Source organism: Actinia tenebrosa, unplaced genomic scaffold (genome assembly GCF_029948245.1).
Source record: "Actinia tenebrosa isolate PJP-AT-01 unplaced genomic scaffold, QUT_ActTen_1.0 PGA_scaffold6__47_contigs__length_16458017, whole genome shotgun sequence".
NCBI classification, from domain to species: Eukaryota; Metazoa; Cnidaria; class Anthozoa; order Actiniaria; family Actiniidae; genus Actinia; species Actinia tenebrosa.
The window spans coordinates 8,654,281-8,942,638 of record NW_028292583.1 but is presented as its reverse complement, the minus strand read 5'-3'; the positions used below and the strand labels follow the sequence as shown (position 1 = coordinate 8,942,638).

The following is a 288,358-nucleotide window of genomic DNA, read 5'->3' as shown; positions in this document are numbered from 1 at the left end:
TTTGATCATCATCATCTGTTGCTGTCGTGTTACAATCACATAGGGCCGATAGATCGAAAAGTCTGCATCTTGCCCTTTTTTAACCTAAACACAATAATCAATGTGGGATGCCTGTACCACAACAATGTGCGACGCCAGACCGAACATCGTACGCATGCTCATATTATATTTTCTTAAATAACACTACGTTGTGCCTCAATACCATCACTCCCATCCAGCTCGTGGTTGTATGGACGATACCGGCAAACACGCTCCCTCATGTTGTAAACATTATTATAAAATAACTGTTATGAATGTCGCGTTCTAATTGGTTTGGAGCGCGTGCTTTATGAGAGCACATTACACGCGCGCGCATTTTCAGTTTCGTCATTTCTATCCAAAAAAAAAAACGGTTATTGAAATTTGTATTTCATAAAAGAAATAAAAAACTTGCTTGTTGTGCTGTTTTCAGTTATAAAGCACTCAGGGATTGGCATAACTCTCGAGAAGTGTCAAGAAGCATTCCGCTGCGCGTCGTGTTTCTCCTAAAACACTTCTCTCGTGTTCTGCCAATCCCCGCGTGCTTCATAACTGCACACAGCACGCGCGCGCGTTTTCTATTTCTTCACTAAAATCACTCTTCTACTTTTGCACTATCAAGTTCCTATAGCTTCTACGACACCATCATTACACTACTATGACTGCTGCTATGGGGTGTTTTCTATAAAAAAAACCAGCATTTTTAAACCGATAGAGCGTGTGGCATGTCCGGTCGATAATAGAGTGATCCTAACCATCTTACCATGTCTAGAAATACATGTATGTATGTTTACTGACTGAGAGCTTCAGGATCAAAAGGTCGCCAGATATCTAACATATCTAGACAAGTACTTTGAGTCTCAGATCTTAAGCTTGTCCTTGATTGAACGAACAATTACTGCTATGTCAGTATAGGATTTAGAATGGGAAGAGAATACTATCCGCGGCAACCAGCACTGTTATTGTCTTCTGTCACCGTCCGCAAACAACACTGAAGATAGAAAAACAATACCAAAATCAGTAAGTTTTTAGTCTTTCTGACTAGTTGATTAACTAGTACATCTTATCATACCTGCTTTACGCCAGCGATTATCACTTTATTCGGTTAAGTATCGTATCTGACTTTTCTAAACCAGAATGCTACGACAAACAAGCATGTATATGAAGTAGGCTTTTACATTATGGAATCTTTGCTATCTTTGCTTAGGAATGTTGTTAAACTGAAGTATGGTGTACCATAGTTAACAGTCTATGGGTGTACCTACCTACTTTGCTTTTACACAAAACTGCTACGATACTGAAACTATTTCAAACTTGATTAACGTCCTTTTTCTCAAGATCTGGGGTTTCCGGCAGTGAAGGGGACTAACTTGAGTGAAAAGAAATACGTAGCGAAGAATCTCGGGTCAACAAATGGATGACCGACTTCACGATGTATTGTCCCGATTAAAGAAGACGACATGCATGCATGTATATTAACGCTAAAATTAGCTAAAACAATTTTGCGTAGAATCCCTACAGCATCTACTATCATGTCCTTTTAGTCTTCCATCGCTTCGAAGGCTTTTTTTATCAGACCAATTTGATGGTGAAACGTTTAGTAGACAACTATAATAATAATAATAATAATAATAATAATAATAATAATAATAATAATAATAATAATTTAATGATTTGTATAGCATACCTAGTACGTGAGTATTCTGAGGCGCTTAACATTAAGAGAAAACATTAAATAATAACATTAGATAAACATATATGCAAAAGTTATTTACAAGAAATTTAAATATATAAGATAAGATATAAGTACTTGAAAATAAATCTGATCTAAATATTAATAAATAATACTATATATATAAACAATTAATATTCGATGTAAAATCAATGTTCATATTTAGCAAATGATAAATATCTAAAAATCATTTATATTCAATGTAAAAGTCAATGTTCATATTCAGTAAGTATGATCTATATTTTATGATTTATAAATTATAAGCAGATTTAAATAGATGAGTTTTTAAACTTGTGTTAAAACTGCTAATTATCTACGTAACGAACAAACTTGTGAGGCATTCATCCCCCCACCCCCCCTCCCCCCTTTTAAGATCTTCGGAACTCCGCCTTTTTTGCGTCATTCTTTCCATTTGGCAGACTTAGGGTCAATGTTTTCATCGGAAAAGATAAAACATAATCTATTGTTTTTGAACTTTAGAAGTCTAGATACACTTTAAATAATCCTCTTCATCCAGTCGATATAACCGACAATGACATATTTTAATTCAGCTTGCTTTTAAGCTTTCGAAAATGGCAAACAATTGAATTCGAAAATTTGATGATGTACAAAGCTTAGAGCATGCACCTAAGTTTTACTCCTTTACATGGAACCGCTTGCATTGGAAGGCAAGTTTTTGTAACTACTGCCTCCTGGGAAGGCGTAGCTACTCATGTGCCATCAGGTATGTAAGTAATGTAAATAATTAAATGGACATATTTTCGGTTTCACTCAGAATCGTTTGGGTCCAATCGCACGCGTTTGTAACGTGTTTTGTGATCAAGAGGATACAATGGTTAAAAACGCACTGCGCATGCTCTGAAATCCGGCTCGTAGACGTAGTCACGTCGTGTTTGAAATCGAGTTTTTAACTGAGACTCTTTCAAGTGTACTATCTCTTTTTAAATCGTGGATACGCGAAGCGTAGAAACGAGTTATTGTGAGGGGTCTGAATATGCAAATGTGTCACTCACTCGCTCATTCCCTAGCTGTAGAGCCCAGTCTCCAGTCGTCTCGTTGCTCCGCGCTAGGTTCAATTCCATTAAGATTTTATTTTGTTCCCCGAAACATTGTTGTGTTCTGCGAGATTTTATTTTGTTTCCCGTCTTCAATTGAATTTTGTTTTGCCCTTGTGGGCCAGCGTAGATTACGAACGTTGTACGACACTAACAAGCACAAAGCTCTATTCAGTATAGATTACTTTCGCTATGACGAAATGAACTGCTGATGTTTCATGTGGGATATTTCTAGCACTGTGGACCCACTGTGCACTGTGCACTGTGCACTGCGCACACTCGCACTTAGTTTTATCTTCGGATTATTCATATCAAAAGAATAAAGGAAAGATGCAAAGTTGAAGTAAAATAATACGATTAACACCCAAGTTAACCCAGGGAGGGGTGCACCCCTTAGAATCAAAGGCAAAAAAACATGAAAAAATGAACTGCTGCTTAGAATCAAAGGCAAAAAACAGTATTGGTTATCTTCGAAGTAGGAGCACAAGGTGTAACCAGGGAGGGGTGCACGTGAGCACCCCCGGTACCCCTCCCCTGGATCCGCCCCTGTCTTTTGTAATTGAAGTACTAGTAACTTCAGACCGTTCAATTCATCACAGAATTCGCTTCCAAACTCAACAAAATAATAAAGAACTAAACGAAGTAGGTGTTAAAAGGAAAATAAAAGGACGACTCATCATCTTACCAGCTAAATTGAGTCTTCGAGCGTCTCGGTAAATATTCCCCAATAAGGCAATATAAATACACAGGTGATTCTTATAAGAAAAACTTTTTCCGGTAACAGCAACAAAGCGGCTGGCCGCAATTTTGGATTTTCGCTCGAGGTGATTATCGTGTGATAGTGTGAGTTTCTTGACCAATCAGCGCGCGAGATTTTCTATAATCACCTGTGTATTTTACTAAAAAGCGTATATTGCGTATATTAAATGCTTGTACACTATACAGAATATACTATTAATGTATACTCTGTATATATATATATAGAATATACAGTATATTTTGTATATAAATATACACTTTATATATATATATATCAGTATATATATATATATAAATATATAAATATACACTTTATATATATATATATATACACACACCTAATTGAAAAAACGTTGTCGGGTTCAAAAAAAAAGTTATATCATCAAAGCTAAGACCGAAGGGGAGCATGGGAAGACAGACAATTATGCGTATTGCAGTTTTCCCTTCCTGTGCACACTTTTGCATGTTGTAAATCTACGTCGACCGACTTTACTCTACTGTCTATATGCAACACCCCGGCCTGCTCTCAGTCTGACCTCTAGCTCAGCTGGTAGAGTATCGGTAGTACAATTCCGAAGGTCGTGGGTTCGATTCCCAGCGAGGTCGGAAATTAATTTTTCCGAATTTAATTCCAAGCGCTTTCGCCCTGAATAACCTCGTTCCCAAGCACTATAACTTATCTATATTTCTATATCTTCATGTCTATATGCAAATATAATATACATTTCGGAGTACCAAAAATCCTTTTCGGTCTTAGCTTCGATGATATGACCTTCTCGAACCCGACTAAGTTTTTTCAATTAGCTGTAAATAGATAGAATAGAATAACAACAGGGTAGTCCAGTCAGTAGCAAAATGCCTCTGCCATGAAAAGAAGCCCTGTATAAATATAGTATATTCTGTATATTGTGCAGTACCGCGCCTCACTCACAATTGGGCGTTCCAGTACGACAGTACGACTACTTCTTATACAATTTATAAATATGCTTTACTTTGATGCAAGACACGTCAAGTTCAAAAGGTTTTTTAGGTCGGATATCAATTAAGTATATTTATATTTATTTTTTTATTTTTTTGGCCTACAAATTCTCTAATATATATTTAATAACATCTCATTGCGCTCAAATCCTATTATATATATATATATAATAGAAATTTGTAAGTTTTTTTTATCCTGCCTGGCAGTTAACTCAAGTCTTTTGTCGTTTTCCTTGGTGATCATGATATTACTTATAAATATGGTCCCATAATGCTCTGGGCTAGAACATTTTCTTACCGAAGAATGTCCGAAGTCCCGATACAAGGCCTCTATTCTGCGAGTGTCTCGGGGGTATGGCACAGTGTAATCGATTTTTTGGGTTTCAAGATTTTTTCTAGATGCTTTTGACAATATCTTTTTAGGTAAAATTCTTAATTCTTTTTTCCTCATATTCAGGAAAAACCGTTAAATAAACAATGTCGATTGAAAAAATCAAGTGAGTTTCCTCATTTGAAATGCTGCCTGGGAATAGTTTGATGGCAAAAGCTTTTACTCCACTTGGTACTGCGACTAAGCCGCATGTCTACCCAAAGGGGCCAGCATTTCCCCGTTCTTCCCGCGCACAAGTACATATCCACCTCACCTTGTTTCTGCTCAGACTTATAGAAAAAGAGTGCTGTAATATCCCTAGATAAAAAAATAAAAAAACTGCCTGGTATTTTCTAAGTATATCAGAAGAGAGAAGAGAGTCGTTAGTGTTCTGTGTCGAGGAAACACGTCAGATTCAAATCTGTTAAGCTGAGGACAATTCAGTGTCGTAATGTCAGCCCTCAACCATTGTCTTTGCAGAAAACGTTTTGTTTGATGGTTTCGTCTGACAGCAGCGTGTCACATCGAAATTATTTCCATTCAAAATTGTAAACCGCAGCTAAAAAAAATCCAAAGCTAAGATTGATGGAAGGTAAATGGAGCTACACACTCAGACCCTGTGCTCACGTATACGTTTTCATTTGTAAACGCATACTTTTTGATGCGTCCACACGTAAACGTGTCACTAGCCCATAACGAGCGAGAAAAAACAATATCGAGAAAATGTTTGCAGTTCTCACTGAACGTTTGATTATTCCAAGGACTTTATTGGTTTTGGTTGAAGTGATATTAGTGATGTGATTTCCCCAGGATAGATCTCGTGAAAACAAACAAAACATTTGACATTTGTGTCGTCGTATGACTTGAAATCTTAATTCATTAGAGCTATTGCTTTTCTTCTTTCGATGCATGTATACGAAGTTTTTCTTGTTATTTTTTCCTTTCTTCTAGCACATTTTCTTGGTTTTTTTTCCCACCGTCTTTTTTCTAGTTTTGCCATTGAAGAGTGCATATTATTATTTTTTTACTGATATAATATATTGCTACTCGACTCTCGACTCTCGACCTTCTACCTTCGACCAAAAACCAGACTCATGCTGACCAGAATAGTAATAACTAAATGCAAAGCGGCTGAGCTTAATATGTAATAAATTAAGGTAGCAGAGTCTGAGTAAATTGAGTCTGGAACATTCTGCCACAGGAAACCCGCTTGATAACGATAGTTGCATTCCAACAATTCTCGCCTCCTGTACTGGTACTACGGTCTACTACACCTCACTCAGCTCTTTAGTGGTATTAAAAACCAAAGGATATTTGCTTGTTCAAATGCAACAATCAGTCTTTTATCCTGCTGATTTTTCCGGAAACTCTAACTGGGCCCAATTTCATAGAGTTGTCAACCATGCAATCACGTTTTGACTGAGTGACAATTAAGTGGAGCCAATCAGCAGAGCACAATCAGGAATTTGGAATGCTTCGTTTTCGATCCACAATAATCCATATTTGCTGCTGCCTTTTAGCATTACGTAAAAATCCGTATTCAGTTCATTTCGATGCTTGCACATTATTCTAAGGCAAAGTTAAATAAAATAAGTCATCTTTCTTGAATCATGTGAAAACCGTACTCTGCCTCAAAACTTTCAAACTTTCTGACTAGTTAACATAGTTTGTAATTATCGTAAGCTTGTTATGTCTTTCCAGTCAACAAGTAATATTTTTTGCAGCTCGTTTAGTCTTCCCTCCTACCCCATTATCTCATTAACACAAAGTTATCTTTGAATTTTCAAACAAACGAAAAAAAATCCAAAGAATTGTTTGATACTTGTAACTTCTCCGCCCTCAATGTCTTGATCGCCTTTCTTTAGGTGCTCAAGAGGGCTTTGTTGCTTTTTTTTAATTAAGTGAGTGTGAATAATTAGTGAAAATAGAAGCTCCGCCTTACTTTAATCTGTATACCTAGCCTCTTCTTCCTGTTGTTTATCTTACACTGCGTAAGTTGTAAAGCATCTGCGTAAATGATCTGTTGTTGTAATTAGTATTGTACTGACAGAAAAACGTTCGTGGCTCAGTTCCATCTCTTCCATCGTGCATACCTCCAACCCTTCTTGTGTGACAGCCAAACAAAGAACCGGAACTACATACTCTTCAATTTGATTTCTCACGCTGGCTATTACTGATCAGCTTTAAAATACTGTTATATTCCAAGCTCTCCTTGGGGGTATTTCAAAATCAGTTTGATTTGGTCTGTTGCAGATATTCAGATATAGATAACACGTTTACTACTCTACAATAAAACTCAAACGAAACGAAACGAATTGATGCACGACGCATCAATTGATCGTTAGCACTTTACACATTCAATCGCCTCAAAGAAGGTGCAAATGTCATCTCACTTGGGCTATTCAAGTAATTCCCGGAATAAATTCAGGCTTGATGATATTTTAAATTCATTATTTTGATCTCGACGGATTGCAAACCAGTTCTTGTTTGAAAGTAACTACAGTGAGAAGAAGATTCGGTCCTTTCTAAATTTGAAACTGTGAGATCCAGGGAGCTGAAGTTAAAAGAAAGACCTTCGTTCTGTACTAACACTATTGCATTAGCACAATATCAGGGTATGTTAACATTGTTTTCCAAAACGGAAATCTGTCACTGATTGATATTGGTCTCCCAAATACACAACTTAAGACTGAGTTCGTCAAAATATGATCTTTATTTTGTTGTTTTCCCTGCATAGCGTACAAGATGAATCGAGTATCAATGTTGGTACTGTTCGTAATGGCAACCTTAATCCGATGTCGAGGAACAACTATTGCAAGACGGCCTAACATGTCGAAAACTCCATTGCCATTACGTTCTTCCTTTCAAAACATATCAACTCAAGCTACTGTCAACGAAACGAGCAGAGTGAACCGGCCTTGCATTCAAGATACTCTTCTGCCTCCAAGCTTCAAAGGTTTGCGGAAAATTTGGTCAGAACATAAATATGTCTTGCAAATCAATGCCAATGGAGCAGTAAATGGTACATCTGACATGGCAAGTCCTTATGGTGAGTATTGAAAACACGCCGCAAGAAAAGAGCGGATTTTGTTATTTTTACTGTGGTCACTGTGACCTCAATTGAACGTCCCCAGTGAGAATGTGCTACTGTTCCAGGCGGAGAATAGGGGTACTAGTAAGATATTTTATCATGTGTTTAGCATAAGTCGTAGTTCACTAAATGGAAGACGTACTCACGAATTGTTATCTAGCATATTACGTTGCTATAGCAAAGAGAATACAACAGCATAACTTCTTGATAATAAAAAAAAAGAACAAACAAAAAGTTATCCAATTATATAGTTCAAACGAGAACACACTAGACAACTTTCTTTTACAACACACACTAATACTGAAGATCCCGAAATTCTGCATCAAAAATGATTGCGAAAAAAAAAAAAAAAAGCTAACTGTTCATAGTTTTGCTTGAGTTCATTATTAAGATTTGCCAGTGGTGTCTCTTTGTGATTTCTAAGCTTTAAAAGTAAGAAAGACAGTATGTTTAGGAAGCATTTGACTAAGTAAACACTCGTAATGATAATCAGGTGGAACACTTAACACTTTTGAAGTCAATAAGTGTATCGACTATTTACCTAGAACAAGCACGATGTATATAACCGGCTCCAACTTAAAGCTGCTTTAAATTTCTTATTTTAATAGACTCAAGTTATTTGAAGTTCGAATGGTATTCAATTGTATTGCTTCAGGCCGGGGAACCACTAAGTTTCCGAACTGTTTGTCTTAAAATAAACCTGTTGAAGCCTACCTCATCACTAAATTTTCCCTCAGAAAACTGAATAATTCAAGTTAACGAAACTATATATTTGCCGAAAGAATGGATTGTAAATAGGTATTGCATTTTTATTTCCGATCTATGGAATTTGATAGTCTTGATTTTATTTTTTCTTAGTCGTGTTCATTCGGGAAACCTTGATTCTTGGATGTCTCAAAATACTTAGAACTATCCGGTTAAAAAAATCCTCTGCTCGCAGGGTAAGCGTAAGTTTTGTTTGCAAATGTTTGAGGAAGTGGAAAAGCCAAGAGGAAAGAAGGAGGAGGAATAAATAATGAAAATAAAATCGTGGACTTCGAAACTACCGTCAAATGGGGATTGGGGGGGGGGGGGGGGGGGGGGCGGAAGTACTATATAAAGGATTACAAAGAGTTATAAACCACCCGGCAAACAAGATACTATACAATATAGCAGATAAACTGGCTATAAGATATAGTGTTGATCAGTGCTCACGACGTAGCTAAGTGGATATTGCATTATTCCGTACAGCTCAACTGGAATTGGAATCGCTCGGAAAAGGCTTATTTAGAGCAAAAGGAGTTACTGCAAAACGTTATCTTTCAATGGATCGCCTCGGAAGACTTTATACAAGGGTGAGTCAGTTGAATCAGTTCTCTATACATGTATTAGTCATTCCGGTTAGTGTGCCTTATGACCTATGACGTCCAGTTATAAACCCTCTGGTTATAAGCCCGCTAGTCTGCTTACGCAAATATCCTTTAAAGCTTTAAGGCCCCCTGGTTATGAGTCCACTAATCTCATAACACAAATACCCTTCCAGTTATAAGTCCCACTGGTTATAAGCTCCCTATTCTGCTTACGCAAATATCCTTCCAGTTAAAAGCCCTCTGGTTATAAGCCCACCAGTTGCCAATGCAAACATCCATTTATTGAAGTGTGTCAAGCACTATACCCAATATCTTTGAATTATTATGACTAAAAGGAAGTATTTTGCTTTTTCTTTCGATGTCAGTGGAGTCGGCGCGTAAGATATTTTATAAGAGTTTGTGAATCATAAAAAAAATCAACGAACAACTGTTCCTCGTGCGACTTACTCGCCACAATACTCGGCATGTGTTATTCCTTCGAAGAAGCTCTGAAAACCTTTTTTAAAACATTTGTTATTATGCTTAGGTACTTAAGACTTTTTCATGATCATAAATATGTCATCACTTCTATGCATCTTCGGTTAGTCTTATTACTTTTCTTATTTTTGTGACAGAAAATCCCAAGCTTGGAGAGTGTATTCAAGAAGATTCCGGCAGATAAAGGATTTGTAGCATACAAAAACTATGTTCATTGCTGGTACATAGGACTTAAGAGAAATGGACAGCCAAAAAGAGGCAACAGAGTTCACAAAGATCAACATAGCGCGCATTTCCTTGAACTTCAAGGTAGCCATTAAACTGAACCGAGAGACTGGGTTGAAACCGGCACACTGGGTTGAAACTCTTATCATCCAGACAATTCAGCAAAACGAAGACAAATTTATAATAACAATTATTAAGAAAGACTGAAAACCATTGATCCGTCTTTAACTGATAGCAAAACAACAACAACAACAACAACAGATAGTTGGACTACAAAAAATATTACAACAATTATTCATGAACTAATAGAGGTTATATTTAAATTGCATATAATAGTAAAAAACCTGAAACATTCAACAGTACGGAATGTGTAAGTGTTACCACGGTCTATTTGCGTTGTTTAACGATAGTAAAAAAAGGAAAATTTATGTCGTTTTGTACAATTAATCAGAAATTTAAAAACTTCTATATCACGCTATTTAAAAACAATTTAAATGTTGTAATGAATGTTAAGTCAAACGGGTTTTCCGAGACACTCTTACTTTAGCAGAGCGAATATATGTGTCCATATGTGTGGTGTTTTTAGAACACTGGGCCCGGATGTACGAAGTGTGGATAGCCAATAAGTAAATCTCGGTATGTATATAATAAAGTAATGTTGTTTCTTCTTAATCTCGTCAAGAATACGAAGGATATTCAGTGTTGCTTGTAGTCGACAAAGCCAATATCATAAACACCTTGGTTATTCATGTTGTGAAGAACGCCCAGAATTCCTTTTGGTCTTCCAATATCCTATGGACTATCGTTTATGGTCTCTCCTCATTGGCTCCGATAACCTATTCTTGATACAGGTGTTTTTTTAAAAAAAGAATAGGTGATAGATATGCGTTGCCCGGCCATGGCAAACAACGTTCCCGTTCCGCCGACAGTGGACGAAAGGAAGCCAGTCCCTACTACAGGCCCAATATTTAGTATGTGCATACGTTGTTGGTGTATCTAGTTACCGCAACAAGAAACAAACAAACAAAAAAAAAAACAAAAAAAACAAAACAAAACAAAACAAAATTGGCTGATATTAAAATAGAGAATTAGATGTATTCTATTCCAGTGGTTGCGTTTCTTCCCCCAAAAAAAGAAAGGCTCTGGCTAAACTTGTAAACATAAGAGATTGTAAAGGTATGGTGTCTTTCGTAAACTAAGTCTACACGTAACCCTGCACTGATGGCAGCATTTTGCACAGCTTTGGTCCTTCGCAAACAAAGGTAGCTTAGCGGTGAGTAGAAAAACGTTACAAGGAACGTTTTTATTCAGTTCTGTAAAAATCGTATATCTAAATTGAACAACTTGGAAGATCAGTGATATATTAATAAAGAAGCTTCTTATTTTGAACCAAAACAATAAAGCCAGGTGAAGTACGATACAATGTGTCCATTTCTCAGTATATTTCAGATATCAGTTCCACAGATAACTAGGCCTATGTTAATTGATGCTACGCAACATGGTCCAAGGCATTTCTAATACCCCATTCACACCAAGGTTCAAACATGTTTTAAAGTGGTTTAACTAAACAGGTTTGTAAAACTATCTACGAACACTGCACAATATTTGGTGAAATAATGCATGTAAACTATCCTTTGTCTTGCTCTGACAATATTTTACAAAGTTTCATTATATTGTAGGTTTCTAGTTTCTCAACTTCTTTCCTAATGAAAACACAGTTTAACTAAACACGTTTAGGTGTGAATGGGGTATAAGGTTTTCTCGGAAAATCAGTGGAACAAATGGTACACAAAAATCTATTTATATTCATACAATGATTGAGGATACAATGGTCGGTACAATGATTTAATGATACCAAATTAGTTTCCAATAATAAAATGTATCTTAAAACACTCATTAATAATTCATAAGCTTATGGTCCAATTTGAGCCACCATACACGTCACGTGCATGAACCTTTATACCCGATAAAGTCCTCTTCATTAGTATTCAAGTGATTTTATATAAAGACACATGTAATCTTTATATGAAGACCACTCGAATACTATGAGGATGACTTCATCAGGGATGAAGTATGCATCCAAGTTTAGATGAAGACATAGAGCTTCATCAAGGCCATAGTCAACCCTAAAGATCTTTGACTAACGTGCCTGTCTTTGCCTTGGCACGCAATATCCAACGTGTGGGAGCTTCTATTGAATCTGGTTGCGCATGCCCATGACGTCAAATCTCTATCGAAGTATAAAAATCCATGTTCGTGACGTGTATGGTGGCTCCAGTTGAACCAAAATCTTATAAATTGTTCATGAGTGTTTTAAGCAGTTCAAAAAACTCGTAGATCGTGTTTTATCAGGTATAAAAGCACTCCGCTACGCCTCTTGCTTTTATACCTGATAAAACACTCCTACTCGTTTTTTAAAAACTACTTAAAAACTTTTATTGTTATCTGACTAGTAAAGTTTTTCGATTGAATATTTGCTATTACGTATGCTTATTTCTTATTTTATAAAAAGTAAAAATACTGATATGGATAAAAATGAAGTTTTCGAATGACTGTGAAAAGCTTGCCGAGCGAACGACACGGCAAGGCATACCCCAGACCAATCACGTTACGCAAAGATTCATTACTCTCTCTCCAACATAATACACGAAACACGGCGCGGTCATACACACGGCCACGCTAAGGTGACGGCACTGCCAGACCAATCACAGCACTCAATCACATTGCGCGGGAAAATAAATCAGCCAATCAAAATTCTAGAAAACATCCTGGTCGCGGTAAGGCACGCATACGTCAACGACCTTTTCGCAGTCATACCAAACTGCTCCAGCTAAACACTTATTTACTGGAACATTGGGAAAAATCCGTCCCGGGAACACAAAAGCCGAGACACTGCTTTCCTATAGGTCCCAGTGAATAAGTGTTAAATATTGTTTCACGCGGGTAAGTAAAACATTCGAGCGTAACAAGTGTTCATCTATTTATAAAAACACGGAGAAGACCAGGTTGTAGTTCTTCGAACCTGTTGGAATAAAAATTGGAAATCAGAAAATAATAAACCTCTTCCTGACGCTAGCATGAGATCACGTGATTAATGATTATCGCCTTTACCTATAGTTATTACGCTGGAGATATTCCAATACTGCAGGTTTGATTTTTGCTTTTCCTTGTTTACTATGTATTCCTCGCCCTGTTATCACTGATAAATATCTTGGGCGGTCCTTGGGCCAGTCTGTACGAAGGGAAAAGAAAAACTGATTGATGTTAGGAACTGTAGAGACATTCAAACGCGTGAACTAGCACAAGAGAATATTTTCTTGACTAGAATTTTAAAAATAAGTATTATTTATTGATATCCTAATTAGATATATATATATATATATTCTTAATTAGTTTTAATATTAAGTACTCTGATAGTAGTTATTGGTGCATAATGTTATTATTGACTAGAGAAAGTAACACTACAAAAGGAGTATGGGAAATTGAACCTGAAAAAATAAGCTTTTCTTCTAGAGCCATTAATGCTTCATCCACATGAAGTCCATGAAGATCAAGAGAATTTTGGTCCCCATTTGAATTCCTGAAAAAAAACGCCAATAGATTATAAGACGTTCGTATAATTTTGATAGGAAGTTCAGTCACTGGTGCGATTTATCGCGATGACCTAAACCGGTGTATACCAGTCAAGGGCACCTTAAGGTTAGGGATAGACAGTTTCCAATTCAACATCTCAGTAAAGTTTACAATGGAGGGATTACTCAAAAACAGCCGCCAAGTTTGTTGATCTTAAAAGAGAATGTAATGAGGAAAGCTTTGGTATCGTCGACCAGTATGTGATTTCGTGCTATTTATTAATTAATTAAACATACTTACTTGTGTTCCAAAATTCTAGCGGCTGCTCTTCTGTTAGCTTGCCTTATCTCCTCTGTATGCATATGGCCCTGAAAGACGGAGATGGTAAACATGACTTACCTAGAATGCTTGGATGTTGTTGTTGGATGTAAAGAGGTGTTTATATTGAAAAAAGCAAATCAGCGAAACAAACCTGTGAGGCATAGAATTGGGCTAATTGTCCCTGTTTCTTAGAAAATGCAAAAGCAGCTTTTCTGAAACATTCATCTCTCAGTTTATAATGTGTATTGGCTTCAGCACGAAAGTCTTCGTAGTCAGGATCTTGTAATTCTTGAAATTCTGTCTTCAGTTCCCCGTGACCATCTACTGACGCATTAAGAATTCGCAAACTACATGACTCAAATTATAAGTGGACAATTATGTGATTTCTAAGACTACATATATGTATTAGTATATTCAACCATGAGCTCAACCATGGACAAACAGATATAAACCATTACTTTAAAAGCATCTCCTTCTATAGCTGAGGTTTTGCATCATCATGGCGGCAGTTATGTCAAGGCTGATTTACACGGTAAACTACGCAATTTGATAAGGGTAACTAGAATTACACAGAGTAATTTTCATTTCAAGGCCCTTTCTAGCTCCTAGATTTTCGAGGAGGGAAGAAAACCGGAGAACCAGAAGAAAAACCCTCGTGGCACAGGAGAAAACCAATAATCAACTCTACTCACACGCTACCAGTCCCCGAGAATCGAACCCGGGTAGCATTGGTGAGAGCTCTCACTACTACGCCTTCCAACTGACGTGCGCAACATGCTTTAAGCTGCCATTTACAAACGTAAGCAAGTTCTACGGTCGATTTACACAAGCAATACGTGTCAATCGTTTTACATGAGAAAGAATTCAATTCTTGCGAGCAAAGGAATTTTATTGATCTTCCATCTAACCACAGGCAGTCCAAGCTGGGCGCGGTGATGGTACAAAACCTCTATTGTCGAATTATATATGTTATTATTATTATTTATTTATTATTTATTTATTTATTTTTTTTTTGACTAACCATCATGTGATCTAGAGTTCCAGTTGCCTTGCTTTTCTTGGAATACAGGCGGCTTAGCTTGAAGATTGCAAGATGTTTCCACCATAGAAATCGTTGGCTGCAATTCATACCTTAACAGTGAATGAAAAATAACATCATACTTTGTCAATACCCAAACTGGAGTTTACGCTGCCATGTAAAAGTGCGCACCACATTACCGTTGAACGTTATGCCCATGATTGCTAAATTAACTATTTATTGGACAAGACTGCCTAAAAAATGCATCACTTCGCTAAGGAATCCTTGCAGTGCACCAAATGCTTTGAGAATTATGCCAGCGGAATTATAAAGCTAATGGTAAAACATTCTCATGAAAGCCACTCAATATCTACATACAGGACAAAAGAAAAGAAGAAGAAATAGGAAGATATATAAACGTTTGAGCGTTTGTAAAACGGGGACAGGGCTAGCCTGCGTGACGGCCCTCTGTGTGGTAGGTCCGAGGGGACTGGGGATCCCTAGACTACGCAGGTTAGGACAGGGCTCATATATGATATATAGGATAACTCCCCGAGTTGTTCTCTTACCCACCTTACCTGTTTGCCTCAAACAATTCCTTTAAAGCTAAAGGATCAACACCAGGAAACATAGCGTACAGTTTTTGACGTTTCAAAACAACAGCCATGTTTTCCCTAGACTCTTTCTGCAAAGAAAAAAGATTGGTCGATAACGAATAAAAGCTCACTTTGTTTTTATGATCGATTGTCCTGGACGATCTAAACTCAGTCGAAAAAATACGAAATAATTTTCGTAGACTAGAGCAGCTGTCTTGAGCACGGTAGTCTCTCCCTACTCCCACTCTCCCCCACCCCCCCCCCCCCCCCAGCCATGCTTAGTGTCGTCCCGCAACGCTCCCTCCCCACTAGATAAAATCCCCAACCCGGCACAGTAAGCCGTTGAAATATTGCGAATCGCATGGCAGTAATGAGCACTACACTTGTCATATGTACCTGGTCCTGACGACTTTGCTCTACAGCCATTTGTTCGTCCATGATTTGTCTGAGATCTGAAAAAGAGACACATAACGCGTCATCTGATTGGATAGATATATCCAATACTGTAACATATATTTATCTAAATACTGCAAGTTTCAGAACAGACTAGCTAGTCTGTTACACAATTCTTTTTTATTCGCCTTGCCAATTTATGGAATGCTATACCTGGTTTTAATTTTAAAAATACTTTTTCTTCTTTTAAAATTGGGTTAGTTATTTTTCTTTAAGGTTGCTAACAACAAATTCAAAGCGAATTTCGCACAACTGTATTCTCTGATGTATGAAGTTTGAAGAAACGCGGGATACGTGATATTCAAGGAAACTCTCACTTTGAGGTCTCCAACGACCTTATACGCCAACCACTTAGAAAATATGAAAATACACTGTTAGAATTTAGGAGATTTAATTTGTGATATATGAAAAATCCAGATTTGCTATGAATTAGTTGGGATCCAACTAACTAACTAACTAACGAACGAACGAACGAACGAATGAGTAGCTTATAGGTAACCAAAGCCATGACTTGTACAAACCAGTTGCTTTGCTGTCTTCTAATCTTTGACTAGAATCTTCCTTGTTCACAGTTCTTGATACATGAGGCTGTTTTTCTACGTTATTTGAACAAATAGCATTTATAATAAGAAAGATAAAGAGATTAAGGAAGAAGAGAAGGACAAAGGAGGAATCAGTTTTACCTGTATATGATAACTTCTCTTTGATATTATTCTGTCAATGAAAAACGAAGAAACGACTTTAAGGTCGGTAAAACAGCATTCTGATAGCATTCAAATTGGAAGTATAAACCTTGATATTTCCTAGATACATTACTCATATGAAAATATTTTCCCATTCAGCCATTCACTTAATGTAGAATTATAATGTATAATACCTGGATAGTTTTTTGCCACTGGTTATACAAAAGCTTAGCAAATTCAGAGTCAACCTGCACTATCAAATCGTTGGACGAAAAATCACCTAAAAAGAAAAATCAATCCAATTGGGTTTGCGATAGAGAGAGATTGATAGCACCTTAAGGTAAGATAGTTAACATTTCTTACATAGGTTATCATCAATATGTACATCACATTACAGATTTTGATCTTGATACAAAGCAAGGTGTTTAGAAGAAGTTACCCTTTTAACCTCTTGATCCATGATTATGACATGGGCAAAAATACCCAAAATTGAAAGATTAAAATGAGATCCAATTAACATGTTTTCTGACTTAACTACAATCAAAAAGAGAAAGAGAGGGGGGAGGGGGTCAATTTACATGTTTTCTGACTTAACTACAATCAAAAGAGAGAGAGAGAGAGGGGGGGGGGGGAGGGGGGTCAATTTACATGTTTTCTGACTTAACTAAAATCAAAGAGAGAGAGAGAGTCAGCCCGGATAGGGAAAAACTGCGCCTTCAAGACCTCGGGTACAGTTCTTCCCTATCCTTACTTCATGGCCTGATTCTTAAAATTGTCTACAATCTTTGGCTAAAACATGAAGTAATGCAAAAGAAATTCCACAAATGCCATCGAGGAAAAGTGAGATTTCTTTTGTATTTTCGTGTTAGCCTCGCATCCAAGTTCTTTTTGAGAAGTGTTCATTTTTACTCGAACACAATTTCGAGCAGCTCAGTAATCACGTGCTGATCAATTCACTGAGAGCAAATGAATGAACATCTTGATTCCCATGGGTGAAATATACTGGTGAGCAAACAAACTTTCTACAACCTGTTTCGAAAGATCGTATTAAAACTGCATTTCGTAACACACTGATTACACATCGTTTCATTCAGTTCTTTACAAGTAGCTAAAAAGAATCACCAATTAAAATAAAAACAAAAATTTTGCTCACCAGTACAGACACGTGACCGTTAACTGCAAAGGGCCTATTAAGTTGCTCGATTTTTTGTGTATTATAACAAAAAATCACACCATCCTCTTGTACAATTCGAAATTGATAGATACACTGTACTCGTGGTGTTTTGAAACTTCTCAAATTGGACTCGCCTCAAGGCTTGTCTAACTTTGAAGACTTTCAAAATATTACTCGTACCTATCAATTTCGAATCGTGCTTGAGATCGTGCGATTTCCTTTACTTAGCCAAAACGCCGATTCTTCCTCAAACCCATCACGAGAACGCCTACTCTGCAGGCTACGTTTACTAATTACACTTGCCTTCCAAACTGACAGTATCTATTGGTCCAAATAACTCTAATAACTGAATCGCTACTGCAGGCTCTAACGTCATTTGAAAATGACCGGGATCTTGTCCAACATGAGGAAGATAATTTGCGCTCTTCAATGAAGGAAGTGGTTTTGATGCCCGAAATTCTTGGAAATGGTAACCTTGTAGTGGCTTCAAACCTTGATCAAGTGCAGTATAAGCAGACGTTTTTTGACAGGAAGATGTTTTCAAAGAATTTTTTCCTGGTGAGCTGATATTGGACGTATCGTGTTTTCGACTTTCGACCTCCGAACTGTTATCTTCATGGCGAAGAATACTTTCTACAGCCTTGGTTACGTCTCCTTGTTTGTTAGCAAGAACATCGACTAGAAGTTGAATATCCATGTCAGGAAAACAAGTATTCAAGAACTGAAAACCACTTAGCTCTGATTCGCTTAGATCATTCTTGAAGTTTTCAAGTGAGTTTTCCTTTTCAGTACCTGTATTTTTAAAACGTTCATACCTGTCATTTGTTTTGGCTAAGTAGTGTTCTGCTTTTTCATGCGTTTCTTCATCTGTATCATTTTCACTTTCAATTTTTGTAATCTCTTTAGCAAAATAGTTTTCCGAACAAAATTCTTTCGTGTTTGTTTCAACAGTCATTGACTCATCAGTAGTTATTAATGGGTTTATGGGAAGGGAAGATCCAGTATTTTCCATCTCCTTCTTAAGAGAAAGGGTATTTTCGCTATTAAGTACTCCTGCTATTGACTTCTGTACATTATCGTCGACACTTTCTTCTTCCTCAGACATGAACGACACAGGCCTTGCGTTCTCGCTTTTTGCTTCTTTGGAGTCCAAGACTTTGTTAGGGTTTTCCTTGACGTCTTCGCTATTTTGCATTCTTTCAAGTGATTTCGACGCCCTTTCTCTTCTCTTTGGGGTTCGCTGTGGTTTTGGCAATAAAGTCTCTTCAAAATCCCCTTCATTATTAACATTACTGACTTTACTGAAGCTTTTGTTTATTTCTAAAGATTGGTCGGCATGAGAGAGTTCAGATAGAGAGAAATCGATATCTTGTATGGGTGATCGACTACCATGACTTCGTAAAGTTTCCATTTCTTGTGGAACTCTCGTGGGCTTGATGCATTCACTGTTATGTTTACGTGTCTCGTCTTTATTTGAATTACACGTTTCAATCTTAGGATTATCTTTTTCTAGCTTTTCCCAACTGGTGGCCAAAATTGCTTCCACCGTCAAATCTTTTTCATATCTTTCTTTCATGTTTTGGATGCTGAACAAGGTGACATTATGTCGATTACGCCTAAATACATGGAAATTGTTTTTAAACAAAAGGAATGAATGAAAATGTAATTTTATGAAATTTCATAAAATTTGTCTAGGTTTCAAAGTCAAGTCAAGGCAAGTCAAGTCAAGTCAAGTCAAGCCAAGTCAAGTCAAGTCAAGTCAAGCCAAGTTAAGTCAAGGCAAGTCAAGTCAAGTCAAGTCAAGTCAAGCCAAGTCAAGGCAAGTCAAGTCAAGTCAAGGCAAGTCAAGTCATAGCAAGTCAAGGCAAGTCAAGTTTAGGCAAGTCAAGTCAAGTCAAGGCAAGTCAGGTCAAGGCAAGTCAAGTCAAGGCAAGTCAGGTCAAGGCAAGTCAAGGCAAGTCAAGTCGAGGCAAGTCAAGTGAAGTCAAGGCAAGTCAAGTCAAGTCGAGGCAAGTCAAGTCAAGTCAAGTCAAGTCAAGTCATGATAATGATAATCATACCTATTTTATCCTATGCCATTTAAACATTGAAAATACCCCAGCAGGCATTTGTCAAGAAATTCAAAACACCGCATTGACTGGGGAGAAAAACCTCAAACTATTGCTGAATATAAGGGCTTTACTACATTCTGATTGACTGTATTTTTAATCGAGTAAAATGAAATAAATGAAAGTTTTTAGGCAAAGAGATAGACTGCCTATTACAATGTAGGTTATGAAGGATTTCTTCCCCACAGTCTCTGAACTTCAATCCTTAGTTCTCGATACTTTTCGATCTTCAAATGGTACTATTAGTTGAACTCACACACATGTGAAATTTGGAATACTTCTCATATAAAATAACTTTATAAACCTTATTCTTGTTGATACCAAGGCTAAAATGCATTCTATACTTTATACTATAAAAAGTTTTTGATGATGATTACAAATCCACTCCCAACCACCACCATCATGACATGGAAGCAGTACAGTAACAGTAGCAGAAGCAGCAACAGCAGCAGCAGCAGTAGTAGTAGTTACTAATAACAGTAGTAGTAGCAGTAGTAGAAGTAGAATTATAATTTAAAAAATGAAAATGATCTAATTATACAAAATTGACATACTTCAACAGCTCTTTGGTATTCCATTTCCAAGGCGTATCTGGTTCTTTTATCATTACCTCGTAACCAAACCTTTTAGCCTAAATAAACAATAATAAATATTTTATATATTGTATGGGTGGTCAGTGGACATAATATTAAAGTAAAAACTTTATTACGGAATCATATCCCTTTTTATATATTAAGATTTGAATATGCCATTATTTTTATCTTTTTATACAGAAGAAAAAAACTTACGAGGATAGACAAACTTTTCTTTAGCTCTCTAATCGAACATACTATAGCTATGAGCCCCAAATCAGCACCAGGAATTTTACAATTGCTTTTTACCACAAAAATGTGGCCAAGTAATTGAAGCATCCAAACTTGTGAAAAGTGACTTCAATTTTTTAAATATAAAATTAGCTCACCATTGATACATATGGCCTCATTTCCCATGCTTGCATATTAGTGTTATCAATGATGATTGGAGACACTCCTCTCTGCATGGAATCTTTTGCTAAGCATGAAAACTAGTTAGAAAACTCAATAAAATCAATTGTACACAGTACTTGATGCTTGTACAAAAATCAAAAACAAACCTCGTTTTTGATTCCACTCATGTGCCTTGGCTAGGTCATTTTGTTCGAATTGATACCTATGGGAGATTTGGTAAAATATGGTAAATTCTTATTCAAATCCTTCCATAAGGAACTGTTTATTTTTTATGAGCATGGGATTTTGTGAATATTGTAAGTGAAAAATTACGACTCATTCTAAACCTTAATTTTTTTACGTGACCCCTATTAAAACAGGATATTTTTAAGATACATTTTCTATTTGGCTCATTAATTTTTGGGATTAACTCCCTTTATTAAATGCCATATATTTTTATGTGCCTCCCTCCCCAAAATCCCACACAGCAAATCATATTAGTAATATTTAAAGAGAATACATACCTTTCATTTGTTATGAAGAAATCATCTGTAGAGAGTATTACTCCATCACCTTTCAGTTTTCTAAAATGATCAAGACCAAAAATTAAACTACTGGAAAGTGTAGTATGGATGGGCAATTAATGACTCTTAAAACTCCAGTGTATGCGGCCTTAGCCTCGAATCCAGGAGTTGCTTGTTTTGTTATACTAATTTCTGATTTTGTTTACCAACCTCAGAAGTGAGGCTTAGCCCACATACAGTAGAAGTCGTCAATAGCCCAATGGCAGGTTAGAGATTGTCAATAGGAGACCTTCATCAAAAATCAGATCCAAAAAGCATGATGACTACAATACATACTGTGCTAATGTTGTCTTGCCGCTTCCTGGTAAACCTCGCAAAAGCACCAACACTTTTCCATGTGATAAGAAAAGTCCTTCACTTCTTGTTCGATGTTTTGAGAATGCTACATACAAAAACAATTTATCAATAAAAAAGACAATGAAATGCTGTCAACGCAAGGATAAGTTAAACAGGCAACTTGGATTTGGAAAAACATTGTATGACTTAAGTCACAGATGTGAAAAACAACACATCTTAAGATATTAGATCATGAGTATTAATAAGTATTAAGTAATATTATAAGATAATGCGTAGTTATCCATTAAAAATTATCCATACCCCCCTCACGGAGGAATTGCTTTAAGACACTTCCCCTACCTCCGGAAATACCAATTTTTTTCCATACAATCTCTGTAATTATGTCTTCTCTGACCCTCCTCTTTGGAAATTCCAAATTCCTCTGTGGGGTGGGTATGGATAATTTCTGGAAGTACACAATAGACCAATATGTAACTTAAGCTGCTTTTACATGGTTCCAGACAAATTTTTAACCAGTCAAAAATTTGACCTGTACATACTGTTATGCAGAACCATCTCTGTCTTTTATATAACAATTTATAGGTTCTTTTTACATGGAACTAGATCCAAATTAGCGTGGCAAGGCATACAAATTTTTGATTTTGATAGCTCAGTCTTGTGTGAATGGAACCCCTAAATGTAAAACTTTTTGACTGGTTAAAAATTTGTCTGGTGCGGTGTAAGTGCAGCCTTAGGCATATCAAAAATCAAATATCTAGGAGTAAATTTGATGTTTTGCAAAAAAGTTTAAAAAGTAAATTTAACTATGAGAATCGGTTTAACTGTGTGAATACTGAAACCTGGGCCACTTAGACAGAGAACACTAATAAAAATGTGAAATGAAAACAGTGCATTCCAAATTTGGGTAGTGGAGCCAACCAGAAACTAAGTGGCCCAGCTTTCAGTACTGTAGTTGTACCATACTGATAATGAATTTAGAAATGACAGGGAAAAATTAACATCATTTGGTTGTTTTCAATTTCAAAATAAATTAAAAGAAGTTAAATGAAGCTTGAGCATTTTGGTTGCCCAGCTACCTGAATGTATTATAGATTTTGTTTGTCAAAGAAAAAGAATTTCTCTTTATGATTTCAATGTATACATATATTACATGATGGAGCAAAGGTATGAAGTTTATCTTCGAGTGGTGAAATATTTTTCAACACGAGAAGATAAACTTCATATTTTCAAGCCAACGAGTAATTTTTTTTTATCATATAGACAAATTCCACAAAGAAAAACTATGCAAGTTAATCAAAACAGGTCCTGGAAAACATCGCAAGTGACATCATCAATATCCTCACTAGTGAAGATAGGAAAATATGTTACTCAGGTCCCCGATGTAGTTAAATGTATGACAAATACGAGTGGCGTATTTCCCAGTAAAACACTCATGTCTATAAAATAAATCTGGATATTGACATAGAAATTGTCTAGAAATATATTTCTGCCACGTCCCACCAGTAAAATACGAACTTCTTTGCAAATATTATTGTATCACTGAATATAATATTACTTTGTTATGATCTTACTGTGTCTTTCTTCTCTCCAAAAACAACCCTTAGGTTTTCTCATTCCAAAATTGGGTTGAAATTCATTTCTTTTTATATAATCTCTATTTTTAGGTGTACCTTGTCCAGGATAAAAGCCACCTGACTGACATCTAATACTTGGAGCATGAAGATCACTCCTAGGATGGTATGTCCTTGCATTTTGTGGTACATAATGAAAATATCCAGTATCCCCAGTAAATCTTTGACCTTGAAAATTATGGGGAATGGGGAATCTTTGATAAGCATTACAGGGTTGACCAGAAAATGATTTCATAGGATTGTAATCTGGCCATGGTGGAAGTTCATTTGATAATGGTTGGTCAGTTACTTCAATTCCACTTTGTACACTGTGCAAGGCTAATGTTGAATTAGTACTATGATAAGATGAATCTTTTGGTTCTACAGCTTCTTTTGTTGAATTGCCATTTTGTTCAGATGAATCTGCAACTGATATTTGTGTTTCTGTGGCATCAATGATAAAGGAATTACCTTTGTCATCTCTGAAAGAAGAAGCTTTGTGTGTTGTTTTTTTCCCTTTGGAGGTTTTCCTATCAGTAGTTCTCCAATCATTGCATGGGGAAAAGTCTTCTTTGCTGGCAGCAGAGTTTTGTCTTGATGATTTGTTTTCAGAATCAGGGCTCCAGTTGTCTGATGATAAAACTGGTTTCGTTATAGATAGTAACTTCTCAAGTGCATCATTGACTACAAAAATAAAAAATAAAATGATAAATAAAATAAAATAATAATAATAAAAAGATAATAAAAGAATACAACATACAACATTATGCATACAGTTTATTCAATACAGAAACAAGAAGTTACATTGATATTACAGGTTTTCACTTATTCCAGCCTAAGCTGAATTGGACTGCCCTGTCATAATTTTGCTAATGAATAAATAAATATTAAAAATAAAAGCAGGCACAAGCAAGAAAAATATTAAATAAATTTACAATGGTACAAATGGACTATACTTAAATCTATAACTTTTGTGCAAGACACATGAAATGGGCTGAAATAGGTGAAACTACACATTCCTCTGTGCAGGGCATCACTAGAGGTGGTTTGATGGTTCGAACGAACCCCTCTCTCAACTTTCTTTAGGAGTACGAAATAATGTTTAGCTCTATTTTAGTTTTTCAATAGAAATGGCATAACTAAGATTGGTAGAAAAAAACCCTCATCTTTCAAGGTCCTAGCAATGAGCCTGCTGTGGGAGTTGGGGGTATGGATATTTTCTGGAACTACACAATATAATTTAGAAACTTTCCTGTGTGACTACTGAATGTTGATATTAATTAAAATTTTTGTGGTGCAACCACATGACTCAAAATTCCTTGAGATAAACAATGAAACAGCAGCCATCTTGGTTGATCTTATAGCTAATGAGGAAAAAAAATTATGCTTGGTATAGTCAAGCAACACGGTGGCTATGATGTAACATGCACCCCAAGAATTGGCAGCCCAATGATTAAGGAATCAATGAAAATTCTGTTTTTTGAATTCAGCCAGTTTAGTTTTTTTTATTGCTCCAAAACCTCTTACCCCATACAAAATTAAGTTGTCGTAGAAAAATGTATGTTCGCAACCTTGATCAGTAATAAACGTATTCTAGCTTAGCGATCAAGATAAACTAAGTTCACAGCCAGGATCCGAGCTAGGACTTGAGCCAGGACTCAAATTAGGACTCTAAATTTTTACTAGAGTGCATGTAAACACTATATCCGTGAAACAGTACTATAAAATTAGCACTAAATAGTACTAAATAGCACTAATGAAACAAAAGAAAACAATAGAAATTCAATTATTTAGTACTATTTAGAGCAGAATATATTTTTACGGATTAAGTGTTTGTATTCTATGATTCAATCAACCCTATAATAATCAATTCAATTTTACCAGAGCATACAGAGCCTCCCCTCGCCAAAACCGCTGCAAATGTAAGTACATTCTGAACCATGTAAACAAATTGAATGCTAGTCTCACTTCGTGTCAAGCTCCAACCCCCTCTCCCCAAAAAAAGTTCACAAATTTAGACATTTGAAATAATACAAGAAAAAGTTTGATATGATGTTTTATAAACCAGACAAAACATCTATTAAAATAACATTTGTTCAATAGGTGGGCATACTGTTTAAATTTCCAAAAATCAACTTTTGAGACATAAACGATTGGACTTAAGAAATATAAAGAAGTCTTCAAAACTCATGAATAGTTCATGAGCATTTGAACCATTTGGAGCGACCATACATGTCCCGTGCATGGACCTTTAAACCCCATAAAGTCTCATCCTCATTAGTATTCTTTATATAAAGAATACTAATATGGACAACTTTATAAGAATAAAGGTGCATCCAAGTTTAGATGAAGACTTAGAGCCTCATCAAGGTCAGTCTCACGTACGATCATCGACGACCTACAAATTATCTTCGTCTAGTGCCTCAGTCTTGAGTTCGGCATGTTGTCTTTAACTTGTGGGAGCCTTTTTTGCAATTACTGTGCATGGCAGTGATGTACAAACCTCACTGCGCATGACATTGCTGTACCAACGACTATCAAAGTATAAAAGTTCATGTTCGCGAGGCATATGGTCGCTCTACTTAAACCAAAGGTTTGTGAATTATACTTAAAGTTTTTGAATCCGTTTAATAAACTTGCAGATCATGTTTTATCGGATCTAAAACCATGAAGCAAAGCCTCGTGGTTTTAAACCCGATAAAACACTCCTACTTGTTTATTAAACAGTACATAACTGTTGATAATATTTATCAATTTGAGAGCAGTTGCTTCATTAGTTCAGGACCAAATGTAGGTTGGTTGGCAACATCTTGCCAACCAACATACATTTACTGTAAAATTTCACATTAACTTAAAAACTATAAAGAGATTTGTCCTCAAATTCTCAGATATCTTCTAAAGCGATAGGATCTTGCCACTTTTGACGTTTGTTTGTTTATTGCTTGAATTTCCAATAATTTCATGTTCTTGATCAAAACAAATTACGTCATTGTACGCCCATCTATTGTTTAACATGATTTTATCAATAATGTCATTATTTTTGATTATTAGAGTGCTTTTAGTCTGACTTTTGAATAACTAAATAAATTTAGTAAATTTAGTAAGTTATTTAATTGACGTCACCTAAATTAGTGAAAGCCCGCCAGCCAACGGTCGAGCAAATCAGGGGGGAAGCATAGAGCAGTGCTAGGTGAAGCGCATCGATCTTTTGACAAAGAACAAACTATAATCTGTATATCTAACAACTTATATAAAACTTTCAGTTTTGTTCTGTTAGGATTTAACTCGTAGCAAACTAGTTCAACGCAGTTGAAGCCTTTTAAGTATGTTGTAAAGTTCGAAGCAATACTAAAAAAGCGAAAGAACGAACACCGTCGACAAAACAAATACACGATCGCCGTAGTTATTAATGAGTTCAGAACAACACGCCAGGCATTCTCTGTCCTGCATTTCCATTAACTGTAGAGCTAATAAAATAAAGCACTTTAAAAGGCTGCGGATCTTCAATAATATAATATAATCGCATATTTTCAGAGAAAAATCGGTTACTACTTCATGTAAGACCTCATGAAGTGGCACTAATAACTCTTGTTTTATGGTGTGTGTGCTGGTGTGTGTGTCCTTGTGGCTCCGTTGGCGTTTTCATGGCTATCGTTACTGCTTGGCTTACTTCAGGTGCTTGGCTTCCTTCAGGTGTTTGGCCTACTTCAGGTGATTGGCTTATACTTCAGGTGATTGACTTACTTCAGGTGCTTGGCTTACTTCAGGTGCTTTGCTTATTTGAGGTGCTTGGCTTACTTCAGGTGCTTGGCTTACTTGAAGTGATTGACTTACTTCAGGTGATTGGCTTACTTCAGGTGCTTGGCTTACTTCAGGTGCTTTGCTTACCTGAGGTGCTTGGCTTACTTCAGGTGATTGGCTTACTTCAGGTGCTTCACTTACTTCAGGTGCTTGGCTTGCTTGAGGTGCTTCACTTACTTCAGGTGATTGACTTACTTCAGGTGCTTCACTTACTTGAGGTGCTTTGCTTACCTGAGGTGCTTGGCTTACTTCAGGTGATTGGCTTACTTCAGGTGCTTCACTTACTTCAGGTGCTTGGCTTGCTTGAGGTGCTTCACTTACTTCAGGTGATTGACTTACTTGAGGTGATTGACTTACTTGAGGTGCTTGGCTTACTTGAGGTGCTTGGCTTACTTGAGGTGATTGGCTTACTTTCATTGCTTGGCTTACTTCAGGTGATTGGCTTACTTCAGGTGATTGGCTTATACTTCAGGTGATTGGCTTACTTCAGGTGCTTGACTTACTTCAGGTGCTTTCATTACCTGAGGTGCTTGACTTACTTGAGGTGATTGGCTTACTTCAAGTGCTTCACTTGCTTGAGGTGCTTGGCTTACTTCAAGTGCTTCACTTACTTCAGGTGATTGGCTTACTTCAGGTGATTGGCTTACCTGAGGTGCTTCACTTACTTGACGTGCTTCACTTACTTGAGGTGCTTCACTTACTTGAGGTGATTGGCTTACTTCAGGTGCTTGGCTTACTTCAGGTGATTGGCTTACTTGAGGTGCTTGGCTTACTTCAGGTGCTTGGCTTGAGCATGACAAATTTTTAAAAAAGGTCTGAGAAAAGTCTAAAGTATTTTTTTGCGGATCATATGTCGTTTGTCTCCGGCATAAAATTTCTAAAAAGACTATTCTCTGTGATACATATCTATATGCGATGTGAATTCAGCCATAATTATGTACAGTTACTTCTGTTTTCCTTCTTTTGAGCTGTTATTTAGTTCTTTACAAATACTTACCTGAAATGAAATGGCTGCCATTGCTTTCAAATATTCCTCAAACTTTTCATCATATAAATTTGACATGTCATTGGCTATAATGTTGTTCTATTTTTCATTATCCAATCAAAAGCGAGAATTGAACAACACTGCCAATCCGAGTTGAGCATTTTTTTCGTGTATGTTATTATAAAGGTATGTGTAGTGCAGTTATTTTCGAGTTATAATGATAGCGATAGCTCAAAAAAAAAAATTTGGCATCATAATAAGGGGGAGGAAGCGGTGGTTTCTTCGCAAACAAATGAGATGAAATTTTTATCCCCTACGAAAACCAAGAAACCTTCCTATTTGGTTTGCTTGACATAAAGAAAAAAAACAGTGCATTAAAACCTTCAGAACTTTTCAACCAAAATATTTTTTTATACGGGAGCGAATAAATTGACCTGACAATCATTCTATGGCAGCTATGGACATACTTATATCTTGGCTAATGGAGTGCCATTAAATATGCTTAATTATTAAATTCAATGCTGTTAAACCTCTGGCCATGGAGGGTGAGGTTTTGAACTTTCCGCTTGCCTTTACATATACCATCTTGTTTGCTATGTTCAAACTTTGAAGAAAATATGAAACTCAAGTCTCCCAGATATCATATCTTTGAACATTTATGTACATACATATTTGAAACACTTCAAGCACCTGAAGTAAGCCAATCACCTGAAGTAAGTGAAGCACCTGAAGTAAGTCAAGCACCTCAAGTAACCAAAGCACCTGAAGTAAGCCAATCACCTCAAGTAAGCCAAGCACCTCAAGTAAGCCAAGCACCTCAAGTAAGCCAATCACCTTGAAGTAAGTCAATCACCTCAAGTAAGCCAAGCACTTGAAGTAAGTCAATCACCTCAAGTAAGTGAAGCACTTGAAGTAAGCCAAGCACCTCAAGTAAGCCAATCACCTGAAGTAAGCCAATCACCTTGAAGTAAGTCAATCACCTCAAGTAAGCCAAGCACCTCAAGTAAGTGAAGCACCTCAAGTAAGTGAAGCACCTCAAGTAAGCCAAGCACCTCAAGTAAGCCAATCACCTGAAGTAAGCCAATCACCTGAAGTAAGCCAATCACCTTGAAGTAAGTCAATCACCTCAAGTAAGCCAAGCACCTCAAGTAATGAAAGCACCTGAAGCAAGCCAAGCACCTCAAGTAAGCCAAGCACTTGAAGTAAGCCAAGCACCTCAAGTAAGTGAAGCACCTGAAGTAAGCCAAGCACCTGAAGTAAGCCAAGCACCTGAAGTAAGCCAATCACCTGAAGTAAGCCAATCACCTTGAAGTAAGTCAATCACCTCAAGTAAGCCAAGCACCTGAAGTAAGTCAATCACTTCAAGTAAGCCAAGCACCTGAAGTAAGCCAAGCACCTGAAGTAAGACAATCACCTCAAGTAAGCCAATCACCTCAAGTAAGCCAATCACCTCAAGTAAGCCAATCACCCCAAGTAATGAAAGCACCTGAAGTAAGCCAATCACCTGAAGTAAGTGAAGCACCTGAAGTAAGCCAATCACCTCAAGTAAGTCAAGCACGTCAAGTAAGTGAAGCACGTCAAGTAAGCCAATCACCTCAAGTAAGTCAAGCACCTCAGGCAAGCCAAGCACCTGAAGTAAGCCAATCACCTGAAGTAAGTCAATCACTTCAAGTAAGCCAAGCACCTGAAGTAAGCCAATCACCTGAAGTAAGTCAATCACTTCAAGTAAGCCAAGCACCTGAAGTAAGCCAAGCACCTCAAATAAGCAAAGCACCTGAAGTAAGCCAAGCACCTGAAGTAAGCCAATCACCTGAAGTATAAGCCAATCACCTGAAGTAGGCCAAACACCTGAAGGAAGCCAAGCACTTGAAGTAAGCCAAGCAGTAACGATAGCCATGAAAACGCCAACGGAGCCACAAGGACACACACACCAGCACACACACCATAAAACAAGAGTTATTAGTGCCACTTCATGAGGTCTTACATGAAGTAGTAACCGAAAAATCAGAACAGTATTAGGACTTTATAGGATGACTGTGTCCCCCCCGAATTTAGTCTTTTTTCACGTGATTTCAAAGGTGACGTCACCTAAAATAGTAAATAACTTATCTAATTTAGTTGACGTCACCTATTCAGTGAGACTAAAAGGACTTTACTAACTTTACCAACACACAATAAATACTATGAACGTATCTATTTTAGATATGAACGTACTTAACGACCTATAAGTAGCTAAAAACTCATCAAAAGTCATGCCATTCTGATTGAGATGTAAACCTATAAGTTCACAGCTCAGTATCAAACAGCAATGGTTTCGCTCTATTGTCAGCAATTTCTCGGCACTTAAAAGTCCAAGTCCTTTGAGTCCTAACTCGAATCCTGGCTCGAGCCCTAGCTCGATCGAGTCCTAGCTCAAGTCCTGGCTCGGATCCTCTCACTATATTTAAGTACACTCACCTACGCAGTCGCTTTCGGTAAAAATGAGCTCCACAACTTCTGGATCGAGGGAACCCCGAAAAACATCCTGTAGAGTTGCAAGGGACTTGACGTTTTGGTCCATCGATCTTTCCTTTATTAATTTCTATCTTTGGGCCATTTATTTTATTTTTCGTAAGACTAAAGCTCATTAAAATTTCTTTCTTTGCTTTTCTCGTCGCTTATTCTCATTCCTGTCATTCCCGTACCGAGCTCTCCCAAACTCGTTCCCAGGCTTATACATACACAGCAAGCCCATGTGTGTTTTTTAAGCTGTTCTTTTTCTCTCTACACGACTTGGAGCTGGTATGCCCGTTTTAAAACTGAGGTGAAATCTCGTCAGATTGGCTCCAAAACATTCCTATGTAATATTAAGAAACAAATTCCTATGTAATAAAGAACACATTGTTATGTAATAAGGTCACAGAGCTCGGGAGGAACGATACCGAGGAGCTCTGGGTACGAAACTGCCTATTTTGTATTATATATAATACGGTAGTGCATGACCGATCATGACTATCCGCAAGACCCCATATTATATATTCATTATTCAATATTCACTATTTTCCATACATCGGTTCACAAGCATGCAGTTGGGGTTGCAAGGTTCAAATTTGAACAATCCTTTGAAAGTACCTTGGCGCCTCGCTTGAGCGCTTTGTGTTTGACCAGTGAACCAATGTATTGAAAATGGTGAATTACGGGCTACGATCTACGATCTCGTACCTCTTAGAGTTCCTCGGACCCGGTAAAAAGCCCACAGCAGCAATGATTTAAATAAAATATATCGCGCGTTTATAATTAATACTGCTTCACGCGTCTTGTGTTCCGTTGGTTAATACTCCATTTAACAGTTGCGTTCAGTGACCACGAATGGTAGTTCAAAGTCGAGATTGGAGTTGCCGCGCATGATAAAAGTATAGTTTTTCTAGCCTCGACTTTGAACTATTATTCGTGGTTACTGATTGATTGATTGATTGATTGATTGAAGACTTTATTTAATGAGGGTGACAAGTGACAGTAATTTTGTTAACTGATTACTTGTGGCCCTCGAGTTTTTTTTCTTCTTTTCTTTTCTTTCAGTGGATCTTTTACGTCCGCCTTGTACAGGGTTATATAGTGAAGACAGACGGGGCCTAAGGGTTTTAAGTCCTTGTCCGAGAAGACTTAAAGGTCTAACCATTTGCAGATATAATTACAAAGGCAGCACCTTCTCCTCAGTTATTTTAAGACCCTGAGTGTTGGTCCGGCAGGGGCTTGAACCACGACCTTCCGCACAACAGACCGACGCTCTTACCAAGTGAGCTAACCGGGTGGCGGAACGGAAATGTAAAATGGAGCATTTGATTAGCGTTATTAGCTACCTGTAAAATATGAGTTCTTGGTCAACTTGTTGTCCATTTGTTGGAGTTTCGCTAAAATATTGTTCTCTTTCTCAAAATATCGTGACTTTCGACTTTCAATCTACAGTACTATATTTCTTTTACCTTAAATAGTAAATATTCTTTAGGTTTGAAATCAAGTCTAAAGCAGGAATAAACTTTGTATTTCAGGCTCCTAGCTACAATCTGATATTTTTGTCGAAACTATTCTCATGATAACAATTTCTAGATCAAGATGAGTTGAATTTGAGCTTTTATTTCTAAGTCTCTCGTTGTCCGTAATTTTTTTTTAGCAAAGTTGACCATTAAAATTATTTTTTGTCAGAATTTATCATGGATCATAAAATAATGTTAAGTCCGCTCTCGTTTAGTATGAACTTTTTTTAATCTTTTTATATTCTACAAAAGTAAAACTTCAGGTTTGAACAGAAACATTACTACTATTTATTAATGTTTAAACTTGGAGCACAAAGAAAATAAGTTCAGGCTTTTCAAATCAGCTACAAATATAATAACAAAAGCTGATGTTATAAGAACAAACGGGCCGCTTCATTTTGCAAGTTCTTATTTAAATAAAAAAAGCCAATAGTCAAGAAAATGACTTATCTAGTCTTCAAACCACGATGCATCTCTGGCTTTCTTCACAAACAATTCAACCTGAAAAAAGTGAAGAGAAATAATCAATCGTAATCATTTACTGGAAAATAAAAGATCAGACCAGATTTCATGTCATTCCTGGGGGTATCGTGATCAATATTTATTGTGATCTTTTATACCTTTGTTCAGTTAAGTTTGAAGGGCAAATACTTTGAACGTTTACTCAAGAAAAGTAAGACCACAAGTAAATGAAAGTAATCGTGAATTAGTGTTTGATTACTAAAGTTTTTTTTGGCACTGCAAAATGTTGACCTACCTTTGCGAGTAACTGTGGATTAACCTCCACTTGCATTTCCCTCATCATTTCCAAAAAGATTTCTGTCCCTACCCTAATTATGAAGAGAGAAGAGCAGTTGTGTGAAAATGAACATCTCGACTCTTACTAAACCAAAATTTTTTCCACGAAATATTCATCAAGTAGTTTCAATCCAAATATTTTTTCAAAAAAACTATCTATAAAACGGCTGATTATTTCTCTGTACTGTGATATAAACACTGTATAAAAGCTGTACAGCACTCGAAAACTAAGGACAGCAAGCTTAGGAATGCGAGTCGTAGCCGAATATTAGATCAAATTGTACTTAATCACTATTTATCAAGAGGGATGTTAGTGGTTAAAAGTCCTTCTTGAATGAATGAACTCGAGGTGATCATGCGGTATTGGGCAAATTCTACAAAGGTAGAACTTCGTAGATCACTTAGCGTTTCAATCCCGCCCGACAAAAATCAATGTCAATAACATTCAAGTTTTGCCTGCAACTTTCAAAACATCGTCCTCCAACACTCAACTTCATGCATCAACATTAACCGGGGAAGGGAAAAAACATTAAAAGTGATTAAATCCAAAATCTAAGTAATAGGGCGAAAGAGTTATTACTTTTCGAAAGTCAGGAATTCCGCGGTAAAAGTATCGGCTATTCTCGTCGGAAATTTTCAAAAATACCCCTAAAATATACCAGAAGTCTTTTAATTGGACGATTATTAACCCCTAAGAGATACCCTAAAAGATACCAAGAAATGCCGAAATTCTAAATAACAAATTTAACACCCTAAAAGATACCATATCGCTGCTTTTTACCCCTAAGAGATACGAAGACCATACCAGATAGTTTTACCCCGGAGTCCCCCCCCCCCCCGGGGCAGCAATTTATTATAGCCATTATGTACTTTGTAATTACCTGTCATTGTACTTCATAAGAGTATCAAAAACCTCTTCAAAGAATTCAGCATCCCACTTTTTTGAAGGGTTGTCAAAGTACATTTCTGTCATCTGCAACAATGAAATATATTAACTTTTATTACATAGTTAAGATGATTGGTAGAAAACTAGTGAACGGAGCACAGTGCTGACACCACCCGCTCGCGCGAAGTGCTGCTGGATCCTGATGCGACCGTCTTTCTTTTTGCATAAATAAATTCAATACCGAAATAAAATAAGTAAGTATATCATAAAACAAATAGAACAGCTCTTTCCGTGCACGGAAAAAGCTGTTTTATTTGTTAATTACAGCATTAAACTGCGATTATGGATTTTTGTCAATTTAAATGTCATTCACTCTATATTTACTATTCTAAAAATTAAATGGAATTCTTTTTAACCTTGTGGATACGCAAAGCGGAGAAATGAGTATTTGTTAGGGGTCTGATTATGCAAATACAGGGCTTGAAAAAGCGACTTGCCAATAGCCAAATGCCAGGCCAAATATAAGGTTTGGCAGGCAAAAATAATTATAAACTGCCAAATGGATAATAAAATTGCAGGCTAAAATTACAGCACATCATCCTTCAGTGTTTCTATATCTGGTATTTGTTGACATTCACAAATAAATCTCCTTTATTCAAAAATATTACTGGTCAAAAGAGTGTCCCTTGTCTTAAGCTCTCCATGGTAAGATCCTCTAGTTAGTTTGTGGATGCATAAACATGTGTACCAGTATCATTACTTTTTAATATTAAATACTCTTACAGAACTAATGCATGCTCAGAATATTTATTTAGAAGTCTGAAAATAATGAAATTTAATTTTGTCAGAAGTCTTTCCATAAAAATAAATGGCAGGTCAAAATTTGCTTCACCTGTCAAACATAAAAAACAGGGGCAGGCCCATTTTTACCTATTTCCTGACCTGAAATGCATTACTCACTGAAAGTGCTATATTTTTGTCACCATATTTATTCCACAGTGATGTATTGATAGGATGATAAGAGGATAAAATATATTATATATATGCTATATTCATCTGATGCATATTGTATGTCCCATCAAGCTTGGACCATCATAAACATAATAAAGGCATGGAAAAAAGTTGTCAGTGGACCATATTTATCTTAACTCATTTCAGACCAGTTGTCATTCCCCAGAAAATGACTTATGATCTTTTGTGAAATAAAAGGATGTAAAATGGTATTGTGAAATGGTTAATTATTTGATTATGCAATTAAGATGTGTTTAGTACCTTGATAAGGATGTGGAAGTTATACCAAGTCAGCTCTTAGAAGTGTCTCATAAGCTTTTCTTAAACCAGTTTAGTAAATGTAAAATTTTATTATCAAGGTACGTATCAAGTCTTAGGATTAAGTTCTATGATAAAATAAAGCATTTTGTAAAACCCGTTTGCATTACCATTTCAGATCCTTTCATTTCTTAAAAGATCATAAGCCCTAGAGAATAACATTTCTGTTTGAGTTGCTTTCATATTCATTTGTTTTCTCCTGTTCAACTGTTAAACGAAGAAATGATAATCTTGAGAATAACAAATAATTTGTTATCTTGGGAAAACATTGCAATGCAATGATTAACGTCCATACAAATTAATGGTTTCATTGGCGCTTGAAATTTTCACGGCTTTAGAGATACCATCACTTACTTTTTGTATAAGCTTTTCTCTTTCCACATACTCCTCATCTGACATCAACTAAAAAAAATGCAAAAAAATATTCTAATTAGCTTCTTTTAGGAGAAGTGGCTGGATGATTTTTGGAAGTGAGATTCTGGGAGAAGCCTGATAGAAGCAGGGTTCGAAATACATGTAATGGCAGCTCAAATATGTTCTTGTCAGGTAATATTGGCCAGTCACTTTATTTAAAAAAGACTAAACGATTTCCATTAATGTTTTGTCTTATTTGGTAAAATGATAGCTTTGCATCAAAATGTGTTAGTTTAATGTAAAAAAGCCTTTGCATTTATTTTCTAAAATGAGGCATTTTTTTTGAATACTGAAAACTTAAATCCCTATAGTAACCACATCTCAACTATGGTCTTCTCATATGAGGTATCTCTTATTCTAATATCTAACCTCAATTTTTTCTTCAAAAGAGAGCTTTGCATATCACGACTTTTTCCAGATGTGATTGAATGACTCTTCACAATGGCCAGTTTTATGCATAAATTCTTCTCTTATAATGATTGCCTTCTGTCTTTGATGACTTTTTTTCTTTAGTTTCAAAATGGCACTCATATAATACTCATCTCGCAAACAAGAAATCTTTCTGTACACCCAAAATTAGAACTAACTATGGTAAATTTGTTTCTTTGGCTCTAAAATCTGCAATTCCCTTGATGAAAACATAAAAGCATCAAGTTCAACATATAAGATTTTTAAAAAATAAAGAAAAACCCTTCGATCCCTGGCTCTTTACTTGGGGATTGTGAATCCCTTGTCACTAGGATGACTACGTTAATTAATGGTCCAGTGTCCAATGAAATGGGAAGGTTAAAAGAAACACTGAGAGTGCAACAAAACCTGGGCCTTGACCACTCTTAGTGCCAACAATTGAGACCAGCTTGCAGTATAGTACCAAAGCTAATGGTGAATGAGGCCTCAAAAACATTCACTGTATTACAACCAATAAACCCAATGATTATGCTAATGATCATTATGCAAATTATGAAATTTACCTTCACTTTATGTTTACTTTGAACTTGATTGGACAAACCTTAGATTCAAGGTTTGTCTGATTAAGTTCAAAGATTTAAAATGCAAAAGCAATGAACATTACTAATATGAGTGTAAATAATAGAAAGAAACTAGAGATTTTAGGTCATTTTTATTAAGAGCCTCATTTCCAGGCTAAAAGTTATGTGATCAAATTTTTCACCTTAATAAAAGCTTATGGAAAGTTTTCAAACAGCTATTCATGCATCCTGACCTAATTTCATGGTGATACATTGAAATACAATTGAAATAAAGGTTAATTTTTTGAAGTAGCCTCGTTTCCATGCTGAAAACTACAGGACATTTTTCAACCCTCCCTAAAACACGTCAATGCGACTTATAAAGTTGCCAAGAAATTTTTAAGGTCCTCTTAACACATCTAGACTAGTTGGCTGCTTTCAACACAAAATTCCCACTGGACCTTACTTTACGACATTTGCTCCCTGATTACTTAACCAAAATGGTGGCTGAAAATTGAAAATGAGTTAAATCAAAAAACCAATGACATCACTATAAAGAGCACATTTACTTTAGCAACCCTACGAAGGTTCGTTATGTCAGTTGTTATATCGGCCAAGAAAACTTTAGTTGTAAATTGACAAATTTACATATGTTTGTATATCTGGGGGTATAGCATATTTACTGTACATGTATATATATATATATATATATATATATATACAGGACACTTCAGTTTTGCAATGACATCATTTCTACATCATTTTCTGCTGGTTGATATTTGGGGTCAAATACGATTTAAGGCTGGTTCACACTAGCGTCATACTAGATCTTACTGATTCATACTAGATCTTAAACTCCTCTCCACTTCCGATTCCGTTGCTAGTGTGAACCAGCCTTTACAAGACAGAAATTCTGTTGGGACAAACTTTGGTAGGAATTTGGTAGGGCCAAATAATTTTTGTTGGCCTAGTGCAAATGCACCCTTATATAGTCAGTTACATACCGAACTTTCAATTTCATCAACATCATTAATCCATCGTGAGAGCCAGTTTGCGCTCTTTGCTTTATCAAGCCAAGTCCTAAGCTTTGCTCTGTCTTCAATTGCGCCTTCAGTGGACTGCCATCGCCTCCAACATGAAGGAAACGAGCCGAAAGGAATAAAAAGCCGGGATCTAGTTTCGTGGGGCTTTACTGAAAATAATATTTAATAGGGAAACCTATTAGAATAGATCCTTGAGTTCAACTGCGAAATTTCACAAACGCAAACAATTTATGAACATTTGAGATTTGATTATGACTCAAGAAAGGTTTCATTTCTCAAGCTCTTTAACACATGCCTGACTTTTTGTATGAAATTGTTAATACTACTTACGTAATGGAGTGGAATTTTTAGATAACCTTGATAAGAACGGTGCAATTCGACAAGAAATTGTCGTACTCCTCACCATCCTCCCCACTATTGCCGCCATCTTGGTTTTCGTTATGTGTAGCGTATGATCGAGGGAGACTGTGGAGGAAGGCTACAGCTATGTAACCAAGTGATGCGATAGAGGAAAATACAAGTTCGTTCAAAGTCACCAATCTTGCAGTAGGAGAAAAGCGTATAGGAAGGATATGGAATTTCCCCATTTAGGACAGCATTGTACACTAAAGACTTGCAAGCAATTAGGTAAACACAAAAACTTGTTTTATTTTGACGAAGGACTAATAACCAGTTTGAAATTTCAATATTGTGCGTGTACTATACAGGGAGCCCAATTTAGATTAAATTGAATGGTGAAAATATAATCGGAAAAATTCAATGATTAATTATTTTTAAAATTCGAGGTCAAGATAATATCCTTCGTAATGCGAAAGAGTAAAAAAACTGATGAAAAACGCACTAGAACATTTTTTTCGCGCGTGCCTTTGTTTTCCTATTTCTAATGTCGCTCTTATGTATAGGAAATCGAATGGTTTCGAGTGCAATTTGAAAAAAAAAATCACTACAAGTGAAGCTTTAAAATTAAGATGTTAAATTGCACGAGCCTTCCGAGGCAAAAAAATTTGATCAAAATAATCCCCACGATAGGGTTCATCTTTATATATAAAAAACTCTTTTGGCCCTTCCTCAAAGATTTCTATGACCGAAATTTTCGTGCAGAAAATTTTTCACTTGCAGAAAATTTTCTGCCATGTTATGTCAAGGTTCTTACCTGCGTAGGACTCGGGCGATAATGAATTTCGACCTTTTTACTCTCCCGCACAGGATTTTTGTAACATGTACACGACCCACCACCAGCCACCCCACAGGGCTAGTTTTGTTATTGAAAAATCCTTCCACAAAGTTTTCTATGGTTGACCAATCTCGTACCCAGAGCCTGCGTTTCTTCAGGATTTCTTGGACTTCCGGTATAACAGCGCATGCGTTCAAAGACTTGCCAAAAATTAAGAATATTTTTCCCCCAATTTTTAATTTGTACTATGATTTTGAATTCGATTTTGACTTCGATTTAATTTTTACTTTGCTTATTTTGACCGTTTATATCTCACTTTTTGAAAATTGTGCATGCGCCAAAAAATGAATTATGCCAGAGCCCTCGCTCTTAGCTTTGCCACAGGCCAGAAGAAACGCAGGCTCTGGGTACGAAATTGATGGTTGACATTTTTCTCCACTGTATAAAAGCACAGCATTTGAGATCGATCAATAAAGTGGATGACTCAGATGCAACTAAAGCTAACTAAACTACTTATAAGGTTGGCTTCACTTTGAAATCAATAGATAGGTCGAGTCAGTCAATCAAACCAAATATTGTTTGGCACTTTGCTGCAAAATTTGCTCCAATAAACCTATATCATGCTGCCGTGAAATTACAAGATATTTGATTAAATTGGTAAAAGGAGTTTACAATCAAATTTGTCACATTGATAATAAGTAAGATTGCAAAGAAATGTATGTGAAAAACGCTTTTCAAAGATATTTACTTTATTATTTTGTACAAAAAGTGAAAGCTATTCAAAAGTATATTATTAATATACTTTTGAATAACTTTCACTTTTTGTACAAAATAATAAAGTAAATTTTTGCAGTAAAACTTTGCACTAAAACTTATTGCAGTAAAACTTATTGATATTAGCGATTTGTATTTTGCTGTTCAATGTGGGATGATATGTAGTATTGAGCATACCATGCACACACTGGCATTAAGGCCTTTTTTAGGATTTAGGGGTTTTTTCCTCATGATTAGAGAAAATGGAAAAGCATTCTCTTGATCTCAGGATGCATGCTACAACCACCCTTCTCTATCGTAAACCAGAACAAGACAAATTGTGTTAGTGTAAGAGTCTCTATATAAAAAATAAAAGATAAAAAATAAAATAAAATAAAATAAAATAAAAAAATTAAATTTAAAAAAAATTAAAATAAAATAAATAATAATAAAAAAAAGAGAGTCTCTATATAAGTCTTATATGTAATAAAATCTGTTGTGTTCAATGTACCACATCCCTTAATTCTTTTACAGCCTTGAACAATAATTTATGACATCGATAACCATCAATAAAAATTGATGATAATCAATATACAGATTTTCTAGTTATAGGTTTTTGTTGACTTCCGATATTAATCAATTATTATTTATTTAATTTTTTCATTCATGTAAGATTTTATATTTTATTTAATTCTGCAACAGCCCCACCCCTATACACTGAACAAGCTAGTTTACTAAACATAATGTTTTTGAATACTATTAACCCATTTGCAATGGTGATCCTTGTTCTCTGTGCTATAATTATATAATGATTTTAGTCATTGATCTAAAGTAAACAAAATATTAATGCCCCTCTCTTAAGTTTGGCATGATGCCTTCAACTTGTGGGAATCTTTTTTAGACTTGCCATGCATTGCAGTGATGTACAAAACACACTGGACATTGCATTGATGTACAAACTTCTATTGCAGTATAAAAGTCCATGTTCATAACCTGTATGTTTGCTCCAATTTGACCAAAGGTTTATAAATTTTTCACAGGTTTCTTATTAATAAGTAGTTCAATATACTTGCAGATCATGTTTTATCAGGTCTAAAACTACTGGACTATCCCTTGTGCTTTTATACCAGATAAAGGCTCCTACTTACATTTAATATTTTAATAAGTTAAAAAAACACCACTTAATTATTGCCTCATATGTGTTAATTTATTTCTACCTGCAGATTTTCTTCCAATGCAGTGTGATGCTTGCAGTGAAACATTTTGGTGAGCAATAAAATTTACATTTTACTTTACCTTTTGCATGCAAAATATAAATTTTTTTATTCCCTATGCTTGCCAAGAAAGAAAGTCTTATTAAGACTAGTCATTATAAGTGGGAGGGGGGCTGCTGGGGGGAGGGGGGACTACGTTTCTTAATCATGTTCTAGTCAGGTCAGGTCATTTGAGTTACTCAAAAAAAAAGTGAGTTTTTCAAGATTTTATGGAATGATCTGATTGGTTGTTACTGTCCCGGAAAGACAATAGAGATTTTGTTGAAATCCCAGCGCCGTAGGTAGAGGGACTTTTACTCATCTTCCTGAGGCTTGAGTAGACATTTAAACACTAATCAATTGAAAGGTAGCGCTATTAGTTTGTAATATCATGATTACCCAGGAAGGTAAAACAAAACATAATTGACTTTGGTTAGCCTGCGTGCAGAATTTAACTGCCGTAAAGACCCTCTTAACAGCAGTAAAATTCAGTCTTCACGCAGGCTAACTTTGCTTAACCTACAGTACAGCTGAATAAATTACATATATGGCAGTCATTTCTTTAAAGAGTCTTGATTACCATGTACTTTAGGGGATTGTGAGCATGCAATTTCTTTTTTTGTTTTTGGTTACCAGTATACAATGAGCTAATAATTTCAAATACTCAGAAATGCTAAATAACTTTTTAACAAATCTTAAGAAAGAGTCACAATGTGATAAACCCATGTGAACGGCTACTCAATGGGTCCCACAAGTGTGAAGGCCTTTAACAGATTTTAGTAGAGTTGTTGTGCCCAGTACAGTATAAGATTTCTACTGGGTTGGTCTTGGTGATTGTTATATGAGGGACTGTGCCTCACAAGATTCACATTTAGACCTCAAGTTTCTTCATAATTTATGCTTCAATTTTGAAATGAATTTCTTTCAGCAAGGATCATGTAAGATATGCAGATCACTCATGTGAACAAGCTTATAAAAAGGTAAAGTCATAAAAAGCAAAGGATCATATGATGAGTTAAATGTTGGTCTGGGTGAGAATAGTCACTTCTGTTTTTGGTAGTGACTGACTTCAGCAATCATTGCATGTCATCTATGTGTAATCTAATGCCAATAGTCCTTTTGCAACAACTGGTCACATGACCATACCCCCCATAAAAAGAGACGTTGTGTCAAATTGAACACCAGAAATGGAAAGAGCACCTTGATATTTGTAAGAAGGCAAAATTTTAGCTTATAATGTTGACTATAGGAGAAATAGCATTGAATATAAAATTGAATATTTTATAAAGATTTGTGTGGGAAAATGTGCTGGATGGCAAAGCTTGCTATCTAGCATATTTCCCCATACAAATCCTTTATTCGATTTTGTATTTAATGCCATTTCTCCTTTGTTACATGTTATAAGCTGAAACTTTGCCTTCTTGCAAATATCAAGGTGCTCTTTCCATTTCTGGTGTTCAATTTTACGTAAAGTCTCTCTTTACGGGGGGTTGGGTCACATGACCTGTTGTTGCAAAAGGCCTATTGAAAGGAAATATTGCCAAACATAGTTTTTTTTGGGGGGAGGGGTGGTTAGGTTAATATTATACATTTCAAATAATTTTACCCTGCAGATTTTTGAATGTTAATTTGATGTTCCTAACTTTGCTGGGAACCTTTACCCAGTGCATATGTTAAATAATATGTTATATACTGTATTATTTTTCCTTTTATATTCTTATTTCCTCCCTATCTGTGAGGGGAAAAAAGGGGAGAACCTGTACGAAGTTACAAAACTGATAAGGAGTCTGGTTAGATACATTCAACATGTTTCAAGTATTCGGTAACTATTGATGGACCGAGATCTTTTATCAGTTACTTACAGTTTTGCCTACTTTGAGCATTCATGGATATAGAGTTTTAGAAAATTGTAAAAGGGTTGGTTTTTGGTGACTAACTTCAGTGAAATAAGTTGGGGAGGGTGGGGGGAGGGTAGGGGGAGGGGTGTGGGGTACTGCCTAATAATTTTTAGAACAGAACTTCCGCTATAAAAGTTGCCACATTATCTTAGGTCTTAGATAGGGTTGAATTTTACATTGTTTGGGGGGGTCTGGATCCTAGCAGAAATTCCCTACCACTGAACCACCCCTAGTAAACCCCACCCCCTCCCCAGAAAGTATATGTGTTGCTTTCCTTAATCATGTTTTGGATGTAAAGTTGTGTTTATCATTTATGTTTTACGAGATGGGTATCAGAGTCCACGTCCAGTCTCTTGATTTCACTCATTTTCCAGTTTATGATGTTAAAAATATAGGATACCACAGGGACTGCCAAGGTGTTACCATCATCATATCATCATCATCATCATCATTATCATTATTACAAAAAAAACTCCTTTATGTCTTATGCTATAATATTAAAGTCATTAATTTTCAAATATTAATACTTGTATTGTTGTATAAATGAAAGGTTAATCAAGTTCCAATATGTCCTTTATGTCATACACCAGTACCAGTACCAAGAGGAGAACAACCAGATATAAAGGTATTACAAACATGCACTTCATACATTACTGAGTTATACACAATACTGTATACACCTACTTGCAAGAAGGTTGTCATACCAGAATAGAACATTTGTAATTTAGTTAATTTACCGATTAGGAATAAATTTGCACTGACGTCAGACTCGAATTCATCAGTAAGAAAAAGATAATTTTGGACGACATGATGTAACAGGCATGCAGATGAAGATGTATTTTCAAAGTTAAAACGAAAATGAATCAATAAAAAATATGATCAGAATTTGTTTTTGTACGTTTCTGCTGGTAGAATCCCATTGTGGCTATCATGCAGTAAATAAATAGGTTGACATAACAACAATGCTAAAAGAATTTCCCTTTAGACTGGGAAAACTAACGTAACTAAAACTACGAATTCTAGCGCTGCCTGGCGTTTCTGATATGTTATTAGTTACTCTGACGTCAGTGATGATTTATTCCTAATCGGTAAATTTACTAAATCACTAATTTATTAAATTACAAATGTTCTATTCTTGTATGACAACTTTCTTGCAAGTAGGCACGGGTAAAACAACACTTTTTAAGAGAAATATTTAAGGATGTTTTCGGCAATGATTTTCAACAACGCGTGTTCTTTAATCTCTTCGTTCCAATCCATTCAACTTAGGTCTCACATTAAGAGTAAAACTTGAGAAATAATACTAGGGCAGGGGTACATACATGTAGTAACAAAAGTAACGACATATAACTTTTTAGATAGCAGTTTAGGGACACCACTATCAGGTCGCACAAACAGTTCACTTTATGCGATATGATAGTATTTCTATATCTTACATTCTTGTCTCTGAGGCTGGTGGGAGAGAAAAGTACTCCCTCGACCTAAAGTCTGGACGGGGGTCAGAAAAAGACCTTGCAAGCAGGGTATTAACTCGCGTACTCTGGATATGACGGCTGGAACTAAACTTTTTACGTCTTTCTATCTATCTATCTATCTTCGCATAAATCCGGGGGGGGGGGGGGGGGGATACTCCACCAGAATTTTGGTAGGGTTGTTTCGGTGTTCCGCTGGAATTCTGAAAGGGGTACCCTGTTTATGATAATGAAAAAACTCAAATTTGTAGACCCTGTTTATGATAAAAGATATAATTTATTGCACTGAGTTCCTGTTTCAATTATCATGTCATCTCGCGTATCGTTTTTTACGACCATAATAACCAGTTTCGGTCAATACGAAAGTAGAATCCTTGAATATGACAGAAAACTCAGGAAGAACTTGAAGCTTGAGTGAAATTGCATACCCTGTTTATGACAAGAAGCTCGAAAAACCATACCCTGTTCAGCGGATCATCCCCGTGTAGTCCATGGGAGTACCCCCCCGGGTATTTCTAGATCACGATGAGTTGAATTTGGGCTTTTATTACTAAGTCTATCTCCTTTGGTAGTGACATTCTATACAGGACATTCTCATAATGGCTGACAAATGCACGAAAACGAGGTCAGCCGGTCATTAGTTCACAGTTAAAAGTGAAAGATATAAAAGTACACGAAATGCGTTTATAGGAGAAAAGTAATCAATGGCCTTTGTGTTTCAACCTGAATTCGCGTTAACCACCTTTATTTCGAACGAGCAGCCTTGCTCGACCTTCCTAGATTCAGTCAAGATTTTGCGTAAGAACTACGATGGAAGGTGTACTAACTCCTTAGACCGGCCCTTTCGTACGCTCCAAGGACCTGAGTTTTGTGGCTTTTAGGCCTACAACGTTGATGACTGCAGAACACCCAAGACTGTCGCTAAAGAAAAAAAGATGACTGGGTGGCCTCATTTTCGTGCGATCGTCAGCCATTATGAGAACGATGAATTGAAATAAGTGTACACATCTTAAGTTTGTCGGTTATGGTTTTTTTAAAAGGTTGGTGAACATATTGACAGGGATTGTCAGTCAGATCCGGCAGTGAAAAAGAGAAATGCATTTGTAAACAAATGCAGTGTTAAAGGTTGCAAGCAAAAAGAGGTACCAAAATATGCTAATTTTTAATTTCACTTCATTTCACTATTGGTATATTCTCCTTAGGAGGGACCAATAATTATCAGAGGGAGGTGGCCAACTGCACTTTAAGAATAAGAAGAAAAGAATAGAAAACGCGGTTTTCACTGACTTGTGGGTTATATGTAGTTGCTAGTCATCCTGAAGTTTTGGTCTCCTGTGTTTATATGTCTAATATATCAATTAACAAAACTACTTGCATATTACTAATAAAAGGCTGCGAGACAAAACTTTCAAAGAACGAGGCATTTTTGTAAAAAATGTATTTTCGATTTCGGCAATGCCAACCTAGCTATGTGGTCCCGTTGAGAGTCAGTAATTGTTAGTACAGCATAACAACAGGGAGGAAGACCTTGGAAACGGTAGGAAAACCTTGGAATCAAAGATGACTTATAATGAAAATCTTGCATGTGAAGGTTGTCGGAGGATTGACCGGCCACGACCGCAGCAATAAGAGGCGGGGCAGTGCATAGCACCCGTGTTTCCTAAACATTCTTGCTAATATGTTATTAATTATTATATGTATTTTACAACCTATTGTCTATTTAACTATCTTTTTCATGTTATTCCATAGCTAATAAAAGTTCAATGCGAATCATGTCGAGAAAACTTTTGTCTAAAGCACAGACATGAGCAGGACCACAGTTGTTCATCATTGCATACTGCTAAGCCGATTTCTAGTACCTCTAGGTAAAAACTACAAACTTTCAATATTTTCTATCGTTATTGAGAATCAAAAGTCGGGAGGGGAGGATGATATCGTTATAAAGAATCGAAAATTGGGAAGGGGGGGGGGGGGGGGGGGATGATCACAACTTTCTACCGTGATAGAGTTTTGCGCAAATACTAAACTGATCGATGAAATCAAATAAAAATTGTTATCGAGTAATGTTTTTTATTTAGTAACTGTTTTTATAGTACACTCAACAAAATTACTCGACTCTGATTGGTCGAGAGGAGTACAATTATAGCGTTAATTGTACTCCCTAGGAGTACCGAATTAAGTCGCTATGGCGACACGGCCAAAACAATGTCAAAACAATTGTTTTCTATCATTTTGTACTTAAAAACATATAAATAAAATTTCAAAGCCGTAAGGACTAATCTTTTTTATGCATTTCAGTTGCGCGATGGACTGAAAATCGGCCGCCAAATAGACAAAGATGAACGGCGTCGCTTCGCATTTTTTACTGAAATTTTGTTGAGTGAACTATAAACAAAAAATCGCTCGATCTTCTCGTACAATTTGGAATTAATAGACACCGAGTAATGTTTTGAAAGTTCTTTAATTGCACTCGCCTAAAGGCTCGTGCAATTACAAGAACTTTCAAAACATTACTCGTGTCTATTAATTTCCTTATAGTACACTCAACAAAATTACTCGACTCTGATTGGTCAAGAGGAGTACAATTATAGCGTTAATTGTACTCCGTAGGAGTACCGAATTAAGTCGCTATGGCAACACGGCCAAAACAATGTCAAAACAATTATTTTCTATCATTTTGTACTTAAAAAACATATAAATAAAATTTTAAAGCCGTAAGAACTAATCTTTTTTATGCATTTCAGTTGCGCGATGGACTGAAAACCGGTCGCCAAATAGACAAAGATGAACAGCGTCGCTTTGCATTTTTTACTGAAATTTTGTTGAGTGAACTATAAACAAAAAATCGCACGATCTTCTCGTACAAAAGGCTTGTGCAATTACAAGAACTTTCAAAACATTACTCGTGTCTATTAATTTCCAAATTGTACTCGAGATCGTGCGATTTCCTAAACAAATTGTACTCGAGATCGTGCGATTTCCTATACTAATTTCCGTTCATGCCCACGGGCATGTCCTACTTTTAACATTAAAAAATTCTGATCTGCATTCAGTAAAAAAGAGATATCTCAGAAATTATTGAGCGACCACCAAGCTCGAAGGAGCGAAATCTACGACTTGAGCAATTAATCTACATCATATTGACAATCTGACAAAAGTACGGCCAAGTGTCCAAGAGTTTGTTACAAATTTAAGATTTCATTTGACTTATTTATATCACTTCTTATAGTGCACTCAACAAAATTACTCGACTCTGATTGGTCGAGAGGAGTACAATTATAGCGTTAATTGTACTCCGTAGGAGTACCGAATTAAGTCGCTGTGGAAACACGGCCAAAACAATGTCAACAGCAGCAAAAAAAAAAAAAAAAAAAAAAAAGCCGTAAAAACTAATAAGAACTCATCTTTTTTATGCATTTCAGTTGCGCGATGGACTGGAAATCGGCCGCCAAATAGACAAAGATGAACGGCGCCGCTTCGCATTTTTTACTGAAATTTTGTTGAGTGAACTACAAACAAAAAATCGCACGATCTTCTCGTACAATTTGGAATTAATAGACACGAGTAATGTTTTGAAAGTTCTTTAATTGCACTCGCCTAAAGGCTCGTGCAATTACAAGAACTTTCAAAACATTACTCGTGTCTATTAATTTCCAAATTGTACTCGAGATCGTGCGATTTCCTATACATATCAGTTTATTTATATCCATCCATAAACGAGTTATTGTAAGGGGTCTGAATACGCAAGTTGATTATTAATGCTATCAAATATTGGTATCCGCACACAACCGCGGTGAAAAGAAATTTATTATCGATGCATTTTTCAGGGAGAGAAAGGTAAGACCTACTCAGCAAGGAACAAGTACGTTGTTACAGCCATCTACGCTCGTAAGTACATTTAAGGGGAAAGTAAAGCTATTTTATTAGCCTTATTGACGCTTTTGTGGACAGTGACTACGATAAATGGTATCCTTGTTGAACAAAATGGACTTCATTTGGATGTTTTCTGATCCATCTCTACTATATAGATGTTGTCCTTGAATGAAGTTATAATTATAGATATACCAGCTTACTTTTAAATCGTATGACCTAAATGTAGCTGTTTATTCATTATTGGTTAGTGACCAAAAAAAACTATTTCGAAACACCTTAACACTATTTTTGAACTATGTGTAAGACACAACAAAGGGAGCTCCACTTTTATGCAGTGCCTAAATTTATATATTAAGTATACTTTTATGTTATTTCTGATAAAGAATGAAGATGAAGCTTTGGCTTTTGCTATCCAAGCATCACTTAACGTCGAAACTGGCTCAAACCATACTACGAAAGAGGCTCCCAGAACCTTAACAGCTCAGGAAGAGGAAGATTTAGCACTGGCACAGGCACTTGTCCAGTCTGAAAAAGAAGAATCAGAACGACAACTGGTATGTAGAAATTGTTGTGTTTGTTGAGAATTTGTTGCCGGAGTGAATCCGAAAACAAAGTCTAGAAAAAGAAAAAGAAATTAGTAAAAAAACGATAGAGACTTCATGTATTCCAACCTTGTGTTCTATGTATGTATTATTTCGGGTTAGAGGAAGATGTGAATATTTTGTTTACAGATACACGCACTTCTTTCCTATTATTTATGGTTTCCTTCTATTTTCAGGCTGAGCAAGGAAGAAGCGAGAAAAAGTTGGATTGCAAGCTTTCTTAAACAAAAAGATATCATATTAATATATATAGAACTTCTAAAAAATTGTTCACTAAAGACATGTAAGGAAAATAAGCACAAGTAATTGAAGTTTATTCAGGAGAAAATGGCCATGATGTGTACTGAGAATAATAACGTAACAGACCTTTTCGGCTTGGTCTTAATTTTTTCCCCATTTCAGAGCACTTGTCATTCCCTAGAGTATCATTTCTTTGTTTGACGGTTGTGCATGAGAAGTCATGAATACAACTAAAAGAATTATTTTCTCAGGACTTTTACAAATTTCCCCTCGTTATTCTGGCACATTTAATCCCTTATATAGTACATAGTACACTCAACAAAATTACTCGACTCTGATTGGTCGAGAGGAGTACAATCATAGCGTTAATTGTACTCCGTAGGAGTACCGAATTAAGTCGCTATGGCAACGCGGCCAAAACAATGTCAAAACAATTTTTTTCTTCTATCATTTTGTGCTTAAAAAAACCATATGAATAAATTTTTAAAGCCGTAAGAACTAATCTTTTTTATGCATTTCAGTTGCGCGATGGACTGAAAATCGGCCGCCAAATAGACAAAGATGAACGGCGTCGCTTCGCATTTTTTACTGAAATTTTGTTGAGTGAACTATAAACAAAAAATCGCACGATCTTCTCGTACAATTTGGAATTAATAGACACTCGTAATGTTTTGAAAGTTCTTTAATTGCACTCATTTCCAAATTGTACTCGAGATCGTGCGATTTCCTATACTAATATCCCGAAGATGCCATGATATTAGTTTGTAATATCATGATCTCCGAGGAAATAAACGAAGTTTGTAGACAGGACTGTAAACCTTGAATGCTATTAGTATGGTACATTAGTTCTAATCATCCCTCATCAATGAAGTCAATGGTACATTAGTTCTAATCATCCCTCATCAATGAAACATGAGGAACGATTAGTTCTAATCATCCCTCATTAATGAAACATGGAGGACGATTAGTTCTAATCATCTCTCATTAATGAAACATGAGGGACAATTAGTTCTAATAATCCCTCATCAATGAAACATGAGGGACAGTTAGTTCTAATCATCTCTCATTAATGAAACATGAGGGACAATTAGTTCTAATAATCCCTCATCAATGAAACATGAAGGACAATTAGTTCTAATCATCTCTCATTAATGAAACATGAGGGACAATTAGTTCTAATCATCCCTCATCAATGAAACATGAGGGACAATTAGTTCTAATCATCCCTCATTAATGAAACATGAGGGACAATTAGTTCTAATCATCCCTCATTAATGAAACATGAGGGACGATTAGTTCTAATCATCTCTCATTAATGAAACATGAGGGACAATTAGTTCTAATCATCCCTCATTAATGAAACATGAGGGACAATTAGATAGTAAAGGAAGCGGAGAAAAGAACCAAGCCCAAGCCAAAATGAAGATAATGTACTGCTTGTCTCAGCATGTGAAGAGTATGAAGAGAAGACAGAGAAATTGAGCACAGGAGTTAATTTGGGAGGAGTTTTGCAAGGAGCAACTTTAAACAATGTCAAAATCACTATCAAGGTTAATATGCATGCGCAATAAAATGTCTGTTTACACTAAATAAGACAAAAGTATATATTACAATCATTTCTTCTGTGTGAATTATTAATAAATAAAAAAACGCAAACGCTATTGATCTAGTGTGTATGTTGAATCAAACGCATATACCAATAGACCAGTTTCGAATTCCAAGTTACTGCTGTGTTCCTTGATTACAGACTCATTTGCACAGGGTTAGCCTCGTGTTTGTGCAGAATATTCACTTGTTGCAGTCAAGGTCCGTCGAGCTTCCAAGTGTTTGTATTGTTGAAGTTGTGCATTCTTTACTTTACCGTTGGTATTTGTGAATATTCAAACACTGATACGAGGCTAACCCTGTGCAAATGAGTCCGTAATCAAGGAACACAGCGGTAACTTGGAATTCGAAACTGGTCTATTCCTCTATCCCACATTGAATAGTTACCTTACCAGGATGACATACTATCTCATTAGCACTATATCTGACACTTCTTTCGCTCTGTGTGGTTATTTTTTGGAATTTAGCCCATTTTAACTCGGTTCTATAGAGATGTGAGAGAAGGGTTATGACTAAAATTTGGCGCTGGAAAGAAAATTCGAAGACGTCCAAGTCTTCAAAGACTCGCGGTGGTTCGCTTTTGGGATTCCGAGTCTCCAACCTCTTATTTCTTACTGGTGGGGGGAAAAAATCCTTAAAACGGGCTAAATACAAAAAATAACCACACAGAGCGAAAGAAGTGTTCTTTATCAACGATTAGGTAAAATTTCGGGGCTTTATTTCACGTTTCAATGATTTTATTGAAATTTTTGATGAATCCCCATACATTTCCTTATAACATTGCACCACAGAAACCAAGCTTGAGCTACCTGTGGACCAACAGAAGGCTGTTGGTAATGAATAATAATAATAATAATAATAATAATAATAATAATAATAGTTTATTATTTGTGTTGCGCAATTTAACATGTTAATATGATCAACTGCGCATTACATATAGGTACACTAAAATACTAGGCATAAAATCTCTAAAAGACTACAAAAAGAGTATATAAAAGATTTAATAACTAAGGTCCAGTTTAGACGTCGAAACCCGCACGCGTCGAATCCAATGCAGACAAACCAAACATTAGTTTGTCCATCTGCACTAGACCCGACACGCGCGAAATTCCACGTCCAAACCGGGCCCAACACGTTAAAACAAATGGGAAACTAATTTGTAAATATTAAGTAAAAGGAAATCTAATTAAAGGCCTAGTCTAAAAAGGTGGGTCTTTAACAACGTCTTGAATCTATTAAAATGTCTCTCGTTACGTATCTCTTGAGGTAAATTGTTCCATAACTTCGGAGCAGCCGCCGAAAAAGCACGGTCTCCTAGTGTCTTTTTGGTCAAAAAGCTTGGCGGCTGCAAATGCAAACCTTTAGAAGATCTAAGATTATAAGAATTGTTATCCTTAATGCTAACCAGTTCACATATATATCTTGGGGCAAGCCCATAAATTGCTTTGAAAGTAAATAAGATAACTTTAAAATCTATCCTAAATTTAACCGGTAACCAATGCAAAAAGTTTAAAACTGGTGTAACATGAGAGTATCTAGGTATACTATATATAAGCCTAGCTGCTGAATTTTGGACTCTTTGTAATTTCGCAATGTTTATTGCTGGAAGTCCACGTAGAATACCGTTACAATAATCTATGCGCCCTATAATTAATGCATGAACAAGTGTTTGTGTCACTTCATTACTCAAATATTTCCTTATGCGCCTAACATTTGTAAGATGAAAGTAAGCTACTTTACAAGTTTTATTTATATGCTCCTGAAGACTTAAGTTGCGGTCAAACCAAGTTCCAAGATTCTTTACTGAGCTCACAGAATGCACACGAGCCTCTCCAACTTTGAGGTAATCTATGTGAACCTTGGCCAGCTGCTGGCGTGTACCAATTATGGTAAACTCGGTCTTGCTATCATTGATCTTGAGTTTATCACTTAGCATCCACGTTCTTATTTCCCGCACACAGAGCTCCATAGCAGCGACGGCTTCATCAGTATTCAAGGCACTGTCAGGCTTGAACGCAAGATATAATTGCGTGTCGTCTGCATAGGCGTGCACACTAGGCAGATGTCTCTTGACCACCTCGAACAATTTACTGGCATATAAAGTAAACAGCATAGGACCTAGACAGGACCCTTGTGGAACACCTTGCTCTAGTTGGATTGCGTCAGAACAATTTCCATCGAGAGAGATGCGCTGGAACCGATCCGTTAAATAGGAAGCAAACCATTTCAAAGCTGCTTCCCTTGATCACTGCTGTTTTCTTCCACAAAGTCTGTAAAGAATTTCCGTTTCGCTTCATTGAGAAGAAACGTCACGTGATTTCGTCTTCTTTTGAACAACTGAAAGTCAGTATCCCTCTTAGTCTTCCTCCATTGCCTTTCCGCCTTTCTGCGCATGCGTTTAGCCTTGTGAATCTCCTCATTGTACCACAGTATAGTAGGTCTAGCAATGATAGTCTTTGTTCTCAGCGGAGCGTGCACATCAATGATATGTGACAAGGTCGAGTCATAGTCACCCACCAACGTATCTAAATCACTAGGACTGAAGGGAGTATCCGTCTCAGATCCAGTACCAATGTCCTTGCAAAGAGGTGTTTCAGCTATGTCATGCACAAGCGCAAAAATATCAACCGATTTCATCTTCCTGAACTTCACCTTCTTTGTGGTAATCGGAGGCTTGGGTGTCACGAGTTTACATAAAACTGCTGCATGGTCAGACAGATAGCGATCTACCTGTGGTGTATCTAAAATAATGTTCTCAGCACGACGTGTAATGATAAGATCCAGGATATGACCGCGGACATGGGTTGGTTTAGTGACATGTTGTAATCCCAAGCATTCCAGAATATCCAGGAACTTGCACGCATCAGCATCACCTCTATCATCCACATGAATATTTATATCACCAGTTATTATAAGACTTTCCTTGGACAAAACAATTGACTCTATGTAAGTTGCAAATTCCGTGCAAAATGTACTAGTTGTCACTGGATGCTCTTCAGAGTACGGAGGACGATAAACTATAACCACCCTAAGTTTGTCCTATGATGATAATGTAATAATCCACTCCGAAAACTCAAAAGACACTTTCTCCCCAGCATCAATTTTCTTCACTCGAAATGAATCCCGAAACATCAATCCAGTTCCACCTCCACGCCGACCGTTCCTATTGTGATCCAACAACTTATAGCCAGGGGAACAAAGCTCAGCTTTAACAGCCGCATCATTATCACTCAACCAAGTCTCCGTGAATGTCAACAAATCCGCCTTAATACAGTCACAAACGTAGTCAAAAATAATCAGCGGTTTTGTTTCGTACCAAGCGGGTATTCAAAGAACATAACAACAAAGACTGTTTACAATTCCTTCTAATTTGCACATCGTTAGAACAATTGATCCTTATAAGATTGTTAGTGTTAAGCGACGATGGCTTTGCTCTTCTGTAACGTCCTACTGCAGTAGACACTCGCGTTGGGCTGGATTAAGTTTAAATACCAGGTCTCCAACCAACAAAGGGTGGAATGTAGAAACTGAATTTGCATAATAGATGCACGGTTTGCTCTGTCTTCTAATATGACGCCGATACTGGAATGTAGGTCCATCAGGTCTAGCAAAACAGAAGGACAATGCAAAATCAAGGCAATTGTCCACGTGTGAGATTCCATAACCCCAAAATCGCGGTTGTATCGTCGTGTACGGGAATTGTCAGGGGAATTCTATTCAAATTCAAATTTCAAGTAATCGGCTAGTAATCGTACCCTACGATAGCATAAATTAAACTATAATAAATATTTATGTGCACGCGCTGATGATACATCGTTTAAATATGACTAAAAAATGAGACCACCCAACCGAATTCACTTCGTGGTCTAGGGGTTAGGTTTAGGGTTAGGGCTAGGGTTGGGGTTGGCATTGTAGTAGTTCTTTGGTGCCGAAGGTACCGAGTTCGATTCTTGGTGTCTTCACTTTTTTTCTAAGTGAGGAGAACCAAACTCTAAGTCCCACTCGTGTGTTCGGAAACCTATGACGTACTTCGTTAATCCGTACACGACGATAGTACCAAAATCGCCAAGTAGCTTGTAATCCACAAGTAAGATTTGGTATTTCCAGAGTGGAAATGTGGTCTTGAGTCTTGAAACTTTCCCACAGGTGACCTTTTTGGTTTAGAATGTCTGTCAAGTACTTGTATTTCGTAACAGAACAACATGAAAGTATTATATACGTGAAAAGTTGCAGGATTTATTTGTCAGCCACCTTCATTCATTTTCAACACTTCAATTTCAAACTAATACATTTCCTGACGGAATGAATATTGCCATGGTTATTAATTTATTCAACCAAACAATTTCTCACTTTAAAGCCGGTTTTTGATGAATTCTATACTCATGGACTATCTAGAAACTGTAGTCTAATTGCTATATACTGCAGTTTGCATAAACTTTAACCCTTTTGTACATATATACAACTATATCAAAAGTGTATCAAAAGTTATGGGATATCATCCCTGATATTATTCTCGAGTTGTCTATCACTAGAGCTTTCTGAAAATATCTTTGATATACTTTTGATATACTTGTATATATACACTTATTTAAATAAACTTAGTCACCTGAAAAGCTATAAAGCTGAGGCCGACAAGGGTTATGGGTAGATTCATTTTACACGTTAAACTGCTCGATAACTGTTCATGGACGGCTTGCGAATCTTTTACCGGTTACAGTCTCACCTCTTCTGAGCATCATCGAGCTGCAGTTTGTATTAAAAAAGCTTTGTATATATATGTTTTTTTGATATGAAACGTTTCCCATGATGCTCAGTGATCTCAGCTTTCTAGGTTTTTGGTGACTAACTTTATTGAAATAAGTGTATAAAAAAGGTTAAAGTTTATGGAAACCGCACTGTGTGTGTGTATGTATATATATATATATAGAATAGTGATGGATATAGTAAATAAAGTAAGACATATAGGATTTTCACTACAGCACTGTTTAAAGAAAGCCGCAAGGTTTTCTCTCCTCAGGTGAAGTGATCTTTAATACTGTCACGAAGAAGAAGTGGGGGAGTAATACTTTCCCAACGGAAACAAAGATTCGGGTCGTTCTTCGGTTGCTTTCTTCTGCTTTATTTTCTGTTGGTTGTAGTACTTTACAATGAACTCATCTGAACTCTGGTTATGGCTCTTGACTAGCTGCTACTTCGTTGTGCACTGTGCTATCAGCTCTTTTACACGCACTCTCTACTGACAACTTTCTTACTACACCTTACTACGTCCAAAACGCTGTATTGAATGTGTGTTGTGGTTTATTGTCTGCACCAAAACGCTAATGAAAGTTTGAAAACGTTAATGAACCCACGCAAGCATATTCATGATTGTCAAATTCAATGCTAAATTTCTTAATGAAAGTTCCATCGCACTCTTAAGAGTCCGTTTGCCTTATTGAATGCCTGTTCGTTCTAATGACAATGCTTCTTCGCTGCAATGAATATTCCTTTGCGGTTAATGAACAGCAAAAGGTGTACTACACTGAACTCTGAGTGAGCTCGTATTTAAGGGCATAGCTTACGCAATACCTCACACAACCGGTTTATACTAGGTCAAACTAGATTAGACCAGTTAGGTCAAGTATGACTTGAGAGCTTGAGACAGGTGTTGACTTTAGGAAGAAGTACGAGCACTCAGTTCTAAGAGCTGACCCTGAAAATCTGTCGATGGTGTTCGCCAATGTAACTCGTAAAGAGCAGATTGTACTAAAGATATTCTAAAGTTATAAGTAAGATCATCCTGAAAAAGTGAACAGAAAAAGGCTTAGGAAGTAGTTGTTTGTACAGTAAACAACCCTGCCCTTTTCCAGTACGCATGTACAAAGTTGTACGTGACCAAAACCCGTTTTCACTGGAAAAGTACAGTAGATTTGCAGCTGTTGTTTACTACAAAAAGTACTTCCCAATTAAAAGTGTAAGGTCATGTCATTGAACAAACATCCTTGACCCTGGAGTATAATAGACAAGTCATGGTGAATGACTTACCATTGGTCAATGACAAGTTGTCTATTGACATGTCATTAAAATAAAGAGATTTCCTTACATTTGTTATTTACAGAAGGCTTAACAAATAAGTTTCTTTTTCTAGATTATTTTTCCCTTAGTAATATTTTCCCCTTAATAATATTTTCCCCCTTTACAATACAAACTTGTTAGTATATATATATTTATATAATATGTATGAATTATTTATTGAAAGCCTAAACATCTGTTTATGACATGATTATGTATAAAAAAATGTCATTATGTTCATAACAAGGCTAATAAGAAATTTTTAATAAGGCTGCGTTCATAATGTATGGCAGAGGGGGGTCAGGTGAGGGGGAATCGTGAAAATGTTGGTAGGAAAAAGGGGGGAATGGGCAAATTTTTATCAGAAAAATGGGGGAAATGCACAATCTTTGGAAGAAACTACAAGCCTTGCTTCGTATTTTTTTTGCATGACTTCAAAGAGGCTCTGGGAAGTTTTGGTCTGGCACACCTAGCCACATTGAAACGGCTACAATAACTCGATCTGCAAGCACTTTTCACACAATGTCAGGAAAGGACTAAAGGCTTCAAAAATGATAAATTAGTTTAAAGCGGCCTTTTCATTATGACGTAATGATGACATCATAGAAATCGTTTACTGCTTATTTTGTCGAAAACTAGACCTAAACTTTCAAAGCGACTTGCACCAGTCGATAGTATTCATCAAGGCACCCAACATATTGCAATATGAAAGAAATGTATGAGAGCGTTTTCCAAATATTACGCAATGAATATTTTCATGGACTTTTACTGTTATTTCCAGCGTGTCAACTTTATACCCTCAAAATCAGGATTTTAGTTTAGTGGATTCAATATTTTTAGTAGCTAGAATATAGGTACGGATATAGACACTGTCCTTATTGAGTATGAATCAAATTGTGACTTTCTTTCTTAACGTTATGGATTTTTTGATATGAAGCTAAATGACCCCATTTGTTGTCAAAAGCGATAGAAAATATCGATGAAAGCGGCATTCAAAAAATCGAAACGATTTTTTTCTGAATGAAGCCAAGAATTATTGTGTGCATTTCAAATTTTCACCTTCCCCCCCCCCCCCCCCCCCCCCCCCCCACCTCTGCCATACATTATGAACGCAGCCTAAGTGGGCTTGAGATGATTCTGGTATGGCTTTAGAAGAGAAGCATTTGAAAATCTCAGTGATCTTGTGGGGACATAAGGTCGTAGAATGTCGCTGATATTGCTTGTCTTTTCCTTGATTAACCTATCCTTGGGGCACAAGCACTCAAAACCCCTCGAAATATAAATAACAATGAAACGGAAGCCATGCTGGTCAGTTTAACAGAGACGCTAATGAGGAATGCTTTGTTATCGTAAACCAACATGGCGGCTATGACGTAACATTCACCCCAAGAGTAATGACTAATGGTCAAATTGTTGGGATCGCGTTTGTGTGTTGAATATATAACAAGTAAATAAAAACGAAACTCAAACACCGAGTTGAAAATATTGGAACTATACTGACGTTGCGGACGTTGGTCTTTCGTCAGTTGAACTTTATTTAGAGAATGTTTCTAAGGATTTTCAATAATCAAATATCTATAACTTTTCTTTAACTTAATTAGCTGAGGTGCACCCAACTCCCAGCTCTGGAGTCTCGATTCTTTTATCCTATTCATCGTATCTGTTATCCTTTTTAAGTGCAAACAAAAAGAGTGCATTTGTCAATTATACCAAAGAAAACGCATTCACTTAATATTTAATATCCTACTCCATTATCCTAAAAACTCATAGCTTCATTAGTAGTTTACGCTGTCTTTCGTGTCCTTATTCCAGGATGGATCTTTAAAACATGCTGTAGTGTTTTTATTTAGTAAGAGACATTGGACATGGGTTCTTTAGTTTGGAAGGCGTATTTTATACTACACCTGTTACAGGTAAAGCTGAATGTTTCATTTTTACGTTCTAAATTGAGTACACAGTTGCAAATACATTTTGACTTTTAGTGAATCAAAAAACACCATACAAACTGGTTCAATGAATTCATGTAGTTAGTACTCTAAATAACTGTCGAACCTTAAAAACACTTTATCGAGGCAACTTCTTAGTGAACTTTTTTTATTAATATTAGCAAACTGTGTCGACTCCAAAGGAATGTTTTAATTCCGGTCCTTCAAATAAATACTAAACAATTATTCTGCTTATCACTATACGCCCCAACTTCGTCTATTAACAATTCAGTTCAAAATTCAGTTGCGGTTTGAATAAACTTTTACCCTTTTGTGCATATATACCTATTTGAAAATTTGTTGTCGCAACCAAGAGCAACAAGCAACAAGCCAACGCCGCAGAGAACGTCGGTACTTTTAATTATAAGATATAACTAGCTAAAAACTAGTGTGAGCTGCGTCGGTGTTTCTAATGAAACAGTAATGATGAAAAGGTAAATTATACACCGTGAAAAGATGAAAAAACTTACTGACGTTTCGGACGCTAGTCCTTCGTCGGAGTACTCCGACGAAGGACTAGCGTCCGAAACGTCAGTAAGTTTTTTCATCTTTTCACGGTGTATAATTTACCTTTTCATCATTACTTTTAATTATGATCTATGAAGGTTGTAGTATACATTGATGCATATATCTAATGAGATGCAATATATCAAATGAGATGCAGAACGTAAAAAAGTAACTGATTTGGTCTTATTTATCTTCTATTATATCAGAGACATAAGTATTGCACAAAGTCAAGTTAAAAACGTATTTTCCACAAAATGTAGTGGCCGAGCGGATATTTTCTATTTTTTCCAAAAAATTAAAAATATTCTTAAAATTAAACTTAATATAATTTCCAAGATATCCAATTAGATCCATATAGGCTATGCAAATATAAAAAGGAATATGGATTTTCAGGTACTGAGTAGTTTCAATAGGATTTCAAAAGGCTTGTTTAAAAAATCCAAGATGGCGGCCTTGTGGTCACGTGACATGGTTTCCATGGTAACAGATATGTGGTAATTGCTTGCCTTGAAGAATTACTACTATACGAGCCAAAATTGGGAAAGATTCATTATAAACTGTCAAAGATATGAATAAATAACTGATTTTCCATCATTTCCTCAAAAGAGCCATGCCTTAATGGTGCTGAGTTTACACCTTTACACCTTTACACCTTTACACCTTTACACCTTTACACCTTTACACCTTTACACCTTTACACATTTACACATTTACACATTTAGACTAAAAGAAATATCACGGGTTTCCTCGAACGTTCTGGCATAAAACAAACGCTGAAATACCATTCTTCATCTTAAATCCTCACTAAATGGTCGGGGTATTCTGGATTTTCGATTCACGAGTTGAATTTTCAATCAATCAATCAATCAATCAATCAATCAATCAATCAATCAATAAACTTTATTTAAAGAGGGTAAACACGTAACAGTACTATAAACTGACAAACCTGTGGCCCTCTACAAAAGAAAAATCAATATCTAACACTCTCTCTCTCACACACACACTCTTACTCTAACTCACTCTTACTTACTCTAACTCACTCTCTATATATTAAATATTTGTTTACATATATGTATATATATATAAAAGTATTCTAAAATGGTAATAGAATCTAAATCTTAGAAATTGAAACCTAATAAAATTGAAACCTAATAAAATGCAAAACCCACACCAATACAAGGCTCAACCTGTGAACAAAGCAATCCGGCGCGATCTGTGACTTTAGCGCCGGATCCCTCCGTCCACAAGCCAAGCTACACACCAGTGTGAGTTTCGCACTTGGTCTATACTAATCGTTAATTAGTTAATTAGAATAATTATGAATGGAAAATTTGGTCTGTTTTCTGTTTCTTTATTTTACATTTAAAGTTCAGGCTGACGCACACGAGGCAAAGAATACATAATGAAACGCGTGATATTTCTTTTAGTCTAAATGTGTAAATGTGTAAATGTCTTTTTTTGGTGGACAACGTTAATGACATTGACTGTATAATATATAATACTTTTTATGTATTTATGTTTAATTTTTTTTACGAATGTGGAAAAGTAAAAGCCTTGCAACCTTGAAACACAAATCTATCCAGGCGCTGTTTTGAAACCTCACTATGGAACCTGTGCTTGGTAGTTCTAAAATATCAAAATAGCTAACTGAACAATTAAAAAAGTTTACAATATTTATGAAATATGTTCTTACCCTTACTTCTATTATCTTACCTCAGGAGCTACATAACACTATAGCAAAAGATGAAGGTAATATGGTGAAATGTTTTACTAACCAATGACTCAAAACTTTGAATTTTATTTAATTTCGGGTCGGATTTAAATTAAAAAAGTTCATTATTTGAATGTTTTAAACCTCTCGCACAATAGGTTGCTCTATTTATTAATTTTAGGTTAACTTTATTTCTCAATGAATGCATAGTTAACTATGATGAATATAATCAAGAACCACATAGCACCTAAAAAACTGTGCGTGGGGGAGGGGAGGGGGGCAGCTTAAACGCCGAAGTGCCGAATTGAATGAATTCAAACAATAGGTTTTGCTCGTCTGCATTAGATTTAACACATGTGGAATACGTTTATACCCTAACGGATGTTAGCAATAGCTTTACCCTCACAACCATTCCAAAGCCCCTCCTCTTCAGCGCTCCATCATTTTATTATTTTTTGTTTAACCAAAAGACTGCAATGAGATCCTAGGGATCCAGTCCAGTAAATTCAACTTAACTGCTTCAACCTCAAGACTTCCTTTAACTACGTTCGGTCCTCAACAAGCCCGACTCCACAACACGCATGTCTGGTGTGCTGGTAAAGCTAACGCTGACCAGCACCTAGAAATAGACTTGGGGCTCGTCACCATGATCAAGTCTATCGCCATACAAGGAAACCCAAATGACGACGAGTTTGTTAAAACCTTTAGTCTGTCCTATGCAGTTCTTGAAGGGCGTTGGTTGACATATCTTGAGAATGGAGTCAAGCGAATTGTAAGTAGAACTTTTGATTATTTGTCTGATGTAAGGCCTGTGTAAGACTATATATCTGAGTACAAAATAGACTTTCCCGTTTCTATTTCCATAATGCTGTTTTGATCGGCTTCTGATCACATGGGTCCAGCTCAAATAATAACACCACATCAAAGCTAAGAATTGAACCAAGCAATCAATCTAGATTTGAACCAGGACTTGAAACCGAGTCTGGAGACAGGGATTCGAACGCCGTATATATTTCTACATCGTAAAGCATTTTCATAAACTAATGCTAATGAGTTGTGATGTCTAGTTCCCAGGGAACTTCAAGAGTGGAGAGGTCACGATCCAGACTTTACAGACGATCACCGCTGCTCGTTATGTCCGCATAAACCCAGAAACTTGGTTTAGTCACGTGTGCATCAGAACCGAATTGTACGGCTGCGAAGCAAGTAGGTTAAAATGCATTGATATTATGTAAAGAAAAGAAAATAAAATAAAATTTTTTTCTTTGGAATTCAGAGCCAACGCTTCCCCTGGGGATGATGAGTGGAGAAATACCAGACAGCCTTGTTACAGCTTCTACATCTTGGACTGGACTCCCTGGCTCATATGGCCGCTTACATTGGACCAAATATGGTTCGAACCAAGTCTGGTCAGCTGGAACATTAGACACGAATCAGTGGTTGCAGATTGATCTGAGCAGAATGGAGTTTGTCACTGCCATTGCAACACAAGGGAGACATGCTCATAATCAGAGGGTAACAAGCTATTACCTGTCGTATGGTAATGATACAGTCTTGTGGACTGAATACCTGGAAGGAGGTGTTAGGAAGGTTAGTACAGTGGGAGCTTTTATATGCATGGAAATCTTTCTTGAGGTCACACGGTCATACTGGGCGTCATAAATGTTCTCCCATGAAGCGATCGTTAGACACAAAACTTGAAGACTGATAAGAACCGCCAAAAATGACCGAAAACGATGTCGCTATGCAAATCAATTACGAGTGAAGGAAAGATACAAAAAAACTATTGTAACGCCCATTACAGCAATTTTGATAAAAATAGAAACTAGCAAACTGAAATCTGCAAATGTACTGTCTATAGCCTTTCAAAATTTTAATTTCTTAATATTTAACCATAATATTTCGTGTTTGAAATTTTACAAATTAATTTTGACAGCCAGCCGGTGAAGCCAATCAATCCATGCCACGGTGTGAAGTAAATTATGCAGCCTCTATACAAACTTAAAACTTATTTATACGACAGGTAATATCGAGGCTAATAACATGAAAATTATCAATACGCAGGTTTTTACTGGAAATTCAGATGGCGAAACTGTAGTCCGTCACGTCCTACCGACTGTCATGTATGTACGCTTTGTCAGATTTAACCCCGTCACCTGGAATGAACACATAGCAATGAGGGTAGAAGTATACACGTATGGTCGAGGTAAGTACCACGCCCTTTTAAACTTTTTTACCTACTTAATCATGCATATCTCTAAATGTTGTATATTTCCGGTACCCAGCCTCTCCTGCAGATCTTGGTATAGAAGATAAAGAAATACCCAATAACCAGATAACAGCTTCGTCTTTCTATGGTTCAGGTTTTGAACCATATAAAGGAAGATTGAATTTAGGCGCTAACTCTTGGTGTCCTAAAACAAAAAGTGGAAACCACTGGCTAATGTTTGACTTTGGTCACGTAATGCTCGTTACGAGCATAGTCACGCAAGGAAGGGGAAATGATGTACCCTTTTGGGTGACGGGATACCAGGTAATTCCATTAACTTTTTAGAGATAAGAATATCGCGTGTTCGTCACCAGCTGAGAATGAGGGCCGGCGGCAAAACAGCTATACGCGCTGTGATTGGCTGAAATCTAACATAATTCAAGATCTATATGTTTTTTTTGCACTTTTAACACAGTATTAATACTTATAGTACACTCATAAAAATTACTCGATTCTGATTAGTCTAGAGGAGTACAATTATTTCTTAATTATATTCCGTAGAAGTTCCTATTAGGTTAGTGCTTTGGGATCAACTTAAAAGTTTTTATAAATTTAAAATTTTTAAAACTATAATTTTATCAACAAAACATAATATAATAAATATGTAATAAATATAATTATATATAATACTAAAACTTCTACAACTAGTCTGGTGACAACTAAATGCCTTCGCTTCGAATATTTTTTCGCGTGTACCATCAATGAAAAATCACACGACCTTTTTTGTACAATTCGTAATTAATATATATGTACTCGTAAAGTATTGAACGTTCTTAAATTGGACTCGTCTAAAGGCTCGTGCAATTACAAGAACTTTCAAAACATCATTCACTCGTGCCTAGAATAACGAATTGTACTCGAGGTCGTGCGATTTCTTATACTATAATATAGAATATTACTTGGCATATTTTGCATTACTTTCCTATTGTCAATAAATAACAATAAATCTCCTTCTACTTTCTCTTAAAGGTGTCATACAGCCTCGACAACATTAATTTTATATTTTATAAAGACAATGCTGCTTCGCAGGTTAAGGTAACAGTCATCACTTTTCTATGAGTAAGGCATGAAAATACAACTGTCTATTATAATTTTGTACTTTAAAACAGATTCCATGGTCATCTTTTTGTTCCATTCCAGACTTTTCAAGGAAATACCAATGATGTCGGATATGTTACAAGGACATTGGACAGGGATATCGAAGCACGATGGATAAGAATTTATCCAAAGACTTGGATTCCATCCGATAATTTTGTTTGTTTCAGGTCGGCGATCCTTGGTCGAAGAAAAGGTATCAACATTTCTTTACAACCCATTAAGTTCTGGCTAACTGTCACTGAAATATCATAACAAATCTTCTTTTTCTCTCTCCGGGTAGGACCCCTCGGTAGTCCCGTCTTTGCTAATCAAGCTGATTCACCCAACATCGTTACATACGAACAACAAGACGTCACTCTACAGTGTAAACCCGTAGGGGACTCGCCTATTACTGTTACCTGGACACACAAAGGAAAACTTATCCAATCTAGTTCTAGCAACACTCATCTCAGTCTCTTAAACGTCAACAAGACTGATCAAGGCATATATCTTTGTACTGCTACCAATGCTCTTGGTTCTCACACAAAGACCCTTCATCTGCAAGTTAAAGGTAAGGTTATTCCTCTTCCAGTCTCAAGTGTGACTCTTTAATCAGTCTGACTAAAGTTCAACATTCCTGTTACAGATGGTTCTGAGGTGTGCACCAACCATCGTTATCTTGACGATGATTCTCGTTTATCAACCAAAATAACATCAACCCTCATTCAAGATGATACCAACTTGACTGAGAATGATTGGTACGTGTTCCGCGGTACAAGAGGCTATTATCGTATTCCAAACAAGTGTCTACCACAAAACCGTTGCGGTGCTACAGCTACAGGATACGTGGAGGGTAACTTTCCAACTCTTGCTGACGGTATTGTCAAAAGAAAGCTCTGTTTTCATGCCAACGGTAACTGCTGCCACTATAGTACGTACATTTATGTGCGCAACTGTTACTCCTTCTATGTCTACAACCTTAAGAAACTCGCCTTGTCCTGGTCAGCGAGATATTGCGTCCAACACTATCGCAACGGTAAGCCAGCTAATCCTAGACGAATTTCTTGTGCAATTTATTATCTAGATTTTAATACCCTATCGTTTCTTTTTTTCATGAACAGAGAACCCCAGCAGGATGTTTCAAGAAAACCCACAGCCACTCGTTCTCTGTAACCACGTCTTCCAACGCCTCTACCAAGTGTCAGATAGTCTGACTTGTTTTCGATATTGCCTGCTATATACTGCATGTCAGACCTTCAACTACAATCCAAACTCATCCACATGTGAGCTGAACAACGCTACAGCAGAAGAATATCCTCAGGACATGGCAACCCGACCAGGATACAAATATCATTATGAAGTCAAACAGGTGATTATTGAAAATCTCGCGCACTGATTGGTCGAAAAACTCACACTATCACACGATAATCACCTCCAGCGATAATCCAAAATGGCGGCCAGCCGCTTTGTTGCTGTTACCGTAAAAAAATGTCTTTTATCTTCTTTTTTTGAAAGAATCCTCTGTGTATTTATACTAAAACAATTATTTGCCTCAGCCTCAGTGAATATCGGGGAATATTTACCTCGACGCTCGAAGACTTCCCCGATATTCACTTCGCCTTCGGCGAATAATAAATGTTAAATAATATGTATGAATTATTTATAGAAAGCCTAAAAATCTTTTTATAATACGATAATATATATTTAAAAAATGTCAATATGTTCATAACGAGGCTAATAAGAAATTTTGAATAAGTGTGTCTTAAGTTTACATTTGAAAAGTTGAAAAATTGTCACACTGTCTAATGTCACCAGGTAAACTGTTCCATAAGTGGGGTTCTCTATTTGCATTAACTATGGTGGGGTGCAGCTACAGCAAAAGCACGTCTTGTTTGACCCTCGAAAATTCGATTTCCAGAGTTTTGAAAGGCATATTCTAGCAACTATTATCATCTCACAACCTAACTGGTAATTGGTAAAACAAAAGGCCTAACTTTTCATGATTACTCTTTTTACATTTTACTTTTGAGCTGAACTTGACAGTTTATTTTGAATTCTTAAATGGATCTGACCAAACTTTCATATCTGAAAGAAAAATAATAATAACGAATGTTACTTTTGGCCTAATCCAGTTGAGAAACGTAGAAACAAGTTATTGTGATGTAGGAACGAGAGATTGAGTGAGTGAGACATTTGCACATTTGATGGGGTCTGAATATGAAAATGTGTGACTAAAATGTTAGCAGATCGATAAGTGAACGTTTATTAATCGTATAGTATTAAAGTATATTTTCCACTAGGAATTGTAGCATGGTACAACCACATGCAAACATATCGTCCAGGATGTTTTTGTTTTTGAAAATCTACAATCGTAAAAGCACAATATACTTATATTGTATTGCGTAAATAAATGTCCAAAACACTGTATAAGCCTTTTCATAGTTTAAGAATCGATTCCAATGCGCATGCGATTTTATCCCGAATTTTACACCTTCTTTTGTTTAATTAAGAACAAAAGAAGGTTTAGACAAAAGAAGGTGAGAAATTCGGGATAAAATCGCATGCGCAGTGGAATCGATTCTTAAACTATGAAAAGGCTTATTGAATGCGTGTTATGGTTTATTGTCTGCACCAAAACGCTAATGAAAATTTGAAAACGTTAATGAACCCACGCAAACATATTCATGATTGTCAAATTCAATGCCAAATTTCTTAATGAAAGTTCCATCGCACTATTGAGACTCCGTTCGCCTTATTGTATGCCTGTTCGCTCTAATGACAATGCTTCTTCGCTTCAATGAATATTCCTTTGCGATTAATGAACAGCAAAAGGTGTAGTTATGATTCAGTTCACAATTTCGAAAATATGAAGGCATTTAAAAAACGTCTCCTTCAACACTTCCCGCTCGCCTACGAAGGTTCGTGCTGTAAACCAGGCATAACTAGTCAGATAAAATTGTGTCAATTATCAACTCGGCTTCAATGATTGCTACCCAGAATTCCTTTCGGTTCAGTCGCGTAGGCTTGAGTTGGTCGACGACATTTTTTGAATTAACTGTATGCAAATGTTCACTTGCTCACTCACCAAGATGTTAGCAGATCAATAATTAAACGTTTATCAATCGCCTTATGTCATCTGCTTACGAATGGTACGCAAAACGTACTTCGAAGCTCTTATCCAATACAGGCGTCTTGCACTGAGAGGTCACGTGATCAAATCCGCCATTGTGACTGGGCATTCTACAGGATTTTAGCGGAGCTCCCGCGCGGGCCACTATACTTACGAAAAAATGGTAACCCATCGAGTTGCTTTTTCATGGCTTGGCTGACGTCACTTCCGTCCGTTCGTACGTACGTACATACAGTCAATTCAAAAATGTTGTCGTCGATCAACTCAAGCCTACGCGACTGGATCGAAAGGAACTTTGGGTAGTAATCATTGAAGCCGAGTTGACTCCATAATTTTATCTGACTAGTTATGCCTGGTTTACAGCACGAACTTTCGTAGGCGATTTAATGCCTTCATATTTTCGGAATTGTGAAATGAATCATTAGCACTTTGTTTTTGTTTCCCTAAACCCAAAGACATGCATTCGTTGGATTGTTTCTCGCCAATATTATCTTATTACTAGCGGGAACAATTAATTCAGAACGAATATTTAACCGCTTCAGTGATTTTTACCCATATTCCTTTCGGTCCAGTCGCGTAGGCTTGAGCCGGTCGACGACAACGTTTTTTGAATTGACTGTATTCAGCCCCCTTAAGATAACTCGTTTCTACGCTTCGTGTATTCACGAGGTAAAAAGGTTTCACCCTCCAAAGTGAAAAGTGGAATTCAACTTACATAACGTGAAGTAACTAAAGGCTCCAAGTCCACACTTGTAGCCCGGCCAATTTATATTTCTAGCTTATTTATGAAAACTTTCCATGTCTACGTTGTTCGCGTGTTTTACCATAAAAGGGGTGAACTTCCACGCATTCAGACGCCTAAACGAAGTCAGGGAACCCCAATTTTATTTGCTTATTTTACTTCTTGTAAGATGTACTTTCATCATGCAAAATGTTTAAAAAAACTGACGATTGGAACTTTTGCCCATGAACGTCTTTAAACGTCCTTAAAATGGCTGCCGCCATTTGATGGTGGAAATCCTCTAATTATACTGAAGTATTTAGTTTCCAAAAATGTCTCTACTTACTTCCAGGTTGAATGTCTTCTTGCTTGATTGACTTCCTTGTTTCTTTTTGTATGTTCGCTAGATGTTCATAAAACGCAATTAATTAAACAATAACAATGGTTAGATGGTTAGCTAGTTTAAGAAAAAACCAACGCATCTCTAGACATTTGTTGGAAAAATCAGCATTACTTTACATCATCTCAGTACCACTGTCTACTATAAACCTACTGATTCGCATTCTTATTTACTCTATTCGTCTTCTCACCCTAAACACACTCTCGACTCTATTCCTTTTTCGTACTTTTTACGTTTACGTCGCCTTTGCAGCGATGACACTGATTTTTTCAACAAATGTCTAGAGATGCGTTCGTTTTTTCTTAAACATGGCTATCCTTTAGCTATCATAAACCGTGCTATGCATAAGGCATCTTCTACTGATCCGGGAATACTGCTCTCACTCCTAAGCCTCGTACTACCAACTTAGATCGCATTCCTTTCACTCTTACATTTCATCCTGTTAACAATTCGATTAAACCCATCATTAATCGAAATTTTAATTTACTTAATTAGGACTCTACTACCGCTAATATCTTGGTCAAGAGTACTCTTCGCTCTGATAGTAACCCTGGCACCTTTCGCTGTTCACGTAAAGGTTACTAGACTAGTCTTGTCCTTTCATTTCTTCACATACCTCTGTTAAAGGCCCCAAATCGACTTTTAATGTAACTGATCATTTTGATTGCACTTCTTCTAAGGATTGTTTCAGAGATCCCCTTTACGACATTTGTAAACAAGATCTTTCTAAACCAGTTTCCCGCCACTTTAATTCTGCTAATCACTCAGAATCTAACATAATTGTCTTTGGTTTAAGGTTATTACACGGCGGTAATAATTCCCGCAAAACTTTAGTATTTATTCGCCCCTTCTCATCTTTTCTTTCCACCGTTACTCCGACGAAGGACTAATGTCCGAAACGTCAGTTTCACAAAGCTTTTTACGGTGATTCAATTTATCCACAAATTACTGCTGTTTAACATTCAGTACATTTGTACCGAAATCCGAGAACAATGCCCGAAATTTTTGGGATCGTAACACAATCCAATGTAATTTTTACCACATTCGTGAATTTTCTAGCTTTAGGATTGGTCGATTACGTCAGCAAATCACGCGCGCACTTAAAGCCGTTTTTATTTCGAATTTTACCCTTGTTTTCGTAGTAAAATTGTTAATTTTCTGTAGTAAAAAACCAATTTCCTTCAGTTTTCGGTGGCTACCCCTCGCGAGTCCACAACATACTTTGACGGCTAGATGACGAAAATCGTGGTAAATAAGAGGACATACCAAGGAAAACTGGAGGAAATTGGTTAAAGTATATACAAGAGAATATGAAGTACTTAATATTCTCTTGGTATGTACCAAGTCTTTATTTTTTATGCAAGTAATATACTTATTTGCAATTGTGCATTTCATAATTCGTTTCTAGATTGACTTGTCAGCAGGTTTATTTCTTATTTCCGGTCTGAATTTTACTCTCTTATTATCAGTAAAAAATACGTGAAAACAAAGCATAAACTATAAACTTTCTTCATTGTATGTACATGGTGTGAAGGCAAGAAGTATCAGTTGTACAAACAAACAAACAAATAAGCAGGCAAGCAAACAAACAAGCAAGCTAGCAAACAAACAAAGATGAATTGCCAAACTAGACATTGCAGAAAGCAAAAAAAATAATTAAAAAAATCAAATAATGGGTGACCAATAATGAAAATGCTGCAATTTGCAGATGGAGAAGGAAAAAGGAAAAAAAAAATAAAATGAATGAGTCACTGGACCAGGTTTTGTGTGTGTTATGACAGGGAGGGGGGTGTACAAAATTGCTGCAATATTCCAGTTTCAAGTTCTCTGTTGCTCAGGGTTAGCCTAGATTTTTTACAGAATGATTATGTATGCCAGTGAATGTCCATGAAATTTCGAATTAGTGTTTGTATTGTTTAAAGGGGCACTTGGATGAAAACGCCCCAATTTTTCAAAGTCCAAATAATTGAAGTATTTGAGGATAATTTGACTTAATTATGATTATGTAAACCAGGTTAGTGAAAATTTTCACCTGGGATCCACTTGCAGTTGAGAAATTTTGGGTTAAAAGAACAATAGGGTTGAGTAAATGACATCATTTACTCACAATTTATATGCTAAATAAAATTGATAATTTTTATCTGAGACATTTCACTGTGAAGAAAATATGTTGCTTGGCTACAATTGGGGCCATATAGATACATTTAATTAAGTTTAAAGTCATTTCCAATTTTATCCATTTTCATCCAAGTGCTCCTTTAAGTAACTTGTGCATTCTTTACTTTACTGGTTGGTATTTGTGAATATTTAGGTAAACAAAAACAGTGGCAATTGGATGCAAACAAATTTAAAATTAAGTTAAATTTTTGTTTTTGTTTTCAAAGCCTGCGCTTTTCGCTACTACTGTATAACTTCTACTCCAAAACTTTACCAATAGCTTTTCAGCCTTTTTATGGGAAATTAACAAAATAATTGCTGCATTTTCTTCATATGACAGCCATCTCTATTTCTATGGATGGTTTGACTGCAAAGTTTGGAAAACTATAGAAAAGGGTCCTCGATTTGTTTTCTTACCACAAAAAATTTTACTAAAACAGATTTTTTAGGTGTTTTTTAGTGATCAAAACAACCAATGGAAATAACCAATCAGCACAAGAGAAATCAGTAACGATTTGTGGTAAAATGACTCATAGCCCATTGGGACTTAACGGCTTGTAGACCTTATTCGTGGTGTGATAATGTGTTCCCAGTTCAGTGTGACAAACCTCCAGAGGATTCATTTTCTTTGTTCTTACTCTTCGAAAAATTCATGAGCATCCCAAAGGATAGGAAAGAAATAGCGATGATATCCTGACAAGTTTCATACAACAGCTGTTCATTCCCCTAGAGGTTTTTCACATTCAATTGGGAAAACATTGACACACCATGAATAAGGTCTATTGCTAAAAATCAATTAGTACAATACTATTGAATGAAAATAGTTATGCAAGGCTACAAGTGCAAGCATGAGACAGATGCTGATTTAGTATTTCAGTAAGAGTTTGTAGAAAGTTAAGATATTATCAAATGCAATATTTGCTATACATATTACTAAGATCTTGTCTTTCAGTTTGTTTTATGGATTTAGTGTGTGCACTCTACTGTTTTGTGTTATTTTTGTGCGATCTGTTATTATAACTCCATAACAATTTTGCCCCAGGGGCTGGTGGAATATAGGGGTATCTTCTAAGAAACCTTGCCCCATATCTGGGAAAATACAGATAGCTTTCCTCTAGGCTTAAAGCAAATTCCCCACATTTGCCCGGGGTCCCCCCCTCATGGAAGCTGATGACAAGTGCATTAATACAGTAAAAATCAGTAGGAACCTAGTGGTTTAAGAATGTGCTGGCAGAAATTTGCCATTTTAATGCCCAAAAATATAAGAACCTGTTTGGCCAAGCAAAATCTAGCAGGTTCTTTTATGTGGTTACAGTTAAATTATGATAAACATTTTATCCAAAGAGTTTGCCTTAAAGATTGCAAATTTATATTTGACACCACATATACTTTCTGTAATGGTTAAGCTTATCATAATGCAGTTGTTAATAAATACGGTATATTTCAGGATCAAAACCAAGTTTATAATTTTTCTGGTAATCAACAACGATACCTTCTTTACTTAGCCTAAAAATGACAACAACTACCCCAAAATACAAGAACCTATTTTGCCAGAAAATGAAGGTTCTTTAAATACACGCGGTTTTTTTACTGTAATTTAATAATCGCTGTGATTCAGTCCATTTGGACTAAAATTGATATACAATACAGTAAAAACCCGCACATAAGAACCACTATTTTCTCAGTTAATGCTAAAGTGGTTCTTATTTAATTGGTGTTTAGTGAGAAATTAGGGTTAGGTGGTTCTTAACTGGTTCTTATTTACAAAGTAAGAACAATTCTATTACAGTAAATAATATAATTAATAATATAAATAAAAAATAATATACAAATTTATTATTCACATGCATCTGAAATCTACATGTACATGTATTTTCATTGAGAAGTAGCTGATACAGTATACATCACTTAAAACACTTGGAAAACAGTTAACTGGTACTGATATTAAATTTGGTCATCCAGACTCAACTTATAGTTTTTCACAAAAAAATCCAAATAAATCTTGAAACCTTTCAAATAAGAACCAGTCTAATTTTTTAAGGCTTAAGTGGTTCTTATTTAACAGGTGCTTAAAAAGCAAATTTTAGCCTAGTGGTTCTTAATCCACTGGTTCTTATGTGCGGGTTTTTACTGTAGTGCATAACTCCAAGTAAATAAAATCTGCCTATCTGTCAATAAACTGGGAAGTACTTACTGTAAATCTCTGGATGTAACTTAGGATAAACCACGATGGGAAACAAAGCAGAAAATGTTATTGCAACGATGCCACCGATGACCATTACAGACTTTAGTTTGGAGGACATTTTCATATAACTTTATTTGCGGAGTACTAAATACTTTACGCAGGGATCCCACCGTACCCAGAGCCCACGTTCCTCTTGGTCAGTAACGGTACAACAGGTCGACAGTAACCAACGCACGGAAATCCTTTTTACGGCCTCTTTATTAAAGGCAACAGTTATTCCGTGTTCGCTTTCGTCAATATATTATGTACGCCTCATCGCCGCCATCTATGGTATTTTAATACTTGAGAACATGCTATTTTTCGCGGACTCGTATTCGTCCCTGGTATTTGTCAGCATACGTCATTACCACAGGAAGACCGTGCTCCCTTGATCGCACGACCATTACGTCACTGGAGAGATAAACATCACGTGACAGACCTGTGATATAGAGGAGGAACTCAAGATGAGAATGTTATCATCGTTTGGGCTAACGATTTAAACGTTTAAAAAGTAATTCTTTTCAGGTAGAACGTATTGAGTAAGACACTAAAATATGTCCAGCAAGTGTACACTACTTAAGGTAGTTCTTTTGGGTGATGGAGGTGTAGGAAAATCTTCCTTAATGAATAGATTTGTAAGCGGGAAGTTCGACAGTCAATCATTCCATACCATCGGAGTAGAATTCTTGAACAAAGACGTTACACTAGAAGGAGAAATGTTTACTCTTCAAATTTGGGACACAGCTGGCCAGGAACGGTTTAAAAGTCTCCGAACGCCATTTTATCGAGGATCAGACTTGTGTCTTTTAGTTTACTCCGTAGATGACGTGAAAAGCTTCACTAACTTGTCGATGTGGAAGAAAGAATTTCTGTACTACGCAGATGTAAAAGACCCGGAGAATTTTCCATTTATACTTTTAGGCAACAAGGTGGATGTCGAAAGCAGAGCTGTGCAACAAGAGGATGCCGATAGTTGGTGTAGGCAGAATGGAGGGGTTCCTTATTTCGAGACGAGCGCCAAGGATTCAACGAATGTGAACGAGGCATTCCTTGCTGCAGTGAAAAGGCTGAAGCATATGGAGCAGCAAAGTAAAACCAATCGAAGCGGATTTACCGCTACAGGGGGAGTGAATTTAGCAAATGTTAAAAAGGATAAAAGTTCTGGTTGTTGCGACTGAGCTTTAGCTCGTGTTACAACATCTAAGATTTATAGGAGTACTTTTATAATACAGATGAAACCCAAATACAGATAAAGAAGTGTGCGAAGGGGATGAAGGAGTCAAAAGAGGTCTAACCTTTGTCGCAGGGATTTAAACTCACTTTCATGGATGTGCCAGAAATTTTGTACTCTTGGAAAAATGAGCTGATTATTTTGAATTGCAAGGCTGTTGATGGGTGGCAAGCATTTCCAGGAGAGTCAAAAACATGGCGGCCATTGTGGTGCCGTTAACAATGGATGCTAATGAGAAGTCTTTGGTTAAATGGCACCAACATGGCCGCCATGACATAAAGTACAATCAAAGAATTACCAATGTACCTTGTTGGTGTCAAACTGTACAGTCACAGAATGCACCAGGTAGTCATAACTAGCATGACATGCATTAATTATAATCTGCACTACTAGCAATAGCCACCTTACAATCAATACTAATGAAATGCAGTTGAACAAAATAAAAATTGGGGGGAGGGGCTAAAAGTAATCAAACAAACAACATTCAACAGGGGAATTCTTCAGTCCTCTTTCATCCTCCCACCTGTATGATTGGTGACTTGGTTTATAGGAGAATCCTGGTCAGTCTTGGTACCACTTCAAAGACTAGGCAATAGCAATATATTTACTAAGTCAGTCAGCTAGAACAGAAGAGCCTTTTTTGATCTATTCTTGTATGCCTTAGTAACCAAAAGCTTTATTCATGAAACTGTACTGTACTGCAGTTGAACTCTACTATTCTAAACTAAGACTAAACTATGCAATTTGTTTGGATTAGTAGTTGAACCTTGAAGCTAAGGAGAGAACCAGCAAACCACTCTACTCACATACAACGAAAAGTCCTGGGATCGAACCTGAGTCGTATTGGTGAGAGATGAGCCTTCTCATTACACTGCTATTCCACCCACCATGGAATTGGTTGAGCTCACTAACATTGCAGTAAACAGATTTGTAAAATATTTTATAAAAAACAAATTTTGTTTAGTAGTCCAACATGGATTAAGGAACAATCAGATTATAGCTGTGCTGCAGTGTAACTATTTTTGTGTGAAACCCTTCTCAATCGTATACTATTTATTTTTATTCATACTGAATTTCCAAATATAAATCCTTGAAAAGTATCCATTTCTTTTTTGCAAAAACCTTATCGAGTTTGAACTAAAATACTTTAATAAGTACCTTAGTAGAATGTCTGCAAATTATAAGCCCCAGATCTCTGGCATCATATGGCTTATTGCTTCACGTATGGCTTATTGCTTTATTTACTTGCATTGAAATTTTACTGGAATAATCTTTAGGGATCTAATATCTTAATTTAAAAAACACTGATTAATTTTTTTTCTTGATATACTGATGCAGAGTATTATATTTTTACAAATCTTTAAAGGAGTTAGTGATGTTGTCTACTCCAGACCAAACATTGCTCCACTCTAACTTGTTTGAGATATAAATGAATTAAAATTGTGGAATGCTTAAAATGATTTATTTTACAAAGGTCTTTAGTTTAAAGCCTAAATTATTGACCAAAAATAAAGTAAATTTCAAGCAAAATTCATTTGCCAAAATAGAAAAAAAAAAAAAAAATAGCAAAGCAGATTTGTATTCAAAAGTGGCTGTTTTGTTAAAAAATAGCTAAATATTTGATTTTCATTATGAAAGAGAAATTCCTAATGAAACCAATAAACATGCACGTGAAAGAATATAAAAAATATAATTGTATCATCACTCTATAATCCCATATAAGCAACTATTGTGTTATTTTCAAATTCTCTTTCCTGTCCAAATTAAAGTTTAATTTGGATTGTTTCCATTCACATCCTTTTGAGGGAAAACGATGACTTATGGAATCAGTCTAGTATAGTTTGGGATGATATAATTAATTTGCAATAGGACTGCATGTCTGTCCAATTTGGAAGTAATTGAATTCAAAAAATTACTCCGACTGCCAAATTGGACTCGGCCTATTGGCCTCTTACAATTTTGTCAGTCCTCTGAATTTTTTTCATCCAATTATTTCCAAATTGGAGAATGCCAGTCACTTCGTGAGACAGTCGTTTCGAGACACCAAGATACAGGTTCGAGACAGGCATATACTGGACAGCAGGTAGTCCTATTACCTATACTAATAGAGTGCAAACCATATATCTGTTAAATTATAGCACAGAAACTAAATAGCACTGAACACATCTATTTCTTTTGTTCTTACTGCGATTCCCAGTCACATACGACCAACTAGACCATCACAAACGAAAAATTGAATTTGGTTGGACGTCAATCAAAAGGGTTTCTATCGTTTCTATTGGTTTCTACACCAGGACTGATGTGAATACTCACATGAACACGTGCAAAAATCATTGTCCTTATCTCACGCTTCTTGTCGCTGTGAATTTCTCACTCTGGATATATTTTCTCAAAAATGTCACAGGATTGACGTCCACCAAAACTCAATTTTTTGTTTGTGATTTTGGTCTCACTTGGTCACGTGTGACTGGGAATCGTAGTAATATTGTTTAATTGGTTCCTTGAATATATGGAAACAAACCTTAGAGAATAGCAGCTTTTTATTGACAGACTAGAAATGTCAAAAAAAAAAAAATACACGTTCAAAGTAAAGTCTTATAAAATTCAATAACGTTTTAGAAGGTGACTGCCCTCCTTCACATTTAGATTCAGTTCTTTGTAGTTTAAATGAAATCTAGATATTGTGTGTGATAAGGTTCAAGTGGCCATAAGCTAAAAGGGTTAAGTAGGCCTGGTTTGAAGACAGAAGATTACTATGTTATAAATTAAATAAATAAGTGAGAATTAACAGTGGTTCCACTGAGGCTCTCCTTCCACTCTGGATTCCAATCTGAATTTAGAAGTTGATTTTTGATGATAAAAAAAGAAAGGCAAGAATGATACAAGGATGGTGTGAGAAGTACTGACATGCTGATTTCTGGAGTCTTTAATTTTAAAATTGGTTTAAGGTGGTTGCACTAATTTAAATGTGTATTTTGATGAAACCACGTTCTGTTGCACACCATCTTTTGTGACAAGACACAACAGAGCTGTATGCCAAAAACGTTTTCATGATTGATTGTACTTTTATCACACAGAGCAATAGGTGATTTACCCTATGAGCAGAGGTTTGTATTTAATTGGTAGTACAAAATCAAAATCAAGATTTTGCATTTATATCTTGTAGTACCAAATATTTCGTCTTAAAAAATAACTGCAATATCCCTAATGCCTTAATTACACAACAGACTTTCATGGTATTGATGTTGCAAACATTCTCTTTTATTAACAGTATGGTGTAAATTTAAAGTGAATTATGTAGGTCTACACTCTCTTAATTTGACAAACATGAGAATGCAAAAAAATTGTTGTATTCAGTAGTGCAAAATACTGAGAAATTGGTCATGACGTTGATGACAAGGGTGGGTAGAGCTATCTGATGGATAAATCCTTATCCAGTGGACAAGTTGAAGCTGTTATCCAATACATTTATCCAGGGAATAAGATTTATCCATCAGATAGTGCTATTCACCCTTTGTACAATGTGTAATTCCAAACATTTTCCATACCCCCCTCTTGGAGGAATTTTCTTAAGACACCCCCTACCCCCCGGAAATTCCAATTTTCTTCATACAAACTCTGTAATTTTTTTTTCTGACCCCCCTACTCTTCAGAAATTCCAAATTCCTCTGTGGGGTGGGTATGGATAATTTGTGGAACTACACAATTGGGCCTTGTACTTATTTATTCATAGGATAACCTAGAAGTAAAAATATTGTGGTTTGGTAAGGTTTATTCTTACATACAGTAATAATATAAACATTTATTTACATTTTAGTAATTACAGTGCGACTACATTAACCAAGGCCACTCAAACAAATTCTAAATCATTGAATACACTGAATAACAGGATGGCGACCAATCTTGTTCACTCCTGATCAAACAGGCTTTTTTTAAAGGGGAAAATGATTGTGTAAATTTATGAAGATACTTTTTTCAAAAATACTTAATCATGATTGGCTAATTTGAGCTAATTTTGTTTGGGTGGCACTATAATAAAATTATGTGTAATACACAAGTTGCTTAAAATTAATCATTTCCTTTTCCAAACATCTTTCAGAAATGTATACTTAATGTTCAATTATTACAGCACTAGTTCTATTTACTTAACAAAAATAAAATGTATTATTATGTAATAGTCCCTTTCACAGATCCCTGTACCATTTTGAAAGGTAACTGTTACAGTGCTTGTGCATTGAAACAAGAATGGCAGTGACCTTGCAATGATAGATATGTAAATAATTGTCCAATGCGATAAAAAAGGTCTTTATCATTGCAAGTTCACTGCAGCTAATTCTTGCTTCAATGCACAGACCTGGTTACCTTTCAAGTTGGTGGAGGAAACTGTGAAGGGGACTATTCTATTCATATTATTGTATTGATTATTGTATTCTACAGCTCTTTGCAAATGAATAACTTAAATTTGTAAGATTTTGTCATTATCTTAGAGGGAAGGCTACTGTAATATGGCTTAGACAGGTGCAAGAAAGGGAAAAACAAATACAATGAATAGAGGATTTGTGGCATGTAGCAGTTGGCATTTCACCAGCCATCCTACCTACAAATAAATTCTCTAATTCTCCATGGTTCCTTTCTCATACTCATAATACTTTGCAGATTTTGGGGTAACTGGGGAAAAAGTGCTGAAGGCTGATCAGAAAATGTTTAAACTACCTTGTTTGATAGTCAAGTATAAAATAAAACAGCATACATATAAGAGATAGAATCTTGAAGAAATTTTAACAATTCTTCGTAAGACATTTTCTGTAACACCAAACCTTTGATATTCTGAAGGTGCAAAATTAACTTACACTGAACTCTGATAATCACAGTATTTCACAGACAAAAGCTAGCAGATAAAAGGGTATATTCAATTGACAATGTTTCATTTTCACAGTTTTTGATTGGTTACCCCCATTATGGGCTATTGGAAAGTATAAAACGACTAGTTCCTGCATAAGTTAGCCTTAAATAATAAGCATTGTAGCTAGAAAGGGACTTATGCCAATATTATTATTGTCCATCATCTCACAAATCCATGAACGATTTTGACATGCAATAAGAATGATCATTATCGTAGACTCTTAGTGTTGATAACTGGGCTAGGTAAGAAGACAGAAGTAGTAGAGTACAAACACTAAATGTGTGCAACATAAATATCATTAAATAGTGTTATCTTATGCTAATTTTATTGTTTTCTTTTGTTTAATTAGTACTATTTACTACTAAATAGTGACAACTATTTCACACATTTAGTATTGTACTCTACTGTTTACTTAATTAGTAACTAAAGGTTCAGTAATAATTCAGTGTACAATACAATTAACATTATGATGTCTTTATGATGACAACAGACAACATTCAATGTTTATAAGTCAATATTTCTGCGTTTTCAGCTTCTATGAATCAAATATGTTGGTACCAATAAAAATATCTATCAATCAAACGTTGTTTGGTAGGTAGAAGCTAGAAAAACATGTCTAGAGTTTCAGTTAATTGGGTCAAATGATGATAAACTTATATATTGACGAATTTTAAAACTCCAGTGTATACAAGGCAGCCTCCAATCCTGGAGTAGCTTGTTTTGTTATTCTGATTTCTGCTTTTGTCTTCTGATCTCAGAAATGCAGCTAACCCCACATACACTGGAGTCTTAAAGAGTCCTCAATATTGCTGATACATGTAGCTTCTTGTGTTAGACTCAATTAGTTAGACATATTCCATATATTCTACAATCTCCCGAACTTTCTTGCTAATCAAACTAACTGTATCAGGGCATGGACACACTTTCAGCAAGAATTCACAACTGCCTTTGTCACACAGTCTTGTGTCTCTTTTGGTTTGGAGATAAAACAATGATTTGAAATGGATAACACAGACAAATGAAAGACCTTCCTTATGTATAGACCAATATTAACATTAATACAAATATCTATTAAAGTAATGTACAGCAACAGCTTCGTTCACCTGATTTCTCACGTTTCCTTGGGCCTACATAAGTAAAACGTATTTATGACAGGTTAATAATGAAGTATTGTCTGGTTTAATTAGGACAAAAACTGCTGCACTTTTGCAAAAGTTTTCCTGGCTATATGAAAAAAAAATTAAATGATGATCAACTGTTTAGATCAAAGTTTTGGATTACTAGTCAGTCAAAAGTCAAATATGTGACAGGACATAACATAGGATGGAGCAGAAATATACTGTAAGTTTGAAAAAAGGAAGGTAGATGGCTGCAAAGAAAGTGGCTGAAGGCATTATGCATAGCTAGAAGTAGCCAAACACTGAACAATTGAGACAATAATGGATGAACAAACCAGCAAAGACAATGCCAGAAAATAACATTCCATTGCTAAGTAAAATGCCTCAAAGATCAGTGCTTAGTCCCTTCCGGTGCACTCCATACATATCACCAATTGAAGACATAAATACTATGTGTGTTGTACGTTGATGACTTGCATACTGATTTAAATACAATAAAAATGACAAAATATAATAGAGTGTAAGTCTTGAAAACATGATTGTTGTAGAAGATAATGATGCTTCCAAGTTGGATTACGAAATATTGTTTTTTACCTTGTGCTGCAGGTTCTGGTAAATTTTCCCTTGCCACTAAATGCATAACTGTTCTTTTACCAAGTGGTAAATGTAATGCTGAAAGGATAAAGATATCTAAATAATTATATCTTTTTATTTAACAATACGTCCTCATTAAGGGAGTCTTTGCAAAGTCTTCCTAGCCAGAGAAATGTTTAACTATACAACACTGACTCCACACTTATTACAACCAACTACATTTAATATTCTATGCATGGGACTCTCAAATTGAATGTTGATTTTTACAGAGGAAGGAAAACCAGACAACCCGGAGAAAACCCTTGCAGAACAGGGAAGAACAACACATCAAACAAACTATAATTACATGTTGGGCACACAGCTGGGCTTAAACCACCGACCCAGAGCCTGATCTTAACATCTAACGACCTTTGAGGGCTGACTATCATAGGAAAAAGAATGGCGAAAAAAGAAAACTCTTATAAACGACTAATAAAACTCCATAATATATAAATTATGTATAAATATACACTAGACTGGTCCCCTTCCCTCCCCCCTACTCATGGAACAGATAGAATGAAAAAGTTTAAGTTTTATCACTTGTCATTATAGTGAAGCACCATAATTATTTTGCCAATTTCTGTGAGATTTGAGAAATTTTGGCAACTAAGGTAGATTTCATATAAAATTGAGCTGATCCTTGCAGTCTATGAAGTATATGTGGGCCAGATTGTAAAAAAGCCTTGCTTTATCTGTTTACCCAATAAAGATTATTATTAACTTATGCAGCTGCAAATTGAATGACACGGAAAAAGTTCTGAGTCTTGAACGGGAATTGAAGCCGTGCCCTGATAATTCCGGTGCCATGCTCTAACCACTGAGCTAGCAAGTCTCATATGAGACTTCAAGGACACATTAGGTGGGTTTATTGGCCCAATAGGAAAGATATATGTGTATAAGGTAGATTTGGAAAGCTGTGATGTTTAATAATTGGACGACTGAAAAATCATAATTTCACAAAGAGAATCTCTCTGAAAAATTCAACCTACTCGCTGTGGAATGAAGAAAACCTTGGGAATTTAAGGACATTGGCATTGTGAATTTGCAATAATTTTGCTTCACCATTGTATGAAATAGCTTCGAGAACGATTTAGGCACACAATGTAAACAATAACATAGGGGCGCAGTGCATTGTACATAGTTGACTAGGATTCTTTAATTGGTCCAAAATAAGTTAAGAATTGATTTGGTTAAGCAAAAGTGAAGTGAAGTTTAGTTGGAAACAAATGGAGTTCAACATAGTAGCTAAAGATTAGTGTGGTGTTTGGTGGGGACTTGATCTTTGTTTGATCGCAGTTGTACTTTGTAGCAATTGCTTAAAATTAATCTAAAATGCTTTTAAAATGTTTTATAAGCTACTGATTTGACAATACCCTAAGTAGTGAACAGACTTCAACACTGGGTGACTGAACCATGTATGGTTATGGTTTTCAGCAATTCTAGTCTGGAACAGGGTATATGAAATCACGCTCTCTCCTCTCTGGAACAGGGTATCTATTTTTGCAATACTCGAACAGAGTATGGTTTTCAGGGATCTTGCTCTGGAACAGGATATGAATTTCAGCGATTTTACTCTGGAACAAGGTCAGGGTTCAGAGGGCTCAACGACACATCCCTACCCTAAACAGGCAAGAGTACCCCCCTCCCGGGTATTATAGACAACCAAACCATGACTCTGGGCAAGTTTAGTTTTTTGACCAAACTCTTGGACAACTTTTCCATAATTCTCTTAGAAACTATAATAGACTTTTTACTTTTATAGAAACAGTAAAGCAACTCAGACTAACCTCCTAATGAGACATTTCCATGTAAAAATCTTCCCTGATATATTAATTTAAGAATATTATGAGAACTAACTGTTTCTTCTTTCCAGTCTGAAAAGAAAAACAAAGAAAACTTGTGAAATAGTATACTCAAATATTTAGAACAAATAGGGTTAATAGAACAATGTTTCGTAAAAGCATAGACAGCAATAAGATACATGTCAGTAAACAAATAAATAAACAAACAAACATAGCTGTTATCTACAATCATTAGAGTTCAAATATTGCAGGAGAAAGCCTGTAGCAAGTATAAATATCCTGCAACATTCATACTCTAGGTTGTTTTGTACCGTAAAAAAACGGGTTTTTGAAAACTAGTTCAAAGAAAAAAAATTGTTTTGAAGGCTACTTCTTGAAAAAAATCTACAAACGGTAAAGTACAAATATTTTATTTTACCTCAAAATTTGCATAAAATTATGAAATCTTTTGTCAGATTATAGAAAGGTAGTCAAAGTAAGATATCATTTTCGAAACAATGCTTATAAACGGTAAACAAAGAGATGGATGTGCAGTAGCAAAGGTCTGGAACTGTACCTTAATACACCCTAAAATGTCTAATGGATTGAATAAAAGAAAGAGAGGAAGATATATTGATGTAGGGACAGACATAAACACATGTACAGACAGACAGGCAGGCAGAAAAAATAAAGAAAAAAAGAAAAAACAAATGAAAGAACAAACAAAAGAACGAAAGAAAGAACAAAAGCAAGAAAGAAATAAAGTGAGAGGCAAAGAAAGTATAACAATTATTTTAGGATTTTTTAGTAATGTAATTCAGTATTTTATCCATTAGTGGACTCTCATTAATTAACCTCAGTTAGTTAGCAAAAAAACATATCTTAATACCCTGAAGCACCAGGCCAAGCAGATCTAAGTAAATATTATTTTGCTCTGGGTTTGAAAACAACAACAAAGTCTATAGATGACAACAACAACAGCCTAACAATGACAGTATATAAATACGATTGTGTCATCACCTGCTGGCCAGTTTTCAAAAACATGTTGTGCTACAAAGTACGCAGTATCGCTTGGAGAAAACAGAAACTCATGGGTTTTGCCAGTCACAAGTATTAGTCGTAGGCATATCTGTAAACATAAAAACAAAGTTTGTGCAAGGTTTTTCAATCTATCAGTAATATCAGTATTTTTGAGGCTTTCGCATTTAGACATGATATTCAAATTATGTAAGATTATGGGTAAAACATGTAGATTTGGTAATCATTATGAAGAAGGCTATCACTAGTTATACCCCAAATGCCATGTTCTGATAAGGCTATCACTAGTTATAGCCCAAATGCCACGTTATAATAAAGGCTATCACTAGTTATAACCCAAATGCTATGTTCTGATGAAGGCTATCACTAGTTATAACCCAAATGCCATGTTCTGATGAAGGCTATCACTAGTTATAACCCAAATGCCATGTTCTGATAAAGGCTATCACTAGTTATAACCCAAATGTAATGTTCTGATGAAGGCTATCACTAGTTATAACCTAAATGCCGTGTTCTGATGAAGGCTATCACTAGTTATAACCCAAATGCCATGTTCTGATGAAGGTTATCACTAGTCATAACCCAAATGCCATGTTCTAATGAAGGCTATCACTAGTCATAACCCAAATGCCATGTTCTGATGAAGGCTATCACTAGTCATAACCCAAATGCCATGTTCTGATGAAGGCTATCACTAGTTATAACCCAAATGCCATGTTCAGATGAAGGCTATCACTAGTTATAACCCAAATGCCATGTTCTGATGAAGGCTATCACTAGTCATAACCCAAATGCCATGTTCTGATGAAGGCTATCACTAGTTATAACCCAAATGCCATGTTCTGATGAAGGCTATCACTAGTTATAACCCAAATGCCATGTTCTGATAAAGGCTATCACTAGTTATAACCCAAATGCCATGTTCTGATGAAGGCTATCACTAGTCATAACCCAAATGCCATGTTCAGATAAGGCTATCACTAGTTATAACCCAAATGCCATGTTCAGATAAGGTTATCACTAGTTATAACCCAAATGCCATGTTCTGATGAAGGCTATCACTAGTCATAACCCAAATGCCATGTTCTAATGAAGGCTATCACTAGTTATAACCCAAATGCCATGTTCAGATAAGGCTATCACTAGTTATAACCCAAATGCCATGTTCTGATGAAGGCTATCACTAGTTATAACCCAAATGCCATGTTCTGATGAAGGCTATCACTAGTTATAACCCAAATGCCATGTTCTGATGAAGGCTATCACTAGTTATAACCCAAATGCCATGTTCTGATGAAGGCTATCACTAGTCATAACCCAAATGCCATGTTCAGATAAGGCTATCACTAGTTATAACCCAAATGCCATGTTCAGATAAGGTTATCACTAGTTATAACCCAAATGCCATGTTCTGATGAAGGCTATCACTAGTCATAACCCAAATGCCATGTTCTAATGAAGGCTATCACTAGTTATAACCCAAATGCCATGTTCTAATGAAGGCTATCACTAGTTATAACCCAAATGCCATGTTCTGCAATTTTCAAGGAGTTATCAAGGATGTTTCCAAGACAATTCAACTTAGTTTAAAAGGATTTTAAAGTGCTTTAAACCTGGAGTACAAATTCCAACAATTATCAAGGAGTTTAATCTCGGCAGTGACGTGAAAGCAGTATAAAGTACAGTACATATTGCAGGGATGTTATCATGTCCACACGCGATTTCCATGTGCAGTCAACGTAGTGACTACTGTACACTCAAGTGCGTATAGTGCTCACTGCAACTCAATGCATGCAGTCAACACGTACGCGTGAATTTTCTTATTGTTATACAGTCTTTTGTCCTTTATCTTTTTACTTACAGTAGGAAGCCGATCTTTTGCTACTACAGTAGGCTTGCTAATATTCCTGCTTTGCTTGAATAAAAAACTTCTCCGGAGTCTATCTGATAAGAAATTTCTCCAAACTGCACGTTGGAATTTATCATGTAACCAACGATGGGTAATAAAATAGTTGACAGTCTTTGTTACAACAAAAATTGTTTTCTAATATCTTATTTCTCAACAACAATTTATAATAGTCCTTTTCAATTTAACCTAAGCTTTCTTTTGATATATTTTTAAAATTCAGAACTTATCTAGAACAGAAACTAAGGGAAATTATTTGGTTGTCTTTTTGAAGGGTTAGTATGAATGCCAATGTAAAGTGTATTAAACTTTGGCAACATTTGACTTTTTGTGTGTTATCACTAAAATCTTTTTTCTAACTTATTTAACAGCAACAAAAAGATAATATTCGTTTTCACTTTAACCTAGGCTTTCTTTTGATGTATTTTTTAAATTCAGAAATTATCTAGGACAGAAATTAAGGGAAATTATTTTGAAGTGTCTAAATGACCAGCAGTCGGTCATGAAGGAACATGAACTCCAACTCCAAATCAGTTTGATCGTCAATTATTAACAAGTTATTTTACTATAAACTTAGTCAAAATATCAGAAAACTAGAGAAGCTTTAGACGAAAGAATACATAAAAACGTGTTATTGTGAATTCCAACAAAAGGCACTAGTTAATGAGGAAATCAGCTGCGTGTAGTTTGTTACATGTATCGTGTACTCAACGTACTTGCGGCCATTACACGCGTAGGAGTGTACTACACTAAGTGTACTACACATGGTTTACACGCTCGGAATGTTAACATCCTGTGAGCGGTACTGTACATCACAAAAATTAGGTGTCAAATGAGCTCCAGCATATCTGCACATTGGGCAACCCAGTGCATGGTACAAGAGAGTCTTGTTATAATTATGATAACAAAAACAAAAGGAAACGATTATTGTATCAAGACACACATTTCTTCTTGAACATTTCCTATAAATTATGTAAATGTTATTGACTAACTTGGAATTATGTAATGACTGTAACGGTCCTATTGAAGGATAGTGGGAATAAATTACCCTAAAATCATCCAAGCAAGTGTAAGACAATAAACACGCATATGACGGTCTCGTTATTAATTACGTCAAAATATTTACATCTTTAACAACCGGGACCATAATTTTGTGTAAGACAAATTTTCAGTTAATAGAAAAAGAAAAGTCGACAAAACGATATTTATGAAAAAGCTCAGAACTGAAAAATGATCATAATGAGAAGGAAAATTACAAGATATAAGCTTAAACTTGACTTACTGAAAAGTTCTAACAACGAGACGTGACGAACTATGTGAACATGAAATAAGTTATCTTCTTTTATCAGAGTTCTTTTTACGGCAACACAAAACAAAACTTGTAATTATTATTAAATACGTAAGAAACTAGGCACATATGGAAAAGCAAACTATATGCTCTACACTTAAGGAACGGCTTTTTAAAATTTAGATTGCAGTAGGAAAGTATGTTAGGCTTCACTACGTGATGAGACTGCGTCACGAATTATCCGTCAACTTCAGAAAATACGGTTGTTCACCTATTTGCTGTCTTTTTTAATTTGGTTAAATGTGTTTTAATCTTGAAGACCTAAAACTCCAAAAAAATATATGTGTAATCTAAATTTGGATTACCAGTAAGTTTTTTTTTGTTTCGTTCGTCGTTCGTGTACCACACGAAATTTCCTAAGAGCTCATATAAGCTTGCCGAAATTTGAAGTTCTTGCCAAGTCAAGAAACAAGAAAAATAAGCACTGGTCAAGCTTAAATCAACTCGTGTTCTTCCGAAAGTCAATGCGACTAAAACATTACTTATTGACTTGGGAAATATGACTGTGTTTATTGTTGCTAAAGTATTAAAAATACGTCGATTGAAAAGGCAGAAATTACATACCTTGTCTTCTGGAATCACTTTGCATTGGCGCTGAGAGGCTGTTGTCATAATGCGAGACGACTTAGCTCTCGCTTTCCTCGATATATCGATTGCTTTGTCGATTTTCAAAATTTAAAAACTGGAAATATCTTTCTCGATTATTCACGAAAAAACTGGTTCGCTTATGTGCCCCATTTATAAAAATCTGATCGGTAAAATCATTCTTTCACAGCCGAGAAAGAAGGTAATTTTCGTTCAGCCCTTTCCGTCTGCACTGTGACTGCACAGCATTGTGGGGCAATGGATGGTATTACGTCAAACCAATGTAAATTGGCCACTTTAGAAACGAGTCGAGGACTGAGAACGAGTTTTTAGATTTAATCTAGTTAAAAAATAATCAAAATAGCAAGAAAGAGTACATCGAAATTAGTCAGTTCTGGAGTTTCAAGATTTTGGGTTTCATACCTTTTATGCTTAGCAACCTCCCAAACATCTCAAAAATAACAAAGAAATGTATGGTTGGACTGGGAACGCTTGTCCCGCGTATGCGTCGGACCCACGTGACACTACGTAGCAAACATACATTTCTTTGTAATTTTTGAAGTTTTTGATCGCTCATAATTTAGTTGTTACTAATCGAAGCTATACTACAGAAACCTGTTAATTTTGATGTGCTCTTTCTCGTCATGTTAATAAATCTTTAATAAGAATTATTATCAATACCTCCTATGTACTCGTTCCCTGTCACTTGTTCCTAAAGTTCCAATTATTGAAGGGGGAGGGGGGGGGGGACAAAGGCAAGACACAAGGTGCAAAATTGCAGGTAATGTTGCTGAAGTAGGATAGTTTTCTACTTTAGCAACATGCGTACAACAAATTGCGTCGTGTGTCATGGCTCGCAACATCAATAGCGCAGCGCACTGATTCTAAAAATAGCTTAAAGATTCGGACAAACATTGCATTCTGTTTAACCGCTACGAGGATTATACGAACCGATTTTATTATTTTTACTTAAAGTTACAAAAATAACCCATGTAAACTAAGATCAACTGCGATCGGCTGTGAAAATAATCTGCTGAAAGTAAACTTGTAAATTTGTTTGTCCGAATTTGGCCTTTGTCTTTGTTTTTATGACGTCACGGTTGCGCTGCGCTATTGCGCGATGCCATGGTGTGTCAGTTGGAGTTGTACAAATCGGTCTCGGAGGAGGTCTAATCGCAGGCAATAGGCAAAAAACAATACCACAGATAAACTAGTGACCACTAGTATCTAGGTGAAATTATGAGAACTACATAAAACCACAGATAAACTAGTATCCAGGTGATATCATTAGTAACTGCATAAAATCACAGATAAACTTGTATCCAGGTGATATTGTGAAATTATAGTTGTATTTTATTTCTGTATATAGATAATATTTAGATTTGTTTAGTTTCAACTTCCCGCCAGAATTACGCGCGCCATTTTGATCGGACACGGTACATCGAAATAAGCTCTACTTAAATCATTATTACCACCAATAAGTTGTTCGGACTATAGAGAAATGGGTGTATGACCTGTGTACTCCTCTTTGGTCAAAAATACTCCCTGCACGTCCGTTGTTGTCGATTATCCAATCTGTCGATTCTTCATCCAAATCATGAAATCTTCCTCATGACATTCATCAAAATATACCGCGCTGCGACCATAAATATATGTCCATGTCTTCGGTGTTCTAATGCTTCTGGCAAAAAACATGATGGCTCATTGAAGTTTAGAAGCGCGCGTAGAACACAAGAAGAAGAGAAGATCGAAATCCTCTATTCAATGAATCATGAGCTGTTTTGCCAGATCGAAGCTTACAGTTTCGCGCTCAAGTTGGGTATTAACTTTGTGGCATCATTAATCTGCACGTAAACCACCAAGTACAATATTCATGATGACTTTGAAAACACTATAAAGCTACAATGTGTAATATCAAAATACCTGTACACTAAAAGACTAAGAGTCAAAAAAAAAAAAAAAAAACAAAAACCAAAGGCAATATACAGTAGCTCATTCATGGCTAGCTAGCGCTAAATGCCAAGGGTTGTGTATTCATGGATTTCATCTGTCATTGGTATGGTAGGAAAGTAAATATGTACTAAAGAGATTATCACCAACGCCTGCACAGGGTAGTGATTGCTATATGATAACACTTATGAATGGCCCCCACTGAGAATTTTTTACCCTTATAAAGCTCCTCATGACCCCTCCTTAAAGTCATGCAAAAATATACGATCCCCCCTAAGCAAAGTTGTAGCTTATTCCAAAAATTGTGCATCCCCCCATTTTTCTGATAAAAATTTTCCCGCCCCCCTTTTTCCTACCAAAATTTTCCCGACCCCCCCTCAATTTCACCTGCACCCCTCCCCCTCTGGCATACATTATGAATGCAGCCCGACTATGTCTTGCAGGCAATTTCAATTATGCATAATTACGTGACGTTTATCCGGAAGGTTCATGAATATTCAATGAGTTTGAATACTACTTGGAGACTCGACGAGACTTCCTTGGACTCGAAAGGAAGGAAAACATGGGATATCATATTAGGTAATGTTTCCAGCTGGTTGAGAGACGATAGCTTCGCACTATTTGAGTTTTTAATTCTCCACAAATATTCTAAACACGTGTATTTCCGTTCCTCGTTTTGCATCGAATCGGCCTTGCGGATTCTTAGGTTGACAATGACGTCATCATTTTGTAATTTCTTTATTGAATATCTCTGCAAAGAAAAGGGATATCAAAGAATAGTAAACGCCATTATCATTTACTTAGTATAAGGACTTTTTAATCAGGGAGGCATCCTGTAGACATTAGGTCGATTTAGGAAAAAATAATCTACTGCTGTAAAACTGGGAGCAATGACTTTTGGGCGTGGCGCTAAATAAAATTAGTCAGAATGTGACCTTCCATCCTTGTACAAATTTTCATTTTTGTATCCATAAACTGAAAAATTTGTGCACCGTCTCCAGTCCTGCACTATTACACTTTGGAAAGTACCTTGGCTGTCCTTTATAGTATGGTCTCTTTGCAACAGTGATAATAGCAGCAAAGGCAACATTACGACATAAATAGCAGTACGATACCAGCAGCAACAACAAGAGCAGCAAGGGCAACAACAAAAGAACAATTATTTGCTCACAGCCCTATGAATATCAAGTATTTAATCAACTTTTCAAATCAAAATTATTTGGTTCGATCTTATTTCCAAAAAATATATAATCATTTTATCTACATGGTTGGTAATAAATCTAACACCTTCTAGGTAAAAACATATTGTGAAGCGCTTACTTGTTTTAAAACATAAAAAAAAATAAAAAAATAATCATTTTATCTACATGGTTGGTAATAACTGATCTAACAACTTCTAAAAATATATTGTGAAGCGCTTACTTGTTTTAAAACATAAAACAAAAAACATATAATCATTTTATCTACATGGTTGGTAATAAATCTAACACCTTCTAGGTAAAAATATATTGTGAAGCACTTACTTGTTTTAAAACTAAAGTATTGAAATATTTTGATTCATTTTGATGCAAAAATGTAAGAAATCTTCGACAAAATAATCAACAAGATTCGTATAAAAGGGTTCATGCAATAATTCATTCCAACACATTTTAGGAGGAGTGTTTAGGGAACATTTTTCAAGCAAGCGTTCCACTAAATAAGTGTCATTTTCCTACGACTTTATGCATTTATGGGACGACAATGAGCAAATTATCTTCATTTGCTCGTTACTAACAAATCACTGTATTTTGTGATAACTAAGTTCAATAATTGTTTCATATCTTCTCAAACTATTTTTCCGTTTTCTTTTGGTGCTTCGTTTGTTCATGCTATCTATCAAACATACCCTACCCAAAGGGAAGCGAGCTATGTTGACAAATGCAACGTTACTGCGCATGAGCAGATTATCATTCACAGCAAAACGGCTTTGCACGAAGATGCGCATGAGCAGAGTATTGGATACATGAATACGGATACAACTCAAACAAAGAATCTTATTCTCAAGAGAATGACAAGTGGCCTGAAATGGGAAAACATTACGCCCAAGCTAAAGAGGTCTATAGATGTTCATAATTAAGGGAAGTTGGCGAAGTTCAAAGAAAGACTGGTAAAAGAAGCGGAGCGCACAAGATGTGCACTACGCTTGAACTCTCGTAAACTCTCCTCATCCTCCTAAACTTGCTTCCTAGAGTTACTTATATGTTTATACTTATTTCAATAAAGTTAGTCACCAAAAATCTACAAAGCTGAGATCGCTGAGGATCTTGATTAACACTATTTCATATTAAACAAGTATTAAAAGGTTTAGATAAAAACTGCAGCTTTAGGATGCTCACAGGAGGTGAAACTGTGAATGTAAACTCAAGTCCATCAATATTTTTCAAGCTGTTGAAACATATTAAATGTATCTACCCATTGATCCTTGCCGGTCTCAGCTTTGTGGCTTTACAGGTGACTACCTTTTTTGATATACAACTCAGGGGTCCCATCATGAATCAAGGATATAAAAATACATGAAAGTTAAACATTTATGAAACTGGTCCTGAACGGCGCAGTGACTTTCGACGCGTACTGATTTCCTGGACGATGTGTTTTGATGAACCCTCTGTCCTAAGATAGCGTGACTGGAAAAAAAAGAAGAAATAGTGGGCGGAATGAAAACTGAATACTGTGGGAAGAAGAAGGTAGGAGGAAAATGAGGGAAAAACCGAAGGAAGAAATGGTAGGTGTAGAAGGGAAGGAGTTGGAGAGTTTATCTCAAGGAAGGTGACTACCTTTTATTGAACGTTCAATTTGAGCCCATGAAGTGTGCAAATGTTTTCAAGGAACCATTAAAAAACTACTCAATTTGCCAGACTAGAATTACGCAGAGTAACTTTCTAGATCGAATTAGAATTTAGATTTAGATTTCTGCGGAGGGAAGAAAACAGGAGAAAAACCTTAGGACACACAGGAGAGAACCAACAAACAACTCTAGTAATATGTGACGAGTCAAGGAATCGAACCCTGTTCGCTACGCTTTCCATGCTTCCTAAAGTATGCATGTTTTGACCTTCGACTTCAACTAAAATTTCGCACGAGAACTATATTTTGTTTGACGAAATTTCCTAACCAACAGGTAAAAGCCAATCTTTTGTTAAAAAAGTGAATGAGAAACGTAATTATTACAACTCATAGAAAAAGAGTTGTTTGTGTGTTTCTTGTCACCGCTTTTGTACAATTTTCGGTTCATTAAATGAACAAAATGCTGGATTTTGAACTTATTTTCAGAGCCTTTTTTCAAATATTTCAAATTAGTTATCGAAAATAGAGTCTAAGGTAGATGTCTTGAGAAAATTACTTACGAAGGTTTTTTGATTTTTGAGTTTTTAATTTTTTTGTTCAAAGCTTGGTTTCCGCCATTTTTCTATTGAAAATTTGTCAAGATGGTAATACTCAAAATTCAATATCTCGAAAACGAGCTCGGGACACCCCTTTTTCTTTTCATTTTTGGAATCAGCTTTAAATTCTGTGTTAAATATATTTCTAATAAAGTTTTCTAATCATTACGTTCTTAATTTCTTTTCTTCATTACTGCCTCTTTTTATATGGCAAGGTCACCGCTTGTGTACACGCGCTTAGTCTCCTTTGCAGCCGTTCTTAGTGTCAGCCCGAAATTCCCTCCCCACAAACGTCTGCTCAATGCCTTGCCATATAATAGACATCTTAACCTCGTTTACTTGGTCCGTACCGTTAACCAATTTCCTCCAGTTTTCCGGGGTATGTCCACGATTTATACTTATATTTACCACGATTTTCGAGATTTTCGATTTTCACGAATAAGAGCCAAAACTCATGAAATCGTTTTTTACAGATGTGATCTTATGAAGTAGAAAGCTGCACAAGAATAGCTGGTTTCCTTTGCGGCCGTTATAACTGTTTGTAGTAACCTTCCTGCCCGCTAACGACAACGGAGAAGACTTACGAATTATTTGCAAGATCAAGGTTCGACTACAAACTCGTCGTTTCCATTCGGCTGCTCGCTCGATTGTTGATCATTTATAACAAATTCGCCAGTAACTAACATGCGAGAGAGGTTGGCTACAGCTAATAACAGTTTTAGCTCTACTGGAAAGCAGAATACTCTGTCATAAACATTGGTTTCGGTTTTCGATAAATATTTCACCTCGTTGACAGATCGATCATTTTCAACCAATGGGGATTTTGCGGTGTGTAGGCAACGCTCAATTCATTTCTATGTATAATGTTCTTTTCTTTTCCCCGAGTGCTGCGGGTTCACTCTCCCCCACTCCCATCCCCCGCGACCAAGTTACAGGAAAAAACTTGACTCGGCTGAGTTTATAGCAGAGGAAAAAGAGGGACTGTTAACAGTCTATTGCTTTCTTAAAATCATATAATTAGTTTTATTTATGCATACTTGTCGACCAAGGTAGATCTGTTCGTCTTTTACCTATCAAAAGAAAATTCATAAAAGTTGTTTAGAAACAAAGAAAAATCAGTGAAAGGAGAAAAAAAAAAGAAGCAAGCAAGCAAGCAAGCAAGCAAGCAAGCAAGCAAGCAAGCAAGCAAGCAAGCAAGCAAGCAAGCAAGCAAGCAAGCAAGCAAGCAAGCAAGCAAGCAAGCAAGCAAGCAAGCAAGCAAGCAAGCAAGCAAGCAAGCAAGCAAGCAAGCAAGCAAGCAAGCAAGCAAGCAAGCAAGCAAGCAAGCAAGCAAGCAAGCAAGCAAGCAAGCAAGCAAGCAAGCAAGTCTAAACTTATACTAATCACGATTATAGGCGCATAAACAAGTTTTGAAAAAAGCGAAGCAATAAAAAACCTTCCTAGGAAAAAAATCCAAAACGTCACTTTATTTTTTGGTTGATGTTTTGCTGTTGTTCTGTTGCGTCTATTTTGCGATTTGTCGTCATTAGTTTCTCAGATTTCAACAAGCTCTTACCCTTCGTGTCTTCAACTCTGCTGCAGCGATAGGGTCTGTCCATATACCTTCTGGATGCTAGAACCATAGAACCATAGAATCATTTGAGTCTCGATACGGACAACAGACCTTCCCTTTAAGTGGAACTGATCTATAGCAAATCTCAATAAACGCAAGATTACCTTCATATTCAATATGGCCGCTACCCATCTGTACATTTCTGTCCTGTCTTTGGCACATAAGTATCTGACAACATACATATCGATATATCAATATATCAGGCGCATTCTGGGTAATTTTCTGGGTAGTTGTCAAAGGAAGCTTTTTTCATTTGTTGTGAAATTGTTTGATTTAGAATTATTTTCAAACAATGAAAATTGGATTATTTTTTAAGCTGTGGTTAACATAATAGGATGCAGGATTCAATCTTTTGAAACGAACGTCTTTTTACGGCTGTAGCTTTCGACCCTCCTTCGCAAGAAATGTGCATAACTTGGTCAGAGGGGATTTGAACAAGTATTTTTACCTCATAAGATTTCCATTCAAATCTGTTTTTACGACAACAGTAAAACCAGCACTGAAAAGACAAAAAAGAGACACACGGTTAAGTTTGCATCTTTATCTTGTTATTTTCCCTGATTTCAAGAGAACTTTCCCCGCCGGCTCTATATGTACTTAAATCGTTATATTTATCGCTATATTTTGATTGCTTCTTTTAGGAAAGTAACTTTGCTCTTTATGGGTTTTCTGTGTTGTGATCGTTTCCCATGTTTCCCTGTGCTGTAATCTGATAATGAGGCGATTTAATTCAAATCTATTGGTATTTTGCTTCTTATGGGTTGCCTGTGTTGTGTAACGCACTTTCTTTCTTCTTTTAAGGTTCTGATACACGGTGCAAAATTGCAGGCAACATTGCACGCAGCAGGAATGTTGCTGCGTGTGTCTACCCCAAACTTGTTGCACGCAACGTTGCATGCAACAAACCTGAAGTTGAATCGCGCTCTACTCTTGCAACATTGCGAGCAACAAATTTCATGGTGTGAACATGGCTGCAACATTGCTAGCAACATTTTGAAATTTCCAGCCAAACGGCTTGCACCAAATTTATAACTTCTGACCAAATATCTTAGCATAGCAGGCTGACACAAGCGATGATACGTGATTTTGTTGCAATTTGTGTCACCCCGATTCAAATTTGTTGCTTGCAATGTTGCGTGCAATGTCGCATTGTGTGTCAGCACCTTTAGAGTGCGTTATCAACGGTTATTAATTTGAATTTAATCGCCTATCGATTTACAGCGCGGATCTGATTACAGCTTCTCTTACTTAAACCGCGATCAAAGGCAACTACAAACCATAGGAAACCCATGAAGAGCAAAGTTACTTTTCTAAGAGAAGCAATCAAAATATAGCCGGGTTTCCTGTGCATTGACCTTACTTTATCTGTTTACTTGGTTGATCAGTTAGTTATTTTCGATAGGATGGAAAATAAATTCTCGCGCAGTGATTGGTCTGGCGTACGCCTTGCCGTGTTCGTGCCGTGAGGTTTTCACAGTCATACGAAAACTGCTCTATTATCCAATTACCTGGTGTCTACACCCTTGGTTGATTTTTCTGACGGTACACCAAGGAAGACGACAAGATTGTGTAATGACCACTGGTCATTGTCGGACTTATCGGACTTGATCGTCTTGAAAAACGACTAGAAAAAAATCGAACTATGTAAGTTTGAAAGATTTGTAGGATAAGCTACACTACGATATATATCATGATTATAATTATGCATTATCAGGCCCTAAGTCAGTGTATCTTCATCACTTTTTATCATTATTATACTCCGTTGTTAACACGACCTTGTCTTATATATCAGTATCATATATCATTATTAATCTGTATAATTCTTTCGTCTTATCATACCTTGCTTTTATCTACCACCATATAACCATTTTTCAGTATAACCGTTGATAGTTTCCAGTCTTTTCTCTTTGGTTCACGAACGTGAAGCTGGCCTTCTAGAGTCAGAGATGTTCCAATCTGTGCAGACATGGTGATATAGTTAATGTCTAGTAACTCGTTGAGAACAAACGAATAAAAGCATAAACGAAAGAATAAGTGCAAGCATAGAACACATGCATACAAATATAAACGCATAATGAATAAACACGATAGAAGGAATGAACAAAAGAACGAAGAATTAGTCTTGACACTCGATTATACTCACGAATGGCTGGATGCTCTCAGCAATGTGATTTTCCCTAATTATAAGATAGTTGCCTTTACTGATCTCTCCAAAGGCTTCCCATGACATTACAACAGGTAAAACCTTCTCTCGGTGGTGCACAGCTCTTTCTGTATGGCAAAGACGATAAACTCAAATTTCATATAGTCATCGCGGCTATGTGTTTTTTCGATTTCCGCGACTTTTTGCGACTTGATAAAAGGAAGTTTGAACGGTATATTTAAAGAGAATAGTTATTCAGAACTCGAAACAGGTCTGTTAGCCTGCGTAGCAGCGCTCTAGGGGATTGGGGGAGGGAAGGGGGGGGGGGGGGGTACAGATTTCCTCTTGGGTAGATTAGAGATAAAGTCGTTTTAGCCAATTAAAATGTGCATTGCACATCAATCGTTTTTCAGAAACGCTTTATGATTACCTGATGAAATTAATCAACAAGCTCTTGCATACTTCTGGAAATTGAAATATACATAACGCAAACCTTTGCGTTGTGAAGTGATTTTCTTGTTGGTAATCTATTCTAAGAACGTCATTTTTAACGCCTCCTATGTACAACAGGCAATCTTTCACTAGAGGTGTCTAATTCGTGCATTTGGGTTATTTACCATGAGTAGTGTTGTTCACCACGAGTCTGCTTAGCTATATTAGGTCGCTAATAATTTCTCTACACTGTGTTCTAGGTATTCGCTGAAACATGGTACAGAGTTACAGAGCAACGAAACAGTAACGTCACTGTTTTTGATAATAGCAGCAGTCTCACGTTTTATTGGATCTAAGCTTTTAAAATGACACAATGCACGCTAATCCTTTGGGCATTTGCGTGCTCGTTACAAAAATGTTAAGTGCATGTACATTTTGTACATTTACATGTAAGTGGAAGGGAGAACCGGACTGGGGCAATAATCAGTACTTACGAAGATTCAGTTTCCCAATGACCTCAAAGAGAGCCCAATTAGTTTCTGGTTGAAGTGCTTTTTTCTGTATGATATTCATGCACAGTTCACCAGCAGTCATACCAGCCGCAACCTCAAGAAAGTCAGTATTAATGCAACAATTCAGTAAATGACAAATATCTGTAATATTTGATTCCATTTAGTTTCGAAAAGTCATTACTCACTTTAATAAGACAAGGGCTGTCGTTCTTTTGTTGTACATAAATATCTAAATTGAATTCCTGGTTCATTCCACTTTGCCCCGGCTAAAAACAGAATACGAATAAAAACTATTAAAATACAGTGTGAATATGCAACTTTGCTGACACATAACATAAACAAGAACCCTCAATCACACAGTAAACCATGCTGGTCGTGTTTTAAAATTAAAATTCACTTACTTCTTGAATCTGTAGAATTTTTTTTCTCGCTTCTTCCATTAGCTGAAACCAAAGATTGAAATTTCTAAATTACTTTACTAGTTACAGCAAAGAAATGCTACTCATGATAGAGAAAGTAATCGCTCAGAATGGACCCTTCGTATCGTGGATGCGAGGCTAACACAATTACTCTGTGCAATGCTAGTTACTCTACCAAACTGTGTAGTTTTTAACGTGTAAATACAAAAGAAATTACACCTTTTCGCGATGGAATTCTTGGCATTTCTTTTGTATTCCCATGTGAGCCTCGCATTGCCGGCGCAAGATAAGAGGAAGATTTCTTTATTACCAACCTTTTTTTTTTACATTATCCAAACTTTATTTCCGATATTCAGATGTCATACTTGCAAAGTTAACCATTATTGTTGTTATGATAACTATTTACAAAATTGTAGTATATATTACATTTTTTTCTATAGAGATTACATATTTACTTACTATCTACAATTACATCGATTCAAATATTATTTCTTATATATTAATTAATACTAATTTGCTCTTTTAATAATTAATTTGAATAAGTGGACAGGAAAAGGTGGAGAAAAGAAAAGATCTCTATTACCAACCTTATCTTTTATTAACTCTTTATCATCAACCTGTGGAAAAAATTGACCATAGAAAATGAAAATGAAAATATTAATAGCAGTAATAATACACTGTAATATCGATGATATTATAAAATAACTGTTATGAATGTTGCGTTGTGATTGGTTTGGAGCGCGTGCTTTATGAGAGCACATTGCACGCGCTCGCACCTTCCGTTGCGTCATTCCTATCTATTATTGTAATTTGTATTTTATAAAAGAAATAAAAAAACTTGCTTGCTGTGCTGTGTGCTGTCATAGAGCACGCGGGGGTTGGCAGAACACTCGATAAGTGTCCAGAAGCACTCCGCTACGCGTCGTGCTTCTCCTAACACTTCTCTCGTGTTCTGCCAACCCCCGCGTGCTTTATGACAGCACACAGCACGCTCGCGCGTTTTCTATTTCTTCCATGTTTTTGGGATCTCAAATGATTTATTTTGGTTAAAATGTGGCACTGTACAGTAAGTTATTAGACGTGATTATGAATACATACATCGAAAAACCATTCGTAGTAGTGAATTAAATCTCCTATTATTTTGAACTCTTGGTTGATTGAAGTGTTGTCCATTTTTCCGGTCTGGAAAAGTTAAGAGAATCAAATAAATAAGCATAGCAATATAAGTCGAGTGTATATAGTGATTTTACTTGACCCGTGAAACGAAGTTGTGTTAAACAAAAGAAAGCAATTATTGTTAGTTAGTGTTTACTACTATTGTGTATTATGCTTAGGCCCCGTCCACACTATGCCGGATAAATTTGAATCCGAATTTTTATTTATTCGGTTGGGCCTACTATTAGTTACGCAGCCGCCATTAGTGTCGTCACGCCGCGCTCACGTACCAAGTACTAACTACTTAGGGGAGTGAGCGTTGCGTGACGACACTAATAGCGACTGCGTAGGAGACTACACTAGGGGAGTGAGCGTTGAGTGACGACACTAATAGCGGCTGCGTAGGAGACTAACTTTCGCCCTCATAGACTTGATTTCTGGAGGCCCAACTCCCTCAAGTTAATACTGCTTGAAACTAGGTTAGAGGAGGCCCAACTCCCTCCAAGAAGAAAGGAGGCCCTATTGTATGTCAAAACTGTTTTCATATAGATTACATGCCATATATTCGCGAAAGAAGAAATTGCAAGAAATTGTGTAAATTTGCACAAATTATTGTGGCGCGACTACTACTTTTCATTTGCCTATCTACCCTCCTCGTTAGTTAAAGTTCCATACGTCACAGTCAATAGTAGCATGTTGCATGGAAAAAAATGTATAACTTCAAGAAGCGGCACTCTATGATTTTTCTACCCACGTAGAATCAATACTGAGAATATTGTTAGAAGGGTGATAGGCCTTTTAAGCATAAAGAAATAACAAATGGTAGACACAAATACTTAAGAGGACATTTCTAGTTTTGCACTTACATTTTCGTTAGACATGAGAGTTGGGGCAAATATCATGGAGATATTTTCAATACCCATCCTGTTAATAGCTTGATCTGCAATGACTCTATTATTACATAATGAAATAGAAAATCAGAAATGGCTCATTTTAGACTGAGCCCATGCCAAACATAACACATAACGGGGCCCAGTTATGTTAACGTGTGAGGATATGGAAACATGTCACTTATTAGTGAACATTTTCCATATCCTTACACGTGGATATATCGATGACGTCATGGCAAACATAACACATAACGGGGCCCCGTTATGTTCACGTGTGAGGATATGGAAACATGTCACTTATTAGTGAACATTTTCCATATCCTTACACGTGGATATATCGATGACGTCACTTGGGACGTTTTTCCGGTCACTTTGATGCGCGTTACGATAAACTTCGTTTGTAGATGTGTCTATTTGGCCATTCTGCGAGGTTGAGGAAAAAACTGGGAAAACATTTGGTAATGTCAACTTGACTCATTTCCCCCCAACTTGAAATGGCTAATATATTAAATAAAAAGACTGATTATACGGTATGCTTGAAGGTATGGAGTTTATCTTTTCAGTGGTGTTAAAGAATATTTCACCACTCGAGGATATACTTCATATCTTCGCGCCATCGTGTAATATCCTCTGTAAGTTAGATGAAAAGAATAATCGCATAAGTCCGCCATCTTGGATCTTATTAAACTTACTTTTTCAAGTGACCTATAATTCTCTTCAATGTGTCATAATTAACTTTGGGCAACTTGACAAGAGCATCTTTAATGGCATATAACTTTGTATCACGATCAGGATGACCTAAAAACAAAACCAAATATCATTAGCAAGGCACAGCCAGCGACTGTCCACTAATATCGAGCCAAATCGAAAATTCGCGGCAACATCGAAAAAATCGTTTTCGTTTATTTTTGGTTCAGAATTAGGCATTAGTGAGTAAGTAAACGTGTTGGGTGTTATTTCTTCGGAAAAAAAATTTGCCGAGAAATATCGCACAATAGCACAATAACCAAATGATTGAAATTCCAGAGTTTGTCGTCAGAAAGTAAGCAAAACAAAATGAAATTTTGAACTTTGCCCGAAAATTATCCTATTTTGCTACGACTTAGGGGTAAAACTTGTTGGTAAAACGAGTTTCAAAATCCCCATATATTTTGATACATACGAATAACGATTTTGAAAAAAAATATCAAGCTACCAGTTTTTTTTTCACGTTCTGATCACGTGCACTGGTTTCTTTTCGCCATTACAACAACGTGCGTTGGGCTTCCTGTGGTGTTGCGGACTTACTTACGGACCAGGGATGAGGAGCATCTACTAGTATCTCTGTTACGAATGCCCTATGCCAAATGCTGGTACTCTCTCCCACTTCACTCAGTAAATAATTCCAATCCTCCTTTTAAGCCAACAAGAAACTGGCTTTCGTCAAGATAATAAAGGTTTTGCTCTTCAACAAAGGTTTAAATTTCAAAGTATTTGAAAACTTACATGATGCCATGATAAATGTCTTGTACATATTGTCAGGGACGACAGGCTCCGGTAGCACACGAAGGTACTTCTTTAGAGTTCCCGTCACATCGTGAACACTGTAATCGTCTAGTGTCAGCATTACTCGACTAGCATCTGAAAGAAACGATACAAAAAACTAGTAAGACGAGCCATAGAATTACGATATAATTGCCATATACACTATTGAACTATTGAATACGAATACACAAATATGTAACGAGATGAAAAAACATGAAAATTGCAAATAAATCTGTACCCATTGATGTATATCTCGCAAAGCAATTTTTATAACATTTACCTGTTGAATATGAGGTTGTGTTGTTTTGGAAAATGCTAGTAAAATGGCAAGTAGTATATAATATTGTCATGAATGTGAATGAAATGAGCATCATTCTTGGTGACTGGCATGTAATCATTCGTAAATGGCAATTACTTGAATCTTGGAAGACAATATTTGTTATCAGAAGCAAATTCTTCAAGCAAGGACTTCTGGGGGATAACGCAACTTTTATTTTAGAGGTGTTAAATTATGGAACTCTTTAGTGTTTTGTCGTTTACTATCAATTTTTAGCATCGATCAATGCCGAGCAAGACTCTAAGCGCCTGCAAGATCTATATGCTCAATCACGCGATTAATTTACGGCATGCGGAGACAAATTGTATACAGTCAATTCAAAAACGTTGTCGTCGACCTGCTCAAGTCTACGCGACTGGACCGAAAGGAATATGGGTAAAAATCACTAAAGCGATTAAATTATTCGTTCTGAATAAATTGTTCCCGCTAGTAATAAGATAATAATGGCGAGATAATCCATCAAATGCATGTCTTTGGGTTTAGGGAAAGAAAAACAAAGTAGTTATGATTCAGTTCACAATTCCGAAAATATGAAGGCATTAAAAAAAAGTCTCCTTCAACACTTCCAGAATGGGTAGGGGTGTTCCGCTGGGATTCTGAAAGGGGTACCCTGTTTATGACAAAAAAACCCAAATTTGTAGACCCTGTTCATGACAAAAGATATAATTAATTGCACTAAGTGCTCGTTTCAATTATCATGTCATCTCGCGTCTCGTTTTTTACGACCATAATAACCAGTTTCGGTCAATGCGAAAGTAGAAACCCTGAATATGACAGGAAACTCAGGAAGAACTTCGAACTTGAGTGAAATTGCATACCCTGTTTATGACAAGAAGCTCGAAAAACCATACCCTGTTCAGCGGATCATCCCCGTATAGTCCATATATGGGAGAACCCCTCCCGGGGGTGGGGGGGCGAGATACCATTTGACTTCATGCTCACCTTGGTTGAAAGATTGTGTCAAGGCTCTGATTTTAGCCTGGTTTCCACTAACTCGGTAGACCCCTTCTGCTTGTAACCCTAGAAGGCGAAAGTTAAACATTTCAGTGAAACAATTAAGGTAATGAAGGCCCAGGCAAGGACAAAGTCCGTTGCGTAAATTTCAAAGCCGCTGTGTTAATTTGAGTAATAAATTTGCATGTTATTATTGTACTTATCTCATCATTCTCGACTTTCAAATCCCCATAATCCTTTGCGTCTTTGGGGGGGGTAACCAGGGGGTAAAAACCCACTTATTTTGCTGAAGGCTGATCAGACAATGTTGACAATACCTTGTCTGGTATCCAAAGATAAAATGAAGAAGTAAAAAACAGAAAACGATAGAAGATTGAAGACGTTTAAGGTAAATTTTGAACATTTTTTCGTAAGTCAATACATTTTCTGTAAGACCAAAACACTTGATGATCTGTACACGCAAAAAAAACTTGGAATAAACTGATAATCAGTATTGTACAGATAAAAGCAGGTATAGTATAAATTCAATTGAGAAACATTTCGATTTGGGACAGTTTTTTGATTGGTTACCTCCCAAAAACGCAAGGCATTATGGGGATGTGAAAATCGAGAATAGACTTACAACTCCAGAGGTCCTGTGCAACTTTTTTAGCAACTGGTCTCGCAAAGCAAGAGCAAGGGAGCACGCCATTCAAAGATGTAGCGTTGTAAGTTGCCGAGGTGAGCAAGGGAGCACGGCAGACTGGGTCTTGTTTATACGTTTTCCCGACTGTAATACTCTATTTCCGGCTCAGGTTAGGCTTCGATTTTATGCAGAATATGCAGAATAAGGTCCGTGGAATTTCAAAGTGTTTGTATTGTTGAAGCTGTGCATTCTTTACTTTACCGTTGGTATTTGTGAATATTTAGACACTGATACGAGGCTAAGCCTGAGTAAATGAGTCTGTAATCAATTCTAATTTCGACGCCATCTTGAACGCTTACGCGGTTTTCCCAATTAGTGTATCGAAGGCGCGGGTCGCGAGCGCCGGAGTCCCGAGCACGTTAAAAATCAAACTGCCTTTGGCGAACTCGTGGATACTACCCTGCGCCCCCATGTTTCTGTGAATTTTGCTGACTTATGTTATTATTAATTATATTTGCTTTCGTTATGTCAGACACTTATGAAGGATACTTGTGTTTATCTTTTGCTATAGTTTTTAAGTTTCTTTACATCAGGAAACGATTGTAAAAAGAGGTTTCTTTACGGCATCGACCAGCAAAACATCCCAATAAATATTCGCAAGATAACAGTGAACCAACAGAAAAACTAGACTGATGGGAAAACTGCTATGTCAACTGATATTTTAAAGAATATAGTCGTCACAACATTAGCATAGCACTTGAGCCTTAAAAAAATAATTGCAGTTCAAAAAACGGTTCAGCAAATTCAAAAGCCAACCCTACATTAAATAAAATAACATAAAATTGCTGTACTAACATATACCCAATAGAAGTTTTCCAGTTCTCAAAAGTCATATTGACCATCTAAGCATGTTCCTAACAACGGAAAGTGTTTATAGCAATTGTTAGCCAGCATCATCTGATGGAAAGTCTGAGATTTGACTCTCCTCTCTCTTTTCTTCCCTCGGACTTTCGTAACGGTTTTCGGATCGTGACTAATGGGGAAAACCGCGTAAACATTCAAGATGGCGTCGAAGGACGAAAAACAGCCGGCAACAAGACCCAGTCTGGCGTGCTCCCTTGAGGTGAGGTGTTACACTGCAACACGATCGGAGCAACTTGCAAAATTTTTTGGCTCCTCGGATAGAAATGAGAAAAGTGCGTATGCATTCTTGAAAAAAATGCCTTAAAATGGTGTTGCCGGTTGCTGCAATCCGTTGCGAAAAGTAGGACTGAGTTGCTACGCGGAAAAAAAGAAAAGAAGCGAGACTACCCCTGTTGCACTGTGCAATTTTCCAGCAACTAGTGCGTTGCGATATAAGTTGCTGGACAAATTGCAGTGCAACAGGGCCTTAAGTATAATTACTGTTTTAGGGTTTCTTGGGTTTGGGATCCCTGTGGCACAGAGATAGCCGTTAATCGATGTAGTTCAAAATTTGTTCCTAAAATCGCACACCATGGACACCATGGACACCATGGATACCATGTTACAACAACATCAATGAAGGTCAACCGGAAAGCACATATTAAATATGGCACCATCAATCAATAAAGCATGCGTAAAATGGATAAGCAATTTGTATAATTTTGCATTCATGGAAACTTTCAACAAGAGGATTGTTTTGTACCACAGGCAGCCCAAACAAGGTTCCTACGTATGGTTTATAAGGGAATGTATGGAAGTTATGACATTAAAATGTTTTACTCGACAATTTGCTTTAAAACTTGCTCCAGTCGTTGCTTACAACTTATACAGTATTCTGGCGAAGTTTCAGCGCGGCGATCGGAGGCCGCGTGTTATTCTTAAATCCGCTCTTCTCTAACCAAATAATAGGAAGGCGGGAGACTTACAACCCAATATCGATCACATTACGCTAGGAAATCCAAAAATGGTTAAGCCTCGAACCACAACATGTCAGAAAAATGATCTTCATCCTAACTCCCATACGTTGGCACTCGATCATGACTAAAATATGTGATTGTCTAAGATGTGTCGGAAGGTGTATTAAAACCTTAACATATTGAAAGAATAAAACGATCCATCGATCTATACGAGCCAACCGAAAATTCCCCAAAATTAAAAATTACATGAAATAAATAATAACAATAATTTGAATTGAATTGTTGATTCGGATGTTTTAGTGCCCCTGGTCCAGAGAAGAATTCCTGTGTTTTTATCTTGCCAGCCTTACCGTAAGTTTCAACAAACTGTAGGCAATGTGCCACCAAATGTGGAATACCATCTGATCCTAACTCCTGGAAACCGAGGTGCACGTTGAATACCTGAAAATCAAAAAGAGAAAATTATAGTAAATTGAAAAACTTTATAAACCCAAAAGAACTTTTTTTAAAATTCTCTACTTCATTAATGAAACATGAGGACAAAATGAGTTCAAATAAAGCTTTATTTACGACTTTTCTAGTCGAGCTACAAGCAAAACGTAATTCGACCCTAAGGTGCGTGCGAGGAGACCGAATGTCTACAGACATAATTACGTAAGCGAAAATCCGAATTCCGGGGTTAAGAACTGCTGGAACTGAAACTGGATATTTCCCCCCTATTATTATCAAATTATGGCATAAACGTTTTGCCCAATTTGGCTTTCATTGTGTATTAGTAGTGTATTAAAGTCTCTGAAACCAGGTAACCCGGTGTACCCTGCCACCAGGGCCGCTTGTTGAGCATGAATCATGAAGGATCATTTCACCTGTTTGTTCTTTATCGCAGCATACCATGATTCTAGCTCTTCGTCTGATTCTCCTTTCAATGTATAAGCCCTGTAAAATAAAATAAGAAAGGTTACGTATTTGCAACTGATTACAACTGAAAACTCTTCCTTCTTTCCTTCTTTGCCTGAAACGAGTTCTTTTTGGCTATATGTCTCCCGAAGGTTTCCTCGCTATATGTAACTTATACCAAGATTCAAAAAAAAAGGACACAACATGAGATGAGCGGGAATATATAAGAGTTAAACAACCTCTCGCTGCCTCTACAACAATTTTTTTCGGATTTTCTTACTTTTCAGGAGTGACGATATCCAGGGTCCTGGTGTCCTCACTTGTGTGTAATTCCAGTGATGTTACTGCTGCCAGGTCAAGAACACCTATAGGATCTTTGTCCATTTGCTGGTAACAAACCCAATGTAAAGAGAAGCTTTGTTAGGACATACCTTTTGCACTTGTGGAGACGCGAAACTGAGAAACGAGTTATTGTGAGGGGTCTGAATATGCAAATGTATCACTCACTCACTCGCTCACTAAGATGATAGCAGATCGATACTTTGACGTGTATCAAATCCGGAGAACTATCTTGAATGCCGTAAAGGAATTAATTTTTAGTTCGTTCTTATTAAAGAAAGTTAAATATGCTTTTTATACTTATTTTGTTCATTATTCTTCTCTAGTTTAAGAGCCTATTTTTTATTTATTTTTAATACATCGATCTTTCCTTGATTCTTTTGATGATCCGAAGGTTAAGCTATGTGCTAGTGTGAGCATGTTCAGTGCTAGCCTACCCTGGTGCTAGACATCATCCCACATCGTTAAATGCAATTCTAGTTTCTCATATAAATAATTTGTCAACCCTTTATCGGATAAGAAGTTCGTACGTGTTTGTATGGATCCCGAAAGTAAGTTTCGCGTAACGCCGTTCGTAAGTTGATGACGATTGATAAACATTTAATTATGATCTACTAACATCTTAGTGAGTGAGGGAGTGAGTGGTACTTTTAACTTTTCAGACCCCTTACGATAACTTTTTTCTACGCTTCGCTTGAAGACAGGTGGATGATAACATTTCTGAACTAATTTGTATACAATATTAGCTTATTTCACAATATAGGTACGGATATAGACACTGTCCTTATTGAGTATGAATCAAATTGTGACTTTCTTTCTAACGTTATGGATTTTTTGATATGAAGCTAAACGACCCCTTTTGTTGTCAGAAAATATCGATGAAAGCGGCATTCAAAAATCGTCGAACAATTTTTTTCTAAATGAAGTCACTAAAAGATGTATCTTTTACAAATATTTTCCTTTAATTTCATATGCATTGAAGGGTTTTAAGGCAGTCAAATAAAAATAAGTACGCTCACAACTAACAGCACACAACAAGGAATAACACGGAAGTCAAGCGTGAATAATCAACAAGAAGCCGTGAGCGAAAATAGTTGTTAGCGTACTTATTTTTATTTCACTGCCTTAAAACCCTTCAATGTATCAACCCTTCAATTTATCATTTTTGAAACCTTTAATCCTTTCCTGACATTGTGTGAAAAGCGCGTGCAGGTCGAGTTATTCAAGACGAAGTTGTAGCCGTTTCAATGCGGCTAGGTGTGCCATACCAAAACTACCCAGAGCCTCCTTAATCCCAAATTGAACTCGAAGCTGTATGATTACCTATTCTTGGTTTTCACGTGACGTCACGAGCGGATTAAAACTTAGTGTCCGCCAAATTGGTGCACAGGAAGCTCATTAGCATATGTCAAATCACACACGTGCGCTTATGTTTTGATTCGAATTATGCGATGTCCGAAGATTTACTCGTCCATATTTCAAAAAAAGATACCCAAGAACAGAAAAGAATTGAAGATACCTCTTCAATTGCCTTATCTGAATACGCCAAAAAGCTTGAAAGTCACATTCGAACGAGATATTTTAAAAAAATCGAAGGTATTGGAGTCGACCCCGCGTGTTTACAAGGCGAGAAGTTAGATGCAGAATGTCTGCCACCGATCGAAGCCACCGATCTTCAGTCGGAAGACCGCGATGTGTGTCGAATTTTTTGAAATAAACGATTTATCTATCTATCTATCTACCCTGCGGGGAATCGAGCTTTTTTTGTGTTCCTGAAGAATGATTTTTGAAATGAATCTTTCAAATCTACGAGTCTTTCAAGGGGTATATAAGATACGTATTTTAAAAATCGGGTAAACTAATCAGTAAACTCAAATCAGCCGACAAAATTAGTCTATCCAAACTTGTTTTTGATACGATAATACGAACTTTGCTTATTTCAAATGAACATTTCACTTATTGAAAGTCTAGTTTAGATGTTTAAGGTGGCTGCCTACTTTTGAACGTTCGATTTGAGCCCACGATGAGCGCGCGCTCAAAAACCGCTGAAAAATCTACAAGATTTTATTGAAGAACCATACGCGTTTTCAGCTTCAACAGGGCAAAACCCTTAAATTTTGCACGGGACTCTATATTTTTTGATAGCTCATTCGAAAAAACTCCTAAAAATCTAGGTTATATCAACATTTTAGAAAAAGTTTAAATCAGGAACACGTGAAAAAATAGATTTTTGTAGGGATTTTTGTTCGACTTTATGAGCTTTTTTAAGAGCACCGAAACTACAAAATATGACAAATCAATGTATCTCTCTGTCTTTTTGTCGAAAATATCCATTTATTATTGTAGAAGGATTGACTAGCCTTCGTTCGTGCAATCATATAGTCTGCAAATGACTATTATCTTATTAATCTTAATTGTTTTTCTAATCACTTCCGGTGGCGCAACTTGTACTCCAAAAGCTCGTGCGTAGGCTTCCATTAAATGCTGATTATCTCGAAAACGAGCTCGGGACACCCTATTTTTCTTTCCAGATTTGGAATCAGCATTAAATTTCAATTCGGAAAATCGAAATTTAAAAAAAAGCTTAAATCAATTTTCAAAAGTAGGCAGTCACCTTAATTCATTATTTTATTAGAACCTCATATTTCCTTGATTCTTTTGATATACATGTGTAAATACATCCGAAAGTAAAGCAATGTTCGTCAGCGCGCTTGCTCAGTGCTTGGTATCATATGCATCCCACATTCAACATTTACATTCCAATTGGTAAAATATATATGGTTTCGATACCAACAGTTCAGTTCAGGTTCAGTTGGTTGAGGGCCGTATTATAGAGCGGGAGGTCGCGAGTTCGAACCTCGCATGCAGGCTATAATTCTGAGAAAGTAACTTCGCGTTACGTTCGTAAGCAAATGACCTAAGACAATTGAAATAGCTAGTGAACTATTAGTGAGCGAGTGAGTTAGCTTCGCGTGTCCATGAGTTTAAAAGGCCCTACTAATTCATGTAACATTTCATGAAATGGCCCTACTCCGCAATAAAGGCTTGGGTTTGGGTTTCAGGAGATAAAGACTAAGAAATTCATTATAACTTCCGATTAATTATAATTTTTGCACAGTTTAAGTCCTTTATCTAAATAAAGAGTTCCATAATTTAACACCTCTATAATAAAGGTTGCGTTATCCCGTAGAACTCCTTAGTAATGGAATATGCCGGTATAGGACAAGATGATAGCCACATTCAAAACCAAACAAGACTATGCTAAGGCTGCTTTCATAATGTATGGCAGAAAAAAATAAGATCCCCCTAAGCAAGGCTTGTAGCTTCTTCCAAAAATTGTGCATCCCTCCCATTTTTCTGATAAAATTTTTCCGATCCCCCTCAATTTCATGACCTGCCCCCCCCCCCCCCCCCCCCCCTTCCCCCCCTCCCCCCGCCATACATTATGAACGCAGCCTAATGAACGTAAAAACCACGCTGGCTGCTTCCTACATTGGCATCTGGGCTGATTTCGCACTGAACTCGGGCATGTATCTAGCATATTAAAATAGTTTATTTGAGTAGATTGTACTTACATTCCGGAAATATTTCAGATGTCGATCCTTCAAGGTAAACCAGTATTTCTTTTTCAACAACTGAAACATACGAGGAAAATATTAGCAACTTCTAAGGTTTCATTTACAAACATTACAGCACACAACTTACCAAAAGGTATCCTGCTTTATGAGGTACTTCTGCCAAAGGTTGCGGCGGTAGCTGTAGTAGTAATAATACAATAAAGATGAAAAATCTATTCAAATTCCACGACCATCTGACAATCTCAGTAAGCACAAAATGAAAGATAAACCGAGTACATTCATGTTTGTGTTTTTTTCACCGACTTATTCTGAGAGCAATTTACAGCAACTTTCCTTTACATATCTATCGATTTTACACACAGAAAATGATATATCATAAATATATTACGCCCTAACATATTCAATTCCCCATTACTTTTCCCTATATAGTTTGACTTTCTTTGCCGTATTTTTAATTTCTTCTCTTTGTAATGGACTCTAGTCCTGTTGACAATGTCTTCAAACAGGTGTAAATCATGTTTGATTTAGGTTTTTCTTATATACAGACATTAGTTCATATTCTCTCAATCTACTGTACATTCTTATTTCACAGCTACCTAAATAGATAACCTCAAACAAACAAATAAATTTCAACTTGCCACAACAGAGTGGATTCGCCTGGCGTTTTGCTCAAGATAAAAAAAATCATTTACAGAGAATCCACTGTATTGTCTTCCTAGAAGGCATTCTAGTTTGGGTACATAAATACAAATAGAACACAAAAACCTGGCTTCATACCTCAGCGGCATCAACTTTGACAAATCCCACGGCGTCTTCATCAGGAATAAGTGGTGAAGGTTCTAAATTATGAAATAAAAAGACACTAAAATTTGAAGGGTGGGATGGAGCACGGAATAACGAAAGGATGCCAAAAAATTGCCTTGTCAAGCACGACACATTTGTATATCTCTAGCATTTGAAACAAATTTCACCAATCATAGATAACTGTTTCTCTCATTTTCACGGATTTTTGTAGTGGTTGCCCGTGGGAACATCCAAGGATAGATATGTAAATCGGGGTTTTTCCCTGCTATATAGAAAATATCGCATCTAGAAGAATAACTTCACAAAAAAACGTTGAACTAAACCCGAAACGAATCTAAAGCTTAAGTGCTTGTAACCCCTAGAAAAGCAGAGTTTTCTCAAAGACTATGTTTTAAATTTCACAAATATATTTTTTTAAATTTCCAGAGAGCACGATAACTTGATAATTGAGTGAACGTCGTGAGAAAGTAAAGCATAACATGAAATGTTTTTCCGAGTCCCTGCATAAGCTAGTGACTATTAAATTTTAATTCAATCATTCCTTTCTATCTGCATACATATTCTATGAAATTTTGTATAATATAATTTGGGGGTCTGGGAACGAGCTTTAAACATTTGATGTCATCCGTGATATTTTGGCATGAATACGAACCTTCTATAGCATCTGCGCCATTCTGACGAAGAAGTTCCTATAAATAGAACATCAACAATCATCTTTTGAGAGGTACTGGTTAATAGACGATCAGGAGTGTTTGATGAGGTTTACAGACAAGAGGGGTAGCTGAGTAGTTTTAGACCTGATAAAATACGATCTGCGCGATTATTAAACACCATTTATATCTCGCTATGCTATGCATTGCATTGAATCACAAACCTCACTAGGCATGCCATTGATGTACGAACTTCTATTAAAGTATAAAAACCATGTTCGCGACGTGTATGCTAGCTTTAATTCGACCAAAGGTTTGTGATTTACTTCTGAGTTTTTGAAGAGTATAGAGCGTTTTTACGTGATGTCACGGCGGCCATGTTGGTGTTCCAAAACAATACAGGTTCTATATTGAACTCTATTTTTATGCAAAAACTGTGCAGAAAGTTTCTATTGTTTGGTACACCGATATGAAAACGCTCTATATAAATACTCAGGTACTTAGATTTGACGCGAAAAAGACAAAAACGTTACTTATCCGTTACCAAAGCTATGCAAAATCAGATGAGATGCGTGAAAAAGGTGGGAAGACTACGCTGTAATTGATATTTGAATATTGCATGTTTACGGGAGCGAAAAGAACTGACAAACAGATTTTCACAGAACCGATTAACGACTGACATAAAGGTGCTCAACTGGTTTCAAGTTTCTGAATGTTCAAGCTTTCTCTCGAAAAAAAACACAAAATCTTCTTTTTCAAATACTTACTGCTTGGAGTTCTTGACCAGCATCCTTTGCCAGTTCCAATGCTGAAAAACAACAAAGCTTTCAGAAATGAAAATGAAAGACCATTATCTGAACAACATACTGACTGAGCAAAACCTTGAATAAGATTGTGTCATGGAATAGAAAACATTCGGGAACAAATTAATGTCTACATTTTATTTTGGTATGTTAGCCCGTGACATAAATCTTTATTTTTTAATTGCTTCCACCCCACCCCCCTTGGGAAAATCCTAGATACGCCCCTGTTTATGTATATTTATTTGGCACCAGGTTTATGTACTTATCAGTGCAATACTCCAAATAAAATCTTTCTGTTTGTCTGTCTGCCCCACTGAAATGACTGCTGTACTGCTAAAAACAAAAAGCTATCATATACTTACGTGTTCTCTGGTCTTCACTATCAGAGTTTGTATATTTAACCTAAAAAACAGCATAAAGCTAAGAACATGAATCAACAATGACTTACAATTTATTACATTTAAACAGGGAGTCTAGGTCTCCAAAGAAGATCTTAAGTAAGGCCCCGTCATACTATTCGTGGTAATTTATAAAGATGGTGCAAATTGCACGAGGGCTAACGGAATAAGAATGTGCAGGCCATATATGTCACATGGTGTGCAAAATACAATAGGCCCTTTGCAGTTAACGGTCACGTGTCTGTACTGGAGGGCAAAATTTTTGTTTTTATATTAAATTGGTCATTCTTTTTAGCTACTTGTAAAGAACTGAATGAAAACATGTGTAACCAGTGTGTAACGAAATGTAGTTTTATTACGATCTCTCGAAACAGGTTGTAGAAAGTTTGTTTGCAGTCCAGTAAATTTCAACCTTGGGAATCAAAATATTCATTCATTTGCTCTCAGTGAATTAATCAGCACGTGATTGCTTAGCTGCAAAGGGCCTATTCTGTCTAAAGGGTGGGGAAAGTGAGAACGAGCCACTTATTAATCAAACAATAAAACAATCGAATAGTTTTAAATTTACATCAGCTCTGTTAATTAGAAGCTCCATTGTCTTCAGTATGTCATCTTTCACCACTGCCTTTTGCAGACTCTGAAAATATTTGTAAATTTTGCATTAAAAAAACGATTCTCAAGATCAACATGACTGAAAGAGTTTTCAAAGACTTTTCAAAAATTATCCTCTAACCATGTGTACGCAAGACCAACCTCCCATGTACATTACAGTGCGAATCGAAAAACAGTAGGCACCTAGAAATATTCTAGGAATGTTCTATTCTTCTTCCTATAAATATTCTAGGAATGTTCTATTACGCTTCTGATTGGCTATTGAAAATTCTTGAAATATTTCTAGGTGCCCACGGTTTTTCGATTTGCACTGTTAGAGTGTGCAGGAACTACAGTAAGGAGAATGGGGTCAATAAAATCATGTTGTGCTACTGGAGTAGATGGAGTCTACCCTATTGATCACTACCAACACTGATTTTGGGGTCCTATTGTTTACTATTACCTTACTCGTAAAGGATATTTGCTTTTAGTAGATTCAGGAATAAAAACAAACCCTTTACCTGGCCTAATGCTTCTCGCTTGCCGTAATCTTCAGAGATTTTCATATACTTCATGTCTTTATATTTGGAAAAGATGAACTCAATTCTTTTTTCGCTGAAAAAATATTGCAAACATTTATCATTCAATAATAATATTAATAATTGTATTAGTATGATGGAGAGAGAAGTAGTAGATAGTTGGATCTTATAGGAGGTTTTATCGTGACGTTTCTGGTGGCGCATTCTGGCTAAAAAAGAAGCTGATCGTCAAAATAGCCCACTTCCGAAATATGCTTCGCTTGTCACGCACAAAGGATTCAATGTGAGGCTTTGTGCATAATGCTCAGTGTTCGTGACAGGAGAAAAGAATAAATCTGAAACCTGCACTGAAACCTTTGTGTGTGACAAGCAAATTCATGTCGGAAGTTAGCTATTGATCAATGCTGGTTTCAAAAGACGGTCAATTTGTTCTTCTAAAGTCCAACATAAAATAGTTGTGTGGTTTGATCATTTATATTCGAAAAGCAAAAAGCAGGTTTAGCCTATAACTGAAAGCATAGAAGTCATGTCTGTCTTAAAGCGAACTAAAACAGTTTTTTATTTTTACCAGCCGAAAGAAGATTTACGATGCGATAAAAGCTCTGAGAAGAAGTGGTCTAAACACAGAAAAACTCAATTACATTGCAAGAATAGTAATTCAGTTGCGTAGAAAACCCTTTATAGAAGGTAAAAAAGTCGACTAAAAATGCGCAAAACTCTCTATACCGCAGTGCTATTTGTTTTGCTTCAAATATCAAGATGCTTGAAGAGAAAAACTAGGACAGGGTTGTTGTCTGTTGTTTTTACTACATTTTACACTTAGTTATTTGTTGCTCTGTATTTTGTTTGTCAATCTCATCTCAAGAAAAAGACTAAAATTGCTTAGCTTTCCAATAATTATTTGACGGCCAACAAACCGCTCGTGCTAGGATGTGACTTCAAAAAAAGATTCCATAAAACCTCAGATGAAACCTCCTATAGATAAATATCACAATTGCTAGAAAATAGAGTGTGACGAAAACGCATCGAAAGGTTTGCAAGCATGTTTTCATAGTGCAGTTTTCGTATGACTGTGAAAAGTTCACGGCACGAACACGCCTCGTGACGCAGCAAGGGATACGCCAGACAAATCACATTGCACGAGAATTTCTTCTCCATCCAATAAAATACCCGGAACACGGCATAAACACGGCGCGGATACGGTCACGCCAAGATCACGGCACTTTTAGACCAATCATATTGCGCGTGAAAAAAATCAGCCAATTAAAATTCTAGAAAGTATCACGGTCACGGCACGTCACGCTTACGGCACTGAGCTTTTCAAAGTCGTACGAAAACTGCACTAGCATCCACACTAAAACGATCAGACCAATCACAATTGAGAATTGTTGATGGTCATATTATTACAAACGGCCCTAAGACATACTTATCAGAATCTGGATTTATCCTATCGTCATCTGGTATTCTGAATTCAAGCAGCTTGTTAGCATTATCATTTCCTACCTTCAGCATCAGCTAAAATAAATTCAATATGAAAAACATTTGCTTTATAGTAACAGATCAGGAGAATGGTAATAATGAGAATTTGTCATTTATATAGTGCTCATACTGATCGGTTCTGAGAGCTTAATTACAACATCCATCCATCCTTCCGTCCATCCGTCCATTTCCCCCTACGTAGAAATTTTTTGAAATACCTTCCCCCGCTCGGAAATTCAATTTTTCTTGCATATAAACTCTGTACTTTTCTTTCTTTCTCGGACACCCCCCCCCCCCCCCCCCCTCACCACTCGGAAATTCCAAATTCCTCTGTGGGGGGAGGGGGTATGGATAATTTCTGGAACTACACAATGTCAAAAAAAACTTCGATTGATCGCCACCAAAACCTTCTTTTTGCAAGCAGCAACCATTAGCATAACATCTTACCTCCAAAAGCTGCATATTCCATATTTTCTCATCCATCAATAATGACCTTGGTTTAGAATACTTTACACCCATACTTCTATGGATTCCTAGGAATTACATTCCCACAACTATACTGTTAACTGTAAACTTACATACTGGACAAAAATATGTCCTGATATAAAAAAGCATTTTCATAACGTTTGGCTTTTCATAGATTTGTTGATAATTTTTCGTCATAAATCTAGAATAGCATAAAGCTTTTGCAAGAGAAAATGAACTAAGAGAAGGAATTCCCCCTAAACAGCCTTGTAACCATCATGTGCACAGTTTGATGCTATTCTTAAACCTTTTTTTTCTGCACGCGCATTTACTGCGCGCTCTCTACGTTTTTGGGGTTTTTCCGTTAATTCGACTCTGCCCTGAATATGAATGTGCACGTCGAAAGCTTGGCAAACACGACAGGAAATTGAAGTAGTAATTTGTTCAACTTTCTGGAGTACTTTTACATGTCTTTTCCAAAGCTTTCGACCTATATCGTCATCTTGAGAGGGCAGATTTGAACATTTGAACATAAGAAAAGCACAAGAAAACGTTAGCAAACAGCGTAGAGCGCGCGCGTACTGTGCGCGTGCAGAAAATCAAACGATCAAATAAATGATATCATTGGATGATATTTTTAGAATAGATTCTAAAAATAGCATCAAAGTGTGCACATGATGGGGCACGGGGATTCCTTCTCTTAGTTCATATTCTCTTGGTTTTTGGCATGTATTCACAACCACGTTATCTCAAATTTATGAGCCAGGAAATGGTTCTTTATTGGAAAGATGTTGGAAACAAATGATAATTATGTTGTTAATGTTGTGGATTTTGTAATACTTACCTATACACCTTGCACAAACACATATACAATAATTGACAGAAGCCCACACTGGATCTAAATTACAACAAGAAAACAGAAGATATTACAAAAGGCTAATCAAGACTAATAATCTTCACTCATACCTAGGGATAGCAATAATACAGGAATGAAGTATTTTTATATACCTTTACAGGAAACTATAACAATAAAGCTAAAAGCTTATCTTTTCCACAGCTAGAACAAAACTTGTCCTCATCCTTTTGAATGCTCAAACATATAGCCAAGCATACATTATGATGGCAGATAAATGTGTTACACCATTAGTGAATAAAGGCATTTTCATTCAAGTACACACCTTTTTTCCCACAATCTGCACATTTTTTATTTGCAGGATTTGACCAAACTTGGTTAATTACCTAGGAAACCAAATATTCATCAATAGTTTGCCAAATAATAATAATTAATAATAATAATAATTAAAGTACACTAAACAAAATTACTCGACTCTGATTGGTCGAGAGGAGTACAATTATAGCGTTAATTGTACTCCGTAGGTGTACCGAATTAAGTCGCTATGGCAACACGGCCAAAACAATGTCAAAACAATTATTTTCTATCATTTTGTACTTAAAAACATAAATAAAATTTTAAAGCCGTTTTTATGCATTTCAGTTGCGCGATGGACTGAAAATCGGCCGTCAAATAGACAAAGATGAACGGCGTCGCTTCGCATTTTTTACTGAAATTTTGTTGAGTGAACTATAAACAAAAAATCGCACGATCTTCTCGTACAAAAGGCTTGTGCAATTACAAGAACTTTCAAAATATTACTCGTGTCTATTAATTTCCAAATTGTACTCGAGATCGTGCGATTTCCTATACTAATAATAATCATAAAAATAAAAATAAAAATAAAAATTAGGATAATTATAATGATAATACATAACTATAATGATTATGTTTGTAGTTACAAAAAGAAAAAAGTAAAGTTATGATATCTATAATATGAAATTTGACAATTAAATTGTGCGTAGTCCAATTAGAACTAAAATATCTAATTTAAACTATTTAGATTCCAAATTCATTGTTTAAAGCCAGTCTGTTTCTATAAGCACTTTTATATCGTTCAATGTTGACAACACAACACAAGAATGGAATGGTCTTCAAATTAGGGCAGCTGATACAGTGAATGGTCGAAAGTACTCTAGATTCTACTAAATAATCTAGTGTCTAGTTTTTGAAGGGCTGCGAGAATATCTAAACGGTTTGGAAATATACCTCCGCTTATAACACCTATCTAAAAAGTTTTGTACAGTATATTATATTATTGTACATTATATCTGGTCCAGAACCATAAATCGAACTGGAAATCAAATTGCCTGGAAATCAATGTTGATATGGATCATTCCATTTCATGTATCGACATTCAAGTTTCGCCTGCAACTTTCAAAACATTGTCCTTCACGAATCAACATCAAAGTATTCACCGCCCAAAAGTATTGTGTCAGTATGACGCTATACAATCCACAGGAAAACCGCATCTGTACCTACAATTTTCTCATAGGCCGGGGTAGTAGACATTAGTAGAGTATTTTTATCGTATTTATTTCTCGAGGTTAACGTAGGTTAGCGTAGTGCCGCAAAGATTGGTTATTTTGCCGTGAATATTTTTCGTACTGCCGTGTGAATTTTGATTTGCCGTAACAGTTATGGGCCACCGTATGTTGCAGATGTGCATCAATAAATTAACTCACTGCATGATCACTGAGTCCCATCTGAATTGCCGTCTGAATGGCTGAAATCCAGGAAGCTGCTTCAAACTCATTCTCGGCTTGAAAACTGAATAAACAGTAAGTAAATATTATATATATTGAAATAAAAGAAGCTTTTTATTACAAATTTATGGTGCCTGCATATTGCGTATTTGGAAGTGAAAACATAATAAATTAGCAGGAATTCTTTTTCTCCCTCACTGACAAAGAAAGGAATGCATGCCTGCCAGCAATTAAAGGTAATATTGCTATAAAATATTATCGAATGTTATCAAGCCATACTAACTGTCTTACCTGAATGCTTTATAAGGAGTTACAATGAGGAACCTGTTCCTGTGGCCAAGGTCTTGTTTGACGGAAGCTAGTTTGGCTTCTACACAGTGTATTGGTGTCTCATAGGTAAAGTCCTAAATATAACAGAAATATATAAATCATTAATAGTAATACATAGAAGGCAAAAAATAATACAGAGAATAAACTCCTCTGAAAAGCGAAGTCGGGCTTTTGGTTTCATAGTTTTGATTTTTCTGGACAGTGCTTTTAGCCATGAATCTTTTGACCTCTGAGTCTTACAAAGTGAAGATAAGATGAGAAGTGATCGACCAAGTAAACAGTAAAACTTGTTAGACAAATTTTCTCAACATGTCAAAAATTCGATTGCATAAGAGGATTCTGTTCACTTACTTCAAATGAGCATTTGACTCATAAAAGTCTAGTTTAGACGTTTATTCTATTATTTAGTTACTCCAACTCGCATCTAGCATCTTTCCTTGATTCTTTTCATATAATTACATCCGAAAGTAAAGCTACTAACAGCAAAATGTCGATAAATAATCGAATGGTAAATGTAGACGAAGCAGACGAAGTAAGACGATAGTGTTAAACTTCTAAAGTGGCTGACTTCTTTTGAACGTTCGATTTGAGCCCACGAAGTGCGCGCGCTCAAAAACCGCTGAATACTCTTCACAATTTTATTGAAGAACCATACACGTTTTGAACTTCAAAAGGGCAAAACCCTCAAATTTTGCACGGGACTCTATACTTTTTATGAGCTTATTCGAAAAACTCCTTTAAATCTAGGATATATCATTTACTTTATTTATTTATATTTTCTTTTAGAAAAAATGATTTTTCTAACACATGAAAAAATAGATTTTTGTAGGGGATTTCGTTCGACTTTATAAGAGTTTTTGAAAGCGCTGAAAGTACAAAATATGATAAATCGATGTGATTTTTTGTCGTTTTGTCAAAAACATCCTCGTATTATTGTAGAATAATACACTAGCCGTCATTTGTAGTGCAATTTTAGAGTCTGCAAAAAATATTATCTAATAAATCTTTTTTTTTCCTGATCACTTCCACTGGCGCACTTTTTGCTTCAAAAACTCGCACGTAGGCATCCATTAAATGCTGATTATCTCGAAAACAAGCTCGGGACACCCCATTTTTCATAAGCAATTCATAACTCATAAGCACTCGCCTACGGCTCGTGATCTTGAACTTTTTCTCGTGTTTATCCCAACATCCCGCGCGCTCTATACAACTTAGTGAGTCATACAACTTAGCTTCCATTACTTAAACAGTAGTACATGTTCTCTGGATGTTTTGTAGCCGTACAAAAAAGCAGATTACTCAGATAAAAGAAAAATATTATGAACCAACAAATATGAAGTAAAACTCAGAGGAAAATGAGACTAACCTCATAGGTGTCATAGTAACAAATAATGTCTTCCTTAATAGCAACATATCTAAAACGAAAAAGAGAAATGAATTAAAAAAAGATATTTGAGATATATAAGGTCTGTGTAAACGCCTTTTTCATCGCCCTGATGATGGAGTCGATCTTCAAAAAGCTCTATTTTATCTATTTTTATTTTTTTCCGGTCCCGCGAGTTTGCAGTATTTTCTTTCTCTGCCCGCGCCTACGCACAGCGTAATAGGTCTGCAAGAGTTATATCAGCAGCTGCTTCCAACAAAGCTTTTCTATCACAGGAAGACAGGTACCAGTGTCAGCGGAGATGAGAAGAGTCGATTGTGCGGCAAAGGCCCGGAAAGTGTCTCACACTTCCTAGCGGGGTGTAGTGCGCTTGCGCAAAGGAAATACCTATCGCGACATAACGACGCCCAAGATCCTGTTCTTTGAAGTCCTCAGATCTCTAGACCTGGTGACAACGGTGGGTCCTTGGTACTCAGATTCAAATGCTTAAACGCTGCACCCAAGCAAAGTTAACTGCTCTGTAGAAGGGGACCGTCTAAAAGGATGACAAGAACTGTGGTACCTACCTCCTTTTCCAGTCTCCCATGACATTATGACCTTGTTTTTTCAGCCATCCCTGCATAAAAATCAACCAAAACTAGTTTCAACACTGGCAGGTATCACAGTAATGTCAGAAGTTAATTGCCGAGTTTACTTTCGTATTGACCTAGATAATGGAAAGGCTAATGCCTTGCATATATGACTTCAAACAACTAATTTAAAGAAGATTTGTTGGCAGCTATTTATATATAATTTGAGCTTAAAAAAACCTGCATTATTATACCATTTAACCTCCGAAAACAAGCCCCACTAATTTATGGCAAAAACCTTCCTATAATAAGCCCACCCCTCCCCCCCCGAAAATAAGCCCCCTTAATTTATGACAAAAACGTTCCTATAATAAGCTCCCCCCCCCCCCCCCCCCCCCAATACAAGCCCATGAGTATTTAAAGGATTGACCCGAAAATATGTTATACCGTAGTCAAGATAAATGTCGTATTTTAAAAGTATACTTTATTATTAAAACAATCCCCAGAATTCGTAGGTTCCCGTCCTTTCCCTGTAATAAAAATGAATTGCTTCTAAATAAAAGGGAACATACTTCTTTGTCAGGATCGCTCATCATACCACCATTCTTCTTAGTAGAATCGTCTCCCTAATGTAATATAAAAATAAAATAAATATAAAAATAAATAAATTGACTTTATTTAACGAGAGTGACATACATTACTGGTAGCCCAGTAGTTTCCATTATGGCCGTCATACAATTAATAAACTGAAGACACGTAAACCGTAATATAAAAGAAAGGTAATTGTGTTCTTCACGACCTGCTGACCGACGTTGCTCGACAACTCATGTTTAACTATTGGCTGATTGTCAGTCAACATTTTAACTTCACCAACACTATATAAGGTTTAGTTTTGTTCTAACTTATGCCATGAAAGATTAGCCCAGATTCATGCCGCATGAAGGGTACAACTATCCCCATGTGTTCTCTAATATTTTTAATAAAACGGCACTTACTGACTGTGTCTAGTATAAGTTAATCTATCATAATACACTCAACAAAATTACTCGATTCTGATTGGACAAGAGAAGTACAATTCCAAATTATACCTTTGTTGAGTTTATTATAAACAAAAAATCGCACAATCTTCTCGTACAATTCTGAATTTATAGATACTTGTGATGTTTTGAAAGTTCTCGAATTGGACTTGTCTAAAGGCTCGTCCAATTTTGAAAACTTTCAAAACATCACTCGTACCTATAAATTACGAATTGGACTCAAGATCTTGTGATTTCCTATACAAACTATTAATAGTCTATTGCAAATACTGCACTATGATTAGCTACTTCTGGTCAGGTCTATCAGTGATATACCACTAGTAAGTAGCAAAAAGGGCTGGTTTTGAAAATCAAAACATTGGTAGCTATAACCTGCGTTTTCAAAATACTTTTACAAGTGTTTGTAGCCTTTTTTGACCGATTAGTAGGTTTAGACTAAAACAATTAGACCTTTCTCCCTCGTGGTCAATAGTGTATTCAACCTCTAGCCTTTGGTCTTATGGGCTATTGACTTGTAGACCATTCAAACTACGGGTATAATTTTAAGGTAGTTCCAGACCTTTGCTACTGGGCATCTCGTTTTTTACCGTTTATTAGCTTTTTTTTTAAAAATTCTCAAATAGTATCTTACTTTGACTACCTTTTTTTAATCTGACAAAAGATTTCGTAATTTCATGCCAGTGTTGAGGTAAAATTGGGCGTTTTTTGAAATATGCTAAGATTTTTATTGTGTGACCTGGTCGATTTTGTTTCAAAATTGAGAAATATACGACTTTGTAAAAATGAATTAACAAAAAATATTTTGACCTCTTTAGCTCCAAAATCAATTCAAAACAGGTTTTAGTATCCTTGAAAGCTTGTGAGATTGTCTTTGTAATCTTCAGGGACCCTAAAGCCTATTTTGAATTGATTTTGGAACTAAAGAGGTTAAAATAATTTTTCTACCAACCAGTGCCAGAAACGACATGTAGTAAATACAACATAGGCTTCTATCTAAATGGCTGTATTTACTGAAAGTCTATGGAATGGAGGTTTTATCCTAAAAGCCAATCTAAACACTAGATAATATATTAAATATGTGGATGTGTCATGTACCTTATACTGCAGAATAGCCTCCATGAGTGTTTGAGCCCAAAGATTTGTGTCAGCTAAAAACAGACATGACTTAAAATGAATGTAATTATGAACAGATGAAATAGTATAAATTAAATGAATGGATGGATGATGGTGTAGATAAATGGAATGGACTTTTGGATAGAGGGATGGGGTGCATAAAAATAAATTATTGACATGCAGATGAATGTGATAGATACAGATAACTGTTGAATCAGTTGCTCAGAACTTACTCATTGAGTCAGACGATAACATAAACACCCTGTTGGCAGTAATGAGATTGAATCTTCCTTTCTTTGCCTGAAGAGGTGAACAGAAGTTTAAGCAAAATACAATTACAAAAAAAATTTGTAGTAGGAGGGTTAATCATTGAGTATAATTATTGGCTATCACCATTTACTTACCTCTTTTTCAAACTCTATATTTTTCATCTGACTAACTGGGATGACATGTAAAGACTCTTGAGTATTTTCCTTCACAAAAAAAAATCAATCATTGTGATAATCTCGGCATAGACTTTTTCTGAGATAGCGAACATGGTGCACTGTAGTCTAGCTTTGGTACAAACACCTTTTGTTCATCATGCCTTATATGTTATGGTATTGTTTGTTCCAAATCTAGACCACTGAATGCATCTGCTTATTGAACTCAGAAAAGGCCTACGCAATGAAATGTTTTTTCCTATTTCAGTAAATGTGTACAGCTATTTCAAAAAAGGTTGAATACTGAATACTGCATACTGAATAGTGCATACTGAATAGTGCATTCCAAGACCACAGTGCATTGTGGTTCATAGGACATTGTCTAAAGTAGCATTAAAAATAATTATTTATTTATTCTATTTTTAGTGTATTCCATCTGAAACAATATACTAGCTACATGTAGAGAGTTAATTGCTGTATTATTATTTACTTTTTATTTCAAATTAATAAGACCCACAATGCACTTCGGTCTTGGAATGCACTATTTAGTATTCAATATTCAACCTTTTTTTGAAATAGCTGTAGTCAAACAAAATATTGTTTTTGAATAAGTTTAACATTTTATGAGTTAATCACATTCAAAAACAATATTTTGTCTGACTGTTGGTTTCTTTTAAATGTATCTTCTCAATTCCTACAGGGGGAAAAATGGGTAAACATTTACACCCCAAGAAAAAGAGGTACTGTATATTGCGACCTAGCTGTCATGTAAAGTCTACAGTAGGTGTCTGTCTGAATCTAGGTGTTTGACAGTAAAGGCATGTGATGAAGACATATTATGTTTTGCGAGGGTATAAATGGTTTTCACATGAGTTGGAAACAGTGTCATTGCCACATGCACCCATTATCAGAATAAAGAAGAGTAAGGCAAGAACGATGGTTATAAGGCAAAGAAATTGCTATCTCATCTGGTAGTGTCAGGGTAGAAAAGCATGCAGTGATCTGAGGGTTGAAAACTGTTGGTGTCCCTGAAATGGAACTTTAATAAATGGCAGTAGTGAAAATGAAAAAAAAATAAAAATAAAAACAATAAATGAAAAGTAGTGAAAATGAAAAAAAAAAACTGCAGGCTAAAATATATTTTAGCCCCCTGCCATCATCCAATTATAAACAAGAAAAATAATTGATCCAGCCAATAAGACAAGGAGAAACCACTCAAATGTTAGTTAGCTTGGCATTTTTTTTTTTTTTTTGCTTTTCACTCCCTGGCGTCTTTGCATCTCATGCACTGCTCACAAAATTATGGAATCAAAAATGACAGAAAAATCAATGGAAGAGTGTCTAGAAGAGCAAAATTCCCATTCCTCAGAGCTACTGTAGTCGAAGAAAATCTCATTTCTAAAGAACCTCGAAGAGAAATTGGTTGAGAGTTATAGTTGCTAGTGGAAGCAAAACAGTTCTCAACCATATATAGTTCTCAACCATTGTTAGTCTGAAAAAAGTTCACTTCAAGCTAGCTTTTATTCCCAATAATTATTTGCCATTTTACTGTATATAATATAAAGTTCTTAACAAATGCATCATACAATGTCTCGATGCTTTTTACAAAAGGACCAGATGGATGTCAAGTTCGTTGAAAAAATTGCAAAAAAAGTCAGTTACTCCTGGTGAACAGGTAGTGTTTTAGTGCAGATTTATACTCTGGAACTGAACTTGAGTACTTAATTGCATCAGGGACATTGTTCCAGAATGCCGGTGCAGCCAAAGCTAAGGTTCTTTTTCCAAACGTTGATGTCTTTGGTCTTGGAGTCACAAGCAGAAATTTAAAGGAGGAACGTAGGGTACGTTTGGGCTGATACAACTTGAGGAGATCAGAGAGGTACTGAGGTGCAAGGTCGTTAAGGAAATTGAAGAGAAGATTGATTTCATGTTTTATAAAAATCAATGTTTATAACTTTAAACTTAATAATATATCCTGCAATCACATACTAAAGAAGTAAATATTGTTACAATTATTATTATTATTATCATTATAATATCAATGGTTGTTTTTATGTTTCTCTTCTTTTTTCTGATGGCTGTCATCACAAGCCAGCCAAAAAGTCAATGACACTGTTTCAAACTCACGTGGAAACTGTAAAACTTTGCAAAGCATTTTTTGAAATTCAACATTGTTTGACATCGGTCGTACAGCATTCAGAAAGAAAAATTAACATACCTTGCATCTGTAGTATCTCAATTCTTTGCCATCAAAGACAAACCATCTTTTTTTCCATCCTCGGTTATTCTGTTGACTAAAAGCAATATAGAATAAGAATATTGCATATAAAGTAGAAGCATTTGAGGGGGAAATGGAAGACCCTTTTTTGTGTGCCCCTCAAACAGTCTTGTCGTGGAAACATTTTAAATTGAAAAAAGGCATTTGCAAAAGCTATGTTCACAAAATGTATATATGGGAGAGGTTGATTTTTAAATACATACCCTCCTTGCTTAAAAAGATAGCCAGAAGTTTTGCGTGATTTCTGAAAAGAAAAAAATGGTTAAAAGAGCAGAAAGAAACTCCCTCCATCCAGGTGATAGCAAAAAAGTTTTCATATCAGTTCATTTGGTGTGTGTTATACAACAACTAGTTCAAAATTGTGCTTAGCATATGCCCCCCATGAAATTTTTTTGGGGGGCCACAAAATATTGGTTCACAGTCATAGTTTTACTGCGCATGTGTCTGCAATCAAACAAAACAGCGGTCATTATCACATAAGGTTAAATATAATATTTCAGTGCCCCCCCCCAAAAGATTTTCAGCTTCCGCCGCCCCTGTTAAGAGCTAAGGAGGCTTGTGGCTTGTTATTTTTCCCTTTTTTTTCAGCTGTTTTTGATTTGAAGTAAAGGTTTTCCTTGTTTTTTCAAAAACCTGACCCTCGATGGTGCTCTCTGACCACAGTGTTTACCCCTCTGATTGCCACATCATTTGAAATTGAGAAATTATCAGCAAGCTAGGGATTTATGGGAATGGTATAGGGTATGTTTCTAGTAGAAAGACAAACAAAACTAATAGCATATTTTAAAACTAAAGCAAATATATTTGCAGTCAAATATAGTACATACTGGTGTTACAGACTTTGGCAGCTTTGCATCAAATGAGTCAGTACTGTCTCTTCTTGTCTGAAAAAAAACAACACATAAAGGTAAGTAGCAGCCTACCATATAGACAAATAAAGCACACACTGCTATACTACTGCATCCCAGTTAACTCGGTTGGTTGGCACCAGTCTGTTGTGCGGTGAGTCGTGGGTTGAAGCCTCCTGACTAACACTCAGAATCTTAAAATATTTGAGTAAAAGATGCTGCCTTTGCTCTAAGAATATCTGCAATTGGTTAGCCTTTGCCCAGGGTCAGATGAACATGTAAAATGGTGTTCCGTCTCACTTAAACACGTTAAAATGCAGAGGGCCAAACATTTAGTGCTGAGTTGCCTACTGTCACATCACCCTCTCTAAACAAAGACATTATTATTATCATTATGCAACTACATCATGACACTATGAAGCAGGCAAGTTGAGCCCACAAATTGTGTACATGTACAAAAACTACTCAAAACTGCTAAATAATGTAACTTTCAAACTTTACATGATATAAACGAATCAACAGGAGGGAACCAAATTTTGCACTCGACTCCAGAATTTCACAAAGTTAAAAGAAATAATAACATGGGTTTGACCCCGGGGGGAGGGGGGGGGGTACTCCGCCAGAATTTGGGTAGGGGTGATCTGCTGGGATTCTGAAAGGGGTACCCTGTTTATGACAAAAAAACTCAAATTTGTAGACCCTGTTTATGACAAAAGATATAATTAATTGCACTGAGTTCCTGTTTCAATTATCATGTCAGCTCGCGTATTGTTTTTTTGATGACCATAATAACCAGTTTTGGTCAATACGAAAGTAGAAACCCTGAATATGACAGGAAACTCAGGAAGAACTTGGAACTTGAGTGAAATTGCATACCCTGTTTATGACAAGAAGCTCGAAAAACTATACCCTGTTCAGCGGATCATCCCCGTATAGTCCATATATGGGAATACCCCCCCCCCCCCCCGGGGGTTTTACTTTACTTTGAGGAATTTTTCCCAGTTCTCTGGTAATTTCCTCCCTCATCAAAAATCATCAATTCAAATTCTATTTTGATGATGAATTCAAAATCAGGGTTAAAGGTTGAACTTTAACATACATGTAGGCAGACTGTATAAGTTGTGACCCAGTGGGCATAGGGACAACTGAAATCCCACTTTGCATAAAATGTTTATACCTTTCTTTCCTCTGGCAATTCTGGTGGTTCTTCCAAAAGAAGCCCCTCTGTTGATTCATCACTCTCATAATCATAGATGACATCTTCAGCTGTGCTCTTCTTTTTCTTAGAAGGCTCTATCTCTCCAGCCATAGAGTAATCATTTGGATTATTTGATTTACCATAATCATTCAGAGGCTCATAGATTTCTTCTTGACTTTCTGGACGATTCCTGTCATTTGGCATTTTTACAACTTCATATGTCCCCAAATATTCTGAGGAGACTGAAATAAAAGAAAAAAAACAAAGAGGACAATATTTATTCTGACCTTTATTCTGAAAAGCCTTAAAGAGGACGAATAAAGTATGTATGTATGTAATATTATCAACGCCTTGTTTTTTCTTAAGGAAATGCCTTTCTTCAGCAATCAATATTGTGTATGAACAGGCAATCAATTGACTATAACTAGCAGCAGCAAACCATGATTATAAGCTATTGTGGACTGATCAACCATGATCAACCATGCTCCACCCATCAAAATTGCAGTGTCACAAAAACAGTCCATTGACTGAAGCAAAGGTTGATAGTAATTGTTTGGTAGGCCAATGATAAGTTTTTATTTAACTTTGAAATCAAATATTTTGTGTAATTCACTTAAATCATATACCTAGTATAATAGTAATAAATTATGCATTCGGTGTGTATAATGAAGTAGAGAGAAAAATATCAAATGCCCTATCATATACCATAATATTATAATATTATTAATACTATTAATAATAGTATATTATACTCTAAAGTTCAAGTTGATTCTGAAATGATTCAGAATAATATCAGATATTTCCGTAAACATTTGTATCCCAATTCTAAATATGACAGGGGTTTCCTTTATTTAATTTACACTTTGTTTCTTTAATTACCCCTTTCCATTGTCCACAATTTTTCCAATGTTGTGCATTTGAATACCTCATGCATTACATGCAATGCCTGATTGCTTTACGAAAGTTGGTAAATCAATGTGTTGATGCTCATCTGCTACAATACTAGAGTCTATCACTCTGTTTTTCTGTCAGTATTCAGTGTTCATATACCAGCACCCCTTTTAATGCCAATTCTTAGATCTACACACTAAATATGTAACTATAATAATTGACAGAGGATGTGCACTACATGTACTATCCTAAATAGATCACAATCTCACTTTGTCCACAGGCCAGATAATTTAGGCAAAAAAAGAATTCCTATAATTGGTGCCTTTATATATAAAAGCTCTAAATGAAGTGGCGGGCCAAAAGTTGGTGACTATGAATATACAATCACAAAACTAAAAAATTCAGTCAACAATGTCAAACCATGTTGTAACATAAACAAACCTTCCTGAAATATTGTGTTTCAACTGAAAAGAATTGAACTTTCAGATTATATTTTTAGTCTTAGCTAGTTTAAGACCCTATTAATTTATTCAATCAATATGAGCATCACAAAATTATTTTCATTTAATCATAAAGTCTTCATGCAAATATATCTATCATATTTATATATTTATTGCAATATGCAGAAACCTTTATATATTTTATAGTCAAAACTGCAGTATATATTTATATATTTACATATTCACATATTTACACATTTATGCATACATTTGCATATTTACATATTTACATGCTTATATATTTACTAAGTACTGTTTAATAAACGAGCAGGAGTGTTTCATTGGGTATGAAACATGAGGCATAGCCGAGTGGTTTTAGACCCAATAAAACACGATCTACGAGTTTATTAAACGGCTTAAAAAACTCATGATGTATGTTCTCATACTATACCGAATTCTTTACAAAATGAACCAAGTTTGATAGAGAAAATCCAAGTTAAAGTTTATGCAAATGAAGACGAATCTATATCAGATATAAAACCTCCTTCATGGTCATGATTTCTATTGTGTTTCTTTCATGAATCATTAATGAGTTTTTTAAGTAGTGTTTAAAAAACGAGGAGTGTTTTATCGGGTATAAAAGCACGAGGTGTAGCCAAGTGCTTTTATACCTGATAAAACACGATCTACGAGTTTTTTGAACTGCCTAAAACACTCATGAACAATTTATAAGATTTTGGTTCAACTGGAGCCACCATACACCGCACGAACATGGATTTTTATACTTTGATAGAGATTTGACGTCATGGGCATGCGCAACTAGATTCAATAGAAGCTCCCACACGTTGGATATTGCGTGCCAAGGCAAAGACAGGCACGTTAGTCAAAGATCATTAGGGTTGACTATGACCTTGATGAAGCTCTATGTCTTCATCTAAACTTGGATGCATACTTCATCCCTGATGAAGTCATTCTCATAGTATTCGAGTGGTCTTTATATAAAAAGATCACATGTGTCTTTATATAAAGACACATGTGTCTTTATATAAAATCACTTGAATACTAATGAAGAGGACTTTATTGGGTATAAAGGTTCATGCACGTGATGTGTATGGTGGCTCCAATTGGACCATAAGCTTATGAATTATTAATGAGTGTTTTAAGTTTATATACTTATATATTTATGAAATTATTTTTCTTTAATAAAACTAATTAGTGGCCGTTAACAAGGTGCACACAGCTAACTAAACAAGTTTCAAACCTTGTTCAACTGATTGAGATAATTTAAATCCTGTTTTAGAGATGTTAGTCAAACAAGGAAGGATATGTGTGACAAAGAAAATAATAACTAAACAAGGTTAGTTGGTGTGAATGGAGTATAGGTGATAAAACCAAATTTTTTTCTGTATTTATCATTTTTATAATAAGTGACTGGCCATGCAGTTACCTTTATTATCTTTTGGGACACCACCAAAGACATCTTGCTCATCAAAGTCTGCAGAAGGAGAAACTGGCTTATGATGGTTGGGTTGAACACTTGTATAAATTGCAGTACTTTCTTTTGTTAAACTTGCAGGTTTTTTAAAAATTTCATGCTGTGAAACAACAGGGACAAGCTTATCTAATCTGTGTAAAGATCTTGTATGCAAGGCGCCATTCCTAAGCTGTGTTGCTTTCTCTTCCTCATCAGCCGGTTTGTTTGTAAATTGACCTGAAACAGCTATTGAATGTCGAAATTCTTGGTTTCTCTCCTGGCCATGGAGTAGTGGAAACCTTAGTTTGTCTGACTCAGCCTGCTGTGCCAGGCTTAATTGTTGAGGTTTTTGCCGTGGTAGAGGCAGAGGCTTCTTATTAGCTGGTTTTTCCACTTCCCTAAGAGGTGCAACAATTGCTTGCAAGCATTCCTCCTTATTACAATATATTGGTTCACTATCTACCTTTGATTTCTGTGCACACTCACCCTCACTGCAGGGCAGTTCTCTACCTTCAACCAGTTCATTCTTAGCATATTTTGTTACTTCACTACAATGTGTTGGCTGATTGGCTAAACTTCTTGGAGCACTTAGTGGTTTTTCCTTACCAACCCTTGGCCTTGGTACAGGCTTTGGGGCACTGGCCTTCTCTGTAAAATAATAAGGCATTTCGGCAGTTGAGTCTCCAGTTTTTTCAATATCTTGTGCTAGATCAATTTGTTCATTATCTCCATTGGTTTCATCAATTTTTCCTCCCTGTGCTTCACAACTGACAACTGTCTCTGACTCGAGATCTGATCGTCGAGGAATCGGAGGTGGCTTCTTTGGTTTCTTAACTTCTTTACATTCGCTGAAAGAACTACTGTTGGTCTCTAAACCTGGCAACGTTTTTGAAAGAAGGTTTGGTTCCTTCGCCTCGATTTGCTTTGTTTTTGAAGAATCTGCAGTTGCTGATGTCGTTGGTGTGTTACTTTCTGTATTATAATCAGCTAGCTGACGAGGAAGTGATGACTCTACGTCTGGAACGACTGGTTTTGGTTTCGTATAAACATCACCTGAACCTAACTTTGGAGGCAGGGGAGGAGGTTCGATCTTGGCTTCCTCGTTCGAATCATCGAAGTTATGTTCATAGTCTTCGTTTCGTTCTTCGAGTCGAGTAGACAAACCAAGTTCATTAGGATCGTTTCCTGTTCGTGCGCATTCTTTATTCACGTGTGGCGCCTGCTTTATTTGTAGATCTTTGCAGAACTTCAACATTCTTTTTCGGTGGTAAGGAGGTGTAATTCCAACCGAATCTAAGTCACTTTCTTCTAGATTTTGAATTAAGGACAGCGAGTTGAATCCATACTTTGTGAGCTTTTCAAAATAGCGTTCAAGTTTCACTTCATTAGTTAGCCATTCCTTTAGTTCTGTCAGTTCTACTTGGTTTGCAGACATTTTGTAAGTTTTGAAAATCTAAGCACCTTGAGATGATATAGAAATGTGTCTCAAGATTTCTATCAGGTCATATTTGTAGTCCATCGAGAGAAACAACGACGTTCCAGCGCTCAAAATATTACTTTTTTACATAATACACAAATTGTTTTTCTGTATGAACTCGTCTTCCGGGCAACTGATTCAAGCTACTGCGCAAACGCACAACCCTAGTCCCCTGATCGAGCATTGGAATTTGATCATAAGTCATGCCACAGGGAGCCCAATTTAGATTGAAGTGAATGGTGAAAATATAATCGGAAAAATTGAATAATAATTATTTTCTTAAAATTCGAGGTCAAGATAATGTCCTCCGTAATACGAAAGAGTAAAGAAATCGATAAAAAGTGCACTAGAACTTTTTTCGCGCGCCTTTCGTTCAGTCGCCATCTTTGAAAAAAAAAACACACTTTCAACCATGATTTCATCGTCTTTTTAAACCTCGAACTCCACTATAAACTTGAACTCCTGAAAATAATTTCAATATGGCTCATTAGAATGCAAGTGTTTGACCTTCGATAAATAATTTTAAGCAAAGAAATCCAAATATACTGATCCTTTTTCTACTTGCTAGAGGATGCTAGGCAGTGTTCTGTGGAATGTTTCGATTCTGTCTTGTTTCGAAGATCTACGTCTCTGACCTTGATGTCTGTTTACGTGCAAGGCCTCCAAGATTAAAAAAAACTTTTCACTTTCGTTTGGGGTGAATCTTATTTCAACCCAGCTATGGGATTAAACTGCAGTATTAAAAGAAATAAAACTGAATGCCCACTGACATTGATACCAACTTTTATTTGATTGGTCTATCTGTCATTCACACCTCACAACCTTTGCTTGTCGCATGCTGACAATGACTACATTATTGACTTATACCTTCCTTTCCTTCAACTCTAGAAAGCAGTATTTTACTAGTTTTTGGAATCAGGAACGGAATCCGGAATCCGGAATAATCGCACGTAAGACTAAACCCGGAATCACCAAAAACACTTTGTATTTCATGAACAAATAAATATTTTCTACTTTTAATGCCTTAAACATAAAAGGTATAGCGGTAATGCGATGAGAATTTCAACGCATTCCTCGTAGGAAAGAATTCGGAGTATAGTTATTTATTCCCTACCCCACCCCCAATCGCCCGACGTCCTGTGCACTACGTGTTGCGCACTACGGGACGAAGAGGTAAGGAAATCTTGAAAACATACCTCTTGTGCTTTTTTAAGATTATGCCTTTGTTGCCTATATATATGATGTCTATGCCGCCTACGTATTTTGCGAAGAACTTCAGAAAAAGCGGCGTGCCCAGTTATGCTCATAACTTGGTTTACAGTCCTTTTGCAATACATATAAACTAAGTTGAACTAATTGCCCTATTTCACTATGACGTCACATCAAAACAATCTATTGTTTAAACGCAAAGGATCATGGTCGTCGGAGGGGGTCAAATCAACGCAAATTCACCGAAAATTGTTCTAAAACCTGTATCAATCCACGAAGAGAAGTAGAATAGCCAGCAAACGCTCAGAATAATTTTTAGTACATATTAACACATTAAATCTGAAAACCAGGTCATTTTAGATTAAACTGTTTCACTAGGAGAAAATGTTGTTGAATTTTCTATTGGATTTGGCGATTCTATCCCCCACATAAACAAGCAGTGACGTCATAGTGAAATAGGGCAATTAATATAAAAAAATTGCAAGGAAGAAAGTATAATCTATCCAAACTGAAAACCGCTAGGTTTAGTATCAAAACCGTTATTCCTATAAATTAAGGGAAAATTGGGTATTACGGATATAATCGGGTATGCTTCCCTATTAAAAAATTTTCAAAATACGACATTAAAAACAAACTACGCAAAAAATTTATGCAGGTTGAAGATGTATCATTTTGGCGATTCCGGGCTTTTTTAAGAAAGTTTTGTGGTTTTTTTTTTTTGTATTTCGTGCGATTATTCTGGATTCCGCCCGATTCCGTTCCGGATTCCGAAATCCGCGTTTTAGGCAAACCCGTGATAAAGGAACAATAATCTTTAAATTAGTTGTGACAAGCTTTATTTATTTTTCACACTTGCCTTCATATCTAAAACTCGATGAATATACACCTAGAAAACTGAGATCTTCAAACGAGCGCAAACTCACAGTATCAAATGATAATGGAACATTACAAGACTGCATGTGCTGCAAAACCCAACGAATTCCCATCAGATATTAGGAATAGTACAATGCTCTTGAGTTTATTAATAATTGCAAAAAGCATTTTCGTTTACTAGCTAAGCAATCGGCTGTCTCATCATTTTACTTTTCATCATTAATTTATCTCAAGCAAGCTATCAAATATCTTCCACTTTTTTATGTATGTATTTAGGTAAACAGTTTGATTAGGACTTTACATTCTTATACAATTATGGTCCTGTTAAGTATCGAAGTATTATGATCATCCGGGTGGATGTAATCCTGAGAAGGACTGTTCGATGTGACTGACGTCTGAGCGGAAGTCATCTTCAGAGTCAAGTGAAGAATAAAGTCATATTGGTCATATTTATACTGCCACGATAATAATAGCCTAAGTAAGACCCATAATAATAGCCTAAGGTTCGTATCCCAGCGAGGTCGGAAATTAATTTTTCCGAATTTAATTCCAAGGGCTTTCGCCCGGAATAACCTCGTTCCCAAGCACTACAACTTACCTATATTATCTTCTACATAGCCTAGGTAAGTAGAGTGCGAGTCGCTGTTTCGGTGTTGTGGGGGGAGTACGTTTTTGTTTGCCAGAGGCAAGCGATAGCAAATGTCGTAATGCAAACGATTCTTGGCAAATTTAAGGTAAAGCTAGCGTGATCACATGGATAGCGTGCGATCGGGTTGACCCATTAGCAATAAATAGCGTTGATCAATATCGTGGTAATTACCGTTCTCATACTCATTAATAATTCATGAGGAAACCAGCCAATCAATGGGCTATTTTTGGGTCATATGATGTTACTTGAAACCTGGTAAAGTGCTGTGAAAGGAATGCATTCAGTCTGGAGTAACTGGAACAAAATCAATTCAGTCCTAGGACTGAATTAATTTTGTTCCAGTTACTCCAAGTCGAATAATTAATGAGGATGAGAAGTAATATTTCAAAGCCTCCAATATCGGACTGGACGGGATTTCAAGTCCGCGCAATTAGTTCCAGTCCTCGGCTGCCTTTGGACTGTAACTAATTGCTTTGACTTGAAATCCCGTCCAGTCCTCATTGTCGGCTTTGAAATATTACATCAAATAGCTCAGCCCTGCTGGTGACCAAAGAGAATGCTAATTTAATTTACATCTTTTATGACGCATTTCGCTACGCCTCAATGCGTTCACAATGTGTATCACAAATAAACTATAATTAAGACGTAATAATTATAATATATATATATATATAGATAACTAGACTAAAATGTTATAATAATGATAATCTAAAACAAATTAATTAATATATAGCTAATATAAAAGTGTGGTTAAAACAAATATAGGGTTAAAATTAATATAGCATAATAAGATAGAGTGCTTTTAATAAAAGCGTGAAACTCTAATTGCTAAATAGTACAATTTAGTACTATTTTGTTAAAAATTAGTTGAAGCGTGAAGAGCAAATGCGCACGTGCGTCGAATAAAAAATAACACAATACACAAGTGAAATGGTTTGAAAGTTTTTATCAATTCCTGCAAAATCAAGACAAGAGACACATCTAAAGCTAAAATAACCACAAAACGCAAGTGAAATGGTTTGAAAGCTTTTATTCCTTCGCGCTGCTGCAAAATCAAGACACAAGACACACCTAAAGCTAAAATAACCGCAAGTGAAATGGTTTGGCACACTAGAAGAATAAGTGCTACTTACTCTATTACAGCTCGCTCACCTTACAAATACTCTGGCTGGCTGTAAACGTCAATAAATGTACACGGCATTCAGTATCACAAAAGTAATCATACCTAGTGGTTTCGTTGCTTTTTGTACACAAGCGTTTCTAAAACGCGCTCGACTGCGCTCGACTTGATTATTCGCACAATCGCGGTTCATTGATTGCACGTGCACACTAAATTTACTAATTACTAATTTGTACAAAATAGTACAATTTAGTATTAGTAAAGTTTCACGCTTTTACTAAATGCACTCTAGCATAATCTGTATTTCATAAGGACGCAATAGATCAGTCAAAAGCTTCTTTGAAAAGATATGTTTTAACTAAAGATTTAAACTGTTTAACAGTCTCAGCATTTTTTATTATTTCTGGTAGGTTATTCCAGAGCTTAGGCGCAGCGATAGGGAATGCTCTATCGCCATAAGTAGATGTAAATGATTTAGGAACTATCAATAGCTTCTTAGAAGCAGAGCGTAAAGCGCGCTTAGGTGTATAAGATTCTAATAAACTGTTTAAATATGTTGGTGCATAACCGTTAATAATCTTAAAAGTAATTAGTAAGACCTTAAAAGTTATTCTTTGCTTAATAGGCAGCCAATGCAATTGGCGTAAAACAGGAGTTATATGTTCTCTGCGCTTAGTTTTAGTTATTAGTCTGGCAGCTGAATTTTGCAAGCGCTGCAACTTATTTAATTGCTTTGTAGGTAAACCATGCAAGACGCTATTGCAATAGTCTAATTTAGAGGTCACAAAAGCATGTACTAGGCGTAATCACCAGAATAGCGAGTGATTATGAGAGCGTGCGTTTAGCGTATATAGGTGGCCAGCGGGCAGACAACAAATGGAAACAGCCGCTATCGTAGACTATTCGCTGCTACACGGATCGAGTCTAACTTTGCCTAAATTTCATTTAGCCACATTCAGTGGATGATGCTCAAACTTTGTAAACCAACTCTCCAGTACAAGTCGTTGCTGCTTATTTGTTGCAAAAAGAAAGGCATTCACTGGATTCCAAGTTTATCGCATGACAAGTCTTGGTATGATGCCTTGCCAATGTTACTCCCTCCTACCACCTTTTTCTCTTTTGCTCCGACGAAGGACTAGCGTCCGAAATATGGATTTTTTGGAGATACAGAGTTAAGAGAGTTAAGAGTATTTCCTATCTACAGTTTCCGAATTCAAGCCTAAAGCCTTTTGCAGAGAAGCAGAAGAGACACGTCCGGCCGCTAGCAGGTTCGAAGACAAGTGATTAGGTATGCTAATAATAGGTTTCTTATATATTCGTCGCACTCGTGGGACCAGTGAAGATAGGGGTAAAAAAGATGCTCAACAGAACACTTGCATTATAGTATCATTTACTACCACTACCATACTCCCTGGCACACTTGTTTTTCTATTCTCATGAGGGAATACAAATTTGAATAAGTAAGAAATTCGCCAAGCATTTTGGTAGTGGTGGTAAAAAGGCGCAAATGACTTATTTATATGAAACAAAGGGAGGTCTTGCTTGGGTCTTGCTTTTATTTTTTTAGTTATACCAAAAGGATATCATAAAACAAATTTGGTGCTTCTTTCACAAAATTTGAACAATTTTAGGCTTAACATCCGGATATGTTTTCATGCGCTTTGTACAATCAAAACACATATTTATGGCTACGGTAAAATATGGAACGCCGGTTCCACTTCGAACGACTTAGAATTTGCAGTGTCGTTTTCCACTCATACAAAAAGTTCTCTTTTTACATGCTACTTATCTTTGCTTTTGATGTAGCGCAAATAAGAGCATGGGCTTTCTATACTTTATCTCAGTATTCGTTGCTAGGCTAGAATCTTTATTTGGCCTTGGCATAATTAACACCTGAGGAGTTTTAATCCGATTTAGCAATGAGATCATTTACTTCCGGTTGTAGAAACTCTATCACAATGCTGTTCACCAGTTTCTGCAGGGTTGAAGTAGCTGCTTCCATATCGACTCTAGACAGAAATAAATATATTTATCATTCAATCTTATTGCTCTATTTGGAAGACAATTGATTATCACGGTACGCGTTTTCTGCTTTAAAGAAGTCTCTTCTCGTTGATGAAAGAAACAGGAAAGAAGGCTTAACATATAAGGCAGACTGACTTTGTGCAGACTGACTTTGTGCAAACTGACTTTGTGCAGAGTGACTTTGTGCAAACTCACAAACTCATGTCAAACTCACTTTTCTCCGGGTCTTCCAGTTATTTCTGTGTAGTATTTAATCTTGGGTTCGGTACCACTTGTCCTTAACGTTGCCACGCAACCGTTTTCGAAATAAAATGTTATCATTTGACTTGATTTGCTGGTCGGTAAAACCTTTACGAAAAGTCAAAGAAAGGCATTATGAACTACGTGGTGGGTCGAGGATTCGACTTTTAAGATGTTCTGTCCAGATATTCCCCTTTCCCTAAAGGAATTTCAAGTCCAACAACGCTTATGACATAAATGAAGGGTTTACATACTCACCGCTTTATTATCTGGTTTGGTGCTATCATACCCAGTAGTGAGATCCCGTATTCCAGATATCTTAAACCCACCACAACTCAAAGGATACTAAAAAAGTAAACAAAACGATGATGAGCAAGACGGTCAAACATAGACCCATCCCGCATAACAATCATTTAATGAATATTTACAGGTAAGTAGCTTGATGTTTCGTTGTAACTCAAAAATGTCTAATAAAAGTAATAAATCTTGTTGATTTATGATTTAGACTGAGCTATCCGAACATAAATTCGAACGCCTTGCCGCGCAAATTTAGATCCGGTTACTTGTTAACTAAACGTACTTTTTATACAATTACAGAGACGCACAGTTGCGTGTGTCACGACGGGAAGTGAGGGATTATTACTTCTCTTTCTGACACATGGGTTTCTTTTAGACCAGACACTCGGCTTTCTCTGGATATGAGTTTATTCGCTTGACTGGCTCTCTTGAGGTTGCGGACTGAACTGTACAACTCACTGACGTAACAACTAAACTAACCTTGAGTGAGCTCGTATTTAAGGGCTCAGCTAGAGTACTACGTCACATAACCGGTTTGTACTAGGTCAAACTAGATTGAAGCAGTTAGGAACCGTTTGACGCAAGAGCAGAGAAAGAAAGAAAGAAAGAAAAAGATAGAGAGGGAGGGAGGAAGGAAGGAAGGAAGGAAGGAAGGAAAGAAAGAAAGAAAGGAATAAAGGGGTCTCACCTGTCCATTTTCGAGCGTTCTTATTCGATTGAAGATATTAGTAATAACGGGAGGTGACATACAGAGGTAATAAGAGTTAATACTTATATGTACACCATAACTGTAAAAAGAACAAAAACAAATAACAAAATTAGTAATGACTTGCTATAGCAAAAATGAAGCTAACTTTAAGCTTTGAAGGATCACCAATATTTCAAAAAACTAATGAACTAATGAGCCCACAAAAAATCCGCTTTATCATTAGAAACTAGACGATCGTTAGCAAATGCTTGAAGAGCAGCCCTTTCTCTTTAGCCTCCAAAAGATCAATGTTTAACTCATCACTTGCCACAAACCCATAACTAAATAAAACTAAATAAAGTTTCCAGAGGGTTCGAATGAGTTCTTCCAGTTGACAATAACAACCATGACCTGTTTCACATCCCTTTCATCTCTTAATACAGATTCTACGCATCTTTGGAAATCCTTTCATCATTGAGGTTTAAACAAGCCATGGCGCGTCACTTATCAGCAATAGCAGCACGAGTGTGGGCAGTGAGCATCCATCCTTGCACTGCTCCTCTCTTAAGACTAAACCCTACAATGCCACCTTTGGACTTGGTATTTCGTTTTAGCGTTTGCTCGATGGTTTGACCTACGGGTACCTGAGAAAATTTAGTGGATGATGGTCTTTGAACCCCAAGATCTCCGTTGCCAAGCATGGTATGTGCTAGCAATGGCATTAAAATGCCTATTTGTTATTCAGACATGCCCAGTGTGTGTGTGTGTGTGTGTGTGTGTCTGTGTGTGTGTGTGTGTGTGTGTGTGTGTGTGTGTAATTGTGTGTAATTGTGTGTAAGTGTGTGTGTGTGTGTGTTTGTGTAAGTGTGTAAGTGTGTAAGTGTGTGTGGTGTGTGTGTGTGTGCGTGTGTGTGTGTGTGTGTGTGTGTGCCCAATACGACGGAATGGCATGCGAGATACTTAGTTGTTGAAGTCAAACAATCATTAACGTGTTCTCCTAAGATATTGATGCGCTTTGAGTCTAAATAACACGGCATATGATAATAGTTTCGAGTTATCTTTTGTTCAGCCTTAGTCTCAGTTGTGCGTCAAGATTCAGCTATTCATCAAAACCCTGCCATTTTAATCAACTCGTATTGTTCCGTAGTACGTACATTCCTTACTATACAATGGGCCTCAATAAAAGAAAAGAACAAATTTGTACACAATCGAGGCTAAGAATGAGCAAAGGCGAACTCGAAATGGTGGTATTGACAACACGTAAAATATAACCTTTCGTAAAGCTTGCTTAGTTGCTGGGTGAGAGTTAAACCTTGAGTGTTAAGGTAGGTAGCCATCTCAGCCAGAACCACTCCTGCGCTAACACCATCTTTATCAAGTACATTAGTTCCATACATAAAGCCTACCGACAATAAAACATGGATGTGTTAGTTTGGCTGCAGAGACTCTCTGCAATCGAGTAAGATGCTGCAATCCGTGGATAGGTATAAGAGGACTCCGAAAGCACTGATGGCAAAGATTGATAGACCGTTCATCTATAAATAGTGTTTGGCCGACCCACATTTCACTCCTGAAAAGCTGCTTATATCCATGCAAATTTCCCAGACCATTTGCAGTAGCAACTTCAGGATGCCCGGCCATGCTCTTTGTTTTAGTATGAAGCAAGTCTTTTGAAAATGACGCAACAACGATAGAAGAACAATATGGGATTAACGTGTGCATATCATTATCAATAGGACATAATGCGCAAGGAGGCTGATAGAACCAAAAGAATAAATCAATGTTGACATACCTATAGCTTCTTCATAGGCGAAGAGGACTGTCTTTCCCTGTTGCATGCGACTATGGGCCTGATTACCCATCCACTTAAAACCTGTCAAGGTCTCCTAATATAAAGCATCAGTTATATAAGAAGGAATTAGGTGATATGTTGCAATATCTAAGACAATTGTAAAGGACTGTCCAATAATAGCACTTTATTGATTTATTTCAGTATTCAAGTACAAATTCCAAAGCCGGGCTCCCTGTGATTAGTGCACAGTCCCCTAAATTAGTGATGTCAGTGGTTCGATGACGACGCCACCCGCAATAACATGTTGGTGCCCACTGTCACGTTGGTTCACAGTGATGCAAAATTGACTCTAAATTGTTTTAAACTTACATCAAATTTGAAACCTTCAACTTTAGCCATGGAGTCTAGAAACTTTGAGGATACAGTGCTTGCGATCATGTAAACATTATCTCCTGATGAAAACAAATGGTAGGGAGAATTTTATTCAAAAGAAAACATAACTAGCATCAAGAGAGTATTTGAAATGAACTAACCTGGGTAAAGTTGTGGATGATCTTTTTTATGGCAGAAGAAAGCCCACCAGCCTAACAATGCTCCTGTTTCATTTCCCGTAAGTACTTTCCATTTCCCACTGGAAAAAAATAAAACATTATATCATGTCTTAAACATAATATATTATATCATCAGTAATGATAGTATAAACCTATTTCAATAAACGTTGTTGGTTGGCGGATTTGAAATATGAAATTTGAGGGAAAGTAACACGCTTTGAAACTTGAATATGTTTACAGACGACCAACGTAGTTTTCTTAAAATTGGAATATGAGGCATGACCTCTTTTTTAGAAACGTGGTTTTTCGTATTTCAACCAGAAAACATAAAAAAAAACAAAATACGTCTAGTCTTAGATCACCCTTTTCAGACCTCGGTTGTGAGATCGACAAACGACCGACTCTTGGCATTCCGTCTAACGTTCAACTACAATCCATAAGCTTTACATCTGTTCTTGGGTTTTCCCCAGTTTGGTTATAGAACATTTATATTGATGTGATGCAAACATATGGTCTTCTTCTCAAGTGGATGTCATTTGTACAGTGGTCTCAAATGGGAAAACATTACGCCCCAGTTTAATGAAAAGCATATTACTGCCATTATTGTTGAAATGCTACCCGCAAGTTTGATGTCTCGTTCGCGACTAGAATTCCAACGACCGCCAATCAAAGAACTGCAATAAAAAAGCAAACAAAAACAACAATAACGAGAAGAAAAAAAGAAGCAAAAAATATCTTGTGGGAGATTTTGAACTGAATTAAAGTTTTTAATCCACTAAGAATCTTAATTATAAAATAATAAATATCGCGTTCTGATTGAATGGGAGCGTGAGTGTGGAGTTAAAAACCACTTGGGGATTGACAGAACACTCGAGAAGTGTCGAGAAGCACTCCGCTACGCGTCGTCAGCTTCTCCTAACACTCTCTTGTGTTCTACAAAACCCCGCGTGCTTTAACTGCACACAGCACGCGCGCGCGATTTTTATTTCTTCAAATCTAAGACCTAAATCCTCTAAAATCTTTAATTTAACCCAAACTCTCCCTCGAGTTTTTTTTATACATTTCAGTCCCTTTGATTGACAATTGGCGAACGGGAATTCAAACTCTGGATGACTGAGTCCCCACTTATGACAATCTCAGGCATGACGAAGGTTAAACGTGCTGACTTGAAACGGCTCCGCAGTTTTTATCTTATTGGGTCGTTAATCCTCACTTTTTTTACTGAAAGCCAACGCAAGATAACACATGAAACTCAAGTCTTCAGACAAAATGATATTCTGGTACCGAATCCATACTTTCAAGAGTATAAACCAGCACAAGTTGAATTCATCTTGGTATCAATCTCAAACAACAACTCGGCGTTCTGGTATGCCCGACCACGGAGACGATTCTACAAGCAAAGAATTAAGTTCTACAGTAACCACGACGCTAGTTTTCAACTGGAGCTTCGTATACTATCTTGTGGAGACATTCATCCTAACCCTGGCCACGACGACAGAAACAATAATGACAATGTAGACACAAAAAATAAGGTGACAAATCAAACCTCGAAGTTATCAGTATTCTACTCGAATGCCAGGAGTATCGTAAACAAAATCGCAAAATTGCAACTAGAATTAGCCAAAAGCCAAGTTGACATCATAGTCCCTACTGAGACCCATCTAGACGCTTCGATAACGGACGCCGAAGTATTCGGCAACGACTATAGTGTTTATAGAAGAGACCGTCCTGGAAATGCGGGAAGACATGGCGGAGGAGTGTTGATTGCCACGAGAAATTGTATTATAACTTCTTTAAGAGAAGATTTAAATTGTCAATCAGAAATACTCTTTATTGATATAACTACCGGGAACAACAACAAGAAGTTAACCATTGGAGTGTTTTATAGACCTCCAAACAGCAATCTCAAACCTTTAGAAGACCTTCAGAATTGTCTCACTAACATTTCAACTACGGATTTATTAATACTTGGTGACTTTAATCTTAGCGAGTTTGACTGGGCTACCAACCAACCTACAAAAACCTCTGAACATCACACTCTTCTCTCAGAAATAATCCATGATAACTTTTTACAACAATCAGTTGATGAACCTACTCGCGAGAAGAATATTTTAGATCTTGTACTAACTACAAATGCTGATTTGATTAAAGACCTCGAAGTCGGAGAACCCTTCTCCGACCACAATTCAATAACTTTCAAAGTGGACACCCATCCTTATCAAAACCGTGTGTCAAAAAAAGAAGTCTACGCATTTAGCAAAGCCGATTGGAATCATCTTAGAGCTCTGTTTAATAAAACACCGTGGGATTGTATTTTGGAAGACGAAGATATAAACACCAATTGGGAAACCTGGAAAGACCTTTACTTTGCAGCAGTCAACGATAGTATACCAAAATACCGTCAAAAAAGGAAAATTAGTGCACCATGGATTACCAAAGATCTAATAAAACTGTGCAGGAAAAAGGAAAACCTCTATAAAAAAGCCAAAAAATCGAACAACGAGGAACAGTGGACTGCGTACCGTAATCTAAACAACTCTTTGAAAAAGCAATGCAATTCAGCAAAATGGAACCATCTGAAAGATCTAGCAAACAAATTAAAATCCGAGAACAATTCAAAGCCATTCTGGAACTACATGAAATCAAAACGAAAAGGTACCAACGACTTAGTGTTGCTTAAAGAAGGAAGTCAAGAAGTGACAAGTGATCAAGACATAGCACAACACATGAATGAATACTTTTCATCTGTATTTACACGAGAACAATGCATCCTTCCAGAATTTGGCTTTGTTGTTACTGAAAAGTTACGCAACGTTCAATGTTCAGCTAATGAAGTGGAAAGTTATCTAAAAGAATTGAACATTCACAAGTCCCCAGGGCCCGATCAAGTACTACCGCGTATCTTGAAAGAATGTGCAAAGGAATTATCCACATCACTGTGCAAGATGTTTAACAAGTCGTTTTATTCTGGTACACTTCCATCGGACTGGAAAATTGCAAATATAACTCCAATCCACAAAAAAGGTCCAAAACACAACAAGGAAAATTACCGTCAAATCTCGTTGACATCTATCATTTGTAAAGTGGCAGAGAAAATAGTACGATCAAGAGTCATAGCCTTCTGGACAGAACATCAACTATTAAACCAAAATCAATTTGGATACTTAATAGGCAGATCAACGGTAGGCCAACTTCTAAGTAGCTATAATGACTGGTGTTTATCAAGAAATACCTCAAAAGCGACAGATGTTATCTTTTTAGACCTGTCAAAGGCGTTTGACAGCGTTCCACATGAACGCCTACTCTTCAAGCTTAACAGGTATGGCATTGACGATCAATTACTATTGTGGTTCAGGAATTTTCTAACTAATAGAAAACAAAGAGTGCAAATACGTGGATCCTTTTCTGATTGGTCTCCAGTAACATCGGGTGTCCCGCAAGGTTCAATTCTGGGGCCGATCTTGTTTCTGTTATATGTAAATGACATTCCAAATGTAGCCACATCAAGCATCAAATTGTTTGCTGATGATACTAAGATCTATCGACGACTAACCGACGTTGGGGATGTAACAGCTCTACAGTCGGACCTTGCTTCTTTAGAAGACTGGGCGGCGGATTGGCAAGTCAAGTTTAACCCTAAAAAGTGTGAAGCCATGAGGATAACTCATAAGGGTGATAAGAATAGAACACAATATCACATATCCGACACAGCATTAAAGAACGTACATGACTACAAAGACCTTGGAGTTATAATGTCGAGCGATCTAAGTTGGTCCAAACATGTAGAAGCAATTGTACATAAAGCAAATAAAGTCCTTGGTTTAGTTAAACGTACCACGGGTAGTAGAAATAAGGAAATCTTTTCCATACTCTATAAATCACTGGTCCGTCCCATTCTGGAATATGCATGCCCAGTTTGGGCACCACACCTAGTAAAGGATATCCATGCAATTGAATCTATACAACGAAGAGCGTCACGCATCGCACTAGGTCAAAAACGACAAGAGATGGCATATGAAGACAGATGTAAGATACTCAAATGGAACTCTTTGCAACTTAGAAGGGAATTCCTCTCTCTAGTTGAGTGCTATAAGATTGTACACAAGATGAACGGTCTAGATTTCAGTGACTATTTTGAACTTTGTAAAAGTACGAAAACGAGAGCTAATCACCAATTTAAAATACAGACCAAATCTGCTAGAATAAATTGTTACAAATATTCTTTTTTTGTGCGAATAATCAAATCTTGGAATGATCTTCCTAATAACGTAGTAAATCATACAGATGAACCCAACGTAAATAAATTTAAAACAAGACTTAAGAAACACATGAACATTTTTTGAAGTTAGTATTGTACATATATATATATATATATTATTAGTTCTTTAAATTATTTATTTATTTTAAATTAGGGGACTTATATAGGGCTAACCTCAATGTCTTCCTTTTCAAAATATGTAATCTACATTTTTGAATAAAGTATTATTAAACTCTGTGGGTCGCACTTCAAACATAATGGTAGTAATATAATTAGCTAAGTTCTCACTTGGACTGTTTTTCTGCAATTGCTGTTCTGTCAGAGTCCGGGTCATTTGCTATGATAACTGTACTGCCATTTGCATCAGCAGCTTTCATCGCCAAGTCCTGTATGCCATAATACAATATCAGAACGAATTGCAAACCTTACACCAAATTCTTAGGCAGTCATAGCGGGAGAGTAGGATTTACGTTGCTACAGCCAATATATCACTATGACGTTACTCTTTGTGAGGGGAGTGTAGTGATTGAAGAACGATAAGAATTTTTGGACTAATTTTACCCTGCAACTGAATTGATAGTTGTGATTTTCATAAACCAGTGAAATACACTTTAGCTTATTTAGTACTATTACACTCTAATTTTTATTATTGCTTTTCTATATGAAAACATCATCTTTCAAGTATTGATGGTTTTCTAAACCAAACCATGCAAGCATCGATTTTATCAAACCCTAGATGACATTCATGGGCATTGCTCACATGCATTATTTCAATGTTTAGATAGACAAAATATAAAACAACTTTTTCACTTCTTCAGACTGTCAAAGCTCTGAAACAAAGTTGGTGACCCTTATATTTATTTCTACATATATATCCACATTTAAAACTTGTGAGCATGTTAAAGAAAATTGCTCTGTAACACTTAATGACGTAATCGTAAAGAATCATGGTCGTGCAGGATGACACAATAGCAACAACACAAATGAAACTGCGAAAAATCCTTTTTTTCTAATACTGTTCCAAGTTATTTCATTGGAAATATTAATATTACTCAGTTAATAACTACGATCGCTATATACCGAGTGTCGAAGTTAATTTTTTCTCTTTTCTCATCTTATCAGTTTGGCAAGAGCGTACCACATGATCAATCATCCAATTTCACTGTTTCCCAGTAACCATTGTGAATGGGCAACATCAGATATATTCATGGTCAATAACAAAACTGAAAGTGTTTTGTGAATGATGTCAACAACAACAATCAAACAAAATCGTATGCGTAGAAATGATGCGTGCAAGCAATGGCCATGGAAGACTATGATACGTAACTCAAATTAGAGTTCTTACCAGAGCACTTTTGCCTTCTTCTGGATTTGGGTATTTAACCGTAGGAAAGTCTGGGTCTGGATTCATCTGCAACATGCCACACCAAATCAAGGATTAGAACTAAAAGAATGGGAAGGAATGAGCTTGGGCAATGTTAACATTGAATTCATTTAGTTTAACATCTTCTAGCTTAAGTGCGGATATAAACTTGCGGATGAGGACGACGAACCTCCAGTTATTTTCGAAATCGGAAAAGAAAAGAAAGGAAAGAAAGAAATGGGATTTAACAGTGGCATTTCCAATTCTGAATTGCAATAGCCAATGTGCAGGAGCACGAATCTTTATCACGAAGCACGATGGGAAACAGAGTATTACACAAATTAGAACAAGAATATCAATTGAATTATCAGAAGTCGCGAGCGCTCCCCTGCTACACCAATCTCGTACCCAGAGCCTGGGTTTCTTCTGGCCTGCGGCGAAGAACGAGGGCTCTGGCATAATCCATTTTTGGCGCATGCGCAATTTTCGGAAAGTGAGATATAATCCGATCAAAATAAACAAAGTAAAAATTAAATCGAAGTAAAAATCGAAGTAAAAATCATAGTACAAATTAAAAATCGGGGGAAAAATTTTTAATTTTTGGTAAGTCTTTGGACGCGTGCGCTGTTATACAGGAAGTCCAAGAAATCCTGGTCTCAAAATGGATTATGCCAGAGCCCTCGTTCGTCACCGCAGGCCAGAAGAAACGCAGGCTCTGGATACGAGATTAGTGCTACACTACCCTTGCTTCCCGTGAATTGTTCTAGATTAACCACAAGGGGCACTTATCTTTCATTGTTATATTATTTACCGCTGTACGTAATATGAGTAAGCTTGAGCCCGTCAGATACCGCTCGCTTGAATGCGCGCGCAGTGCCTTTCTTATCTTGGTAATGTACCTACTTGTTCTATTACTGAGACAAAAGGAGGTAGTTTAAAGACTTCAAATGCTTTAACAGCAAAAATCTGTCCAACGCCATGCATTGGTGTGAAGGTAAATGTGATCTTGGTTTGTTCATTAAGATTCCTAGGATACAACAAGAGTGTCGTGAATTGTACTCAAGCAAGTCTGCACTCTCCCAAAAGCTTTAGTTATTTATAAACAACTTCCCATCTTTCCACGTCTCTACCTCCCATTCTTTTTCTCTCTCTTTTCCATCCCTCACAATTTATGTAATTTCTAATGTTTTAATTCTATATTTTCAATCTATATTTTCTTACCCAAAGTGAGAGTATTTCTTCAGGGCTTCAAAGTAAGCAGCAAAGACTTCATCATAGGGATTGATTAGTAACTCTTTGTATTTTGATAATTCCAGATCCCATGATTCATCCCACGGAATACTATTTTCTTTGATACACTGTGAAACTGCTTTATCATATGGTGATGTGAGCTGCAATAACAAAACACTTCCATTGGTCACCCAAGTTTACTGTATTGCATTAGCAGATGCTCAGGTCAAACGTCGAATTTAACATGAGCCGAACTTACATACATACATACATACATACATACTTTTATTTGTTAAGCAGGTTAACTAAACTACGCAGCCACAGGCTGATGTGGACCTGCTGTCTAACTAATTACAATAATCTATAAATAACTAAATAGAAATATCTAAAAATAAAAATAAAAACAAAAATATAGAAAATCAATTAAACTTATATTCGTTATAATTATTCAATAGATAATAAATGGAAATTCAATAAATAAATAAATACTAAATACTTAAATTTCTAAAATTTCTAAAAGACTAAAAATATAGAAAATCATCATCTTTTTTCGCTATTAAAGAAGCCCTGAATGAAAAATTATTAATGTCTTTAGAAAATTTACGTATAATTTGTTTAAAATTATCCTTACTAACACTTGATTCCAAATTAACAATTCTGTTCATAAAGTTCCAAATAACTGGGCCTCTATATTGAATTGTCCCTTTTCCAACTTCATGTTTTACTCTTGGGATTTCAACTTGGTTTCCCCTACGGGAGGATTTTGCTTTTGTCTTTACTTTGAAGAGGGACTTCATGGAGTATGGAACTTTATCTTGAAGAACATCATGCATTAAAAGGAGAAGGCGTCTTTTGTAGATGTAAGAGATTGGTAACCAGTTTAGTTTTTGAAGGTTTTCTTGGTGATGAATGATTCGTGCTGCTCTTGCATGAATGGGATCTAAGGTCTCCATAACTGCAGAACTGCAATTACCCCACACCACTATACCATAGGTTACTGCTGGAATAATGGTTTTAAAATAGATCTCTTCTAATACTTTTACAGGAAGCTTCTTCATTCTTCTCAATGCCCCAACCTTCTGTGTGAAAGTTTTCTTCACATGGTCTACATGCATTGACCATGTCAGTCTATTATCAATCACTAAGCCCAAACAAGTAGTATGATCCACAATATTGATATATTTATTTCCAAGATAAATTGGTGGAGCTGGGCCAGTGAAGTGAGTTTTGCTGAGGATCATGACTTCAGACTTGATAGGATGGATACTAAGTCTGTTATTTATACTCCAGAGTTGTAATTGTTCAAGTATTTTGTTTAATTGCAAACAGACTTGGTCAAAGGTCTTCCCCACGCAGTATATAGTAGTATCATCTGCATACATATAGACGTTCCCAAGTGTAATAGCATCAGGTAGGTCGTTGACGTAGATGGTATATAATCTTGGACCAAGGAGTGATCCTTGGGGAACTCCATATTGGACTGTTTCCAAATCAGAAGTACAGCCATTTATAACTGTACACTGATATCTATCTTTCAAATAATGCATCAGCCATTCATGAAGATTACCAATTAATCCCACAGCCTGAAGCTTGAGTGATAGAATATTATGTGAAATACTATCGAAAGCCTTCCTAAAATCCACGAATATGGCTCCAACTAACATTCCTTTATCCAAATCCATTTTCCATCTATCTGTCATCGTTAACAACATACCTTCTGCAGATAAACCTCTTGTAAAGCCCCACTGTGATGGACTTTTCAGAGAGGACTCATTTAAGAACTCATCAATTATATAGCAAACTTGATGTTCTAGTAGTTTGCTAGGGATACACAATAAGGAAATAGGTCTATAATTAGCAATGTCTGTTCTAGTTCCTTTCTTAAAGATGGGAGTAACTTTTGCTCTCTTCCATGTGTAAGGGACAATTCTTGTTTCGAAACTACTTTTAAAAACATTCACCAAGCCATTGATAATTCCAGGACCAGATAATGAGATTATAGCACTTGATATCCCATCGAGACCAGCTGCTTTATTAGCCTTGATTTTCTTAAGACTTTTAATAACATTGCCAATTTCCAGTTCCAATAAAGAGCAGGTGGGTGCTGTAACTCTGTAGATGTGTTGTGCTTGCGGCAACTCTGTGATATCTGGAAAGCTTTCAGCAATTTCTCTACCAGCATTTACAAAATATTGATTAAATAAGTTGGCTTTCTTCTCATCATCCAAAATCTCTGTGCCATTGTCGTCCTTAACAGGACCAACTCTGGAGGACTTTCGTTTACCGGTTATGCTGTTTACTGATTTCCAGAATGTACTTGAATTATTGGCTTTTGTAAACTTTTCCTTCCAGTATTGAGTTTCTGCATATCTTAATAAAGTTGTAACTTTATTACGAGCCAGTTTGTATTCTTGCCAATATTTATTGGTTGCCGGAGTACCATCACAAAGTTTTAAAAGTTTGTAGCGTTTGTTCATGGCTTTGCGAATTTCGCTAAGAAATAAGTTCATGTGAAGTTCGACGTTTGACCCAATTAAGTTCGACTGATTGAATTTGGAACGACGAAGTCGATCTTCACGACTAGGTCAGTCGGGAAGAGCGACTGTAGATCGACTTGGGGTCAAACGTCAAACCTCACATGAGCTGATCTAAATATGTATGTTTTGATTATTGACTGGCATTATGACGGTGTAACCGCTGACTGCATCAACACTAAACATGATTTGTTTGGTTTTATTTGTTGTTTTTTTCCTTCCTTCAAGACCATCTCGATAAAACTCTCGTCTATTGACGTAAGGAATTTGAAGAAAATATGTTTTTAACCATTTTGAAGAAAACGGCGATTTTTAGGTCTCATGTTTGAGGTTTAAAGCGATAATTAGTAAAAAATGGAGAAAGTAGGCAATAAAGTAAACGCACCAACGCTTAACAGCAATCTTATATTAATTCCGATTTCAGTAAAAACATGCTCATTCGAAAATATCATCTTTATCTTAAAACCTATAAAAAACATTTTAGCATTGGATTGTTTGCGTCCGCGTATTTGCGATTTGAAGTTGCAGGGTAGCGCGCGGATAAAACCCTATGGAGCCACCTTAAACTAATTATAATAGTCGCTGCACAAACTAATAAAACATTTAAGCTTAAGACGCATAATGCAGCAATGCCGGACCGCAACATTGCACAAAACATAACTGTTGCAGCATGTGTCTATCCCTGAAACTTGTTGCAAGCAACATTGCTGAAGTTGAATCGCGCTCTACTCTTGCAACATTGCGCGCAACAAATTTCGTCGTGTGAACAGGGCTGCAACATTCCGTGCAACAATTTGAAACTTTGAACCAATCAGCTTGCACTAAATTTATAACCGCTGATCAAATATCTTAACATAGCAGATTTTGCTGCAACGTGTGTCACCCCGATTCAAATTTGTTGGGCATAGCGTATCCGTAGCTTTACTGTGACGTCTATTCTATGCTTAATTTTGTATAGAAAAATGGTTTTGATGCCATATCTATGTTTCTATACTGAAATAAAACATGGCTTTTTAGCCAATCAGAGCGCGCGTAACCACCCATACAATCTTACCTGTGCACCATTTTCATTATAAACCTGAAACAGTCAGCAAGATAACCTCAGATAAAAATGTTACAAACAATCACACATTTTAGAATTTGTTACAAATAGAATCACCAAAAGAGGGCAAAGTAATTCTGAAAAACAATCTTTAACTTATTGCGAATTTGAGCCATAAATACGGGTTTATATTCGCGGCTAGTTGGTAGAAAATATATTCATTGGTTGTAGTCTCTTCGCGACTACGGTCAATACGGAATATATTTTCTACCAACGCCGCCAATATAAACCTGTATTGGCGGCTCAAAATCGCAATGAGTTTTGTATCGCGATTCTCCTAATTTTCAATTAAAAAATAAAGGAAAAAGCGAGGAAAGCAACCCAGATTAGCTTGAGATTCTCACTACCTAACAGTCCTAGTAACGGTTTCTGGAAATTTTGAGAAAATTGACGATGGGCGTTTTTGAAAACTTTCTTTTCATCAACATTTCACTGTCATAAAAAATGTTTAGGACCAGTTTAGAACAGTTTTTTTTTTCTTGAACTGTTTACAGCCGGGTATTTTTTTCCTTCTTTTTACACGTCATTTTAAAAAATCTTAACGCATTCGAAATTTTGAGCTTTTATGCTCAAGTAACAAGCAACAAGTAAGCTTATTTTTTTCTAAAAAACTTATTATGATTGTATTAAAAGAATCCTGGGATTACAGTAAATTCTACTTGGTAAGATAAATCTTAAATAAAAGGATAACTGATTCCGTCTAATTTTGTGTAATTCAAGCAGTTCTTTTAAAAATCAAAATTTTGTACGATATTTTTTCACTCACTTAAAGCAGAAAGTTAAAGAAATAGAGCTTGTAATTTCCCTTATCTTTGTGACACATCGTCAGTAAATAATTTGTGTCATAAAAATTAAAAAAGAGTAGAAAATTAACTTTTTTGTCAGAGATTTTGACATTCCAAAGTGAACCCCTTTAATTCAAAAGAGTCAAGTGAATCCAAAAAAGTGCTATTTTTGCAGTCAATCAAATGCTATGAGCCAATCACGATCGGTAATTCTGAGCCGACAATACGGGTTTATTTTGGCGGGTCCTCGCGATCAAACTTACAGGAGAATCGCGACACTACTCAATAGAGATACTGATGTTGAATATATGGTTTTGCTAAAATTACTTGACTTTATTTGATACCTTATAACCATTGTCATCTTTTGGGTTATGAGAAGCTGTTATCATCACACCGCATGCAGCTCGGTAATACGTAACACCAAAAGGCTGGGAATGGCAAAAAGTTAGATAAACATCATAAACTGTCTCTGAGTGGAGAAAAGAAACGCAGAAAGAAAGTAAATGTAAAAGGAAAAAGGCGGTGATTGTGAGGTGAGGAATATAAATAACGAAAACAAATAAAAAGAAAAGACGAAAATAGAAAAAGAAAGAGATTGGAAAAAGACAGTATAAAAGGACTTTAAAATTGAATAAAAGATAGAAGAATAGAAGAAGAGCAAAGGTTAGAGAATATGAGAGTAAAAAAAGTAAAGAAAAAATAAATCGAAGTGAGAAACAGGAGTGATAGAGAAAGTAATGGATAAAGAAAGCTCGCTTACCACAAAAGGTGTTGGTGTTATTTTATTGAAGAGATAGACCTTGATACCTTGACTGAGAAACACAGCTGCTGCTCTCTGAGAAAGCCTGAAGCAATAATCATTCAAATCAACTGTTACATTGCTTGAAACAAAATCACTCGAAAGCCGAAGGGTTCAAATTTTTTTCGAAAGTAATCTTGAGACTCCAAAATCACTGGTTCAAATGATTTCTTCGCATACAAAGTAAAAAGTGCAAATTTTACGGTTTCCCCCCACGTCGTATCAAGCATTCGGCTCAAGAAGAATAGCATTAGATCTAGTGAGGTATGAAGGAGATATGAAGTTATTCAAACCAAAAACGTTTGTAATATATATATATGTAGAGTACACTGGATCAGTACTACCAATATAACTAACCTTCCTTCCTCTTATCTGAGAAATTATTTTGTTTTCTATCTAGAGCGATCATATGTAAAAATAAACCGTGTTAAAGTTTTTATAGCTTCTTTTAGTTATCTCTATTGGCTTTGTTTTAGGTAGTTTCAACTTCAGTGTACAGTGAATGAGATAATAGTCGCTAAGAGTTATTTCCAGTACGTCACTTTTACGAATTAAATCTGCATTTGATCAGTGTCAGCATTACGTCGATCAGAGTTTCAGTCGTCTCAGTAACTCGGGTGAGCATGGAGATGAGTTGAGAGATGTTTAATGAGGTTTACAAATCTATAAGCGCACGAGATTCAATGCTTTTGGATAGCAGGTTACAGTTTAAATCACTAGCAATAATGACGCCCTTCCGGTGCATACTAGGGCTTGGAAACAGGTGACTGCACAACAAGGAAGGCTGTATATGACACAAACCAGTAAAGATTTCAATTTCTTGTGTTGTCATTGAGCCATAGCTGTTGAAATTCATAGCCCGATGATGTGGTAACATCTCGAAGTTCTTGACTTTCAAAGAAGAGCATACGTAAGAGCACAGACCTCACCACCTGAGTTCGAGGTGTGGTCTAGTCTTATTAAGCAGCAGATGTCCATGCTCATTTCACTGTTCTTTACGATGGAGTTAAGCCATGTTGCAAGTGAGTAAGGTCAGTCCGTTTATTTGTGAGGTCCATGTTGATGACGTTAATGCGATGTCGGAAACGGGTGGAAGTACGAGAACAGTTTCGGTTACTATGCATTACCAAAGTGATTGATTGGGGGTGGGGCTGTACATCACTTGTCGTAAATTGATCTATCAATTTATTATTATACACCAGCAAAATTAATACTATTAATGGTCAATATTCATTGCGATTTCTAATCCTAACCACTTACCATTTATTTTTTATTTTGTACTAAATTACCTTTCACTGTTATGTCTTGCATCAAATCCAATTACGACACCACGTTCTTTTGCATCCGAGAATGTTTTTAAAATATACTTTGCAATTCCCTAGGAAATAAAATGAATTAAAATTAAATATCAATATCACTGAGTACAAATAACAAAAAATACATACATTTTAACTAAATTATGAGCATTATTATTTTTTGATTATGAGCATAACCAGGGTTCATGCTGAGGTAACCACTTAAAATTCAAGGAATATTCAAGGAGTATACAAGGACCCAAAAATGAAATTTCAAGGAGTATGTTCAGCTAAATATGCCAAGGTTTTACACGGTGGTTGCACATGGCTGACTTTCAGATTCTCCAGTCTTTCTGACTAGATCTATTTCAGAACCATGCAAGTAATGATCAAAGCAAAAATTCAAGGAGTTTTCAAGGAGTTTCCCTAAAATCATAAAATTCAAGAGCTTTTCAAGTGCCCTTGAAAACGTGAATTAAATTCAAGGAGTTTTCAAGGAGTTTAAGGAGTAGCACGAACCCTGATAATCAATCGCTCATATCTTCGTGTCCAAAACTCAGTTTCATGAGAACTTGGGCTGAGATATATAGTTTTGATTGCTCTTTCGGCCTATGAAAGTTTTGTTATATTTAAGTCTTGAGAACATCTTTGATGATGCCAGTGAAAGACAAGAATAGGCTTTTCACCATTCCATTACAAGAATAACTTTGTAAAGGGAATAATGGAATACAGTATCTCAAATGGTTACTAGAGCATGCAATCTTAAAACATATAGCCCGCCTACTGTAGGAGCAATTTGCAATTAGGGTATTTCTCTGATCCTGAAATGTACCTGAGTGGCTTGTATTACTGTAAGGTCATTAAACTTTGAAAACCCTGCACCCATAGATGACCTTAATCCTACCAACAACAAAAAAGAAATATTAATTCAATAATCCTAACTTCAGTTGGTTCTGTTAAAATTTTATTTTATGCTTATGATAAAAATATAAATAAAGCACTTAGGAAGTGACATAAGCATGAGAAAGTGTTAAGAGAGGCACAAACCATGGGTGAGTGCTTCTCACACTTCTTGTCAGTGCTTTTGGGGCAACTGAAGTGCTTTATTACAGAATAGACCACAGGAAAAAGCTGTTTTAATTGTAGTTTTATTATAGAAAGAAAAACTTTATCTGTAGTATTTTTTACCTCTGGATTATGCCACATTATAATATTTATTTTATACTATATAAATATATTATTATATGCATACATATACAGAAATATGCTAAGACTTTGACCTTTTCGTTTATTTATATAAGTATATCAAAAGCACCTCAGAAATTGTAAAAAAAATATTAGGGACGATATCCCATAATTTCTCATATGCTTTTGAAATACTTGTATTAATTATCATATGACCCGTATCTGCCCAGGCGCTCGCTCTTAAAAAACACCTGGCGGCGAGGGCCACCTGAAAATTATCATTTATGGTAACGGTGTTACCCTGTCTAATAAAGTTGTTATTATTATTATTATTATTAACACCTTCGGGAAAATGGCATGAGCAGGGTCATGTGGCGGACCGTGTGCAGCGAGCCATCTGGCATCACCTCGAGCCAAATATTTTCCTGTATGGCCCTCCCACTCAGTCAATAAGTACATAATATAAGGTCAAAGTTTTTGCATATGCTGTATATGTATGTATGCATGTATATGTAGATGAGAAATGCTTGGTGGAATAATATCTCAATTGAAGTCCTTGTAAAGCTCTTGCGAGGCTCTTGCTGAACAGGTTGATGAATAATATCTGCCCTTTGCACAGAGTGGTTTCAGATCAGGCAGAGGTACTATGGACATGATTTTGGAAAAGAAAAATGCATTGGACAGCAAATAGCATTATACCAGGTCTTTGTAGATTTGATTAAGGCTTTAGACGCCGTTAATCAAGATGCCTTGTGGATGATTCTAGGCAAGATTGGTTGCCTGCTTACTTTTGTCAACCTGGTGAAACAACTGCACTGTGACATGAAGGCTTGTTTCACTTTCAGTGGCATACTCTCAGATGAAATTGCAGTGGACAACGGATTGAAGGCAGGTGACATTTTGCCTAAACACCCTTCTCAATCTATTTTGCTGTTCCCCTATCACATGCCTAAAAATATTTTAATTATGTCTTACTTTGATGCAAGACATGTCAAATACATAAGGTTTTTAATTATCAGTCATATTTATATATTTTAACTTTTTAGACCTAAAAATTATCCAATATATATTTAATGATATCTCATTGTTGTCAAAAAAAGAAATCAAATAAAGAAATCTGCCTTTGGCATCATTGTGGATTTGATATAATAAACACCCAGGGATATTTAAAACATTCCTGGACTGACCTAGATTGAACATCAAAATCATTCTGAAATCAAATGGGATATCTATTGTAATAATCTACATTACCTGCAGTGCCAAACGACAAATTCGATAACATTCTGACTTTGAGTTCATCAAAATTCTTTTCTTTTATCAAGTTTCTCACTTCCTCTAGGGTCTTGGGATGCTAGGGAAAAAAAGAGAATTGGTAGTAACATAGGAGCTCCAGAAAACCTCCATACCTATATATATAGTAGGATTGAAATCTTCTTTGGGTTTGACGAAATTAATATCATTGACTTATAATACACTCAACAAAATTACTAGATTCTGATTGGACAAGAGGAGTATGCCAATTATTTCCCAATTTGTACTGTGTAGAGTCCTAATAAAGTTGCTCAATTTTGCAGAGTGTATTATAAACAAAAAATCGCACAATGTTCTCATACAATTCAGAATTTATAGATACTCGTGATGTGTCGAAAATTCTCAAATTGGACCGCCCAAAGGCTCTCGAGATCATGCAATTTTCTATACAAATATCTGTTATTTTATGCATGAGCTCAAAAACCACTGAATAATCTATATCTACATCTACATTTTATTGAGCTAATTTTACAAATTAGCTACATATAAATATAAAAAATACTAAAAATATATAAAATAAAAGAAGCCCCGAATAATTAGTTTTGCATAAAGCTTAAACATAATTATATGCAAATCAAGAAATAAATAATGATAAATAATATAAAAAATATATTCATGAATTATGGAAGAAACATACATTTGAACTGCAAAACTGCTAAACTGCAAAACCTCAAATTTTGCACAGGACTCTATGTTCTCTATAAGATAAATTAATCTAACTTATGTCAATCCATTCTTAAGCAAACATAGATTTTTGTTGGAATTTTTTGTTCAACTTTATGAAACTTTATGTCAGCACTGGAAGGATGAAATATAACAAAACAATGGATTTCTTTGTCTTGTTGACAAAAATATCCTTGTATTATTGTAGAATGCTTCACTAGCCTGCATTTGTGCAATTGTAAAATACATCTTAAGCAATGCTCCTAATAAGAACGATAGCGCTTTCTATTGTTCTGCGGCATATCGCATGCCCAACATCAGAATTTTGAGATTTTCTACTGGGGATGTATCAACCTATGGAGAGATGTTTGTGAAAAAATATGAACTAAAAGTCGCTTCTTAAGACGTTTACTTTTGAGTCTGAGGTTTTCAACCAATCACAACACCCAAAAACAATAGAAAGAAAAAGCCTCAAATTTGTCATTTTCCTCACATAGAATTTTTGTCGTATTGAAGCACAGAAGATTTATCACTAAAAGGGAGTTTGTCAGTAGTTAAATATTACAAAAAATATACTTCTCCTCCATTTTCCGTGTTTCGACCAATAAGAAGATTGGTTTAAACAATACTACAATTATCACCTTTCTACATTCCATGCCGTTGAGTGCTATCGTTCTTATCTGCATTGTTACTTAACAAAGCAAACTAAGCTGCACAGTTTTGCAATGGGTGTTGATAAAATCAACAAAGGAACGTAAGCTATAAAACTACATCCCTTTTTATGTCATCAATTTTGTATCTATTAATCACAGGATTTGCAAAGTAGTAGACGTCGGGCCCTCCCCTTAGATTGCTCTCTCGTGCACATAGATCACTGATAAACGAGTCGTCGACAAGTCAGTTTCTGTTATCAAATACTAATAACGTTTCTACAAAATCTGTTCTTGTATATCTATTCAAAAACTTTTCTTTAACGTCTACTGGAATCCAAGACGCAAAAAATTCTTTTATGGTCGTAGTAGGTCGTAGTAGGTGGTAAGGCAAAGTAAGTTCTTACTAGAATACTTAACAAAAACTGATTCGTACTATTCAGTGAGCTACAGAAGGTGTTATACATACCTTGTCTAGAGCCATCCATTCTTGTATTTTTTGGTCTAACTGGCTATCTCCAGTATTAATATTTGTCAGGTTTTCCTCAGCCATGTTGGTTCCTCTTCTTGGCCTGCGCATGCGCGCACATGACCACCTGAGCCCTTACTATCAACTATCAGCGGTATCTATCATCAAGAGAAAGATGTCGCCCTTTATTTTTGTATTGCTGAGGTGTGACTTGTGGCCTGTCGACTGAAAAATGAAATGATAATACTCTTGGCGATCCCAGTTGCTGTTTTTTTAGCATACAAATTGCTTAAATGGTTCCCCATGACTTCCACGTTATTCCGTATAGTGTAAGTTAAATTTCTGTTTATTATTTTAGCGTCATAATTTTTGACAGATGCCTGAGTGATCAACACTGTGGTGACTCTGTCCTTCGCACGACTGCTTCTTAATTTTACACACCCCTTATGGTTTCCTTGATTGTCATAATAGTACTATTGAATATGTTTAATGGTTTGGTATTTTAGTAGAGTTGAACCCGAAGTGATACTGATTTTCGAAAGTGGATTCCTACATTTTTATTATTTATTTGATATTTATCTAGAATCGAATATTTATATCAAATTTTATTATAGAAGCACAGTGTTGTATATCATTCGATATTTATTTGATATTTATCAATTGCCTATAATCGGGCATTTATCAGATATTTTATTCCCGGAGTAGTCAATCGATAAAAATCGATATCGATAAAAATCGATAGAAATCAGCTGATTTGTATCGATTTTTATGGGAAATCGTTTAAAATCGATAAAAAAAATTGGTGTGAGTTCGATTTTTATCGATCAAGATTTGACAGCTTTAATTCGATCCAATAATGAGTACAATCATAAAATCAGCTTTATTTCACGGAAAGTATTCGAAAATATCGATGATAGTGCAATAGATTTTATAACTATTAATTCACAAGTAATTATATGTAATTCAGGCAGCTAATTATCCAAGTACTTTTGCTATCTGTTCACTGATCACTATAACAAACTCCTAGTTTGTGTCAAGCTATGGTTACAAAAGAGTAATTGCCGGTGGTATAAATCTATAGCCACACGACCCTCATCGATAGAAATTGTTCAAGAACATAAATAAAAAAAAATCGATATGTATATAATCAATCAATCGATAAAAATCGATAAAAAAATTTAGTGTGAGTTCGATTTTTAACGATTGATAGATACAATCGATATCAATCAAATCAGCGGTATCGATTGTTATCGATTTATCGATCGGCAAAATCGATATCGATTTTTATCGATTGACTACTCCGGGTTTATTATAGAAGCACAGTGTTGGATATCATTCGATATTTATTTGATATTTATCAATTGCCTATAATCGGATATTTATCAGATATTTTATCATAGAAGCACAGTGTTGGATATTATTCAATATTTATTTTTACAATAACTTACAAATTTTTTGCGTGCTGATTGGTTATTTTTTATCATCAACAAGAGGCCAGACAGATAACACAGCTCCAAAAATCTGAAGCTTCTGTTTATTTCCTTTAACATGTCAAGTATTTCAATCCCCAAAACCCTTAATTTTCAACAACTGTCTTGTACATAAAGCATAGCATAGATTTCATTTCGATTCCAACATTGCTACGAATACAGCATTTTGTAGATCAACTAATGTTAGACTTTCCCTGGAAAAAAATCTTGCACCAGATCCAAAAACCTGACTCAAAAATCTGACACCAGCTTCACTCTGGTGGTTAGAGAAGTGATCTCTTCTCATGCTTTGGAAATCCTTGATTCTTCGATGTTTAATAACTTAGGGAGTGTTCATTTTTTAGAAGGGGGTAGGGATGGAGGAATTCACATGGAATATCATAGGAAATTTTAATAAAATAATTTTCTGTCTTGTCTTCAGTAACAAAAGTTTGGGTTTGATAAAATATTAATACTAATGGCCCTCCCTTTTTGACCAAGTAAAAAAACCTTGATGCACTCCCATCAATTCCTCCAGTACTCCCTCCTTTAAGATATGAATGCTCCGTTATTTACTTTGGTCTTTTTTTTGTTGGTTTAGGTATACATTGTACACCAAGACTCCACTAGGATATCTCTTCCATTTACATCAGCTCAACCAATACAAATCCAGTCACGACCAGCCTCATTCTAATGTGACAGCCTGGACATGTAATGGTGGGTTTTTTATAACAGCATTATTTGGTTGATGTAGGGGAAAGTAATGGGAACACCACTGAGTCGATTTTATAGTGTGCATGACAGGGTACTTAATGGGAACACCACTGAATAGATTTTATAGTGTGCATGACAGGGTACTTAATGGGAACACCTTTTCTTCTTATATTTCTCAGGCTAGGTGGCTAAGTCTAAAGTAAGTTAAAGATGGTGTGCTCTTAAGCCTAACCTTTTAATGACCCAATCCCATGCCCCTCTCAATTAAAAGATGAATGGTCTAATTAAAAAATCACTTACAGCTTTATTCCATAGCCACTAATATTTTTTTTTCATATTTGTAGGGATCAAGATTATCCCTATAGCTATCTGCTATGATAACTACAGCTATCTTATTATTTCTTTGGGCAACAAGCAGGCAGTCCTTGTTGATCCATCAGATCCTGATACAATAAAGGTACGTAAAAGTCTAATATAAGTATATAAAATATGACTGTATGAATAAAATGTTAAATGTAGCATAGTGGTATGATATGCTTTATAGTAATATTTGTTTTTCTTCATTAGGAGGTGGTTGCCAGAGAGAATGTAAAATTGGAGGCCATATTAACAACACATAAGCACTGGTATTTTTTGAATATCTTTTGTCCACAAATGAATTTTACTAGTGGGTTAACAGCAATCTATGTCCACCCTCATTAAATAAATTCAATCGTAACTTCCAAATTAAAAGACATTTGTAAAAGCACTAGTAAGTATGATTTAAGCACCTTCAGCGAATCCCTTTCTTTTGATTAATTCCTACCAACTTATTGTAGCGGTAATTATAAAAATGAAACATTTGTTTGTGCAAACTTACAGGGATCATAGTGGTGGTAACCGTGCTCTGCAGGCTCATTTTCCTGGAATAGCCATTTATGGAAGTCCTATTGATAACATTCCATCACTTACACAGTGAGTTTATAAAGTTCTTACACTTCCATTCTTTTCTCTTTTCTTTTCCTCCCTTTAATTTCTAGATGCCTCCTTTCTGGTTCATTCCTGGACTCGGTCGTATGTACTTTGGGTAGCACTATCCAACGGATCAATCCTTATCCATTGGATAAGTGGATGCAAAATATATTTATCTACGGGATAAGATTTATCCGTCGTATAGAGCTATCCACCCTTTGACAACTGGGCTTATACCTGCTGTCAAGGTTCTATCAAACAGGATTTGATCATTAATATTAAACATCATGAAAAAACATCCAATTAAGGGATTGATTGATCAAAACTTCTTTTCTTTCAGTCCAGTTGAAGACAATGATGTTATCAGGGTAAGCCATCTATTGCTGGTTATTAATGTGTGCCTTAGGTCTCGTGCTCAATATTTGAATGAACCCAATATATATAACATTGGTTAACATATGATACAGTGGGGAGGGGGGGACGAAAATAGAGCGGAAAAGGGCGCGTAAAAGTGTATAATGTTTTGGAAATAGTGCGGAAATTCTTAAAAGAACCATTGAGGACGTAAAGAAGCCCTGGCAGTGACCACCCTCAGTGCCTACACTTCATACTAACCATCTCTCATTCATAAATCATTGTAAAGCGCCTTTTAACGTATCCATATGGAAAAGAGCACTATATGAATATCATAATCATAAGTGCCTACGACCTTTATCTTTTTATTTATTCTTTATCAAAATATAAGCCATTCTAAGAAACGTGGTGAAAGTATTTTTGATTCTCACGACTCTTTCTATTTTTTTCGAGCGGTCAAACATGCAAAAATTGGCATTTCTTTGACCTCTGGTCGCGTGAAATGATAACCTAGGGAACCGGGCTGTGACGTCAAAGGAGTAAGTTAGATTTGGATGCCTCTAGCCGACGTGTCCCTGTAGCCTGCGTGCAGCCGAACTAAATAACTGTTAAAGACTATACGGGAGAAAAGTCCGAAGTCCGGCTGCTTGCAGGCTATAGGAGTATGGACGGATACATTCGTATCCGGAACTTTTCGAATGCGATGACGTCATGATTGTCATGGGAACGTGGCGAAAAGGCTAAAAATTCTGGAGCGTTTTTGCCGCCTCTGATCTGACTGGTGTGCACACGAAACATTTTCTCCGTTTTCATGCTTGGACGGAAAACTTTTTTTTCGGTTTCGGTGTGAAGGTTTCGGATTCAAATTTATCCGGCATAGTGTGGACGGGGCCTTAGTTGACCTTCCAAATATGTCCCCAATAATGAAAACCATGAAGTGAAAAAATGAAATCGAAATGCACTACACCGTTTTCTTCGCACGAATCTTTGTTTTTGTCCTTAGTACTCTCCCACTTTTTTCTTTTCTTACATGCACACGACCCACCACCAGCTATCCCAGGGTTAGCTAGTTTTGTTCTTGAAAACTTCTTCCCCGAAGTTTTGCATGGCCGACATTTTTACGCTTTGACTGAATTCCTGGTTAATTTTACATGAAAAACAAAAGATAACAGCTTTAAAGAGTGAAGAAAAAAATCGTGCAAAAGAAAAGTACCACGAAAAAAAGTCATGCAAGAATCTTTATATGATCTCATGCAATTCTCTTTTATATTCACTTGTATCTTTGAGTATCTTTGATATAGTAAAAATTCTATATAGAGACCCTTCGTGAGGTAAAGAACCATAAACAATAAGAACAATATATTTGACGCCTTACGTTCCCCTAAGAAAATACTGTATAATTTAAGAACACTTTGAACCCTTACTTGTCGTATAATTCTGAGATATTTCCTTCTATTTTTTTGTCAAAAAAGAGGCTTTCATTGCCAAAAAAAAATGTATAAAAGCTAACTCAAAAAATATCGTGCAAACAAATCATATCAGCCATGAGGGGTAAAAAAATTTCCTGCAAAATATAAATTAGCACCCCCCCCCCCCCCCTCAAAAATCTTATGGTCCATCCCTAACTAAACTAGTCAAATGAAGGCCCTGAACGTCAAGCCAAATGCATCAGTTAAAAAAATAATTTTCTTATCCAAAATATTTTCATTTCTTTCATAAAAGCCTTTAACTATTTTTCAAGAAGCTTGAAAACTTAAGATAACTAGATTTTGAGATTTCATTTTAACAGTTTTCATCTGTTTTCATGTGTGAGAAAGATACGGAAATCACGAACGACAAAAGTTTTCGAAAAGAAAAGTTTACATTCAGTTAAACTTGACAAGAACAACTGAGAAAAAATAAAAAAAACAATGCGAACGAAGCTGCTTTATCTTAAACGAAAAACATGCGATAGTTGATTAGAAACAACCGATTCTTGAAGATTTGTGAAGCTAAATAAATGGCGAACGTTCGTGTTAAAATAAATAAAGCTTATTTATAGAGAAAGACTTTGATTTGCGGCGATTCGTCGAAAGAAATTAAACTGCTTGTCATAGAAAATATGCGATTGTTTGCTAAAAAAAACTCCTGAATTCTTGAAGAATACTTCTTTATCCATCTTTGACTACATAAAAGTTTTTTTTATCTGTTGTTCAAGAGGGTTGGTCTACGATTTGTCCTAAAGCGATGTTTTCTGTGCATTTCCGTGTAGTTTTGCTTTGAAATCAAGCGGGATTCCTGTGTTGTGTACACGTATGTACAAACGGAAGTGACATAGTGGTCAAGCCATCAAAACGTCGATGGTTTATGTGTAAAAAAGTTTTTGGGAACAAAAAATAATCCATTTCATATTTACGACCCCAAACCAAGTTTGAGCAAAATCCTCGAGAGAGCCTCGACATCTGTTTTTAAATTATTCTCGTACCCAGAAGTTTTTCACCAAAAAAAAAAAAAAAGAAAGCTGAAAAGGCTTTGGGTACGAGAATGTTTTTAAATAAATTTGCTTACGAACTATTACTCTTGAATAGTAAGCATCCACCAAAATTTGTTTTTCATTGATAATTATATATTAAACAAAATATTACATAGCCACTTTGAGATACGGATTTAACTTCTCGTGTGGAGAATATCTTACTCATTTGCTGTGTTCACTCGTAACATATCACCTCAACAATCGAAGGTAAAATCTGTATATCCGCGTGGTCATGTAATAGGTAATCCTCTATGTTTTAGACATTAACATAGCTTTCTTTACATAGCTCTACCTTCTCCTGTTTCTTTATCCTAATTATTTTATTTTTTATTCAGACTGGCTCAATTAAATTCACGGCAATATTTACACCAGGGCATACATTAGGTAGATATACAAAATAATTTATTATAAGCTACCTGGCCAAGTTTGTTCTTATACTGACTTGAATTTAGTCTCGTAGAACAATGTGAGAACTATTGTACATGCCATAATATGCTATTGGCCAAAATACTTGGTTCAATTAGATGAATGTTGTTGAATATATTCTACAAAATTGAGCAACTTCTTTGGGACTCTACAGAGAACAATGTACTCCTCTTGTGCAATCCGAATCAAGTAATTTTGTTGATTGTATTATAATCAACTTACTAAATATGTATTTTGATGTGTGTATGTACATATTTTCAGGTCATACTGTATATCTTCTTGATGGCGCACCATTTGATGTACCAGATTCATTGTTTTCAGGAGATCTGTTATTTCTAAGTGGCTGTGGTAATTACAATGCCCCTGACCCCTAACTCAATATTTTCAGCATTGATTGCACATGAAGTGAAAAGTTGAATAAAAAAATGCTTTTATATTATTTGAGTGATGAATCTTGGAGGTAAGGTTTATACTTCCAATATGTATGTTAATGAGGTGATGTCATAGGAGGCATTTGAGTTTATTGGTCATCATTTGTAAATTGTAGCACTGATTACAATGAGAAAACAAATTTGCAATAACCTTTCTATAAGCCCAGAGTAATCACAGTGATGTTTTATACAGGATGATGTATTGCCCCAGAAAATATTACCTCAATTCAAATCAATTAAAAATATTTTACTATTTAACTATTCAATAAATTAAGAATCAATACTGAAAATATTGAGTTCGGGGTGAGCGTACTTTAAAGCATTGACTAATGGACAATTTTGCACAACTGGAAACTCATATTACAATCATGATGCTATATATACTATATTCTATATATAGAGAGTGGTTTTCAAAAACCCGTGAAACAAAGTGTAATAACTAAGGTGTAATAAATAGAGGATATTACATGTGCGCGCGGAGATACGAATTTTATCTTCGAGTGTTTAATTGATATCCCACGAGTGAGGGCAGCGAACGAGTGAGATATCTAAATTGAACACGAGAAGATAAAATTCGTATCTCCAAGCGGCCATGTAATGTTCTGTTTATTAATATATTACAATATTAACCCTACTAATCCTTTAATGGGCAGGTCAAATATTTGAAGGCCAGCCATCTGAGATGTTACATTCACTGCAGATGATAAGTGTATTGAAAGATAATACACTATTATGGCCAGGTAATCAATAGTACTGTACCATAACCTAAGTATTAACCACTTAGAGATGAGGAGGTAAGCCGTGTTGGATGGGCTCGGAAATCATATGAGAACATGCGTAATAGGTAAATTACGAGCCTTTCATGAAACGACTGAATAGGGCCAATGGACCTTTCACAACTTCAAGTTGCGTAAAAAATGAGCCAGCTCATCTAGAAACCGTGGACAGCTGTTTCGGCCTGTATTGGACCTCGTCAGCACGTTGTTTTTAGTGAGCAGGTATAATCTCAAGAAAAAGTAGTACATGAGAGATGAGGCGGTAAGCCGTGTGGGATGGGCTCGGAAATCATATAAGAACATGCGTAGTAGGTAAGAACATGCTGTCCACGGTTTCTCTTCTTCAGTCGTTTCATACAAGACTGGTTTGTAGTTGAGCTGGCTCATTTTTTACAGCAATTGAAGTTGTGAAAGGTCCCATTAGCCCTTTTCTTCAGTCGTTTCATGCATACAAGGCTCGTAAGTTACCTATTACGCATGTTCTTATATGATGTCCAAGCCCATCCCACACGGTTTACCGCCTCATCTCTCATATCCTATCAATCGCGATTTATGATTAGAATATGCTTTTAACTTTGGGGTTGGTTTTCACTTGGGATAAAGTTTTATTTAAGAAATGACTTAAAGATATCAATATTAATTAAAAATTTTAAGATTTAATTATTGAGATTTATTGAGTTAATTTTTGTGTTATCTTTGAAACAACTATAGGACATGAGTATGCTGCCAAGAATCTTATGTTTGCACTAACTATTGAGCCAAACAATCCTTTTATTCGTTCCAAGTTGGATTCAGTACTTGCTTTGAGAACCAACAAATGTAACACTGTGAGTATTCAAGTCTAGTATTTAAGAATATCTGCAATCTATGGTTAATTTCAGGGACATTTATTAAAATGCTTACAATCAGTAATTGCATGTCATATGACTAAGTGGAGTCCTGAGTACTGAGCTATCCTGCTATCAGACTGTCAGGTTATAGACCTCCTCTCCTTAGGCGTAATGTTTTCCTATTTCGTGTTGTTCCTTAGAGTGTCATTTCTTTGTTTAACAGTTGCGCATGAGAAAACAATTGAAACAAAATAATATATATTCTCAAGGGAATTATACGTGGTCTGAAATGGGAAAACAATACGACTGAGCCGAGGAGGCTTAGGCTGTCAGCCTATCGATAGCCTAGCCTTTCAACCAAAACCCGTGGTATTTTAATCGACTCGCATTGTTCCGTAGTGCGTACATTCCTTACTATACAATGTACCTTAATAATATGTACTTGTTGACTGAGTGGGAGGGCCGTACGGGAAAACATTTGGCTCGAGGTAATGCCGTACAGCCCGATCTAACTCAGTCAATAAGCATTTTATCATATGACCCTAAATTAAAAAGATTTTTTAAAAGTTGCAAATTATATCAATACGGTCGCAGGTTTCGAGCAGGGCCCTGCTCGTTCAAAGCCGTACGGCTCTGCTCACGCCATTTTCCCGATGGTTTTTTTAAGAGCGCGCGCTCGGGCAGATACGGGTCATATGATAAAAGAAAAGAACGCATTTGTACACAATCGAGGCTAAGACTGAGCAAAGGCGACCTCGAAATAGGATTTTTCCTTTTTTTTTTTTTTGGTTTTGTTTTATTTCATCGATACAAAGCATGCACTGTATAACATTAGTCATCATTTGTTTTGTGTTAGTGTCCTTCAACCATTGGAGAAGAGAAGTCGTATAATCCATTTCTTAGAACTCATATAACTGATGTGATAAGTGCTGTTGGTCTTGACGTATTACCTCCAGAACAAAATGAAAACCTTCACGCCTCAGTGCTCAAGGCTCTAAGAGAGCGTAAAAATAATTTTAAATAGCTATAGTTAACGTTGTAACAGACATTGATGATAAGTGTTTGTAATATTTGTTGGCCATTGAAGAAATAGAAAACGCGCGCGGTGCTGTTTGCTGTCCAATCAAATCGCAAGATTCAAAACAGGTATTTTTGCTGCCAGCCACCAAGCGAGTAGCGACACTAATCATGCACTTTACTCCAATGGGATCTCTGAAGTGCTTCAGCGGGTATCAACTATGTTCAATCAATGTTTCTGTCATAGACAGTTTAGTTATCTGTTCAAGCAAGAAAGACATGTAATCTAAATCATTTCAAACTTTTTTATCTGATGTTTTATTTATTTATTACTTATCTCACGAACGATTGAGGGACATCTTATGGTAAAAGCAAATCTATTTTTTAGCCTTCCTTGATGCTTTTGTGGACAGTGGCTACGATAAATTGTATCCTCTAAAGACAAAATTGACTTTATTTGGATGTTTTTGTGGTCCATGTCTACCATAAAAATTAGTGTTGTCCCTGAATGAAGTTAGTATATAAAAACCAGCTTACTTTTGACCCGCATATTTAATGGGGGTTCTGCATCCGGTGCGGGCCGGTGCTCTCCCCCAAACCCCCTCTCGACCAGTAGAGGGAGGGGGTGGTCTGAGTCGTATCCATCTTTAGTAGATGAGGCAGTAAGCCGAGCCCATCCCACGCTGCTTACTGCCTCATCTATCTAGTACTACTTTTTCGTGGGATTGCCAGCTCACTAGATACACTGTGCTGACGAGGCCCAATACAGGCCGAAACAGCTGTCCACGGCTTTACAGTTGAGCTGGCTCATTTTTTACGCGACTTGAAGTTGTGAAAGGCTTGTATGGCACTCTACTTCAGTCGTTTCATCTTAGGCTCGTAATTTACCTATTACGCATGTTGGTATCTATTTTTAGATGGGTGGATTACACCACCACGACTGTGAGCTCTCCTCCTTACCCCCTCCGTGCCGGTAGGGTAAGGGGTTGTCTGAGGTACTATATCTATTTATATTACCAAGATAATACCATTAATCACGAAGCAATCGAAGGATAATAGCCTTAACCTAATAAAACAAATTTTGAAATTTTGTTTTCCTTTATTGAGTGTCATTATTACGCAAATGTTTATTGATTCGCGGGATTGAATGTTACTACGCAATGAATAATTGTATTTTGACGCAATTGATTGGGCCTCTCTATGCTAATCGACTCATCGAATTTCTCATTTTAACTGATGATTGCCAGATGATGTTATTGATTTTCGTTTGGTGTCGATGATTGTCAATTGCGCGTGTTTAAGCGTCCACTTGTCGTCCTTGATTGTCGAATGATACTGTTTGTTCGTTGATGCTATTGAAATTAATACACATGCCAACTGCGCTCTTGAATGTTCCGTCGCGTTAATGAAGTTATTCTTGGTGTTATAGAATGAATATTCGCCTTATTGATTCTATAATTGGCGAAAATGAATGTCCTTTTCGCGTAAATGAACAGCAAAAGGTGTACTGAAGAACAGGAGCGCCAATTCGAGCAGCAGCCCAATGTCACATTTGCAAATTTGACGTAGGGGCTGACAGGGTAAGTGATCAAGATCATTTGACAGGCTGTATAGGGGGGCGGCACACAAGGACTGTTCCTTGAATTACAAGTTTACAGAAAAGATTCCCGCGGTTCTTCATAATTTTCGTGGGTACGACAGTCATTTAATTATGCAAGGTCTTGGGAAGCCCAAGGTTAAAATGATTTCATGCACCCCCAACAACAACACAGAAAAGTACATTCCTTTTTTGTTGGGGAATTTAACGTTTATCGACTCCCTGCAGTTTTTGAAGAATTTCTTTAGAGAAGTTAGTAAATAATTTATGCAAGGAGGGGGATGATAAATTGAAGACACTAAAAAATATATAGAGAGAGTGACAAAGTACCCAGGGTTCGTGCTATTCCTTGAAATCCTTGAAAAGTCCTTGAATTGAAAACACGTTTTCAAGGGCGCTTGACTGAAAAGCCCTTGAAAACAGGGGAAAACGGCAAAACTCCTGGAATACTCCTTGAATTTAGTGCAAACTTAATGTTATTTCTAACTTTCCTTTTAAAACAAATAACGATTAAAATGATTGAAGAGTTTCTGGTTGCTTGTTTACTGGTTGGTTGCGTGTCATGCTCGTTTTTTATCTAAGCTAGTAGCCCCGGCTGAATTAGCTGCACTTTAACATTGAAACAATGTTTAAAACCACGTTCTAATACAAAAAACGTTGTCCTTGAAAATCGAATTTTTGTGCTTGAAAAGTGCTTAAAAAGTCCTTGAATTTTGTAACGAGAACGTAGCACGAACCCTGGTACCTCTCTTGTTAAGAAAGAGGGTGTACCCCTATGAGTATAGGGGTATTACACCATAATTTAACACCTACTGAAACCTTAAAGTTAAAATAGCCCACTTCTGAGATATGCTTCGATTGTCAGGCACAAAGCCAGTAGCCTCATACCGAAACCTTTGGACAAATCCCTCACTGGTGCGTGACCATACGAAGTGAGAGTGAGATTTGATAAACTGCTACTTGACGGAAGGCTAGTGTCAAACAACATGGACAAAGCTATAAACAAAATAAGGAGACTTCCTCCCAAAAACTCAAAAAAATAAAAGACATGCTAACAAGATTTAAATATAATATTGAGATATATTAGTGTACCGCTTGGCTCCCAGTACCAAGGGCTAAAGAAGTGGTTAGTGGGATAAGGATTCATTCTCAAGTATGGCATCTCTTGACGTTGCATTTCACGCGCTCGTCCTAGTGAATGAGTGAATGAATGAATGAATGAATGAATGAATGAATGAATGAATGAAATCTTTTTTTAGAAATAATTAAAGCCAGGGTGGTCCCTTCAGAACTAATAAAAAGCTCTGCTATCAATGGGAGCCCTGAAGGAAACGGAAGGAACGGTCCGCTAGCAGGTTGGAAGGGAAGTGAACAGATATGCTAATAGGTTTCTTATGTATTTGCACTCGTGGGACCTGTTCTAATAGTTTTGGGAAGTTTGAAGAAATAATAATATATAATAATATATATAGCAAACATCTTGCTTATCAAGACAAAATTAAGATTTGAAAAAAAAACCTTTTACTATCATTTTTACTCGATAAGTTCTAATTCGTTAGATATATAATTTGATATACTGTTTATTAGAGTGAAAGCATTAACCCGTGAAATAAATAAAAAATGTCCGTCAAGGTGTAATAGTCAAATACTAGAAACAAAAGCGATACAATGGAAATTGGGCCTACCCTACCAATGTGTATTAGTTTAGTATCTATATCACGGGTCTAATGACTGAATTCACTTTATTGACATTTAGTTGTCATACGTAGACTGTTTCAATAAATACAATTTCTATTTTCTTTCCTACAGCCTGTGTCAACTGTATAAAACAATTTTAATATGTAACAATTCCTCTTTATATTTTGATGATTACAGCAATGCTACATATTAAAATGGTGTATTGTATCGTCATGCTTTAATTCTCTTTCTTTTATGATCAACCCCTATGAAAAGTAAAAGACGAGAGAAATATTAATACAGTACTTGAAAATATAAAACTACCTGCTATTGTCTGCACTCATCAGGATTTCTTCGTCAGATTACATTTATACATGGATGGACAGACAAACATTATAGCAGCTGGGTGCAACAGGAAAACTAGTATAAGGCCCTGGCTAAACGAGGAAACATGTTTCCCTAAATGTTTCCTAAGATGGCAAAACTGTCAGGAAACATCGGGAAACAATTTGTCCATGCGTCTTTGGAAACATGAAATGTTTCTGCCGCACAGCAAAAACATTTTTTGCGTCTTGGAAGCAAAATTTGTTGCACGCAGCAATGTTTTGCATGTGGCTAAACTGGGAAACATCGAGGAAACATGCGCGCGGTAAACGTGTTTCTGGAGTGACATGTTTCCTCGTTTAGCCATGGCCTAACTAACCTGTCTCAAAGCAGCTAGTTGCTGTAGAATCATTTCTTGTCGTGCTGTAGGTGAAGGTTCAGGCGCAACCTGCAAATTCAACCAAAGAAAAAATTCGACATCCTTCAAGTTAAGGAGTACTCCTAAATAAAGGGAATGTTTTAATAGATTTTTTAAAATAATTAGGGACCTCATTATGTAACAGGAAAGGCACCATTTTTGAGGGGTGGGGGGTGGGGAAGGGAGGAGGGAGGGGAGCATGATATTTTAGGTCCAGGGAAGGGTTGGAGTGAGTTTTGAATGAGTTTTAGGGATGGTCAATAAGTTTTGAGCCAGCTGTGTTTGTTAAATTACCAAAATTGTGAGTATGTTTTGAAAACAGCTTTTTTCAAATTTTGGGATTTCAAATTTTCCTCACGCGAATTGCAACATGACCACGTTTTCATTGTTTTGCTATATTTCACTCTCCCTTTTACAAACTTTCAAAGACAAATATTTTCTCGTTTCTCATATAAAAGTTTCTCTTGTTTCTCATAGCGATTTGCAAAAACTCTGCAAAAGTCAAGTATATCTATATATCCATATATGAACTAATTTGCATATTTCCAGATTTTTTAATATATTAATATGACGATTTTCAACCAAACGCAGCCAAATATCTAGTATTAATGCTCACAATGTACACTATGATTATATTTCACCGAAAACATTGTATTTAACCTTTATTAAAACGTTTTTTAAATTGAATATGACCCATATTGCACTAGGCCGATATATCGATATATCAATATTCATTATATTTACAGAATTTTTGCAAAGCGCGTACAGCGTACAGTACAGTAATAGTCGGTTTAAGACTTTTGTGAAAACCGGGTGCATGCATCTATCAGCTTGAAAATGTGTAAAGAATTAATTGATGTCAAAGAACAAGAGCAATTTACCCATGACTCATTTGGAACTTACTTGCTGAGCCGATGACATAGAAGAGACATCATTTCTTAGCGCGGAATGATCCTTCAAAGTCTTTTTCTCCAACTTTTTACCCTGTCTTTGTTGAGTGTTGGTAGATTGTTTCAAGAGCTTTTTATCATTTTCCATTCTGAGTGGCTTACTGCCACTCCTGTGAGAAGGTGTTGACTTAGTAGACTGTGCTTGAGGTCTAGGTCGAATGCTTTTGTTTTCCTTGGCTCTCAGTGGAGAGACTTCAGGTTCTGCTCGTTCATGTTCTAAGTGAGAAGACACTGTCCTGTATACTGGTGTAATAGTTTCCCCAATATTTTGCGGAGCATTCTTAGGGTACCTTTGATTGTTTAATTCCTTCTTTTTCTTTGCTCTTGGAGAAACATTCGTCGCCCCTTGAAAAGTATTAGGTTCAGGTCTTTCTGGTGGCGCAGGAAGTGTTGCGCTATCTGTACGGTGATATGGAATCGTAAACGCATCCTCCAATGTAGAAAAGGGGCGGTTAAACATTCCATCATCCTTCAGACCTCTAGAGTCAGACAGAGGTTTATCACAGTGTGTCGCAAAACCTCCGGCATCACTTCCCTTAGTACCTCTCCAACTAGAAGACAAAGCTAATGAACCATCACAAGGTTCAGAGTGTGAGCTGACAGTTCGATGAAGACTGGTCTTTGTAGATGCTGGAGGTACCGTGCTGCAAGATTTGGGAGACGTGAATTCAGATTTTTCAATCATTTTATTTCTCAAAGTCGGAACTGGTGGAGAATTCCTGCCAGTTAAATGTGAAGTTCGACCTATGGACCTATTTGTCCTTGGGGTTTCTCTTCCTGTGATTTGAGGTGAAGTGCTGTTATTACCAGGAATACCAGGCATGCTGTCTGAGGCAATGTGTTTGTCTTCTGAAGTGGCCTGGGACACTACATAAGATCTAGACATAGTTGCACCAGCTGTAAGGAAAAATAGTATGACTAATTTATTGACCTGGCTATACTGATGAGACTTCTTCACTATGGCTGTTGTGTGCGCCAGCAAAATTAAACTGTTTGGAAGTTTCCCATATCGAATTACCTGTGAGCATTGTTACTTAACAAGAAACCCTGGTCCAAAAAAGAAACCAGTATTTCAGTTTCGATGACTCATTTTAATGATTTACCAATATACGGTGGGCGATATTTACCGAATGGACTATATCTCAAAAGGGTCATTCCTAAATAGCCTTCATTGAGACAACATCCAGGTCAGACAAGTTAAGGTTCCATTAAATGTGCAGCATGGAACAATGAAAGTCAAAAGCCCGTCATAACTTACTCTCTTGTCCAGTAGCACCGAAATGTTTTCTCCGCTTGTCAGCTTTTGCCTACGAGCAAAGAAATTGGGGGAAAAAAGGAATTATTCCCTCAAAGTAAGATGGGAAGACTCAGAGCCAAGCTAAATCGAACATCTAATGGATCTAACTTACCTGTTGTGATGCTTGGTATGCATCCAAGACACTTTGTTGTAGGGCTTCACTGATACGTTTGGCCTCTTCCTAAGAAAAAGTAATTGGGAAACTAAATAGGCAGTAAGATAAGAGCTTGTTCTAAAGGGTAATAAAGATACCGCAGCAACAGTTGTTAAAACACACAAACCTGATTCTTCAAAAACTATTACTGAGTTTTCCCGCTTACCAGTGTCGTATGTGACGTGATCACAATGAATGATTGATATGTATATACCTCTTTTTGTCTTTTCTGCTTTCGTTCCATGATGAAAGCTAAGTTAAGTTTTTCCCTTTCTTCAGCAAAACGTGACTCCTCGATGGCTTCGTCCTTCAAACGCTGCTCTCTTTCCCGCTGTTTTATGCGACGTTTCTCCTCGACTTGTTCTTGAATAGCATGCTAGAGAATTCAGGTATCATGAGATGTTAGTTTCTTTCGATGAATGCCATCATCTTTATCACTTATCATTCATTTTTAGAGTGATTGTGTGACTGACTGACTGACTGACAGACTGACTGACTGACCGACAGACCGACAAAGTGACTGACTGACTGACTGACAGACTGACTGACAGACAGACCGACTGACTGACAGACAGACCGACAGAGTGACTGTGTGACTGACTGACTGACTGACAGACTGACTGACCGACAGACCGACAAAGTGACTGACTGACTGACTGACAGACTGAATGACAGACCGACCGACCGACCGACCGACCGACCGACTGACAGACAGACTGACTGACTGACTGACTGACTGACAGACTGACAGACTGACTGACAGACTGACTGACTGACTGACAGACTGACTGACTGACTGACAGACTGACTGACTGACTGACAGACTGACAGACTGACAGACTGACAGACTGACTGACTGAATGACTGACTGACAGACAGACCATCTGGAATGGATATGGATGGAACCCTAGAATTTTGGTAATTTTTATGATTTTCCGGAAACCGTTCACTAAAAATATAATGGTTATTTTGGATACAAATCATTGACTCAACACCCAGATAGCGGGCGCACGTGCTGTATGCTCTCATAAAGCACGCGCTAACAACGAGAAGGATTCGAAATTCACAACAGTTATTTTATGATTATCATTGTTCTCATCCGCATTATGACCGCCAATTTCATCATTAAATGGAGCACTCCTCGTGCTATAAAATCATGCATCATATCTATGACGAAAAATATGATTACTACCTGGTGTTCGAGCATCTTTAGTCTCTTCTTTTCAGCTTCTTCTTTGGCCTGAGGATCCATTAACTGCATTCCAAACCCGCGAGCATGTGTCCTGCAATAGATTATCAATAACAAGAAAGTATTTTTCATTGATTGATGAATCTCAAATTGCTATCATTTCTGGAACTTCATCAGAAAGGCTTTTTCAGTTAGCTTACTTTAGGCTACTATTCGACAAGGCATTGAGAGGCATTGAGCTTTCTTGGGTAGTTTCTTGGGTAGCCTGTGGTTGAATATCCTCCCAAGGTTTCTTTTCACATTGATCACTAACTTGGCTGCTCATATCTGTGGTTCGCTGAGGTGGTGAGACAATTTTTAGATTTTGTTGTTTCTGGTTTTTGGCATTCCATGATAAGTTCAGGAAATCCTAAGATAAAGTTAAAAGACGAAATTACTCAATAACAATAGCAATAACAACGGCGAAAAAGGTCTTTTTGTCTTCCAGTCTATAAGAAAAATCGATTAAAAAATAGTTTCATAAATGCCATTTTAGCCATTTTAGCCATTTTAGCCATTTTAGCCATTTTAGCCATTTTAGCCATTTTAGCCATTTTAGCCATTTTAGCCATTTTCCTTGTTGGCCATGGTCATGGTGATAGTTTTCGCCTAAAAGCCAAAAGATTTTATGAACTACGGATCAGAAACGATTTTCTTGGAAAAGGAGGCACAGAGTTCAGATCTACGCTGTTTTAAACTTATAATTATTATGCTAACGAGAGAAAGAGATTGTTCATAGCACAAATCGTAACCATAAATGGTGTGCATTGCTCTTTTTGAATGCTTTCTAAAGATAGATTAAGCTCTGTTAAGAAAGGACACGAGTGGAGGCAAAAAACGTTAAAGTTGATTAAATTCAAAAGTAAGTACATCTCTATTTCACCTTTTGATGATTTCAATGAGCTTTTTAAGTGTCGCAATACATTGTCTTATAACTTTGTCTCCTCTGGTTGAAAGTGAACATCAATGAACTATGACATTTCATAAATATTGTAACATATGTCTGATATTTATTTTATTTTATTTCTTATTGTGAAGCGCCATAAATTTTGATATGTGCGCTATATAAGTTCCATTATCATCATCATCATCATCATCATCATCATCATCATCATTATAAACACGACACCCAAGAAACCTAGCTTGTGCTACCTGTGGTCAGCCCCGTTCTTACATGCTGATATTGAAAGCCGCCCCGACTTTAAGAATGAGATAATTACCAAGGTACCAAGACCGATTGGAAACAAAATATGGCTTATAATAGAACTTCCAAGTGGGAATTAGGGGCTTATGAGCTGTATCTTTTATAATTTTTGAATAGTTTTAGCTTTAAACATAACATCACCTACCTCTTGAGCCTCCTTGAGTTTTCTCTGTCTTTCTCTTTCTTTTTTCCCCTCGATTTGCATTTCTAAACAGAAATAACAATTTAATTAAATAATCATAGACGATACTAGTCTTCTTGTTACATTGAAATGATTTTTAAAATCTTTGATGGTGCCTCTTCTTTCAATTTGTTTTGCATACAACTTTGATCATCTTTAACTTTGACTTTTCTTACGATTGGCAGACAAAGCTTTGTATCAACTAGGTTTTAATTGTTTCCTTCTTTGCTACATCTACATGTCATTACTATTATAAAGGATAGATAAAATACATACGTAGTTCTTGCTTCCACTGTATTTCCTTGAGCCTCTTAGTTTGAGTATCATGTGCAACTAAACCAGGTGCCTAAGGGATTCATTAAAGATAAAAAGTAAATTATGTTAAATACGAAACTGTTAAAACTTTAAAACAATGGAATTAGGGTCTACTAAAGTGTATAAGTCTAATATCTATTTCATGGGTTTAAGGACTTGACTGTATAAACTGAAACTAAATGCCTACTTTAATTTAACAATATGATTGGTGCTCTTTATATTCCTGGGGTTTACGTTTCTGCATTTCAAGATGGCTGCTTTCATATATGGACCAGCATACTGGAATTTAGGATTGCTAATAAAAGTTTTCAACTTTTGAATATTCTGAAACTTTGACAACTCGTTAGACTTACACCTATAGCGAAAGAACTCCTCATAGCAACTGGCAAAGTTGTGTTGACATCACTGGTACTAGTGGCTACTGTAGTGACAGGGCTTGATCTTGACTGACTTTTAGTATTATGGGATGAAGGGACTAGTGATGCTGCAAAGGTTTCATTGGACGCAGTAATATTTTCATTATTGGGAATTTCATTCTTTTTCTGGCAAGAAAGAAAAAGAGAGAAAAGAAAGTTAGATGGAAAACAGATTTGCAAACAATAGCCTGTGTGGCAGCTCTGGGGGAGGGGGCCCCCTTCCCCGTCAGCCCTCGTCTCCAATCCCCCTCCCCCAGAGCCGCCACGCAGGCTATGCAAACAAATGCAAATACATTTCGAGAAAGCTAGTGTCATAATCATATTCATTTAGTGCTTTCTTTGTTCAGCTCCCTGGAAGTTGGGGGAATGGTATGCTATTTACCCTTCATGAGGGCAATTTTCTTTGCATGCGTACAAAAATATAGATATTACGTAAGAATGTAAGCAAAAACCTCACTAAATAACTACAAACTATTGGAAGCATTAAAAAAATCATGCAAAAACTTTGACCCTTTTGCAATATATACATCAAGAAGTACATCAAAAGTGTATCAGAAATTATGGGATATCATCCAAAATATTTTTTTCGAGTTGTCGAGAATTTTTTGTCGAGTTTTCGCAGCTTGCAACATTTAGTGACGTTAGCAGAAAAAATTAGAGGTCAAATGATGTTTAGACATTGCTATCCTTCGTTTTGTTTTGTTTTATTTGCTTGAGTGAGTTTGTTTTCTTTTCTGGGGAAAACTAGAGGGGCTAAAGGCACCACAACCCTGCATATGGAAGAGAATTGTTTGAAGAATGTGTCAATACCAATACTTTGCTAAACTTGGCCAGTGTGAGTGGGTGCATGCTCTTATCAAGTGATCCTAATTTAATTATCCTCAGCTACCCCTGAATGCATTGAAGTTGAATGCATATAAAACACTTGCTTTCTGATGTGACACAGTACAACACTCTGACATCATGGGATTATAAGGGTTTTGATTAAGTGAGCAAAAATTTTATAATTATATTTTTTCCAGTTTAGTGGTTGATGAAGCTATATAACCTGGTTTATAGATACCTTCATGTGGTATTGATGGACACACCCAATTGGCAGAGCACCATTAATATATGCTTATAAAAGCCATGAATTCATGAGGAAAACTCAATAGAAATCATTGTCCGTGGAGGAGGTTGTATATTTGATACAAAATCGTCCTGATTTGCATAAACTTTAACTCCAATTTTCTTAGCCAAATTTAATTTTATCTTTAAAATTATAGTAGAATATGAATGTATACACCTAGACGTTTCATAAGTAATATACAATATTTGTGTCCGAGTTGTATCAGATATACTACTCATATTGTATATATTATCAATGAGTTTTAGAATTATAATTGATAAAAGATAATCTGGATTGAATACATACCCTATCAGGTCTGAAGTTAGCTACAACGTTTCCAGACTGACTTCTGATTGGTGCACCTGCACCAGGACAGCCCCATGGGTTATACTCCTCAATGTCTTTATTATTCTGAAAACAAAAAGTTTAAGTTATTCTCTTATTATTATATGGGCTAACAAAGTGCAATGCATAAAGAGACAACAACAAGCTCAAAATATATGGAGGTTATTTACTGGCCAGGAGGTCCAGATAGGAAAAACTGTGCCAGAGGTCTTAAATATACCAACAGAACCTATTAGGTTGAGGGCACAGTTTTTCCCCTTTCCACACCAACTTTGGGGTGGTAAATAACTTTTTTTACTATTCACTTTTCCACTCGTTTTGTTATCACATGCGCATGCAGAGACGGCATAAGCAGCCAGGGTTTCAAGAGCAGTCAGAGACAAACAGAGTACATGTACATGATCTTTAAGATGATCTGACCAGAAAAAAGTTTTTTAGTATTAACTACCTCTTGTTTTTCTTCCTCCTTGGTTTTCTTTTTTAATAAAACTTGTTCATCTGAAAGTAAGGTGATAAGGTGATTGCAGAAGTCATATAATTCATCAATGAATTTTGCACTCAATAAGGTTGTCAACATCAAGTACCAATAGTCCTCACATACCTAATTCTCTTTTCCATTGCAATTTTTTATCTTCTTTATCAACCTGCAAAATATCATGTCATTTATATATCTGGCAGTATGTTACTGACAATGATATTAAATTATTGAGATTGAATTAAATAAAAAGAGTGACAAGCACGCTTGTATTGAATGATAGCATAATTGTTGTAGTTAGCTAATAAACACATTAGACCTGTAGCCCTTGTTCAATTATATAATCAAGTTGGGAATTTGAAAATTGATTTTGGTAGTAAAACAACATATTCCCAGAAAAAAAAAACCTTAAAACATAGGAAATGCAAAATACTGCACAATACCAGTAAAGTACTAAATCTAGTGCACATGGCAGTGCAAATGTACAAACCTCTCTTTCAAGGTATTAAAGTCATTGTTTGTGACATGTATGGTCACTTCAATATTGTAAACAAATGCTTATGAATTATTCAAGTGTTTTTGAAGTTGGAGCAATGTTTTTCTAGAAAACCCAGAGGAAGCCCATTCCTTTACTTTTAATTACCTGCACAGTATTGTACATCTGATTTTCATTTTCTTGGTCTTTTTTCACAATTTTACTTGATACTGATTCATTCCTTGATTTATTCCTGTATCCATAATGCATGTTAATAATTGTTATTAAAAGAAAAAAGCTACAAACTGCAGTGGATAAATCCCCTGGGGGTACTCTTGCCCGTTTAGGGTAGGGATATCATGTGCTGCTGAGCCCTCTGAATCCTAACCCTGTTCCAGAGAAAAATCGCTGAAATTCATACCCTGTTCCAGAGCAACATCGCTGAAATCATACCCTGTTCCGGTATAGCGAAAATGGATACCCTGTTCCAGAGAGGAGAGAGCGCGATTTCACATACCCTGTCCCAGAGCAAGCATGATTTTATATACCCTGTTCCAGAGTAGAATCACTGAAAACCATACCCTGTTTGGCGGCACGTACCCATATAGTGAATATAGGGGAGTACCCCATCCCCCCGGGATAAATCCTACTTTAATTCTGTATAACATATAGATCGCTTCAGAAGACTTTCTAATCCCATATTCAAGATTAACATTTTACAATAACTCTCCTACTTATCCCCAAACTTGTGATGCCTCTGAAGCAAAACATAGCTATGCTTTCTGCCTTCCTTTTTTTAATACATTTTTTGTAACAAACAATTTACCTTTCTTCATGAAGACTGCTGTCATTAGGCTCGACACCTACATCTTTGAGTTCTGTGGGTTTATTCTTACCAAGAGATGTCCTCAACTGAGACTTAAGGCCCTCTGGTGAAATTCTCTTTTCATTTGAAACCCCTTCAGTGTTCAACAGCAATAAGATACTGTCTAAATGTGCTTTACTAATGACCCCAGCATCATAGGGTTTGCTTTCCTCAGTCTTTGCTACAGTAGCATTCGATACTGAAATAGGTCTAGGTACTTTCTTTTCTTGTCTGCTTTTTGCTTTACCCTGCTTGGATTGCTTGGCATTTCTACCTCTTGGTCCTATGTCTGATATGCTGGCTGCTGTTGGTTTTGTTGGTTTTGTTTGTTGCTTGCCTTGAGCACGAGACTGCCTTGTTACCATATGTCCCTTGTGAGGTTTTCAAACCAAGAATCATCAACATTATTTTGTAATAATTGTCAATCAATCAACCAGTCAATCAATCAGTCAATCAATCAGTCAATCAATCAGTCAATCAATCAATAAGTCAATCAATCAATCAGTCAATCTATCTATCAATCAGTCAATCAATCAATCAGTCAGTCAGTCAGTCAATCAATTAGTCAATCAATCAATCAATCAATCAGTCAATCAATCAATCAGTCAATCAATCAAAATTCTTTCTCATGCAAAACGATTGAATTGTTCCTGCAATTTAACTTGGCTGCTGTTGCATGATGGTGCAAAGCTTCTATATACAACAGATAAACAGGAACTTTCAGTCACCAATTAAGAATAAAGGAATTTCTTGGGTTTTAAACAATTAAAATAATTGTAAATTGTGTACCGTTCTACATGTAGCTATTACCCTGAGTCACCAAATAAATAATATATACTTAATTTATGAAGCTAATTTTCTTTAATACTCAATATAAATATTATCCAGTAATACTTATTCGGTAAATTCATTTAATTTTTATGAAGTTACCCAATAAGTATTACTGCATAATATTTATGTTGAGAATTAAAGAAAATTAGCTTCATAAATTATGTAGTGTAACTAATTTGCAAAAAAGATTTCACCTTTCACACATGAAATTCAAGGAATAAGCTGGAAAAACAAGCCCCATTGGATAAAAATCTTAATATACTGATGATACGTATGTATATAATTTATATATACAGCAGTCAAGTCTTTCCATTTCTTTGCTACGCATGACAATTAAATAACATTAGAGTTGACAATTATACACATCAAGAAAAAATACAAAAATATACCTTTACTGTGTCTTTTTTACCAGCTCCAAAAAGAGATTCTAACAACAAAAACAACAATTTTAAGTTAATTCTGGTTAATGACTTAAATAAATCTAACTAAATTTTTCCAACCTTCCAAACGTCTAGATAGAGTATCTAAAACAGAAAACCATTTTATATCTACTTTTTTTCAAATAAGAAATTAAGAGAGAATCTTTTTGGTATTCAAACGTGGTGAGCACCAAAAACTATTTTCTTTGAAGAAAGGCTGTTGTATGAGGCTATAATCTTGTTATTCAGAAAGTTTAACTTGTTTGGAAGTGGAGATGACCGAAGAAAGTGGAATCAAAGTGTTAACCCAAAGCAAAAATTTGAATCGAAAATGAGGTTTAGGTCTTCAGTTTGCTTATTTCCCATATATTTTCTATAAAAAAGCCTGACAAAGCAACATTCTAACACAAATGCAACAAAACATCTTTGTACAATTGAAAATACTACTTCAAACAAGCATTTCATCATAGTACATCAGTTTCTAACTGTTAAAAAAGGTTTTGAGTGTTAACCCAAAACAAAAATCGTGATCAAAACTCATGCATAGGTCTAGTTTTTGGTGCTTTTTGCCATTATTGCGCGTTATTGAAAAAAATTTCCTCTTAATCCAAAATACTGTTTTATTGCTTAAAACTCTAATCCAAAATGGTAGAGTGACCACAGTAAATCCGTGAAACTTTAGTAATACTAAATAGCACAATTTCATGTAAATTCCATCGTTTACCATTGTTTAAGGTGGCTGCCTACTTTTGAACGTTCGATTTGAGCCCACGATGTGCGCGCGCTCAAAAACCGCTGAAAAATCTACAAGATTTTATTGAAGAACCATATGCGTTTTGAGCTTCAACAGGGCAAAACCCTCAAATTTTGCACGGGACTCTATATTTTTTGATAGCTCATTCGAAAAAACTCATAAAAATCTAGGTTATATCAACATTTTAGGAAAAGTTTAAATCAGGAACACGTGAAAAAATAGATTTTTGTAGGGTTTTTTGTTCGACTTTATGAAATTTTTTATGAGCACCAAAACTACAAAATATGACAAATCAATGTATCTCTTTGTCTTTTTGTCGAAAATATCCATGTATTATTGTAGAAGGATTGACTAGCCTTCATTCGTGCAATCATATAGTCTGCAAATAACTATTATCTTATTAATCTTAATTTTTTCTAATCACTTCCAGTGGCGCAATTTTTACTCCAAAAGCTCGTGCGTAGGCTTCCATTAAATGCTGATTATCTCGAAAACGAGCTCAGGACACCCTATTTTTCTTTCCAGATTTGGAATCAGCATTAAATTTCAATTCGGAAAATCGAAGTCTTAAAAAAAGCTTAAATCAATTTCCAAAAGTAGGCAGTCACCTTAATTAGCACTATTTTGTACTATTTAGTAATTAGTGTTTCACGGATTAATTGTTTGCACTCTATTCCACCAATCAGAGCGGTTGAAAGAACTCGGCCATTTTAAAATGCCTAGTTGCCATTCCAATCTCAACTAATTATCGTGATAGCACAAAGACTTTTAAAGGCTAACAAAAACCTGTTGTGAACTATAATATCATATCATACTTACCATCAATAGTAATGTCAAACTTACCACCAGATGAATTTAACTTCAACCTTTGCAAAAATTAAGCAGAAAATTAAACTTGTCGTTATTTATAGAATACAAACACTAAAAGCGTGTAATACTTTGCACAATTTAGAACGAAATAGAAGTATTCAAACAATAGAAAACAACAGAATAGGCATAATTAAGTACTATTTAGGTTGCACGCTTTTCGAGTTTTTGTAAACGCCATGACAGAACTATAACATTATACAAATTACGTCACTGTTTTTCAGATTCAATTCAACACTTACATTAAGAAAAACTTTGTCTTAAAGACTTAAAAGAAACCTTTTATAAGGATGATATATGATCGTAAGGGTAGTTACAGCTATTTTTGTGTAAAAGATCCAGTTTTTTTGTCAACGTTCTCTTTGTTGTTTTGTTTGTTACTACGCACCTGACCGTGAAAACCTGGTAACTAACAAAAACCGCTGACGTACAATCTTGAGCCCTCGTTACCACAGGCATCCCAAATTAAGGTCTTATGCTTTTATACTCTTAGTTGATTACAGTTTTTGAAGGTTTTCTGAAAGCATTTTTAAGTTCCAAGATTAGCTTAAATTTCAATTTAGCCAGTAATGAGAAAGACTGTTGAGCGAATTGTGTATATACAAATATACAAACTCCCATCTGGATAAGCTCAGTAACAGTATATATGGTCACCAGCACGGGTTTTGGACGAAGCCTAGCTGCACAAGCCATCGCACTATTAAATAATTGGGTGTTGGAGTCTATGGATACTGGAAAAGTCACAGGTTTATTATTTGTTGACATTTAAGTGTATAGTAATTACCTAAAGTAAAAGCTCTTTATTTGACTGTTACTAAAGGAGTGCGTTACTTAGAAATCTTAATTTATTTTGAATGCGAACAGCTGATCTGAGACCGCTTCACTGGTAATAAAAGGAAGGCACAAGTCAAACTTAATTATAAAGTAATAATTTCGAAAAACTTCTTCGAATATCGTTAAATTTTTTCATGATTAGAAAGATTGTGACGTTTTTAGTCACATCCAAAACCGTATTTGTGTTTTGTTCCGTGACGCCTTTGTTGTGAAGACAAAAGGTCTGGTCGAGATCAGCTGGTAGTTATGTCTTTATATGGAATTTAAATTACGTCATCTTGATTCTATAAATACATTTTAGAAGCTGTAGGAATGTTTTGGTATGTAGCCAGTCGATCTTACAGGATCGGAAGACGTGCTTCTTTATAAGTTATAACCTGTTCTCTCAATGGAGCATAAATCTTGGGCCGATTTACCTGAGCACGTTATCGTGTCTATTTTTTCTTACACTAGCATACCAACGAGATCTAAACTAGCATTGGTGTGCAAGTCTTGGCTAGATGCTTTCAAGTCGCCATTCTTATGGCATTCGTTTACGTTTCAATTTCTAACACCAGAGGATTTCAAGTATGAGCCGTTTCTTCATCAACATGGACAATATCTACGATCCGTATATATTCGATGTAATCAAGAAGACAAAGTCAACCGAGAGAATGCGTGTAAGCTGATTCGTGGCCTTTACGAACTTGAGAAACAAAGACTTGAGCGTTTGAAGATAAATTTTACAGGGGAGAACCCTTTGTTCTATGCTGGCCAGGAGTTTGTTGAATGTTTAAGAGGAATTTTCGGCTCTCCGCCGACAAAAGTCGAAACTAAAAATGTTCAAGTTCTCACACGGCTTAAAAGTGTAGATTTACGTGGGCTCCCTGTAGCACTGAATGATGAACTCCTACTTTGTCTGGCCGAACATAATGCTGAAACACTGGAATATCTCGACATACAGAATGCATCATTGGTTTGCAAAGTTACTGCTAGCTGTATCCTGAAGCTTGTGCGAAGATGTCGCAAGTTGAAATCCTTAGCTACCCACTATGGTAACATCACGGAAGAGATCCTGTTGAGTTTTATAGAAGAAGGAAGATCACCTTTAAGCAATCTTTCCGTCTTATGCAGAAGAGAAGAAAAATATGGCAGAGATATTTCGTCGGAAACATGGAGCACCGTGAGAGCCAAACTGCCGAATCTTCGAGTGACATTATATTTTGATTTGTCGTGTCCTATGTTCAAAGTTAACGCCATTCTTAAACCAGAAATCCCTGTATCTTATCTACGATTGCTTGTTCAAGCACGTCTAGTTCAACAAGTTTATTTTGCTACTCAATATTATAGCAAAACCCTTGAAAAAATAGCATTGTCGACGACAAATAGCCCAGAGCTAGAAAATGCTCTTTTACATCTATCTAGCGCCTGTAATAAACTTAACGAAATTCATGTGTTTCAGTGCTATGTTTCTTCAGAAACTAAAGTAAAAATACTGAAAATGTTGCCAAACCTGAAAAAATATACTCTAAAAACAAAGGAGTGATCGACTCAGGGAAGCATTTGGCCTGAAGAGCTTTTAGAAGATTAGATAAGATGAAGATTGCGAATCGAAGTTAAAAAAAGGTGCTTGAACTCTAGTTTAGTCTAGCTTGTGACACTGACTGTACTATGTAAAAATGAAGTCCCATGGAAAATAATTTTAGGGTATTTGCTTCCTTTTTGGTTCCAGTTATGAAATTCCATTTTTCATTAATATGACATTTGATCAGTACAATTCGGTTTTAGGTCGACATGCTTGCCCGTTTTTTAACTTTTTTTAGTAAGAATAAGAGAATAAAAGTTAAATGCCTTTTTTATCGGAAATTATAGGAAAGTATGCGGCTTCATGTATACATGCCTGATTGTGCAACGTTTACATCATGAGATACTGACAAATAAAGGACATTTTTCAACCTGTGAATGACTGATGGTGTGACTGCAAAGATTCGCCCCATGTAAGGGAATCCGGAATCCACGAAATTTTAGGCTTTGGAATCCGGAATCCAGCACTCTGGAATCCGGAATCCAGGCCTTGGAATCCGGTGCGCTTTAACAATAATTAAATTGAAATTTAGATCAGGAAATTGTCGTTAGAGGTTATATGACAAATGAATTCAAAAGGAAGGAGTGGGCTATTTGCAATACGTTATGGTGTCTGAAACGTAATGTATGCGCTTTTGTCAATTGTTTTTTTTATCACGCTAGTTATATACACCTCCCTAGCTATACTGGCAAGTATATCAAATATAATTTTCAGAGAAAGTACTGAAGATTAGCGATATGGAATCCGGAATCCGCAATACAAAAGTTTTTGAATCCGGACTCCAGACCCTTGGAATCCGTAATCCAGAGTCTCGGAATTCAGCACTTGGAATCCGGAATCCACCATAAGTCCGGATTCCCTTACATGGGGCGAAAAGATGGCATTCAACATGGGTGACCAGGTGTGTGTGACGAGAAATGAACCACGAACCAATTAAATATTGGCATAAAATTCTTGATATCTATACAGCCTTTTCTTTCCTTTCCTACGCCGCTCTGGTCAATCAACGTCAGAACTCCCCTTTAGAGGCTTAACTTCTTTTGTATCCACAAACAATAGTTAATTAGCACTGACGCCATATTTAATTACGCATTTTTTTATATATTCTAGGCGTTGATGAAAGTTTGGATCAACTTTTACTCTCAACCCACCAATCAGATGTTGACAAATTTAATGAGCAAATCAAAAATTCCGCCCACTTTCTGAAGAGCATATGCATATTTATGAAAGCGCGAGGGACCACGTGTGCTTGTTGTTTACTCGTTATGTGGTAATCTAGGGCATTACCAGGTCATACCAGAGGGCGGAATTATTTATTAGCTGCATCACTGTCAATAGAAACAACAACAACAATTGACATCAGTTTTTTATGTGCATGTCCTTTTATTAACGATACTGCGTCATCACATTGTCAAAGTAGTGTGGATCCGCTTACTACTTTGGCAATGTGATGACGAAATTTATCGTCAATAAGAGGGAGGACATACACATAAAAAAACTGATGTCAAGTTGTTTTTTACAATAACAAAAAAGATACACTTTTCATTTTTAGTGATCAAAACAACCAACGGAAAAAGCGCGCGCTCGTTGACGTCAGCTCTATCTGTCTGTCCTCTTATTGATGATAAAAAATAACCAATCAGCGCTTTCGTACTGGCCAGCGTCTGCTCAACTGCTTTTAGACTTTTCGCGGTTGCAAGGAGCAGGAAAACGAAGAATGGTTAGAGCCGGGATTGCCTCTCTGTACTAGTTACTGTTGCTAATACGTTACAAGTTAAAGTGTGTTTTTTGATGTCATGGAACAGAAACCGATTACTGAAAATCGTAAATGTCTGTCTTCTCAGAAGAAAAAAATCGATAACTACTACAAAAATCTTATTATAGAGCGCAACGCGCAAAAGTGTGACCACAAATAATTTATATTCGCATACTTCTTTGCACGGTTTCTGTGCGTTAATAAACCGACATAGTTCAATGCGCGCGAATATGGCTTGTTATACCAAGATTGCATATTTATACTATTGATTTATTTTGATGCTGATGTGATGCGTGGTACACTTTATCAGTTAATGAAGTAGAAGTAGAAGCCGCGATGGTTCTACTTAAAACTCTGAATATCGACTGCAGCATGCACGTGCGCATCTCATTTTCACCGCGTCACATTGGATTTGGTAGAATCGCAATCAAACTTTAAATTACAGGTAATACTCTTTTTTTTTTTTAATTTTATATACAACACCCGTCTTGGGGTCCTTTTGCATGTACCGTAAACATATATTGTATTCTTTGTTAGCTTTGTTCTATTGTATAACTTGAGGTCTTTTGTTGTTTCTATTGAATCAAGTAAACTGAGTCCAGAACTCGGAGAAGGAGCCCTGTCTTGAGTTCCTTTTCTACTTTATCTTTAGGTTTCGTTTAGATAGAGATGCTACGCACGGATTCGGATGCGGTCTTAATTTCGTTGAAACCACTTTAGGGTTCTGATTATCTACTCAGACACTACTGTGATGTATATAGAAGAGATAACTAGCTAAAAACTAGTGTGAGCTATGTCGGTGTTTCTAATGAAACAGTAATGATAAAAGGGTAAATTATACACCGTGAAAAGATGAAAAACCTTACTGACGTTTCGGACGGAGTAAAAGAAGGACTAGCGTCCAAAACGTCATCTTTTCACGGTGTATAATTTACCCTTTTATCATTTACTATGACGTATATAGGGAAGGCCTACTAAGGACAGGCTTGTTGTTGCTGTGAATGGTGTTGATTCAGTTGTGAATCTTTGCTGCTGGCATTAATTAATGGAAGTGTGCAGTACTCATGCAATCAATGCGTGCCCAACATTAAAATGAACAATCACATTTACTTTCTCCATGTGTATAAATGTTTGCTGTAATATCCATGTCATTTACATAGTTGGCATATAAAGCCTTTTGTTTCAAATAGTTAACATCGAGTTGTATTCATATAATTCATATCACTGAAAAGAAAAACCCCGTTAAATTCCAGGCTTTTAAGATTCTTTAAGAATCAAGAATCACAACCATCATAAGCAACAAAACTCTTTTACTGCGACGAAGGACTAGCGTCCGAAACGTCAGTTGAAGTTTTTTCATCTTTTCACGGTGTATAATTTATCCTTTTATCATTACTGTTTCATTAAAAACACCGACGCAGCTCACACTAGTTTTTAGCTAGTTATCTCTTCTTAAGCAATAAAACTGTTTTGTGCGTAGACGTGTCGTCGTGTCTTTTCTTGAGAAATATCTAATAATTATCCAGAAATGAATAATGAGCTTTCGTTTCCAGGTATTGTATTTAAATTCTAAAGGCAGTAACCAGTTACACAATTGTACTGAACACAAAAGAATATTTATTCCATCAGCTGTAGGAGAAAGCAAACAGAACAAAAAGAACGAGAAGGACACGATAAAGCGACGCAAAACCCCACGACTAAGAAACAAATCGGGAGAGTATTTACCATCATGGACGCCGAAGTAACTAACTTCCAAAAAGAGATCAAAGAAAAATATCTCTCCCAACTCTTGGCAAATGCGAACCAAATGAGGAAAAGTGGAAGTCTATGCGACGTCATTTTACGAGTGAAGAGCAAAGACTTTCCGGCTCATCGCAGTGTTCTTGCTTCGGCTAGTCTCTACTTCCGAGGTTTGTTTATGAGCCAAATGAAGGAAGACCAAATGTTTGTGGAATACAATGATCTCGATTCTAGATGGATTGAAAAAATACTGTCTTTCATCTATACGGGAGACATATCGCTAACGGAGGAGAACGCAGCTGATATTGTAGCCATCGCCGACTACTTAATAATACCTAGCTTGAAGGAACTCGGCACATTGTTTCTACAAAAACGAATCACGCACTGTAACTGTTTTTCTCTTCATGTTTTTGGAGACAAGTTCAGCTGCAAAGACTTGAGTGTTAAATCAAAAGAATATATAAATCAAAATTTCGAGACCCTTTGTTTTACTGATGGTTTCAAAGCACTGGACGTGCATTTTGTGATGGAGTTTTTTAAAAGCGACGAAGTTCAGATATCTAAAGAAGAGGTGATTTTTGAAGCGATTCAAGAGTGGATCTACCATGATTTGGAAAACAGAAAGCAACACTTTGAGAAACTGTTCGGTTGCGTTCGACTTCTTTGCATATCCAAATATTATCTAGCTGATTATGTTGAAAGCGAATCTCTAGTCAAAGAGAGCGACTATTGTACTAATATGTTGTTCAAGGTTTTTAAGTCATTCGTATTCTCATACCATGAAAGGCGTGATGGCGCGCCGGATTTTAACGTCGAGCTGGGGTTGCCCAGAAAATGTTTAAAGAAAGAAGAGGTGTCTATAGTAGTCACTGGCGGGACGTATTTGACCATCCAAGCTAACAAAAATACTGAAGCTTTCCTTCCTTCAAAAGGTCAGTGGATGAAGCTCACTGAAATGAATTATCCACGTGACGAACATGTGACAGTTACTTGTGGGGATTTTCTTTACGCCATCGGTGGGTACAAGAACACACACACAGTGGAACGTTATGATCCCCGCATCAATACTTGGACAGAAGTTGCGTCTTTGCCGGTGAAGTGCTCGTCTGCTGCTGCAGTTACCATAGACGGTAGAATCTATGTAATCGGAGGTCGAGATTCGTTCCAACCATACAATACGGTCCAGTGCTACGACCCCGAGGACAATACGTGGTGTTTGAAGGCACCGATGAACGTGCGTCGTAAGGCACACTCAGCTGTCGTACTGGACGGGTATATCTTCGCCATCGGAGGAATGAACGATACGTATGGGCAGTTGGGGGGAGTTGAGAGCTACGACCCCGGACAAGATCACTGGAGACACGAAACCACAATGTGCACACGACGAAATTTTGCATGCGCAACGACCATCAATAGAAAGATCTACGTCATAGGAGGATACGAAGCCGAAGACATGTCACCGCTGTCCAGTTGTGAGGTCTTTGATCCCGACACAGGAACGTGGACTGTAATACCAGACATGCATGTTAGACGAGCGGCTGCAGGCATTGCGACGATCAATGGAAAGATCTATATTATTGGTGGAGTAAGTGAGCATGGTGCTCGCGCTGATGTTGAATGCTACGACACAGAAAAACAGAAATGGGAAGTCGTGTTCTCGATGCCAGCAGCAAGGGCTTACATACAGTGCAATGTCATTAAACTTCCTAAACGACTCATAAGCAAGCTAACTATTTCTAGTTGAACACAATTGATCTTCCTCGGAGCTTTAACGCATAGCAAATGGGAAGTGACCTTGTGAAAGGAGAAGGAGAAGGAGAAGAGCAGTGCGTCCTTACTCTTCCGTCCGCGCAGATCCTAACATTAACTTATTCTTTGTCCTCTGGACGCTAGTTGTCATTATACAATATACACTTAAGGTGGCTGGACCGGCTGGACCCCCTCACGCTTGACCGCTACCTTCCACGTTTGGAACGCTGGTGCATAAACGTGTTTTATCCGATTGCAAATCTTTTTTGCACATAATTCACATAAAGATTGGGACTGCAGTCAACTCAGCTGGTATACAAAGAACAAAAAACAACAATTATTTAATTCGTTTATTTTTAAAACTTAGAAAATTAACACAAATTTACAAATTATCTTGTACATAACCTTGATGTTGTACATCTGTCTTACAGGTACAAAATAGTATGTTCGTATGTATGTATGTATACAATTAAGGTTTCCTATCCCGCGTCCCCCAAAATGCAAAGGGATAAAGCGACACGTTTTTCAACTCCAAAGAGGTGAAGTCTGTCGCTTTACAATCGCAAACTGCAGATTAAAAAGTAACTAAAGAGACAGAAGTACTATTCGATCTTAACCTGACTGCAATAAAAGCATTTTGAAACTGATATGTTGAGCAATAAATTGAATACAAATAAATTAATAAGTTATGATAAATAATAATAATTTATGACTAATTAATGATACTTTCTTTGGAATTTTATTAGCCTAGCTAGAAATCAGGGCCCGGTTGTACAAAGGGTGGATAGCGCTTTCCAACGGATAAATCCTTATCTCGTAGTGGATAAGTCGATGCTGTTTTCCAATATATTAATCCATAATATAAATTTATCATTCTTTGTATTATTAGTTATAATCTATTTGAACAATGTATAGTGAAACATTTTATTGGATTCGGTTTTGATGATATCCGGAATTATCAATGTCTCGGCAAACGTTATTGGCCTCAGCCTACGACGTTGGCCAATGACTCTTACCTCGACATCGATAATTCCAAATATCATCAAACTTCATCCAATAATTGCCCTATTTCATAATGACGTCACGGTTTGTTTACATCGGCTAAAATGATAGAAATTTAGGCTAATTTAAGCTTAATTCTCTTCTTTCGAGGTATTTAGCGTAATATTTAGTTGTTCTTGCCTTCACCAGCTCATAAACCAAATTTCATTGTGATTTAAGATGTGTTGTCATTCCATCCCTCTCCAGAGACCATGATCCCTAGCGTTAAAACAATAGTTTGTTTTGATGTGTCGTCATTATGAAATAGGGCAATTGTTTATTATTTCTCCACGTATTCTTTTTTTCATGCTGCGATGTTTCTGGCAAACCAGAACAGAATAAAACCGACAGCCAAAGGCGAACCAGAAGAGGTTGAAACTCTCAACCGACATCTAAGAGCGACATCTATCAAAGCAATCTTGATAATGTCATTTTTAAGCCACCCAACTCCCGCCTAGTGTAGGAGTTTTCTTTAGTTCTTACAAATTCAAAAGGTCCAAATTTAAACCCAGGACACTTTCCATCCTGGGATGGCGGTGGGTAGAAGTGCAGCCTCTCATGGTTCTGCCCCATACTATATACTTTACAAGAGAAGCCGGGTTTGTAGACTAATTCTAGTATGTTATCTTTAATAAAGTTAAGATAAGAGAGCGAAGGAAAGCCGGGATCCTGGTGTAGCTGGAGAACGTTCTCTTCTAATGTGATGTTGAATCGGACTTTTTCGATCCACTTCGAGACCAGCTCATACGAACCTAAGTATTTCATTGTATTTGAAGGAACGTTAATCTGAAAAGTAAGAAAAGCTAATCAATATTTGTTCATTTTTTTTAGTTCATTGAAAATTTCCATTTATTTATTTCGTTCGTTCATTAAAGCTATGATTTTTTTCTCGGCAGTCTAAGTGATCTTCATAAAAATATATTTGTTAGGTTTTCTCGTCCACAGGGTTTTTTCATTGGGGTAACAAGGAGAGCAAACTACATATGTATAGCGTCTATATTACCTAAATAACCATGCAAACGTGAAGTGCAAATGAAAAATCTTTAAAACTTAAATCGTAAAAATCTTCAAGTTGTAGATAGACAGAGATTATTTAATGGAAAGTGTGACGTACGGGAGTTTATTCACGAGTGCCGGATTTTTATCGAAGAACGAAGGAGCGAGTCTTCGAGCAAGTGAGTTTTACCATACAAATTTATCGTGTGATAGATAGCGAGTAGCGAAAAACAAACAAGTGCATGGTCATGTTTCGTTGAAATTTCCGCTTGCTTTCTAAAAATTCTTTGAAAATCGATTGTAGAAAAGACAAGACTGTATCAAGGAAAAGAATAGAGGTTTTGAACAGTACAGATAAATTAAAAACTGAAGAATTATGGCAATTTTAACACGAAAAAGCCGCCATCAGATTTCACTGAGATTTTCATGTGCAAGCTTTACGACGAACAAACAACTGACTACTGAGATAATGATAACATTTTAAAAGATTTCCTCGAAAAATAGAAAATACCCAAAATACAACTTATTCAGGTGTATTCTGAAGAAGAATTTTAAACGGAAAGAACAGACAAAACAATAAAGAAATTAAAGTCGTCGTTTTGTTAAGTAAGGTTTTCAGTGTCATTCTCTGTTTTTAAGACTATAATATTAGCTAGTATAGGTTTATGCTAAAACAATTAGACTACTCGTTCTCGTTTTCTATGAGTCAAATAGTCGACTATCTATTGATTCATAGAAAACTCGACCTCGTAGTCTGAGTGTTAAATAGTACCAGCCCCGGCACTAATTGTGCCAAACCCGGATTTAAGCCACTAAATCGAAAACCACATTTGCATCTTCAGACCCCTAACAATAACTCGTTTCTACGTTTCGCGTATCCGGCACAAGTAAAAAAGGGATATAAAAGTAACAATGTTAAGTAAGTTACAGAGTAGACGGAAATATGAAATTTGACCCGTGAGAAACATGAAGTCATACCAACCTTTATCTGTTTAATCATGAAGGAGGCGAAACGTTGTATTATTGGTTTTAAAAGAAGTTCAACAGCAGCTGGTGCAACCTCGCGACCAGTCATGAGCACAATAGCACCTGAAAGAACATAGCACATCAAGTAACGATTAAAGCTCCGTCATTATTTAACGGGGGAAAGAGGGGTGGTGGAGGGGGGGGGGGGGAGGGGTCATTAGTTTTTGAGCCTGATTTGTTAAACTATTGTCATGCGTTAAAAATGGTATTTTTTGAGATTTGGAGTGAAATATGACAAATAAAATTGCGCCTCAACATATGCTTGCAGTATAGAGCCCATCAATCAATTAACGATTAGGTAAAGGGAAGTGATTATCGCTAGATTCACCATAATCACTGAGCCTGAGGGGAATAATTGATGGAACACTAATATAATAACATGACAGATTTTGAACACTCCCTATTAAAGGAAACGCTGCTTGGCTACACATAGACAACACTCACCTAATTTTAATTGAGGATAGAAAGCAAAGCCAGCTGAATATCCCGGTATAATGCCTGCTTTAGAAACCAGAATAAACGAGCCTGTTAGCTTCATCTCCCAACCAAGCCCTATCATCGTAGAACCATCAGGATAGACGAAATCTAGAAAATCAATAAATTATTGATTAAAATGAGGAATGTCGAGGTTAGTTTACCCTGTTTGTCGGAACAAATATTTAATCGATGAGTTTACCCAGATGTAAACAACAGATGTTTTATTTTCAAGAGGATAAACATGGCCGCCGCCTGCAAATGCATGGTAAATAGTAAAGCAGTTTCGTACGTACGCATTTAACGGTGAAGTTATTAAAAGGCAGGATGGTAGTTTTCAGCCACATTTTGGGTTTAAAGTCCAGTCTCTCACTTTTAAAGCTATTTTTTTGAAAAATATTTTTCAAGACAATTCTTTTGTCTCCAGTGTCAAACCACTGAATAACTTACTTGGCGTCAATATTTGTGTAAGCATCTCAGGTTGAAGAATTCTAAATGAAGTTACTTGAAACAAAGCCATCATCAACTGTAACAGAAATAGATATTAAAGTACTCGATGTGGAAGCTAAAACAAGAGGAAAATAGAATGAAATGCAAGGCGGGGAAAACTAGCTACCTTTGATAAGTCGGCTGTACTTGAATAGAACTGAAATGCAGGCGCAGCCCAGCCCCAGTCTACCTCAGCATTTGGTCGGCCATCAGATCCATAGCTTACTGCTTTGTTTGTTGGCATGCTGTTGTTTAGTTAATACAATGAGAATAAGTATGAATAAATCTTAAGAATTGTAAACATTGATTAAAAACAAGTTTGACATTACTAGAGCCGACAAAGTGGTACTAAAGCGGCAGGAACGACAGGAACTTTATGACGTGATTTTTAGTCTGCCTTTCTCGAAGTTTAGCTGCTGTCTTCTTCGTCTTCTGCGTCGTTCGTATCTGTTCGCCCGCTTCTCTGCTCAGTACCGCGAAATCTTAATCATTTGGCGGGAAAACGCCATTGTAACCCGTAACCCTAATCTCACCAATGTAGCCGTGTAGTACCGCCTCGCGGTGGCAGTTACATTGTCGACGTCAACCTGTGTCCGTAATTTTTTTTATATAGTCAGGAAAAAAAACTAGTCGATGCTTCATCCTTCCCTATTTCCACAAATTATTTAGTACTATTCACAAAAAAAGCAACGTGTCATACCCTTTGATGGATGAGAATGGCAAAGAATGCTCTGGGTACGAGAATGGCTTACCTTTTCAAATCGAAACCAGAGTTAGTCATGCGCAGAGGAATAAGTACATTCTTGAGAACCCATTTCTCATAGTGTCCCCCGGCAAACCGGTGAGCAAGAATACGAGCCAGCAGTGCAAATCCCAGATTACTGTGAAAAGGAGGAATGAGAAAATAAAAGGTTGGGTTTGTTGCATAATTCTTCATGGCATAAACTGTATACACCTATTTCAATAAATATGTCATCGCCAAAGGCGATAGGCGATAGGTCATTCCGACATGGAAATGGTTTCGTTGAATACAAGAACATCAAATCAGTCTCAACACTAAGGTCCATACTATTGACGAGAAAAAGAAGAAGCAGAAACATGTCATTCCAGCTAATCTTGGATCTTGGAATGACATATATCTTATCGATTTTCGCATATCGCCTATTGCCTATCGCCGATGACAACGTTTATTGAAATAGGTGTATAAACAACACTGGTCAGTATTGACAAATGGTCTCTCATTTTAACGTGAGAAAGCCTTTGTCTGATGGAGTAATGTTGAACACAGTGTGAAATTGAGCTTTTCTGATTTCATTAAATCATCTAGCTCTTGACTTCAGGCTCTTTGTTTTCTTCTTCGTGTGACATGTCTACTGGAAACTCAACCACAAAGTTAGGAAGTTCGTCTTCTGAATACCTTTTCAAACCAGGAATAGTTTTATGAATATCCTGTAGTCACGAAAGGATTCTACCAACATTGTGCGACGAGTTTCAATTTTGGAAAAACTGACAAAAGCAGGCAAGTTTGATTTTTCGGTCCGTACCATAAGTTATGGACCGCAAATTGACCAATCATAGCGCGTGAATTACCTTGCCATATAATAATTTTGACTACTGCACAAACCAAAACAAGGAAAAGATGTTCTCCAATATATTAGTTGCTTTTACCTGTAATTCGGTTCTTTACCCGGAGGAGATTTCAGTTCGGTCATTTTAAGTTTTTCTAATACAAATGTTGTATTAACAGGACATAATATCGACGAGCTTTTAGACCAGCTGTCTCCACATGGTACCTCTCTGGGCAGCCCTGACGTGTGGGTGAGAATGTGCCTATTGTGGAAGAAAAATATTCAACTGAAACTGTGAAAGTATAAGGCACGTGTTGGAAACTCTGAACTATCGCTAATTCTTAAAGGACTCTTGGATCTCAACATGGGTGGCTTCCTCTGTGTTCCACACGACTCCAAACACTTTTGGGTATTTATGAGGACATTTCGTACAACACTTCTAGTACTGCCTACGTACACTCATACTGTCTTAATCATACTTATACTCATGCTCATGCTGATTAATTTGACTGAAAAGATCCCTTACCTGAGCGTGATTTTGTTGGAATCAAATTTATTGATAACGACAAAGTTGGGTTCATATTTCTCTAAATGATCATCCAGACTAGAAATACTTCCGGATTCCAGCAAAAAGAAAACGAATATCACCTGAAAAGCACAAAATACTAAGCGTCAACTTGAAATATCGGTAGATATAATAGCGGTTCTGCGCGACTTGGAACCTCACAAAATAGCTCCATATGCTGAATGATTACCAAATTTGCTTGCATAAATCTCACATTAGAGAACGCGAGCCACAAGACCAGCTCTTCCCTCACGAAAATCTTCCTTATAACGTCGTGGTGGTGCAATCCTCCCATCTAAAATAGATATGACTCATACCACCTCCTCCCCCTCCTAAAAATTGGGCCCAGCTAAATATAAATATGACGTATACCACCCCTCCCCATACCGGCCCGTGGCAGTCCGACGGGGCCCGTGGTGCAGAACGATCATTAAATATTTCGGCTCTTTCTTGGTGTTGCAGGACACCTGAGCCATGAAGACAATAAAACAATAGCCGAGAACAATGAGTTTGGAGATAAACAATACCCTGTAATACAATAACCTTAACTCAGAATACAATACATTCTGCAAATCCAAGTAAGACCCAAAACTTTCAGTTTATACCTCCATACTGACTTGGAATTAGGAAACGCACAGAGATATCTTTTATAAACTTTTATTACCATAGCTAAACAAACTCGACGTAAAACAAATTCATGGATGTTCTCAGTATCCCCGTCTGTCACGCGGGAGACCGGGGTTCAGTTCCCCATTCTCCGCGGTCTGAGAGCTTACACTTTTCGGTCATTGAAGTGAGGTACCGAGTGACACCTCAAGTGGCGCAGAACCGCTATCTACTCATAACATCATGCTAGTATTCTTTTCTTAGGACGTGTAAAGCTTCACTATTATCATGCGCAGTGCACCCAAGAGTTTTGCGTACCCCAACTATCTGGATTTGTGCTATTTTCCGAAAGTATCCCGTATATAGCACTAAGGCGTGGCGACGTTAAATATTGTGAAGGTCCCCATTCCCCATTTTTGCCGAAGGGTGTTCCCAGCCTTTTTCCAAAGCCAGCGAGAGGGTGTTTAACCATCTCTTTCGAAATCGGTGACTTTTTAACATGAGTTTAGTTATGCAGACGAAGAAATTTGAAACTCGAAAATGGGACTTCATATCCCTTGAAACACTTCCCCGGGAATGACGCCCCCACCTACACAAACTCACACACGCACATCTCCGAAACTAACAGATTGACAATTGAAATACCCTACCGTTAAGATCTTACTGACGCTTGCTACTCTGAACACTGTATTTTCATTCGGGGGGACTGGAGATGAGGCTTTGGAATCCCTCGTTCCATGCTTTTTCGCCCACACAACTTTGTCTTGATACAATATACTGGCCGTTAGTGCTTCCTATTGAAAGCAGTAAAAATAATAAAAAATGTGTGAAAAATCATAAAACACATGTCACGTTTAAACACTCATTAAACTCAGGGAATATGTTAATACTAGTTCAGTTTTCGATATTGAGTGTTACCCACGAATCACAGCACGATAATTAATCTTATGAATTCAATCGATAACACTGGCGTTATAAGCTTCAATAATAGTTCTCGCAAATGGGTTTAGTCAAGACAAATTCTTAGCAGTAGACTTAATCGAGAAGGGTTCGATTATCTTAAAGTGCCTTTCAAGTCTACAGGATCTCTTCCTGATCTCAAAGCCCTTATAAAATAAATAGAGGATATTAGATGGGCGCGCGGAGATACGAAATTTATCTTCGAGCATTGAAAATATCTTTGAAATAGAGATTTTCAACACGAGCAGATAAATTTCGTATCTCCAAACGCCCATTTATATTTTGTTTATTATATAATTATCCATAAAATCAACTTTATAAGCTTTTTATTATTATAAAAAGCTTTTATTTATAAAGTAATAGCTTAAATACACATGGAAACGATATTTTCACATGTGAAAATAACATGTTATTTTCACATGCGAAAATATCAGTTTTTCGAAAAGGAAAAATATAGGTATTTTATGGATAATTATATGATAAATAAGAAAGGCCTTTACTTTCTTTTTCCTCACGTACCAATGATGGCAATTCCGTTAAAGACTTGAATACCAAGTCCTCAAGATACAAGGCTTTGTTGACTGTACTTGGTAGGGATCTTGGAAGAAGCTGCTGTGATGGCACGACAGGACAGCGGCTAGCTTTCAGTTCAAGCAGTTTCTAGGGAATAAAATAGAACAGAAAAAAGAAAATGAGTTAATAAATCTGATATTTTAGAATAATGCTTCCCCATTATAAGGCTAACGTTTTTCGAGTTATGTCAGTTATGTTGAGCCATGGAACCATTTTAGACCACGTGTCACTTGACTATATTGTGTGCCTGTGTTTGCCGGAAACATCTTCTACACAACAGGCTTTTAAGATTTTGTTTGATGCGAGAAAGGAAAGCTAGTAAAAGAAAATGGCACAATTCTATACGCTATACTTACATCGTTGTTGATGGTCGGTAAATGGCTTTTGTCTGAATCCTGGTGAATGGAAAAAAAAATTGAAAAAATAAACACAGAAATATAAATTTTGTTTTCGCAGAGTTCCAAACAAAGAGATAAAGATGGAGTCGGACAGGGGAGGTACGAAATAAAAATAGAACAGGGTTCAATGTCCCAAAAGCTCCAGAACTTAGCTCTAATTGCAGAATTATAGTATCTTTTAGTATCGTAAGACAAGAATATATCCTTGAATACCCGGCCTTGAAATCCTTAGATGATAATTCACTGCTGAAGGTATTTTAAAGTGCACCTATAAAGCCTGAGACAGCACTTTCAGTGTCGATTCTATATGGAGTGGACAGTTCTATATTTAGCTTGTTTTTACGTATGTTAGTGCGATAGCATTAATTGCTCAAATGATTTATTCGAGTTATCCATAGGCCATTTAAAAATAAAATTTTGGTAAATCTGTACGAGATTGTTGCTGTAATTTGACTGTCTCTCTTAGTTGGTCCCAGATTCGACATGAAATTGTTTAAGATTTTCTTGTTAGCTCTGATATTTTTTCTCCAGGTTTTCCTGTTTTTCTTCTTCAGCCAAAACACGTAATTCCTAATTCCATTTTGCTCTCTAAATCCACGCCCAAGTACTTAGCTTTTAGGACTTAATTTTGGAAAATTACCTCCCTTGATCTAGATTAAACGTCCTAAACTCACCTTCCCCCCAGTGACATTTGTCGTCAGTTGCCACACGAACAAGATCGAGAAAATAAAACACAAGACAGTAAGAAATTGGATAGCGATTCTTTGTCTAAGTATGACACGTTTGGTTTTATCCCCCTGTGCAACGACCACACTCTCGTTGCTTTCCATTGTAAAGACCATCAGAGAAGCCTCGACGCGTGATATCTCTTGGTATTCTTTCTATCTACACAAGGAAGAAATAAATACAAAATAAAAATATAATTATATTCGCACAAAAAAAAGCTTTTTGAAATATAGTGTATAAGCTCGGGCTCAAAATATCCAGCTTTATATACCTTCGGTTCGACAGTGCCGACAATGTGAGCAACAATTGTACTTCAAAGAATAGGTACGGAATAAACGAGAATTACACTTCATTCCAAGGTAATGATTTTCCATCAGTGGTAAAAGATAAGTAAGTTTACAAGTATATTAGTTTGTCCGCGACAATGGAATTAATTAAACGAATAAAATCAGTAAATAAACTAAACATGTTTTCTACTTTTGCTACGTACATCAGAGAAAGCGTTCGCGTCTCAGAGAACACTCCGGTCTTGGAATGCACTATTCAGTATTCAGTGTTCAGTATTCAACCTTTTTTGAAATAGCTGTATTCCCCTAGAACAGAGTTAACTATGCCTGGAATGAGTGATGAGGTCAGAAGTTCATTAAACATTTTTACAGCCAGTGCAACTTGCAAAAGTTCCGATGATTTCGAAAGCAAATTAGGAAGTAACATACAATCTCAAATTACCAGCCGAATTCGAGCTGACCTGGTGTGCTTAGATGAAAATTGACAAGGAGAACCACAAGTTTATAAATTGAATTACTGTCACATTGCTTCGTGATTTATAGCCAAGATGCGAGTGTCATTTATGTGAACATGTTTGCGTCTTATTCAAGGGTTGGCTTAACTTAGAACAGCTCATTACCCTGTCATCAAATGAGACGTCTTATTTTCTCAGTTATAAATGGCCCCAATGTCTTCAGTGATGTTACTTTAAGATAAATTTTGAGACTGGTTTTATGTTTGCAGATTAATTAATGTCACTATATTGATGGGTTGCAAGCATTCCCAAGAGAGTTAAAAGACATGGCGGCCATTGTGGTACCGTTAACAAAATATGCTAATGAGAAATCTTTTGCTAAATGGTACCAAACATGGCCGCGATGACGTAACGTGCAAACGAAGAATTATTGACTCATACTTTGACTAACGTAAAAAACTTACTTTGCAACAGAATGGAGTGGAATTTTTTTTTTTTTTTTTTTTTTGCTTAACGTTTTCAAATACACGAAAAAAGCCAAGCCACATTCAAAAAAGAAATTTCATCATACAATTTTCGAGTTTTTACAGTTTGAATATGAACAGTTTTGGGACAAAATTTTCCTTTTGCAAATTTTAAATGGCAATGCCTATATGCCTATGTTATTGTCCCTAGAGCATGCTCATGTTCAAGAAAAAATTAAAACCCTTTTTTAAGGCCTCCATTATTTGAAAAGTCAGTTTTTGGGTAATTAAACTAAAAGAAAAAGAAAACAGAATACAAGGGTATTACTTGAGATTCCCTTCACCCAACATAGATTCAAGCTTTATGGTCAAATTAAGTGCCCCCCAATTTTGCTGTGAGCCATTAGGTGAGAAGCTAGACTAAACCTGTATTTGCTCCATTGGGATCCCTGCATTGTAGATGCCAGAGAAGATCTCGATTTGTGTTCGTCGAGATGATTTTCTGAGCATGCAGTACTTGAGTTCAGCAGAGATCACAGGCTATTGATCTTATTTGGATGTTTTCTGACCCTTCTCTACTACATATTGTAGATGTTGTCCCTGAATGAAGTTAGTTTAGAGAGCTTCAGTGGCCTAGTGTTAGCGCTCTATCCCTGGCTCATGCCAAAATTGAGGTGTCAAAAACCTGGCTTTTCACATTGGGGATAATTGTGAATCGCATGTGGCTTGAATGACTACATTAAACGGCCGTCCCATCTCTAATGAAATGGGGAATTAAAAGAATCACTGAGAATGCAACAAAACCCTGGCCGTGACCACTTGCAGTTTGCAGTATGTTACCAAAGCTACTGGTGAATGAGTCCTCAAAAAAGTGTATTACAACCAGTAAGCACAGTGGTACTGAATATTTGAGTGCTGGAAATTCAGAAAGCAGAAAGAAAGCAGTATTATAGAAATATCAGCTTACTTTTGACCTGTATTTATAAAAAATAGATAGGAACTTTCTTTTTTGTAATATATTGTTTTTCTTTTATATTGTTAAAAACAGCTATAGATATTTGTTGTCAGTACTATTGTGGTCGCTACACTATGACAAATAAATTACATGTAGAGACAGGCATTAGATAAATATGCAACAACGATATAAATACCCAGATATCACTTCATGCCTACTTGCAGCACTAGTAGTCTCTAAAACCTAGAACAGGGTAGCACTTGTGTTACAAATGCATGCTGCTTAGTTTTCACCTTTGATATTAATTTCCATCACAAAACCAACACATATATAAAAAATTCTAAAATTGACATCCACCAAGACTCCATTTTTTCTTTGTGATTTAGGTGTCTGTTGGTTGCGTGTGACTGGGAATCACAGTAAATGGTTGAATTTATGGGAGTGAAGGGTACACTAGGTTAGAAACCTATTTTCATAGTAATAAGCTTAAAGTGCACCTAACCCCTGAAACAATATATATATTCAGCATTGATTTTACAGAAAGTGAATAGTGAAATGGTGAAATATTTCTTCATTTCTTTTGATATTGATTCTAGTATTTATATAGATAATTCTATTGTTAGATTTTCATTATACTTTCATATATCATTATATATATTTTTTTTTCTTCTTTCTTTATATTGTATTTATTTTAGGGCTCCTTTTGATATCAGATTGCATTTTGTATATCTGACTGGATAACCATGTGTTAAAAAAGGTTTCTATCTATTTGAATGTTGCGTGTTTAAGTTAAATGGGTTTATACCAAGAAGAGATAATTAGCTAAAAACTAGTGTGAGCTGCGTCAGTGTTTCTAATGAAACAGTAATGGTGAAAAACTTACCGACATTTTGGAAGCTAGTCCTTCGTCGGAGTAAAAGAGAAATAGGTGGTAGAAAGGAGTGTTAATATAATGAGAATAAGACAAAAGAAACCCTTTTAGGTTTATATTATTTTATACTGTTCCTGACTGTGACGTCACTAAAGGGTTCATTAAAGTGTATATGACACGAAAACATTTCATCGTTTAAAATGTATAGTTTGTTAGTCGTAATAAATATATCGTAATAAAATGTGTTTCAAAAGCTTATTTCTTGAGATATGTGAGAAAATTAAGCCCAATTTGTGACGTCATTTTGTTGACACGTACTCTAGATTCAGTAGTAATGCACAAAATATAAATTGTAAATCGTATAAAATAACAACAAAAGGCATATTTTATTCAACTTCATTTGATAGCTTACGTAGTACTCTCCAAATGTTGGGAAACTGAAAAGTGTACTACCTGAAATTAAGCGGCCATGTAAGTTCTGTTTATCATATAGATATTGATGAAACTTAAATAAAACCAAAAGCTCAAAAATTCTTTAAGTAAAATAGCAAGCCGATTCTTTGAAAAATACATTACTATGTCAACAGCGATATCTTCACGTGTGAAAGATATGGTATCTTCCACTGGTGAAAGATATCAAGTTTTCGACACTAGAGAAAACCTGGCATTTCATCGATATCTATATAATAAATAGAGGATATTACATGGGCGCGCGGAGATACGAAATTTATCTTCGAGTGTTGAAAATATCTCTCACAAGTGAGCGCAGCGAACGAGTGAGAGATTTTCAACACGAGAAGATAAATTTCGTATCTCCAAGCGCCCATGTAATATTCTGTTTATTATATAATTATCAATGAAAGTATGTTTTGGCTTTTTCAGGCAACTCTTTCCGTGTATTTTTGAATAGCCATCGCAATGGTGTTATTTTCACACGTGAAAATAACATGTTATTTTCACGTGTGAAGATATCAATTTTTCGAAATAGAGAAAAATAGATATTTCATTGGTAATTATATAATAAATATATATAATATTGTAAATATCTAATATTTTAATTCAATTGTATTTTAATGTTTTAACTCAATTCAGCTTTTGAGCCGTAATTTTTAGAACTTAATAAACTATCTAATCTAATCTAATCTATCCAAAATCGACAGGAGAGCGAGAACAACGAATTATGGAATCAGTCTAATTGTATCAGAGGTTGGGTGCACTTTACTGAAATTGGAAGGACATAACACTTTACATGCCTTCAAACTTCCAGCAATTCAGCTATGACGTGATATTAATTGGAGCCTAGCTCCGTCGCGTTGACCCTCACCTACTGTAAATTCAGTATCTTTCTCAAAAAAAAAAAAATTTTTCGTTAGGTCAAAGTTAAATAAATGAATACATTTGAATTCATTAAAATTTGAAATCTGCAACTAAATCTATAACGATTTCGGCTGTTTTATCAAGGGATACTAAGATTATAAAGAAATGACGATGATATGAAATGATATGAAAATGATATGCAAAAAGTCTTCTATTTTTCTGCTTGTATGATTAGCAGCGTGAAGGCTATAAGGATATTTCATGGTTCGTCGCTCTCGACCAAGCAATTCAAGGATCGATTAAAACAACAGTATATACAACAAAGATTACAAATATTGCATGGAACAAAAAGTATTCATGGCACGGCTTAAGCCAACTTAAGTCCACTTCTCACAGAAAGGTTAAACGTCAAGTCACCAAAAATACATTACAAACTTTACTAATACTATTATAAAACTTACTTGAGTGAGCTCCGTTTCACGGTCTTCTTGACGATTTTACCTCCCACAGTTTTTCGCTTTTCACAGTTTTTGAAACGTAGCCTTAGTATAAACGCATCGAGAAATAATAGAATCTCTCCCTCCCAGCATTATTCATGCTAAATAATCGTATGTGGTAACCGATAAGTCCATTTTTACTTGAAGGAAAGACCTAAATATTTACCGACGCTCCAAATATCTAAACAAACGCTATCTGTACTGCGCTTGCGCCAAACAAACCGAGCGAATTTTGTTGATTGGTCTCCCTGTGGTAATGACGTTTCTCACGAACATGATTTTCCGCGAAACATATATAGCTCAAGTAAATATCAAAGATGGCGGCATTTTAAACAACTCGCATCTCGCATTTTCATCAACTCGCATGTCGCATTTTAAACAACTCGCATCTCGCATTTTAAACAACTCGCATCTCGCATTAAACAACTCGCGTCTCGCATTAAACAACTCGCATCTCGCATGTCCCCTAGAAGCTTCCGTAAGTAACTCCCAAAAGAATTCCTCATTCCACATTTCTCCGCAACATCTTAGTTCTCTAATAATTACTGATCTTATAAAAATCCATTGTTTTCAGTCTGCATTATCCCAACGAATGCATAGAGGAAAATCAGACATATTTAGTTCATTCATTATTGGCTTTGTTTCTATGATAAACAAGCTAGAAAGAAAACAATTGGATTTCGATAAGAACAATAATTATACTAGATAATCGCTTCGGCACGCAGCATTCGTAGGTATAATGCAGGCAGCTTCGGGCTACGCCCTCAGCTGCCTGCATTATACCTACGAATGCTGCGTGCCTCAGTAATTATCTATTAAATATTTGGCATGTGCCTATGAACCCTTGCAATGTCTTTGATGTGTTGGTTATAGGATATCCTAAGGTCGAGGTTGCAACTCTGAGGTGGAGAAACCTCTTGTAGAATGTATCACTGAAATTCGTCAGACAAACACATAGTTTTCTAAGATGTGCAAATTTTCCTCTTTTCCCATTTCTGAGAAAACACTGTCCGGCTAGCGAAAAACAGTTGAAGAGATCAAGATAGACTGTACTGAATGAAATTTCTTTAATAAGGTATCCATTGATCATCTCTTAATTTGTAGCCATTCACGAGACTGATGTTCTTTAAAAGCTTTTGGTGTTCAACAAGTTCCATAAATTTCTTTGACACTCTTCTGTAAGGCTGTAAGGCTGTAAGGCTGTAAGGCTGTAAGGCTGTAAGGCTGTAAGGCTGTAAGGCTGTAAGGCTGTAAGGCTGTAAGGCTGTAAGGCTGTAAGGCTGTAAGGCTGTAAGGCTGTAAGGCTGTAAGGCTGTAAGGCTGTAAGGCTGTAAGGCTGTAAGGCTGTAAGGCTGTAAGGCTGTAAGGCTGTAAGGCTGTAAGGCTGTAAGGCTGTAAGGCTGTAAGGCTGTAAGGCTGTAAGGCTGTAAGGCTGTAAGGCTGTAAGGCTGTAAGGCTGTAAGGCTGTAAGGCTGTAAGGCTGTAAGGCTGTAAGGCTGTAAGGCTGTGAGGCTGTGAGGCTGTGAGGCTGTGAGGCTGTGAGGCTGTAAGGCTGTAAGGCTGTAGGACTGTAAGGCTGTAAGGCTGTAAGGCTGTGAGGCTGTGAGGCTGTGAGGCTGTAAGGCTGTAAGGCTGTAAGGCTGTGAGGTTGTAAGGCTGTGAGGTTGTAAGGTTGTGAGGTTGTAAGGTTGTAAGGTTGTAAGGTTGTAAGGTTGTAAGGTTGTAAGGTTGTAAGGCTGTAAGGTTGTAAGGTTGTAAGGTTGTAAGGCTGTGAGGCTGTAAGGCTGTAAGGTTGTAAGGTTGTAAGGTTGTAAGGCTGTAAGGTTGTAAGGTTGTAAGGTTGTAAGGATGTAAGGTTGTAAGGTTGTAAGGCTGTGAGGTTGTAAGGCTGTAAGGCTGCAAGGCTGTAAAGTTGTAAGGCTGTAAGGTTGTAAGGTTGTAAGGTTGTAAGGATGTAAGGTTGTAAGGCTGTAAGGCTGCAAGGATGTAAAGTTGTAAGGTTGTAAGGTTGTAAGGCTGTAAGGTTGTAAGGTTGTAAGGTTGTAAGGCTGTAAGGTTGTAAGGCTGTAAGGTTGTAAGGCTGTAAGGCTGTAAGGCTGTAAAGTTGTAAGGCTGTAAGGTTGTAAGGCTGTAAGGTTGTAAGGTTGTAAGGTTGTAAGGCTGTAAGGTTGTAAGGTTGTAAGGTTGTAAGGTTGTAAGGCTGTAAGGCTGTAAAGCTGTAAGGCTGTAAGGCTGTAAGTACAAGTATTCCTGTTGATGATGCATTATCTAATAAAACGAATTGAAAAAGTACCCGAATCCCAATGGGAAGATGTGATTGTTTCATATGACAATATGTGTAACCTAAATAAGATGCGAATAGCAAAAATGCCCCTGCCTTTCCCTGCGCCCTAAAACAATATGTGGCTAAAGGTTAGGAACGATTTAAGAAATCATTCAAATGAAGGAATACGGTTAGGGTTTTGGTTATATAGGGTTAGTGCGAGTAGGAATAATAAAGATGTATTGTTAAGTTTATAGTATATAAGTATCGTTATCATTAGTCGAAATGTACCCGCGAAGGATTCACATGTATATCAAAACGATTCTGATAATTGTTCTTTGGTTTACACAGGCTTTCCCTTCCTTGAATAATTGTAGTACAACGTTTGGCAAGTGTGTTACGACATGTGGGATGTAATTGTCACGCACCATTATAGCTTATAGCAAGTATGACCGCATGACCTGGGGGGGAGGGGGGGGGGGCTCGTCCCTGATTTGGTAGGGGTGTTCTGCTAGAGATTGTAAAACTTGTTGATGACAAGAAGTTGCGACCCTTTTGTTAATGCGTACTTTCCTACGTGGAATCGGCAGTTGAATTCAGCTAGAAGATTGCTATGACAACCGAGTGTAAGATCTTACACGTAAACCTTACTGGTATATTTAAGAGTAGTAAATGATGTCGATTTGTCTTTAAAAAGTTCCGAAATCTTCAAAATTTGGATTTTAAAGACATCCAAGGTATATCTCACTAAACTTGATATTTCATTGGATTATCTGCAGTTATCTTTTTTTCAAGTAAAATTTACCAGGAATTCAAAGCGTAAGAATGTCGGCCATGAAAAAAGTTTGTCGAAGAATTTTTCATAAACAAAACTAGCCCCCGGGGGGGGGGCTGGTGGAGGGTTGTGCACATGTGACAAAATTTCTAAGTTGGAGAGTAGTAAGGTCGAAAACAATAACTCGTGCAAAGGAAATGATGTAGTACATTTCAATTTGATTTTTTAAATCATTGGTTTTCATTTTGGGGGACATTATCTTCATCTTCAATAAAAATTGTATTCGAAGATTTTTCCTGATTATATTTTCACATTTTAGTTTTATCTAAATTGGGCTCCCTGTGCCACTGGGAGCTCCGCTTTTGGGCAGCAGTGCCAAAATTGCCCTATTTCACTATGACGTCACATCAAAACAATTTAATGTATAAACGCAAAGGATCATGGTCGTCGGAGGGGGTCAAATCAACGCAAATTCACCGAAAAGCCCGTACCAATCCACGAAGAGAAGTAGAATAGCCAGGAAACGCTCAGAATATTTTTTAGTACATATTCACATACTATATCTGAAAACCAGGCCATTTTAGATTAAACTGTTTCGCTAGGAGAAAATTTTGTTGAATTTTCCATTGGATTTGGCGATTCTATCCCCCGCCGTTTGTAGCCGGCCGCACGAGCGTGCACTTAGCCAAAACAGTGTGTTGCCAACAGACGCCCAAACAACAGCACATTAGAAATACTATAAATATGGACATGCATATCATGCTGAATGCTGAATACCTTATATTGATAAAAACGCTTGAAGTCTTGCACGTGTATTGTAGCTCACGCTGTACGTACCTGGGCGACAATACAAGTGAGTCAACACGTGAGTTTACATTAGGAAAAATTTTTTTGAAAGTTATATTTATCGCAAATATTAAACATATAGCAGATAAGAAAGGGGAGACGGCGCATGGCAGTTTCAGTTGAGAGCTGATATTGAATGCGGCTAACGACAACGGGTAAGTAAACTCGCCAGTCAAAGGGTTAACTTGAGACAACAAATTGTCTTTAACAAAATCCAAATTTTGGCCGTTCTTGTAAAACGGTAAGACGATGTTGAAGTGTCACAATATTTCGACTTTATTCAAAGCCATTTATTGTTGAATCGAAATATCTCAGACTTCAATGGTCTGAACAAGACCAACCGTTAAAGCTCGTTATAGTCTCGAAGGCAATGAGGCTATTATACAGTATGAGTGGCAGTGTTGTATACGATATATAAACTCGAGGCGTAGACGACACGAATATTGTAAATTGCTTAACAAACGTCTAGGTTAGCTCCTTTTTGTTTCACTAAAATTTTCAATATCTGAATCTGAATCTGCCCAAGAAAATCCAAGTTAAAGTTTATGCAAAAGAACATGATTCTGTATCAGAATTATGAAACTCTTCATATGGTCATGATTTCTATTATGTTTTCCTCATTTATGAATTATATATGTGATTGTTAAGTATACATACAGTTTATATGTTACAAAAGCGATTAACTATTTAAGTATGTCAAACTTTGTGATTAGTCATAAAAAAGTAAATTTTTTCCAACCAAATATAAGATGAAGGAAGTTAATGATAAAATATTGCCAAAGTAAATAATTGATATTTTGTTGATTTGTTCTGAACCTTGGTGTAGGGTGCACGCACTAGAACCATGAACATTGAATAGTACTAATTAGTACTATTTCATACAGAATCCTTTGTTTTCTATTGTTTAATTATCACTATTTAGTGCTAAAAATTAGTATTTGTTTCACGGATTTAGTGTGAGCACTCTAGTTAGGTTCCCTAATCACCCAATCTTTACACAGATCGGTTGTGTATCAAAATGACTGCAATATTAGCATAAATAACATCATGCTATTATGATCAATAGAACCTGACTAATCACTAGGTAACGGTGATGCAATACTACGTAATGTATCTTTGTCTCGTGACATGTGGATACCTCGATGCGTGGTCTTGCTCGGTCTGCTGAGCATTTGAACAAATCATGTTTTCCTTTTCGAAAACCCTAGAATTATGAGAGCTTCGACGGACTTACTATTCTTATGAAATTTCTCACCCTTTTTCAAGTTTTACTTAAAATAATTAATTTAATTCAATTAATTGAAAAAACAATGCCAAATGACCCCATCACATATTGCTCTTTTAACCAATTTATGATTGCTCGATTCTGATTGGACGAAAGGAGTAAATCCCAAATTGTACTATTATAAACGAAAAATCGCAAATACTTCTCGTACGATTCGGAATTAATAGATACGGTAGTAGATCGTGCGATTTCCTATACTAATTGAATTAAATCAATTAATAATAATAAATAATAATACTGTATAAATAAATCAATAATACTGTAGTCAGTGACTAGTACGATACAAAAATGTCATTTTGGTACTTGTGTTTTTTAGCTCGCAAAAGGGCAAAAAAGTACCTTTTATCTGCTTTTCGGATTTCTTTTATAGTTGAAACTTTTAAAAAGGTGGGACATTTCATCACATCCATTAAATCAATAAAACACTAAATTTTCTATGTTTTTTCTCGAATAAAAATGAATCGTTTCTAATCATTTGAATTTATTTTTTAAAATATATGAAAAGGGTAGGAATATTGATGTTGTAATAAATAAATGCAAAAGCTAAATTTATTGGGATTTTTAGATTCTAAACTCAGGATTTTACAAAACGTAGACTTGACACAATATCTGTCACTGATTCGATACGAACGACCTTATTTAATACTATAAGTTTGAATTGAATGTCACATCAGCAGCAGTCACGTGACTTTTTGGCGGGAAATAATGTGGAATAATTTGAAAAAGTAGAATATGCCACGATTAGTCACCGATAATTTTTGGCGGGTTCACGTAAAGCGAATTATTTCAGTATACAACCGACCCACGACCACTTATTTGATTTTAAATTTTGTCAAGTGCCCCTAAACAAGCGCTTCGATGTTTTCATATTTATAATATGTAATATTTTCCAAGCAATACTTTTTATCGGTAGTCTTAAAACAAAGGATTAGATTTTGGACGTCATTAATGTCCTTAAACTGGCAATCAAACGTAGCACGCCAAAGTCACGCGAGGATACATGACTGGTCGTACCTATTTTAAGCGCATGCCCAGTTCAGTGTTCCTTGTCAAAATCTACTAATTCGAAGACCAATAAACCCCCAGCTCACATGATGATTTCGAGCTCCCAAGATTTCTGCGACCATTCACACTATAGCAACGATTCCGCCCACGTTTCTTTTCGCAGGGACTTATCTGAATAGTTAAACGTGATGCGAAAGCAAGCCATGCTTCTGTACACGTGAGGAGCAACGTGAGTTTTTTGTCGTCAGACGAGTTTTCCCCTGACGCTCTTAGCGCTGATTGGATAATCAAGAAATTAGCAACACAAATCACAGGTATCGCAGCATATAGATTTTTTAGCTTCTGACATTGACCGAATAACCGTTTGACCTATATTAGTTTCAAACACTCTTCTTATTCAGCTGTATTTTCTGTACGCAAGAGCTGTATCAACAAAACGAAGTGCCTCAACTATCTTTAAATTCAAGATAATTTTCAGTATATTGAAGAGATGAGTACATAACCTGTACAATCCAACTGCAGTCACACAACCTACCGGCTGACGTGAGCTCATGCATGCTTGTGAACTATGAACGGTAAGTCGTCTCACTATTTTATCTATATATTGAAATTATATTCTTAGCATTAATATTATAGCCTATTTCTGCATTTCATTTTGACTTAAGTTTTCAATGCTAAAAAAACCTTCAACTTCGACCATCTCAAGCTACATTCATTCAGCATCAAAAGTATTTTAATACATTCCCGGCTCAGACAGACACAGAAATGTAGTTAGTATATAACTAGTAAGAGTAAATCTTAATTCTATACAAAGAAAAGATATTACGTCGTATTCAGGGTCTTTTCATGGTTTGCTTCGAATGCCTAGTTTTATATTGGACAAGACGCCCTTGGAGTGACACTAGCGAATTTTTCGACTACCGAAAGATCCCGTTCTACATAGGTTATAAGGGCCCTGGTTATTGCGCACCTCTTGAAACTCGTGGAAGATTAAAAAATTACATTTTAGAAAATTGCATCAAACAGACACAGAAATGTAGTCAGTATATAACTAGTAAGATTAAATCTTAATTCTATACAAAAAAAGATATTACGTCGTATTCTGGGTCTCTTCCGTCGGTTTGCTTCGACTCCCTAGTTTTATGTACTGGACAAGACGCCCTTCGAGTGACACTAGCGAAATTTTCGACTACCGTGTGAGATCCCGTTATTTATAAGGCCCCTAGTTATGAGCGCTCTTCTTCAATCTCGTGGAAGATTTAAAAAAATACATTTTTAAAAATTACATTTTTTATATTGGATTACGAATTCATTATATATATATATGTATATTATATATATATATACGACTGATATGATATTTATTTACGATGCGATTGATATGTTATTTATTTACGATTTAAGATTAATATGATTTTTTATATAATTATTTATTTTCATCAACACTTATTTATTTTATTTATCTATAAATATCATATTTATGCTATGGAAAATTGATAGATGGTTTATCATTTATGGAAGATAATGAATGACTGCAACTTACAATGAGTGCAATATTAGTAAGACAATTACTTTGGTAACTGAATACGTTGCTCACACACATAAAGGTAATATATAAGGGTTTTACGTGGACACTAGCACTAGCCAACTTGAAGTTTCTACTGTGAACGTTGAGTATATGTCATGGCGTTCAACTAGGGTTGAGCTACTCTCGTAACATTGCTTTAGCTTTACATTGGGTTATTGTCCTGTAAAATGAAAGAAACGTAACATATACTGATATTGTAGAGCTAGAGAATTTGTTTTGAAGATTTCATGATGTACAAACAAAGTCATAATTTCAGTATTCGAGAATAACATACAAGTTTTATAGTTAGAGTTCGTACGACTAAACCATGATGATGGTATATGAACTAGAAGTGGACGAACTACAACTATGTTGCAATGTTGCTGCATGGTAGGATTACCCTCTACGGATCGAAATATCAGGACTTAATTTATAGACGAAAAAGCTGTAAATTAGCTTTATAGATCAACCAGAAATCGCCTAAATCCGTCCAATGGCAGTCTCGAAACCTTTATCACTTATAGCGAGAACTGATGATGTGGTCGCAAGAAAATCTCTGTTACATACCAAATCTACATCTACTACTGCTAATTGAATATTTTAGAAAGGTTATGAGCTCAGTAAAATAAAATCACACACAAGGAAACTGATCTTTTATATTTTAAGTTGACCTTTTAATTATAACGTCAGTGTTCATGTTCGAGGTTGCTGCCGTACAAATGGTTACAGAAGGCTTGTACTGACCACTTTGGATTTTGTCAAAAGCCGACAACCAACCCGGCATAGTGATCTACAAACATTGTAAGCCCTTCCAAATATTGAGAAACGGCCCGTCATTCTTAAATTTTGTGTTCGGTGTTCACGTCTGTGTTCACTAAACCGGTTTTTATAATCGGTTTTATGACTCGGCACCTTTTCTTACTTTTCGTGACTTTAACCGAAATTCTTGACAGTCTGATAGGTCTGATAGTGTTCTCTGAACTTTGGCTACTACGCAAACGTTTTCTTGCAGGCAGAGAGTTTAGGGGGAAGGAGGAGAGTTTTATAGAATTTGTGTTCGGTGTTCACGTCTGTGTTTAGTAAACCGGTTTTTATAACCGGTTTTATGACTCAGCACCTTCAGCTTGCTTTTCGTGACTTTAACCGAAATTCTTGCCAGTCTGATAGGTCTGATAGTGTTCTCTGAACTTTGACTACTACGCAAACGTTTTCTTGCAGGCAAAGAATTTAGCGGGAAGGAGGAGAGTTTTATGGATTCAGTCGTTTAACTTGCTCGAAATACTTTTGAACAACAATTTTTATGTGAGGTCAGTTTTTTCTTCTTCAGCTTTGTCAAATACCGTTTCAAGATAAAGCTTAATACTTACAATCGTCTAAAATGTATTTTATTTTGTCGTCCGATGCATTTTACGCTGTCTATAATTTACTTATTTGGGTGGTGAATACTCGCTCCCTCTTGCACTAAAATTACACTTGTCCAATCCCATCACCCAATACACAATCGAACTGAAAGTCTGGGAAGCCTGTGATCAGGAGATCCTTATTACCAATATGCAAAACTGTAGACAAAGTCTTCAGCAATGGATGATAATCTAAATTGTACATATAGCCCGAATCGCTAATTGAGTCTGACGCAGTTTGGAAATTATGGATTTACTAGCTGAGGAAACTGCAAATCCGGTAGAGATTTGCTTTGGACATGTGTAAGAAGGCCAGAAAAACATCTGATTTGTACTGTACAAGAAATCTAAGATTTCACTTAGGTTTCTATGGTAACAATTTAGCCTTAAGGACGAAGTAACTATTGGAACAAAAGATTTAGGTTTGTTGACCTTGTAAAACACCTTCCTAACAAAGGTCAGTAATTGAATTCTATTCACCGGATAATGAAAGGTTCTTCTTATTTACTCAATAATCTGGACTTGGACCTTTTGACTTTCAGCTGTTCACAAAACCAGTTTAGTAAGATTTGCGCAGAAAAGACTTCCTAAGGACACGTATATTTTTGGCGTCCTTCATTATAGTTGTTTACTCATAAATTTTTAGTTAAGAATTATTCCCTTACTTTTGGTATAAACTTTGGTTTACTTAAAATAGTATGTTTTGACTTAGAAACACAAGCGACCGTCATCGACGCTTTATTCAGTTAATCCTTTTCTAAAGACTCTTTTTAAGATTAAGGTTCTTAGGTCAATAAGGCCAATATTCTAATTTATTCCTGCAACTCAGTACTTTCACTGGAAACCAGACTCAAACCAGTTTTTGTAATTAATTCTACAATTATGCTAATTTCTTCTATAAATATAGGTTAGTTTCAGATAGAGAGATAGAGATTCGTTAGTCGTGAAACAGTCTTGTAACTACTAGTACTTGTGAGCGTCAATAAAGATCCCGTGGAAACTCTAACCATAGTCTCCCCGACTTCACGACACATGTGATGTTCTCACAGTCAATATCGAGAGATTCATTTTGACTGGTTCCAATTGGTACCATTACAGACTTTCCAAAGTTTGCCGGAATCCTTCTTATTTCTTAATTTCTTATTTTTGGAGCATAATGCAATTGACAGGTGTTTTTGCAAGACGTAGTAATATTAGTGTCATCTGCAAACATCCTTGGAACACAATATTGCAAAACTTTAGGCATGTCATTTATATAAATAAGAAATAATAATGGTCCCAGGATAGACCCTTGTGGAACTCCACAATTTATTTCGGAGGGTTTCGAAAGAAAACCTTTTGCATAACAGTATTGGAATCTATGACTAAGATATGATTGAAATAAATGAAAAGTAGCAAAATCAATTCCATAAAGCGTGAGTTTTTGTAATAGAATAGAATATCAACAGTGTCGAATGCCTTGGCTAAGTCAAGATAAACAACTCAAATTCAATAGTCCATTATCGATATTATTAAACCAATCATTCGTAGCATCTAACAAAGAAGTTACAATAGAATGGAGTGAGCGGAAGCCTGATTGATGTTCATCAAAAATGTTATTACCTTTTATATAAGTTTACAACTGATTATAAACTACCCGTTCAAAAGTCTTAGAGTGCTTTTAGTAAAAGCGTGAAACGCTAATTGATAAATAGAACAATTTTGTACTATTTTGTTAAAAATTGGTTGAAGCGTGAAGAACAAATGCGCACGTGCTTCGAATAAAAAAATAACACAATATGCCAAGTAAAATGGTTTTAAAGTTTTTATTCCTTCGCACTGCTGCAAAATCAATACACAAGCTAGACACATCTAAAGCTAAGATAACCACAATATGCAAGTGAAATGGTATGGCACACTAAACAAGTGTTACTTACTCTATTGTAGCTCACCTTACAAATATCAAAAACGCAATCACACCTAGTCGTTTTATTGGTTTTTGTACACAAGAAGCGTTTCTAAAACGCGCTCGACTGTGCTTGACGTGATTATTCGCACAATCGTGGTTCAGTGATTGTATGAGCACACTAAATTTATAATTACTAATTTGTACAAAATAGAGTGACCACAGTAGAGTGCACGCACTAAAACCGTGAACATTGAATAGTACTAATTAGTACTATTTCATACAGAATCCTTTGTTTTCTATTGTTTAATTATCACTATTTAGTGCTAAAAATTAGTATTTGCTTCACGGATTTAGTGTGAGCACTCTAAACCGGTGAAACTTTAGTAATACGAAATAGCACAATTTCATAGCACTATTTTGTACTATTTAGTAATTAGTGTTTCACGGATTTACTGTGGTCACTCTAGTACAATTTTGTATTCGTAAAGTTTCACGCTTTTACTTAATGCACTCTATCTCAAGATTAATATTTCTTTAAGTTTGTTTACTACTTTAATAGATATGTGATTCAAGTTTTTAGAACTTGCGTCTAAATTAGCTGCCAATTTAGCACCTACCATGGTAAAGTGTTTATTTAAAATTTCAAAAATGTCTCGTGGATCTTGAGTTTTAGAAGTTTCCGTTTTAGTTTCACGAATAGAAGAGTCTTTCACATTCTTACTTAATAATTCATCAATAGTTTTCCAAATAATGCGAGAATGATGAGGTATGATAATCTGTTTTCACTTTTCTGATTGCAGTATTTACTTTATTTCTTTTTCGTCTAAACTGGTGGCAATCAGATTTCAATCCAGTTTTGACGGCTAATTTCTTGGCATTGATTCTAGAAGTAATGGTCAACTTTCAACATCAGATGTTATCCAAGGGGAGTTTTTTGCTTTACACGTTTCTTCTTGAGAGGGGCATGTTTGTCAGCAACATTATTAAACATTGTTTTCAGCAGTTTTCCACTCACTCCAAATAGCATTAGGACTGATCTGCTTCAGTTTTTACGGTCAAATTATGCCAAGGCATTCGCTTAATATCATTAATAAAGTCTTGGGGTTGAAATTTTTTGTAACTACTAGTGACGTATATTTGTGTTTATTCTTAGTGTTACCGGAGATTTTTCTTATCCCAAACACCAGACTATAATCACTAATTCCAGCGTGGCATACCCCGGAGAACGTTACCCTGGCAGTGTTATTAGTTAATATGACATGAATTAATGTTTTCAGTGTTCTATCAATTACACGAGTTGGTTCCAAAAGCAGTTGGTGTAGTTAATAGACCTCAATAATACCATTCAGATGTTTATGAAAATCTGGAGTTTTAGCAATATTACAATATTCAAATCTCCAATAACTAAAGTATTTCTTTGTCTTCGTCATCTAGTTTTAATATCATAGATTCCAAAAAGCTGAAAAAGCTAATATCAGAGCTTGGGGTTCTATAACCTAATAACATAAAAGCTTTTACTATTTGTGTTCAATATTTCAATACATATAGCTTCAATACCATCAGGTACTATTTCGAAACGAATTATAAATTGAACACAATTGTTAATGTACACGCAGACCCCACCGCCATGTATGTGAGTCGATCCTTTCTAATGACCTGGTAATGTTCAAGTGTTATTTGATTATTTGCAATAGTCTCATTTAATCTGGTCTCATTTATCGCTATTAAATCGAAGTTATAAATTTTAACAAGACATCTCAATTCGTCAATATGTTTAGTGAGACTTGCTTTATTCAATGATCCAAACTTGAATCCTTTTCTTTTAGAGAAGTCGCTTTGCTTTGCATTAAGAAAGGAATTAGAAGCCCGACACGTCGGTGGGAAAGCTAGCCGAGCTTCTCTCTCATGGCAGAATCAGTTATTAGTAGATCTATAATATGTGTAATTAAATTCTTAAAAAGTAATCCAATGCCTTTTTTGTTCACATGTAACCCACCCATATTCAACGAGCTGTCATCAATATTACTGTGATCTAGGATTGACCAACTATTATGCTGACTCGATGTTTGAAGAAGATTATTAGCCTCTATGACAAACAGACAGACAGACAGACAGATAGACAGACAGACAGACAGACAGACAGACAGATAGACAGGCAGACAGACAGACAGACAGACAGACAGACAGACAGATAGATAGATAGATAGATAGATAGATAGATAGATAGATAGATAGATAGATAGATAGATAGATAGATAGATAGATAGATAGATAGATAGATAGATAGATAGATAGATAGATAAACTTCTTAATAAGGATATATTAGCGATCATAAATTAATAGAATGCAAAGAATATATCCGTGAAATATTAGTAATACTAACTTACACTATTTTATGCTAATTCTATTGTTTTCTTTTGTTGAACTAGCATTTCGAACGTAACAATTTAGTAATTAGTGTTTCACGGATATATTGTTTGCACTCTATATTGTTTGCACTCTATCAATAAATGCGAGAAACTGTAAAATTATCAATATTATATGAATCCATAAGCGATGATAGGTAGGCCTTTCTAGCATTCTTCAAATTAACAGATGCATCTATTTTCAAGTTGTTTAATAAATTAATTTAGAAAAATGTTCTTTTTAAACTGTTGGTATTCTATACAATGAAGAGTTTCTAGTATTGTAACTATGAGAAAACTCAAGTGTCCAGTTTTTCAATAAGATATTGTGGAGCCGGTTTTGCATGAATTTTCAACAGCAGGACAAGTCGACGGGCCAGGCCAAGTGTATCAATCGGGAACCGCATCCAAGCTTGTAAAAAGGTTAATGAAAGCTTGATTGGAAAGTCGACACATCAAGAATAAGGTGTGCACATCTTTTCTGTAATCTAAAAAGATGCCAATTTTCCACTATCACAATGTGGATGTGTCACTCAATTCTGTGCGATGCTCTACTTCAATCAAAAAACATTTCTTACCGCAAGCTTCGTGTAATAGATGCTGATTCTCTCCAACAAGATATTATGTTCCCTGCACTATATCAATCTCCTGCTACTGAACTATCTGATTTGTGTACTCAATATGACTCTGTTTTATCGTCTATCTTAAATAAACATGCCCCTTAAACAAGAGCTCGGCATGGTATACTGATGAAATTCAAATTAATAAAACAAAGCGTCGTAATCTAGAAAGACGTTGGCGACGTTGACCGTGAATTATATATTGATCAATGTAATGTTGTTAAAAAACTGATCTTCGAAGCAAAGGTGAATTATCATTCTAAATTGATTACTGTAGTCTTGACCCTCTTCCTGCAAGTCTCCTAATTAGACAGTTTAATTGGTGTATGTGAATATGTATGTATGTGGTGTATGCCTTTGTATGTGAAATTGTTAACCTGTCACTTCAAACTGGTGTTATTCCCTGTTTTAAATTTTTTACTGAAAAAATCATCTCTTGATCACAAAGTTCTTGGAAATTATCGTCCAATATCTAATTTAAAGAATGTCTACAAGATTATTGGAAAAGTTGTTTCTCTTCAGCTAAATGATTATATCTGTCTCTGAAAAATCTCGATGAACCATTGCAGTCTGCATACAAAACATTTAATACTGTGAAACTGCTCTTCTTCGAGTACAAAATGATATCCTCCACTCCACTGACAATCGTTCTCGTGTTGTCATGCAGTTGATCATTAAATTCTTTTAAATCGTCTCCATACTAAATTTGGCATTTCTGGCATAGCTCTTCGATTGCTTGCGTCCTATCTCACCGATCGCTTTCAATTTGTTTCTATCAATGATTTTTCACTAAAGCTCTTCAACTTAATTGTGGTGTACCTCAGGCTCTGTACTTGGTCCTTTGTTGTATCTCCTTTATACTTCTCCGGTAACTGATATCCTTCGACTACACAGAATGTAAAAGTTTCCACCTTTATGCCGATGACACTCAATTATATATTACTTTCTCCTGCAATGACGATTTGTCCCTTAAGGATTCCATGAAACTGATTGAAAAATTGTTTTTCTGATATTGATGCTTGGATGAATACAAATTAAATTAAATAAAGACGAAACTGAATTCCTGTTATTTTCTTCAAAGCACAGTCCATAGATAACTTTTTCTTCTCTTCAATTTGTTCCGATGAGATAACGTCCTTAGCGTATGCTCGGAACATTGGTGACTTGTTATATTTGATACACATCGATATCTTCGTCATACGTTATTCCATAACGGGCTTGATGCTCGCATTAAATAACAGGACCTTATGTTTGGTAGACAAATTTTTTTTTTTTTGCGAGAGAAAGCAGCAACCCTTTTTAGTATTTTTTTTTCGCATGGTTTCGACATGAACAGACCAAGTGAGATTTTGGTCAATGCGAGTATGCTACACACCGGGCAGGTGTTCGGAAAGTGATTGCGATATAAAACCAAGTTACCAAGTTACCATTGAGAACCAGTGAAAGATAAGTGTCAGGGCAGCGATCTAGTTTTTGACGAGTAGTTTTTGACGAGTACCAATATTCATAGCGGAGCTCCCGCGCGGGTCCAAGGCCCGCGCGAGTGGAGCACCATAGGTATAGAATATGGTAAACTATCCAACTCAGTTTTCGTGGTCATCGCATGGGAACCCTGTGCGTAACGCTAAAAGTGTCGCCCGCCAGGTGTACATCGCGTTTCTGATTGGTCGAGCTTTCAAATCACACGTCACTTGGAAAATGACGACTTTTTTTAAGGAGCTTTTTACTATCATTTTTTTGTAAATATTGTAAATACGAAACAAAAAATTATTGAAGAAATCATGGAAAAAAAGAATTCGCCACAGTGTGAAGATAGAGGTTAGGACATTTTCTATTTTGTTTTATTTAGTGTAGATAACTGATAGCTACAACATTTACCGGAAAACGAGCAACAAACTAGCATGACGAACGAGAGAAAAAAGTACTTGTTTTATTCTTATGGTAAGAGTATTCGTAGTTCATGCATGATATAAAATAATCATTTGAAACAGCGCTTTTTGAATTCCACAATTAAACAAATCCAAGAGATTTTTGATAAAGTTTAAGCTAAATAACATTCCTAATATTAACCGGCAAACGAGCAACGAACTAGAATGACAAACGTGCGAAAAAAGTGTACCTGTTTTGTTATTATGGTAAGAGTACTTTCATTTTGAATTTCATTCAATAATTTTATATCTTTTTACAGATAATTTGTCTAAATATTGAATGAGTTTTAAAATTATACCAGATATTCAACTGTTTATTGAGCTTTTCGACCTAGTACATGATTATAAAAGTGAGCTTAAATTTGTGTTGTTGTTACCCTGCGAGCAGAGATTCCCTTTTCTATCCCGCTCGCTCTAGTACATGATTACAAAAATGAGCTTAAATTTGTGTTTTTGTTACCCTGCGAGCAGAGATTCCCTTTTCTATCCCGCTCGCCCTAGCGGGATAGAAAAGGGAATCTCTGCTCGCAGGGTATGTTGTTGTGAGATAAAGAGCGGTACCTTCACTTTCAAACTTTCACTTTCAAACTAAGAAAATATTAAAAAAACATTTCCAAATGCCAATTTACTGACAAAGAAAATTTTATTTTGTATTTGCATTGCATTTTGCGTTATTTTCTATTTTGCCTCAGTTGTTCTTGTCAAGTATAAATGAATGTAAACTTATTAGTTTTTCAAAAACTTTTGTTGTTATCAAGATGAAAACTGGTAAAATTGAATTTTCAAAATCTAGTAAGCTTGTGTTTTCAAGCTTCTCGAAAAATAGTTAAGACTATGAATGAAAATACGGTTCTTGTAAAAACATAAAACTTTTGATGTGGATAATTAACCAAACATCGTTATTAGTGTAAAAGAAGTAAAAGTAAGCTTATTTATTTTGCTCACCTTTTCTTTTACCAGTTTTCAAGTCTGTTTCATAGTCGATTTGTCCATAAAAGTTCGGAAATCTCCAAAATTTCGATTTCAATGAAAGACATCCGAGGTAAATTTCACTAAACCTGATATTGTATTGGATTATTTGTAGTTATCTTTCTATAAGTAAAATTAACCAGGAATTCAAAGCTTAAAAAATGTCGGCCTGCATGGAAAACTTTATCGAAGAATCTTCCAAGAAAAAAACTAGCCCCTTGGGGGGTTGGTGGTGAGTCTCGCGCAAAGAAAACGATGTTGTGCATTTGATTCGTTTTCAGTGCATGTTTTTTATTATGGGAGACATTATCTTAATATTGTTTTCCGATTTTAATTTTATCTTCCACTTTCAATCAAATTGGGCTCTCTGTGACTTGCGTATCATGCGGGAGCTCCGCTTTTAGGCAGTGCCTAAATATATTTAATATATTTAGTTTTGTCAGGATTAATAGCCACACAGTTTAGAGCTAAGTCATTAATGAATAACAGGAACAGAGTTGGTCCTAAAATCGAACCTTGAGGAGCCCAGATGTTATCAAGTTTGGTATAGTACGCCACAATAAGCCTTTTCATAGTTTAAGAATCGATTCCACTGCGCATGCGATTTTATCCCGAATTTCTCACCTTCTTTTGTTTAATTAAGAACAAAAGAAGGTTTAGACAAAAGAAGGTGAGAAATTCGGGATAAAATCGCATGCGCAGCGGAATCGATTCTTAAACTATGAAAAGGCTTATAGCTAGCCTGTTGCTTCCTATCATTCAGATAACTCCGTCTTGAACCACTCCAAGTTAGGATGCGAGAAACCATACAGTTGTAATTTCTTTAGAAGAATGTCATGGTGGACAACATCAAAAGCCTTGTGAAAGTCAATGCTCCAGTAAAATAGCCTTTATCCATAGCTTCCAACCAGTCGTCAGATATCTTTATTAGGGTATTTTCAGTCGGAAGCCTGACTGTGTCGATATAATAAGTTTGTGAGTTCTTAGAAATTGCATGAGATGTGAACAAACATGCTTTTTCCTAACACCTTGGAGAGTACCGGTAAAATGGATATCGGTCGGTAATTGTTAGGATCAGATATAGGACCACTTTTGTGAGTAGGTGTTACAAACTATTCTTGGTTTTCACGTACGTCATCAAAAAATTTTCCAGGATTTTTCAGTATAAAAGAAAACCTCCACAGGCCAAAAGAGTAGCCAAAACTATATACCTCAAAATTTTAGCTAAAAAAAGATTTAGATACGAAGATACAAGCGATTGATTATGCCCATAATTTAGTTGAAATGATGGGTCTGCCATCTTGGTGTCTCATTGAGGGACACTGAATATGGTGGCCAATATCACGAAGGTTAAAAATAATATTTCTATTGTAAACATTTCAAATGTTCAATAACAATAATCATAGAAATAAAGTTACCAATCATCTACTAAGTTAAAAACGTATTATTTCAATCAAATTTCCCTATTTCAAATGCTTTGAAAATGCGTGACAGAATTGGACTCGCTATAAATCTAAAACCGAACCTCGATAATACAAACTTATTTTGGCAAGACTTTTCTTATAATGCTATAGACAAAATATTTTTTGATGACGTCACGTGAAAATCAAGAATAGCCCCGTAAAATTCCGGTTCAGATAAATACATTTGCGGCCATAGTATTAATTAAGGAAAAAAGAAGTGGGATTTTACGGTATGGAATTTTAAAGCTAATCAGGTACTACCATTTATATTTTGAATATATGAAATATGATTTAGTCAATTTTATTTCATTCGAAAATAAACTCAAAAGATGTTGGATAATGATACAATATCATTTCAATTATGCCAACAGATACCCGAAGAAGCAACATTCAACCCATTGCCCACAAAAGCGGTGACTGGTCCTCTACAAATGTCGCTGTGCAATCTTTGACCACAACAAACAAGTCAAATTCGACTACAATATCATGGGGCGACTGCCGCGTATGTGGAGATCGTGCAACTGGCCGACACTATGGAGTAGTGGCATGTGAAGGATGTAAGGGGTTTTTCAAGAGGAGCATACGTAAAAAGCTTGTGTATGGTTGTAGGGCTGAGGGAGATTGTGTTGTCGATAAAATACACAGGAATCGATGCCAAAGATGTCGCTTGGAGAAGTGCTTCAAAGTAGGGATGAATCAAGATGGTAATATGACATAACTCTCCACTCAATATTTTGCTTCTTTTGCTCTGTTTTTTAGTGCTGGTTTTTCACTGGTTTATTTGACTACTCTGACAGGAACTAAGAATTAATCAATATTTCTTTCCAAGGTTTCGAACATGGACTGCAATTTTAGCTGTTAATAGAAAATATTTCGTCTTTTTCCCTTTCAGCTGTCCAATGCGAAAGGAAGCCACTGAAGATTTCATTGTCCCCAACAAATGATCTTCGCCGCCCCAGTACCGAAGAACAAGACGAGTGCGGTACTACTCTTAGTGAAACCAGACTAAACGTAGCATCGTTTGGAAGAAGTACTTGCGCTCCAATACAAATAAGCTCTGCTTCTCATTCAACCACTAATGTCCCGGGAGATATTATTGGAACACAGCATTCGGAGTTCAAACTCCACATTCCATCGCTTGCCATTCCAAAACTTTCCATGGACTATATCTATGAGTTTGCAACAAGACTTCTCTTTCAGTCAGTTGACTGGGCCAGAAGTATTAGCGCGTTTAGGAGCCTCGAAAAATCCGATCAAGTTGTACTGCTTCAGAGATCTTGGTCCGAAATATTTCTGCTCGGCGTGGCTCAGTGCATTGCTTGTTTTCCATTTTCTCCCCTGTTGGCGTTTGCTGCACAAAGTCTTAAACAGAAGGAAGAGCATCAAAAGCCACGAGTGTTCTCTTCTAACCACAGTCCGTTCTCTAACTTTGAAAAACTTATAATTGTCAAAGACTTTGTGTTCAGTTTTGACAAACTTGAGCTCAATGGGATGGAGTATGCTTACATCAAAGCCATTGTTCTTTTCAACTCAGGTGCGTACTGTAGTCTCTAGGGCCGCGTTTCTTCGCTTGGATAAGACGGGGATATTCATTTGTATTCTCTGAATAGGTTTAGATAATACTAATAAGGTATTTTGTTTTATTGTTTGAAGGTCTCATTAGTAAAGGCCTTTTTACCTTTGTCGTAATGTTGACCTATTTCAGACCACAGGTCATTTTTTAGAGTATCATTTCTTTTTGTAACAATTGCGCATGAGAAAACACGTGAATATGGATAAAATGTTAGCCTCAAGAGAATGACACAAGATCTGAAATGAGAAAATATGGTTTATTCTTTATATGGAGAACACCAATGTTTAACTTAGAAATTAATAATTAAAACCGTTAAAAAAACGTATTTTCTCTGGGGTTTAAGGCACTTGACACCTCAGATACAATTAATCTATTAGATATACAGCAAACTTGGCCCAATGATGGGGAGTCAGGATATTGTGGCGTTAAAACGCTCGCCTCTCACCTCAGTCGCCCCATGTGAGCTGACTGGGTTAGTCCTTTTTCTGACTCCGAGGGTTTTCCAGCCCTCCGGTTTTTCCTCCCTCCTCTCAAACCAACGCCTAACTAATTCCAACTGGTTAGGGCTGTGCTCCGGGGTCATACAAGAGGCGCCTTCACTTGCTTTCAGTTCGACCCCGTTGAGCTCCTCCACCGTAGTACATTGCGTTGTTGATTAGCAATGACAAGTTTTCTTTAATAATTAAAAACATCATTAAACGCGCATTCAGTGCTTTCGCATGTTTTCCGATAACAAGATATACAAGATATCATACAAGATATGACCTGCAACCAAAAGAGACATCGAAGAATAATTAACACCATTAATTCATTTTATTAAGACTTTTATAGCTTCAACAGCACAGGGTTAAGGATTCCTAAGCTTCCGTTTGTGACTTTCGCCTGGTAGACTGCGAGCAGTCCGACTTTTCCCTCCAGACTCACCAATCTCCGCGGGCGTCCACAGGAATCCCAAGATACTCGTTATTACTGAGTCTGGAGGGAAACGTGGTACTGCTCGCAGTCTAATCGCCTGGGGGGGGGGGGGGGGGGGTCGGGTGTTTTTTGTTGGAACAACACTAATAAAGATGAACTTACTCACCCACCTTAATAAGAGGTACTACCTTTTTAATGATACCTCATAACTAGTGGTTGCTACTTTTTCATTTTTCTGTAACTTCTCCTTTCTACCTGCTAAAACATAGTAGCCTGAGTTCAGCCGGTTTAATTTCCTCGGCTGAACGCAGGCTAATGTATAGCTGCCCCCACCCCCCCTCTCACCACCCCCCAGTTGTCCCAAAAGCATGTGATCCCTGCGACCTTTCACCCGGATGAATAATGACTGGTCCCTTATGAACCATCCTTGTGTTACAGATCCACAAGCTACAGTGACCGACTTGAAACTCATCGACAGCATACAAGAAAAAACACATTGCTCATTCAAGGCTTACATAGAAAGAGAATACCCTGAACAACCAGGCAGGTTTGCCAAGGTGTTGCTAAGGTTACCAGCCATCAGATCAATTGAGCAGTCCCTCGTAGAAGAACTTTTTTTCTCTCAGCTCATTGGTAACGTTAAAATATCTGATATCATGGAATATATAGTATCACAATCTCCAACTTTCTGATCTGATAAAACACGACTATTTAAACCATAGTTAATGGAGCGGAATGGTTTGGAAACTGCATAGAACAAAGCTATTGCTTTGCCTTTGATGTTAAACCGTACTATCACGTGTTACCGTCCTCCACTGTGCACAGTCAACATCATATAATAATGGATAAAGACGAACAAAAACATAGAACAATAAGTTTCCTAACCATTCCGCTCCATTTACTATGTTTAAACACAAATAAAATAAAACACAACTGATAAAACACGACTATTTATAGAACATAGATATTATAAGCTGGCGACGTAACTTGTGAAATTTAGATTTTAGGGCATAGCAAGATGGAAGGGATAGCGCACCGTTCTTATAATCTTAAAGGTTATGATTGCACGTACCTTAGTGAAAGCTAATTTAGTGATCGATTTTTATCTATTATACAGTAACGGATAAACTTTGAAATAAATTCGTTTAGGGAGAATAGACCCCTTCGCAGTTCCCTGCGCCATCGTGAGGTAGCTGTGCCTTTGCATCGAAGAGAGACGAACGGTGAGCTTGCAATGATAGAGACATTTTTTAACACCTTCATCAATTATTCTCATGTCTCCGTCTTTTCAAGCTCATTGTTCTTCTCGCTTCGATGCAAAGGCACAGCTACCTTTTCCAAGATAACGCAGGAAATTGTGAAAGGAACATGAGTTGCATGAGTTTCTCAAGCTTCATTGTAATACTTATGATGCTTTAAATAGATAAGAAAGTAATTGATCAGAAGTAGCATATTATTTTTTCTTATATACGCTATACTATTACCCAAAAAGATTCCAAACACTAAATCTTCCGTGTTGAATTCTCTAGAGGCACCAACTTTCTGCATTAACCACAGGCAGGCACAAGCAATTTATTTCTGGTGTGTACGAAGGCATTTACAGTAATTTTATAGGACGAAAAAGTTTAGAAGCGTAGAAATGAGTAATGTGATGGGCCTGAATATGCTAATGTGTCACTCGCTCGCTCGCTCGCTCACTAAGATGTTAGCAAAATCACAGGTAGCCCATTCCGTATTTCTGTGAGTGTTTTACTAAGAAAATAAATGCTACGATCTTTTGAAGATATCTTGACCTGGTTTATATATATATATATATCTTGGCCTGTACTAAATTTCCGCCGATTTGGAGTTTCTTCGAATCCATAAATGTTCATATATCCATAAATAGAATTCGCTTCCAAGCAGAACAAAATTAGAACTAAAAGATCTAAACAAATTAAAGTAGGTATTTAGAAAAATAAAACTAAAAGGACAATTACTCATCTTACCAGCCAAATTGAGCATTTAGCGTCCGAAACGTCAGTAAGTTTTTTTCATCTTTTCACGGTGTATAATTTACCTTTTTATCATTACTGTTTCATTATGAACACCGACGCAGCTCACACTAGTTTTTAGCTAGCTATCTCTTCTTATTTAAAATATGAGATCGAGAGAAATACTTTGAATCCTTCAAATGTCAACAAGAATAGGAAGGGCACAGGGAGCCCAATCCCTGAAAAGTGCAACTAGTATCCACGAGTTCGCCAAATTCTCTACTTTCACATCCCCATAATACTTTGCGTCTTTGGGGGTACCCAAAGGATAAAAGCCCACTTATTTTGCTGAAGGCTGATCAGACAACAGTGTTGAAAATACCTTGTTTGGTATCCAAAAGTAAAATGAAGAAGTAAAAAACAGAAAAAGATAGAAGCTTGAAGACGTTTAAGGTAAATTTTAAACATTTTTTCGTAAGTCAATACATTTTCTAAGACCAAAACTCTTGATGATCTGTACGCGCAAAAATAACTTGGAATAAACTGATAATCAGTATTGTACAGATAACAGCAGGTATAGTATAAATTCAATTAAGAAACCTTTCAATTTGGGACAGTTTTTTGATTGGTTACCCCCCAAAAACGCAAGGCTTTATAGGGATGTGAAAGTCGAGAATGGCGAATAGTCCCTTTCACAGTTCTGCGCCATCTTGAAAGGTAGCCATGCCTTTGCATCGAAGCGAGACGAACGGTGAGCTTGCAATGATGTTTTAGAGCATTTTTTGAAATTTTATCACACCAATAAATTTGAATTTTTACTTTAAATGCCTTCGTAAACACCATGACTTTTTTAAAAAAGAGTATAGTGAACTAAAGGACCATTCGAGTGGCTATTATAAAATTTCTATGTTTCCACTGCCAACAGAATCCCATCCCGGACCGGTTCATCTTATCCAAATATTCCATTATGTCTTTCATAAGCTTTATATTTTGCTTTATATTTGCTTCGTTGTAAATTTGAAGGCTAGATTGTAGCTTAGTGTTTCGTAGGTCAGTACATTAAATACTTCATTTAAAAGGTTTGATATAATTCATTAGTTAAATCAGAGCCTGGGGCTTCAGAGCACATCTAGTAAAACCATAAGGTAAAATGAGTGAATGCATTAAATAAAGTGGTTATTCAACAACGGATAATTAACATAACAAAGAGATCCCATGATGCACCACGTTGCATATACATTAACCGTTATATTGGGCCTTTGTGATAGTTCCTCTTGACATCCCGAAGAGCAAGTTAACATCGCGACTGTCACTCCACACTCTTTTCATGCATGTTCAGCTTCCTCAAGTTCAAGAACCGAACCTATTCCAGTAAAATCTTGGGGTAGGACTTCTTATTTATCGGAGAAGTTATTCCAAATCAATGCCCTTCCTCAGTTTGAATCTAGTTCTTCACTGACCCAAAAGAAAACTATATTACATGTTGTATGCAATAGTGCAAGGCTGTTTTTCCCCTTTAAAATTTTACTTTGCACGCTGTGTGTTTGTGCTAATTAAACTGATCCCCTCCCAAAACTGACTAGTTTCCAGAAACTGAATGCGCACGCTGTGTATCCGTGCCGGGCCGTTTCCCTCCTTAAACATACGGTTTCAAAGACATGCTGTGTATTAGTGTGTGTGTGGCCGTGTGTGTGCTATAATTTTAGTTCGCGACCTTAACACTTGGTTTTTTGTTTTGTTTTTGTTGTTGTTGTGGTTTTTCATGATCATTTATTTTTGTTCTTTTCAGTCCCCCATTCTTCGCGAGCCCGATAAAGTTGATCCCTACCTTAAATTGTACAAACTTAGCCATACTAATCGTAGTCTCGTCGGCCTCCATTGATAGCAGTTGAATTTCAACTGAAGGAACTACCGACGTTAAATATAGGTACTTTACCTTTACCTTTTTAGCCAATGGCTAGACATTGGGCGGCATTCCCCCCAGGAGAACACGCAAGGGACCCTAGCGCTAGCTTTCCCTTTATTTTTCCTCTCATTTTTTTTTTGGAGAATGGGAGGAATGCACCCAGCCAGCCTTTTTGCAAATATGACTATTGCGTTAATTTATATATGATAACACGTGTTCCCTGGCATCTCAACCCTGAGCACTATCGGAATAGCGCGTCGGATTTCGCACCTTTTTTGCCTTTTGTGACACCTTTTAGTTGATCCCCATATGGTACTCAGTTAAACAAATTCAATACATAAGAACTTAACTAACAAAAATAACCAAGACTGGCTAAACTGGCCAGTTAGCTAAATATAGTAGTTTGCAAATTTTGGTCATTTGAGGTATATAAAGAAGAATTATACGGACGGACGGAGAGGAAATGACCATAGTGCCGGAAGTAAGTGGAACCGTTTAATTTGCATTTTACTTGTTATACACTGGTTCGATTTTTAGTCGAAACTCAAAACTATCGTACCTTTTATCGCGTATCTTTTAACTTCTGTTTATCTTGATACAAAAAATTGTCGTTATCAAGCTTTTTCAGAACTGAAGAAACCTTAATCCAGCAAAGATACACAGAAGTCACTGACATTTAACTGGGACCGCTGCGTTCGTTGCGCTTATATGCATTAACTATTATTTATTATGAAGAAGTGAAGAATAATAATAAGCGTATTTTATTTACTTTGAGCATACGGTACTTCCTAAAGAGCCGTTTAAATTTAAGTGTCATTTGTTTCCAAATTAATATTTTACTATGAAATAATGACATTTGATATATAAATCTTCAATTCTACATTTTTTCCACCACTGAGGCGTCAGTATACAATAATTTCATTGTAATATATTATTATACTCAATAATGATAATATTCGTCTTAATAATATTCTAAAGTAATATTCTTAAATCTTGTATTATTATTATCATTATTATTATTATTATTATCATTATAGAACTGACTTCTATTATTGTGAAGAAGTATTATAATAATATTAGGAAAAATTATGCATTAGAAATCAAATTATCATTTTTAAAAACTCAGTACATCAAACTGTAACTGATCAATCTGCTCAGGTAACAGAAAATAGATTTTGACATAAATATTAGCTCGTTTTTCGTTAGCATTATTATACAGTTCGGATTTCGCCTTGCATTTGACCTTCGCCTCTCAAATCTTTCCACTCTGTAACACCCTCCCGTTAGTCTAGATGATCAACACGCTGTGCTGGAGTCCTAACGTATCAAAGAACTGAGCTCGCCTCACACTAACTCAAATAACAGTTGCTAATTGCATTGCAAATTTAATCAAAATTGTATTCGCTTCTACTCCATCATACTAGTATTTGCAAATCCATACCATTCACAGAACAACTGGAGATGTCAGGTACACAACAAGGGGCCGGATACGTCGACTTCACAAGCCCCTTAAGGCCCGAAACTGTTCTCACGATATACGCTTTTAAGTGATACGAGGAATACTACGGCCAGAAACTTATCCAGAATATAATATTTATTCATAACAACGCTGTACCTCATGTTTACAACACTTTTAAGAATAACCATATACGATCAGCTGATCCTCAATGAATCAATTGGGTCTTCGTAAACATCTGAACTTTCATCTGCTATTTTTGCTTTAAAATGGTTGGACAGCTAAAGCCCTGCTTCCACTGTCTTTTTACTAAATATATTTTAAGATTTCAAAACCTACTACATTCTATATATTGGTGGAAAATCGAGTGAAGTATAAAAGTTGATAAATACAATGTGAGTTAATAGAAAATCTTTCATGCGGATCAGTACTCTATCGATAAGCCGGGCTGTTGTTGCCCCATTTCGTAATATTAAATTCATAAACAAACTTTCTTAGTTATGAGTCATAAATACTAAAATCCACTACAAAATAGTTAAAAGATCATTTACAAAGTCACAGTACTAAAAATCATTCTTTATAAATCGAGACACACATGTTCGAGAGAAATGTACTCCTTGATGTAGGTAAATTTCATTGGTTCGCCTTGAACCTACTATAACACATCAGCTGTGTTTTCGTTCTCTCAAACCATTATCATACAATCAAACGCCGTGAGGTGAACTCCGAATTGTTACCTAGCACATCGGATTTGAATTTTATGGGTGTTTCATCGCATTCTAACCCATCTCCTTCGAGATGTTTGATTGCTTGGACTATTGTATCTAAGTTCTGTCGTGTTGCGGCAAGTGCCTTGTTTGAGTTGTGGTGCGATTTGGATTTAAGCTCGTTCAAATCGGCCTCAAATTTCTGTTTCTGTTCCTCTAATGAAATACGTAATCGGCGTTCCTTCTCCAGCTGGCATCTCAAATCAATGAGCTCTTTTTGTAAATCTTCTAACAAACTGTCTTCCGTAATGTTGTTATCATTTTCGTCCTTAGTGCTGGATTTAATAGTGTTATTAGGAATAGCACGTGCTTGGTCTGTGTTTTCAGTGTCTGATGCCCTCCTCAATCGCTTACACGGAAGACGACTATCTTCGCTTTTGGTCTGCCCTTTTCGCTCACAGTGGCTAAGAATTCGCTTTAGGGTTGTATTTTGCTGCAAAAGGCGTGTTTTGTCTTGCTCAAGAGAGAATATATATTCTGAGGTTTGCTGCAGAATTGCTGCCTGTGAAATAACCAAGCAATAACAAGTGAAACTCACACTCTGAATGACATATTCCACGAGTCCTACTGGATAATACATTTACATGAAACACGATTAAACTGTTTGAAATTACCTTGCTAAGTTTTTCTCCCTCTGCATTGGGAATTAACATTCTGAGGGCCTGAAAGCCTGAATTTATGCTCTGCATCCTTCGCCTCTCGTTCGAGTTAGCTATTTCCCGCCTAAGTCGTCTTTCGCGATCTCGATCCGATTCAGGACTTGTGCTACGAAGAAAAGAACATTAGCTTGAGAAAGGGTCAGATTATTTTATCTATAAGCGATAAATCTGCAGAAAAATCAGCTCACTACTAACCTACAGTCAATATTATTTGCAGGGTCCTCAAATGTATCGTCCTGCGATGCCGTTCCACCGGCAAGTTGGTACGATGTCATGTCTTCTCTCAATAAGAAAGTGATCGCTTGATCCAGTCCTTCAAGTCTTTCTCCCGACGATTATTTGTGTATTCTATGGGTATTTTTCGTATGATTTCTTAGTTTTCTCTGCAAAAAAACGAAACTAAGATTTGCACAGCTCACATCTAGGTCTAAATCGGCGGGAACCAGCTGGCTTTCATGATCAGGTGACCGAATAAGCGAGGGAAGAAATTTGAATGCATTTCAGCGGAGGAATGTGAAGCATTCAGTTGGGAGAATTTAAAAACAACACGCGAATATCTCACCTTTTTTACTACCTAAACAGAAGTTTTCCGCGAAATGACGTAAATTTACTTTATCATGATCTTTTTTTAAATGTTCTTGATTGCTTCTAGCTTTTTTTAAATCTTTCATTTCTTAAAGGCGATCATAAATAGCAACCCTATTTTCTAAACTCTTTAAACTTGAATCGTTTTTTTGTTACCGAATACGAACCAATCAAAATCGCGAAGCGGATTGTTTACCACTGTCTCTGTCTCATAGAGCGTATTATATAGCCCATCGATTCTGTGATCAGCTGGATGGAATGACAGTCAGCTGTTTACAATTTCGCTTCTCGTCTTATGTTAAAATTTTCGTTTCTTCTTGCTCTGCAGTTAACTAAAAATCTCCAAAAATGCCTCATCTTGAGAATTTGGTATATAAACACGATCGAAACTGGATGTGGTCACGAAGTACAACGTTAGAAATATAACATAATAGTACAAAAAGTTTATTTGGTGTATCTATGCAACGCTACTTATAAATGTATTCAACATAGAATTCCCTCGTCAGCCAAATAATTTTACTATATATTACATTAACTATTTAGTAACAGCATACTGTATAAACCAGGTTGTAAGTTTTCTTTTCAAGTTTAATTTTATAACACACGTTGTCTTATGTCTTGATATAATCTTGATATAAGTGAGGTTATAAGCCCATCATTTAAGATTTCGATTCGTGTCAGGATTGATAGATTGAACCGTGAATGAAGGAAATTGGAAAAGGGCTTCACGGTGAAAATCTTCGATCGCGAATATTCTAGTTGCTTCGAAGCTACAGCACTCCTAAGTCACAAACTCACATCAACTTTAACTCAATTATTCATTTTAGAAATCACTCGTATGAGCTGCATTACATGAAATACTTTAGTTCACCTCCGGAATATTCATCCTTGAAATATTACTTATAATTCCGAACGAGGAGGGAATTTTACCTAGCTAGGTAGGCATAGGCATCATAAAGCGATCTTTTACATCATCCTTTACTGTTATTTTTCAACTCCATAGGAGTGTGACTAGTCATCTAATTCACTCCCTCCCCCCTAGGTCCGCCCTTGTGTCGTGACATGACTTCAAATTTATCTGCTTTCGCTTTTAATGAATCAGAATTCGGCATAAATCGTGGTAGACCGCAAGCAGTCCATGTATTTCCCTTGGTCACTGTCGCTTATGTTTCTTTAGTTCATCTTTCAAATTCCGAGGATTAATTTGTAGTTAGCTAGTCTAATATTCCCAGGACGAGGGCGCCTGGGACCTAATCCTCGCTCGGACGTCTATAACTATGGAATGACAAAGAAAAATAACGAATTGAGAGTATTTTCATCCCCTCCCCCCCCCCCCCTCCCGCGTCATCCCCCGATAACCTGTGTACAGCCGCTTCCCACCCCTCCCTGTACACAGGGTATCCTTCGATTGACCTATGAAACAATAGACAACAACAGACATTGTGCTATTTTGTACAGTTATTTAATGGAACATAAATTTAAACTTAATAGCGGGATTATAGCGGACTGTTTGGCTAATGAATTGTGAGAACTCTACGTTCTTAGTGATAATATAGAACTTTACAGAACAATCACAAAAGGCCGAAATCAGTCCTGCTTCAGGTTTAACTCGTGGATACGCGAAGCGTAGAAACGATTTATCGTGAGAGGTATGAATATGCAAATATGTCACTAACTCACTCCACACACACCCACACATTTTTTTAAAGAACTGATTCATCGGGTAAAACCCGACGACACTATGTTTGACACAGGTATTCGGACCCAAAGGGGGAGGGGGAGAGGGGAAACTTATGAGAAAAATGAATTAAGAAAAATGATTAAAAAGAAGAAAATAATAAATAAAATATAATAAATAAATATTAAGGAAGTGGGTGATTGACGAGGAGAAGGGGTAGTTGAGCGTACTAGACTTATATGAAAATATTATGGATGTGTATCGTAGATAGGTGGCAATGGTACAGTAAATGATAAAGTACATCTTACAATCATCGTGCAATGTACATTGAATTGAAAATAAAAGCGTTTTGGGTGAAGGCAACGTTACGAGCGCAACATGCATGAGCTCATGCGTGGCGGCGGTGTGGTGGTGATTACTATATCAAAATAAGAAAGCTTAGGGATAGTCGTTCGATCTTCCAAGTGTTTATGAAGGTCAAAATTCGACCTGCATGTTTCAAAACTTCTAGCGCCAGAAGCTTAAAAACCCTCACACACTCGCTCTTTCACTAAGATGCTAGCAGATCGATAATTAAACGCTTACGTCATCTGCTTACGAACATTACGCGAAATTTACTTCCGGACCTCGTACAAACCATAGTTAATAACCAGAGGTTAATAACTATGTACAAACACGAAGTCTGTCAGTTTTATTATACAGACTCGAATGAAAATAAGTTGAATAACATTTCTAAACGATTTTATATAGAATATCCGTTTATTTCCGTTTATACGGTGTGCAGCAAGCTATACTGACCCAAAACCGCGTCCTCAAAACCAGGGCTGCATAACCAATTTCACTGGAAACATTGGCCGATCACTATGCATAGTATGTCTCAGATAGTATCTCTTAGATGGTTGATCAACCAATCAGAGGATTAAGGTGGCTGCCTACTCCAGAAGAAAGGAAAAAAAGACAATATGTTTTCTCATAGTCTAATCACGATCTCATAAACCCAAATTTCAATACCGATTTCAAATATTCAAAGAAAAATTGGGGTGTCCGAAGTCGTTTTTGAGATATTCACGACTAACTCAAGCGTATCAACAAGTATTTAATGAAAAAGCCGAAAGGATAAAAAACTTTTCGCTAAAAAAATTTAAAACGTCGTCACGTGTTACCATTCATCATAAGTTATCCTGCAAGGGTGACATCAGTAATATTGTGACTAAGAAAGTCTAATAGTTAAGTAGTATACTCTGAGCACATTGATTTACTTTTGTTTTCTTTGTCAACTGTTACTAACTAAATAGTCATTTTTTTCTTTCACGGGTTAAATAAAATCACTTTAATCCGTGAAAGAAAAATTATTAGTCAACGTGTAATAGTCAGATAGGCACAAAAGAAAACAATTGAATTAGGGTCTACTAATGTGTATTAGTCTAATATCTATTTCACGGGTTTAATGACTTCACTCTAGTCTATTAAACTAATTAAATGTCGCAACTTTTTTTTTAATCAAACGTAGCAATAATGAAAAAGAGTGAAGTCATTAAACCCGTGCAATAGATGTTAGACTAATACACATTAGTAGACCCTAATTCCATTGTCTTCTTTTGTGTCTATTTGACTATTATACGTTAACTAGTATTTTTTATTTCACTCTAAGTGATGTCGTGGTAAGGTGAAATTAGTCCGGTAGTCGGCATAGTAATTACAAGGACTCCTTATTTTTATATCTCTTTTTACTATATTACTATATGATTTATGTATAAATATATTACTTTTATTTTTTTACTTTTACATCAAATTCTCGATCCAAGATTTTAAAATGTTTACACTGTTTAAAATACACGGTTATTCCGCAAAAAAGGGTTTTGATTATTATAATTATTGGTAACAATTTCATGTTAAAACCTGCAAATTCATTTCTGACAGAACGCGAATATGTAGCGACTAAACTCAATCTGACAGATTTCGTAATGAATTTGAAAGAAATGTACGTTTTGGATCCCGTGTCCTGTTCAAGTTGGTTTGACCGATTTTCAGTAATCCGTACCGTGACGGTATCGTCTGCATCATCATGATCTTTCTAACACTGAGTAACTAAGAATTTTAGAATATTCGACAAATGGCTTTGTGAAATACTCAATTGTTTTAAAGTTCTTTTTTGGAGTTCGGTAGTGTTTCTTTTTCTTCGTGTCGTGACTTCTGTAGTATACTCGCTTCAGTTTGGTTAGCGTCTTGGTTAGTATCACTGTTTTGCGACTGAACACTGCCGTCACTACCTGAAGCTGCACTGTCTTCTTGAGACGAACTGATATGACTGTTGGCTTCTGTTTCTTGAGGTACGGAACCATCCTGTATTTCCACGTCTTCATCCTCCTCGGGATACTCCAAACCGAATGCTAAATGGCCAATAGCGTAGTAAGAATTCCAGAAAGTAACCGAGAACACCATGTACTTTTCATAGGCAAATTCACGACATTTTTCGATCATCGATTTCCTTTGCCACTCTTCTTTTCTTCTTGCGGAGGGTCGTGTTCCTGTGGAAAATGTTAATCAGAAAATAAGACAAAAAGGGTTTAGATGAAACATGTTCTGGACAATATTACGAAAACCATCGAAGAGAAACGAAACCAAAACAAACAACCAAAAAAGTACAGCTGTCCTGACAGCAAGAAGAGAGTTGAAACTACAAAAACGTGATAACTGCGATTATCCGAAATCATGATAAGAACGACAACCATGCAGGGAGATATTCAATTGTTCACTGGCGTCTTGACCCAACTTAATTAACAAAGGAATGTCCAGGTTTATACTAGTTATCAACCCCGTTTTAAGAAACTACCCCAATGATGATATTAGAAGTTATATACCTTATACCTCGGTGGATCATGAGATATATAAATCCGAGGCGATCTCACATCCACCGCGGTAACGGTATACACCCATTATAAACGTTGTCATCACCAAAGGAGATAGGCAATAGGGGATAGGCGCAAAGCGATAGTTGATAGGTCATTCCAAGATCCAAGAATAGCTGGAATGACTTGTGTTTCTGCTTCTTATTTTCGTCAGTCACATGGACCTTAATGTTAAGACTGATTCGATGCCCTTTGTATTCAACGAAACCATTTCCATATCGGAATGGCCTATCGCCTATCGCCTTTGACGATGACAAAGTTTTTCAAAATAGGTGTATATAACCTTTACATTACCCTAACAGCGGCGGTGACAGTGTATAAAAACCTACCTGGATCTGTAATCCACTGTTTTAAAGTTTCATTCTTCATTAGAGTTGTATTAAGATATACATACATCCAACAGGCTGGAGTCTCAGACACTGTGTATACCACGTGAGTATCGTTAGCAGGGAGTTTCATCTCTTCATTTTTACCCAAAGTAAAATTTTCATTGTTTGTTTCGATCTTAACCGTTCCGTGAAGGACCGTTATTGAAGTGTTCAGTTCTTCGCTGACGAAGTTTTCCAGCTTTAATCCCGGGAAATCTGGAGAGTAAAATACCTTGTTCAGTCATTATTCTGAAAATTAAGAAAGTAAATAAAGGAAGGGAAAGGAAGGGAAAAAAAGAAAAGAAACTAAGAAAGGCCGGGAAGCAAGCAAGAAAGGGAGGAAGCCAGAGAAAAAAAAGATATAGCTATCTGATGTAATCTGATGGACAAAAAGTTGTAATAGTTCTATTTACTGTTAATGAAGCTCATTGAAACCTGAACAGCCTCATAATGCATGCACTGTAGTGCTTACTCGACCCGGTTTTTCCTCTGTCAACGTCGAAACAGCTAATAGGGGTTAGCAATATATAGGACTTCCCAAAAGTAGATAACTATAGACTTCTGGAGTGCTTACTATTTACCCGGAAAAAAAAGGAAATTTCGGTTGGAAAACAAGTGGTATTATGTATCAGTACCTTCCGATGGAAAGTTCCGGAAACCTCGGTCTTCCGATTGAGGTAATCCACTTTTCTCGCTCTTTTTTATTCCTTTCGGTAGACGCGTGTACCATTTTCCGAAGTCAAGGTTTCTGGCTCTTTTTGGCTTACCATTAACGAATAAGTTTGCAACCGGATGGATTGGTTTAGAAGGTAAGCACATTTTTCATTTTTATTCATATCAATTGCAACGAGTTATTTAATTCCCATTGGGTATTTTAATGTGTTAATTTCATGTGACAACGTTCTAGCGATTAGGTGTTTATCCAATGAAACATATGCCAGCGTGGTGATGCACGACCAAAATGCGCTATAACCTTGCTATTTCCAAAAAAACTATCTTATACGGCTATTATTTGGCTATTTTATGGTTCAGACTCAGACTATAGCGAGGCAATCACCGTTAGAGACGTTTTTCTAGTGGTATTAAAATCTTTTCCCAACTACACAGTACTGATCTGTTTTAAAGAGTACTACAAGGATATGTTGTCATTGAATTCTCACCTGCAACAAACACGATATCAGTAAAGTTTCCTACAGACGTGTTTAGCTGTTCTCTTTGTATCGCTTCCAGTTTCTCTCTCCAAGGTGAGAGCTCGGACAACAGAGGCAGAACCCAAGTAGTTTGCGCAAAGGGTGACCAGGGAGCAGTGACGACGTCAATATTTGGATCCAAAAACCGTTGCTGGAATCTTCGGTTGAGAGAACGCCACACATCAAGGTATATAGCTGGTTTAGTTATGTTGAGTTCCTCACGCTCTTTGATCTTTTCGGCCAAGCACGTCATGTACTGCTTGATCATGTCGGGGTGAGAGTTCCACCTGGAATGACGCCTTCTGCCGCCTCCGATATAAGCCTGTGTGTTGAGAATAAAAAGAGTAAACCAAAAATCTCAGTGACCCGGTACAGATGCATGGGGAATGTGAACGTCGTCTAGATTAGCAACACAAGCTGAATTGCACTAGATATGTTTTCGGTATTATACATTTTGTAAACTAAAATGAAATACAATGAAATATCCATTTATTCTCACGTACCCCAGGTCTGATGAACACGTCGTTTCCAGTAACTCCATCGACAACCTTGATTCGTACGTGCTGGGTGCTCCAAGAATGGACCATCATGTCCCAGGAGTATCCATAAAGACCCTCGGTCCATCCGTTGTACCCCTTCAATCAATAAGATGAGATGAATGATTCCATTTAAGCTTTTATCTTTTTGTACGTAGTTTTAGCTATTTTAACTTAATAACTTGTATAATACATTCTATTTAAAGTGCTACTATGACGAAAATCGCTCAAACTTGGATTCAGCTGAAACTTCCTAAGAATACTCTTTAAAGGTCCAATAATCACTGTATGTAGTGTTTTCTCGATATTCAGGACGAAAGTATGACATTTTTACGATTATTTTTTGGAGTCTGTGACATCATACGCTCAACATCAAACATTGCTACATATATTTCTTTGTAGTTTTAGCACTTTAAGCTTACCCTAACATTAATTCAATCAAGATCTTTTCAGGCTATATAAAAGTGGTTATAATATATGTTTATGAACAGGACGTTAGGTCGTGCAATTTTTCAGGTAATCACCGGTTTGATCAGTAAAGAGCAAATTGCATTTCACTTAATTCCATTACCATCATTAATAGTTTTCGAAGCTGTTTTTAAAGCTGTTGCGCGATATCGGTTTGCTCGTGCAATTCAAAGTGGAATTCTCTCGTCAGCTAATGAATTTTTCTATAAAGTCTGTTCAAGAATGCAAAAGCAAATCTTCTTATCATTCATAATTACTGACCTTGGTAATGAAATGCGAGTAAGGTAGAAAACACTGGATTCCAACATAACATCCAAACAAAGCTAACAGTATCTTATGAGATACCGTAACTTGGTCAGTTTTGTTGGGTTTTCTTCCTGTGTTTTTCTTTTCTTTTTTCTCTACCGTCTGGTTGTCAAGCTTTTCTTCGTTTGCTTCGGGTGAATATAAACAGCTATCACTTGGCGCAGCCTCGTCAAGCAAAGGTGTAGCAAAGCCCATCCAGTGTGGCAGGCGTGACAGGATTTTCTTTGGCCAGTTGTAGGAACAGAACAGAGTGAGGGATGCCATCATGGTGTAAGAGAACATGCCGATGCTAAACATTTGTGAATTCATGCCATGAAAAGCCAAAGAAAAAAGAATTCCCATGACTCGAGTACGCTCGAATATCAGAAAGAAACCGACGAAAAGATCGTAGAAAAGACCAGAGATGTGCACAAGAAAAAGGTCAATGGCGTCATCTGACAAGAATGAACGGAATGGATCGAAGACCCACTTGCTGGACAATCCTGTCATGGAATAGCCAGTCATCCAATCCCGATCTAGCTTCTTTATACCAGCAAAGAAATAAACCAGGAATATCTAGGAGAACAAATCAGTTTATCTCTTCAGAAATTTTGGTAATGGTCCAAGTTCACTGCATATATATTCATATAATTTTTCTTTTTTCAATAATTGTTATTATTTAGTAACGCTGGAGAGAAGGGTAACTACTTTAGATTTCCAAGAACTGAGAGTATGCAGGGGATTTTACTATAATCCACGACCTATTGTGGCCTATTAAAGTGATGCAAAATCACATCTGAAACCACCCTAAAAAGTGTGATAAGCATCTCTGCTCCATTCCAATTGGATCCACCTCCACAAGTTACCAAACACACACACAAACACACATACCCACCCATATGATTTGTAGTAATACATTACCTGAAATCTAAAGATGGCATAATTCCATTTAGGTACATGGGCATTGCGAATCTTTGGATTTCTTAATCCATCCAGTGACCTAAATGTTAAAAAATATGAAAATTAGAATAGGAAATTAAGAAAAGGAGATTGAAAATTAATTAAAGGCAGAAAGAATTGATAATAAGAACAAAAAATTAGAATGAGGATAGGCGTAAAAATTGAACAAGAATGAAATTGGGGATGTGACTGTTCCAGGGGTTTAGTAACCTTCATAAAATTTCACAAATTTCCGATGGTTTAGCGTGACTAGCATGGAATGTCCTCTTATTTACAACAATCATATGATGTCAACAGCTGGTCAAAATGTTATGTACTCACAAGGAAAGGCCTCATTGTTTTGTACTACAAAAAAAAAAACACGCAAAAACTTTGAAAGAAAAAGGTTTCTAGTGTGTGTTGGCTCAGTGTGCGAGTGATTCATAATTTGTTGACGTGATTTGTTGGTATGTCTTATTATTTCTCAATTGACACAGTTTTCTTTGTTATTCACAAGGCTTTATTTTTGTTATAGCCCTCATTATAAATGCAAGGTCAATATATATTAGTTATTAACCCTGTTAATAACTATATATAGACCTCACATTTATAATGAGCAACATTTGATAGAAAACCTTCTCAATTGATAAATAAATTAACATTTGTGGTTAAAAAAGTGTTATCTATTTTTCTGTCTGTCTGCCTACCTGCCTATCTATCAAATGAGAATGAGAAAAAGAATACTCATTAGATTTATTATGATAATTTAATGCTGCAGAAGGTTTCTTACAAACTAAACAATGTCACAATGTACTGTACTCACCAATAGTGATGACAGTCTGTCAATAGAAGCATTATAGAGACTAATCCATACAGATAGGAATGGTTGTTCCAAATTGCTTTATCCAGTAGGAATATGTACCAATATGGTATCATAAACATGATGCAACTGAGCCTGTAGAATAACCCCAGCAATATTCCAATAGCACCAAGAAACATGATCACGTAAATGACATGCATCCATTCTACAGAAGCTGGCTGAAGGAAGTTAAACATGGGAAAATGACACTTATCTGGTTGCCAGTTGTTAAAAATGCTGGACATGCCACGCTCTTGTGGAATGTCAATCATCATGAGGATTCCTAGAGAAATGTGAGAAGAAAAATCGGTAAGAAATGAATGGAAGGAAGGAAGGAAGGAATGAAGTTGTGTAGAATCAGAGTTTTTTATTCCAGTAACAAAAATGTTTATTTATAGCAATTTAGCAGGGTTTTAATACAGCCCAGCTATTATCTCCAGTTGAATTTCTGTAGAGATATTATCATAGAAAAATTGATAAGGCTAATAATAATGATATTTTATTTCTTAAAAATGTATTATAGATGTGTTGATCATCACAGTGAATGAGCGATCTAAGTGAACGCTGTAAAGAAAGACTTGAAAAAATTATTTCAAGCTTCAACGGGAATAGAACCCATGACCTCCGTGATGCCAGTGCGATGCTCTACCAACTGAGCTATGAAGCCAATCCTGTTGGCGAGCGGTCATCTTTGTTGGGTTCATCAAGTCACTATATGTAATAAGTGTGAATATTGAATGGGTAGAACTGTTCATTCAATATTCATACTAAAATAATTCTTAATACTCTTTCCAACAAATGATAAACTACATAAAAAACAACCAATATATAAACTTATAAATTAGTATATATTTGTTGGATGAGATTTCACAATAAAAATGAGCAAAACAAGTACTCCAGTATGTTAAAGCATGGTTTTAGGCCAATAACTAAAAGAATGTTTTTATTTCTTGTTGCAACAAAACGCATTCCATTTTGATCAAAATTGCAAGTCTTTGATAGATCTCAGGCTGATGACAAGATATGTTTCCTAGACCAAGGGCAGAGTTTTCTCTATCTGAACCAAATTTAGCCTTCTTCTGATTCAAGTTTTTTTAGGCAATCAGATTGCTTTAAAATGAACTTAAACTTACCAAACACTATCCTGAAAACACCAAGGTTGGAAGGATCTGCAGGAGCTAGCAGGTATGCAACGCATTTTCTGAGGCAGTTACAAAAAAATATGCCAGAAGGTTCTTTCTTCTCATCTGTAGCGGTAGTCTTTGTTCTCATCGTCATTTTTAATTAGTTCTCGTGTCCTGTGCAATTATATACCTATAAAAAATTTAGAGAAGCATTTTATTGCATATACTTCAAGTTTATATTAATATCAATGTAGTAACTGTAAACAATTCAATGAGTATACACAACAACACAAAAAAAGATAACTTAGGTAAACGTTAAATTACTGTACAAATGGTTACCCAATGCTCCTGAAAGGTCAATATCCTCAAAGGTGCACCCTTTACCTCCCCCTCTCCCCCAGGCTAGAAGTGCTCCTTATTATTACCTAAAGCCAAAGCTACACCAAACAGAGAGAAGTTGAATTACACAGACATCCTAAGGATCTTTGTCATGGACATTTATGTTTGAAGGTCTCACGCTAACCAACTGTCAGCTGCAAATAAAGTATAAACTCTAACTTAAGTTTTTCAGTACTGATTTTACATGAAGTGAATAGTTTGAATGGTAAAATATTTTTATATGGTAAGTAACACATCTTCGGGATATTAAGATTTTCTTCCAATATATTAACAAGTCTGATTCATGCAACTATTTACTCCATGTAGAATCAATACTGAAATTATTGGGTTAGGGTTTATAGACACTTTCATAAAACAGTTTTAAATCTTAATAGTGATAAAGCCATTATTTCTATCACATAAGCCAGCTTGTGCAAATGCAACTTCATGTTTTCAATGTGAAAAATGCAAGCTCAAGAGAACTTAAGATTTTGGTTTTCTTGCACTCATTACTGGTTTTGCACTTGTATTCATACTTGCATCAGCTTGCATCAGCTAGCATTAGCTTGCATCAGCTAGCATTAGCTTGCATCAGCTTGCATCAGCTTGCATCAGCTTGCTTAAGCTTCAGCATCTCTTAGAAGCTGGTTTTAGCATATTTTTATGAGAGTAATCAATAAAATAATTTTTTTCAAAGAGATTTAATACACATGAAAAAAATGTATCAATGCTGATTGGCTAAGAGCAGTGCTGTCTCAAGGAAACACTCTGCAGAAAAAAGGAAATTCAGTGCAAATCTCAGTTTTCAAAACTGGTTTCAAAATCAAACTTTTCTCAATTCTGCTGTTGTTAAAGTGCCTATACCACTCAATATTTTCACAGGAAATCAGTACTGATTGTACTGTACATAAAGTGAATATTTGAATGATAAAAAAATTTCATATGATTCAAATGATGCATCTTGAAGATATCAAGGTTTATATATCCAATATGCTAATGAGTGTAATATGTCATTACAGGCATGATTAAATATAAGAAACTTTCCTAGGGCAGCAAAATATCCTATATATAACATCATTGCCTTTCGTACTCAGGGTTTATAGAAAACTAATAGCAAATTTGTTTTCTCATAGTAATCAGTGTTGCAATTCGATAAGGAATATTTTGTTTTATTCTAACGATAATTAATTATTATATATCATTGGCTGTCCATGTTAGTCCATGTTAACTCATTATTAACTGGTTAACCGGCATGTGCTTGGTCAGGGAGGCAAGATTTGCTTGTTCAATGCTGCTATCATTGTGTTATGGAGATCTTGACTATAATACATGTTATCGAAACATATATCATTCTGTAAAGGTATTGTAACATGTTATCATTGAACCAGCTGCCAGAGGCACTGTGCTAAGGAGCATTACAATCAACAGAGCAATATTTTAATCAATTTCAGTGGTGAGTTCTTTGATTTATTCAATTGCGAATATCACTTAAAATAATTCCATCATTATATACTTGATATTCCTAGATAAATCTGTTACTATAATGCGTGAAATGTGTTTCCATGAACTTAGGATGTAAAAAAAGATTTTGGTGTATTTTCCGTGATTCGAAAAATTAATTTTATGTGAAACATGATCACTTCAATTTTTGCGTGAATGGGAATGCGATTTCAGAATTTTATGTGAAGCGGGAATTGGCCAAATAATTTTACATGAATGCATTTTGCGAGGGGGTTAAGGGGACCCTGTGCAATTCACCAACCTATTTATGTTGGAACATAGTAGCTAGGCAACAAGCCTTGACATGAGGTATGATCATCTATAGCCTTGCATAAATTTTGAGTAGACAAAGCATCTTTGTTTAATTTACTTTAATGCTTTCATTTAATATTTAACCAATTCTTTTGGTCTCTATTTTATTGCTTATTAGACAAACAACTCACACATGATTAGGGAGCTTTTTTCATAAGTTACATTTTTTTGGTTTTTGTCTAGTTTTTGACGAATACAACTCAGCTATTTTCAACACTTCTTTCATGTTTTTAAAGATTTTCCTTTTACAATAATATTAGCCATTCCCTACTTCTCTTGATATTGATTTATATGTATTTTTAAATTGGCTAGTAAGATATAAGTACACAAAAAGGTTACGCTTAATTCTTTAAAAAATATATAGAATTTTTAAAACGACTATAATCGTATCCAATTTGCGTTTTTTAGTGATCATGATCTTGTCAGGCCCTTTAGTTAATTAAACGCCAGCTTAACATAATCATAAGCTTTTCATGTTACGCTTTAATCAAATTTTCATTTTTTAGAGGGGAAATCCTATTTTCCATGAAGAGAAATCAGCTTTTCCATGTTTTTATAAAGCATCTTTAGAAAAATTACATTACTTACCTTCTTTTTTAGGTCAAATCCGACAAATCTCTTCACCACATCTTCCCTGGCAATCGAAAGAAAGAGCTTCTTTTGTTCCCGTTGAAAGGGTTTTTATAAAAACTGCTCACATTCACTAGGAACCGACTTCGATTGGTTGAACAAAAGCTATGTCAACTGTTCAATTATCAACTTCCTATGCTCATGAGGTGTCTACCTTCTATTGGTTTAATGTGACAATGCTTTGGCTAATTTATGGAAAACAGCATTGATGTTTTTTTTTTATATTTACGAGTTAGTTTTCAGTGATTCTCTGAATAAGAATTTGATCAAAGAAAGAGTCAAACTCCTTACACTCAGAGGTCACTCAGAGCACACTCAGTATGTCGAGACGACATCCATGTTGGACGGGAATATTCTGGGGACTGGGCTATGAAAACACAGGAAACCCGCTCGTTCTTTTATCAGCTTTTATTTCGGTTTCTCTGGTTGCCAGCCTGTTAAATCCAAATCAGAGAACATTAGGTATTACGTTATAATTTTGCAAAGTTAGAAAAGATTAAAATAACCGTATAAATTCTAAAAAAAGCCTCCATGTTGTCGCCACGAAGGGGAAGTGGGCCCCCATGGTAGACTTTAAACTTGCATCGAATACTCATGAATTTGCTCATCAATTGTTCGGATTTTACCTAATTTGAAATTTTCAGCATTGATTCTTAATGAAGTGAAAAATTGAATAGTAAATTATTTTTATATGGTTTGAGTGATGCATCTTGGAGATATCAAGGTTTATACTCCCAATATGTTTATTTTACTTCATCTAGAATCAATGATGAAAATTTTGAGTTAGGTGTCATAGGCACTTTAATAGTTTGCGCCAAAAGCAGAAGTTCATCGAGAAGGCTCACGATGGCTCACTAAATACTGAATATTTGGTTGACATTGGTCCAAAGAGGTCATGTGGTAGGTTTTACGCTATTCTCGACTTTCACATCCCCATAATGCCTTGCGTTTTTGGGGGGTACCAATCAAATTACTGTCCAAATTGAAAGGTTTCTTAATTGAATTTATACTATACCTGCTTTTATCTGTGCAATACTGATTATCAGTTTATTCCAAGTTATCATTTTGCGTGTACAGATCATGAAGAGTTTTGGTCTTACAGAAAATGTATTGACTTACGAAAAAATTTTTAAAATTGATAATAATCTTTAATAATAATCTTTAATGAGGATACCAACTTCACCTTACGGTGATTTACAGAAGGGTCCTTAAATAAACTAAAATAAAATGTACTAGTTATGTAGTGTTTAAAAAACGAGTAGGAGTGTTTTATCAGGTATAAAAGCACGAGGCGTAGCCGAGTGCTTTTATACCTGATAAAACACGATCTACGAGTTTTTTGAACTGCTTAAAACGCTCATGAACAATTTATAAAATTTTGGTTCAACTGGAGCCACCATACACGTCACGAACATGGATTTTTATACTTCGATAGAGATTTGACGTCATGGGCATGCGCAACCAGATTCAATAGAAGCTCCCACACTTTGGATATTGCGTGCCAAGGGAAAGACAGGCACGTTAGTCAAAGATCTTTAGGGTTGACTATGGCCTTGATGGAGCTCTATGTCTTCATCTAAACTTGGATGTATACTTCATCCCTGATGAAGTCATCCTCATAGTATTCGAGTGGTCTTTATATAAAGATCACATGTGTCTTTATATAAAGAAAAAGAAAAGCAAACAAAAGAAATTCGCACTGCAAACAAAAGAAATTCGCACTACAAACAAAAGAAATTCGCACTGCAAACAAAAGAAATTCGCACTGCAAACAAAAGACGAAAACCCTGCGCGCGCAGGTCAGCGGTAGGGGATAGTGGGCTCGCCAAAGTTCTACGAAACAAAATGGCGGCTCACAAACACGAAGAATTGCCTCGTGGTTCAGAAAGGGAGTTAATTGAGCACTATTTTCATAAAGGATTTTGGTACAAGGATATCGTTCTCTTTCTGGAGAAGCATCACGACATAAACATCAGCATAAGAACCCTTAAACGACGATTGAGTGATTATGGTCTGAAACGTAGGGAAGAGTTCGACGTGCAGTGTGTCAAGGAAATTATAGCTCGTGAAATAGCAAATGGACCAGATAGCCTCAATGGTTATCGTACCATGTGGCATATATATTTGCAATAGCAACTTTCACCTCTACATCTTTTGGGGTTGTTTCCTTTGGTTTCTTTTCTATCCTAAGTTTCTTCTTTGGCTTAGGATTAATATCCCCCCAGTGTCTCGCTTGTTCACGTTTGGTGTAAAATTCCTCAAAGGTCAACGTGTTCGAAGACTTAGAATCAGAAGGTCCAGGAGGTCTAGGTATATTTAGACCTGAAGGTCCAGGTTCGTTCAATCCGCTTGCAAAAGCACGAGAAATCTCTTGCTGTAGAGTTCTTCGTAGCTCGTCTTTAGAGAACTTCCAGTCACTTTGGGACGCCATTTTGGACTACGAAATTGACGGGAATTCTTTGGCGAGCCCACTATCCCCTACCGCTGACATGCGCGCGCAGGGTTTTCGTCTTTTGTTTGCAGTGCGAATTTCTTTTGTTTGCAGTGCGAATTTCTTTTGTTTGCAGTGCGAATTTCTTTTGTTTGCAGCGAGAATTTCCTTTGTTTGGATTGAGGTTTTTAATTGAAGTGAGATTTTTCTTGTTTGCAGTGTGATGATCTTAATTGTGTGTTGTCCCCTCTGGGCCACCGTAATTTCGGGACCAAAGACACCCAAACAATCCAGGACGTCGAGTGGATATTCATCACGGCCAAAACCTGAACGACTAGCATTGCTATGAAACACTGAAGCCATGCTAAAAATTTCAAAGGAAAAAACTGGGTATTGTTTATAATTCAGAATTTGGTATAATGTCAGAACAATCACTGGAATTTGACCAAAGAAAAAATGGAAACGGTGGTGGCATATCTTTGATAAATAAATAACAATGGTGACTGTGGTCACTCAAACTTTCCAGTACAAGAAGGACACCAAAAAGTCGAAGATTGATAGCGTCCTGGACATGCTTCCAGGCATGATGGACAGCGTCAAATCAGCCGCGACACCCATAAGAAAGCTGTCGGCAGGTGGCAAAATCTTTCAGATTCTGATTAAGGTATCAGTAGACCTTACTAGTTTCTATTTCCTCTCGGTAAAATTTTGGAATATTATCCCATTTAGTAGCTTAAACTCCTGGTCATCTACATACTTAGGCTGGTTTCACGACTAGTCTTTTTATTGAAACCACTGGTCTATTGATAAAGGTCTACTAATACCTTTATACATGTTTCATTTGTTTTTTCGTTTTTCTATTTTTAAGATTTCTTTTCGAACGATATTTTATAGATACAGTTGGCGTATAAAAGACACTTAGTCGAGTATAATTTAAATGAAACTGGACCATAAAGGAAGCTGAAATCGTGCATGTATTGCGTAAGAAAAATTAAAAGCAAAAATTTTGATATTTTGTTACGAAGACATCAATGTTTAAAACAAAGATCTAGTAGAGTATTTCCATCATATCCATAAAACTTTTCGTAAGGATTTTCACAAATTAGCTCGTGCTAGATAAAATGTAAATAACAATATAAATACCATAAGATTTTTATAGTATTGACGACCATTGGCATTCCATTCAACACAAATTAATGGTAAATGAAGAGGCAAATTAACAACAATGAAGTGGAGGCACTTACAAATACACAAAACTTTCTTTATAACAGGCATCCGACATATATTGTTTCATGCTTTGCCCCTGGACACTCCATAATGCATTGCGGTTGAAGGTGATCGCCTTATCGCAAAAATGCAGGCTGTAAATGGTATTTGGGTATCATTTCACATTCATCTTGCAAATTCATATCCCAAAAACGTCTCTCGCGATGAATAAACCTTTCCCCAATTCGCTTGAAATGGAGGCGGTCCTTGATTCTTTTCTTTATCAAGGCCAGCCTCGACTTGAAACCATTTTGTGTTCGGGAAAGATCTATTGAATGCTAATCGACTCCATAACTGTAAAAACAGTCTTTTACGAGTTCCCCTTAACACAATGGCCGCAGTATCGTTGAAGTAGTCCATATTGTTTTTAATGATTGTTTCTGATAAATGAAACACGAAATACAAAACACATATTTTTCAGCGTGGGTATAAACTGAAGCAAAATTATGGCAGAAATGGAACATTAGAGCCGACATGAAGACCGCTAGTAAGAGGAATATACTCATTTCCGCGTGCCTGAATAACAATGACAGGGTATAAGTGAGACATTTCGGGACACGGGACACATGTCTTATATGCAAAAGGTCTAATTGGACCATAAGCTTATGAATTATTAATGAGTGTTTAAATTTATTTAAAACACTCATTAATAATTCATAAGCTTATGGTCCAATTGGAGTCACCATACACGTCACGTGCATGAACCTTTATACCCGATAAAGTCCTCTTCATTAGTATTCAAGTGATTTTATATAAAGACACATGTAATCTTTATATGAAGACCACTCGAATACTATGAGGATGACTTCATCAGGGATGAAGTTTTTTTTTGTTTTTTACACGCGTACAGAAAGGGATTCCTGTAGCGTTAAACTGGAGGGTACTACTGGTACGCCAACTATGCTAGGGTCGTGAGCCCCACCTCCAAACCAACAAGACAACATCACATTGACACAAAATACAACCAGCATGACTTATAGTGGAGACAACTGGCATCCCATGGTGCACAAAACCGATTGCACACACAACTCATGCTGGGCAGGACTCATCAGCATGTCATGACGCCACCGTCAGAACTACTACAACGAGCGTTCTAAACTGCATGGCGTCGCTACTCAAACAGAAAGAATACATTCAACGCGCAGCGTCGCCAGTGGGCACCAGGCTCAGTGGGTATCCTTGAACTCAAAAAAGAAAAATGGTTAACAAGTCACAATAAAACAACGGTTGATCAGGCGACCAACAGACCCGCCAGCTCCCCATTTGCGTTCAAATTTGCGCCGACCCGAGTCAGACTTGCAACGTTTGAACGCAATGGGGAGAATGAAGCGGAGTCGGCCTTGCATGGAGGCAATGGCAGTTGCAGCACAGGGGCGCACGCCACGGAAACGGAAGTCGTTTCGTTGTAGCCAGATGGTGTGTTTGGCTACATGCACCATGTAGGTGTAAATGGGTGGGACACGTTCTTGATGGGTGAACCCATACAAGACGCGGCACTCAGTCAGGTCAGGAGCATCGGGCAAGCCCCGATGAATCACAGAGGACACCCAACCGAGCGCACTCTGGGCAAAGGGACAACCGAAGAAGAGGTGAGGAATGTCCTCACGAGGATGGCCGCAGAAACATGTTGGATCCACGTGATTCCAACCAAAGCTGGAAAGACGTGCCGCGGTGTAGAGAACCCCATGCGCAATCTTCCAAGCTAAGTCGGTGACCTGCCTGTCGATCGCGCAGCAGTGGACCTGTTGCCAGGCATCAGGCCACACCACATCGGGGTAGACGGGCGTGAACTTCGCGACGCAGTGCGGAGGGCGGCAATTCTTTTTAACCAGCAATTCATAAGCACCTTTTACAGTCAGCGTCGCCACAGAGGACGGGCTGACTGACCGGTTGAAAAAAATATCGTTTCGACCAGCAACGATCCCTCCATCGAGGGCGTTCCAGGCTTCCACGACATCCCGGTAAAAGGGCGGCAACGAGGTATTTCGTGGTCGATAGGGATTCCGAAGGAAATCCCTAGGCAACTCACCCATGAAATAACAAAAGAAGGCTTTCCACTTCGGGGACGTGGAGTCAAAGAATCTTCTGACCCTATTGTCCATGGAATGCGAGAACCCTAGACCTAAAGCAAGGGAACCCGATTCCTCCCTCCGTGGTAGGTTGACAGACCGTAGCGCGTGCAATCAATTCCTTCTTGTTGGACCACAAGAACGAATGGATTGCCCGGACAACCTCAACGCAAACCCATTCTGGCACTGGGAGCACAGAAACAGTGTACCACAGACCCGACAAAGCCAGGGCATTAACGACCAGGCTCTTTCCACGGAAAGAGAGCTGTCGTTGACGCCACGAGTCCAGGACATTAGTCAAGGACTCGATTCTGGGACGGAAGTTCTGTTCTTCCAAATTCTCTGGACCAAGAAAAGTACCCAAAGTAGGAAGGAAGTCAGAAGACCAGCGCAGCTGGACAGGGGGATCCGTACGATGACGCCATGGACCAAGCCACAAGCCCTTGGACTTAGAAGCATTGATCCGTGCACCCGACGCCTTTTCGTACAACCCATAGATCTCAAAGCAGGCGAGCACAGCATCATCAGAAGCACAGACAATCGTCGTGTCATCGGCATACTGTGAAATCACTGCTTGTCGGTTAGGATCCGACGGTAAGGGGACCCCCTTAATCCTGGTACAAGCCCGAATGTTACAGGCAAGCACCTCCGCTGTCAGAACATAAAGGATAGCGCTCAATGGACATCCCTGGCGGACCCCTCGAGAGAGGTCAAAGAAGTCAGAGATGTAGCCATTGGCGATCACCGCACTAGAAACCCCGGAATAAAAAACCCGTACCCACCCAAGAAAAGAGGGGCCGAAACCCATAGCTGAGAGCGTACGGTGCATAAAGGACCAGTCGACTCGGTCGAACGCCTTTTCTTGGTCCAGAGAGAGAATACCCAAGGGTATATCTCCAATTGTTGCATAGTGAATAATGTCTCTCAAAAGAGAGACATTATTCCCAATGAAACGGCCGGGAATGTCATCAAGGTCATAGTCAACCCTAAAGATCTTTGACTAACGTGCCTGTCTTTCCCTTGGCACGCAATATCCAACGTGTGGGAGCTTCTATTGAATCTAGTTGCGCATGCCCGTGACGTCAAATCTCTATCGAAGTATAAAAATCCATGTTCGTGACGTGTATGGTGGCTCCAGTTGAACCAAAATCTTATAAATTGTTCATGAGCGTTTTAAGCAGTTCAAAAAACTCGTAGATCGTGTTTTATCAGGTATAAAAGCACTCGGCTACGCCTCGTGCTTTTATACCTGATAAAACACGATCTACGAGTTTTTTAAACACTACATATTAAAAAGTTTTAAATTTACTGCATATCGTATTGTTAAACTAATACTGTTCCAGACTGAGATGGCAAAGTTAATAGTTGTCCATTGGCCCCACCTAGTTTGTGCTCGAGAGGCACGAACATTATTGTTATTTCTGTTAAGTCCCTGTTCAAATGAAACCTCAAAATCATGCTCTAATAAATTGTTATGACTTGTACATAAAAATAGCACGATGCTCGGCCCTTCTTTGTTCAAGTTTCTTCCAACTAAGTTTTTCTAAAGCTTTTCTAGCAGAAGCTCGAGGAGGCAAATCTAACACAATTCGTGCTGAATTATCATGAAGCACCTGCAGCTCGGACATAAGCGTTATATTTCCTCTATCCCCCCACACTATGTCAGCATATTCAAAAAGAGGCAATACAAAACTGTTGAAAAATGTTATCCTAGCATTTAGCGGTAAAAAATTCTTGATTCGCCTTAAAAAGCCTAACTTCTTATTAATCTTATTCTTAATATACTCAATATGGCAGGGGCGGATGCAGAATCTTAAAAAGGGGGGTGGATGATTTTTAAAAAGTTCTTTTGAGCCTTCTTTTTACAGTACAAAGGTAAAAACATTATAACATACAGTGTACTGTATACTTGTGAATGCAGCTAAATTTTGACTCTTGACATGTTTTGTAATTAGATGCAATCATATTCTTCTATTTTCCTAAAAATATTCACTTTTCCTTTAAAACAAGGGGGGTGGAAATCCACCCAATCCATCCCCCTGTATCCGCCCCTGATATGGTCATCCCATAGACAGATTCTTATTGATTCCAATACCTAAGTAATTGAAGAACTCGACTGCATCTAATGATTGACCACTAAAAGATATATCAATTCCATTAACGTTACTTAGGAGCTTTTTAGTACTACCTATTAACATAAACTTCGACTTTGAAATATTTAAAGTGAGTTGGTTTCTACTTAGCCAATCCCCAACTTTACCTTAAACGTCTTCAAGCTTCTATCTTTTTCTGTTTTTTACTTCTTCATTTTATCTTTGGATACCAAACAAGGTATTGTCAACATTGTCTCATCAGCCTTCAGCAAAATAAGTGGGTTTTTACCCTCTGGTTATCCCCCAAAGACGCAAAGGATTATGGGGATGTGAAAGTCGAGAATATGGATAAGAAGCAGGGGCGGACCCAGGATTTTTTCAAAGGGAGGGTTGTAGCATTGATTGAGGTACTTGTTTGGCGGGAAAGTAGCACAGGGTTCCCAAACGGAAGTAGGTCTTATGATAATGATTATTTGCTGCAGGGGAGCATGGTTTTTTCAGGTCCCACACACGGCGTATAGGGAAAAAAAAGCGAGCGTAAGGTGTTCGGCAACCCTGTTTTAATAAAACTCGCGATGCTGTTGGTGTTGTCATGAAAAAAAATCACGATGGCTCTCATAGGGGGGGTTGTAGCCCCCAAAACCCACCCCTAGATCCGCCACTGAGAAGAAACTGAAAAGCGTGGGACACTCGGGACTTTACAAAGGAGTAAGAGTGAAATATAAAAACTGGGAGAGGAAACTACGCCAGTAAAGACAAATACAAGAATATGGGTCTTCAGTTCGGTAGCAGAATCCGTTACAGTAAAGTCTTTGAGGTATGAAATGAATAAATCCCCTTCTGGCTCTGATGATATCCTTGGATGAGCGTCTGAATTAGATTAGTCGTCAATGGTCAAACGCTAAAAACATCAACCGTTAGCCGTCAAGGCATTTTGAGGAAGTCATCAAAGCCGCTCGCTTCTCGGCCAACTTACCATGCTTGAAGAGGTCTTTTTCTGCCCCGGCGTCCTGCCTTTAGATCCCCGACCAGGCCCAGAAAGTGAAAACAAACTCTGCTCGTAAGCATTGTCTTAGTACTATGGCCTATGGCCTATGGGTTTCCTTTTATTCTTAACACCTCATCGGAAAATCTAAAATACCAAACAAATCAATAAGAAAATGTACGTAGAAATATCGCGGGAAAACCCACAGACTATAGGTAGGCCCTATCAGGAAACAGCAACCGTCAGCCTCCGCAATGGATGACACACGTGACAAACGATGAAATGAATGCCCGTGCGGGAGGCTGTTCCTAACTAAGAGGTAGGGACTGTGAAGACCCAGAATAATTCACTAACTGATAACATAAAGGTTTGACCCAAAAAGTAGACGAGGGAAGTCAAAATACTGTAACCAGAAGTGACACTTACAGTCTGTAACTGAACTGCAAAACAAAAATCGTTCCCTCCGTACACACGCCCGAAGCCACAGATAATAAGCAAACTTGACTTTGCAACTTAAATTCGTCTATTGGAATAGAGAAAACAAAGTTTAACTTGTAACTAAAACTGAATTTCAAGCTTTGAAACATTTCACAGCTACATAAAGCTCTCTCTCTACATCAGGCCGAAGCTACAGTGGGAAACCGAATGCGTGCTCCACCTACACCGACTTAAAATCTTTCCAAAAAACACGAATACAAATACTGAAAAATTTGCAAACTCTTCTCACAGTTGTGCTCCTCACCGATTACTTGCAAGGAGTGAAGTCCTATTGAAGTCTCATATTTGACTTGGTAGCAACTCGATCGTATTTTATTCGTAACAACTCGTCTAACATGCAGCAACTCGTTACTTATTTGCAACAGCTCAAGTTGTTTCAGCAACTTACGTCTAAAATGCAGTAACTCGTGTACTGCCCGGACGGGGGGGACTCCGCCAGGATTTGGGTAGGGGTGTTCCGCTGGGATGCTGAAAGGGGTACCCTGTTTATGACAAAAAAACTCAAATTTGTAGACCCTGTTTATGATAAAAGATATAATTAATTGCACTGAGTCCCTGTTTCGATTATCATGTCATCTCGCGCATCGTTTTTTTTACGACCATATAACCAGTTTCGGTCAATACGAAAGTAGAAACCCTGAATATGACAGGAAACTCAGGAAGAACTTAGAACTTGAGTGAAATTGCATACCCTGTTTATGACAAGAAGCTTGAAAAACCATACCCTGTTCAGCGGATCATCCCCGTATAGTCCATATATGGGAGTATCCCCCCCGGGGTGTACTGATGCAGCAACTCGTTTCTTATTTGTAGCAACTCTTCTAACTGACTCGTATTCGGCTTACCAAATCAATTTACAGTCCTTTGACTAAACGTTGTCGTTTGATCGGCTTCATCCCTACGCGCCTAGATCGTAAAGGATCATGGGGATAATTAATTCACAGTTACTAGCTGCCGCATATGTTATCTAACACGTCTTGAGCTCGCTGTTTTCGATCCCATTTAATTTGCTTAAAACCATGCCTCGAGCATACGGCGAAGATTTAAACTGGCGAGCAGCTTGGATGATGCAAGTTCTGGGTAATTTACCCGTTATCCTTTTCGGTCTAGGCGTGTAGGGATGATCCGATCAACGACAACGTTTAGTCAAAGGACTGTATACTTCGGATCGATCGATGAAGGTCTTTTGACCTCAAACGATGCCTTGGATTCCGAATTCCAAAATCAATTTTATTCGGATATCCGGAGGCCTTACATGGGGCGAAACTGACACACACACAACTCGTCATCGCTAATCACCAACGCAATGTACAACGATTGCGCAGCTCAAGGCGCCTCTGGCAGCCACTATACAGTCCTTGTATGACCTTGGAGCACAGCTCTAACCAGTTTGAATTAGTTAGGGTTAGTTTGAGAGGAGGGAGGAAAAACCGGAGGGCTGGAAAAACCTTCGGAGACAGAAAGAAAACCAACCAACTCAGCTCACATTGGGTCACTGGGAAAAATGAATGAAAAAATTGAGCGCGCCTTTGTTTTTCTATATAGTGTCCCTTTCTATATGCAGTAAGTAAGACTACCGAGAACATCGGCAATAAGCCATATACATCTCGAGGGCCGTATAACAAAAATATAGCCTTGTGAATAACAAAGAAAACCGTTTTAATTGATAAATAATATTCTTATATTACCTATCAAATTACAATCATCGTGCTATGGCAGGTGCGCATCCAAGGCGTGTGTTGGGGAAGGGGGTCGGATTAAAAGGAAGGAAGGAAGGAAGAAGGGAGGGAAGGAAGGAAGGAAGGAAGGAAGGAAGGAAGGAAGGAAAGAAGGAAGGAAAGAAGGAAGGGACATTTCATTTGCCCGACTCCTAGACTAGTTCTTTCCCCTAACCACTGACCCGATTTTGTAATGGTAATCAGTATTCTTCATGCATGCATGTACGGTTGCTAAGCAACCTTACATACATCATCACAGATGTTGATGGGCTTGTTGCAGTCAGTCATGAAGGAAGTAACGTTGATCTGTACACAAGAAAGTAGTAATCAAGCTTTCAATCGTTTTGTTTAGTTAAACCGTGGAAAAGCAAACTAATCATAAATTACTGTTACTTTGATGGCTAATAAATCCTTTATTATAAATAGATACAATGTTTGTCTTAATGTGTCAACAACATTTATACTTGATACACATGCTCTAAACACAAAGGCCTAGAACATCCTTTCTCTACTTTATTCCCTTGACTCAATGGTTGTGCATGTCATTGTGTTCATAGAGACATGACATATAGGCGCCGATCCTCCGCACTCATATCAAGATATTACGCAAGATGACATGATGGTTGTCCGGTCTTAGCTTTTCCTTTACAATGATAACGTGATAACAAGGTGATAGCAACGCCAGGTGCACTAGTAGTAGTCAAAATCTAGATAAAAGTGCTAATCTGGAATATGTATCATTTTATTTAAAAAATTGGGTAAGAGAATAAGAAAGCGTGTGTGCATGCGTATTTTTTTTTCCCGGGTTTTTTTCCCAGTTTATTTTCGTAATAATTTTAATTTTCGCGTGCGCCTTTGTTTTCCTATTAATTCATCTATACTCATAGTCATCCAATGAATGAATGAATATTTGAATATTAAACACTAGAGAAGGTCCTGAAGGGATAAGATTGGGAACTGGGATTGTCTTTTTTTTTCCTGGGTAAATAAGAAAGTAGGTGACAGAGAATGAAAAAAAATGGGAATTGGCCGGAAAATGTTTTTAAAGTAAAGAAATTGGGATATGGACACTGCATGAGAGGTGGGATTGTAATCGGCCTTTTTACTGATATGGTGGCCATCTTCAATTGTGGGGTGCTGAGGGGGCAAACACGTAGGAAAATTGATAAAGCATAGAGTGACTTGTTTATGCTTTGCATATAGTTCCAACTACCAGACATTGCTTTTTAGAAGTGCATCTCATTGAAAAGCGTAAAATTATATAATCAGACATGTAATAGAATTAAGATGGTCGCCGTATCGGTACCAAGGTCTATTGGTTCTAATGGAATATTGGTACCATTGCAACGGCACAAACATTGAAGAAACCATTAATTGGTAAAAATGATACATGACATAGGAATCGGAATTTAGGAGCGGGGTAACCTGTTTAAGTGCAGTAAAAATTACATACCGTCTTCCTTACTGCTACAAATAGATTGCAGATTAACTAAAAGTTTTACCTCTGCGAGGGCGTGGCTTTTCTTTATATTCTCTCTTTCACTGCTGTCGCTTTATCAAAGTATCCAATCTAGACTGATATAATGATCAAAGCAGGCAAGCTGTTCAGCAGCCTAACATGTCAAACCTTTGTCATGCGATAAGATGATCAGTTGATTATAGCTCGATAAACACTAGAATATCATTATATTTTATGTATTTAAGCTGTCTTGCATCCAATACAAAACAGTTTTAGTACTACTCTGATCATTCGACTCGACACAGTTTGGCCCGTTCTCTCGATCATCGTCATGAATCGCCTGGCTTGTCTTCTGTTTCTCGTCTTTACCATCAACAGTGTTCTACATGTTACAACTGGCTATAAAACGGTTTGTTGTAACACAGCTCAATGCAGATGGACTGTGTGTTTTAAGCCTGGCAGAGATACTCCGGTAAGAAATTCGACTTTTCTTTATTAAATCGCTCCGAAGTAATTTGTGTTACTGTGGGAGAACCATGCATACTCTTGTAAATATAGTTGGACATTTTTCTTTTACCAAAAAGCGCGTTTAAAGAAAGAATGTTGAAAGTCTCTGCTTGAATTGTCCGTTTCAGATTATGGGGAAAAATCTCAATGAAAAGCTTCTTTTCTGCCGATTTCTTTGTCATCTATAAAGTATATCTAAGGTGGGCGCCGCGCGTGGTATCAGCCCTTCTATGTTTTTGTTGACACCATTTCCTTTTTGCAGGACAACAATGACGATAACAGATCTAATCAACTAAAGTGGCATGAAAACATGTCGTGCGAAGAGGCAAAAGCAGCATTTTGTAATAAATGACGTCACAGTTGCCATGACAACCTTCCAGAAGTAACTATGGTTACGAATACGAAAAAAATGGTGAAATTCAGAAAATTTAACGCAATATTAACTTCATAGATAAACTGACTACTAAGTCAATAATCATCTAAAAATAAAAATTGCTTTACCCAATAACGACACATTTTTTTATAAATTAAATATCCTTACTAAGCTACGAGAGCAATAGGATGTGGATTCAGTAGCAAACATCACTGAAACAACCATGAAATGAGGTTGCGCACAACTAAGTAGCTCTCATCATGGTATAACCTTGGGGAGCATATACCATATCGCGTGCACGTAGTCCCGTCTACATCAGATTAGATAAAGAAACTTTGAAGAGGCAGTCAAGTGTTTGCAGTACTTTGCTGTATCATCCTTTGTCCTCATATTTCACTAGATATTAATCGTTAAATTAAAACTAATTATCGCATTTTTGGGCAATAACATTTCTGTTGCAAAATCAATTTATAAGATAATAAGAACTCTGAATTTAGTATTATCTTTATTTTCACTTAAAAGTGCTAGTCAAGCCATTAAGAAAGGCTATCCTAAGAACAAGACTCAAAAAATAGATGTTATTTTGAATAAACAGTCTTCTCGAAAATGTATTATAGCAACAGCTTTCCTAGAAAAATTAACGAAAACGAATCTTGGAAAAGAAGGCAAAAAAGGATGTGTTTTTAAACTTCGCATGATGTTTTGGACTTCGCGTAGACTTTTGAAACTTCGCGTGATTTGTCGCTATACTCAAAGTAAATCATATTTACACGCTTTTGTAAATAGGCCTATGGAATGTATTGCGAAAGCTTGTTACTTTCTAATAGCAGGTTACATCTGTACAAACAGGTTGTACTAACTGCCGGTATGAAAAGATGTTGCTTCCAGTAATATCTATAGAAACCACATGCATAAATTTGCAAAAAAAATAATGCACAAATTTGCGCAAATTAGTAAGTTCAGTGGAGTGCATACCATATTCCCGTGGAAAACTTTGTAAGAACGTGCACAAATTAGTAATTTCGGTATGCCTCAGTAGTCTAGACTGTAGACCTACAAAACCTTGCACTAATTCGTACAATTGTTTTAGTTAACTTTTTCACGTAGATATGGCAAACACTGAAGTAAAGAATGACTAGAGTACAAACACTAAAAGCGTGCAACCCAAATAATACTTAAATAATACTAAAATGTGCTAAATTATACTAAATGTATTGCTCTTATTGTTTAAATAATGCTATTTAGTACTAAATCAGTAGTGCTATCTTATTTTACAACGTACGACTGACTAAGCTAGAAGTCAGTTGAAAACTTATTTTAAAGTAAAAGTCAATAGATATCATTCATACAAGTAAAGTTTTTCGTGGGACATCTTTTGAATGAACAAACAAAACAAAACAAATGTTTGTACTGAGATGCAAGTCATGAGTTGTTTACATTGTTGTCACAACAATTCAAGAGCAAGCTTAAAGAATTTATATGTTTAAATAAAAAATAAATATTTAAAAAAACAAAAAAAACAAAAAACAATTCAAGCAGTAAATACGACAGATCTGATAACTTTCCATTCTAACATTACGGCTCAAATTGAAAAATGAACTTTTATAAAAATAGCTGAAATAGGATATTTATAGAAGTACGTGGGAGGAGAGAAGGATGCCTTGTTTGCGTGCAAGACCCTCCTTTATATTGAAAAGAGGTTAAAGGGGGGAAGATGAAAGAAACTGCAAATAGACTTGAACGTATTGATATTTGGCCTTGGGCTTTTTATTTTTTCTTCACAACAGTTGAATGACAAGTAGTTTTACAGACCAAACCTTGTGTTATTGATCTGAAGAACTTTCTATGAACCAGATTTCAATGTCACAACAGTAACTATCTCGATGTTTGGGTCTTTGCCTTGTTGCATATTGAAGTCGTTGCTACGTGAACTGATTTTGCTGTGATTATTCTTCTGACAATTTACGCTAATTTCAGGTTCACCCAGACCTTTTTCAGTTTATATTCAATATTGAGCCTGGTCAAGGTTAGAAGAGCCGCAGGAAAAGCCTATTTATAGTAAATCATTCACTTCTTATGCCTTGCAACAGGAAACTCATTGCTGTATAGTGTTGTAATAAAAATCCTGGTCGGTACATTTTCATTAAGTGGGTCATACGAAAATTGTTAAATATACCAGCAATGCATATTAACGATATCAAGTCCTTTTTCGACTTTTTTCCCCATATCATGATGGAATTCTTCACGTTTAACCGGGTTAAATTGGGTATTTCAATTATCTAGCTGATCTGTCTATTATTTTTAACGGCTCTTTCAACGTGGTTAACCGCTGACAGTTATCCTTATTATCAGTACTTTACTGAGTGGTTAACGTTGAACGTTTAACTTGCTGTGAAAAAGAAGCATGCGTGCCTGCCTATACCAGGCATAGGCCTTGATATTTGCTAAAGGAACATTTCTAACTCCATTAATAATTAATCTAGCTTTGCTTATTTTGCTTCCTAGGTTTTGGTTAGAGACTTAGATCAACGGTGTCGTCACGTTTTTCAATGACATAGGTAGCATATTCTCTTCTCTAGTAAAATAATGATGTAGAAATGTTACGAATAGAAATCCAGAATACAAATGCTGAGAAAACTAATCGTGTATACTTTTAAATTAAAACACTGAGGAATATTTTCCAAAAGGATAGGCCATAGCATGTGTTTTTCTCGGTACAATTCTCGTGAATCTCAAGTATCTTTGAAGTAGTTTGAAGTGAATAATAGGATTACATCACGATAAGTCCTGGCTTTTAAACAGTTCTGAATATGGCGAGGGGGGAAAGAGCTTAACCTCAGCCTCGAGAGTTCCGTCAACAAAACTTGCCAATAATTTTCATGAACACCGCAGCACGATTGCAACGTTTCGGGGAATTGGACGTATTCCCGTTTGCGCTATTTCGGTCGTATAATTTGTAGGGGGGAAACTAGTAACAGACAATAAAGACGTCATAGTTAGTGTTTATGGCAAGCAATACAAGCTGACCCGCTGACCTTTAAATAGCAAGTTCCAAGAAGGCTTTTTAAATCGATCACGAAAACCTAAAAGATTCACGCTATGAATCCCATTCAATCCAAAACCGCTAAAACAACAAATTACTAGTAATGCGACAAATAGAAACTGTTATAGTTGCTTTGGTGCTTTTGTGATTCGTATTACGTCCTTGGTTCTGAACTGGAAAGTGGTTTTCGGTCATTTTTAGTTCCTAAGCTACGACAGGTCAATGATCTCATCATCTACCAACAACCACATCAACAACTGAGCACCCGTTTTATCTTCAAAATGAAATACTTATGAACTCATACCACACATGTTTGTTCGTTCGTTATTGTCATGAAGATGTCATGTTTTTGAGAACTTGCTAGGTCGGTGACAACGCTAATTCCCCGACTAAATTCCATTATAAGAAAAAAACTTATTTCATTTTATTAAGTTCTTCTCGGTTTCAAGAGGTGCAAGAAAAGTTCATGTTGCTAAATGAGCAACGCAATATTTGCATTTGATATGTTGGCAATGATTTAACAGAAACATTTTCTTAATTTCAAAGTGTACGTGCGCTTTCTGCGCTTCTCGTTGGAACTAATGAAAGAAAGAAAAAACAGGGTATGACGACAATTAACTATGACCAAATACATCATCCATGGGACGGTTCTATAAAGTTGTAGTTTGATGCATGGGCCTTTGATGATTATAAGCTATTAAAAGGCTGAATACCAAAACAAACTTTTCCGCTTTCTAATTTCAATTGTTCCTGTGTTCGCATATTTCCCCTTTGAGGGATGTTTTTTTTAAGAATATGTTAGTGACGCATGTCAAGAGAGTCTTCCTTACATTGTCGTCTTCAGATCACGCGATGTATAGCCATGCATGCATCAATTGCTACTAATGTCTATCGTTTACGAAATAGTTGGGGGAAAAAACAATTAAAGATAACGTTGGCTCTAGGATAACGAGGGGGCGCGATTAAATTGACATTTTTCGGACTGCCTTACTTTCACGCTCCCCTCACGCGACCTCTATGCACGTTCAGGTCCGATCAGATGATATTAAACAAGAAAGCCTTGAAACAATTTTCTTCATTTTTGATAGAAAAAATACAGCGCTCTCATGCGGGTAACAAAACTGAGTTGTCAGCCAGTTAGACAGTTTAAAAAAGTGAAAAGCAATTATAACCTAAAATACCCGTCATCCAGCATTTTTGTAAAGGTTTTATAAAGGTTTAACAAAATTATCCAATGGGTCAGATTTGGAGAATTATTTTCTGGTATACGTTGTATTTATGTATCGTTATTTTAACGTTTCGACGTGCCGGGATGCTTTCTCCCGTTATATTTCCGACAACCAATGGAATTAAGGGCATAATCGGGTGATAGGTTTCAGCCTTCTATCCATTGTTCTGTCGCTCATTCTCAATCAACGAATTTTCTTGCAGTGTAATGCTAACGGAATTGGTGGGGCTTCCTTACAGAAATCATTTCCTTGCAAAAGATAGCGATCAGGAAAGGGAGAAACCTTGCAACAACAGGAAGTTGATAAGTAAGTAAAGACTTCAACCAGTTTTGACGAATTTCATGTCCGATGTAATTCCAAAGCCATCACTGCATTTCCCGTCTTTTGTCCCAGTTGCATCTAGATTCTAAAACGTTATAAAAAGCCAAGTATATTTTTGTTTCTAGAGAAGTCTTGATTATTTTGTGATAAACTCAAATCACGTATCATTTGGAATGCCCAATCAGTTTAAGATTGATCTAAGAACAATACTAATGTTTTTATAAAAAGCAAGAAGAACTTATATTCGATTTGCTGAAATAACAAGAAACGTAATCACTGCCATCCGGCAGACCATTAAAAGCATTGTGTTCAAGGCTATGAGCGCGTGCTCCAGACTTGTTGACGCTAGCTTTTTTTTTCTTCTTTACAATTCATGTTCCTGTTTTCTTAAGATGGTTTTGTGTGGTTTTGTGTCGTTTACCCAAGGTTTTTACATTATTTTAAGGATTCCCAGTTCCTGAATTTGGAAATAACTCCATTGACAGATGAATTAAGTGTTATGAATGAATGAAAGGTTAGAGTGCTATAATTTTGACTGATTTATCTAGTAAACACCGAAAGAAATGCATCGAAGCGCGACTCAGCGTACGCATACCTCAACCTTCGCGCAAAGAATTCTTTTAACATTCAGCTGCTACAGATCTTCATTTGTTTTGCGTCAAAAGCCAGCGATAGCAAGTCGACAACGTGTCGAAATCATTTTATCATAATCTTGATTAGCGAGATAAAACATGGCCATAAAATCACTGATTGACAATGTATTGATTACATCAATCGTTTATCTTCGAGTTTTGATTACTTCTCTGTTACGAGTCAATAGACAGTGGACTCGTGATGTTTATCTTGCAGTACGTCACGCGATAACCAACAAATCACGACAACTTACTAACTCCTTTCCAACGCGCTATTAACCTAAAAATCAGCTGAATGAGCCGTCATCTGGTAAATTTACGATGAATGAAAAAGATATTCCAAGAATAAAGCTTGGTTCTCGAGTTATTGAAGTTGCGCTTTCTCCTAGCCTCGAGGGCCATGAGCACTTCAACGAGTCCAGGATCTTTGGCACAGTTGGAAGCATATATTCACGTGGCCTAGAGGGCTGAGTACGGATGAACGAACTGCCATACAGTCTTGTTAGCAATGAACTGACTTCACTCGTTTATACTAAAGGCTAATAAAATTATTTAATTAATATAAACTTATTACAATTCTTTATAATTACATCTTGATACTATATACAAGATTTTCCTATTTACATTATAATGGTATTTATTTGATATAGTGACAGTCTATCTATTTGGTGGGACACTTTGCTATTTTAAAAAAATGTAGTACAGTTAGTTCGCAATGACATTTTCCAAACAGGCATATGTTTTTAATGTGAAATTATTACAGCATTGCTATTGGGAAATAAAATCAAAAAAGGGAATAAAACAAAAAGAGAAGGGGCCTTCTTTACGCCCTCTGGCGGGTGTTTTTTTTTCCTGTAAACTGAAAGCCACTGGCGAATATCTGCTGTTTCGTAGAATGTGGGTCCAATTCCTCCAGTGTACTTGACTTGTCCTTTTTGTATGACAACCAATCTTATGGGTAATGCTCCAAAAGCATTGTTTGCGACGTTTTCCATTGTGTCTACCACAAGCGGAGATTCACTATGTACTTTACCAAGGTCCAAGAGAGTTCTTGCTGCGTGGCAACGTTCCTGCTGCGTTCTGTGCTGTAAAATCTCGATGTTTCCCTGCGGATATTTGATTCAATTAAAATATATATTAACCTCTAGACCCATTACCAAATACGTTTACTTACCAAAGGGAAAGAATATCAAGTAGTCTACAAGCTACTATGTGCTGCTATGGGTCATCTTTTTATACTAATTTCTAGAACCGACTAGCTACACCTCCCTCTTGCCCAAGATACCTATTACGATTAGGGCATTTATCTTTCTTAGTTTCTGAATTTATAATTCTACTATTGCTTACCTCGAGTTTCCATTCATCTATCGGGTGTGCTTCTTCTATGTAAACTGTTAAGAAGTCTGCAATGGGGCTGAACTCCTCGACGATCTCTCCAAATTGCTGCAGTCTTTCCATGAAAACTGGACACGTGCAACTGCCGAAGTTAACGACTAGTGGACGGCTGCCGCGTGCAAAATCAAGCAGCTGAAAATACTTGCTTCCGTCAAGTGACACAAGATGAGGGTTGGGGGCTGGACGTCCCTTTTGAGCTTCTTTCATTAGATCGCGTTGGAGACATTTTTGTTGAGCCTTGAACATTTCCCATCCAAATAAGTTTTCCCAGTAATCCTCTTTTGGCATATCAATAGTTGAAACCATCTTTATGAGGCCAGTGATCGCTCCTTCCATCCAACAGATTTTCTGCAGTAACTTCAAAATTCCAAATACCAGCAACAAAATAACTGAAATTGCATAGTAGAGAATGAGAACTTTTGAAGACGCACCCATTGCTGCAGAACTGCAAGCTTGGCTTGTGTTTGTTTGTCCGCACTCCTCTCTTCCCACGTTCAGATAGGTATCTGAATTTCTAAAGACGAGCACGCGAACATATACAAGTTGTCGCTCACTCCAAGCACGATAAGAATGGGCTCTATGACCTCATTTTGATCCCGATGTCCGGCAAACCGTAAAATCGCATGTTATATAATAATATTAAACCTAGACTTTTAGGCTTTCCGGTTCTTAATAAAGGCACTGACGAAAATATCTTCTCTGGGAATTATCACAGCCATTAACCTGCGCATATTTTGTTATTTCCTTAAGCCTTCCTTGCTCAAAGTTTATTCGTGTTGCGTCGTTCCTAGGTCCAAATCAGGAATTCAAACATGACCATTGCTACCGGGGGTTTTCTTCCAACCGGGTTTTTGTCTCTGCAGCTGTTTGCGCGCTGTTTCAATGCACGCTTTCGTATACCAATGATTTGTCTTGCCTCCTTAGTCTTGACTTAGCTTTCTGACAGTGGAGCATGTCAATGTGGCTACAATCCATCTACACCGGTAAATGCGTGCCTTCGCGCAAATTAATTACCATTAAGCTTATATGATTCTTTAACCTCTATCACAACAGTTATTGACATGCTCAAGATTTGCGCAAGTAAACACTGCGCCACACAAATCAATCTAACTAGTCTTTACACTCAACATTATCCCTGTATCCTTACCAACAAAAATTAAGACAAAGTTTAACGATAATTTTTGATGTTTGGCAGTGAGATACTTAGAAAATTCAGTAAACATTGAGGTTAAATGATAATTTTCTATTTTTGAACTCGGAGAATATCAGCCCAGACGAGACCGTGATGGTCTGCTAGCATCGACGCCGGTATCTTGCATAATGAAAATGTAGTTTCTAGTTTGTATTTCAGTCAATCTTAGTTGGATTAGACTAAAAGAGAGTCAAAAGAACCTACAATTTGTATTAACTGATGTAGCTTAAATCGGAAATGGCCTAAATTCATATATTTAAGTAGAATTTATCATTTTGGAATTAAGGAGACTGCACTTTGGGCTTGGTAGGTGACTTACTGATATGCAACAACCAAGTACCCCCTATTTTTTAGGGTGAGGAAAAAAATTTGATGGAAAGAACGATTTGTATCACAATTTTAACAAGAGTTTAAAGAGCAATCTAAGTATAAAGTGGAAAACAAAATAACATATAAATAAAGGCGCATGCGCACTGACCGTTCCACATGAGCGGTTTGTAGTGCGTGATACTGTACAATAATAAATCACTTCACTAAATCGTTTGCGAAAACAGCAACGATTTAATGTCTGTAAGAGTCATGCAAACATTTACAAAGTGAACATTCGATCAATCTAGTGTGATTCTTGCCATAGCAACGCATCGTCAAACTTAGGCCATCATCTGCTTTGAAAAACATTGACTTGAAAAACTATCGCTGAACATGACCAAGTTATTCGTTTAAGAAAAATGTACACGTACGTCTCTAAGAACTCTGCATTGGAATTCAACTACTTTGTCAATCCTGAAAAAACTGAAAGCGGCCACTTTACACGGAGAACAATCGTGAACTTTGACAGAAAAAGCTGTGTTTTAAAAAGCAGCCTAGAAAGTTTCAAATTACGCGAATTAACGCCCTGCTGTTTTTCCAATTATTTTTGAAATTCTGTGGCTTCTTAGGCCTTGAAAAGTTGACCAAAAATCGATTTTCTTCAAGCAATGTTTATGACGTTCCGTGAGTTAGTTAAGACATTAATTTGCCCGTAGGATTGTTGACTACAAATGGCAAGATAGCAACGTTTTCAGTCGCCTGGGGGTCTAAGCGCCTTGTCATTAAAATATTGAAGTGGAATGACAAGCAAGTGTTTTTCTTTTGGCTTAGCGTGTCTTTTCTAGTTCACGAAACCAGTTTTTCTTGGCTCGCGCATTTTTCGGAGGTGTTTATCGCAAGCGTTTTTGGTGTTCTATAGAATGGAAGACATCTTGCTGTTGTCTCGTTTATCTTATCAAAACGAACTGCTAAAGGACACGTCAGTAGGTTGTCTCATTTAGAGATTTCACTAACTTTTCGTAAAAATCTGTTTAATGGTTTATCGCGTGTTCTAGCTCGTTTTAAACCAAGGTCAATGCCCTCCACACGAGATGAGATGTGGACAGCAATTGCTCCACTTTTCGGGAATTTTATTCTCTGCGCGCAATATACTTAGTTAGACCAGACAATTAAGATTACCTCATAGGCTCCTCACATGAGTCGAAAAAGTTAAGTATTCACTTTAAACTTGTAAAATAAAGTCAGAAACGTGAGCAAAGTTTTGCATTGCTAGACAGCTAAAGATATAATACGATCATTTTTGTTTGCTTTTCGTCCCGTTAGTCTTATCTTATTCTAGGATATATTTTTCTTACATTAATGCCCAAGGTCAGACAACACAAAGTATTTTAGCGGGTGTCAGTTTTCCTTTCAGACAGCCTCTTTTTGTGTCACAAACAGAACGTTCATTTGTAAAACCACTTTACTTCCACTTGGTAGCGCCTTTGCCTTTTCTACTCCAAAATATTTTAACTTCATGATCTAAGGCCAGGAACTCGCCTATTGATTATATCAGCCAATCACAGTCTCTCCCATTTTTCATCATTTTCGTATATTGTAAACTAACTTGATCTTTAGCCAGTATGGCCTTGCGCAACCGCAAAGACCCGCAAACATTATCACTCAAAGTATTTACCAACCACAAGCCGTTTACTTTGGCAAAAACTTCACTCTTCAAATAAATATTTATTTTGTGGAAGAAATCACGCGATACCGCGAAAATATATGAGTAGCCTGTTTCATTTTAGAGTAAGTATTTAACTTTTCAGACGTTTTCTCAAATACTCTGGACTACAGTTTAAAAAGCCCCTATGCTCAGAACGCACTTTACACACTACCTCAGTATACAAGCATGCGCATGAATGTCTGTGTTGGATAGAAGGAAGTGAACAGGGTTCAAAGTACGTGTCATGCGTGGATTGAGCTAGCGGTTAAGATTGCGTGCGTTTGCAACCAAACTCCTCAAAGTCCTTCTCCTTCGGATCTATAGTAGGTTATTGAACTGCTTACAAGTTCTTCAAGTCAAATCAAGTTGCTAGGTGGTTTACTTCAGTTATTATCAAATTAAGGCTGAAATAAAGTATGGCAGAGGAGGGGGGGGGGGGGGGCAGGTGATAATTAGAAATGTCCAGAATAATTCTCAACACCCCCCTTAAAGTCATGCAAAAAAATACGATCCCCCTAAGCAAGGCTTGTAACTTCTTCCAAAAATTGTGCATCCCCCCCATTTTTCTGATAACAATTTGCCCATCCCCCCCTTTTTCCTACCAATTTTCCCGGATACCCCCTCAATTTCACCTGCCCCCCCCCCCCCCCTCCTCTGCCATACATTATGAACGCAGCCTAAATATTACGAAATTTTATAAACTCATATAATCTTTGCTAAAAGCGTTTTGTTTTGGGGTTTTGGGGTTTGTTTGTACCTTTGTAACACCATCTCATAAGCTATGAATTAACCGACCCAAATTAACTGATCACAATTTGTTTCAAAGCCTATCAATACTCTCCAGCGGTCCTTTGAACACCGTCATACATATAGTATATATTATTCGTGGTCTGAATTGTGCGTAATGAGAGACTGGCATTATTCCGAATGTTATTCTAGATCCTAAATGTTTACCCAAGCGACCTCTACCACGTCACCATGACGCTTATTTGTTTAGCGAAAATGTTTGTAAGTCTTTAAGAATCTTTTCATTGACGATGTGTCTCGTATTTGACATTTTTGCAGCCTTGAAACTGCGTTCAAGGTTGTGTTTGTGAAGTGCGCACATATATCATCATCTTATCAGGAATACACTTTTATTAAAAGTATCGCCAAACAGTTTTGGACATTGCACAGATACATTCTGAAGTGATACATGGAAGGTGACACAGCTGAAGATGGCAATTAATCAGATATGAAAACCTTTCTTCTAGCAGTTCACAACTTATTACAGATCATTATGATAATCAGACAGGTTGCGTACCAAATACAGAATAACACAATATCTAATATTTAATATTTATTTGTTTATGTCAGCGCACATTGATCGCCTATGTTATTTCAGAACAAATAAGTATGATATTCAACTCAGTAAGATAACCTCGACATAGTTATATTCAATCCTTACCGGCCTCGTATTCGGGTTGATTACGGTATGGTATAAATACAGTCGGCATAGAGGTCGAAATAACAAGCTTTTTTTTATTTTCCTTCGTCGCTTCCGATCAATTTTGTGGTTCAAGTTAGAAAACAACTTCATATCGCCACTCCTCGTAATATGAATTGTTCTTCGGCGCACTTAGGTTTGTCATCCAATAATTGCACGCAATCAATTACTGAAGTAAAGGATGTCTGAACAAGAAGGAATAATATTCCTCTCTGGAACGTTTGTAGTTTTTTCAGCTTAGACTTCACTAAGTGTTCTAGCCCTTGGAGAAGTATATCCGACAGAAAAGCACTTTTGTCCCTCTCCCTCTCCCTCTCCCTCTCCCTCTCCCTCCTCCACAAATAGCTTAATTAAAATGACGAGTACTTCACATCGCACCCTTATATGGATATTGTTCTTGTAACGCAAACATGTCAGATGTAGACTTTAGGGTAATTTAGCTTCCATATAGGTTGAACACCAAATCCCGTTTCGTTCCGTTCACTAGTTTCGATTAAGTTCTGCCATCAAGCAAGACAAATGTTGCACAATCATGTCAATCTTTTGCATTTAATACCAAAGTTGATGCATAAAATGAAAATCAAGAATATTCTTCTTTTTAAGAACAGTTTTGCATGGTATGAAATCGATCGACAGCGCAGCCGGACACACTGAATACAACTACTGATCATTGCCGGGCTGGTGTAATACCTAGCATGGCTAAATCACAAGAAACACTCGTACTCCACACAGAATTTTATGAGATGTATAGATATGTCGTTGTTATTGCTACGAGGTATTAATCGTTCCATATATGGTGTTGCTATAAATAGAAGCCTTTGCGATTAAAGCAATAGTGGCAATTATAAAAACGTAATTGTCCTCTTATCTCATGACAGCTGTCTAAGTTGTGCTTAAGATGCAATACTAAAGATAGAGGACTCAGATATAGTTTGCATATATTTCCAAGAAAATTTGACATTTCCATACATATATGTTTAAGGTTGTAAAGACTGACTATATTCCATGATTATAAAGTGAAAGCTTGAAGAACATAGCTTCACACGCGTGTATATATATAACGTTTAATTGTTTATTCAGTGGCGACTTTGATTTTAATAGTTGTTATTGTTTACATAAAACACAATGAAGCTTGCTGGCAAGGGGCGAACAGAAACATCCTAAGGGCACCAATCAACGCTAAATTCTAAAATAAGAACACTAAAATGGCGACGCAAACGTCCTCAAATCATTTTACTGTTTACATTTTGCCATTGTTTTAGCTACAAACCTTCGTTTCTGTTACAAGAATACTGGATTGAAAGAAAAATTTTCCTTTTTTTCCCAATGATAACGCTGTCTCATTTCATCTTAGAATGGTAATTAGTTTGTGGATAATGCGACTGCACCAAGTTGTATATTATGGTTTTTGTATTTTCTACATCTGTCTGAACTTTGTCCATTGAAGAAATGGTTGCGACCATCTTGACACTGAAGACCGGACGAAGCAAGATGGATGTAAATAAATGGAAAATACCTAGGGACACTTGCCATCTAGAGAATCGTTATTGTTAAGATCTTTGTGAACATTATTCTCAAGCCATTTTTTGACATCTTGAATGTTGTAAAAAGTTGGTCCAACACCCCCGATGTATCGAACTATCTTATCCTGGATGATAAATAGGCGAATAGGCGTCGCTGCAAATGCCTTGCTCGCGTTGTCATCGATGCTGTCCAACAGCAGCGGAGAGTTGAGCTTTCTTAAACTGAGGAGCAACTGCGCCGCCGAGCAACGTTCTTCTTGGGTCTTGTGTTGAGGAATCTCTGGCGTGTTCTGAAATCAAAGCCAATAAAAAACTAAGCCAACCTGACTGAGCCAGGAAAAGTGCCTGATATGCGCTGAAAGAGCATTCATAAAGGACATCTTTCATTAGCTAAAATCATTAACTACCTTAATCTAACCTTGCCCCGGAGCGAGATTAGCATTTTTGATAGACACTTGCTCGCAAAAGAAGTCCAACCTGACCGAAGATATAGTCCCTTTGTCTTTAGGATTTTAAAATACCCAGTAAATTGAAGATGTATTCGGTGATTTTTACATAGATTACATGAGGCGAAAAACTGACGTGATGTCGAACATAATAGTTATTTACCTTAAGTTTCCATTCATCTGTCGGGTGTGCTTCTTCTATGTAAACTGTTAAGAAGTCTGCAATGGGGCTGAACTCCTCGACGATCTCTCCAAATTGCTGCAGTCTTTCCATGAATACTGGACACGTGCAACTGCCGAAGTTAACGACTAGTGGACGGCTGCCGCGTGCCATATCGAGGAGGCGATGAGTCGTGTTTCCGTCAACGGAGGTGAGTAATGGGTTGGGGGTCTGTCTGTTTAAGTAAGCTTCTCTTTGTAGTTCTCGTAGCACTACTTTCTGATAAGTACTGTACATCTTCCAACCAAAAAGCCCCTTCCAGTAATCTTCTTTTTTCATGTCGATGGTGGAAAGTTTGCTAATCATAACTTCGATTAAGCTGTGAGCAAAGGGAAGGAAATACAAAAGTTTGAAAAGACCAAAAGCGATAAGAAGTAGGCACGATGCAGTATAATACGGAAGCAGGATCTTCAGCGATGTTGTCATAGTAGCACGGCTAGCTTTGAAGTTCAATATTTTCAGTTTTGATCAAACGTCTTGCTTTAGTTCGCAGCGAACACGGTTGATGTGCAGAGAATTATGAGCTCACGTTTTCGAACCGCGCTGCTTTTAAGTCATTCTTGGGACAACTGAAAAGAATTCATGCGATTTGTTTTGTATGCTTGTACCGATCAGTTTGACCTTTCGTGCAATGTGGATCGGCTCGCAGGATGGGTTCTTGAAGTGCCAAAGTATTGTGATGTCTTTTGAAACGATCAAGTGCTTGCTGAATACCTAGGCTAATTGTCATGCTCCCGTTCTGTTTATTTAGACTTCTTCTATTGCACCGCCAAGATGTCCGACTGCGTCTCTCTGCGTGTTGTAAACAGACCCTTTGAGAGTCATTGCCGACACTATGGTTGTTGAACAAGTTATGATGACCTTATCAATGCTTAATTCACCAAGATAACACGCAATTTCAACATCGTAGTTTCTCACATTTCCTTGTTTAATTTATCAACCAAAATCGACAAACAAACAAACATTCTTTGCTTTAGACGCTAACCACCATCTAATTATTATTTGTTCACTCATTCAATCATTCAACCACCATCTATTTATGATTCGTTCACTCATTCAATCAATTTCATTTTACGTTGCAGAAGGCCGCCTAAACAACACAATAATACTCCTCGAAAATCAAATTACCAGTTAATGAATCATTGTCTTTGACTGATTCAGCCTTTTAGCGATCTTTCAACTAGAAAATAAATTATTAAGACATTTTCTGCTGGCCGAAAAAAATTACTCGCGTGTCACGAACGTTCTGAAGCGTTGAATGAAAACCGTGCACTCACGCGATTGCTGCTCCTATCACGCCTAGCACCATTTAGCAATGTACCAAGGAACATTTCCGGTATTAAACGCTAAATCTCTAGATAATTCTTCAGCTGTGATTGGAGCCTTTGGTAAAATATGAAATAATAGCTTGATTAACATGTTACCGGAAATCACAGTCCATTTGGACACTGTTTGAATCAGTTGGCTGTTGCTTGTGCCATTTGTCATTTTGAATATCGTAGATTCAAAATGGTGTAAAATAAAAATATCGAACTAAATGATTTCGGTAAGTGTACGATGTCATACCGAATGGTTATAGGAATTGAAGTGATACCGTTAAAGACCACATGCTTGCCATGACAGCTGCCCATACTTCAGTCCTATGGGGAATGTAAACAAGAAAAAAGACCGATTTGGGACAGCACCAAATAAGGAAAGAAGACTGACATGGGCGAAGTATTTGAACTACTGCAATAAGCTGAATTATCGGCAAACAAAAATATCGATTTAGCTTGTAGACAATGTTGCATTTTGAGAAAGAATTGCATCTTCTGGTGGATTGACAACACGGTTCAAGGGCCTCAAGCCAACAATTTTTTATCTGCATACACTTTACATATATTTTTTCATCTGTTGAAATGAATGAGTGAAAAGATCCTTTGGCACGGGTTTAAAGTCAAACTGAAATATATATACACATTTCTTTCACAGGGGCAGGTGACATCAGGATGGAGTTAAATGTAATTAGTCTTAAGCCAATTAAGATGTAGTACTTATTTGACTCAGAGTACTTGATATTAAAGTGTTAAAAACCTGCCCCAATTACTTAAAGAATGACGCCAACCGGCCTGAAAACATTTATCCTTCGCTCTCGAAAATCATTTCCACTGGATGGATGGACATATGATAAGGGACTTCCAGCTATGATAAGCATTTCCAGTCCTTTGGCACTTCTTTTTAGCTGTCAGCAAGGACGCAAGAGTAAGTGAGAAGACCTTGACTTATCCATAAGTCTAGGCTGTCAATCTTCATGTCAACTTGTACTTAAGCGATGACAGGTTGAATGAATCCTTTTTGACCAAAGACGAATGCTAGTACATCATCTCAATTATTATCCACTTAAAACCAGCAACTTGAATCAAGAAATCCTGTAAAATACAGTTGGCTGTATAATTAATTGAATTATCACCAAACATGGTTTAAACTATATAGATTATTGTATTATGTTATATTGTTAAGGTCAACTGCTAATTTCTTTTTATTGATTCAAAACATACATATATATAATTTGAGGGGTTTTCCAGAACCTTCCTCAATAACTGTTTCAGTAATTTAATAAAAGTTTTTTTTCTCAACTGCAGCAGAAAGATCGTTCGTCAGTCTTCGTCATGATTTCTTACTTATTAAGGTTACAATCCGCTTCAAAGGCTTGGTTGTATAATTCATTATTAAAAGTAGACATCATCATCCCACTCAGCAGGTCTTCCAGCAAACGGCACGGTATATGCTTACACGCACGTACGACGAAACTACACGTTCATCAGATCATCACAGATTACCCTCATTCAAGTGCAATGTAAAACTCATACTAATCCAACTAAGTATCGTAAGCTTGTCATGTTATCGCTTAGAAATCAAAACAGTTTTCTACAAATTATCCTAATGCATGCATGTGTGCCTTGCACCATATATGGGTCATATGCCTTAGCCCTCTAGAACACTCCATTCCTGATTCCTAAAATGCTTCTCGTCAAAACACGGTTATCAAAATAAACTCCCACTCGAAAAGAATACGTTTTAAATATACTTTTGATATTTCTGCTTTGTTGTCCTTTCAATTCACAGTATTTAGCACTGATTTATTGTTTAGAATCTTTACCTGTTAAGATAAAAACATGCCCTTGTCAAGAGAAAAACAAAATTTGTTCTCTTGCCCTTGTATTAATGATGTCAAACAAATTTAAGAAATACTGACTCGAAATGACAATTAGGATAAAAGGGAGGTAAAAAGTGCAAAGGTAGATAAAATGTTTAATCTTTAAGGTAACTGAATAGAACCAGAAGAAAAAAACTCTTGAGTCTTTTCGTAGCTTTACCTGGACGCAAAATGTGTGTTTCTTCATCAGGCAAATCATTAGCTCGACTTAATGATAGTAGAAGTTTGCGGAAATTCCACCCAGACCCCACCGCGCATGCTCAATAAACCTCGGAATTATAAAAAGGCCGGAGTCAAGGTAGGTGGTTTGGTAGTTGTGTAGGTGTGTAGGTGTGTAGGTAGTGAAATAGGCAGGTAGGCAGGTAGGCAGGTAGGCAGGTAGGCAGGTAGGCAGGTAGGCAGGTAGGCAGGTAGGCAGGTAGGCAGGTAGGCAGGTAGGCAGGTAGGCAGGTAGGCAGGTAGGCAGGTAGGCAGGTAGGCAGGTAGGCAGGTAGGTTAATCATTTTGGTTCAGCCTTTAATAGCTTTAAAATAGAATACCATGTCTACAAACTCATGCCAGTAACACAGGTTTGTTCTTATTAGCCTTTCATTTTACACTTGTTCAGAGTGACATACCACTGTTTGAGAGGCCCATACTTGTGTTACTTAACCAGGTGGGGGCGTACCACGGTCAGGTAGAGTGTGCATCTAGTTGGTAGTGACATGATATTTCTAGCCGAGCGACGTACATACCCCAAGAGCCGGTTAGCTTTAACATTCTGTGTGAGGACTTGTTTTGTCCACGATAAGACGGAGAAAATCCAAACTCCAAGGTTGCGTTCTTCATTGGAGTGTTCAACAAAGGAGGACCCATTGAATATGGATAAAATATATACGTTCTTTTTCCGGCTTATCGTTTCACTTTGTATTTCTTAGCCTGTCAAAGGTCTTTCTGCAAAAGAGTAGTGTCAGTGTTGCTTGAGGGAAGCATCGATGGCGTGCGCTGCTAATGCGCCGCCTCTCACCAATGCGGCCCGAGTTCGAGTCCTGCCGATCTCGATGTTGTATGTGAGTAGAGTTGTTTGTTGGCTCTCTCCTGTGCTTCGAGGGTTTTTCTCCTGGTTCTCCGGTTTTCCTCCCTCCTCAAAAATCAACTTCTAAATTCTAATTCGATCTTTGGGCTTTCACCTTTCTTTAGAGCCTAGCTCTGTTGTGATTGTCCCACGCTGTGAGAGCTTTGTAGATTTTTGTAGAAACGTTTAAGAAACTTGGTATCATCTGCGAACGCTGGTACGTTACAAGAAGATACTGATTCAGTTAAGTTATTTACGTAATGTAGAAATAACATCGATCCAAGAATGGATCCTTGAGGGATACCAAAAGTTACTGGTATAGGGCATTTGAAGTAGCACCAAGCAAAGGTAAACTGTTGTTTATGACCACTCAGGTTACACAATAACCAGCGTTGGATGTTGCCACAGAAGTCATAATGACGAAGTTTGTTACTTAGCTGAAGATGAGATACTTTGTTGAAGGCTTTCGACATATCTAGATATGCCAAGTTGACCTTTAATTTGGTCAAAACCTCCTATAAGCTGAGTACTAATGCAAGATCTGCCTGGTAGGAATCCATGTTGAGTTGTGTTGATCAAACTTGTCAATTGATCTTTCATAGAATTAAGTACACAACATTCCATGTCTTCCATGGAATAGTAAGGAGAAGTCCATAGTTCTGCATATGATCGTTTTCGTCTTTCTTGAACACGGGGATTACATTTACCAGTTTTCAGTCAACTGGTACTGTATCCATTCGACTTTTTATTATACAGAGAACAGAGTGATGGACCAATTTGATATTCAGTCTCCTTCAAGAGTCTAGCCGGTATAATACCATCTGGACCTGCGTTGGCAGGATCTAAGGTCTTACAATGTAAATCGAAAAATCGTGGGAAATGAAATTATTTCAAGCATGCTTCTTAACTAATCAGAAGCGTTGTTGTTAACTTTTCCCAACTTGTGGTTAGAAAGTCAATTCTGATTGGCTTAACAATAGAACATTCCTAGAATATTTCTAGGTGCCCACGGTTTTTCGATTTGCACTGTAAGGCACCAGAGTAAGGCACGAAGTCGCCAATTCATTAGAGAGCGTCAGGACTTCCAGGATAGGCGTTGGAAGTTGGCTTGCATCAGTGGTAGGTAAATCAGGCGGTGTGTCAATGCCATCAGATGTGAAGACAAAAGCAAAGTAGCGATTGGATTGGTTAGCAACAGTAACAGGGGTACATTTGCCTTGATTTTAGAGGAGTTATCGGAAGGAAAGGTCCTTGATTTTGATTTTAACTTTAGCAAAGTCCAGAAACGTTTGTTAGCAAAAGATCCCATCGTTGACCCGGAGCCTTCAATTTACGTGAAATTTTATTTCAATTATGTACAAAATATTTAATTTCGATGTGATCCCGTCGTCAGATCTTTTTATTTTCCCCTAAAGTTCAGAATCACAAAGTACTTTCTGTATTACTTTGATGTTTTTGATCTTTTTGCGCGTTTCCTCAGCATTTACCCTAAAAATGATTTCGGTGACCCCCATTTTTTATTTTACTTTTTGAACAAGAATTCGCTTGGGTATGTTTATCCCAAGTTTAAAAAAATTCTGATTGCAAGACTTCCTTTCCCCGCGAACATCCTTAAAGTAAGGTAATGCGTTCGTGCTTTCGTGGAATGGTCAACGCTTAGTTGTGCGCATATCCAGTTCTGAAGGCACGCGGGAGGCTGCTAAGCACGAAAGAAGCTAGAGTAGACACTTATTTCAATAAAGTTAGTCACCTGAAAAGCTACAAAGCTGAGACCGACAAGGATTATGGATAGATACATTTTTTACATCATGTAAAATCAGAGCGCTCGTTATATCTTGGCTAAAGGCTGTAGGTCCCTGAAAATTTCAATCTATCAAACAAGAGATAAAGATGGTCGCGTTAAAAGCCGCATTCTTCAAATAAAGAAAGAGATGGAAAGTCAGTTCAGGAGAGACCCTAAACTAACTATAAAACTTTTCGGATTATCTAAACGGCCCAATCCTACTTTATGGTAGTGAAATTTGGGGCACAAACATGAGAGAGGTGCTAAATAATGACCCCATTGAATCGGTCCATGTTAAGATTTGTAAGATACCCAGTGTAGGCTTCAATAATGCAGATTTCGTATGACTGTGAAAAGTTCAGTTCCGTGCCGCAACCGTGATGGTTCCTAGAATTTTGATTGGCTTTCTTTTCTCTTGCTCAATGTGATTGGTCTAGCACTGCCGTGTCCTTGTCGTGACCGTGTCCGCGTCGTGTTCGTGACGTGTTTCGTGCATTTGCTTAGATGAAGAATTTGTGTATTGCCGCGACCGTGATGTTTTTTAGATTTTTTATTGGCTGGGTCTTTGCCGTGGCCGGGTTCGTGTCGTGAGCTTTTCACAATCATGCGAAAACTGCTCTATACTAGAGCCGGCAAGTATTGATGCCTGTAGAAGCGAACTTGGCAGATTCCATCTTAGAGTATTAACACTGAATTTCAAAGCCTTAGTTTCTGGTTAAAGCTTATCTGCACACAAGAGAATTAATAAGCTCTCTCGTCAATCGTCAGAATAAACTAAAAATAACGATAATAAGGCTCGTTGGGGCAAGAAAATCAAAAGCACCCTTTTTTCTTCAGGCTTAGAAGAAATATGGGAAAGACAAAGTGATCCTGACATTAATCGTAAGTCAATTGAAAACTTGTTAAAACAAGGAAAAAGAAATGTAGAATTTCAGACTTGGCTGGGTAATGTACACAATGATTTAAGAATGAAATCCCAGCACAAGAACAAATTAAGGACTTATCGCATCTTTAAAACAAACTACTTTTATGAAAAAAATGACTTATATCAGGTCTTCAATATATATATCATATAATTGCTTTATAAAAAAAGCTGGCTGGCTGGCTGGCTGGGTCACGGCACGATCACGTGACTTAGGATTTCAACGGATCTCGATCGTGATTCTCGTTCATCAGTCGCAATTTTCAATCATCGATCGTGATTTCTCAATCATCGATCGTTATTCTCGTTCAATAGTTGCAATTTCTGGTTCATAGCGATCGATTTCTCGATAGCCAGTTGCAATTTCGATCACCAATCGCAAACTCAATACACTTTTGAATGGTATAGCTTGCCATACTGGCTGGCTGGCTGGCTGGCTGGCTGGCTGATCATTCTAATGTTTGGATGCCGTGCAATTTTCAATCCCAGTCTTTGCCTCAAAACATCAAAATGTTCATTTGTGAAAGGATTTTTCGAACAAAATAATGCACCACACAAATAACTTTAAAATGATAGCTACAAATGTAAAAATAATTTTAGCTTTGCACGAATCTGTGAAGAACTAAATAAACTTTTAATCCGAGCCCATTATTCAAATTTGCAACGTTCGTTTCTTTAATGCAAGCTTCAAAGCAAGATGGAAATCAAACTTCCGATAATAAAATGAATCTTTGAACCTTGATAGGAACGCATGAGCTGGTTTGACTGTAAACCTTTTTACCCTATAATTTGTATTTTTTTACCGGAATTCTTCTTTGAGTCTTCTCCCCCCCTCCCCCCACTCCCTTGGGGCCTGATGATCAGGAGTATGACTCGGCAAGTAGAGCACGATAGGTGTCCAAATGATCGACTTCCAAGTCATCTTACTCGCAAAATTGCACGGTGACCCCCCTTTTTTGTGTGTGTGTACTTATTTGGTGTGTATACCCCCCCCTTTTTTGTGTGTGTACTTATTTGGTGTGTATTATATTGTTTCATCAACTGGCAAAGTTTTAGAAAATTGACGTTTTACTTCGCATTTGCCCGCGAACGTCATCTTAGCGAGGCTAAGCCTGTGCACTGAGTCTTTAGTCATAAAACTGGGTATTTACCGCAGATAACCGGTCATGACCCTCCATTTGAACGTCCATGACACCCCAACATGTGTGCCATGACCCCCCTCTGGTCTTACGATAATGAAAAAATAATTAATAAGATATTTTTAGAATGAGAAAAAGGGACTATTCGGTCACTGTGAATTAGCCATGTCCTGAAGTAGATCAACCCAGAGCTCAAGATTAGATCAAATGTTTTTTTGCTAAAATTATCCACAACTGTTTGACATCCTTTTTCAGATATACTTTTTAACTGAACTATTTTCCCCGACTGCTACTGGATCTCTGCCACTCTGCCATTAAACGAGCAAAATGAGAATCATGAAAGAATCATGGAGATATTGAGTTTCCAGGGGGAAAAATTCGTACCGCGATAATACCTGATCAATGAAGCAATTTTATTCTGGCTAAGTTGTATAATTTATTACTAAGTTAATCGCAGTGTTAATTTTCACATCTTTCACTAAGAATTTATCAAGCTTTTCAATGACTTTCGTTTAGTAACCATTGTTACTTCGTGTAGGTTGCTATGGAAAATGTGAAGTCATTTATGGCAAAATGCTGCTTCGGCCTCTTCGCACGACATGTTTTCATGCCACTTTAGTTGATTAGATCTGTTATCGTCATTGTTGTCCTGCAAAAAGGAAATGTTTCAACAAAAACATAGAAGGGCTGATACCACGCGCGGCGCCCACCTTAGATATACTCTATAGATGACAAAGAAATCGGCAGAAAAGAAGCTTTTCATTGAGATTTTTCCCCCATAATCTGAAACGGACAATTCAAGCAGAGACTTTCAACATTCTTTCTTTAAACGCGCTTTTTGGTAAAAGAAAAATGTCCAACTATATTTACAAGAGTATGCATGGTTATCCCACAGTAACACAAATTACTTCGGAGCGATTTAATAAAGAAAAGTCGAATTTCTTACCGGAGTATCTCTGCCAGGCTTAAAACACACAGTCCATCTGCATTTAGCTGTGTTACAACAAACCGTTTTATAGCCAGTTGTAACATGTAGAACACTGTTGATGGTGAAGACGAGAAGCACAAGACAAACCAGGCGATTCATGACGATGATCGAGAGAACGGGCCAAACTGTGTCGAGTGAAGGCGGAAAAACACAACAGTTTAGAATAAACACGAGACTTTGGGACTGGCAGACTAGTCAGTGTAGTGTAGTTTAACTGCAAGACTATAGTACTGACGTGCAGTGCTGTTGCTTATATTCAACTGAAGATACTCTATAGCTTACTCATATTTTTTTCAATCACTGCCAATACAGCTTTACAACCTGTCAGCGACCGCATAAAACAATAGCATCTAAGAGATCGACCGGTCGTTATTTATCGCCGAAGGGGGAAAGTTGAAGTGGTCGACAAAGTTCTCATTCAGGAATTATTTCATGTCGGATCTTGTTCAAAATCAGTGTTTGTTATTAATTCATCAATCCACGCCAAAAAATATACCAAAAGCTTTTCGATTCTTGTTCATCACCGTTTCTTACCATACAATTTCATTAGATTTCAGTAATAATATAATTGGTGGCTTATTTCACTAGCCAAATATAGGCCGGGCTACTGAGCGCAAACTAAAAGGACAACTTTTTCAAATATTTTCAGAGTACGACACCTTTGCGCATACAGCTTTGTGAAATTCGCATTTTTCTATAACAAAAATGAAATCCTAATTTCTCTGTACCAAAACCATTCGTGAAAATAAACCACTCCTGTATCCACATGGGGATAAATAATGGACACACCATTATCATACACAATCATCATTCCTATCTTGTCTAAACTCGAAAAATCCTGAAATATTTTGAAAACTAAACACAAGTCATTGCTTCAACCTAAACTCAAAGAATATACGTCTTGAAAACCAAAAGCACTGTTTTAAAAAACAATATTGCCGCTACCTTCTTCTGACCTCATTAGTTGTGTTCAGCGATCTAACTAGGCCACAAAACGTAGAAGAAGGTAGTGGCTCTGGCTCTGATTCTAGTGGGTTTTTTTTCTTTCTTTTCTCATGAGCCCTTCATATTTTCAATATTGTTTTTTAAAACGGTGCTTTTGGTTTTTAGGGTGTGTCCATTATTCATCCCCATGTGGATACAGGAGTGGTTTATTTTCACGAATGGTTTTGGTACAGAGAAATTAGGATTTCATTTTTGATTATAGAAAAATGCGAATTTCACAAAGCTGTATGTGCAAAGGTGTTGTAAAAAATATTTGAAAAAGTTGTCCTTTTAGTTTGCGCTCAGTTGCCCTATATTTGGTTAGTGAAACTAAACCACCAATTGTATGGTAAGAAACGATGATGAACAAGAATCGAAAAGCTTTTGGTATATTTTTTGGCGTGGATTGATGAATTAATAACAAACACTGATTTTGAACAAGATCCGACATGAAATAATTCCTGAATGAGAACTTTGTTGACCACTTCAACTTTCCCTCTTCGGCGATAAATAACGACCGGTCGATCTCTTAGATGCTATTGTTTTATGCGGCCGCTGACTTAAAGCTATATTGGCAGTGATTGAAATAAATATGAGTAAGCTATAGAGTATCTTCAGTTGAATATAAGCAACAGCACTGCACGTCAGTACTATAGTCTTGCAGTTAAACTACACTACACTGACTAGTCTGCCAGTCCCAAAGTCTCGTGTTTATTCTAAACTGTTGTGTTTGTCCGCCTCGACTCGACACAGTTTGCCCGTTCTCTCTATTATCGTCATGAATCGCCTGGTTTGTCTTGTGCTTCTTGTCTTCACCATCAACAGTGTTCTACGTGTTACAACTGGCAATCAATGCTGTAACACAGTTCATTGCAGATGGACTACTTGTCCTGGAATTGATAGTTCGGTAAGAAATTCTTAAGGTTATCACATTAAAAAGGCAAAAGGTTATAATGATTGAGCGCTTTAGTTTTCTTTTCACCGGGATTATGTAGAAAATGCAGAAATTCAGTTAACAATGATTTTCCTAATGATTTTAAAAAATCTATATGGTGTATCTAAATTTAGACTGGATTTCATAAATCATAGTTTTCGCTCGTTTGTGGCATGGGTTGTTGTTGCTCAAATCGCGACGGTGTGCAGTGAACGATATCCTATCCAGAATCTCAAAAAGAGCAAAAACACCGACTTATAAAATCCGTCTAATCTGAAAAAAGCGTTGTCTGGTTTCCGTTCAGTCAGCCATTATCTGTTTTTGTTAACACCATTTCGTTTATTTTTGCAGGGCAGCAATAACGGTAGCACATCTAACCAACTAAAGAGACTTGCGGACAATATTAAAGTCTCGTGTGAAGAGGCAAGAGCAAGATTTTGTCATAAATGAACGTCACAGTTGCCTTGAGAATCTTCGAGGAGTAACTTTGGTTAAAAATACGAAAAGAGAAAAGGCCATTGAAAATCTTAAAAGATTGCACATTTGAAGAAAATTTAACGCTGTTAAACTAATAGTGATGTAATGTAATGAACTGTACGACTGAGACAAAAACGATGCAAAAATAAAATTGCTTTACCCAATGCCGGCACATATTTATATTTTAACTAAATATCCCTGTGAGGCACACTTATCAGTGTTTTACAAATCATTGGGGAAACTGGATTAGTTTTAAAAGCGATACGTAACTTAAATAGCTTCCGAAATAAACCGTTCACAATGAGTGCATGGTATTAAATATGGCTAGGAGGGCTAGGATTGAAAATTACCCATAATGCGCCTGATATATCGATATTCATTTTATTTACAGAATTTTGGAAAGCGTTGTATATATATATATATATATATACATTATATAGCTATTCCTGTATGTCTAACGTTAAATCCATTATCGATTCCCATAACAAAAACACTCTCTCCACGAGCAATGATACTCAACCCGACCAGCAACAAAAAGAATGTAACTGCAGACAAAAACCCAATTGCCCTCTCGATGGAAAATGCCTACAGAACAACGTAATCTACCAAGCCACAATAACAACATCAACAGACACCTATATAGGACTAGCAACAAACTTGAAAGAACGCTACAGGAACCATATGTCATTCCAACTGTCAAAGTACATATGGAACCTAAAAGACGAGAATAGGAACTTTGATATTAAATGGAAAATTATTAAAAAATGTAAACCTTATGATAATGTTAACAAAAAATGTAACCTATGTTTAAGCGAAAAATTCATCATTATTTGTAAAAATCACCTATGTGCACTTAACAAACGCAACGAATTAGCAAGTCTGTGCCCCCATCGTAAAAGATACACACTTAAGAAACTTAGACCATAATGTCACGCAATTGTAATTTAAAACGAATAGATTTTGAAATGCTAGTTATATATCCTACCAACGGTCATTCATTGTAACTGCCTGATGAGTGTGGCCGTCTCGCGATGGTCATACGAAACAGATTTGTCGCAATTAAAACAATGAATCAATCCTAACATCTAAAATTAAATTTGATATACAATGCTCCTACAAAGTTGAGCACTCTATGAAAAAACGTTTTAAATAATTATATATATAATTATTTATATATATATATATATATATAGATTACTTCATAGAAAGTGCGGCGTACGGGGTTATATTCACGAGTTGTTTGTGTAAAACACGAACGAGTGAGTCTTCGGGAGTTTTACACAAACAAATCGGGAATATAACCCCGTACGCCCCCCGGGGGGGTACTCCCCTATATTTGCTATACGGGTATGTGCCGCCCTATAGGGTATGGTTTTTCGGCTTTTGGGTCTGGGATAGGGTATCATTTTAGTCTGGTATAGGGTTAACGATTTGGTCATTTTTGTATGGCGAATAGGCTACGCTTTCTGCCGACACAAAAACAATAAAAATGTTAGTCATATTGATTGCAATCGATTGTAAAACCGTATTTTCCGTCTTTTAGTCTGGGATAGGGTGTACAATTCTTAGTTTTAGTCTGGGGTAGGGTATGTAAAATCAAAATTTTAGGTCTGGGATAGGGTCAGGGTTTTGAGGTCCTGGCGGCATACCCCTACCCAAGTTGGGGTGGTAGTACCCCCCCCCCCTCCCCGGGCGTACGCCGCACTTTCTATGAAGTAGTCTATATATATCTTTGTATCTTGTATGTGTATACATCCATTTGCAAAAATTATGGCCGCTTCCAATATATATACAAGTATATCAAAAGCATATCAAAATTATGGGATATCGTCCCTGATATTTAGTTCGAGTTTACCAGGGCTTTCTGAAAAAAATATCAAGAAAGATATCCCGGCTGTGTCTGATATACTTTTGATATACTTGTATGTATATTTGAAACGGCCATAATTTGTGCAAACATGGCTATATCGTATACACACTTACTAATACTAATACATAATACTCTCAAATTTTCAGTAGTTACTAAATAAGACATTCTTTTTCGATTTCTGGAGTCGGTTTGCTTGTAGCTTGATATATTTTTTTATGTTCATGAGAAAAAAACGTAAATGTAAATAAATGTGAATGTTAAAGAAAGAAAGAAAAAAGAAAGAAAGAAAGAAAAAAAGAAAGAAAGAAAGAAAGAAAGAAAGAAAGAAAGAAAGAAAGAAAGAAAGAAATGAATATTCAAAGAAATATTATAAAAATTTATAGACTTTATAAGAATATTTATAAAAATTTATAGACTTTACTGCATATAAAATAGATCTCATTTGGCTGTCAATCTCAATCTCATAAGATAAGTTTCATATTAAATAACATCTTAATGATATATGCCAATTCATATCTTTTCGGACGTGAAATCAC

At 36.6% G+C, this 288,358-nt stretch overlaps 19 protein-coding genes, 6 long non-coding RNA genes and 1 pseudogene across 31 annotated transcripts; 12 read left to right on the top strand and 14 right to left on the bottom strand.

Annotated features, from left to right (window-relative positions):
* Positions 1-877: 877 nt before the first annotated feature.
* LOC116307434 (fibroblast growth factor 1) lies at positions 878-10,726 on the top strand. 2 transcript variants are annotated; one of them, XM_031717691.2, is made up of 4 exons: positions 878-1,038; positions 7,650-7,961; positions 9,234-9,337; positions 9,967-10,726. In XM_031717691.2, exons 2-4 carry the CDS (start codon positions 7,658-7,660, stop codon positions 10,147-10,149), a joined length of 591 nt encoding a protein of 196 aa, XP_031573551.1. In that variant the 5' UTR covers positions 878-1,038; positions 7,650-7,657; the 3' UTR covers positions 10,150-10,726. The 2 variants fall into 2 exon arrangements, with proteins under 2 accessions (XP_031573551.1, XP_031573550.1); XM_031717690.2 differs by lacking the exon at positions 878-1,038 and adding an exon at positions 7,208-7,527.
* A 600-nt stretch (positions 10,727-11,326) lies between these two features.
* LOC116307412 (uncharacterized) lies at positions 11,327-32,406 on the bottom strand. 3 transcript variants are annotated; one of them, XM_031717660.2, is made up of 19 exons: positions 30,680-32,406; positions 23,497-24,120; positions 21,806-21,911; positions 21,470-21,529; positions 21,113-21,168; positions 20,942-21,030; positions 20,535-20,611; positions 18,176-19,488; positions 16,893-16,978; positions 16,699-16,729; positions 16,537-16,611; positions 15,959-16,014; positions 15,545-15,651; positions 14,970-15,079; positions 14,100-14,272; positions 13,928-13,995; positions 13,543-13,634; positions 13,166-13,286; positions 11,327-13,076 (listed from the first exon to the last, which is right to left on the bottom strand). In XM_031717660.2, the coding sequence occupies exons 1-19, from the start codon at positions 30,780-30,782 to the stop codon at positions 13,028-13,030; spliced, it is 3,396 nt and encodes a 1,131-aa protein (XP_031573520.2). In that variant the 5' UTR covers positions 30,783-32,406; the 3' UTR covers positions 11,327-13,027. The 3 variants fall into 3 exon arrangements, with proteins under 3 accessions (XP_031573520.2, XP_031573521.2, XP_031573522.2); XM_031717661.2 differs by having other exon boundaries at positions 14,100-14,269; XM_031717662.2 differs by having other exon boundaries at positions 23,908-24,120.
* LOC148905989 (uncharacterized) lies at positions 28,020-29,812 on the bottom strand (annotated as a pseudogene).
* A 93-nt stretch (positions 32,407-32,499) lies between the features above and the next one.
* Positions 32,500-38,150, bottom strand: LOC116307431 (uncharacterized). Its single transcript, XM_031717687.2, has 6 exons — positions 38,004-38,150; positions 37,635-37,822; positions 35,603-35,650; positions 33,915-34,006; positions 32,993-33,065; positions 32,500-32,736 (listed from the first exon to the last, which is right to left on the bottom strand). The coding sequence occupies exons 1-6, from the start codon at positions 38,098-38,100 to the stop codon at positions 32,686-32,688; spliced, it is 549 nt and encodes a 182-aa protein (XP_031573547.1). The 5' UTR covers positions 38,101-38,150; the 3' UTR covers positions 32,500-32,685.
* A 20-nt stretch (positions 38,151-38,170) lies between these two features.
* On the top strand, positions 38,171-49,755 carry LOC116307430 (AN1-type zinc finger protein 2A). Its single transcript, XM_031717686.2, has 9 exons — positions 38,171-38,300; positions 40,824-40,866; positions 41,782-41,833; positions 43,302-43,376; positions 45,264-45,365; positions 45,973-46,088; positions 48,051-48,111; positions 48,480-48,650; positions 48,875-49,755. The coding sequence occupies exons 1-9, from the start codon at positions 38,246-38,248 to the stop codon at positions 48,920-48,922; spliced, it is 723 nt and encodes a 240-aa protein (XP_031573546.1). The 5' UTR covers positions 38,171-38,245; the 3' UTR covers positions 48,923-49,755.
* A 16,066-nt stretch (positions 49,756-65,821) lies between these two features.
* Positions 65,822-72,929, bottom strand: LOC116307424 (small integral membrane protein 20-like). Its single transcript, XM_089038627.1, has 3 exons — positions 72,746-72,929; positions 68,341-68,397; positions 65,822-66,228 (listed from the first exon to the last, which is right to left on the bottom strand). The coding sequence occupies exons 1-3, from the start codon at positions 72,858-72,860 to the stop codon at positions 66,188-66,190; spliced, it is 213 nt and encodes a 70-aa protein (XP_088894753.1). The 5' UTR covers positions 72,861-72,929; the 3' UTR covers positions 65,822-66,187.
* Positions 72,930-73,222: 293 nt separating this feature from the next.
* Positions 73,223-76,794, top strand: LOC116307423 (ras-related protein Rab-9A-like). Its single transcript, XM_031717679.2, has 2 exons — positions 73,223-74,351; positions 74,764-76,794. The coding sequence occupies exon 1, from the start codon at positions 73,330-73,332 to the stop codon at positions 73,951-73,953; it is 624 nt and encodes a 207-aa protein (XP_031573539.1). The 5' UTR covers positions 73,223-73,329; the 3' UTR covers positions 73,954-74,351; positions 74,764-76,794.
* Positions 76,795-77,245: 451 nt separating this feature from the next.
* LOC116307414 (ubiquitin-like protein 3) lies at positions 77,246-87,569 on the bottom strand. Its single transcript, XM_031717664.1, has 5 exons — positions 87,298-87,569; positions 83,462-83,570; positions 82,448-82,534; positions 80,622-80,699; positions 77,246-80,036 (listed from the first exon to the last, which is right to left on the bottom strand). Exons 1-5 carry the CDS (start codon positions 87,343-87,345, stop codon positions 79,981-79,983), a joined length of 378 nt encoding a protein of 125 aa, XP_031573524.1. The 5' UTR covers positions 87,346-87,569; the 3' UTR covers positions 77,246-79,980.
* A 2,494-nt stretch (positions 87,570-90,063) lies between these two features.
* Positions 90,064-131,921, bottom strand: LOC116307413 (arf-GAP with Rho-GAP domain, ANK repeat and PH domain-containing protein 1). Its single transcript, XM_031717663.2, has 45 exons — positions 130,269-131,921; positions 127,470-127,732; positions 126,272-126,328; positions 125,648-125,688; positions 125,385-125,460; positions 123,149-123,217; positions 122,978-123,044; positions 122,727-122,779; positions 121,167-121,220; positions 120,592-120,641; positions 120,008-120,056; positions 118,603-118,715; positions 118,291-118,375; positions 116,892-116,952; positions 116,558-116,611; positions 115,696-115,781; positions 115,196-115,284; positions 113,752-113,845; positions 113,208-113,276; positions 112,604-112,643; positions 112,206-112,246; positions 111,441-111,477; positions 110,762-110,823; positions 110,112-110,162; positions 109,982-110,041; positions 106,348-106,454; positions 106,037-106,106; positions 105,521-105,611; positions 102,654-102,731; positions 101,336-101,470; positions 100,543-100,648; positions 99,827-99,911; positions 98,904-98,987; positions 98,393-98,422; positions 97,788-97,829; positions 97,572-97,652; positions 97,369-97,480; positions 96,443-96,570; positions 96,139-96,255; positions 95,808-95,923; positions 94,748-94,798; positions 94,404-94,467; positions 94,243-94,299; positions 93,725-93,757; positions 90,064-91,931 (listed from the first exon to the last, which is right to left on the bottom strand). Exons 1-45 carry the CDS (start codon positions 131,728-131,730, stop codon positions 91,836-91,838), a joined length of 4,866 nt encoding a protein of 1,621 aa, XP_031573523.2. The 5' UTR covers positions 131,731-131,921; the 3' UTR covers positions 90,064-91,835.
* Positions 131,922-137,165: 5,244 nt separating this feature from the next.
* On the bottom strand, positions 137,166-158,966 carry LOC116307410 (glucose 1,6-bisphosphate synthase). Its single transcript, XM_031717657.2, has 19 exons — positions 158,861-158,966; positions 157,019-157,118; positions 155,415-155,482; positions 154,577-154,665; positions 153,249-153,333; positions 152,833-152,916; positions 151,656-151,679; positions 148,059-148,228; positions 147,741-147,864; positions 146,820-146,885; positions 145,763-145,860; positions 141,199-141,296; positions 141,035-141,117; positions 140,666-140,759; positions 140,146-140,275; positions 138,874-138,973; positions 138,147-138,233; positions 137,863-137,996; positions 137,166-137,632 (listed from the first exon to the last, which is right to left on the bottom strand). The coding sequence occupies exons 1-19, from the start codon at positions 158,942-158,944 to the stop codon at positions 137,527-137,529; spliced, it is 1,824 nt and encodes a 607-aa protein (XP_031573517.1). The 5' UTR covers positions 158,945-158,966; the 3' UTR covers positions 137,166-137,526.
* A 42-nt stretch (positions 158,967-159,008) lies between these two features.
* Positions 159,009-169,427, top strand: LOC116307411 (putative thioesterase PNKD). Of its 2 annotated transcripts, XM_031717659.2 has the most exons (11): positions 159,010-159,189; positions 160,931-161,046; positions 161,388-161,500; positions 161,611-161,669; positions 161,905-161,997; positions 162,335-162,362; positions 165,196-165,244; positions 165,548-165,634; positions 166,371-166,457; positions 167,205-167,320; positions 168,180-169,427. In XM_031717659.2, the coding sequence occupies exons 1-11, from the start codon at positions 159,098-159,100 to the stop codon at positions 168,345-168,347; spliced, it is 1,008 nt and encodes a 335-aa protein (XP_031573519.1). In that variant the 5' UTR covers positions 159,010-159,097; the 3' UTR covers positions 168,348-169,427. The 2 variants fall into 2 exon arrangements, with proteins under 2 accessions (XP_088895699.1, XP_031573519.1); XM_089039573.1 differs by lacking the exon at positions 166,371-166,457 and having other exon boundaries at positions 159,009-159,189.
* Positions 169,428-171,441: 2,014 nt separating this feature from the next.
* On the bottom strand, positions 171,442-184,629 carry LOC116307422 (uncharacterized). The gene is made up of 19 exons (XM_031717677.2): positions 184,483-184,629; positions 184,193-184,239; positions 182,590-182,627; positions 181,331-181,740; positions 180,673-180,757; positions 180,156-180,198; positions 180,003-180,052; positions 179,516-179,620; positions 178,039-178,227; positions 177,647-177,716; positions 177,335-177,396; positions 176,147-176,355; positions 175,950-176,040; positions 174,972-175,133; positions 174,716-174,784; positions 174,565-174,613; positions 173,260-174,203; positions 172,318-172,386; positions 171,442-171,880 (listed from the first exon to the last, which is right to left on the bottom strand). Coding segments are annotated over exons 1-19 (2,757 nt in total). The 5' UTR covers positions 184,485-184,629; the 3' UTR covers positions 171,442-171,817.
* A 731-nt stretch (positions 184,630-185,360) lies between these two features.
* On the top strand, positions 185,361-187,012 carry LOC116307438 (F-box/LRR-repeat protein 8-like). The gene has a single exon (XM_031717693.2). It carries the CDS (start codon positions 185,463-185,465, stop codon positions 186,597-186,599), a length of 1,137 nt encoding a protein of 378 aa, XP_031573553.1. The 5' UTR covers positions 185,361-185,462; the 3' UTR covers positions 186,600-187,012.
* Positions 187,013-190,015: 3,003 nt separating this feature from the next.
* On the top strand, positions 190,016-192,530 carry LOC116307425 (kelch-like protein 28). Its single transcript, XM_031717680.1, has one exon. It carries the CDS (start codon positions 190,124-190,126, stop codon positions 191,876-191,878), a length of 1,755 nt encoding a protein of 584 aa, XP_031573540.1. The 5' UTR covers positions 190,016-190,123; the 3' UTR covers positions 191,879-192,530.
* Positions 192,219-206,339, bottom strand: LOC116307426 (beta-lactamase-like protein 1). Its single transcript, XM_031717681.2, has 13 exons — positions 206,116-206,339; positions 201,254-201,464; positions 200,538-200,576; positions 200,128-200,268; positions 199,299-199,442; positions 198,004-198,125; positions 197,578-197,739; positions 196,662-196,790; positions 196,037-196,154; positions 195,871-195,946; positions 195,391-195,531; positions 194,903-195,009; positions 192,219-193,710 (listed from the first exon to the last, which is right to left on the bottom strand). The coding sequence occupies exons 2-13, from the start codon at positions 201,419-201,421 to the stop codon at positions 193,333-193,335; spliced, it is 1,725 nt and encodes a 574-aa protein (XP_031573541.2). The 5' UTR covers positions 201,422-201,464; positions 206,116-206,339; the 3' UTR covers positions 192,219-193,332.
* Positions 206,340-212,685: 6,346 nt separating this feature from the next.
* LOC116307429 (nuclear receptor subfamily 2 group C member 1-A) lies at positions 212,686-228,835 on the top strand. Its single transcript, XM_031717684.2, has 4 exons — positions 212,686-212,900; positions 224,937-225,269; positions 225,458-226,099; positions 227,492-228,835. Exons 1-4 carry the CDS (start codon positions 212,894-212,896, stop codon positions 227,743-227,745), a joined length of 1,236 nt encoding a protein of 411 aa, XP_031573544.1. The 5' UTR covers positions 212,686-212,893; the 3' UTR covers positions 227,746-228,835.
* Positions 228,836-232,508: 3,673 nt separating this feature from the next.
* LOC116307405 (transcription factor AP-4-like) lies at positions 232,509-234,269 on the bottom strand. 2 transcript variants are annotated; one of them, XM_031717653.2, is made up of 3 exons: positions 234,010-234,269; positions 233,770-233,920; positions 232,509-233,657 (listed from the first exon to the last, which is right to left on the bottom strand). In XM_031717653.2, exons 1-3 carry the CDS (start codon positions 234,087-234,089, stop codon positions 233,085-233,087), a joined length of 804 nt encoding a protein of 267 aa, XP_031573513.1. In that variant the 5' UTR covers positions 234,090-234,269; the 3' UTR covers positions 232,509-233,084. The 2 variants fall into 2 exon arrangements, with proteins under 2 accessions (XP_031573513.1, XP_031573514.1); XM_031717654.2 differs by having other exon boundaries at positions 234,014-234,042.
* Positions 234,270-237,820: 3,551 nt separating this feature from the next.
* Positions 237,821-247,918, bottom strand: LOC116307421 (vitamin K-dependent gamma-carboxylase). Of its 2 annotated transcripts, XM_031717676.2 has the most exons (10): positions 247,534-247,918; positions 245,181-245,288; positions 244,765-244,945; positions 243,596-243,914; positions 242,755-242,833; positions 241,810-242,409; positions 241,048-241,179; positions 240,515-240,866; positions 239,316-239,570; positions 237,821-238,605 (listed from the first exon to the last, which is right to left on the bottom strand). In XM_031717676.2, exons 3-10 carry the CDS (start codon positions 244,907-244,909, stop codon positions 238,217-238,219), a joined length of 2,271 nt encoding a protein of 756 aa, XP_031573536.1. In that variant the 5' UTR covers positions 244,910-244,945; positions 245,181-245,288; positions 247,534-247,918; the 3' UTR covers positions 237,821-238,216. The 2 variants fall into 2 exon arrangements, with proteins under 2 accessions (XP_031573536.1, XP_031573535.1); XM_031717675.2 differs by lacking the exon at positions 245,181-245,288.
* A 1,481-nt stretch (positions 247,919-249,399) lies between these two features.
* Positions 249,400-251,018, top strand: LOC148905988 (uncharacterized). Its single transcript, XR_016121464.1, has 2 exons — positions 249,400-249,909; positions 250,226-251,018. It is a non-coding gene; the product is annotated as an uncharacterized LOC148905988 (long non-coding RNA).
* Positions 251,019-260,336: 9,318 nt separating this feature from the next.
* On the top strand, positions 260,337-261,109 carry LOC116307404 (uncharacterized). The gene is made up of 2 exons (XR_004198395.2): positions 260,337-260,566; positions 260,864-261,109. It is a non-coding gene; the product is annotated as an uncharacterized LOC116307404 (long non-coding RNA).
* Positions 261,110-265,395: 4,286 nt separating this feature from the next.
* Positions 265,396-266,765, top strand: LOC116307436 (uncharacterized). The gene is made up of 3 exons (XR_004198401.2): positions 265,396-265,552; positions 266,013-266,081; positions 266,589-266,765. It is a non-coding gene; the product is annotated as an uncharacterized LOC116307436 (long non-coding RNA).
* A 155-nt stretch (positions 266,766-266,920) lies between these two features.
* On the bottom strand, positions 266,921-268,579 carry LOC116307435 (thyroxine 5-deiodinase). The gene is made up of 2 exons (XM_031717692.2): positions 267,547-268,579; positions 266,921-267,305 (listed from the first exon to the last, which is right to left on the bottom strand). Exons 1-2 carry the CDS (start codon positions 268,027-268,029, stop codon positions 266,943-266,945), a joined length of 846 nt encoding a protein of 281 aa, XP_031573552.2. The 5' UTR covers positions 268,030-268,579; the 3' UTR covers positions 266,921-266,942.
* Positions 268,580-272,816: 4,237 nt separating this feature from the next.
* On the bottom strand, positions 272,817-275,231 carry LOC116307432 (type I iodothyronine deiodinase). Its single transcript, XM_031717688.1, has 2 exons — positions 274,419-275,231; positions 272,817-274,099 (listed from the first exon to the last, which is right to left on the bottom strand). The coding sequence occupies exons 1-2, from the start codon at positions 274,899-274,901 to the stop codon at positions 273,803-273,805; spliced, it is 780 nt and encodes a 259-aa protein (XP_031573548.1). The 5' UTR covers positions 274,902-275,231; the 3' UTR covers positions 272,817-273,802.
* LOC116307433 (uncharacterized) lies at positions 274,534-276,551 on the top strand. The gene is made up of 2 exons (XR_004198400.1): positions 274,534-274,626; positions 275,227-276,551. It is a non-coding gene; the product is annotated as an uncharacterized LOC116307433 (long non-coding RNA).
* Positions 276,552-282,961: 6,410 nt separating this feature from the next.
* Positions 282,962-283,830, bottom strand: LOC116307408 (uncharacterized). The gene is made up of 2 exons (XR_004198397.2): positions 283,516-283,830; positions 282,962-283,218 (listed from the first exon to the last, which is right to left on the bottom strand). It is a non-coding gene; the product is annotated as an uncharacterized LOC116307408 (long non-coding RNA).
* A 1,319-nt stretch (positions 283,831-285,149) lies between these two features.
* On the top strand, positions 285,150-286,116 carry LOC116307406 (uncharacterized). Its single transcript, XR_004198396.2, has 2 exons — positions 285,150-285,448; positions 285,827-286,116. It is a non-coding gene; the product is annotated as an uncharacterized LOC116307406 (long non-coding RNA).
* The last annotated feature ends 2,242 nt before the right edge of the window (positions 286,117-288,358 follow it).

Bases quoted from the DNA above. Each gene is read 5' to 3' on its own strand.
- LOC116307434 (XM_031717691.2), top strand. From the start codon at position 7,658: ATGAATCGAGTATCAATGTTGGTACTGTTCGTAATGGCAACCTTAATC. The intron at 7,962-9,233 runs GTGAGTATTGAA...TATTCCGTACAG, and splicing joins TGACATGGCAAGTCCTTATG to CTCAACTGGAATTGGAATCG. The intron at 9,338-9,966 runs GTGAGTCAGTTG...TTTTTGTGACAG, and splicing joins TCGGAAGACTTTATACAAGG to AAAATCCCAAGCTTGGAGAG.
- LOC116307412 (XM_031717660.2), bottom strand. From the start codon at position 30,782: ATGGACCAAAACGTCAAGTCCCTTGCAACTCTACAGGATGTTTTTCGG. The intron at 21,169-21,469 runs GTATGTATTCTC...AATCTCCCATAG, and splicing joins TTCTTCATAACAAATGAAAG to GTATCAATTCGAACAAAATG. The intron at 20,612-20,941 runs GTGAGCTAATTT...TTGTTTATTTAG, and splicing joins TGAGGCCATATGTATCAATG to GCTAAAAGGTTTGGTTACGA.
- LOC116307431 (XM_031717687.2), bottom strand. From the start codon at position 38,100: ATGGCGGCAATAGTGGGGAGGATGGTGAGGAGTACGACAATTTCTTGT. The intron at 37,823-38,003 runs GTAAGTAGTATT...TATTATTTTCAG, and splicing joins TAAAAATTCCACTCCATTAC to TAAAGCCCCACGAAACTAGA. The intron at 32,737-32,992 runs GTAGGTCAACAT...CACTTTTTTCAG, and splicing joins ATCCACAGTTACTCGCAAAG to GTTGAATTGTTTGTGAAGAA.
- LOC116307430 (XM_031717686.2), top strand. From the start codon at position 38,246: ATGGAATTTCCCCATTTAGGACAGCATTGTACACTAAAGACTTGCAAG. The intron at 38,301-40,823 runs GTAAACACAAAA...TTCTACCTGCAG, and splicing joins AAAGACTTGCAAGCAATTAG to ATTTTCTTCCAATGCAGTGT. The intron at 48,112-48,479 runs GTAAGTACATTT...TTTCTGATAAAG, and splicing joins TGTTACAGCCATCTACGCTC to AATGAAGATGAAGCTTTGGC.
- LOC116307424 (XM_089038627.1), bottom strand. From the start codon at position 72,860: ATGAAAATGTCCTCCAAACTAAAGTCTGTAATGGTCATCGGTGGCATC. The intron at 68,398-72,745 runs GTAAGTACTTCC...ATGAACATCTAG, and splicing joins GTTACATCCAGAGATTTACA to CGAACATACAAAAAGAAACA. The intron at 66,229-68,340 runs GTAAGTAGAGAC...TTTTTCTTTCAG, and splicing joins AGAAGACATTCAACCTGGAA to ATATGAAAGTTTGGTCAGAT.
- LOC116307423 (XM_031717679.2), top strand. From the start codon at position 73,330: ATGTCCAGCAAGTGTACACTACTTAAGGTAGTTCTTTTGGGTGATGGA.
- LOC116307414 (XM_031717664.1), bottom strand. From the start codon at position 87,345: ATGACAACAGCCTCTCAGCGCCAATGCAAAGTGATTCCAGAAGACAAG. The intron at 83,571-87,297 runs GTATGTAATTTC...TTATGTTTACAG, and splicing joins AAGTGATTCCAGAAGACAAG to ATATGCCTACGACTAATACT. The intron at 80,037-80,621 runs GTAAAAAACAAT...TTACTTATGTAG, and splicing joins ACCAGAACCTGCAGCACAAG to GCCCAAGGAAACGTGAGAAA.
- LOC116307413 (XM_031717663.2), bottom strand. From the start codon at position 131,730: ATGTCTGCAAACCAAGTAGAACTGACAGAACTAAAGGAATGGCTAACT. The intron at 112,247-112,603 runs GTAAGTATATGA...GTTGTTTTTCAG, and splicing joins TAGTGAAGACCAGAGAACAC to CATTGGAACTGGCAAAGGAT. The intron at 110,163-110,761 runs GTATGAAGCCAG...TTACTACTACAG, and splicing joins TCAAAGTTGATGCCGCTGAG to CTACCGCCGCAACCTTTGGC.
- LOC116307410 (XM_031717657.2), bottom strand. From the start codon at position 158,944: ATGGCTGAGGAAAACCTGACAAATATTAATACTGGAGATAGCCAGTTA. The intron at 157,119-158,860 runs GTATGTATAACA...TTTTTTCCCTAG, and splicing joins AATGGATGGCTCTAGACAAG to CATCCCAAGACCCTAGAGGA. The intron at 148,229-151,655 runs GTAAGATTGTAT...TTGTTATTGCAG, and splicing joins ATAATGAAAATGGTGCACAG to CTCACATCACCATATGATAA.
- LOC116307411 (XM_031717659.2), top strand. From the start codon at position 159,098: ATGATAATACTCTTGGCGATCCCAGTTGCTGTTTTTTTAGCATACAAA. The intron at 161,670-161,904 runs GTATTTTTTGAA...GCAAACTTACAG, and splicing joins TTAACAACACATAAGCACTG to GGATCATAGTGGTGGTAACC. The intron at 165,245-165,547 runs GTAGATATACAA...ACATATTTTCAG, and splicing joins TACACCAGGGCATACATTAG to GTCATACTGTATATCTTCTT.
- LOC116307422 (XM_031717677.2), bottom strand. The intron at 179,621-180,002 runs GTAGTTAATACT...TTTTGTTTTCAG, and splicing joins AGGAGGAAGAAAAACAAGAG to AATAATAAAGACATTGAGGA. The intron at 177,397-177,646 runs GTATGTATTTTA...ATTTCTGTTTAG, and splicing joins ACAGTGGAAGCAAGAACTAC to AAATGCAAATCGAGGGGAAA.
- LOC116307438 (XM_031717693.2), top strand. From the start codon at position 185,463: ATGGAGCATAAATCTTGGGCCGATTTACCTGAGCACGTTATCGTGTCT.
- LOC116307425 (XM_031717680.1), top strand. From the start codon at position 190,124: ATGGACGCCGAAGTAACTAACTTCCAAAAAGAGATCAAAGAAAAATAT.
- LOC116307426 (XM_031717681.2), bottom strand. From the start codon at position 201,421: ATGGTCTTTACAATGGAAAGCAACGAGAGTGTGGTCGTTGCACAGGGG. The intron at 199,443-200,127 runs GTACGTGAGGAA...TGCTTTCAATAG, and splicing joins TAACGGAATTGCCATCATTG to GAAGCACTAACGGCCAGTAT. The intron at 196,155-196,661 runs GTAAGCCATTCT...ACTAAACAACAG, and splicing joins TCTGGTTTCGATTTGAAAAG to CATGCCAACAAACAAAGCAG.
- LOC116307429 (XM_031717684.2), top strand. The intron at 225,270-225,457 runs GTAATATGACAT...TTTCCCTTTCAG, and splicing joins AGTAGGGATGAATCAAGATG to CTGTCCAATGCGAAAGGAAG. The intron at 226,100-227,491 runs GTGCGTACTGTA...CTTGTGTTACAG, and splicing joins CATTGTTCTTTTCAACTCAG to ATCCACAAGCTACAGTGACC.
- LOC116307405 (XM_031717653.2), bottom strand. From the start codon at position 234,089: ATGACATCGTACCAACTTGCCGGTGGAACGGCATCGCAGGACGATACA. The intron at 233,921-234,009 runs GTTAGTAGTGAG...TTTTCTTCGTAG, and splicing joins GCAAATAATATTGACTGTAG to CACAAGTCCTGAATCGGATC. The intron at 233,658-233,769 runs GTAATTTCAAAC...GTTATTTCACAG, and splicing joins AGGGAGAAAAACTTAGCAAG to GCAGCAATTCTGCAGCAAAC.
- LOC116307421 (XM_031717676.2), bottom strand. From the start codon at position 244,909: ATGACGATGAGAACAAAGACTACCGCTACAGATGAGAAGAAAGAACCT. The intron at 242,410-242,754 runs GTAATGTATTAC...TTGTTCTCCTAG, and splicing joins ATGCCATCTTTAGATTTCAG to ATATTCCTGGTTTATTTCTT. The intron at 238,606-239,315 runs GTAGGTTTTTAT...CATTTTCCACAG, and splicing joins ACAGTGGATTACAGATCCAG to GAACACGACCCTCCGCAAGA.
- LOC116307435 (XM_031717692.2), bottom strand. From the start codon at position 268,029: ATGGGTGCGTCTTCAAAAGTTCTCATTCTCTACTATGCAATTTCAGTT. The intron at 267,306-267,546 runs GTAAGCAATAGT...AAATATCCGCAG, and splicing joins TAGATGAATGGAAACTCGAG to GGAAACATCGAGATTTTACA.
- LOC116307432 (XM_031717688.1), bottom strand. From the start codon at position 274,901: ATGACAACATCGCTGAAGATCCTGCTTCCGTATTATACTGCATCGTGC. The intron at 274,100-274,418 runs GTAAATAACTAT...CTTTGATTTCAG, and splicing joins CAGATGAATGGAAACTTAAG to AACACGCCAGAGATTCCTCA.